The sequence below is a fragment of the Amblyomma mixtum genome, chromosome 5, assembly GCF_055824585.1.
Source record: "Amblyomma mixtum isolate Tamu chromosome 5, ASM5582458v1, whole genome shotgun sequence".
NCBI classification, from domain to species: Eukaryota; Metazoa; Arthropoda; class Arachnida; order Ixodida; family Ixodidae; genus Amblyomma; species Amblyomma mixtum.
Genome location: NC_143016.1, coordinates 63,743,022 through 63,954,522, shown reverse-complemented (window position 1 = coordinate 63,954,522; position 211,501 = coordinate 63,743,022). Strand labels below are relative to the sequence as shown.

The window sequence follows — 211,501 nt, the reverse complement described above, 5'->3', positions numbered from 1 at the left end:
AAGTTGTCTGTCAAAGTGAAGTAGCCTGTCAACTGGCAAGGCAGCGGAACTGAATCCTTCTTGTTGGAACCGCGAGAAAGAAAACTTTTAGTAATTGTTGTTCTTGATGTTCCTCTTGTTTAAAACTTAATTCGACATGCAGAACCGCCAGACCTAGTACCTAGCATAGTAGCGGTAACGACAAAATGACTTATGATACAGTTGACGATGAAAAAAATCGAAATACATATCGCTTCGAGGATCACTCAAGATAAACGAAACATTAGCAGAGTCAAGGCGTGAGCATTCGTCATTGTTCTAGGAAAACGCATTTGAATTTTCATGTTATGTGAACATTTTAAGGGGCCTTATTCCTCCAGTACTCTAAAAAAAAGCGTTTTAACGTAATTAAACCGAGTAGACGTGCGAATGCATGTGTTTAGCCTAGCTGGCTCATGGTTTTGCTTCTCTGAGTCGTTGGCACGTCTGGCGACGATATTAGACTCAGGTTAAGCTTTGATCGAGGTTAAGCTGATCTGATCTGTCCGCACCGTCGATGGAAGTTGATGAAGGCGACGATGTGCAATGCACAGCGCAAGAGTATGTTGCAGTTTCACACGAGGCGTGACCGGCTGCGGTGATAGCATAGCGCTGCAGTGCAGTGGCCAGCGAAGCTGATCTGTTCTGATCCAGTCGCGGCAGTATTTTATTTATTTATTTATTTATTTATTTATTTATTCAAGGTCAAGGCTTCAGCGATGATCCGGTTTTTGCAGCTTTGGACGCGAAGTAGAGCTTTCGCACTGACAATCCATCTAAATAACCTACGCAGGCCTCAAGCAATGCACAGGTGCATCGTTGGTTTTCTGCTGCCCTGATGTTTCGAACGTGCTTCATTCGACTGGACAAGGAGAGCATCACGTCGCCGCTTCGGCAGCCGTTGTGCGCACGACTAAAGAAGCAGTAGTACGGGCGCTGTTCAGTGGCGTGCTGTGTTACCTGAGGGAGGTCTGGCTGTCGGAGCCCGCTTCGGCTGCGGGGTTTCCAAGCACGCCGTTCGCCTTGAGGAAGTTCAGCTGCACCTCATGGATCCTGAGGCTGTGCTGCAGGAAGTTGAGCTTGGACTCCTCACTATTCAGCTCGCTTCTGAGACTGGCCACCTCCTGGAAGCGCGATGCCGCCAAGGTGAAAGATGAGCGATGAAAAGCCACTGGTATACATTGCTGTCATTTCAACAAAGCTGAGAAAGTTGTGAGCTTTTGCACAAAACGCTCACAGGCAGAAGGACGATGGTGAGGGACGAATGTTTACAGGAACTTTACGAACTTTCCCGAAGAAATTTGCGGGAGTATGGTGGCCGCGGCTGGCGCAGGACTGGGTTAATTGGAGAGACATGGGAGAGGCCTTTGCCCTGCAGTGGGCGTAGTCAGGCTGATGATGATGATGATGATGAACGAACTCTGGGCATAACGGCGTGAAAATTAATGCCACAGTAGCAACACACACCTGCTCCAGACATGCGAGGCTGCTTTCCAAACCGGCTGCACAGGTGTCGTACGCTGCCTTTTTCTTCTCGTACTCTGCTGACACGTCCTGTACGGAGCAAGGAGGCGTTCGCCGTGTATAAAAGGCAAGCAGTTTCCAATCGCACAAGAAACTGGAGGTGTCTCAGCTTTTTTAGCAATGTGGCTTGAAGTGACTAAGAAACAGATTGGGATTTTTATTTTCCCATTTACGCCCTCAGTAACAGCGGTGCCACAAGGGGCTGCAGTTTCAGATTTCTTAGACTGCATCACTAGCTTACCGGGATCCAACCGAGGCGTTAGGCTACTACGCTTAATGTCATTGAATGGTTGCTCTTGTAGGTGACTCGCGCCACGCAAGAATATAGGGATTTAGCACAGAGAAGATGTATACCGAATTACCGAACGCCGCCTGGGTACGCGCAGTGGCCCCACCCGGCACCGCCTCTGACTCTGCGCGTGCGCAGGAGTCTGGTAATCCGGTATACGTCTTAGCTATAGCGAAGACGTATACCGAGTTACCGGTTACCGGACAAACATCATCATCAGAGAGATTTAGCATATATGCTAAATCTCTCTGATGATGTGGGTACGTAGAGATTTCCCAAGTAAATTGGAAAGAGACAAAGCTTTTAAAGCCAATCAGAAGTAATCGATTAAGAGCGGTTGGAACCTCCAATGCCTGGGCAAAGTTTGGAGTCGTATTATTTCATTCATGCTCGAGGTCTAGGTGAGAATCCTATTTCGTGATCGAGATTTGCTTAATGCATGGACCGTATGGCGTAGCCTGGTGGCCTGACCTGAAAGCTTTTCCTAAGCGGTCGTAGGTCTCTGATAGCCGGAGCCAGGCGCCCCTTCCTTTCGGCGATGCGCTTGTTGAGGTTGGTCACCATGGCGGACATGTCCTCGAGCGTCGCCATCTTCGTCTCGTCGATCGCAGCCTTGCTGCCGGACAAGCTCTCCAGCGCGCCCTGCAGCCGGTGGTAGCCGCGGACGCCGTGCCGCTCTTCCAACGCCTCCTGCAAATTGCCATGCCATACGGTCACTGGGATCAAACAAAGGCGTGGACCAGCGGAGATCTATGCCATTCACCTGGTCATACAAGAGTCTCTCCTCTCGGCAATTGTAAATCTGCTGGTCTGCGGGCCGCTTCTTCAGCTACTGCGCGTTGCGATAATCGAAAAACTAGACAAAGCGCTGCCTTTAGGGGTTTTAGCGGAACGAACCGTCCCGCGCAGTCGCACTGCCCATAACTCTGTGGTTCCCTTACGCTGTTGAACCGTTTCTCGCGCGTCTACTCAAACTACATACATGTTATGGATGAACGGAAGCATATATTAACTACATACATTCATTGTGAAGACGCCATGTTCGCTTTGTGCAACTTACGGTGTGTTTTGTGTTGTTTCCACAGTTACTGGTACCATGTGGCACATAGTGTACAATTCATGGTCCGCGTACTCCGGTGTCCCGGTGTACACTTACCAGACTCTGCGTGAGTTCCCGCTCCTTTTGGGTGAGGATTTCCTGCGTCCGAGCCAGCACCCCAGTCTCGGCCCTCAGCTCGGCCAGTTCCTGGCGCTGCTGCTTGTACTGGCTGCTCTTGCCACGGAGTGCGTTCACGTACTTCTTGAACTGCGCGCGCCAAGTTGTGTATTGTAACGTCCACTCGGATGGCGCGCGGCTGTTAGCGCCTAGACACGCAGCTTTCTCGAGTATACGCACCTCGTCTCCCTTGAGGACCTGCTCCCCGTCGGAGACGAGACTTTGCTTCTCCTCTAGCTGCGCCTCAAGCTGGGCCACTTGCAGGCGGAGCTCGTTGAGCGTCTCGGCTGCCGCCTCCTTCTTGCGCGCTATCACCGCCGCCTGCGGAGCGATATTCGACATGTCAGGTGATGCACTCATCTGTAAGCATTTCGAAGTGGGTGTGGAAGGGGTGTTTTTTAAGGACGCACATCTGAGTGCACGCATTACACTTAAAAAGACTCCCATTTTAAACATTGCTACATGATATCCTTCGTTCCTAACAAATATAACAAACATTAAAAACATAACAAACATAACAAACATTAAAAACTGTCGTGTCCGGTCGCTGTGTTGAATGCAGCGAAAGACGCACACGGTATTTTAAGACTTCGTTTATTTAAAGCCGATGAGGGTGCGACCAGCGTCGACCGAGGCAGGAGCCGAACTGGCCGCCCGAAGAAAGGAGGGAGCGGAGAAGCGTCCACGGGAGGGAGTGGCTTCCCAGAACAGGAGGAGGGTGCGGGGGCGCACCGTGGGGGGGCATCTGGCGACAGCGTGCGACGAGGGGCAAGCGGTCGTTAGGAGGGGAATGCGAGTGGTCGTTAGGAGGAGGATGCGAGTGGTCGTTAGGAGGAGGACGCGGGGGCGCACACACACAAAAGCAATAAGGGGACACAACACTTCCTTCCCCCTTAGAAAGTTGCCTGGTATCGTGCAGGGGGTCGGCGCTCACGCGTGGAGGCGCGCTGGCTTTGTGCGCTCGGGGGAGAAACACTTGTAGGCTGGCTGTTGTTCGCTGTGTCTCCTATGGCTTTTTCAGAAACTGTCGGGCGAGGACGCGCTGCCCCTCATTAAGCGTGCCGCAGCGCGGAATTGCTTTTTCTTCCCGGAACGTCTCTGCCTTTGGCTCGGGGAGGATGGCTGTGAGCTGGGTTCGCATTTCACGCTCGAACATCATTTTCGAGGGGGTCTCGCCTGTTGTGCTCTGAACCGTCGTGTGCTGCTTGAAGAGAAAGCGCGCAAGGCGGCGCTGCAGCGAGCCTGTCTGATCTCTTTCAAGGGCGCGTTTTAGCTCGGCTACGTAGCGCTCGGCTTGTCCGTTTGTCGCTGGGTGGTAGGGGGCCGATGTAACTGATGAGATCCCGTTGTCGCGATAAAACTTGAGGATCTCCGCAGACACAAACGGTGTTCCGTTGTCCGACACTACCTTGCGCGGCAGGCCGAACGTTGCAAATAGTGATCGGAGGTTGTCAATGACTGCTGCCGAAGTCGTCTGTCCCATTTGCCTTATCTCAAGCCACTTTGTGTAGGCATCTACGACCACAAGGAAAGTGCAGCCCTCAATTGGTCCTGCAAAATCAATGTGCAGTGTGTGCCATGGTGTGTCTGGCTTTTCCCATTCTGGGACAGGAGCTTTCGGCGGGGCGCTCCGGCTGCTCTGGCAAGGCTTGCATTCTCGCACCACTGTTTCGATGTCGTTGTCAATGCCAGGCCACCACATGTAGCTTCTGGCACACTTTTTCATTGCAACGATGCCCCGATGTCCGGCGTGGATGAGAGACATAGCTTGTGCGCGTAGTTCTCTCGGCATCACAACTCGGGACCCAAATATGATGCAGCCGCGATGGGTGCTCAACTCTGTAGCTCGCCTGCGGTAAGCGTCGAAGTTGTCCCCTTTGAGTTTATGCACGTTGCCTTGTTGAACAGCTGTGTAAACTAGCCGGAGAGCTGCGCACTTCTGCGTAGATGCTGCAACTGTGCCTGCTGTAAGCGGAGGTTCTGGCAGTGCTTCGAACATCAGAACGTCTCCTGGTGGAAATGGTTCGTCAACAGTTGCGTCTAGTGGCAGACGGCTTAGCGCATCGGCGTTTTGATATTTACCGCATATCATCACGCCTAGTGGAGAAAACCAGTTTCTCCCTAGAAGGCTTGATCCTGTGCCCTTCACAACAAGCAGAGGTAGCGTATGGGTCTGGCCGTTGTAGTTAACCTGCACGTTGGCAGAGCCCAATAGTGGCAGATTCTGTCCTGACCACGTTCGCAGGTGCGTGTCGTCTTGTTTCAGGGCGGGTGCGTCAGATGGCCATGAAGTTCGGAACGTGTCCTCACTGATCAGAGTACAGGCTGCGCCGGAGTCCACCTCGAACTTAATCAGCTGGTGATGTACGCTTACTTCTGTAAAAATCTTCGGTCGCGTGCCGAGATTCATGGTGTTCAGGTCGTACAACACAGATGGTGTTGCTGATGTTGTTCCATGGAGATCAGATAGCGGCGTATTCTCTGAGGCGTTGACGCTGTGATTAGGCTGGGAAGGTGACTTTATCTTGGCAAGTCTCCGTTTCGTAATGCATGCTCTTTCGATATGCCCTCGCTTGTGGCAAAAATTACACGTGGCTGACTGGAATCGACATCCCTGGGGGTTGTGTTGGTCGTCACACCGCCAGCAGCGTTGTGCCTTTTTGACCGATTTTACAACAACAGAAGGCTTGCGCACCTGGTTGCTTGTCTGGTGTACCGGCTCGGTGTTCCGGCGAATCCCTCTCTGCTGGTGACCGGCGCTCTCCGCTCGAACGGCGATGTCGTAAGCTTTGCTGAATGTGAGGTCCTTCTCAGCGAACAGGCGCTGCTGCAGTGACTCGTCACTCAGTCCGCACACAAATCTGTCGCGTAACATCACGTCCAAGGGAAGCATGGTGGTGTTAGCAGAAGAAGCTGCGTCTCCCTCCTGCCCGGTAGCTGTTGTCGACAGCGTTCCAAAATTACAGTCGGCAGCGAGCTTCTTGAGCGCGGCTACGTAGGCGCTCACAGTTTCTCCTCCCAGTTGATCTCGTCGTTGGAAGCGAGCCCGGCTGTAGACCTCGGATGGCCTTGGGTCGTAGTGCTTTTGCAGCGCTTTTACGATGTCGTCGTAAGACACTGCCGCTGGTGTGCTTGGCTGAATAAGGGCGCAGACAGTATCGTAGGTCTGCTCCCCGCACAGCGTCAGCAGGTTGGCCCTCTTCAAGGCTGGGTCTGTGATGTTGTTAGCTTCAAAGTAGAACTGAAGGCGTCCAACCCACGATGACCACGATGAGCCGTTGAATTCTGGTATCTGATTGGGAAACCCTCGCGTAGCCATGGCTTGTCAATAGCGTTGCGTAGCGCGGGTCGAATCCACTTTCTCGTCGCCACTGTCGTGTCCGGTCGCTGTGTTGAATGCAGCGAAAGACGCACACGGTATTTTAAGACTTCGTTTATTTAAAGCCGATGAGGGTGCGACCAGCGTCGACCGAGGCAGGAGCCGAACTGGCCGCCCGAAGAAAGGAGGGAGCGGAGAAGCGTCCACGGGAGGGAGTGGCTTCCCAGAACAGGAGGAGGGTGCGGGGGCGCACCGTGGGGGGGCATCTGGCGACAGCGTGCGACGAGGGGCAAGCGGTCGTTAGGAGGGGAATGCGAGTGGTCGTTAGGAGGAGGATGCGAGTGGTCGTTAGGAGGAGGACGCGGGGGCGCACACACACAAAAGCAATAAGGGGACACAACAAAAACATAACAAACATAACAAACATAACATAACATAGCAATACGCCCATTCAGTACCGATGGGAACAACGCATGTGATGGCCGCCGCGGTGGCTCAGTGGTTACGGCTCTCGGCTGCTGACCCGAAAGACGCGGGTTCGATCCCGGCCGCGGCAGTCGAATAGACCCTTTACAAAAGTTAGCGCCATCTAGTGAGAAAAACATGAACAGCGCACGGCGACCATGTTTGGTTCACTCCGTCCGCGCCGCCCGGAGTACTCGGAGGACAGTTCATTGTACCCGGAGAGTGCGCGCCAACGTGAGCCCTCGTGGAACTCGTGCACGCACAGCGAGCTTCATTGGAATTCCTGCAAGTGATTGCGTCATTTGTTGGCATCACAACAGTCGGTGCTAGCACCAAGCTCCATTCGGAATGCCAGCATGTTGCTGCGTGCCTTTCTGCAGCCAGCGCAGCGTCGTAGACGCGCACGGAAACAAGGTGTGTATACGACCGTTCGTTTGCATTCTTGATCGACTTTACAAGTGTCACCTGCAGCATGTCAGGCATTACGGCATGTACCTCTGACTGGGAGATAGCTCATAGAACGCGATCGCGATCACCTGAAACAGCGAGGTTGTTTTGCGTGCAATGGAGCCTTGTGAACTTCACGAAAGCTTGTGCTGAGATGGAAAATGACACTGGAGAAGGAGCAATACATGTGCAACGAACGCTAAAGCTCGAATAGATCCGTTGGAGCCTTTTGTACGTGGATTGCATTCGCCATTCTCTATTTGACTTATTACAAGGGCATGATTACCGAAGCTAGTTTTCAAACCATTGTGTGAAATGGCCATGCATTGTGCAGATGGCAAAATGGTTGCCTAGGGCGCCCAAGCTGCCTGTTTCACGCTACAAAAGCGCCTGCCAAAGCCGCGGCGTCCTGTAAAGCAGGAAAAGATGAGGCATCACACGTGTAGCGTCATGCTCACATCCAGCCAGGGTGTCGAACCGGCATCTTTTCGGGTTCGGTTCGGGTTCGGGTTCACGCCTTTCGGGTTCAGTTCCGGGTTCGGCTCCAGAGGGCCATTTCGTTCCGGTTCGAACCGGTTCGGACCGTCCCGAACCGGTTCGAACCGGTTCAAACGGGTTCAGGACAAAAAAAAATTGAACGCAGATGAGTTTGTCAACCCTGCTATGCGTTTTCATTTTTCCGGCACATCGGTATACATAATAAAAAATGCAAATATTTGTTTACAAGAACATAAAACTGGGCTAGCTGGTAAGAGTTCATGCTTAAGCAGCGCAATAAACAGGACAAAGGAAGACTGGAGACGACACAGACGCTGACTAACTGGTTGTTACATTCTAGGAAAAGTGTATGAAGGCGCAGGACACAGTGAACCATGCAAAAAACAGAACAACAAAGATTAAAACTAAAAAAAACATACTGCACATGCCCAGCATAGTCGAGTCATGACATATTTTTCAACGAAATACGAAGACTATATTCCATAGTAGACAGCAATTCCCTATCTTCTGGACCTCATACAATTGGGAAGAAAGCCTGACTCCTGTATACAAATTTACGGATGGTGAAGCAACACGCCCATCTGCTTCCTTACTAATCATAAAGGCCTCCACCATGTCCCTACAAATTCGATTTGGGTGAATAAGCAGGAGACTTGTCTTTCTGAATGGGTAAGCAATGAGCATTCGTTCGAACATCACAGATGGGTGAAAAAGTAGCGGTGTCGTACAACTTGGCTTTGCATTGCAGCGAGTGCAACGATTGCTTACCCCGTAGATAAGACAAGTGTCGTGTTAATAACCCTGTTTGCATAAGTAGGGAGTTGGTCGAGGCCTATATGACCAGGAAGGAAGCTGATGAGTGTGTTGCCTCACCATCTATCAATTTGGTAGATAAGGAGTAAGGCTTTCTTGTCAACCGTGTGAGGTCCAGGAGATAGCGGATTGCTGTCTAATATGGAAGATAGTCTTAGAATTTCGTTGAAAAAAACGTCATGACTCAACTGTGGTGTGCATGCGCAGTATGGTTTTTAAGTTTTAACCTTTGTTCTGTTTTTAGGGTTGTTCCTTGAGTCCTGCGCCTTTATATACTTTTCCCAGAATAAAATAACCAGCTGTTAGTCAGCACTCGTGTCGTCTCCAGTCTTTCTTTTGTCGTGTTTACTGCGTTAATTAAGCATGAAAAATTGTTTAATGCGAGATGTTCTCACTTTACCCATTTTACTTATTGTCCACAGCAAAGACGAATTTACGGCAAGAGCCGCAAAATGAAATGAACTCGAAATTGATGAAAATCGGCTATGTATACGCTATAATCCACCTTATGAGGTGTAAGGCGAAAAGCCGGTGGATTTTCAATCTACAAGACCCTCCTGCGTGAGCAATTTGGAAGACCCAGTTGCGCGAGTAATAGGTCTCTTTTGAAGCTTGAGTCAGTTGGGACTTTCTTGTACGCAGTGTAATTACGGGGCCCCAAGATTGCCGACGCACGCGCCCTCTACGTTCCCGCGCACTACTGAGAACAGAAACTGCCATGTATCGGTACCTACATACAGACGGGCACCTTTCCGTCGCCCCGAAACCGACTTGCCAGTCACCCCTCCATTACTAAATGGTAAGAAAATGTGCGAGAATCCCTCCACCGCCCATCTGCCGCCCAACGAGAGCCTCGTGGGAGCACAGGCTCTCCCTAACTTGCAGAACTTACCAAACATATTTTATTTAAATCACCTATTCGACACCCCCTTTGTTACTCACGTTATATATCCCGAACCCATATAGCTCAGTATCTTCAAAAACACAGCTAATCGTGGCTTCTCACTATAATGCAATAAGAAATTACGACATTGACTTATTATGATGACGTCAACCTCCTCTCTTCTGATAAAAATAGTATCATAAAAACGCATGCTTGGATGGGTTGAGAACGCTTCGTTTTTGCACGGACACAAAATGTCAGCAGCCCTGCCGCGGTGGCTCAGTGGTTACGGCACTCGGCTCCTGACCCGAAAGACGTGGGTTCGATCCCGGCCACGGCGGACGAATTTCGATGAAGGCGAAATTCTAGAGGCTTGTGTACTGTGCGATGTCAGTGCACGTTAAAGGACCCCAGGTGGTCGAAATTCCCGCAGCCCTTCACTACGGCGTCCCTCATAGCCTGAGTCGCTTTTGGACGTTAAAATCCAATAAACCAAACCAAATAAATTGGCAACATGCTTGTTGCGACGTTGAGCTGCAACATTCTTGCAAGTGCAGCATTGTGCGAGGAAGGAGATATACTTGCACTACATTGAATGTTTGAGACTTTTCTGGGGCGCTATCAAAGAGAGCCTTTGCGTCAACAGAATTTTTTGCGCCCTTGATAGAGTGATAAAGAGTGGTTAATCTGGCGTGCACCATTTGTCCACCAATTTGTTTCACGCATTCATTTTCAAAACTACATACAACCCCTTTCTGGCAGCTATGCTTTCTGGGCGTGATCACCAACGCATGCCAGCGAGCGCATATATTTCCGCATTGCCCTTTTGATTATCCGGTATCTAATTTTTTTTCTTATTAGTGCATCTCCACCGTTGCCAAGAACCTGCCTTTCGTTGCTTATTTCCGTCGCTGCAAACAAGAATATGCGGATTCCAGAAAAAAAAAAAGCTGCACCAATTTATACATCCTCCTTTTGGTAATACTAGTAGTAATATCGCAGGTTTAACGTGTCGAGTAGACATTGAGGCTATAGGATAGACGGTGTAGTGGAGGGCTCCAAATTAACCGAGATCAACTGGGGATTTTTGGCGCGCGACAGAGCACGCTGGTTTTTGTATTTTTAGAATCAGCAGCCAAGCTCCACAGTCATTGAGCCATTTTTTTTCTTTGTTGCCCTGCATCGTGAGGGGTTTTATTTAGAACCTGCTGTCTGAGACAATGAGCGCCTACGAAAGTATATGTTGCACTACCCACTGCGGTGGCTCAGTGGTTACGGCGCTCGGTTACTTATTCGGTCTATCCGGGTTTGAACCCGGCCCCGGGGGACACGTTTCGACGGAGGCGATGGTGGTGGAAAACATTTATTTACACATGCACTACTGGAGGTATTGCATGAGCTGACCCAGAGGGGGCAAGCCCTTACATGTACTAGGTGGAGGTCCCTAGTTCGGGACCCCAGTGGCGTCGGCCGCCGCCCGGGCTCGCGCGACCAAGGCCCGTTGGGCCTGCAGGTCAGAGCAGCCGAGCAGGGTCGCCTCCCAGTCCTCCCGGGTTGGGTTGGGGTGAGGGGGGATAGCAGGGTTGGAGGGGCAGGCCCACACCATGTGGTAAATGTCCGAAGACTTCTCCGCACAGTGCGGACAGCTGCCCGAGAAAGAAGGGTCGAAGTGTTTGAGAGCTGCCTGGCACAGCAAAGTATTGGTATGCAGGCGAAGCAGAAGCCGCTTCTCCGCCTTTGAGAGACCTTTACACGGGCGGGGATAAAGACCGTGGCCAGATTGATAAAGTAAAACAATGTCTTTAAAGGAGTAAGCGGGAGTGAATTCGAGTTCCTGATCATCGGGGTCGGATGGGAATGTCCGGTGAGAGAGCGCGCGGGCGGCGGCGTCAGCTGCCTCATTTCCCTCAAGGCCCATGGTGGTGGTGGTGAAAACATTTATTACGAATGAGCAGGAGGTATGTTTGGATCAGCCCGTAAGGGACCGATCCTTACAAACACTAGGTGGAGGTCCCTAGTATGGGACCCCAGTGGCGGGTGCCGCCGCCCGGGCGCGCCTAAGGCTTGTTGGGCCTGTAAGTCGTGGCAGCCGAGCAGGGTCGCCTCCCAGTCCTCCCGGGTTGGGTTGGGGATGGGGGGAATAGCGGGGTTGGAGGGGCAGGCCCACACCATGTGGTAAGTGTCAGAAGACACTGCACTACAGTGTGGGCAGCTGCCGCTAAAGGAGGGGTCAAAATGTTTTAACGCTGCCGGGCACAGCAATGTATTGGTGAGAAGGCGGAGAAGGAGCCGCTCATCCGCCTTCTTCAGGCCTTTACATGGGCTAGGGTAAAGGCGATGACAATTTTGATAATGTGTTGTAATATCTTTGAATGTATAGACCGGATTAAAATTGGGTCCCTGATCGGATGGGAAGGAGAAAACAGCCCGGTGAGAGAGCGCGCGGGCGGCTGCGTCTGCTGCCTCGTTTCCTGCCAACCCCGATGAGCAGGGGCCCATATGAGGTAACGGTGTGCGGGGTCCGTATCCCGTATGCAATTTTGGTATATTCGATAGGCTACGAAGGGAGTGCAGCCTTGTTCGACATTCCGACAGGCCTCTCGCGAGTCGGTGATGATGTATTTTGAATTGGAATGTGAGACTGCGAGAGCAATCGCGACCTCTTCTGCTTGTGTTGCACTGCGGGCTCTGAAAGTTAGGCCGTTAACTGTGTTGCTGTTGTGAACTACCGCGGCCGTGTACCATCCCCCGTGGTGAGGGCCGGAGGCGTCCACGTAGTATACACCTGTTTTGTTGCCATAATATCGGGCTAGCGCTTCCGCTCGTGCCAGGCGCCGACCATTATGGTCTTCATGTGACATGTTTGCTGGAAGAGGCCGCACGTGGAGGGCACGTCTCCACAGTTCCGGGATGCGAAACCTGTCTTCCATTGGAGGGGTGTGTTGGATATGGAGTCGAGCAAGAAGGCGGCGACCCGACTCCGTTAGCGACAAGCGCGTGTACTGGTTTGTAAGGTGCGCCTCCCGGAGCTCCCGGAAAGTATTCACCACCCCAAGAGCCATAAGCCGGCTGTTTGAAGTAGTGATGGGGAGGTCAAGGGCACGTTTAACAATTTTGCGAAGGTTGACCCCAAGGGCGTCCTCCTCTTGTTTCTGTAGGTGGAGATAAGGAGTGGAATAGATAATTCGACCATGTGAGCAGGAGCCCAAACGATACGCCGGTGCGCGGGGTCCCCGGTGTAGACGCTGTTTTGGAGAATGCGGTAGGCTAGATATGACACCCAGCCCTGCTCGACGTTCCGACATGCCCCTCGCGAGTCGGAAATAATTGTTTTTGAATTAGAATCAGATGCAGCCAACGCAATGGCGACCTCCTCCGCGTGTGTTATGTCACGGGCTCGGAAAGTAAGGCCGTTCACTGTTTTGGATTGGTGGACGGCTGCGGCCGTGTACCATCCCCCATGGTGGGGGCCGGAGGCATCCAGGTAAAATACGCCGGGTTTCGATCCATAGTGGCGGGCCAGGGCTTCCGCCCGCGCCAGGCGCCGGCCATTATGGTCTTCACAGTTCATGTTCGCGGGAAGTGCACGTTAAAGGGCAACTGCGCCACTTTTCGAGAATATCGAGATACTCAAGGAATCAAATCTATATAGGCTGTAGGTAAAACATGCTGCTTTTTTGCACTACCATTTAAAATAGCGACGTAATCGACGATTAAATTTTGCACTTTTCAAAACAATGGAGGAGCGCGGGGAAGTTCAGTGTGACGTCATGGAAGGTATGATTTCGAATTACCGCTGCCGTCAGCCACGCCCTGCCGCGCCTGGTTGGACGCGGCCAAACAACGTTCGGCGGGTTTTGTCTTCGGTGGCATTGGTTTTTTTTCCTTCAAAGCAGGCGGTTATGAGTTGGAAATGTACCGATACCTTCGATGACGTCATCATGTGTCCCCCACTTAGCGTTGTACGCTGCGGAGAAGCTTGAAGGCCGTCCCAATTTTAATTGGTGATTACGTCAGCGTTTGAAATGCTAGGCCAAAAGGACTTCGCATACTTTACCTGAAAATTTCACACATTCGATCGTTTTTAGCTCGTCGATTTCTATTAAGGATCCCCAGCTGGTAGAAATTATTCCGGAGGCCTCCCCTACTGCACCTGTTTCTCTTTCTTCTTTCACTCCCACCTTCCTCCCTCTCTTACGGCACGGTTGAGGTGTCCACCAAGAAGTGAGACAGGTACTGCGCCTTTTCCTTTCCTCAAAAACCACCATCACAACGTTGTTGGATCCTCGCGCTAATATTTCATCTATTTGTGAGAAATGACGCAAATAAAAGGAAGGCATTCTCAATCGGTGCTTAAATGACTATGATGATGATGAAAACGTTTATTAAAGCACAATGCCTTAGTTAAAGGGAAGGCTGATCTGGTCCCTAGTCCGGGACGCCGTTGGTGAAAGCCGCTGTCCGTGCTCTGGCGACGAGGGCTCGTTGTTCCTCGAGGTCCGAGCTGGACAGGGCCGCCTCCCAGCCCTCCCGCGTTGGCTGATTTATGATGTCAATGCTGTCATTTTTCTGACAAGCCCATACCATGTGGTACAAGTTTGCCTTCTGGCCACAAAATTTGCACTGTGCCGAAAAGAACTCGGGCTCAATGGCGTGAAGCGTAGCTGGATTATTGAAAGACAGTTTGTAGCCTGCGAAGGTGACATTCCTCTGATTTACTGAGACCCTTAGCGGGCCTCGGGATACACCCAGTATTATTGCGTGTTTCTCCTTTCAAATGACGCCATAGATATTAGAAAACATGGATCACCGTGTGGTATTCGCCTACTGCCACTAAATAATTTAGAAACTAATTTTTTCTTCTATGCTGCCCGGTTTCATCAACCGAATGATGCCTGTGATGTGAATAAAGCTAAGAAAGGCTGTGATACGAAGAAGGCTAAAAACTGCCCCAGCACACATGAAAAAATTGGCTTACGAAACTTGTGTGTGGTCTTTACTTGAATATGCTTCAGTCGTGTGGGACCCGTACACGAAAAAGGACATAATGGTCCTTGAAAAAGTCAATAGGAAAGCGCGGTTAGGTTTATACACGGAAAATACAAATGGGAAGACTCTCCCTCGCAGTTAATGATGTCAAATAACATTCCTACACTACAAATCCGCCGAAATATTAATAGATTGGTATTCTTGTTTAATAGTTTAACAGGTAAAAATAAACTGAAGCTTCCGGAGTGCATTAAGCGTCCTCTAGTGAGAAGGACTCGGAACGTTCATGAACATTCACTTATTCCCCTTTTCGCCAAAACTCAGTTTTAAATACAGTTTTTCCCTAGAACAGTGCAAGATTGGAATTCGGTACCGGAAGCTGTTTTTTCCTCGGAAAAGTTTTCTGATGCGTTAAATCGTCTACTTCCCTGCTAATATTGCTTATATGTATGTTTTGTATCCGTGTGCTGCTAATATGTATAAGTTTATTCTTTTGGTTTTATTCTTTTGATATCCGTGTGCTGCTAATATTGAATAATTTTATTCTTTTGGTTATGTAACAATGTAAGTTCACTCCTGCTTGGGCCAAGCAGTGGCCTGCAGTATTATGAAATAAATAAATAAATAAATAAATAAAGAAATAAATCAACATTAGGTCACGTGAGACACGAGAAAACTAATACAAACACTGATGCGTTGTTTTGACTCACTCTAGCACTTAAATCAGCTGGCTTCAAGACCTATAATCACAACGAACGACGTATCAGCAGTTGTATTGCCATTTTATTGCACCTCACGCGACCTAATTTCCTCTACACGTCACAGCCATCGTTATGTTGGTGAAACCGAAACAGGATCATGAAGAAATTCAAATATAAATTATTTATTATGTGTTGGTGAAATACCACGCGGTGCTCCGTGTACACCAATGTCTAACGCATCGTTTGAAAGAAGAAAGCACGCAAGCAAAAATTCGGTGTCTATAGTTCTTTATTGAGTTAGAGCAGTGCTAACAATTTGATTAAAGATCTACGCAAATATGTAAAAGGGGAGGAATAATAGCTCAAGATTTCACATATACCTGAAGTACAAAGAATTGGCGGTAGTACATTACAAAAGCGTCAATTAGGCATCTTCTCAGGCCCCAGACTTCCTGTAAGTTTGCTGTCGCATATAATGGGTACCATTATCGCACTTCCCAGCGCAGACAGCTACGGGTGGTTAAATCTATGCGCCAGATCATCTCATTTTGTCCGGAAACAAGAAGTATGCCGAGATGCAAAAAAAAATGGGGCTGAACCGGGTACCGAACCGGTTCGGAACGGTTCCTTTGAATCGTTCCGGTTCGGGTTCAGTTCCAAGATGGCTAAAAAATTATGGGTTCGGTTCGGTTCCGGTTCCGGGCGAAAATTCGGGTTCGGTTCCGGTTTAGGGTTCGGGTTCGGTTCCGGTTCGACACCCTGCATCCAGCCCGTTTCAAAAGATGTTATCGCCTGATGACGCGTGCGAAGTCCGGTACGCGTCCAGAGCGCGCAGCTCAGGTTTCTAGACTGTGCCTATGAATACTTGCCAGCGCGATCCACAAAATAACGAAGCTTGCGTTCCACTCTAGTGGGTTTTCTCGAATCCCATGATGGTTTCTTAGTTGACAGCCACCCGAAAAGTCAGTTGGTTTTGTAAAGATGACGATTTCTTGTTTATTTCCTCTTTTAGTAGACATTTCAAGCTTTAACCTCATATGCAAGAGCTGAAATGGGCGGCCTCGGGAAAAGGGAACTGTGCTGAAATGATAAGGAATTTTAAAAATCAGCTATCACCGCGCCATGCCTGCTTCGCGCAAGAGTTCGTGTGATCAGATTTTCCAGTATTGCTATAAAGTATAGCATCCACAGCTATAATGTGGTGCTTGTTGACAAAACCTGTTTATTATTTGTGCAGGTCTCCTTCCATGGTTTCCCAAGCAACCCGGCTTTGAGAAAGAAGTGGATTATTGCAATACGCAGAGATGTGGGGAAAGACTTCACTATAACGCATCACACCACGCCTCGGCTCTCAAAATATGCCTCTAGCCGTCGCTGACAGAAACCGCCAGGGACAAAAGAGAGGTCCCTAGAGCAGGAAAAGACTTCGCTTGACATTGAAAATCCGTTCCACGCACAGTACACTTGGCGACAACGTTACAAGCACGGACACAACGGCGGGCACTGACGGACGGACACGGAGCGATCCAAAGATGGCCGCCACAGCGGGGTCAGGCGAGGTCAGCGTGCCTGTCACTGTTGCCAGACCTACTTTTGTAAACCCTCTATTGCGATGGAGGCGAAATTCTAGAGGCCCGTGTACTGTGCGATGGCAGTGCACGTTAAAGAACCCCTGGTGGTCAAAATTCCTGGAGCCCTTCACTACGGTGTCCCTCATAGCCTGAGTCGCTTTGGGACGTTAAACTCTCATAAACCAAATGTATGCGGTGCTGGACGGTTAACGAATACTCTTCATTTTGAAGCGGTAGGTCGTTTGATGTGCCTGAAGGAGAGATGCTGGTGTGTTCTTAGCTGAGCGTGTTCTATGATTATGGTGTCATGTTTGCTCGGTTGAAGTCTAGCGGATTATCGAATGAAGATTTATGTTCACCGAATCTAAGACATCAAAAGAGCCAACATTATTGAACGGTGCGCATATATTGAGAATACTGACAGATAGTGTTGCTGGCAGCTTCCTAGCGCAGTTAAGATAATCTTTACTGCTTAAGATTTACTTAAGAGCCCTTATTTTTCTAAAATGGAGGAATACGCGGTGAACTTCTGTAGTTAACTGAAGTATGCAGTTTACAAGGAGTAAAAAATCCCTTGTTATGCTCTAGTCGACCAGTGCTAATGTAGTACTTGGGTTCTACTGTCGCCTTGTAAAACTCTAAATTTGGTTCTACACCAACCGCGCTATTACAATCAGGAAAAGTAGTAATTTGTTGAGAGAATAAGAGTATGTACCGTGAACGTCGTGTTTCCTGTGTGTCCCTTTTCTGATCGTGCATTTTTCGCGTGCTCTGCTACGCTGTAATCACGGACTCCTTAGAAAGCCAGTGTTCTTTTACACTGCGTCTGTAAAAAAAAGTAATAAAGGTGTTTTGGAGTATATATATATATATATATATATATATATATATATATATATATATATATATATATATATATATATATATATTTGGAGTGTATATTCATGTACACGACCTGTTGCCTGAAGAGCGTCAGCTTGTCATCCGCCGATTCCTGGCTTCGCATCTTCTGTTCGTAGAGGGCGTTGATTTCCTGGTTCTCAGATTGAACCTGCACCGACAAGACAGCAGAAAAGCAGCGATATGCAAATTTCAGCGGGCCAAGTACACCTCGCGATGCAATTTCAGGTCACTTGCGGCAGAAGCGGGTAAGCGAACACTGATTATTGAAACAGGGTAAAGAATTCAGGATTCCAATGGAAGCATCTGCGAGAGGTATTCATTAAGTTTTGCCTCCTCAGCTGATTTTCATTAGGCGACGAAATTGAGATTGTTTCATTAAGAAGACAGTTTGGAATGTACTTTTGCTTAGGAGCACATATATATCGTCAAATAATTTTCGATATTTTCAATATGCACTTCTGTTATCGCTGCACTGGGCTCCGTCTCACAGTGCCGGTGCCAAGGGCAACGGGTGACTTCATGCGCAGCAGGGGAGAACGACGCGAGAAGACCGAAAGGCTTCGGACGTCTTGAAAAGTACTGTGTTTTCAACTCCGGCAATAGAGATCGCCTCTGAAAAATTGCCGCTAAAGCTGATTAGGCAAGTCGTGCCCCTTCACACTGAACTGAATTTCCACCTTTGATGAAACCTGTTTCGAGGCTCATTTAAAGCCCCTTCTATTGAGAAAGGCGAACATTTTGATTTCTATGACTCATCGCCATTTAAGCAAATCTAGATGTCTAAAATGACTCGGGCGTGGTAAAGCACCTACCTTAGCCTTGAGCCTGTTGAGGTCATTCTGTCCCATCGCCGGTTCGGCGGCCACCTTCTGCAAGTCCCGTAGGGCATTCTGGCACGCGGCGATCTCCTTGGGGAGCTTGTCTCGCACCAGGTAGCCATTTGCTCGCAGCTCTTCCTCCAGTCTCTTCAACAAGCCTTCCACGAAGGAAAGACACAAGCACTTGATGCTTGTTGGCATCGGTGCCATAAGCGTCAAAGCATATGTTGGCAATATGACAGCGGTTATAGTAAAAAGCCTGTAATTTCTTTTATATTTTAAGGCCATAATCTACTTCATTTAACTGACCGTCGAAAAAAAAGTTCAGTTTCAGTTTAATCTCGGTTGAGAGAAATGTAATGGCGTCTTTGACTAAACGGTTCCAGAACATACGCACCTATACGAATTACTTTAGAATGTCGAGAAACATTGCAACCTGAATCCATGGTGAGCACCGAAAGCAACACCACGACTTCACGGCATGCACAGAAGTTGCAGAATAGCAGAGAAATTGTTTGTTTTAGCAGTGGTGCACTAACGTTGTACTCAGCTTATGCCAATAGATACCTTCTGGTGTGGCGCCGGCCCCAGAATGCTGCAGATCTCTCAGCTGCTGGGTCAGCCTCTGAATCTTTTGCTCGCAGTGGTTCAACTGCAAATGAAGCGGGTCAAGTAGAAGGCCTTGCAGTATTCATGCAAATTCACTGCTGACGGAAGGTTACGTTTACGGTGGGAAGTGTTATTATAATTCGGCAGGCCTGAATTATGTATAGTTCGGGCAGGCAGGTTCCTAAAATCCTCTTTCTTTTTTGATCTCAGCACACCGCAAAACCTAGATTACGAGCAATATGCTGGTGAAAATTACGCAGATATGTTCGTCGTATTCCCTCCCGTAAAAAGACAATGGTGCCGGTAGAAATTATATTAGGAAGCCCGTTTATATTAGGAACCAACTTAAATTAGGAAGCCCGTTTATATTAGGAACCAACTCACTCAGTTTTACTATTTTTTTACTTTTTATGGTTAGGGTTCAAGGTTGTCGCCGTACGCTCCCTCCGCAGTTTTTTTTTTGTTGTTGTTCCTTCATGCGGGTTTGTAGGCATGTGCCAAAACAGAAGGCGCTGCGGAAAGCGTTGTGCAGACGACGCGACGCCAAGGCTACGCCCAACCTTCTCCCGTCAGTCAGAACGATGCACCAATGTAGTGCCTTTAGTGAAAGTAACCCAAATGACGTCAAGGGGGTTCAGAGTAGTGGGGCGAGGGCGTTTTTGTTAAAGGAAAGAACGAGCGGGCTTTGATTTGAATTTTTGCAGCTTTTCGGGGCGCGCATGGCTCTAGTATTTTGCAGAGGTTATCTTCGATGCTTCATCTATGCAGTGGGCTTGTTTTTCAAAAATGTCCGGACCCTGGTCAGTGGCCCTTTAAGGAAGATGTTGGAAGATGCTAACAGGTGCTGGAAATGGTTCGTGGCAGTAAACCCAGTTAGCCCGGCTTGGAGCCAAAAACTCGTCGCCTTAGAGCACTGTGCTCGCGTGCGCTGCAGGGAAATGACTAACCGCGTCCCGAAGGCTGTTCCTTTGCTGGGCGAGAGTCTCTGCCCTGTCCTGTTCCTCGCGGAGACTCCTCGCCAGCTGCAAGAGGACGTCCTTGTTTCGCTGCGTCTCCACCTGCGAATTTCGAAGGGTCAGTGTTACCCGCAGGTATAACGACAGCCATTAGAATTAGAGTTCAATCCAAGCTTAGCCGGTACACCTTATTATTATTACTACAGCACATCAATTTGCCATGGAGATTATTCGATTTTTAATAAATCAAGAACAGTTTGACCAAAGAGCGACTTGGCTAACATGTTTGGTCTGCAGAAGATGGGGCCAAACACACTTATTACGCCATGAAATCCTGCCATCGATTCGCCCCGAAACCCATGAAACGGATCAGCGTCTCTTTCGTGACAGTCTGCGGCCTAATTCAGTTTTCATAGGACGTCACCGTGGTGGGGCGATGCTGTCGCGCATTATCTGAAGCCCCTCGAATTGTCACACTAGGTCGCGAATTTGCGACGCCAAGCTGATCTTGAATGAAAGCATTGGAAATTAAAAGTTTGCTACCTAAGCGCGTCGTGCTTTCGTTGGGGCTTGACAGATCCGCTACTTCGCGCTCAGTTAATGCTATACAAGCATCGACGCAAAGAAATTATTTCTGTGCACGGAACCCGGCGTTCAAGGTAGAAGCGTAATAGTTTGACCTCCATTTTGGCGTAAGGTAAAAAAGCGAGTTCAGTAAGTGTTATGAGAACAAAGAATAACTGCGCAAAAAGGACGGGACAAGAGAAAGAGAACCGCACGGGACAAACGCACAGTAACAACTGATTTATTCTACCAACTCCTCTTTCCTTCAAAAGCAAAGCGCATGCGCACCAACCACAAAAACAAAAGCCACACTCATCTCGTGAAATCAAGAAACTCCAACTCCTTGCGGTACAGGTGCACTGAAGCAACGCTAACACATTTGTCAGGCCGTAATCTCGCGATTTCCAAGGCTTCGATAATTTCCCGTTCTTTCTTATCCCTCGAGTGTCCGATAACCTTAGTCCTGTCGAAAAGCGGATTACAATCTTTGTCATCATACTTGCAAGTGTTACAATGCTCAGGCAGAGGCTGCCCCTTTCGTAGTGTTCCGTAGAAATATTGTGGGCACGAGCGAACAGCACTGTTGTCGGCAAGCGTTAAGCATGAACTGGTACGCAAGCATGAGTGCTTTCATGGCCTTCTGCTTGGTTCCGACAGCAATGGGAGGATGCATTTGTATACATTATCCTTTACGCGCGTGCGCTGTTACCTTTCTGCGCAGCTTGGCGACCTTCTTGAGCAACTGCTCGCGCTCCTGCTCCATCTGTGCGATGTCCTTGCGCAGCTCCTGGGTGTTCAGTCCACTCGCCTTCAGCGCTTCGCCCATCCGGTGTGCCTCTTTGAACTGCGCCATGGCTGCTTCGTACTGCATGGCAGAGCACCCAGCTCAGACACGCTTTGCTCAATCTCTGCAGAACCTTCTTTAGTTGTGCGTCTGCTAGCATATGGGAAGAAGTAAACTGCTGTAAAACGGAAGAAGAAGCGGTCGCGAATTTTCAGGTCGCTAATGAACTCACGTTTCGAAGGTATTTCAGCTCGCTAGTGAAGAGGTTTGTGACAATTGTTGGAAAGAGCGCCTAGCCGCTTACAAACACGCACATTGCAAGTGTACGCCATATGTAATCTAAAAGTGAATATAATATGCAATGACACAGAAAAAGAAATGCTGTGGTAGGAAAACGGTTATGGCATAACTAAATGGTGCCATTAACTTCATTTGCAGAGTAAATAAAAACGTGTTATAAAAAAGGAAAGCTTGTATTCTTTTCTAAAGACGGTAAGTGTCGCCTCAGAACATAAAGAAAACGGTAAGCATCATAGAAAATAAATTAGGTCCGTGAACAAAGTCGAGCAGCGAAGCGCTGGGCGGGAGGCTTATATGTCAACGCATGCAGCTTTAGATGCTGCGAAGTTGAACGAGAGTCTCGTTGTATCTAGGTTTTTATCACGCTGCTGACTCTTCACTAAGAGAACGTACAGTGTCTGCGTCTGTTAATGGAAGTATTGTGCATTTGTTACTCTGCCGTCACCGCCACTGCCTGAATTATATGCTACAGAAATATGCACTGAGCGCCCACTACAGGTGCGCATTTTTGCGGCAAAAGCTCTCCGTATACAGGGTGATCGCTTTTTACAAGCCATCCTGTACACAAATTAAAGCTTCCCTTTGTCTTCAATCAGTGTCGCTCACTCTTCTGCCGTCCACTTATGACGAGGCACTTTGCATCTCAGAAAGCAAGCGCGATGCACCGCACGGGGGTTCGTCTCTCGCATTCCGTACCTGGGCGTAGAGCGCCTGCAGGTCAACGTCGCCGTCCAGCTCTGGCGGCACCTCGACCTTGACAAGGAAGCGGCCCAGGTAGGCCCTCTTGCGCAGCTCGGGCAGGCCGCGCAGCGTCCACTCGAGCACGGGCAGCACGGCCTCCTTGGAGCCCGCCGCAAGGCCCTGCCGGAATGATCCACTGGCCGCGCACGACGGCACCTCGGTGTTATTAGTGCCGCTCTTTAACTCTTGAAATGACATGTGCTTGAAAGTTTCAGTGCGTCATCACAGTGAGTTTTGAAGTCAAAGAAATGTTACGGCTGACTCTAAACTCGATGGCGGTGGTGGTGGTGGTAGTTAATGTATTTTGAACACCACTTACGATGTCATCGAGCACTGCAACTTCGTGAACCTCTACGTTCGTACTAGATCCAAATGCGCGACATCGACAGGCGACATTTGGAATGGCTCACGTGGGCGTAGCCTTCTACACGTCATTATATGCTGTGTTGTGCAGTTACGTCCGGTACTACCGATTCCGATCACTCTAATAATCGGCAGTGCCGCATGTTTATGTTCCCGCAGCCTACACTGTCACCATCGTGGAGCCGGAGTCGTGGTCGATGAATCCACTTTCGATTCCGTTAACTCAATTCTATAAGCGATCGACGGAAAAGGAATACACTAGCCTCGTCGTGTGGACTACGAATGGCAATCCTCTTCAATAGCGTGTATCGTATTCATGGCCACCTAAGGTTTTTCATACGTCCAGACGCTCAGATTACATCGCTGAGCGCTGGAGCAGCTGACAAAGCACATTGGCCTCTTTCCTATGCACAACTTCAAAGTTCGGTCTCATTTTGCTTGTTGCAATCATTTTTTAACTGCATTCAAGAAATTAGTAGAAACGGCTGGCGCGTATTCTTGAAGCTGCGTGGCTGAAACTGTTGCTCCTTTCTAATGACGAAAAAAAACCGCCTATATTCCAGTGGCGTTGTTTTACCAGTCGACTCTTGCTAGCATGGCCTCGTTTTCCCATTTTTCGGGAGAGACAGGTGGATAGAGAAGAATGCTAAAAAATAGAAAAACTTGATCCTCGTTGGGTCGTTTGAATGCGTTCGCAGCCAAACGTTCGTTGCACCCGAGGTCCCGATACAAAAGCTCCTTATATCCGAGGTGAAATACTTCGGTTCGGAATATCCGAGGTTAACACACCAAAAGTCGTTATATCCGGTCTAGCATACTAAGGTTCATTATATCCGAGGTAGTATACTAAGCTCGTAGTCTGATGGGCAGGTTGCCACCTGCCACAGGCTACTGACAGACGGCGATCGCCATATCCTGTTGCACTGACCCTTCTAATACATATGCATTAAAATGTTGTATCAATATATGCGGTGAAATGTGCCATCTGAAATATGCCGTATATAGTACATATGAACTAGCTTGATCGAAGTCTCTGAGACGCTTGAAGGTGCTGCACAGTTGATGTGAACCAGTCAACTCCGCCCGCACGCTTCTCGCATACCATTTCTTACCGGCCAGCGATGTCGGGCGGCGGCTTGTATTTGAGAATCCGAAGGAAGCTGAGGTTCTTCATGGCCAACTGCTCGGGGTCTTCGCTGCGCACATCCGCTTTCATCTGCAACGATACAGCGTCAGAGTGAGCAATCCAGGCCTGCTTAGTTATTGGGAACTATGAGTGCAAGTGGAGCACCTATAGGAACTACTATTTTTCCCTTCTGCGCCCATACATCGCTTGACCTCGTCCTAAAGCTAACGTTTTCTGCAGGCGTGAGGTTCTTTGCCGGTAAAGCATCCACTCCGAATCATCATGCGTGCAACCAGCGTGCTTGTACTCTTACAGTGAACTGGCACTGGGTAGTAAAAGCCCGGCGGCCGCGTTACTAAGCGTTGAACGTGAACTGCTGTCGTGTGACAAAATTTATCCACCATAGAATATAACTATTCCGCCGCAGCTGGAAGATATGCCATTAAGTCGACCCTTCGAGAAGCTAAACAAAGTGGGTGATTAATAAGGCAGTGAGCGTGCAGAAAGTTTTTTGCGGTGAAGTTAGGCAACCTTTAAACACCAGTGTCTAGAGAGCGAATTCGCATTGTTCCCTTTTTTAATGCCTCTTTTAAACTCGCCACATTGCGGTATCCAAGACAGACAGCCTAATCCATATATGTGTAGTGTCCTACATGCTGGACGCTTTCTTTTTTTTTGCGCAGTAACTCTAAAACTTAATTGTATAAAAGCTTGCGCCCTCCAGCGTAGCTTTAATAGGCTCTGTGCCAGTGTTGCGTTATATGCGTTCAGAAAGTGCCGCCAGTATCCTCTGAAAGCAGTTAGCAAATATGACAGCATCTACCACACTGTGATACCGCAAGAAAAGCAACCCGGTTTGCGCATTGTCATGAGAAAACCACAACGCGCCATGGAAAGCGCGACATCAGAGTCGTCAAATGTTAAGTTTTGTCTGCGTCGAAAAAATGTTTCCATAAAAAAAGATGACTCTAAATTCTGAAGCGAAATAAACTTTTCGTACCAAAATATATAATTTTTATTTCCTGGCGTTTTGCCTATATGGGCTAAAAATAAGAATGTAAACACGCAGATAGCACTGCTAGTGCAGCTGCAAAGTGGCACATATATAGTAGAAGCAAACATGCACGCGAATTAACGCTGCCAATCATCGCGAAGCATTGATGCTATGAATTGCGATCCACGCTTACACACCTTGGGATCCAACTCTGCGAAGACGTCCACCAGCGTCTGCAGTAGTTGGTCAGGTCGATAGGCATCGAAGCTGATGAGGTTGAGCTTTTTGTTGAATGGTTCCTTGTTCAGTTCCTGAACAATGAACTTGAGTTGCTCGCTCATGGTGGAACGTTGCAGGCGCTGTTAGAGCCGGTGAAACAGTGCAGCGGGATTTGGCCTCGGAAGCGGAGCCTATACCCCCTTTTCTCCTCGCCGTCTCGTCACAGAGGCGCGCACCTTTCGATGCGTTACCAGGGACGACGCAGTGTTGGTCGCCGCGTCACCGGTTGCCATGACAACGTCCGTGGGTGCCAGGAACGGCGTGTCGCGCGTCGCAAGAGGCGGTAAGAGCGCAGTTGCCACAAATTTAACAAAATGAAGAAAGTATACGAGGTATAGTTAAGGGCGAAGACATTCTAAGAAAACTTAGTCTATGAAAATAATGTTCATAAGCGCGTATTGAACCCTAGATCTCTGCAGACAGAGACGAGCATTGAACGGCCACTTAGAGTTGCCAGCAACGAGCGCAGGATTCACCCGAACTTGATCCGCCACTGAGGTTAGTGGGCGAGTACATTATTAAATGCGCTCGGGGCACACACAAACACAGGGTAAGGCATTCGCCGTAATAAACCTACCAACAACAACAGCAACACAGTGATGTGCTTGCCGACTGCTGTCCGACAAACTGTAGGCCCGAAAAAACCGGATCAACGTGACCTGCAAAGCTCACGACTGGCGTGGTAGAGGTACATATATGAGGCTTGGAAGACTGCGACCTATCTGAGCGAGATGCCAGATTGAGCTGGGCCTGAGAAGGAATATCGGTAATTTGACTTCGCTAAATTTGAGCATCCGGTAATACTTTATGTAGCATCTGTCGCTTTTGCAGCAACCACTACCTTGCAACCGCTACATATCAGCCACACGGTGAGCCTTACGCCCCATTACAAAACGCGCTTGCACTATAGTGCAGAAAAACCGCCTAAGAAGCAAGACAATGCAGTTTACAATTGTATTTATTATTTACCTGTGAAACACCTGAGGTCATTTGTGGAACCAGCCTGAACATTGCGACGTAGGGAGATGTTCAAGCTAGTCCCACAAATGGAAAGGACCTGCGAGGCAGCACGCGCTCAACCCGTCGTGATCTTCAGGTCGACGGGCTGTCGCAGTGTACGGCGAACAGATTGTGTTCTGTTTTGTTTGCCTCTCTCGTATTTTAGTGCACTTTGCTGCAAGACCTTTCGTTGTAGCCTCTTTAGTCAAACTTGACATGTTTCGTTGTATAGTAGCCTCTTTAGTGATAGTTTGCATGTATTGCATTGTTTTGGAGAACACTGTGCATGTGTTCTTATGAGGGCTATATAAATCATCTGTACCGTCTCTTTGCTATATAAAGCCTGTTTCGTTTGTGGACCTTTGACTCCAACTCATTTTCTGGCTTGTGACCGGTGAAAGCTGGGCAGCAAACAACGACCCCCCCCCCGCTTTGTCCCTTGGTGGTTGGTTTCTGACTGAGCTTGGCGCGCTGAGCCGAGGGAATTTCCTGAGAGACCGGACGCGCTACCCGCACGTGCTCTAATAGTGTCTTGGAGCGCACGCAACAAGTGTGCATATGCGGCATCCGCAGCGATGCATTTGGCTGTATACCGCGTAGTCCGTATATGAGTATGAAAGCTAACTGCGATAGCTGGCTTTCGTGTCCGCACAAGTAGAGGTAAATGTTTTGGGGCGCGTATTGCTTTTCAGAGTTAACCGAGCACTGCTGTGGCAGTCTACAGATTACTCCGGAAGATACGAGCCGGCGCCGAGCATAAGTGCAATATGAAGGGATAGCTCAAATTACTCATTCGTATTTCACACAGGTTCAAGCCGGGAAGATGAGCCCAAGTTTAATTTTCAGGAATGAATTTCAAGTGCTCTGTTTTGTGCAAAGAGCTGCCCATATCATGCCGGTGTCGCACCAAAGATACGTCTCTATTTACAACGAGCGTTCGCAATAGAGCGCAATGCAGCGAAGCATCTCCTACGTGCACACATACATGCAGCGCCCAGACTTCGTTTTGCCGCATCTTCAGTTGGCGAAGTGCAGCTGTTGTGGTGCGTCGACATGATTTCACGCGTTAAGGTGCACGTAATGCTATTGAAATTGTCCAGCGAACAATGCGGATTGAAAACTCTGCGTTTAGAAAAAGAACAGCAATTATTCGGGATAAGTGGCAATTACTATCTCATTGAAGTTCCACTTCGTGTCGAGATTTTCCATGAAAAAAAAAAAAGCCCTGAATGTAATTTGCAACTTTCCCACCGTCACTGACTGCTGTATGGACACGAGTAAGACACCACAAAGTCTCATGCCTGCCCGTGTTTGTGGTTGGAGGCAGACATACCGCGTTACATATCTACTACACAAATCTCGCAAGTAGGCGCTGACAATGCCTATTAGTGCTTAAATACACGTATAGCGCACAACATAGCCTCAGTCTTGAGGCGTTGGGGCAGAAGTAGTCGTGCTGAAGGGTGGACTGGCAACGGACGCAGCTACGGAGGAGGACGGAGCTGCAGACGAGGAAGCAGCTGCAGAGGCAGTTGCGGCCGCAGCGGCGGCTTCGTCCTCGGTGGATTTCAAAGATTTCATCCGAAGCCGCGATGTCTTTCGACGACGGCGCCGACGCCAGGAAGAGGGCACGATCATGTTTCCACAGGCGGTCACCAAGAAAGAGAGCACTACGAGCCCGACGCCGCCCAAGGTCCACACGTCCGGGTAGAGGTCCAGGAAGGTCATCTGGAGGATCACCGAAAAGATGATGTCGCCGCTGAACTTGATGGTGGTGACGAAGGCACCCGACTCGCTCTGCAGCGCCTTGTTGAGGAAGTAAACGGTGCAGAAGGACAGCTTGCCCAGCATCACCAGCGTCGCGAGAAAGCGGCCGTCGAGCAGCTGGTCGAATTCCCCGGTCACCATCGCCATGGTCATGGCAAGTATGGTACGGGTGAGGCCGCTGTTGAAGCCCAGGAACCTGCACCGAAGGTACAAGAAGTGCGGGAGGGGAGGGGCGATCAATAAAAATTAAGCCTGTTATGCAAATATGAACCGTACTAACACACGTTTTTATTTTTCGAGCTTTCCTCCCCCCATTCAAACTGTCCATCAGTTTGAGCATCGGTTTCCAAGTTCCAGCAGAGAAGCAATTTTTGTCGCAAACCTAGGAATATTGCCCAGCGGCCTCTTTGAGAATCTTCACGGAGAAATAGGTGGCCTGGAAGGTGCTTCATGAAATATGGACACTGAAACAGTTACAGGCGGTGAGGAAGGGAGAACAGGCTGCAGGCTGGATGACAGGTGACATCGAACCCGCTATCTTGTACAGCGTCTTGTGCAACGTAGGATGTGGGGTTTACGGTATCGTAATTGTCCATTTATTTTTTATTTTATTTATTTACCATGTATACAGTACACCAAAACCTATTGAGCCCATAGCCGAAGCTAGTTGGGGCCTGCAGAACTGCAAAATGTTTGTCAACTTTACCGTAGCACTTTCCCTTGACGGCTTTCTCATACCGAATCAGCTCATGGCATAATAGGCCTTGTCACCATTGGTTTGGGTTATAGGCAGTCAATAAGGACAACGCCACCTTCATCCCTAAAAATTGTAGCCTGTTTTCCTTGCTCCCGGGACCCCGGAGCTAGATCCATATATCATCCCCCGTAACAAAACGCCTAAAACGAGCCCTCATTACCCTTCTTTACTGGCTAACACTTAAAATTATATACACCATTCCGCTCGATTTTTATTAATTTCCGTGCTGAACATTTTGGCCACCCAACGCGAACGCACCTTGAATACAGAAAAACATTTGCGCAATATCGCTTTTAAGGGCTCCATATGCTAAAGTCCAGTTTTTTAGTAACCCGAAAAATCATCACACGCCTACTGGCGACGACCATGTCTTCCACAATGCGGCACATTTCCTCAGTTGTGAATGAAACCGCGCGACTGACCCTCGCGTCGTCTTTTAAGAACTCCCTGCCTTGACCAAACGAAGATACGAGCGATGTTCGGCGCTATCGCTCCAGTTATCACCACCAAGGTACCTTCAACGTTGCACAATGCGAGATCGAATGAACCATCGACTCGTAACCATTTCTTAGAAAGATAATGCAGCATGCATGCTTGCGACGTCACAGTGTCATCAAGCAATAACATTTTAATGCTAGCAATAGACACCTTGCATGATAATTTCTGAACCGTGAGCTTATTCAGTGCCATTTTATGGATCATGCATGGTTAGTACCTCCTTGGAGTTGTAAGAAAGGGCAAAATGCGTAAGGTTCTACACTAGCAGCGCTCGACAGTTATGCTTATGCGTTTTTTTCGTACCCTACTTCCATAGCATAACGTGTGACTGAAGTATGTGAAAATATAAAAAAATCGCGCGTCAGCATACGAGGTTCATGGTGCACGGTGTTGTAGTCTACTACGGTCAGCCACCAGACGCAGGCGTGCAGGGTGTTCCTTTCCCTTATATAAGGCTCATACGGCGTGCACTATGTCACGTCTTCGTAATCTCTAGTGCGAGATGATGTATATCGTTAGTTTCACGTGCCACTATAGTCGGATACAAGAAAGAAGAAGCTTTTCCCCTTCAAAGGACCACCTTCCAGCCAATGGCGTCGGCAGTTTCTTAGAAACCTGCTAGCGTGATAATGTCACTAGTGTCAAAAGGGGATAATCCCTTTCCTGCGTTGTCACGTCACACCTCGATTTGTCCCGCTACTCACGCTAGCAGGTTTATGAGAATCGGACGAAGCCATTGGCTGGAAGGGGGATTCTTTGACGGGGTTAAGTCGCTTTCTTTACTTCTATCTGACCACAGCATTGGAAACTTCAGGAAATGGCCGCACCGAACTCAAGAGCCAAATACTAGCGAGTGCGGAGAGTCAGCGATTACAGCTAGCGATAGCGATGTCGACAAGCGCCTAAATTTATTTTATGAGGCAACTGGCTTGGCCGCCAACAAAACCCGCTTTCAGATGCTTTGCACGCTGCACGAGCTTACCTGTTGGTAGCGTTCCGTGTAAGGCGCAGGAGCACGATCATGGCGACCAGGGAGACGGCGCTGCCAAAGGCGTACATGAATCCGATGAGGCGGGTGTGGGTGGTTTCAGCGTCCCACTCCTTGAAGAAGATGGCGGGTCGCATGACGATGACGATGCCGCAGAGGCAAAGCGACACCGACGTCCACATGGCCAGGCCCATGCCCTCGCCGAGGAAGTACCACGACAGCACCATCACGCACACGGGCACCAGCGTGTACGCGACGGCCAGGTCGCTCACCACCAAGTAGCGGAGCGCCTCCGCCTTCAGCATTAGCGACATGAGGCTGGCCATTCCGCGGATGGCCAGATCCACCTGCGAGAGCAGGGCGCGAGTGCGATTCTGCACTGTCCCGAGCCCTCACGGGCCCGTCTGCTGCGTTTCATGGTTTTACACGGCGAAAGCTGTGTGCCATTAACTGCAAATACGTACTACTATGACTATGAGGCCTCCTTTCCTGAGATTAACGGTGTCTCTTTTGGCGTAGCATGTCGTAATAGAATACTCTCATGTTAACTTCCCCTTCAAAGAGAATGTTATCGAGGTATACCTGAGACATAATAGAGAAATGCGGGATGCGTAGTGGACAACAGCGGATTGCCTGGGCCGTGGAGCCCCTAGCGCAAATCACGTGAGAGTGTCCCAGCTTCGCTTCACAGCGTGGGACATTGATCGCCAGATTTTGGCACCTGAGCTTCCGAGCTGACACCCTAGCCCACGTCACATAAAAACAGCAAGTTAACTTAGTTGGTTATGGATCGTGACTGAAAGAACGTTACTATGCTATAAGACGTTGACACAGCATGCCCTGTTCATTTTGTGTTAACTTGTAGCGCATTAACGACCTTTCAGTCATGAACCTTGTCATATTCCCCGAAGGCCGACGCCCCTCAACCAAGGCCCCTTATCGCTTTCTGACCTTAGGTGAAACCAGCCTCGACGGCCATCTCTGACAGAAGGCAACAGACTCCAGGACAGCCTGCGCTGATCTGCGCACTTGGTGTCTGCAGCGTGCGTCTCATCTTTCTCTCCGTTCCCCCTTTCAGCACGTCTCCTCTCTCCCTCATATATGCACGAATCAGTGTTACCAGCCTTTACGACACCAGTCCCGTTCATAATTTTTTATTTCACAACAATCCTTCTAATAGGAGAGCCCCAATCCAAGCGTAGCTAACGGCTATAGAGGAAAGCTATGCAGCTTCCACAGAAACTTCCTAGTTGAGGATGATGATGATGATGAAAACGTTTATTAAAGCCACAATGCCTTAGTTGAAGGGAAGGCTGATCGGGTCCCTAGTCCGGGACGCCTTTGGTGAAAGCCGCTGCCCGTGCTCTGGCGACGAGGGCTCGTTGTTCCTCGAGGTCCGAGCTGGACAGGGCCGCCTCCCAGCCCTCCCGCGTTGGCTGATTTATGATGTCAATGCTGTCATTTTTCTGACAAGCCCATACCATGTGGTACAAGTTTGCCTTCTGGCCACAAAATTTGCACTGTGCCGAAAAGGACTCGGGCTCAATGGCGTGAAGCGTAGCTGGGTTATTGAAAGACATAGTTTGTAGCCTGCGAAGTTGAGGCAAAATTCGTGCTCGTCCAAGGTTCGAAACCGAGACCATCGCCTCGCCGGAGCAGTCATTCTACCAACTGAGCTAACCCTGAGCTGCTACCTTGGGAGATTCCCCAGAACATAATGAGGTGATGGTTGCGGGTTCAAGCCCCGGGATAGGATGGAGGTTTCTTCAACTAAGAAGTTTCTGTGGAAGCTGTATATAGATTTCCTTTGTAGCCGTATGGCTGTGCTTCGGTGGATACTAATGAGAAATTACGCCCTTGTTGCAAATCTACTCCACCTAAACATTCGACCAACAGTCCTATTGGCTATTTTCAAGACCTAGTGCGGGCACCCCAAGTAACCTAATATGGCGGCGTTACGGAGGACTGCTCGCGCGGTCAGCCTATAGGTAGCCTGTTTCACATGCAAGCAAACGCTCGCGATTTCTGACGCCGCGGCGCAAAAACCTGTTTCGAGCGACCATGGCGGCTCGGGCGGCCACAAAGAACGACGAGGTTCCAACAAGCTCGAAATTTTTCGCTGCGCCGCGCAGTCACTTGCATGTGACACGGCCTTGAGGCACACGAAGGCGTCCGTTTTGTTGCGAGCACGAGTGAAGGTCCAATCTCACTGGAGCTCCAGCTCTGTTTGGACACGCCTGTCACTTAACACGCGTCAATAGCTTCTTTTTTAAAAATTCCATATACATTCCCGTGGACGTGATGGGAACATTTTCACAATGGTGCTCACATGCGCCGGTGGGAATGTGAGCCGTATAAGATGGTAATGACGTGTGTTCTTTTAAAGACAGTTTGATAGATAGCTCTAGCATAGCGCGATTCGCTCTCCGCAGCCGAGATCTGCTTGCGCGGGTACCCATTAGTTGCGCCCGGGCAGTGGAGCCACCGGCGCATGCGCAGATGCGGAAGCGTTGGTGGCCCGCCGGAAACGGATAACGGTAGCGGAACGCGGGTCGCGCAATGCTTAAACTCTTAGCCGGGTGCCGAAGTAATTTTCGTTCATTGCGACGAAGTATAATTTTATTCATTCTGGTACCGGTAACCTACGAAGAAGGTAGGCTTGTGAAGCTTCTGTGCTTTCTATAGCTGTATATAGGCCACCAAATTTATTATCTCAGGAAAGTACTCTCCCCGACCGCCGGTGCGAGAGAGGTGGCGCGTCATGGAAAGCTGCGCCTACCTGGACGTGCCTCGGTCCAAATGGGGAGGACAGCGAGAACGCCTCTGGCATGTTGCCCAGCATGTATCCGAAGGCCACGTAGTAAGCTATCTTGGTCTTGGGAATATCCACCACCTGCTTGATGAGGATGTTAACCAAGGCCTGCGACAAGCAGTGAAGGATGGTGAACAATACGCCGCGCGCCTGGGTCTCTCTCACCCACGTCAGGTTGATTCCCGTGTCGAGCTGCCCCGTGGCCACGGCGTCTGTTGTCGCTTCGAGCCCGGCTCCGAATAAGTTCGGAAGGATGGAAACCGAGAACGTGTGCTTGCGTTCGCGCCGGCGCTGCACGCTCGTGCCTTGCTGGCCTGTGTCGGCGGACGCCACGCCGCCCGTAGTGGCTGCAGTGGATACACCAGCGGTTTCGGAGCGCTGCAGTCCCGAAGACCCCTCCTGTGCCAAGCCCGACCACAGCGTGCCGCTACCGCTACTGCTGACCAATTCGTGACTGCGATGCGTCGCCACGTCCGCTTGTTCGGGCCTCTTCAAGCGTACCACGGAGGCCGATCGGGCGACCTTAACGTCCGCGTCCTGTGGGCCCCCAGGTGTCGTCGGTGGCATGTGAGATGGAATCGAGGCTTCGGACGCTGTCTGCTGGCTGCCCGGATCCAGTGGTTCCCGGGCCACCGCCGTTGGTGTCGGTTGCCACCGCACTAACGGCGGCTCTCGTTCGAGAAGCCGAGATAATGACAGCCGGAGGGACGGTTCTCGTGACGGTGGCCTTAGCGACGACCGTTCGCCTGGAATCCAGGATGGCGGCGGTAGTGTAGTCGGCGACGACAGGTCGGGAGCCAGAGATGTGGGCAGTGGGGCGCCTGCTTGCTGTGACAGCGGACGGAGTGCGTAGTACTCGCCAGGAGCCAGATCTGACGCCCGCTGAGCAGCCGCTGTCCCACGTGGTGGCCGCGGCGTCGTTGAAGGAGTATCTTCGGGCTGCTCTGACTGTTGGTGGCCGGCCGCAGTAGCCCCTTGTAGCTGTTCGGGCGTCGCCTGGCGCGGTAACACCCACGTATCTGCGACGCCTCGTGTGCTGTCTTCCTGCTGCCCTAGAGACGGTGGATGCGATTTCTTTTTGGTCTTACTGCGGCTAGGTGGCTCAGAAGAGCTGCGACGCATGGCGGCTACTGGGGCTCGAGAGGTGATGCAGAGCTTGCCTGTGTTTTAGCCCACTGTAGGACAGCACGAAAGCTCAGGAACCGCCTCTTGCATCGAAAACTTCGTCTTCTGGAACGTGCAAAGCATCCCTCAAGCGCTCGTGCTCCGAGCTCTTCTTCGCCATCGTGCTGTGCGCTTTGGCACTGTCATTTATTGGCGCAAACAAATGCTCGAAATCGCACAGTGTGTCACAAAAAAAAAAAAACTCTGCGGTGGCATGAGATAACTCAGTTTTAATAATATTATTTCCAACAGCACATGCAGCTAACCTTTTTACGAAATCAACGTGTGGTATGAAAAATTATTTGTTATTCATGTCTGCACTACGTCTCGCATATTTTTCGCTGTAGAGTGGAGGTTGCAAACACGTTGCGACATCTGCAACAATTGTGGCGTTTCCATGCACTTGAGAACATGCTACACATGTGAAGGAACCGTAGTCAGGCACTTGTAGATTCATTGCACCATTCAGAAGTTGCAATGCAAAGTATAGTATCGGACAGCCTATTTATCAACCCCATCCAGTACAACACGCAATTGCAACGCCATTGTCGAGTATATATTGCTTTTGCACGAGAACAAGAAGGTAGGTTAACGAGACAATTTCTGGCGATAGGAGAAAACCGGAACACATTGAGCCTATGAGCGTGCAGTTAAATCCAAAAAGACAACTCAATGTGCCTGCAGGTTGATACTTAAACCAGCGGTCTTAAAGGAGTATAGGCACCTAATTTTGGTGGCATGTTTTCTTCTTTGCAGTTATGCGTAATACATTACTATACATCGTTCACCTCCTTAAGTTCCCCTACGACCGTTTAATAATTAATAATCGAATTATTCTCTCATGCTGTTTCGGTTTTGGTTTCAACAGCTCTGTGACGTCAAAGTTGCGTTATAGGTCGCGTGAAGCATGCAAAAACTGAAATGTAATCGGTTTTTCTTCATTCGTTATCATTCCAGCTCAAGACCGAGTTGAGAGCGATCGATCAGAGTACTTTCGGTCTAATTTATGTAAAGTGTTAGTACTTACAAGTGTGTTTACCCAATGCCTTTGCGCACCTGGGTGGTGGTGATGGTGGAAAACATTTATTTACAGGAGAGCGTGGGGACTGGCTTTATGGGCCAGCCACTAACAAATTGTCGAGCAGTGTTTTATCGGTGTTGTTGCTAAGATTTCAGTGCAATATGCTTGTGTTGCCTCCGGCGAAGCGTGCTCGACTTCTGTTCTTAAGTGAAATATTAAGAATTCTGGACGTCAGAGTGGTGAAACAGGATTCGCGCCCGTTGAGCCGCAGCTACAGGGATGCTATCCCAGAGATCCCCCCTGCCTGGCCTCCGACCATGAGCACAGGGTACATGGTCTGGCACATCACATTTAGTACGCAGAATTCAAGCGTGGCCAATCGGTGGCTCGGGAGGGGGCGTTTCGGATTGATGTTTAACGTGGCGTCGGTACCAGGTTCCGGTCCCTGGGCTGCCCAGGGACTGTGGAGTGCGTCGGAGAGTAGTCTGGTGGAGAACTTGGAGGCGGCGGCGGCGTGCTTAGCTGAATGTGTGTGTGTGTGGAATATCAGCCAGGCAGTGATCTGCTCTTCCCAAAGTGTCCGACCATCGAGTAACTTCTTCAGGGAGTCGACGTTGACAGCCCAACGCTCAACTCGGTTCGGACCTCGACTGTCTCGAACAGCTAAGGTCTCGCCTCTCTTCGATCCTGAGCAATCCCTCCTAAAAATTTCCCTTCAAAATTTTATTGTACTCGCATTTCCTTTCACCTGCCATATCGGATGCTGTATATGAACGATATTATTAATGAAGAAACATTAAACGGCTCATCGACACGAAAAACAGGCGTCGCCCAAAAAGTGGAGGGGTTACGAGTCTCGCGATTGGTTGAAACGGTGTGACGTCATCAAAGGCGGGAACATGCGAAGTGTTAACCAGTAATATTCAGTACTAGTACTTACAACTGCACCGACTACAAAGGAACAGAATGGAATTAGAATTCAAATAATATTAGAGTATAACTGGAATAAAATTGAAATAAAATTGCAATGCTTGAGCGTTACTTGCTCGTAAGTTCCTTAAATTACTCCGGTAATTTTTCACCGTTGCAGTTGCAAGTGGGCTGATTCGCTTGGTTAAGTAAATTACACTAATTCTCATCCACTTGTCGTGTGTCGTGCCTGCGGTCAGCGGCTGCTCAGGTGTGGCCCGTCACCGGCTGTAGCCATTCTGCCCTGCATAAGATATGACACCTGTGTGAAGATGCTTTTCTCCGCCCATCTAAACTGGTAACGAAGAGCGGGGGGCTATTGGCAGTGCCGCCTGTTTTTGACAATGGGATCTGTCTCTGTCCGCCAGTTTGCAGGGCTTGGCATACAGTCAAAGAAATTTTCGCTTGATTTGCCAGATTCTAGCTCAAAAAAATTGTTTTAGTATTCTTAACTGAAGCCGCTTTTTGTTTTGCATAAATTCTCTCAAATCAGCTTTTTGTTCTAGCAGTCTGTAGTTATTTAATTGACATATACTTAATAGGTATGTCGTGTTGTGTCCTTCGAACTAAGTGTCAGTGACAGGTGGTGTAAATGGGCTAGTGTGCCCTCCTGACTGCTGCACATATCGTGGTTTTGTATCCTTCAGTCATGCAACCGTTAGTGCTTAATTAAAGTGACGACAAACCGACGCCTAAATAAGTGTTAGCAGAACTTATTCGCACGTTGGTTCGACAATATGGGATTACTGAATATATCGAAGAGATCTTAGTGTGTTACTGCAGCTCGTTGTAGCCTGTTTCGGCTGTACAAAGCCGTATTTACTCGATTTTAACGCTGTTCATGAGCTAAACAGAATAAAAACAGTGCGTATTCACATAAATTCTGTTTCGTAGTCAATCCTAATGCGCACATAAGTCATGAAGTTAATCAGATTCAGTTCAGTAAGATGCCAGCAGAGTTCTGAGAAAAGAGGACGCTGTACTCTACACATGGTTCTCGTTGTCCATCTGATGGTATATCGGTAATATCGAATAGCGATAGACTGTTTCACATTGAGCTCATATTCCGCGCAGTACAGCAAATTTTTAAAGTTAGTTCTTTACGTCTCACTGTTCCCTATCGGTGATCTCAGAATATTAGCTTCATTTCGAAAGCAATTATCAAAAATAACAGTCAACTTATTATTCGTTAAGACGTCAAAAAGAACCCAAGCAGCTAAAATGTTCAGATATTCATACTAGACAGTAGACACCTTAAGGTTTTTTATTATAAACTCGTGAACAAGCCAACCCTCTTGAACTTTGCGAGTTGTGCGTGCAAAGTGGTTTGTCTGATGCAAAATAGCGCACTGAATGCTGATGTTTTTGTTTGTTTTTTCATGCCTTTTTGTTTTCAGTGCATATTCTACCGACGCGTCACCGTAGAGCTGCCGTCACGTTTAACCAAAGCATTCATGAAATTTCCCTAGCCAATTTTTTTAATAAAATAGAGCCTGTAAAGCGTAAACATTGACAGTTTAAAAGATAGACCAACCTGTCTACCATGTACAAGGCCCCGGCAACGAAATAACTAAGCTTCATCTGCAAGTGCAAGGGCAACACAAGGGCTGTCAACGTGCTTGGTTTAAGCGTGACTGCTCCGAGTGCAATGTCACACTTAAAGGGCTAAGTGCGAAAGCGTTAGCTGGGCGGCTGCACTCGGATTTCGCTTTGAACATGTGCGGCAGCGAATGATTCGCACCAGCACAGATGTAATAATGAAGTTGAGTCAAAAGAGAAAGCAGATTTTGAGAGAGGTGCCACACAGGTTTTTTTTTTTTTATAGGGGATAGGCTGTCGAAGTTGTCAACAAAAGTGCACGTCGATTCATGTCTGAGGGCGTGGCGACTGGGGTGCGCCGTCCGGTCGCTGGCATGCATAGGCAGCCCTATTCTCGCAGTCGTAGTCATTCCAAAGGTGTGCCAGAGCCTCGATCATCTCCACGCAGATCTGCGTCCCTCCGCTGTTGTTTGGTTGGCCTGCGCAGACAAAAAAAAAAGTGAACCATGCGGAAGTCTCCCTCCGTGTCACGTGGAACATTCAGCTTTCAAGAGCCAGAATTTGTATTCCTCTGTCAAACTAGGACAATTAATATAAAGAACACTGTTCTTTGCTAAAGAAAAGGAAATGATCTGCATAGATGACCAAGTGTCTTAATCGTAGTTTAAAGAATTGTGGTCTGTATAATGCTGTATAGTTAGTAAAAAAAGCGGAGCAATTATGAGTGCGTTTTCTAACCGTATGCGTCGCGAATCATTTAAAAAATCGACTACAGTCTAAATTTATTTTTAAAATGTGAAGCTAACAGTACGATCTCGCAATAAATTGAAAATAAAATACAAAAAGGCTAGGGCTTGAATGCAACTCCGCTGTTTAAAACTGACGCTTCGTTAATCTATGCATGCCAGTCAACGCGTTCCATGTGTTGTGCAGGGTCAGATAAGACCCCCGCATTATTCCACAAATTTAAAAACGGAAATTAAACTCCAGCGTTCTTTCGTAATTCAGCCGAAGATAGGCTTCTATAAAGCTATGCAGACCCCGGCAGTAAGTCGCACAGGTGGCAGTAACAATACCTTCTTTTAGAACGAAACGCACTGTTTCGTCAGCCTTAATCTCAAAGTGTGAATTTCTTGCGGAGCAACTGTCCTTAATTAAACGTAATCAGTGCACAATGCTCTGTCCTATTATTCTTTCTTTTGGCAACAAAAGTCAAACTTGAAAAATACTGTGCAGGACTAAGCGCACAACAATAACTTATGGGGCTACCTATTTTTAGAGCACAACTCTGAGCCCATGCCGCTACTCTGGACAAATTTAATGTGAGCGTATGATACTACTTAAAGCCCTATACCATCGTGCGGTGCCTTTATAGCAGAAGTGGAGTTGAGCTTGAAGTCTGTTAAATGCCCACACGTGCAGACCAGGAGATATGCAAAGAGGTTATGTTACGCAAGCGTGGTGAGCTCACACCTGTAAACGCAACAAGAAAAATGGTTTCACAAGGCGGAGGGTACTCACTAAAACTCTCTGTGCAAAAATGAAACTGCTGAAAAACCATTGCTAAAAGTTATAACGTTTGTTCTGTTGCAATAACAGCAGCGCAACTGCGTTGATTTGCTGTCGCAGTACCTTGGAGTTAAATTCAGAATGCCTTCTAAATAAGTGCCGTTTGGTAACAGGCTGCAGTCCACAGTGATTCCAGCCTGGCCATCCTAGCGTCATATTTAAGTTCATTTCAATGCCTCATGTTCCCATTTTCCCATTAAACCAATGTCGCGTGTTCCGTGTTCTCAACGTTTATTGTTTATTATCCGTGGTCATGTTGAAATTTGAGTGGGAACCTATATGCGCACTAAATTCCTTGCAGGAAATTAAAAAAAAATTGTTGACAGCAATGACAGCAGAGAAAGACGAGAAATACTAGCTAATTTTTCTTACAATGAAGGTTGTGCTTTATTTCGTTTTTGCACTGAAAACAGCGTTAGCCTGAAAGAAAGCATGTTGAAACAAACACAGTGCTAATGGCATTTCTAGAGCTTGCAACTTAAGGAATTTTGAACTGAAATACAAAAGGCGTTAATAGCAACTTATCGCAGCACGTTTAGAACTGCTCTTGCTTGGTGTCGTGACAGGTGGCACTGTAACTCGGGTACAAGGATTACAACCTCCACACGTCCGCAAACGCACACATGTTACAATTGATCAAGCGGTGTTGTAAATGCAGCGTTCTTTGCATATACCTTTGCCCCATCGTCGGCTGCCCTCTGGAACCTGTTGGCCGTTCATGAAAGTGGTGTTGCCCTTCGCACTCTGTTCAAGAGGAGAAAAGTGACACGTCATCAGGTAAAAATAAGGAGAGAAGACATAATGAGGAAGAACGAAATGAACTACACGTTGTACAGAAAAAATTTAGAAAGCGTTCCTTTCTAAAACTTGATATAAACGAAAGTGCCAAACAAACGTAGTACGTGTTTATCGCTCCCAGCTTGCGCGAATAGGTACTTATTTTATTCCTGAATTCTTTGGGTGACTAGCTAAGACAACCGCTGAAAGAGCAGGAAAACATCGTTTCAGGAATTGTATTCTTGCATGACACCACAAGAAACCTTCGGAGGAGCCTCTTTCCTGCTATGAAGAAAACGCGTGAAGCACAAGGTGTATGTCACGTGACAGCCTCTTATAGAAAGCCATCCCCTGCTGGCGGTCACCTAGTGGCCGTTATAAAGTCCGCCGATTGATTGCACTGGCGCCGCACGCAACTGTGAGCCGTTGCCATGTTGTATATAAATTGTTGCGACAGCATCGCTTTCTACGTAAGTGGGTGGCAACCCATCAGTGAGCCGCCACCATTGCGGGTCATCATACCGCCAGTAAGGACTCCTGTAGCGTGTAGGTCTGTGGTGTGTTTAAACAAGTTGGTTTAGAATACACGCTGGTTGGATACATCCACGGACGCCGTATGCGGCTCGTAGTGTTCTTGAAAGTTCTGCACTTCTGCCTTTTTAAATCTCTCACCCTTCCCGTCATGGCAAAATTCAGGTGTCCAGCCTGAACGAGACAATTACTGCGCATTTACTTTGCTCATAATTTCAATATACACCTTATCCTCCTCCGAGATTGGCCGGACATCGTTCAGGGCGCGGATAAAGGAAGGTTTAGACTACTGAAGTGGGCTTCCAGAAGTTTTCCCATTTTGTGTTCCTTTTAATGGAAACAATTCCAAGATTCTGACGCAACTTCAACAGTCCGAAAGTTAATGTGGGTAACGACCGGAATGAGATCTAGACAGATGAAAGAAAAAGGAGCTCCACGCACCCCTCTGTTCCCCACACCGGTTGTCTTAGAGTCCAGACCCCAGGCCACTGATTATTTGTTTCTGCATGCGTATATACGGAAAGTTTCTATTTCTCATATTTAGTACATGTTTTTAGAGGATATTGTCATGTGTGAGTGAGGGAGATCACAGATCACAAGAAACAGCGGCGGGCTTCGACGAACGTCTTGACTACAGCTCCAGATCGCTGTCACTTTCACTTCCTCTCTTTTGAGGCGGCGCGTGCTTCAGGTCAGCGCTAGGCGAACATGCAGAATGCACTGTGCCAATATGAACAAGAAAACAATAACGACGCAAGTTAATGCTCTGTGCCGTTGTGTTGCTCTTTTCGATTTTTTTAAGAAAGAATCTTTGTCGCACAGCTTAAAAGAAAAAATATAACAAGGGTAGTGTTGCGATGAAACTACGCTCAGTTTTATGAGATTTGAAGCGCATACATGTAACGATCTGGACAGTCCTCGCGTCTGGAGTATTAAGTACCTCTGCGCTATCCGGAAGAAAGCATGCAGCCACCTCACCTTGACTGAGTACAAACCTACTAGTAAAGCATTATTTAACTCCCCCGCACTTTCCAGCCATCCCATGATTTGCCAGTTAAACTTATGAATGAGCCCAGACGAGACCGCCCAGCTTGTTTCCTTTATGGGCTTACCCTCGGGAGACACCGACTGTGTGCGTAAACGGAGGTAAAATGGTGAAGATGAGGGAGTAAAAAAAACACGGTAAAACGTAAGCTGAAGCACGACTCCGTAATATTTTGCAGCGACAGCTATATATGGCACGTTCGGAGAAATCTTCGCGTTGTTTCCCACACGCTGCACACGCTGCACCCCTTCACCCTCCCCATCTCTCTCCTCCATGACTGATGACTGCATCCAGCTAATTGAACGTTGTCCGCAAAAGTAATTCACTAGAGCTTAGCCGTGGCGCCAATGCGAATTTAGCGCCACTAACACAACTGATGTACCACACCCTGCCCAAAGTTACTAAACACTACAGCCGGCGTCAGCGTTTCGCACCCACCGCTGAAATTCGCATTACCGCAACGGTAAACGTTTGGCGAGTTTTTTGAAGAGAGCAAAAGCTGTGAAGTTATCACGTTCCTTTTTCTCGGTCAAAAGAGGCTGCGATCGAGATAAGAAAAAAGGACTGGGAGTGAGTTGCCCACCCGTTGGACGCCTATCCACAGCCGGGGCGCCCTGTTCCGACGCATCAGGTTCACCAGGGTGGCGTGGTCCTGGGCGCTGACTGGCATGGCGAGCGCCAGTCCTTCGTCCGAGCAGGCCCGCAGCGCTGCCTCGAACGTCGTGGGTCCGGCGCGGAACACGAACATCGCTGAAAAAAGTGCGAGCGGAAACACCCGCTCATCATCCTTCGCCAGTTGACCTTATTAACAGTTCTGAGAGGACGCGCTTCGGAAAATAGTTATTTATGACTCTCAGCAATAGTTATAGCGTTTTAAAACAAAACGGAGAACGGTAATTCATGAATTTATTCTATGAAAGCCTTGATTTACGGGGAGCGTAAAAAGTTCCCAGGCTATAGGGTTTCTTTTTTCAGCTGTGCAGTAGAGCATTTACGACGTCCACAAAATTTCGGCAGATGATAGGAAAAATATCCTTTTCACCTCTGACGGCCTCGGAAGCGTCATACACATTTAAGCGCAGAAATATACTGCTGAAAGGCAGACCTTTTGGCCTGGGGTTTTCTGATGCACCATGTACACTCCGCAACAAGTAAACTATTCTGTCTCAGAAATCTGGCCCAGTGTACAGCGTAACTTCCCAAGGACGCTCTCTTCGTGTCCTTGGTACTGATTATATTCTGCTGCTGGCGCCCTGTTTTTGTTTTGTATCTTTGTTTTCTTACCTTTGGAACAGTACTGTGCTCACTGCCCTCTGGTTCTTTATAACTCTTCCTTTACACAAGTATGCTTTTGACTGTAGCCTCCTCTATGATCTGATGTGAGAAGTACACTTATTACCTTATTACGTCAGTCACAACACCAGCTTATGTTGGAAAGGAACGGTAAATATTACTCCCCTATTATCATTACAGGACGCTGAGCCCAGTAACGAATAGTAGAGCCAGACCAACTCCTTTCTTGCGCTCAGGAAATTATGACGTTATGAGTAGGTTACTTTTTTGCGCTCAGGAGATTATGATGGTACGAGTAGGTTACTTAACCAGTCGCACTGAACTAAAATCCTAAGCTTTAGGGCTGGAAGTGAGGACGATCGAAGTCCAGAAAGGGAACGGCGGTTCCCTTTCACTGTCACAGTGGAAGCTATTTAAGAGCAGTGCAGAGGCGCCCTCGCTTCCACGCCACTCTAAAATAGTTGGTATGAAATAATTGTATGACATTTTGTTGAATATCCCTTTTGTACTCCGCTGTATAAGAGCGCATGCGGGCTACTTTAGATGTTCCTCACTGTTTTCTTTCTTTATCAGAGGAAGGTAGTTTAGGCAGACAAATGTGTCCGTGTTAAATGGGTGCCATAGGTAATGAAACATGAAGCAAAATGAAGCAAGTGCAATAGCTTGTTGAAAAAAAAAGGTCATGACTGGTGTTGTGAGCCTCCTGAGTAAGCTTCAGATATGCGTGCAACCCGAAGAGCACAGTATGGTGCTCATCATAAAGGCCTGCAGATATTCTTATATTTTTGATTTTTCCCTTATATCATTCGACAGAGCAGGAAGCCCGTCACAATTGGCTTGAATCGTCTGTTACTCCGAAGGCTCACAGGGTTGCCTTGAAGCTGTACTTCCCAAACTTTCAAAACGAAAGTAATCTGTTTATGTAGGTCCTGATTTCAAGTTCTCCGCAAATTTGAAACATGAGATCTTTTCATACAGTGCCTTGAAGCAGTGTATGAAAAATTTACACAGCAAGCCACAAAAATGCGTGGCAATGTGTGCTAGTGACCATTAAGAGAAAACGTGGCATAGAGAAAATTTCGTGACTCGAGCTGCACTGAGGCGCCTTCAAGTGAGCCGGAATTTAGAGCACCTTCTGTTGGAGAAGTCGGCTCTGGGCTTGTCTAAGCGAACATGATGTCTAAGCGAACTACAGTTATTTCACTGTCGAATGTTTTCACAAAAATTTCAGCGCAATTTAAGATGTCAGTCGCACGAGACCGTGAATAGTTAATGCAGGGGTCTCTGTGCATCTGCCCACAGAGTATTATCATCCAATAAATGGCGTTCTACTGGAAAGTAGTCATGCAACAAAGAATTAAACTGCCGTGCTGCAAACGAATTGATTACCGTTTACAAAGCTGATTGGAAGCTGGATTTTGTTTCTTTTACTCGTAAATCCGTTCTCCGAAACGGCAACAAGGTTTCAGGAGTCAACAAAAGTCTTATTTCGGGTGTATATCCGTACGTTGAAACTAAAGTTTGGGAAGCAAGCCACAACAAGTCTGTCTACAGTGAAAGTGTGAGTGTAGTACCTCCGTCTTGATGCTCTGATGTCAGGTCATACAAAGCTTGGGTCCCAGCTGCGTCGTCCGCCGCGAGGGGCGTGGCCAAGCCTCCGAACTCATACGTCACATCATGGAACGCAGAGCTTCTGACTGCGTCACCACTTGTGCCGGAGTCTTGATTTACAGAAACATCGAAGTACGTGACGAAGGTGGTATTAGGTATACAGTGTCGAATGATAACAGGGTTGTCGTACGTGAGGTACGCTCTGTGAATTGTACTGCCAAGGGAGTAAAAATGCATAAGTTGGAACTTCGTTAAGAATGTGCTACAGTGATTTTCTGGTCGCTGCGAAGAAACAAAAGACGAAATAGAAACAGACAGGAAAGATATTGTTCTATCTGGTCTTTTGTTTTTTCGCTGTACAAAGAGTAAATTATGTTTTGAAGCCCTCACTTGACCGCTAGTCAGTGTCAAAAATGCGAACTTGGCATGATCAGAGGCAGCAGGGCATCTTTGCAACTGTGCAGTTGATGAAATGTTGAGTTATTCCTTTTGACATGCTCTGTTTTAATACGCTTATCTAGTGGTCTTTTCTTTTATTCTGATCAGTTGAACAATGCACCAGCTGCATCAAAAACAGGATAGTGCCTGGTAAATACGCAGGGTCTGTTATTCGTTGACATCTGCGTCAATATTTACGGCGCATTACTAAGGATTTCCTTTTTAATGAACTTTGTTGTTTAAATTTGTGTCCATGTTCGCACACCTTGGAAGCATATTTTAAATTTCATGCAGAGGTGTTCTACAAATTTTATTTTCCACACAATGATGAACCATGTCGTTTCTGAAACCTCTTTTTGCACTGCTCATGGTGTTAGAGCTAAAACTGCGTTCATTCATGAACACTTCTGGTCGAACAACAACAAATCTCAAGTACAGGATTGTTGGACAAATATGTTGAATATTGGAGTATTGTAAGGCACTGTCATGGAAATATTAAAGGTAATGGCTCAATTTCCCGACGCGTACCAAAACTTTTCTTGTAAAGTTTTTCCATTGCTCGCATAGGGTAGTCAAGACTGCCTCAGCTAACCAATGAAGAAAGGTTTTAACGATAACAAAAACATTAACTGCAAAAAAATGCAAGCCTGCTGAGGGAAGATATGCGTATATATTGATTGCTATAGTGGAATCTTACAATACCTGGCAAAACTGCGTTCATAAACTTATTCCCGTTGAAAAATGCTTTTTTCCAGAATTTTTGGGTATGATTATGAACGACATAAACGCAGTTTTGTAACAAATACTGAATGCAAAATGCCATGAGTCGTCCGTACTTTGTGTTGCCACCATTTTAGTTTCTTATTTAACGTTGTTTCACCATGCCATGCATAAACAAGTTGATATTCTTTTAATTCCCTTAACTGATTGCGCTACCATGCGTGAAAACAACACTTAGCTAAGTGACGGCCGACTAGGTTTGGACATGTTGTCATTCCACGTACATTGTCTTCTAAAACGAAATGAAAATCGCGTGAAAAAGTTTTTTGAAAACAGTAATCCCGGGCTTACTGCCTACGTGAGAAGGGGGAGGCCCCATGCTGTCATCGACAAACTGCACAAGTAATTGATGTGGGACGGCAATGAACCACAATGCTCAGTAAAAATGTTCACTGCGACGTAATATATCGCTTAGAATCTGCATTGTCCGTGACAATTCTGGTGTTGCTCTATAGCTCGAAATGCAGTGAAAAGGTGCTCAGAATCATTCATATATTATGCGAGCACTGTATTAATGCAAGCCATATAGGTTTAACCATGAGTAAAACATACAAGCTGCAATTTTGTTTTGTTTAACACATTTACACACAGCATCTCACACTTCTCTAAAAATGCAGTAATGATTGGACACCTCGCCAGGACCTTGTTACATGGATTAAAAAATCGTACTGCTTAATAGAGTACACTTGTATTCGGCATGGATAATAGAAGCATTGTAGAAGCAGCGCATGGCGCCATATTCTACTCGACTTCTTAACAGTCGTCTGAGGCACTTAAGAGGTAAAGCGAGGGTGACCTTTTACATCAAGCAAATGCCACGCATCACGAAGTATTGAAATGCATGAACCTTATTTCAGTGCTGGGCATATAGTTCACGGCGTCTTTTATTTAACCCTGAAAACGGTACAGTCAGCAGCTTTCAAGGGCATTTGTGAAAAATTTAAGCTTTTGAATCAAAGTTAAAGAAGATTAGGAAGCGTTTAATTTCAGCACCAAATATGCGTCATAACACGCTGTCTTGGCCTTTTCATTTCTTATAGAACGAAGTAAATCTCTTGCTTGAGGTCACAATCAAGCCACGGCTGTTAAATCACTATCTCAACATATTGAGCAGACAGGGGTAGTAAAATGAGCCACTCTTTATGACAAGATATGATATGCATGACATGCTTCTGCATGATATGCTGTACTTAAAAAAATGTATAAGCAAATAAAGATTGATCCTCATTCTGAAGTCAAGTCACCATAGTCAAGGAGAACATTAAGGAATGTTTCTATTTTTAAATTTTTGTTGTTAATTAATGGGTAATAATACTATAACTATTTTATGGCTGAAAGATAACTGATTGCCTATTGAATTATTTTCATCGATAAAGTAAGTACAGTATTAGTTTCCCATTGATCAACAACGCAAATAAAAAAGATGGAAATATTACCCTGTGCTTTTCTTGATTGCGGTGACTGTTAGCTTCTTTCATATGTATCTCAATATAAGTATCTTTCATTTTTAGTGGGCTTATGTTCATAACTTTTTGTTCAGAGGCTTTTTTCGTCCATACTACAGCACGGATATGTATCATAGGCGGCGCTCCTGAAATTGCTCTTGGTCTGAATGAGCACTTTCTGCAGTCCTCTGCTGGTCTAGCACAAGAGATACTATGTAATCAAGAAAATGTTAACCAGGAGTTCTATTCGTATGTTCTTGCAGCATGCGGATATTTCTATTTGGCTTTTTAAAGCTGACGCCGGGGCCGCTTTCCTTGTGTAAAGGGAGCGCTACCATGTTTATGATGGAGTGTCTGAATTAAACAATACTGAACGAAAGTCTTGAGTTCGGTTCCTTTCTGCTTTAGTGACTGGGTAAAGGCCTAGTAATTATGTCATAGATCTTGTTTATTGTCAACTCAACAAATAAGTAAATATACCGCCATTTTTGCGACTAAACTGCGATTACATTGCGATTGAAATCTAAGGTTTCACGACACCTAGTCTTGTCGGGTAGTTAATTCATGTCAAAAGGATAAGGACCGCCGACTAAAACTTGTGAAAAATTAGTAGAACATCAAGTGCGCCGTCACGTCAAAGCCTCTCCTGGAAAACAAAGTTTGGGGTCACGGGGTCACGAGCCTCCTGTGCACCATTCATGTACAGGCGTCCCAGGGTACCCCATAATGTGAATGTCAAAAGCCTGAAGTCGGTTATTATTGTTGAATCTCGGAGAAGCCTTGCGGTTTTCAAGCTGTATATATAAAATCTTGCTGTCTGTTACTCTGATGTTCGTGCCATGAAGATTCGTTTTTTAAGTCTGTCAAGCATGATATATCCATTAAAAATCAGCCTATATGTGGTAAATAAGTTTGCTGGCTACCAATGGTTTGTGGAAGGTGTCATGCATATACAAAACCAACACGCATAGGTGTTTCGGTACCCCACATTTGTGCTTCGTGTGGTCGGCACGGATGTCTTTCTAAACAGCTGCCTTTTATAATGATTATGGGGGTGGCATGTTTTTATGACATATGAACTGACATGAATTTAACCGGTGTCGCATAATTTCATAAAGTACGCTTTAAATGTTTGTTTGAGGTGATATGTACCTGGCTATCCCCTAACGCACCTTAACTTGAACCACTGCAATAGATACCAGCGCGCATAAGCATGGCTGCGAAGGAATAACATTGCCAGACAAACGAATAGCTATGCCTCTTCGTGAATTGATGCATTACGTGGTCACTTCCCCATGGGGTGAATTTGGGACGCAAACTTCTCCCGTTTCCAAAGGTTATAGTAATTTTTGAAGTTTTTATGGTATGAATGGTCAACCACCTCTCGTGTCAAACGCGCATTAAATTCTACAACGCAGGTATCGATTAAACTTTCTTGCTTCTATTCTGGTTGCCAGCACTGTTTTTGCACAGGATTCGTCTAATTATGATCACTGCCTATTAGAAAAATACAACACATGTCAGCCGCACTACACTGAAAAAACAAACAAACGCAAACAGCATTTATGTAAGCATAGGCCGACTAAAGGAACAGAAACGAGTGTCTTTTAGAAAGATGACGTCTGAGCTCACGTCCTGGCTTCATGTCTTCAGCGGGGGTGACTGATGGCGGTCCGGTGGTCTGCACCGTGCTGGAGACGTCGGTAGAGGTTGTGGGTGCGCAGTCCGGTGAGTCCCCTTTGTTCAGCTGCGAAATAGCGCGCCGCGACACTTCTTTACTAACAGGTCGATATCGTCTACTATAATCATCTGCATTGGCGTTACAATCTATCTTGGGGTATTGAGACGTACACTCTTACTGAAATGTCCCTAAGACCCACGTTTTGCTGTTTAGACCTGCAAGCGGGCTCTTACGGAACTTGCGAAGCTTCAGAGCTCCGGAAGGGATAGGACGATATTTCTATTCAATTCCGAATTCAATTCCGAGAGGATTGCCACAGCATGGGGCCATAAGTGCCCCACTACAGAGGTGAATAGTAAATTCCCGTTACTTTTGATGAAAGCGGTGCGTATTGCCAAATGGCCTTTTTTTCGTCGAAGTTATGCCAAAACAAATCGATATAGGTACACTCAAAGCTCTTTACAGATTCGCGCTTCTGTTGTGGTTGTCGTCTGAAGAAAAACATATCCAGTCGCTGACATTTAAAATATCAGATCGAACTCTTGCGGTAGTGAGGCCTCGTGACTTGATTACATGTTTGCTTACTTATTTTTTTAGTAGACAGCGACTGCGAAGCGCCAGTTCTTCACTGTCGCTTTAATTCAAGTAGACGAGGCTTATCCTTCAAGAAGCACTTCTTCACCTAAGTCTACGTATGTCGTTTAATTTCATGAATTTGCCGCAGGAAGTGTTATAATATGTTTATGTAGACGATACTGGCTTTCTTTTTTTCGCGGGTGAGTAGTGCATGCAATTTATGAGTCTCGGAGGCCGTAATTTACTTCGTGAGTAAGTACGTGTGTTCATGGTCCTATAGCATGCGTCAGTGTCGGCGAGGCTCCTGTATTGTATTTCTTTCTGTCCGTATCGCTCCTCTGTATACTCTAGGCGGTGGCTTACTGGCTACCCTTCTCAGGGTATTCGCATCAGCGTTGGTTGAGCGCCATATTATTATTCTAAGATGAGCACTGCTGAGCCACTGCTATGGCAACTCTCATAAGATAAAGATTGTCTAGCCACGCGCGAGTCACCAACATCCTAGTACACAGCAGGCTTCTCACAGAGCTTTCTGGCCTTCATTCCTGCGTGCGTTGGGACGATTTTGAAGAAGACGAGCATCCGGACCGTTGGCTTCAACGAAGCAGTAGGGAAGCTAACGATAGCTTAGCATAGACATTGCTCAAAGCGCACGTATGGGCGGGACGTTGTCATCACAACAACAATGCGGCTCAGCATGACGATAGGCTACAAAATGGTGGGCGCTGTGTTGTGGTTTAATTAAGGAAGAAGTTCTGTTAGAGAGCATGAAGTCGCTGGTTTGGTGGTGGATATTGTGGGGCCCATTTATTCAGAATAAAGATGAAATCGTAATCAACAAACTAACGACGGCACTTGCAGTGCAGAGTGTCCCAAAACAAACCGCAACGCAATGACAATTTGGTGGATCACGAAGAGACTATCGCATGAGTCAAATATCAACTTGGCATGTGCTACAAGGGGTGCATTTCTGGCTAGGAACAAAATTGCAAACGTTACTAGTTATTGCTACAACCGATTTGTGACACTTTTTGCTTACTGTTTGATGGCTCTTACCGTTTTACTGCCTAGTGATTTCTAGGAATCAACAAAATTATTATTATTATTATTTATTATTATTATTATTATTATTATTATTATTATTAGTAGTAGTAGTAGTAGTAATAGTAGTAGTACTGTTGGTGGGGAGCCGCGTTTCCGTTTACTAGAACAGCCGTTATCACGTCAGCCATCTCCCATAGTAACTTTATAGGATACCGTTCGTTTTCTTTTATCGTAATGCCTTTGGCCACGCTTTCCCACCGCTCAGATGATGTGTCGTGTGCGATTCCATTAACAGCGATGTCAGGTCAATGCGGCCCGTAGCTACGTCTGCAACGAGGCATCTAGAGCTTAAAGCTGACTGAGAGGGCGACTGCTCTGTAAACAGGAGCGGCACTTGACAGCCTCGGCCACCCACAGTTGTGTAACACTACTGCACTGTTTTGTATCGTTCCGGTTATAATTAGGCCACACTGCCATCGTGAATTCAGCCCAGTGTAAGCCTGCAAAGCGAAATTCTGGTGGTGATCGAACATTCATGCACGCTTTGGAAACCCACCAATAGCTGGTCCCTGGTGAGCACGTCGTAGTGCGCGAAGCCAGGTGCGTCGCGCATGGGCCTCCGCGAGTCGCAGGGTGACCGCTGCAGGAGGTCGCAGCTGCGGTTACCGAAGGCGAACGCTTTGCACCGAGGAGACTTGAGGAGGCAGGCCGCTAGGCAATGCACGGGACTGGCGAGGCTGGAGAGGACCTCCAGAGGCTCCATATCGGGCATGGCGCCTCGCCGAGACTTGCAGCTCGCGAAGCCGGTGTTGCCACCCTGCGAATTTTCAGAACGGCGGCAGTACGTTCCGAGGGAAGTTTGACGACCTCGTCATCTTGTGTGTGAAGAAATTGTCAGAAGATGCAAGGAGCGTTTCTGCATGGTGAAGCACTAGTCTAGATGAGTCGCTTGCTGAAAAGACGCACATAACGAAATTTTAGACAAAGAGACCAAGAATAGGGTGCACAGACGCCTGTCACGTCGGAATAAGCGTTGAAGACGGCCTAGTCTTTTTGCTCAAATTGCGTCGGTAATGGCATAGTAAGAGGACAGTTAAACGCAGTGATCTCAGGAAGAAATTCTGCTTCTCTATAAAGCGTTAGTGAAATAAGCTATGGCTGTTCAGCATTGCCATGTGAAGGGTTTCGTATAGGGTCAAGAAGACGTGGTTTTTAGACGTTGTTTCGAGATGCCAAGATACCCCCGTGAGGGCCTTGGAGCGGTCCAGGAACAGGCTTCCCGTCAGCCGCATTGAGGTTAGGACTGTTAAACTCGTGGCACTAGAAGATGTGACACAAGTGGTGCCAGTATGCAAATGGGAGGCACCGGATTGCTTACGGCTGGTCGGCGGGGACCCCTTGTGGTCGTGACTCGGCCCACCGTCGGAGTGGGCTTCTTGCTGGAACTGGCGACTATCGGCCCACTGCCGCTGCTGGTGAGGAATATGGCCGTCGTCTTGTCCTCTCCCTGGCCGATCAGTGCGCCCGAGGGACAGGCGGCGGCTCCAAGGAGCAGCCACCTCAGCAGCACCTGGTAGCCTCGCATGTCCTGTACGTTGCGCCGCGCGTACGAATAGGCACACGTTAATAAAACATGGCTGATGCTCTTCTAAAAGCCCCCTAGACAAAGCATCTTGGCCAAACCGTTACGCTCAAGATAAAAGGAAAAAATTTGCTTTTACAAACGCTAAAAGCAAGCCCTTTTTTTTTTCTAAGTGCTGTTATATTAGTGCTTTATGATACCCATTCAGTGTAGTGCTAACTACAGGCGCACGGTCACCGACAGAAGTTTGTGGGAAGTGGATTCGCGGAAAACAATTCATTTCTGCGTTCCGTGACTAGCCAGTCAGCTGCTATTCATACCAGCGGGTGCAGCACCTATGTCTACGCATGGATCTACATATGTGAAGGAGCTTTGGAAGTTCTTAAAACACTCAAGGTTGAGTACAAGGTCATAAATTTTCAGTGTGTGCCCCGTTGCACAGTGTGTACACGCGTCCGTAATGGTTCACGGACACGTGAGAAATAATCTCCCATTCCTCTCTCCTCTTTTTCTCTCCCTCCATTCCCCTTCCCACGTGTAGGGTAGCTTATTGGCCGTCGCCTAGTTAACCGCCCTGCCTTTCCGTTCATCTTTCTCTCTCTCTCTATGCTTTTCATTGACCGGCGTTGTCTGATAGCGCAGAAAAGATTGCTTTAGCGCGCTATCTCGAAAAATTTAGTTCATGACTGTACACTAAGGTTGCAATTTGGGCAAGATGGTATTCATAGATGATCACACTGCATCGCTTGTGTTGTGTGCTCTGCTTTGGGAAGCCTGCTTTGTCTCTTGTCGTATTCGTTGTAGACTAAAGACTTCGTTCTTATGTTTAGCCCATCCTTTTTCGACGCTGCGTAATTGCACTTCAGTCGTAGTATTTTCGGTAGCATATTTACGTAGTTCTGTCGCTACGATTAGGGACAGCACAACGCTAGCGTAAATTGTGTTGTTACAACTATGTCTGTTACTACAAGTTTGGCCATGACCATGCTACAAAAATTTGTTGGGACGACAGAAAATTCCATCATCATCTCGGAAATGCGGTAAGCTGATGGGTTGCAAATAAAAATGTATTTTATTCCATTCGCTTCGATATAACAATTTTGCTGTAAAAAAAAACGCTGTTGTAACATTCGGGGCAAAATTACGCTGGGAACGGAATATCGCGTTTTCGCATACACAGGCTATAAGGGGTCGTTTAGAAGCAGTTTTTTTTGCTTCCTGAATTACCATTGAACACCAAAAAATGACGTTTAGCTGACAGGCGATTTCATCAGGTTTCAAAATAGACCCGAACACTTTAATACAATAAGTGGGCCGTGAGGAGACAAGAGCGAAAAAAAAAGCGGATGCTGCTCATGGGGTTAACCTCAAATTAGGAGCACCAGCGAGCAAATTCCCGGGTGCAATTTGGCTAGTGGGGCTGTGATGAAGAAAAAAGGAAAGGGGAGTTAAGAGAGAAAGAATCCCCTATGTGTCATTCTTAAGAGGAAGAAGAAGAAGAAGAAGAAGAAGAAGAAGAAGAAGAAGAAGAAGAAGAAGAAGAAGAAGAAGAAGAAGAAGAAGAAGAAGAAGAAGAAGAAGAAGAAGAAGAAGAAGATCTTCTTCTCCACATGTTTCAGAAGTTCGCTTTCACTGGGTCCCTGGGCACTGTGGCATTGTTTCTTATGAGAGGGCTGATTTTTTAGCAAAGTCTGCCCTTGATGGTCCTATTGTCCCTTTCGTCCAAAATACTATTTACTTGACTCTAGCACGCTTTCAGCGATTCCAGCGTTTCCACACCTTGAGCCATGAGCCTCTCCTCGCCGCAGCGGATTTTCAACACCTGGCATTTCCTCGGAGTGTGCGGATGTGCAGTTCGAGGCAATGTGAGGTGTCCATGACCCTTTTGCGCTGCAGGATACCGCGGCTAAATCTTTATTTATGCCGATCGGGGCTTTCGATATCCAAGCTTTGTGAGTCTTGTGGCGAAATTGAGTCTATAGAACATTTTTTCCTCTCCTGCCGGCGGCTCGCTGCTCTCCGTAGAATTTGCTTGGAGATCCCCCTCGCTCGGCTTGGGCTTCCTCTATTTATTCCGATTCTCTTATCCTTCGGGGCAAGCGCCAAGGGATATGCCCTGAAACCAGTGTTCGATTCCATTCACGATTACATAATTTCATCTGGTAGATTCCTCTGCTAGAATGTGAATTCACCACTTTTCTTTCTCCGTATTTTTTGTATTGTACAAATTCTAGCTCTGCGTCCCAAATTTTAGATTTAATTATACTCCATTCCCTGTACATGAGTGCGTTTGTATCCGCTATGCACCCTGGCCAATCCCCCGCCGTGGGTATGTGCCATTCAGCCCGAGGACATCATCATCATCATCATCGATGGAGCAGATATGTGACGGTCCCAGTGTGGGTATGTGCCATCTTTTCAAAGGCTAATAGCAACAACAAGTGACGGTCGCAAAATGCTACAATAGTGTTGTGGGAATAGGGCAGCGCAAGAATTGCGACAAGAAGGAAAAGGAAATCTGGAATTCCGTTCAGTCGGCGGCTCTTGTCACAACTCATTTAAAGATGGTGTCGATTATTTTTGGGGGACTGACGACATACTACAGGATTTCTCTGAAGTGGTGGTGGTGAAAATTGGGTGAGATAGGGAAAAGTTGCCGATCATTGGTGGGGCCCTGAGTTCAGGGCTCCAGTGCTGAGGACCACACAGCGCAGTGCAGTGTCCAGCCATAAATGAGATATGCCAACACTTCAAGATGCCATGATGAAAAGGTCAGCCAGGGTCCATTTGTGCAAAATGCAAGCATCACCTTTGCATTATTAGCAACTGTTCCATCACTTTCAGCACGACATGAAACGCAGCTCTTTCAAGTAAAAGAAAGCATGGTAGTAAGTGAATGTCAATGAATAGATGCATTTTTTTTTGCACTTGACGCCGGTTGCGTTTTCGCGATAAACCTACAAAATGCACACAGTGACAGCAAACGGTCTGAAACTTTTTTTTTGCATGTTCCCAGAACCCAAACAAATAGTTCTATGTACAAATCAATTTGTTAATAAGATAAAAAAATTCTGGTCATAAGAGGTTAATAGAACTTTTAAGGCTGTGGAGCACTCAGCCGATAGGCATTAACACCGAGAAGCGTATCACATCGAGTCGATTCCAACAGTACTTTATTATTATTCGAGGCCTATTTCTTGCAAACAACCGCAAACATCCAAAAGAATTGGTTTAGGTTTGGTTTATGGGGTTTAACGTCCCAAAGCGACTAAGGCTATGAGAGACGCCGTAGTGGAGGGCTCCGGAAATTTCGACCACCTGGGGTTCTTTAACGTGCACTGATATCGCACAGTACACGGGCCTCTAGAATTTCTCCTCCAAAGAAATTCTAGCCGCCGTGGCCGGGATCGAACCCGCGTGTTTCGGGTCAGCAGCCGAGCACCATAACCACTTAGCCACCGCGGCGGCCCACCCAAAGGAAAGTGCTATCTCTTAAATTGTGATATATTAGCGCTTTAAGAGCGAAGCTTCGATGTGCGTGCTGGACGCAGGAGGTCGGTTACAAATTTTCGTCCTCATTTTATCTTCAGCGTGCTAAAACCAGCTGTAGGAGATCTCTGGGTAGCTTTGCCCAATACTCTGCATCATGAGACGAATAACATTTTTCGAGAAGGACAGCACAACACATTAGGCTTTTTTTTTTTTTTTTTGGCGTGACGTGCGTTTCGAGCGTTCGGGATGAAATATTCATGGGTAGCGTTGCGTCTCGGCGCACGTGTCCGGTCCGGGGTTGACCTTTCGAGCACGGTCTGAACAAAGGATTGACGGGAACCACTCTGCTATTTCGAGACTCTCGCTTGTTCGGCAGTGCTTGCATTGCCTCAAGGCGAACGCTGGCGCTAAGTATCTCGCAGAATTCGTGCTCTTTTGTACCCCCTCCTGCATTTTCCTTATCATTTGCCAAGAAACACTTTGGTTGCATTTCATGATCCCAAACTTTCTACCGATATGCCTTCGAGAGGATACGGCTTTGCTTAAGAAAGCTCAGTCTGGGCACTGTCTTTCACCAGCAACAGAGACTGGCTACGAAGATATCATTTTCCTTAATCTTGCCGCTATCTGAGAGTTGTTATACTGACCTACGTACTCTACGTATTAGCGGACTTCACCGTCAACATGTGGTCCCTCCTGGAACTAGACATTGGTCCCGCAGGTTTTGACAGCCTAGGTAATTGGAATTAATCTTGAGTCAAATCTAGGGCCGAAAAGAAGGCCTCCCTAAAGTAGTAGTCAGCGAGAATCTAACGCAGCTTATGAACGAGTCATTGCTCTGTCATTCTTACTCTCTTCCATGAGAGTTTAATGTTCACAACAAAGAAGGGCGCTACAGAATAGCGAAGTTACACATACGTGGCAAAAGGAAGTGAAAGGTTGCACTTACCTCCGGTGCAGTGAAGAGGGTAGGCACTGGACAAGCGAGCTGCCGCCGTGCGAGGTCCTCGGTAGCAGCCCAGCCACCTCCAATGGCAGAGCCAGGAGTGCGGCCAAGCGGGGCGCTTACCGTGACGTCGACGGTCACGCCTCGCTTAGCCTTGGCCGCGGTCCGGACCCGCCGTTCCGCAACCGCGAACCAGCCCCGACGTGGGCTGGTGCGCTATTGTGCGCGCGGTCGATGCGCCCTCTCCGCTCCGGTGGATAAATTGCTCCTCCCTAAGCCTTTCTAATTACGAAGCAGGCGCGTCAAACGGTATAGCGAACCTTCAAATGCGAATTTCAGAGGCGCGCCCCATACATATCTCCAAATAGCCGCCGAAAGTACGTGTATGTACTCACGTCTGAGCCATCAAAACTGTGAAGAACCGCTACACCCCGCGCCTGCGCTCGGCGTTCACGAGCGAACAGATACTGCGGAAGCGCTTTCCGAATACGCGTGGTGTGCCGCGGTCTCGCACTATCAGGGGACGCGCGCGTCAGGTGAATGCAGGACACGGCGGGCCTGTCTTTGCGCTTGCGTGTGCGTACTTTGCGCCCCCTATACTTACAGTCAGTGTCGCAGCTTAAGTATGATGATGATGGGGCTTCGCATGAAGGCAGGCAGGCAGGCTTGTGAATATGTGAGTGTCCTTTATGCAATCCCGCACTCGTAGGGAAGATTACCAATTAATGCATTGCGGTGGAAAAGATAACGAAAGCAGGTAGAATGGCGAGGTTCGCGTGGGCTGCGTAAAATTTCCGCGGTCTCTGAAGCACTAAATAGCGAGAAGGCTAAGATACGGTAGCAGAGGTGGAACTCGATGGTTCAATCCTAGCCTTTCATCATGCAGAAAAGAGATGTATGCGTCGAACGTTTCATGGATTGTCCAGGTTTTGACGGCTCTATGAGCACTATCAGAAAAACTGATGCGAAACTGGAATAAATTTTCTAGTAGTATTACGTGCCAAAAAGACTCATTTACTGTCAGAGCTTGGCTCAGAAGCGGCCGCTAAAAAGGTTGGTTAGACCTTCGGTGATATGCTCCAAAAAAGGGGTCTCAGATGAAGAGGAAGGTATGGGAGTCACGAAATTTCTGGTTGTGCAAAAAGACGCTGGTACACAACTCATGCTCCTAGCGATGTCAGCATGTTTGCGGCCCACAGCGATAGCCTGTGGTTTAAGCATCCGCCTCGCATGTGCGAGGTGCGGCGTTCGATCCCCAGTTCTCCACCAGGCACCCACCAGTGACACAGTTGGTATAAGTCTTCCCCTGACGTGATGTTCAACTTCTTTGGGGTAAAATGTTTGGGAAACGGTTCTTTGAGCTCACCTTGAGTAGACCAGAAAACCTTGTGCCATGGCGCTCTTTGGCAATGGATGCATCATGTTAGTGGCTTTGCCGAGAGCTTTGAAGTTGTCTGCTTCGAGACCCAGTGACGAAGTTGGCCCTATGGCCCAAGCTTTGATGCAACTGTCAGCGGTTGGTCCATTTACGGGTCCATAGTCGGTATTCAATTTCGCTCATGGCCAACCCAAAAATAAAAAAAATGAACTGCTAGCTGCGTACGTCCATAGGCGTCATATTCCATGCAGCTATGAACTAAGACAGCAAAGAAATTAATGGGCATACTACTCAGCAAGGCAGAAATATAATTTACCTAATGGAGATGTTGCTAGGGGCGCCGTGTGCTTTCTTTTTGGTGAGACGAGAAGCCTGGTCGTTTGTCATGGTGTACGTATGCAGCGGTCGTATTTTACTGGTAACAAGATCGCTCGACAAGCAGAATCGTAAGCTACTCGTTTTTTTTTAATATGCACATAAAAGCCTCAGTTCACACACTGTTTTCAGTTCTTCACGGTGAATTTGTTCATAGAGTCAACACCGCACAGTTTTGTTGAAACCTGGCTGCAAACCACTGCTCGCGGACCAGTGGTTGTTCTGTCATTAGTCTTGAGAAGTTTGTGGCCCTGCTGCCGCAGGTCCTCACGTGATGTGTATGGGAAACTCGACACAGGCGAGCACATCTCCTTCTTTCCCGCTCACTTGGAAGACTGCGAGAATTTCCATCTGCAGATATAAAAGAAGAAAACTACAATTTGCCAAGCCTGGAGTTTTGCATTTTTATGACCGCGTAAATATGAAAGTATGTATAGATTGCTTAAGTTTAAAGATAAAACTGCAAGAAATTGTTCATTTGAAGTTCATTTAATAAAACGCGTTCTGAATTGAGGTTTGCCTCAATAACTAAAACATGATATACAAGTTTTCACGGTGAAAGGAGACATTAATAGTCACCAACCGACTTGCAGCGCAACCGTTCTTGCCGACACTGAAGTCTGGGCAGCGTGTTAAGCTCGTTCATCTCCCTTCCCCCACACATCAGTTTACACATAAACTTCGCATCAACCCATATCGATTTGTTTTTGTCAACAGTGTAAGATCCTACAGCTGTCAGTTCACACAGGTAAAAGTACTCAAGTCTTGTAGCCGGCGATGAAAAATCCCAGAGGGTACTTCGGACTACTTACGTGCTTTGAAGGCGAAATCATCAATTTTTAATTTACATTCTTGCTTCCTTTTTAGCAACGCATCTATTCATTAACATAAAGTAGTAAGGCAGCGCACACACTAGGTTTACCTTTATTCACCAAGAAGCAAACAAGTTTTGTGGTCTGTGCATGGGTTGTGTGCTTGCCTCGCAGTTTGAAGGCTTGGTTCAATACCCGCATCTTCGGAAGTCATTTTTTTCTTCGCTGAAGACGTCATTGAGGGTTTTCTGGACCACTTTTTTTGGACGCCGACTATGACACCGGGTTTCGTTGCTATTGGGCCGTATAAAGCTTTCGCCGTAATGAAGAGTTCTATTCAGATCCCGGATCTGAGACTTGCAGTCACAGTGCTTAGGCTGGACACTGGCACCGTCAGACTTTATGGGGGCGAAGCTGCCGTTCATTACTGGAGAACAAGACAGATATCTGCGGCCAAAACTCAGGGGCAGGCCACCTTGGCTTACCTTAGGGTAGATCCGGTAGACCTTGACTGCGCGTGTGACAGTGTAGTTCCGGCCGGCTTGTAGGGGGCAGTCAAGGCCCGAGCTAATGCAGCCGTTCTTCTGGTTGAACGGCAGAGGTAGCAGTACTCCGCCTGCCTTGCCCATAATGGCCACACTCACTCGGGACTGGTTGTTGACTGCGTTTGCAAAAGTAACTGATTATTGTACAAACGTATTGTACAAACAAACTTACCACTGTGAAAGTCCATCTCAATCTTTGCCGACCGGCCCTTCTTGAATGTGCATGGCAGTTTATCGCAGGGGTCTACGCGTACTTGCAGCACTTCGCCACCTGCAGCGGAATTGGCCGAAGGAAGAGGGGGGGGGGGGGGGGGGGATAAATTTTGAATCATCTAAGCCATGGCATTATTTAAACTGCAATTCTTTTCTTAACCTCATTTCGCTCTTCATCTTCTCATCTACTTTCTCATCTTCTCTCTTTTCCCTTGACTTAGTTCTTAATTTTATTTGCCTTGGCTTGGCGCCGTTTCGCTTGAGAACCAAGGCAAGGCAAGCCAAGCCAAGGAAGAGCAAAAATTTCATCTACAACGAAATTCAGTTACAGTACGGCTCAGGGTGGGCTCCCATTAACAGTGCTCGCCGTTAGAGGGTCGTTTTAGATTGTGACGCAAGCGACCGCCATCTCCACTGTGTTGCGATAACACATTTAAACAACGCAGATATCGCAGTTAGAAGGGTTTCTTCACATCACAAAGTGAACAAGGGAGAGGGAAGCCTCAAGGTGCTGGCCAACGCTTCGAGTCGTCTTGTCAAAACTTTCGCAAGCACCCTGATGCTTTCCCTTTCCTTGTTACTTTGTGTTGACATTGAAACGACGGCAGGTGTACGCAGAATAACTCGACATTATGGTGCCGAAATGATGATAAAGAAAGCGAGAGTTCTGAACCTGCGACTGATTAGGTCCCTCTTTTGGCGATTCACGGACCAATGCAAAAGTGGTCGTGAAACATTGACAGCCCCCTTAAGGATGAATCAACGTATGGATTGCAATTAACTCCAGCAGCAATTCAAAGTGATGGTTTCACAACAGTTCACCCTATAAATCTGTGACATAATGACTCCTATTATGGGTAAAAACAAAACAGAGGTTGAAATATATTCGTGAGTAACATTTCTGGCGAAGTTCAAGTAATGCTTAGCTCGGAATTCAAGTTCACAACGCCACATAGCTCCCGACGCACTCCCACCAGCAAATGCTAACCTGCTGCACACTTCCTAATGCTGCACAATTCGCTTACCATGCACGCCACTGCTTGCGCTTTACACGAGCACGGCATGCAAGATTACAGCTATGCCGCATCCCATTTGGTGCATGCTTAAAAATGCTTTGAGCCTGACCGAAAAATGCCTCAAAATGCTGCCGACCGGTGCCTACCGCAAGAGTTGAAATCCACGACGCTGAAGCCGGCCCTTGCCAGCAATGCCGTGAGCAGGACGGCCAACGCTACCACCAGCGCAGGGGCCGACACCGAACTCCAACCGGCCATCACTGCGGCGTTCGAGAGACGCGGCTTCCTTCCAAGTCCTGTCTTAAAAGCGTGCTTCTGGTGTTACGCGCGGCCAGCGCGCGCGCGCTTTTTAATACGGCGGCGACCGTCATCCGACCCGTCGCAGCGGAGTCACCGCAGGCTGCGCGTGAGTAATGCCGCGACTTTTTGCTCGCTGTCGTCAGCGGCGATGTTTCTTTGTCGCGGAGCCCGTGGACCCTAGGGTGACAGAACACAGCGACAAATAACGTATCTTATGACAGTCCGGTGAATCGCTTGCTCGACGTTGCCTTTCGTATGCCGTGCTTCTTATATACACCGCAGTGTTTCTATGGCGTCCGGTTCCTGATTCCAAGGTCACTGGACCGAATCTCGACCGTGGCGGTAGAATTTCGATGGAGGCGAAATACGAATAAGCCCGTGCTTTGCGTACTGTCAGTGCATGTAATTGAAGAATCCCTCGTGGTCAAAATTCATCCGGAGTCCTTCACTAAAGCGTCCCTTGTATAGCCCTCATGCAGCTGCTGTACGTCGAACTTCATGTGAGACGTTAAGTCACGCTAAGCCTCTTCGTTTGGGCTGGTCAGGTCCTTTCCTGTTTCTTTCGAAGTTGCGTGCAAGTATACGCTTCAGCCCGATAAAAATTACCTTAGTGATTTATCTGTTTCAGAGGCTTTATCTTTATTTCGAGGAAATAAGATAGTTGAGGGCTTGTCCGGGATTTCAACCTGGGATTTCTCGCACCTTGAGCGACGACATAATCCTCTAACGACGAGCTTTTTGTTTTCCAAGATGACATTTATTACACGTGTTTATGAACAGGAACCACCTATATAGACACTTATTTACAAAGTAACCAGCTCGTGACTGCGCTGCAGAAGCTTAACAGAAAACACGACTAAAGACAACTAAACACAAACACGCAACTGAACGCAACTAACGCAAATAATGGTGGCAAGGGAAGAGAAAACAACAACGGAAGCCATTTCGGCGCAAAGTTACTTTCATCGTAGGTGTCCTTCCGTTGGAGTATTATCTAGACATAGTTTCAATAAATGTTCTTCGAATCTGGACAAAATTCGTTTTTGGGGAAACGACCCTCAGCATCCCAGTCCAACATGCGGGTATTCCACAGGCAGTGAAAAATCATACCGTATGGTTCGCAGTCATGTTGAGTGGCCGTAAGATATCGCACACTGTGGGAACTCAAAAGAAAATCTTTCCTAAGTTGCCTTTGCTGAACGTCCCAAAACAAAATAGCACCTTCGCAGCCAATAAACCAATGTTCGATAGCTTCCGGTGCATCAAACAGAGGGCAATATACAGAAGAGACAAAAATATTTAATTCTGTGGAGCTACGTGCTAACAGGTAGAGCTCCGGTGTGTAGTTAAAGAAAAAAACCTTTTAGTGCGGGGCGAAATCGGCATTTTATGCACTCGAGTTAACACATCATGCCCCTTAAGACCAAAATAGAGGAGAGAGAGACCGATACAGAGGAGGCGGAAACAGCATTGCTATCGGTTGTTTGTATATAAATTTTTTGCGTAAAACATAGTATAAGTACTCAACAGAAAAACAAACTGTCAGAAAATACATCCAAGCATAACCTTCCTGCATAAATCCAACTAAATAGGGACGTTCAATACAACTTGGACATGCCACTATGATGGGAAGCATGTTTATAGAGTTAGCTTACAAGAATGCTCTAATGTTGGGTTGGGAGCTGTCACGAAAAATAAAAAAAAAGCGAGCAACTAAGTTCCTCACACAGGGGTGCACCAAACCCAGCCCACTAGCGGAACCAGGCTTGAAAAAGTTATGCCGCCGTACCGGCCCGAAAGCGGAGGACCAAACGGTCGTCGCAAATGTTGGGTGAAAGCTTTGGCTGCATTAAATTACCTACAGTACATAACATTTTTTTGTTGCCAGAAACATGCTACAGGCCTGGGCACGAGCAAGGACTGAAAGGCGACGTGTAACAAAAGTCTGAGCATTACGCTGGAGTACCGGGTTTCTCTCCCTCCAGTACTGTGCGCGACCAACGAGACGAACAGTTGCTATACGAACACTAGCCAGGCACTTAGGCTAAAATGGACCTACGCGCTCAATAGGGGTGACCTCAATTTCCCGGCGAGCCTTCCGAGGGCTCGAAATAGCTGGCGGCGCCTAGCGCTCAGCCGAAGCGCGAAAAACTCGTTCGCACGACGCGCGAAATTTTAACAGGGTCGAGGAGATGTCAGCTCGGGGTAATCCCTGCTGCGGTAGTCGCATTTCGCTCGAGCCTGAATGCAAAAACGCAGGTGTGCTGGGCGACGCCAGTTCACGGTAGATAAACCCAGGCGGTCAAAGATCAATCTGAAGCCCCCTCCTCGCTCATAGCCGAAGTGAAGTTTCGGGACGTTACATCTCACATACCATACCATACCATACCATACCATACCATACCATACCATACCATACCATACCATACCATACCATACCATACCATACCATATCATGCCATACCATACCACACCACACCACACCATACCATACCATACCATACCATACCATACCATACCATACCATACCATACCATAACATACCATACCATACCATACCGTACCATACCATACCATACCATACCATGCCATGCCATGCCACGCCATGCCACGCCATGCCAGCCATACCCTACCCAACCCTACCTTATCTTACCTTACCATACCATACCCTACAATACCCTATTCCACCCGTCCCTTCCCTACCATACCATACCATACCATACCGTACCATACCATACCATACCATACCATACCATACCATACCATACCATACCATACCATACCATACCATGGCAGCATTGGCGGCGTTTATGCTTGCAGTCATGTTCAGATGGTTATGCACGGGAACGCATTGCCGCATTCTGCAGAGATGCACGAACAGAGTGAACTTTTAGTGACTTTGGTTTGCCCAGGTCCGGGGCACTATTATTGAAGACGGCTCTCCAGGCTTGGCCGATCAGCTGGTGCTCAAGGGGCAGCTGTAATGAAACTGAAAATTGGTTTCCCCGATGGCAGTCCGAAGCCTGCGACGATCTTCTGCCTTGCCGGATCCGTGGAGCGTAGTGAGGTCTCCCAGACCTCCCATGTTTGGAGTGGCATCAGCCCGCCGGGCGGAGGAGAAGCCGGACAGGCCAGGGAGATATGGGTAAGGTTTGCCTTCTGTGCTTCGCACAGAGGGCAGGAAGGTGGGATAGATCGGTAGTGAGAGAGCAGAGAGGAGGTAGGTATGGTCCGCGTTTGCAGACGGCGCCTTAGGTGTTGCTCCTTGTTAGTGAGGGGAGTCGGGGTGTCGGCGGGGTGTCGGGAGTCGGCGCGAGTATTCGCAATGAGTTCAGCAAAGGTACACGCACGCTCCTTTGAGAAACCCCCCATTCGGTTCGCCTGTGCCCGGTTTCTAGACCCTCGGCTTATAGAATCGGCGGCTCCATTGCCGAGGTTTGCTCAGGCACCCAAATGAGCCTAGTGCTGCAGAAGGAGGGCGGGTTCTGAGTCACTATTTGGTAGGTGGCAGGGTAGACTCTGCCCCTAGCATAATTTAGGAGTGCTGCTTTTGAATCCCTGAGTAGGTGGCACTGGAGCTGCCGAGCGCAAGCGCTATAGCTATTTCTTCTGCTTCCTCTGGGTTAGTTCCGTTGGTCAATTTTTTTTTATAATTGGAGGGGTATGCGGGGTGAATGCAACCGCTGTGTCTCCGTGTTGGTCGCATGCAGCATCTGCCCATACGGCGTTCCGCTCATCGCCGGGTCGTTGATGAAGTTCCTGGCTACCTGTCGCGCGCGGTTTCGGTCGGAGTGCATGTTATGTGGGAGTGGTCGAATGCGTAGCCTTTGACGAATTTCTTTGGGTAGAGCTTTTAGGGAGTTAAGAGTAGCGGGGATGCGAATTTGGAGTTTAGAGACTATATTCCTGCCCGTAGGGGTGCTGACTAGGCGCAGGTATTGGGCTTGTAAATGCGCTTCGGTTAATTGCGTTCTGCACACCTAACTCTACCAGGCGTTCGTTGTTGGTGGTTATGGGCAGGCAGAGCGCTTCTACCTTAGTAGCTGGTCTGATTAAAGTTTATTGTTTGGGTTTCCGTTACACTGAGTTTGAGGTACGGGGTAAAATACAGTACTCTACTGATAGTGTAGGCTTGTACCACTCGTAGAGTATCCGCTTCCCTCAGTGCGTGAGCTTTACCTCTGACTCTGCGTATTAGCTGCATAGTGCCTGCTAGGCTGCTCTTTAACCGTTTGACGGTTTCAGTGTTTTTCCCATCTTCTTGGAAGTAATGGTCTAGGATTCGAATGGTCCGCACCTGCTGGACTCTCTACCCTGTACGCAGGCTCTATGGGAGTGTGGTACGTTCTACCCTGTGGCGGGATCAAGAGAAGTTCAGATTTTTCTGGTGAGCAGGTGAGGCCTACCCTGGTGACCTCTTTATGTATTGCCGTTGCGGCTGTTTGCAGTGTCTTCGATTTGGGCGTACGATCCATATTAGTCCACAGGTTAATATCATCCGCGTGCAAGGTATGATCAAGATGGGGAATGTGCTGCAGCTTCCGCGCAAGCGGAATAAGTTCTGCGGTAAGAAGGAAAGGTGACAGCATGGGGCCTTGCGTTGTGCCTATGTTCGCTAGTGTGTAGCGGCGTGTACAAAGGTTGTCTAAGCACATGCTCGCAATTCGGTTTCGCAGGAAAGCCCTTATGTAATTGTGTGTTCGCTGGTCAACCACTAGGTCTATCATGGCTTTTAGGATGGCCTTCTTGCGGTCAATTGCCAGTGCTGCGTTGGTGTGTGTAGGTAGGAGGGGGTCCAGAATAGCTGTTGTAAGTTGAAGCATGGCATCCTCCGTGGATAGGCCAGGTCGGAAACCAACCACTGTGGGTGGATACTGACCGCTATCTTTCGTGTGGGCGTGCAGTCTAGCCAGTATGACTGGCTCAAATAATTTGCCTAGGCTTGAGGTAAGGGATGGATGGACGGAAACAACTTTATTACACACAGAAAAAAAAATTCACGGGGGCACTTTGTTGACCTAAAGTGCGGTGAGGCGAAAGCCTTAAGCGCAGTGTTGCTGCTTGAGTCACTGATACGTTAAGATGTTAGGCTTCGCCTGTAAGAGTGAAACGCGACAGCGTCTTGCAACGCTGCCAGGGAGTCCATAGAACGCCATCGCCCGTTCGGGTCTACGCCTTGCTCGTCGGTAAATTGGTTTTTGAGGAAAGGAAATGTATCTGTCACGCATATCTCGGTGAACACCTGAACCAGAGCCGTATATTCTATACGGCTCTGACCTGAACCACGCCGTAACGGGAAGGGAGGAAGATGGGAGTGAACGAAGACACCGTATTCACTAGACGCGCCTTTGTTCATTCCAAACCATCGAGCTCAACGTTACTAGATTGATCGAGCTGGCATGGCGGAACAATAAAGAAAAAAAAAGCTGGCATGGCGGAGTGGTTAGCATGCTTATCTCGCACTCCGGAGACCGGGGTTGGATTCCGGAACTCGACCAATTTCCTATTCGGTTTTATTTATTTATCTGGCCTGACTAGAAGGGCTAACTAGTTAGACTAATTGGGTAATTAAGCAATTAACTAAACTCAGTCCCACTTACTTGCAGCATCACTATACGATCCCTTTAATTGGTTGCATGGTTACTAGCCACAGTACAATTGGCCCCGTTTGAAATTCGCGCACTGTGACGTCACGACCGTTTCGACCATTTGAAAACCGTGACATTTCTGTCGATAACTGCTGCTTACAGCGATGAGGCATTAAAGGCTTCCGTCTTAAAATCTTCCAGGCTGGTCCCCTACTGGCCCAGGAGTCCACTCCTCTGGCAGTGTGCTGCTCTGCCAATGTTTGTTGAAGATATAGGTAAGTTCTTGTAGGGAGTGGTAATCTAGGTTCCTGAGGGCGGCATTTTTTGTCCGACCTTCGTCTGGCGTTGTGTCCCGAAGTCTATGAAGTGCTGCTCGGACTTCTTTTATTGCTATGTCCCTGTCCAGCTCAATATTTGGGGGCCCCGCAAAATCCGGTAGAGGAGTGAGAGTGCCTGGCGAGGTATGTAGGCTCTTAAGGGTCTGTAGGAGTGCCTGTGTGTCGTATTTATGTTAGTGTGTTAGTCGAGCGACGAGATTCCTTGTATGATGCTTACTTTGATAGGATCGACCAGATGTTTTAAATGCTGCCATGCTCGGGCGGTACTCAGATTTCCTCTGAGGCTCTCGCATATCTGCTGCCAATTTTGTCTACAAAGATGCTGGCTGTATTCTTGAATATGGTTTGCAAGCTGAGATATCTTGCTTTGGAGCTTTTTGTTGCGTTTCTGCGGGGCATATCGTTTAATGAGACTTTCATGTGCTTCTATAATATGGGTCAATTTCGCAGCCATAACTGGGACTTTATCCTGGATATATTATTACGAAAGCAATACTACTTGCACTTTCAGCTCGTCGCGTAGCGAGGCCGGTAGCTACCAAGCGCGGCCTAACTCCTGCTCCTGCCACGCGCGGCGCGCTTGGCGGTCTGACGTCCCAGCTGCAAGAGCGGGGCTCCAACTCGCGCCGTCGCGTAGCGAGGCCGCAGCTACCAAGCGTGGCCTAACTCCTGCTCCTGCCACGCGCGGCGCACTTAGCGGTCTGACGTCACAGCTGCAAGAGCGGGGCTCCAACTTGCGCCGTCGCGTAGCGAGGCCGCAGCTACCAAGCGCGGCCTAACTCCCGCTCCTGCCGCGCCCGGCGCGCTTAGCGGTCGGTTCGGGTGTCCACCGAGATGACAGAGAATTACTGCGCCATTTTCTTTCCTCAAAAAGCGGTGCGTTCAAAGGGCAAGGCATGGCGCAGTAATTCTCTGTTATCTCGGTGGAAACCCGAACCACAGGAAGGGAGGAACGCCACCACCCGTTCGGCGCGATGCCTTGCCCTTTGAACGCAACGCTTTTTAAGGAAAGGAAATTCTCTGTCATCTCGGTGGACCCTCGAACCGCACCGTACAGGAAGGGAGGAAGTGGGATTGAAAGTAGAGGGAAGCTTCTAGGCAATGATCCGTTAGCGTCATCCGCTTGTTTTGGCGACCGAGGCACGCATAAATCTCCCAGCACGTGGGGGCCCTCGTGTGGTGAGTATAATGCCATGGAAAACAAATGGGCAAAACTTTGATAAACATAAGCTTTACTAAGAGCACTACCAAGACACACCACCAGCCAAACCAGGCGCAGCCAGGGCTATTGCTTTCGCAACTTACCGGGCTTAACCAAGCTAAGCCTCTGCCAAATTTTATTCCTTGGTGAGCCCGCCTGGTATTCGAGGACCTGTGCTGTCCGCGTTTGCGCGTCCCTCAGCCCTGCTTGTTCTTTTGTTTCCCGCTTTTTTTATAAAGTTATCCCAGTTGATTAGTTCGTGCTCTATTCTCTTTCGAACTTAAGTAGAACAGAAAACTGGGCGAGTTGGTGAAGGTTCAACATTATGTACAGCGCGAAAAGCTAAGACAGGGGAAGAAACACGCAAACAAACAAGCGTCTCTTTCGAGATGCTTGTGGACCACAGAGTCGAACTTCGATAACATAGTGATCACTGCCTAGGGTATGTTTGCTCTATTTCATTCCAGATTCTGGATGCGTCTGCCCATCGCAAGATGGGGACTTCTGTCCATCATTCCTGTTGTACCTTGTCTTGCGGGGTAATCGAAATCGTTGTATACCGTGCGCTGCGACTGGAGTTTGTGTCATGAAAACTTGCTCTCCGCCAGGCGTTGTCTGGTATCCCCAATCAATATGTGCGCAATTAAAGTCTGCGGCCACTATGATTAGTGTCTTATTGACCAGTGCGATGATTATAGCTATAGGTTAGCGCAGCGTGATGCTGGCATACTCGGGAGATTATTGACATTGGAGATAAGTATGGAGTCCTGTTGAATATCAGCTGGGATGACTTGAAGGACTGCGTTTTGGACATGTGTGGTAATATAAGTTGCGTATGCCGTATGATTATCCTAATAAAGGTGGACGCGACTTGAGCGCTATCATTTGGGGAGTGATAAGCAGCACATCCAGGGAACGATATGCTAGTTTTTCGGTCCTGTAAAAGGATTATATCCGATAGGTGCTTCTAGTTTAATACGAGTTGCATTAGCGCTTCTCGCTTACGGCGTATGATGTGACAGTTCCAGTGCCAGTTTTAAAATAGGATGAACAGTCTTAGAATTAGATGACTCCTTTGGCATGTTTCTGCCCAGCAGTTTTTGAAGTGAGGGGAGGATGGGTGACTTCGGGTGAGGGCACCATCTGCATTTGAGGGGTAGCCTCCGCCATCATTGTGCCCAGTTGTGACCGGAGCTGGGTACCGAAGGTATCGAGTTGTATAAAATTTTGAACTGTTTGTCAAGGAGGCAGTCCATTCGAGCCTCCAGTGTTTGGAATCGAGCCTCGAGTGCTTGGAGGCGATTTTCAAGAAATTTTTGAAATTCATCTCACATCTGCTGTTGGAAATCTATTAGTTTTTCAAGAAATTTTGCCTTAAGTTTTGCTTAAAGAGCAGGAGAGTTGAAATTTGGGTTAGTTGGTACATACTTATGAAAAACCCAGCCAGAAAGACGGGGACAAATGAAAGGAGAGGCACACACAACGACTGATACACACAACGACTTTTGAAGTGAAAAGCTTCACTACAAGGGTCGGAGCCGAGCTTCGCGTGAGCCGGTGCACAGATTTGCCAGTTCTGCGCATGCGCGAAACCGAGTGACGTCACACGCGGCGCAGGTGGCCGCAGCCACCGCCGCCGACTCTGCCGATTGACCTTTCGCCGCAGCCGCGTGCTACTGCGCATGTGCGCCGCCGCTACCGCTGCGCGCGCTACTCCTCCTCGCCACCGTTTGACCTTTCGATGCAGCTGCGCGCTACTTACTTTCGTTCGGCCGCGAAGTCTAGATGCGGCGCGCTGAAGAGCCGACTTGGTGCCCCATCTCTCGCTCTGGCATGACGTCAGTAGTCGCATGACCGACCACCGACCGTGAAGGGTAGGCTGCGGTACCGCGAAGAGGCGACACCTGGCGTAGTATTGCTTTCGCATTAAAAGCTTTAGAACAGCACATGGGCGTCTTTCGCGTTTCGCGTCCATCGAAATGCGGCCGTAGTACACGCACATAGAAAAGCGCGCAGCACACTAGAACCTCCATCGGGTAGTGGTAAGAAGCTATTAAAACCGGGAAACAAAACCAGCAAATGTCATCGCAGACAGCAAGCCGGTAGCCGCAGGCTCATTGGTTAGAGTACTTGGCTTCTGAGCCGGAGTACCCAGGTTCTAACCCGGCTGCCGCGGCCGCGTTTAAATGGAGGCGAAACGCAAAGGCGCCCGTGTGCTGTGCGATGTCAGCACACCTTAAATATCTCCATGTGGTCGGAATTATTGAAGCGAAGGCTTCACTACGCTAGGTAAAGCCAAGGTCACCGCGCTTACGGATTTCACCTTCGTTTGACATTCAGATAAAGCAAAGGAAAGTGCATAACTAGCCTGCTGGGAGAGTGGACCCCTGAATCGCGCTTTAAGATACGAAACCGACGGCGCGGCAGCTTAGGAAAGGCGCATAACTAGGGTTAGGATACAAACGCGGGTCAATGACAGTCGAAATCACGATGAATGGGCTTGGCCAGGGCATATAATGCGAAGGGAAGACAACCGCTGGTCCTTAAGGGTAACAGAGTGGATTCCAAGGGAAGACAAGTGTAGCAGGGGGCGGCAGAAAGAAGTTGGGATGGCGGATGCGTTCCAGCGTTGTCCTGTGTACTCCTCCTGCTTGTGAACGCGTCCTTTCCGCTGTTTTCCCACTTACCATGCACCAACTGGCCCCACAAGCTACGCTTCTTCAATACGAGATTAAGGAGTTTGCGGGGATACGGGGGCCGCAGCTGGCAAAAGACAGGGTTAATTGGGGAATCCTTTGCCCTGCAGTGGGCGTAGCCACACTGATGATGATGATGTTCATTGTGTTCATTGGCGTTGGTGTTGACAATGTTTTAGACTCGGATGATTTTAAGAAAGAAGGATAACTGGCTCCCTAGGTCAGTGGATGCCTGAATCGTGCTTAGACGTACGTGGTGCTCAGAGAGACATGTGGCCTGCATGCGTTCGCTCTTCAAGACACGCGGCACTGCGGGAATACGCCGCAGCGTTCATTATTGGGTGAGCAAACTCTCGCTATCAACCATTAACTGTCACGTGCCAGGGTGGCAAGGTGGGCCTAGGTGGTGTTGGGTGGGCGCGCTGCCTAGCCAGTGTCCAGAACGCACTCAAAGTTACAGACGCAAAGCCGCGTAAGTTGTCCGATACGCCATAGCTTTCACTCTCTAACCATGTTCAGCAGCAGTTAAACTGCACCTAATTTTCCCGCTCTCCACTACTGCACCTCTCCCTTTCTTCTCTCACTACCTCGTTTATACTTTCTTTTACGGTTAGTTTCAGGGGTCCACCGAGATGTGAGGCAGACAGTCCTCACTTCCTCCTTTCCTGAAAAGCCAGTCTTCAGGCGTCATCGCATGAGCGTCCGCACGACGCGCGATTGGTCCGCAACGTCCGCGAATAACGGCAGCTTGCTGTGACGTAGGGTGGCAAAGAAGACGCTGTATCGAGGCGGCGGCAGAAGCTTCAACCTAGCGACAGACAGTGGGTGATCATGGCTCAGCTCCGCAGCCAAGGCCGCTTTACCAAGGCGAAGGAGGCTCAGCTAATATCACACTACGAAGATCTGCCGGTTCTCTGGCACAGCAGCCACCCCAACTATGGCAACCAGGAGAAGCGCGAGACCGCCCTGCAGGCCATAGCTCAACTTATGAACAACGAGTTCAACGGTGAGTAGTGAACGCTTCTTTGTGCGTTTAGTTTGACGCATGTCTAGATGTAATTGCTTCTGGTGTATGGTCGCTTGCTTGCGGTAGAAGCGGTGAGCGCGAGGTGTCGGATTTTACAAATGTGCTGATATCAGGCGCCCACGAACCATCCTGGTAGGTCTGGAAGCGGTCGCCCTGCGCTCGTAGCCCCTTCTCAAGCATTATCGCGCCAGTGGCAGGCCGGGTCTCAATCCCGGCCAACGCTGACACGTTTCGATGGAGGCGGAATGCGAAACGCTCACACTTGAACCGCCGCGTTGCTCGGTGATTTGGGTGCTCGCCTACTGAGCCGGAGCTATCTGTGTCAATTGGTTTGGCTGCTTTAGGAATAAAAGGGACCAGAGCCGTTTTCCGTTTTCCAGCCGATTGGAAGGGGGGTGTCCCCGCGCCAAGTCGTACTGCTGTAGTCGAGGAGGGACTGGCATGCAAAGTATACGGCAGGTTCGTCAAAAGCTTGACGGTGACCTTATCCCGTCCTGGCGCAGTTCGTTTCATTTTGGCGAGAGCCGCCCGCAGATCATGGAGCTGGAAAGGTTGATCCAGCTCCGTGTTCTCTCTGCCTGCATAAGAAAAAAAAATTCAGGGGGCACTTTGGCTCTCTAAAGTGCTGCAAGGCGAAAGCGTTTCCTGGCGCACTGTTTGTTTTTATTTTTTATTTTTCATATTTTTTATTTTTCGTATTTTTTATTTTTTGCTCCTTTTCTAATCTTTACTGTTTTTTATTTTTATTTTCATAACTTATTTTATTTTGTTTTTATTTGTTCATTTTCTTATTTTTATTTTTCCTTTCCATCACTTTATTCCTTTTATTTTATTTATGAAACCCATGAATTCCCTAGATGCGCCTTTATTCATGCTCGAACCTTGTCTCTTCGGACTTCATAGCCTTTGGAAAACGCGCATGCACGACCGCAACGTTGAACCTGTTGTTTCGCCCAGACTTCACTTAGCCGAATGTTGCTGCAGGTAACGGACATTTACGAAAAATTGGACTTTATACCGGATTGGTTTCCTCTCCTGATGCGCTGTATATCCCTACCGTCCTTTTAGTTATAATATGTTACTATTATGTTTCTGCCACGTAGCGCCTACCTAGGTGCTCTGTAAATAATTGTTTTTGTGTGTGTGTGTGTGTGTGTGTGTGTGTGTGTGTGTGTGTGTGTGTGTGTGTGTGTGTGTGTGTATGTATACACACACACATATGTATATATGTGCTTTCTATACAAAACCATGTAAATAAATACCATGAAAGAAAAAGAGAGCCTCCGTGGCGGAGTGGTAGAGTCTCCGCTTCAAATGCCAAAGACCCTAGTTCGATTCCCACCCTCGGCGCCGATTCTTTTTAAGCAGTGACGCCGAAAGGCGGACAAATCTGCCGACGCGTCTGTCGACACGGCTGCCGACGCGTCTGCTAACGACAGTAAGGCATTAAAGGCTTTCGCCTTAAAATTCAGCGGGCACTTGACTCTCTAAAGTGCTGCAAGGTGAAAGCTTTTCCTGGCACATTGTTTGTTTTAAGCATGAAATGCTTTTAGCTCCCGTTGTACTAGTAATTAGTAGTAATGGGACTAGTAATTATTTCGCATTAGAACCCAACGCGCCACGCGAGTCGCGTTAAAATCTCTGCCTCTCCCGTAACCGAGAGTAGAGTAAGCATGAAATGTTTACGGGCCTAATGTCATCTCGGTGGACACCCGAACCGCACCGTACAGGAAGGGAGGAACGCCACCACCCGTTCAGCGCGATGCCTTGCCATTTGAACGCAAGGTTTTTTGAGGAAAGGAAATGGCGCAGTAATTCTCTGCCATCTCGGTGGACACCCGAACCGCACCGTAATGGAAGGGAGGAAATTGGTCGAATTGGGGAATCGAACCAGGGTCTCCGGAGTGCGAGCCGATCGCGCTAACCACTCCGCCATGCCAGCTCGATGGTTTGGAATGAACAATGGCGTGTCTAGTGAATACGGTGTCTTCCTTTACTCCCATCTTTCTCTCTTCCCTTACGGCGAGGTTCAGATGTCCACCAAGATGTCCACCGAGATATGCGAGACAGATTCATTTCCTTTCCTCAAAAACCACTTTACCGACGAGCAAAGTGTAGAGCCGAACGGGCGATGGCGTTCTGTGGACTCCCTGGCAGCGTTGCAAGACGCTGTCGCGTTCCACTCTTAAAGGCGAGGCTTAAGATCTTAACCACACATCAGTGACACAAGCAGCGACACCTCAGCGCACTTTAGTTCAGCGAAGTGTCCCCTGAATTTTTGAAGCGAAAAGTTTCACTACTCGCACAGCAGCCGCGCTTCGCGTGAGCCGTCGGAGCCAAGATTTGCCACTTGGCGCATGCGCGAAACCGAGAGACGAGAGTAAAAAAAAAAAAATGAATGAAATAAAATAGCAGAAATACAAAAATAAATAAAAGACAAACAGTGCGCCAGGAAACACTCGTATCTCGGTAGACACCTGGACCGCGCTGTAAGGGAAAGAAATTGAAAAGAAAATTGAGTTTAAGGAAAGGAAACGACGCCTGTCTCTCTCTCGAACCGCGCCGTAAGGGCCTTAAGGAAAATGAAATGAAAATTTGGTTTTAAGGTAAGGAAATGCCTGTCTCTCGTATCTTGGTGTACACCCTAAAGGAATGGACACCACAGTACATGTGTCTAAAGCAACATTCTAAGATAGCACCGTATTCGCTACATGCGCGTCTCCTACTCCGCCTCCGTACAGGCAGTGTGCGGACGGCCGAACGCCTCCACCGTTATCGTGGTACTCCTAGTGCATTGTGCGCGAACTACGACAGCCATGACGTCAAACTAAACGTAACTGAACCTTTTCGATTGTATATCCAGGCTTAACCACAGCTAAGCCACTGCCAATTTTTTTTATTACCATACCATTGGTTATGGTGCTCGGTTGCTGACCCGAAAGACGCCGATTCGATCCCGGCAGCGACGGTCGAATTTCGATGGCGGCGAAATTGTAGAGGCCCGTGCACTGTCCGATGTCAGTGCACGTTAAAGAACCCCAGGTGGTCGAAATTCTCGGAGCCCTTCACTATGGCGTTCCTCATAGCCGGAGTCACTTTGGGACTTTAAACCCTTATAAACCATAAACTATCATGGAGAGCGTCCGAGAGGCATAGCTGAATGCGTTTGGCGGCGTCTTACGACCACCCGTCCACGATACTTAATCTCTTGCTTTACGGTAGGGTGTCCACCCACTGTGAGTCTGCCGCCGCGCCTTTCAATACAATTACTTTAAACCCTTACGCGGACGCGGAGGCGCACAGAGGGTCACAGAGGCATTTCTTAAACCAAGGTTACACGAGGTGCATGCACTGACTGCGTGCACGGCAAGGTCAGGGGTGGTATTCTGCCGGTGTCGCCTTTTGTGACATGTCGCATATGGGCGGGGCCTAAAAAAGTGCTTACAGATGCTCGAAGAAACGGAAAAAGCCGCCGGCACTTTCGTCTGCGGTGCATTCATTCACTCCGAGAAGCGACAATTTACCACTGCTGATTCACTAGCAGCAGTAGTTTCGTATCTTTTATAGCAAGAATATTTGCCATCACATGACGTCTAATGTTCAAAAAAACATTTTCAAATTTAATATAAACTCGCTTTACTTCATTTAAGTCTATAAAACACCGCGAAAAAGCTCCAAATCTATTTTTATTTCGTTCCGGAGAGTTGTGCTAGGTTTCGGCTGCGTTTCGGGTAGTTGCAGACGGTAGCAGTGTAGCTGGAGGTCCCATTAGGGTTGCGCGCTCCAGAATCTATGGAGGAAAAAAAACTTCTTCCTCCATGCCAGAATCGAGAGCGTATCTAAAAAACTAGGCTGAATTGCAGCTTAAGCTTTATCGTCGAAGCAAGGTAAGTCATAGCGAAAAGTAACAATACCAGTAGTTGCCGGTAAACATGCCGACCGGAATCGCAAGGACTGCTGAATTGGCTGAAGCGGGCGGCTCTCGCTTGAAAGGACGTCGCCATGTTTTCACGCCAAGGGCGCAAAAGCCGCAACTGCCGATTGCGTTCGTACGCTAACGGTAGCCCGTCGCCCGCGCGAATCGCTTCAGCGCATTCCGTTGTTCGACTAAGCGTAGTAAATTGGGGCGACGTCACGATGACGTAGCAGGAAGGCGGATCCGTGTCGTCACGCCGCCGTCACCGCGGCTCGAGCCAATCAGCGAAGAGCGAATGCGACATGTCGCAAAAGGCGACACCGGGAGAATACCGCCCCAGCTAATCACTGATAATCTACCTAATGGCGGCGGAATACGCGTAATCGACGACTAAAGATGTCCGAATGTGTCCCCCTCTGCGAAAGCGCAGTGTCCACAGAGGTCGAGTCCACTCATGCGGAGCCCTGCGCCGCAGGAAACGGGCACGCTACAGACTAAACGATTGGACAGACTTCTTGCTTGTAACTTCATGCGTCATTTACTCGCACCTGCAGCGAAGTGTGCGCTTGTTTCGATCGGAGGTCTACCGCTCAGCGTTGTCTAGGTGTGGTGCGATTACACTTTGCGTTCTTATGCATGGGTGATGTGGTTTGCATTCGATTTTTCCACAGCTTCAGCTCCGCCAGAGGCAGAGGCGTGGATGCGCGAAACTCGAGTGTAGCTACTACGCGTGAGATAGCGATAGAAAGAGGCCTATCGGGCAGCAAGGCTTCGAGACATATCAACGATGCTGCTTGACATAAAAACGGAATATCGAGCTAGCGCTATCTTACGTGCCGACGATCAGTTCGCCATGAGGTGCGTGGCCAATCAATTTTTCTCCATGTGTGATCTGTGCGGGCGAGTGTAGTTTGTGAGAGGTCGGTTGGAAGTTCCTGACCGTGACGAGAATCGCCTTCATCCGGAAAGAGATACTTTCGATGCTTTCGCACTGTGCCCTGTCTGCTGATAGCCACTGATAGAGCGCGATTGGCGTTTCGTGCCTGCCTGTAGCACTTTGGAATACTTCCGAGTATCCAAGGGACATTAGCCTGCTAGACTGTATTAAACGCCTGGCGTTACCTAGACGCAATGCAGAAAGACGACTACGCAACGTCGTCGGCAGTTTCAGCGTCGTGGTGCACATCACTTCTGCCCATGTTTACATTCTGTGTTCTTATCATTTCGCCTATAATGTTTGGGACTTAAAAGCGCAAAGGAAGTCTTTTTAATTGTCTCGGTCTACGTCGATGTCAATGTACTCGCCAATTACGAAGTTCTTATAATTTGTTTTGATTGGATACGTGATAGTACACTTGTTTCTTCCCTTTTAAACTTACTTGACTGAACTATACTTGAATGCGCACTTGTATACTTGACGTATGCGCTCCACTCCGGTAAAAATCCCAAACTTGACAGTATGTTCAAATAGACAAAAACTAATAAAGGCGTCGGCAAATGATCAAAACGTATTAGGAGATTTTTGTGGAAGTCATAAGATCTTGCCAGCATGAATGGAATAAGCTTTACATTATTGGTTAAACGAACAATTCTGAAGTTCTGATTCGCTACAGAAAATCGTACAAAACAAAGCAAAGCACCAACTGCAGTGAACCTTTGATACTATCTATATACAGCGGTAAATCGTACATCGATACACGCAATCCAGACGCTTTTGGTTGGTTTGGTTTATGGGGTTTAACGTCCCGAAGCGACTCAGACTATGAGGGACGCCGCAGGGAAGGGCTCCGGAAATTTCGACCACCTGTTGTTCTTTGTGCGCCTGCGCCAGGTAATCGAAATTTTCGGAGCCCTTCCCTGCGGCGTCCCTCATAGCCTGACTTGCTTTGGGACGTTAAACCCCAATAAACCAATAAACCAACCAACCAACCATATACTAAACCAAACAAAAACGTTTGGACTGCGTGTACATTTTTAAATTGATGCTATCGAATTTGTTTGCGAATGTGGGGATGCTGCGACTGCCCCGTTTGCAGCGACCGAGTGAAGTGTATTGTTGTCTAAAGGCCTACCTAACTAAAGGTATTGCTGTTCCTTAAAACTGCTTATATCGTGGGGCGCCGCTGTCTTTCGAAATTATTTGTTGCGCACATTATGCAAGAATGCTGAATTCATCGAGAGTTGTCATCTGAAGGTGCTAGCACGTGCCTAACTGTTATGAGAGCATAAAAGTGCTGATAATAATTGACAAGCCGTGGAGAAAATGGAGAATGAAAGTTCTAGATATGATTATGTCTAGCTTCGGTTCATTACTTGCGCAGTGTCTGAGCTGGAGGAGCGGATCCAGGCCATCCGGGACCGCTTCGAGAAGGAGCTCCGAAGGGAGGAGGCATCGCAGGCCTCGCCCCGGAAGCACTTCAGGCCCCGCTGGGCCCACTACACCGCCTGCAGCTTCCTTCGGAGCTGCTTGCAGCAGGACCCGAGCCTGCAGCCGACCGTTCGTAATGCCCTGAGTTGGGCCTGTAGACTCCATTTCTGCTATTTTGAGATTACAACTATAGTAGGATACAACTTAAAAAAACAGCAGCTGTTAACACTGGGCCGCGAACCGCGGCGTCTTGTATAACTCCGCTGGCCAATGGCAACAGTAAACGAAAGCTGCTTTTTAATGCTTGACTGCATCAAACAATCCATGTAGTAAAATTATAGAGCTCATAATTTTTTTCTTGTGATAAGCTTCTTGTTTAGGTAACAAGAAACGTTTAAGCAGCGGACTACTATTTCGTCGTGGAGGAATTCTGTGCGCCGAGGCTGAATGTGGGCGGAGCTTCACTGCAGACTTAAGTTGTATCCGACTATAGAATGTTTTCGCCGGCACAAGACGCAATGTTTTCAGGCGTTCAACCTAAACAATGCATTTTGATATCGAAGAAACGTGTCTGCATGTGCGGGACGTAGCTTTAAAGCGGTAGCATTAAAAGCTTCATTGGGAGACAAAAGTGTCCGTCATAAAATTCTCTGGTTGGCTGGAGGGAAGTGACGTCACCAGACGAAAGCAACGTCACTTCCGATAAAGTCATCAGCAGCTTCTAATGCTATCGCATTGCCAACATATAAAGAAATTAGATGCCCCTGTGAGTTTTTTCTTTCCACCAGTCATTTATGAGGTGCGATCAAGAATCGAACTGAGAACGTGCAATTGCCCAGTCTACTGCTGTGCACTGTTCAGCGCCCACTGTTAAGCGCAAAAGTAAATTTATCGGGTGTGTACCTACACTGTAGTGCACCAGGGAACCTTTTCGTGCGGTAATGGCTGGCAAGTACTTTATTGGGTTTAAGTTGAAACCGCTTCATTAGCATCCATGTTTCTGCCCCATAGATGAACACCGGTAGGATACAGCTGTTACATGCTTTCCTGTTGAAGGATATTGGTAAACTACCATTCATGGTCCGAGAATACCTGGCAAATGCGCTCCACCCTATTCTTCTAGTTATTAAAGCCAAAATTAAAGCAGAAGCATTAGGTGGCTGTGTCTTGCTGGAAGTTGGTAACCTAAAGGTAACCTAAAGTTGGTAACCTGTGACATCACTAGGAATGTGACGTCATCGATCTATGACGTCTAGAATCATGTAAGACACGAGAATAATAATAAAAAAAATGGCTGAGGCTTAACTTGGTTAAGCCTGGAGAATGCGAAGCATCATAGTGTCGCGTAATTTGGAGGCGCACAACCACAGCGACGGCGCGAGGTGGGCCCCCGTTTCTCCACTGTCGTGACGTCATCGTGTCACGTGGTGCGACGTCATTTTCTCCACTGTCGTGACGTCATCGTGTCACGTGGTGTGACGTCATGTATCACGTGATTTGGAGGCGCACAACCACAGCGACGGCGCGCGGTGGGCCCCCGTTTCTCTACTGTCGTGACGTCATCGTGTCACGTGGTGTGACGTCATGTATCACGTGATTTGGAGGCGCATAACCACGGTGAAGGGCTGAAGTGATAGCTAAAGTAGTATGCTTCGCATAAAAGAAAGCTGCGGCCTTTGTGGGCATTGAACCCGGGCCGCCGGCGTGCTAGACGTCGTGACAGAATTGCTGCCATGTGCAGACATGAGAGAGGAGGAATGATTGAAAGAGACGCGCTATGGGAGCGCTGCGCAAGACCACCGAAGCGACAACGCTGGTTTGAGCAACAGATATCGCAGGTGTAGACGAAATCCCAGCGATGTCATCACTGGTTGACCTTAATGTAGTGGCAGTGTTCTCGGACACATTCACCAAAATTTGGAGCAAACGTTCGTCATACAGCGCGACGGGAAGTGTCAGCATTGCTATTTTCATATAGCTTACGTGTTTAGTTAAGTTTGAAGCTAGCTTTCGACAGCGGTTAGGACTATTGACATATGCACCTTTAGTTGCATGCTTTCTGGGACTACATATACCCTTAAGCTGTGGTTGAGGTGTCCACCGAGATGTCGATATTTGAGAGCTACTGCGCCCTGTCCTCAAAAACTTTTCCTTTCGTCTAAGCACATGTTTTCGCATTCCTCTACGTAAGCAGACTTGCTTTTTTGTGCTTTTTTGTTTTTGAGGAAAGGAAATGGCGCAGTAATTGTCTCACATCTCGATCGACGCCCGAACCCCGCCGTTATGGAAGGGATAAAGGAGGGAGTGAAAGAACAAAGAGGTGCTGTAGTGGAGGTCTCTGGAATAATTTCGACCACCTGGGGATCTTTACCGCGCACTGACATTGCACAGCCCACGGGTGCCTTTGCGTTCCGCCTCCATCGAAACGCGGCCACCGCGGCCGGGTTCGAGACCGGGAACTTTGGCTCAGTAGCCGAGCGAAGTGCCCTGACAATTTTTCACCCTTGTGATCCATATGTGCGGTCACTACATGGCCGAAGTAAAGGTATTCCCTTAACATTTCCAGCGCCTCGCTACCAATCGTAAACTACTGTTCCCTTCCGAGACTGTTCAACATTTAGTTGTTTTTTTTGCGTTACAATTTTAGACCCCCCTTCTTCTTTGCCTGTCTTAGTCATTGATCATGCTTTGCAATTGATCCCCTTAGTGACTTAGCAAGACAATGTCATCAGGGAATCGCAGGTTATCAATATATTCTCCATTAATTCTTATCCTAAGCTGTTCCCAACTCAGACCTGTGAAGACCTCCTCAAACAGGCAGGGGATAGCATTGGAGAGATAGTGTATTCCCTGCCGGAGATGAATTATAGCGCTGTTTTTATGGAGGGCTACGGCGGCTGTGCAGCCGTTGTAGATATATTCAGTACTTTTAAACCCCTACGTCCTGAATCCGTTGTGCCTGCATGACTGGCGACGTTTCGACCGGATGAAATGCTTTCGCGTAATCTGTGAACGTTTTTGTGATCTGTCATGGCTATAAACTAGTGTAATTAGGTATATGGGAGGTTGCGTAGAGCTAGTACTGACCAATGGGGGGCCAAATCCAGTTTAGGTGAGGGAGTGCTTTTCGGCTCTGGTGAGATCAGGCTGCACCCCAGGCCTGGTTGTGCAATTCAATCGACACGCGGAAATATTTTTCATCCGGTGGAGAGTTGTCGGCATCGGGATTTGAACCGCTGTCCTTTTGCACGCGAGGTGGATGCTCTATACCTACGCCAACGCTTCTGTCTGAAAGGTATTGCATGAAATAGCTTACTTATTGGCTTGCCTAAGTTCGTGCCTGCTCTTGTTCTGCCTTGTTACATGCATGGTGCGGCGATTAAAAGTTTACGGGATGCAAGAGTAATAAATACCTCTCGAGTGGGTTGCAAGAGTCGTCAGAATCTGCAATTTTTGGTTTGTCCGTGTTTATTTCTTAATATGACACGTGTATAAACATATTTCTACAATAAAGTTGGTAGTTGTGTATTAGCATTAGTGTTTTTTTTTTCGTGTTGTTTGCTGCTCTTCTTGCGCAGAATTAATTTAACGATTCGACGGGATTGGATGCGTTTGAAAATGTTTACATTTGCTAATGCTTGCAGTTGTACAATTCGCAATACCCGGTCGCGGCGGCTGAATTTCGATGAAGGCGAAATTCTAGAGGCCCGTGTGCTGTGCGATGTCAGTGCACGTTAAAGAACCCCAGGCGGTCGAAATTTCCGGAGCCCTTCACTACGGCGTCCCTCATAGCCTGAGTTGCTTCCGGACGTTAAACCCCAATAAACGAAACCAAACCTTATTTTTCAGTGGGGATCCGAGTCTGCCGGTTTGCCAGCCCCCTGCGCAGACATCCCCCAACCCGTCGCCAGGACCACTGACAGCTCCGTCGGCGCATCGGTCTCCACGCAGCCGGAGAGGTATCCGGTAAGGAGTGCTGAGGAGGCCGACGACGATCCGGCAACGAGTCCTCACGAGTCCGACGACGACGTGTTGGTGCTCTACGAGGTCTCGCCACAGCGGCGCCAGAAGCGCACAAAGAATCGAGAGGCGGTGAAGGTTAGGATTCAGCGCGGCTTTTTTGGCGTCACGTACGCATAGGCGATGTGTAACGTGCGCGGTATAATGGCCACTATACTCCTGCAGTGACGGCGTGCAGGTGCTGTGGGGTCCTAAAACCAGTAGCCCGCCGTTCGTCTTTGTGTCCACGCCCGCGGCCTATCTGATCTGCGGTATCGTAGGAGGCTTAGCACCAACCGAACTACGCTGGGTGCACGCTGCAGAGGGAAAATGCTAGCGTGAAACTGGAGGCAGACATTCACGGCGCAAGGGTAGGCAGGAAAAGGAAAATAGCACACTCCACTCTCCTGTGCGCACTTTCTGGTTTCGCACAGTATTTCGGACAGCTTCTTTTGATATGCAAGACTTTCGCTTATTTATTAGCGATTATAGGGTCATTCGCCTGTTTGCATGGATCTCGTTGCCGACCCGGCAGCATGAAAGCCCTTATGGAGGTATATTGAATCTGATAAAGAGAAAACGCCAAAACGCAACAGCTGTAGATCCCGGTGGTGCCCCTCTGTTTAGTTCAGAACATAAAGACCACCGGAAACACTTTCTGTGCCTTTTATTCGGCACGCCTAACTAGTAAAATGTGTCCTAGGTTCGCGAGCACAGGGCCTATATAATATGGCGCAAAGTGTTTTTGAAGACTTTTATACCCTATGGCCGCAAGAATGTGTGTGCACAGGTCTCTCAAAATTAATAGCGCAATGTTCATGGTACCATCCGTTTGTGTCTTATGGGTAACAGGGGTGATTAAAGGAATTAAAGGAGAAAATTTTTGTTTCATTCCCCCCCCCCCCCCTCCTCCATGTTTGTAAGAGAATCACTGCCCCCCCCCCCCCCCCTCCCTCTTAAGCCTGTGTCAGCACGCGAAAGCGCGGCGTATGTGATGCAGCTGAAGACGTGATCCTCTGGATTTTATTTTGTTCGTTTATCGCCATGCCTCTGCGTCTGCATAGCTGGACAGCGTTGCGGAATGGATAATGCATTCCGCTACAGGGCGAGAATGTATTTTGACGGTGTGAGCCGTTTACGGGACCCCGTCTCGAGTGGTCGTTTAACTAAAGCTCGTCGTAGTAGTAGTAGAGTTTGTAGAAATCGGCAAGTCAAAGAAAGCGCCCAACCAAGAAAGAGAAAAGACAGATGACTTAGCTTGGCTTACCGGGGCTATATTGATACGCTTGGGCGTCAAGCTAAGGCAAGCCAAGCCACGTTCTTTTCTTGATACGATTAGGCGTCAAGCCAAGGCAAGCTAAGAGCCACGCCAAGAAACAGAGAGGGAGATAATAACAAATGTAGTAGAAAGAAGCGAAAGTAGAAGAAAGTTGTGGTTGTTGTTGGCCTCATAAAATGACACATACCAACAAGGGGGATTGGCCATAACCAGGCGGTGACTGCCAGTTTTGCAAATTGCATCCGGCAAACATGGTATCAAAAGAATTTGCCGGGCTAGTTAGCTCATTTCTGAATTAAAGATTTAACTACGCGAGAGAGTTAGGACACCAGGGAGACACATTCACGACACCAGGCGGACACCAGGGACGCACATTCATGCGCTTCTAAGTGTCGTGAATGTGTCTCCCTGGTGTCCTAACCCTTTCGCGCAGTTAATCTTTAATTCAAACATGGTATAATCTTAAAAATTTGAGGAGCTCAATTTCCGTGACCGAGCTGAGGGCGGTAACGGGGCCTAGTAAGCTTAAATTAGTAGGTAGTGAGAAAACGTAAAAAAATATAGGAGTAGAAAAAAAAAGAGGACTAAAATAATGGATAAAAGGGGCATAAGGAATGCTTATTGTGATTCTAGAAGAAATATTTGAACGGCGGAGCAAACATTCCCGTCGGTATATCCAAGCATACAAGCGCAAAGGGATAGAACAACCTCAGAAGATAGGCGCAAACTGAGTTTCTTGAATGGAACTTCTAACAGTCGCCTCCCTAGCAATGAGTAGCTATGGCAATAGTGAAGAAAGTGATCTTCTGCTTCCGGCTCAGCACAATACGGCCAAAATGGGATCAAAACCAGGCCCGTAGAGGTAAAAATTTAGTTGCTGCACATGGCAACGTAGTCTCTTGAAGGATGCTTCGCGTTCGCGAGACCGCCAAGCTTTGCTCCTCCGAGGGAGCAGGAGGCGTTGAAAGCAACAGTCAAAGGAGAACGGCTAAGTTTTTGGGCTCCAGCATCTAGCTCCTCCATCTCAACACACTCAACCGTTGCACCGGTCGAGTCTTCTGGGGCATGGGTTGGAGACGGGCACTTCTTTTTTTTGCGTTTTCGCTGAAGCCAGAGAAGACCTCGCAACACTCTGAGCGGGGGCTGCAACAGGATCCACTTACGACAACAGAAAGGCATTGGTCTTTAGTAGAAAAGAGGACATCTGTGACGCCGTGAACTGCGAGATACAGTCTGTGATGACTTCCACTAAACGGTCCATGACCTTTGCCATAGGACCCAGGAACGGTCGACGCCTGCTATAAGGAGCGTTTGCCGCTTTGTTCTTGAGTTGTATCCGACAATAGTGCGTTCCAGTACGGAGCACAATAATGTTTTTTTTTTCTTTCAGAGGCAGAAGGGACAGGTTGTTATGGCGGGCATGAATATAGGACTAAGTAAATGAAACAGCGCCGGTGTTTTCCGTTGACAAAGGGCAGAGGAACATCCGCTATACAATGGCTTCTAGATTGCCCTTTTTTCTTCGGTGATCTTTGGATTTTTCGTTCATGTGTCATGCTGTGGAAGCTGCAATGCGATGCCGTATATGAATTGCTGTTCATCTTGATCACCAAACTCAGACCAAACCAACCAAACCATCAGATTAATGCATTTAGAAGCGGTAAATGCTTTACCATATCCATTGATCTGCAGCATGCATAGCCGCGTGCAAACAGCGGCACTTATTGCATTGCTAATGAAGAAATATAGTGTTACGCAGACTGCGAGTACTCATTCCAGAGAGCGATGATAAAAAAAAGCATGACTTAGTTGGCTTCAGAGCACATTCTAGATAGTTAACTACAATATTTCCGCATAAGCCTTCGCGAATCGGTTGCGAAATGCAATGTTTACTGCCCCTGAGCCCGATAAGTCGTCGCTTCAGGGTCCATACAATGTAAACTCATCTTCAAATTGCCCGTACAGTTTTAGAATTTTGCAGGAACTCTCAGAAGGAAGTCACTGTGCTTCAAACTAACCTGACGACTGTGTCTGATTGTGTCTTTCACTATTTTTTCTTTGATACAGAGCCCATTCAAGGTGGCTGCGGGGCCTTCAGGGGGGCACGCCGATGCTGAGGTGAGTACTTATACCTGCTTTGTCGTTAGCAACGCTACAGCTTGCCCTTTACTTATTCCGTAGCACTGTGCCGCCAGTGGTTTTTGTAGTTTGTAGTTTGCGTGGCCGAAATCCCTTGCTTATGAAAGAATTTTGTTCCGTTTCTGGAGTAAATGTGACTCGTTATGAAAGTTTTATGTCATGGAACTTTCAGAAGGAAGGCACTGTGCTTTAAACTAACCTGACTTGTGTCCTTCGCTATTTTCTCTTCTTCGATACAGCGCCCCTTCATTGCGACTGCGGGGCCTTCAGGGGGGCACAACTGTTCTGAGGTGAGTACTTCTGCCTACTTTGTCGTTAGCAACACTACAGCTTGCCCTTTGCTTATTGCGCAGCACTGTACCGCCAATGGTTTTTGTCGTTTGTAGTTTGCGTCGCTGAAATCCCTTGCTTATGAAAGAATTTTGTTCCGTTTCTGGAGTAAATGTGACTCATTGTGAAAGTTTTATGTTGTAAGGGTCTGCATGAACTGAATATGTCTATTTCTCGTTTTATGTTGCAAGGATCTACATGAACTGAATATGTCTGTTTCGCATGGAACTTTCAGAAAGAAGTCACTGTGCTTCAAACTAACCTGACATGTGTTTCGCTATTTTCTCTTTGATACAGCGCCAATTCATGGCGACTGCGGTGTCTCCAGGGGGGCACACCGTTGCTGAGGTGAGTACTTCTAGCAGCTTTGTCGTTAGCAACACTACAGCTTGCCCTTTACTTATTACGCAGCACTGTGCCGCCGGTGGTTTTTGTAGTTTGTAGTTTGCGTCGTCGAAATCCCTTGCTTATGAAAAAATTTTGTTCCGTTTCTGGAGTAAATGTGACTCGTTGTGAAAATTTTATGTTGCAAGGGTCTACATGAACTGAATATGTCAGTTTAGCCTGGAACTTTCAGAAGGAAGGCACTGTGCTTTAAACTAACCTGACTTGTGTTCTTCGCTATTTTCTTTTCTTTGATACAGCGCCCCTTCATGGCGACTGCGGGGCCTTCAGGGGGGCACACCGTTGCTGAGGTGAGTACTTCTGCCTACTTCGTCGTTAGCAACAATACAGCTTGCGCTTTGCTTATTACGCAGCAACGTACCGCCAGGGGTTTTTGTCGTTTGTAGTTTGCGTCGCTGAAATCCCTTGCTTATGAAAGAATTTTGTTCCGTTTCTGGAGTAAATGTGACTCGTTGTGAAAGTTTTATGTTGCAAGGATCTACATGAACTGAATATGTCTATTATTCGTTTTATGTTGCAAGGATCTACATGAACTGAATATGTCTGTTTCGCATGGAACTTTCAGAAGGAAGGCACTGTGCTTTAAACTAACCTGACTTGTGTCCTTCGCTATTTTCTCTTCTTTGATACAGTGCCCCTTCATTTCGACTGCGGGGCCTTCAACGGGGCACACTCTTGCTGAGGTGAGTACTTCTGCCTACTTTGTCGTTAGCAACACTACAGCTTGCCCTCTACTTATTACGCAGCACTGTGCCGCCAGTGGTTTTTGTAGTTTGTAGTTTGCGTGGCCGAAATCCCTTGCTTATGAAATAATTTTGTTCTGTTTCTGGAGTAAATGTGACTCGTTGTGAAAGTCTTATGTTGCAAGGGTCTACGTGAACTGAATATGTCTGTTTCGTATGGAACTTTCAGAAAGAAGTCACTGTGCTTCAAACTAACCTGACTTGTGTTTCGCTATTTTCTCTTCTTTGATACAGCGCCCCTTCATGGCGACTGCGGGGCCTTCAGGGGGGCACACCGTTGCTGAGGTGAGTACTTCTGCCTACTTTGTCGTTAGCAACAATACAGCTTGCCCTTTGCTTATTACGCAGCACCGTACCGCCAGTGGTTTTTGTAGTTTGTAGTTTGCGTGGCCGAAATCCCTTGCTTATGAAATAATTTTGTTCTGTTTCTGGAGTAAATGTGACTCGTTGTGAATGTCTTATGTTGCAAGGGTCTACATGAACTGAATATGTCAGTTTAGCATGGAACTTTCAGAAGGAAGGCATGTGCTTTGAACTACCTGACTTGTGTCCTTCGCTATTTTCTCTTCTTTGATACAGCGCCCCTTCATGGCGACTGCGGGGCCTTCAGGGGGGCACACCGTTGCTGAGGTGAGTACTTCTGCCTACTTTGTCGTTAGCAACAATACAGCTTGCCCTTTGCTTATTACGCAGCACCGTACCGCCAGTGGTTTTTGTAGTTTGTAGTTTGCGTGGCCGAAATCCCTTGCTTATGAAATAATTTTGTTCTGTTTCTGGAGTAAATGTGACTCGTTGTGAAAGTCTTATGTTGCAGGGGTCTACGTGAAATGAATATGTCTGTTTCGCATGGAACTTTCAGAAAGAAGTCACTGTGCTTCAAACTAAACTGACTTGTGTCCTTCGCTATTTTCTCTTCTTTGATATAGTGCCCCTTCATTTCGACTGCGGGGCCTTCAGGGGAACACACTTTTGCTGAGGTGAGTACTTCTGCCTACTTAGTCGTTAGCAACACTACAGCTTGCCCTTTGCTTATTACGCAGCACTGTACCGCCGGTGGTTTTTGTCGTTTGTAGTTTGCATCGCTGAAATCGCTTCCTTATGAAAGAATTTTGTTCCGTTTCTGGAGTAAATGTGACTCGTTGTGAAAGTTTTATGTTGCAAGGGTCTACATGAACTGAATATGTCAGTTTAGCATGGAACTTTCAGAAGGAAGGCATGTGCTTTGAACTACCTGACTTGTGTCCTTCGCTATTTTCTCTTCTTTGATACAGCGCCAATTCATGGCGACTGCGGTGTCTCCAGGGGGGCGCACCGTTGCTGAGGTGAGTACTTCTACCTGCTTGGTCGTTAGCAACACTACAGCTTGCCCTTTACTTATTACGCAGCAATGTGCCGCCAGTGGGTTTTTGTAGTTTGTAGTTTGCGTGGCCGAAATGCCTTGCTTATGAAAGAATTTTGTTCCGTTTCTGGAGTAAATGTGACTCGTTGTGAAAGTTTTATGTTGCAAGGGTCTACATGAAGTGAATATGTCAGTTTAGCATGGAACTTTCAGAAGGAAGGCATGTGCTTTGAACTACCTGACTTGTGTCCTTCGCTATTTTCTCTTCTTTGATACAGCGCCAATTCATGGCGACTGCGGTGTCTCCAGGGGGGCGCACCGTTGCTGAGGTGAGTACTTCTACCTGCTTGGTCGTTAGCAACACTACAGCTTGACCTTTACTTATTACGCAGCAATGTGCCGCCAGTGGGTTTTTGTAGTTTGTAGTTTGCGTGGCCGAAATGCCTTGCTTATGAAAGAATTTTGTTCCGTTTCTGGAGTAAATGTGACTCGTTGAGAAAGTTTTATGTTGCAAGGGTCTACATGAACTGAATATGTCAGTTTAGCATGGAACTTTCAGAAGGAAGGCATGTGCTTTGAACTACCTGACTTGTGTCCTTCGCTATTTTCTCTTCTTTGATACAGCGCCAATTCATGGCGACTGCGGTGTCTCCAGGGGGGCACACCGTTGCTGAGGTGAGTACTTCTACCTGCTTGGTCGTTAGCAACACTACAGCTTGCCCTTTACTTATTAAGCAGCAATGTGCCGCCAGTGGGTTTTTGTAGTTTGTAGTTTGCGTGGCCGAAATGCCTTGTTTATGAAAGAATTTTGTTCCGTTTCTGGAGTAAATGTGACTCGTTGTGAAAGTTTTATGTTGCAAGGGTCTACATCAACTGAATATGTCAGTTTAGCATGGAACTTTCAGAAGGAAGGCATGTGCTTTGAACTACCTGACTTGTGTCCTTCGCTATTTTCTCTTCTTTGATACAGCGCCAATTCATGGCGACTGCGGTGTCTCCAGGGGGGCGCCCCGTTGCTGAGGTGAGTACTTCTACCTGCTTGGTCGTTAGCAACACTACAGCTTGACCTTTACTTATTACGCAGCAATGTGCCGCCAGTGGGTTTTTGTAGTTTGTAGTTTGCGTGGCCGAAATGCCTTGCTTATGAAAGAATTTTGTTCCGTTTCTGGAGTAAATGTGACTCGTTGTGAAAGTTTTATGTTGCAAGGGTCTACATGAACTGAATATGTCAGTTTAGCATGGAACTTTCAGAAGGAAGGCATGTGCTTTGAACTACCTGACTTGTGTCCTTCGCTATTTTCTCTTCTTTGATACAGCGCCAATTCATGGCGACTGCGGTGTCTCCAGGGGGGCGCACCGTTGCTGAGGTGAGTACTTCTACCTGCTTTGCCATTAGCAACACTACAGCTTGCCCTTTACTTCTTACGCAGCAATGTGCCGCCAGTGGGTTTTTGTAGTTTGTAGGTTGCGTCGCCGAAATCCCTTGCTTTTGAAAGAATTTTGTTCCGCTTCTGGAGTAAATGTGACTCGTTGTGAAAGTTTTATGTTGTTAAGGTCTGCATGAACTGAACATGTCATTTTAGCATGGATGGTGTACTGTACCAGAAAGCGTTTATTTTGACGCCATCTACCTTGTCGTCCAAGTAAAGACGTACGCGATAGTGCACACCACTCGAAAGAGCGCATACAGACTCTCCACGCCCACGTTGAGTCTGTTGTCTCACGTGGTCTCCTTATTTGGTAGGGTTGCCACATTTAACACGCCTTGACAACATAAAATGATGCATTACAAGTTAAACACGGCGTCAGGCTTTGAATTCAAAGCTTTCCTAGAGTATACTTGCGACTTTTGTGCGGCGTTAATTCTTTGAGTCTTTGAGACATGAAAATCTTCGTGTCAGCGCTGTTAAAAATTTGAAATTGAAAATTGAATTTTGAGGAAAGGAAACGACACAGTAAATTGTCTCACATTTCGCTGGACACCGGAACCGCGCCTAAGGGAAGGGAACCGCGCCGTAATGGAAGGGAGGAGGGTGGGAGTGAAAAAAGAAACAGAGAAAGTGGTGCCGCAGCCGTGGGATCTGGAATAGTTTAGACCATCTGGTGCTCGTTAACGTGCACTTACGTCGCACAGCACACCGGCGCCTTTGCGTGGCCGCCGCGGCCGGGTTCGCACCCAGGAACTCCGGTTCAGTAGCCGAGCGCTGTAAGCACTGAGCCATCGCGGTGGGTGTGTCAGGGCTGTTGTGGCTTTGTTTCTGTCGTGTATGTACGCCCGATGAACTTGACAAAGCACCTGAGGTTATGACTGAATATGTGGGTGGACTGCTTAGAATTTCACGAGAATGCAGATCAGGCGTGTTATGGCTGCATATGTCCTTGTGTGCATGTACTTATGTCACCGCTATGTGGTCACTATAGGGCTCAGTAATAGAGGATGCCGGCATATGCCACGGCTGATTTGCAATAGTTTTCTGAAGGGAGTCCGAGGGATTACGCAGAATGCCACTGAGTGCTTAAAGGGCAACTGCACCACTTTTTGAGAATTCCGCGATATTGATGGATTCAAATCTATATTGGCTGTAGGTAAAGCGCAAAAAGTATTTTCGCGCTAGCATTTAAAATAGTGACGTAACCAACGATTGAATTTTAGGCTTCTCAAAGCATCGAAAAAGTGTGGGCAAGTTCGGTGCGACGTCACGGAAGGTAAGATTTCAAATTACCGTTGCCGTCAACCACATCCTTCCGTGCCTCAATTGATGCTGCCAGACAACTCTCGGCTGGCTTTGCCTTCAGTGGCGCTGGTTTTTTCCTTTAAAGCAAGCGTATATGCGTTGGAAATGTACCAGTTCTTTCGATGACGCCATCATTCGCCCCCCCATTAGTAGCTGTATGCTGCAGAGAAGCTTTTAGGTCGTGGTGATTTTGATCGGAGATTACGTCACCATTTCAAATCCTAGTCCAAAAGGAGGTCGCATGCTTTACCTTCAAGTTTCACACATTCAACGCATTTATGCTCGTTGATTTCTTTAACCTATACAGTTCCCCTTTAAGTGCACACTGATGTAAAGTATTCAGGCAGACATGGGACAGTCCACGTGCTCCGTGAAGGAGGCGGTGGCGGTGGTTTTTCGAACCAGCTCCAACGACCACGATTCGAACAGTGTACGAGAGACGCTCGCACGCGCCATTTTTGTCGCCCCATAAACGAGAACAGCATGGACGAGAGCGAGGAATGCGGATCTTTGCTTCTCTAGCGGTGTAGGCTTCCGGTACTCTTAGTCGTGAAGGTGCCGGAGCTAGATCACACAGCAGAGAAGATCGGTTTTCATGCGTGGAGCAATAACAGAACACCAGAAAGAATTATATGGTAGGTAATCAATCTTTACACTGTAAGAAGCTGAAAAAATTGTGGTGTGTTCATTTAAATTGATGCGGATGAAATACGATAGCATTCTTCCTCCACTTGCCAATCTATTCTTATTAATGAGTTCGCATTAGAAGTGTCTGTGCAAGCGGAAGTGGCGACTGCCTTCAGGCTTGACGTGCTGAAAACCTTGTGACGTCATCAGAACCTACTCTCTATCGCAGGTGGCAACGTGCCCACAGGACTGTGAGCAACTTGCTGTGAGCAAATGCGTGGCAGGTGGCAGTTAAATTAATGACTGGTCGCGAGAAGTTGCGCGCGGAGAAAAACACCTTGCTGTCACGAGCTCCACCTGTGGCTGTGTTTGAAAGAGCCACCTGCTGGGGCAGTGGCGCCTCGCTTAAAGGGCAACTGTATAGGTTTTAGAAATTGACGAGATTATAGGGGTCAAATATGTGAAACTTGCGCATAAAGCATGCGAAGTCCATTTGGGTTAGCATTTGAAATGGTGACGTAATCGCCGATTAAAATCGCGACGGCCTTCAAGCTTCTCCGCAGCACAAAACACCAAGGTGTGTGTGTGTGTGGGGGGGGGGGGGGTGCCGAATGACGTCATCGAAGGTATCTGTACATTTTCAACGCACAAACGCCTGCTTTGAAGGAAAAAGCAACGCCACAGAAGGCAAAGCCCGCTCAGCGGTGTTTGACAGCATCCAACGAGGCATGGCAGGGTGTGGCTGACGGCAGCGGTAATTTGAAATCATACCTTCCGTGGCATCAAACTGAACTTCCCCGCACTTCTCTAGTGAGTTGAGGAGAAGCTCAAAACTCAATCGTTGATTACGTCACTATTTTGAATCCTGGTGCAAAAATTCTTGGCATGCTTCACCTACAGCCTATATAGATTTGAATCCTTGAATATTTCGAAATTCTCAAAAAGTTATGCAGCTGCCTTTTAACTGCTGCACCGCTGCACCAGGAGTGGTATGGGGACTCTCACTGACCCATGAATGTAAAGTGGTGAATGACCAATTCTACATATATGGACATTAATCCATAAACCCTATCACGCCATACCCTTAAGGCTGATCTATGCCAGAGTCAGGAGCAACTGAAAATGCTAACGCAATCGAAGGATACACTCCAGGACTGCCTAAGGATTTTTTTTCTCTCATTAGATGCCATTTGTGTCAGCTCCGGTTGTTTGCTAACTCTAGCTGTGATAGCTAGGTGCCATTTGTGTCAGCTCCCGTTGTTTGCTAACTCTAGCTGTGATAGCTCTTTAAAACGCCACAATGATTGATCGCGGCGTCCTCGCACTGCTACCGGGTGCAGCGGTTAAACGATGCCCCACTGCTCCGGCAGGGGGCTGTTTCAAACGCAGCCACTGGTGAGGCTCTCGAGACCCAGGTTACTCTCACCGAGCAATGCGGAGACGGCGTAGCTCCCGCAAGCCTCATTTTTGCACATACAGATATTCGGGTGGCTGTCTATCTTGCACGTGGGCCTCCTGCGGTCGCAGTCATTTTCTTCTCAGTCATTGTCATTTTTACTGAGTTATTCTTAATCTGGCGTCTCCCTGCCTTCCTCTACAAGTGGACAGGGGCGGGGGAGCGGAGAGAAGACGGTTGGCGGGGGAGAGAGAGGGAAATCCTGCTAAACGGTATACTGGCCACGGTTGGCAAGTGTAGGATTCACACAAAGCTCGACGCCTATGCCTACGCCAGACAGGTTTCGCCGTCATGGCTCTAGAAATTAGGAAGTTAAGCAGGAGGAAAATTAGTTCCCAAAACATTGGGTCGTGTGCTACTTGCCGAGGCGCGCTATAGAGCCGATGAAGCCGTGCGTACCCATACCTAGAAAGGTTGGCAGATAATTTCCAGAAACAATGCGCCCCCTTTGAAGCGGGAAAGAAATCAATAGGTCACGTGGCCCCATACTGCTCGGCCATCTCCCGGCCTGCCCTTACGAGGTCGCTGCCTGTGCCTCTTCGCTTCAGGCTCGGAGCAAACACACAGGACTGGCGGACGCCACGAAGGGACGTAGATTTGATCTGGTGGCTGTTCTGCGCATATTCGCTGTGCTTAGTGTCGACGCAATGATTGTGACAGGAAGCAAACTGTAAGGCACATAGGCTTTTAAAAGCTGCGTCGGCACATTTTTTTTTTTTTGTTGAATAAAGTCTGTGGATAAATTTGTACTCTCGCAAGCCTGTGAATCACAAAAAGCGTCCGGCGTTAGCGTGTGGTGCGAAGGAGACGTCAAGGACTTGAAAAATTATAGACCGATCAGCTTACTGTCCGTTGCCTATACGGTATTTAGTAAGGTAATCACTAATAGTGTCAGGACAACCTTATACTTAAATCAACCAAATGATCAGGCAGGCTTTTGTAAAGGATACTCGACAATAGACCATTTTCGCGCTATCAATCATGTGATAGAGAAATGAGTAGAATATAACCAATACTTATATATAGCATTCATTGATTACGAGAAAGCACTTGACTCAGTGGAAACCTCAGCTGCCATGCAGGCATTGCAGAATCAGGATGTATATAGATGAGTGTTACCTGAAAGTATTGGAAGATATTTATTACGATTACACAGCTGCCACAGTCGTCCATAAAGTCAGGAATAAAATTCCAATAAGGAAAGGTGTCAGATAGGGAGACACAATCTCGAAAATGCTATTCACCGCCTTTTTACAGGAGGTATTCCGGGGCCTGAAATGAGAACAGTTTGGGATAAAAGTTAATGAAGAATACCTAACCACTCTGTGAATTGTTGATCACATTGCCTTGCTAAGTCACTCAGGACATGAACTGCAAATCATGGTCATTGAGTTAGGCAGGCAGAGCAGAACGGTGGGGATAAAAACTAACATGCAGAAAACCAAAGTAATGTTCAACAGTCTAGCAAGGGAACAGCAGTTCGCAATTGGTAGCGAGGTGCTGGAAGCATTAAGAGATTATGTCTACTTAGGGCAGGTAGTGACTGCTGATCCGCATCATGAGAGGGAACCAACTAGAAGAATAAGAATGGAGAGGAGCGCATATGGCAGGTTCTCTAAGTTTATTAACGGCAGTTTACCAATATCTCTCAAGAGAAAAGTATACAACTGTATCTTACCGATACTCACCTATGGGGCAGAAACGTGGAGGCTAGCAAGGATGGTTCAGCTTTAGCTAAGGACAACGCAGCGAGCCATGGAAAAAAAAATGATAGCTGTAACATTAAGAGGTCGGAAGCGAGCGGAGCGGGTGAGGGAACAAACGCGGGTTTATGTCATCCTAGTAGAAATCAAGAGGAAGAAATGGGATTGGGCAGGGCAGGTAATGCGAAGGCAAAATAACCGCTGGTCCTTAAGGGTAACGGAGTGGATTCCAAGAGAAGGCAAGCGTAGCAGGGGGCGGCAGAAAGTTAGCTGGGCGGATGAGATTACGAAGTCTGCGGGGATACGGTAGCCGCTACCGGCAACGGACTGGGTTAGTTGGACAGACATGGGAGAGGCCTTTGCCCTGCAGTGGGCGTAGTCAGGCTAATGATGATGTGAAGCCTCGGTTGTCAAGAGGCGAAGCAGAAAGAGGATAATCCCCTCTGCACTTTCGAGAGACGAGGGAGGTGGAGGATAGTGGGAGGAAGAAGAAGAAAGAGGGCGAGATGTGACGGTTGTCGGTAGGAATGCAGCGGTCGCCGATCAGAGTCAAGGGGTGGGGAGAGAGGAGTAACGGGTACTGCGTATCACAGGGTGAGTGATCAACCCGACCACGCCGTCTGCTCGCACTGTCTAAACCCATTACCGGCAGCTGCTGCTCCGTCCGGGGGGAACATTAATGCTAACGCATACTTTGCCGCATTATTCGCTTTGATGATCTGGCGGTGAGCTGCGCTTATGGAGGATGGAGGTTTCACCCACCATGGCTTTACGCAGAGAAAATTTATTTTCTTCAAACAGATAACGTCGCCATTTTCGCGAAGTGACACTCTTACTACACTCAAAAACTACTACTATTGTCAAAAGTGTTGAGCTCGAGTGGTTTGCTTTTGAGCCACAGGTGCTACAGGAGACCCACTACTCAGAACTCCAAACTTCGGAGGAGAGAGGGCGGGAGTTCCTCTCCGTTCAAGATATCTGGAGTGCTGGTGACGCATAACAAGCCGCACAGCACGACCCAGAATGGGACCCCTTGGGCCTTTTACTTTTGAGAAAAGGTGCCCGTGACGAAAACTATCGACATCCCTTTTTGATTTACTGAAGACGAATATGAGCGAAGGAGCGTACGAGATTACACCGCCCCGCCGCGGTGGCTCAATGGTTACGGCGCTCGGCTACTGACCGGAAAGACGCGGGTTCGATCCCGGTCACGGCGGCTGAGTTTCGATGGAGGCGGAACTCTAGAAGCCCGTGCACTGTGCGATGTCAGTGCACGTTAAAGAACCCCAGAAGGTCGAAATTTCCGAAGCCCTTCACTACGGCATCCCTCATAGCCTGAGTTGCTTCGGGACGTTAAACCCCAATAAACCAATAAACCAAACCAGATTTACACCGGCCGCACGTGCACAACAGTCGTCCTGCTTGTAACCATATGCTTATATACATCCCTCAACCCATCTGTTGCATTGATGAGAATATAGCTGAGAAGCAACCCAGTGCAACAGACAGTGTAATTGCGAGTGCTTCCTGCAATCACAACCTAGAAAAACATCTTAACTGCGAAGTTAATGCACTATCATCTTCTTTTCTAACGTAAATTTAACCTTGCAGGCGCTCCCCGCAATTGCAGGGCAGAAAGCACCCGCAATGTTATATTTACCTTAGAAAGAAAGAAGACAGTGCGTGAATTTCGCACTAAAGGTGTATTTTCTAGGTGTTGTTTAGATTTTTTATTGTTTCTAGTGCCTGCCTTCGTAGTGCACGATATGCATCGCAGTTCTGTGGTGTACATAATGCCCAGAACAAAACATGAGGCGCTGTCAAAATGGTGTGGTCTGATTGGCGCTCTAATGCATCTGGAGGTGAACCACAACCGTGCCATTGCTTGAGCAGTGACGCGATGCTAACTTCCAGCACAGAAACCGGCTCCCTTGCCCCTCTTATGCATGGCTGAAGTCGCACCGTTAAACGTTGCAGCCAAATTGCATGGTCATAAGCAGTGCGTAGCACTCGCAAACGTAGCGAAAGAGTAAGCTGTCTCGACTTTGTTTTGGCTTCTCCTTTGCGTTGTCATGACGCAGTTCTGCAGTCATTTTTGGCCGGAGGGCGAAGGAGAGGATTTCAACGTCTACACTTAGTTGCGCCACTGCCCAGGAGAGTGGCGCTGCTTTGGAAGCCGAAGTGATGCTCTAGAAGTCGAAGGAGGGCGGAGGAGGTATTTCGAGTTGTGGGCGACAGAGAGCTTTGTTTCGCGCCCCAGGTTCAGGTCGCTGGCTCAAACTGATGGGTAGAAGCTGCAGCTCGGCGCTGTGTGGTGGTTATACCCAACACGCGGGGGATGTGGGCCACCAGAATAGAAGTGGCGAAAGCTAACTGCCGATTTCAGTCGACGATCCGAAGCATCGCCTCAAATCGGGCGAGGAGCAGAAAACTCTCCAAGGTGCTGTGTAGTTGAAGTAGACAATAGAAAAACGAGCCACGCTCCGTGCAGTACAAGGCAAGGTGGGGTGATACAGGATGGAGTGCATTGCTCCACAGCCAAGCGTAAATTCTAATACGAAGTCGTATTGGCCTAACGTAATCTTTTATTTGCTGTAAGGTCTCGTATTAATCTTATAAGAGTTCTTATTAATCTAAGAGGGAGCAACAGGAACAATTAGAAACAAGAACAGCATTAACTTGTGGACGCGTCACCAAGTACTGCTGTCTTAAAATTAAAGAACATCACAGAAATACCTGCTCATTTTTATGCGACACACAATGAATATCTGGTCTATATTTATTTGCATAGCTTCACTAATCAACAAATCGCCACCATTCAAATGGCTGAGCTCTTCACGGGCTATTAAAGCCCAACTGAAGGCTAAGTGGAGAGGACTTCTAGTCTGTACGTCCTTAAGACGTCAGAATGTTCCAGAGTACGTTAGTGCCCACGTTCTTAAAATGGAGCCCTATCTCACGCTGATGGCACTGGAAATGTTAAACATCAGGAAATCTAGCATTTTATCAAATTCAAATTCTAATAGCCTATTTTCTAATCTACCGCTATTAGGTAATTAGTCTAATAAGAAATGCAGCAAATAGGAATAGTCTATCAGATTTTCTATTTAGTGCATTTCTTATTGGGCTGTTTACCAATTTTTCTCGATAAGCCAATAGACTATTAGTCCTGATATTGGAATTATCACTAGTATATGGACAATTGAAATAAAGGTTCCGAGACCAGATTGCCAGCTGAAACACGGTTTCCAATTCGTGGAGCGAGGAAACATGCTCCGGGACTCCCACTGAAATTCGCTACAAGTATCGTTCATTTGGTTTCCCCGTTCCTGTTGGGCATATAGAAATGAACCTTTTGTGACGGCACATTCGTAACGCATTTGTCATTCCAAGGCCCTTTCCTTAATCGGCGACGAGATGGTTCAGGATCCGTTCAGTCAAACTGTCTTCGTTTATTGACGAAGCCACTTTATCTGGCTTCGTTGGTGCACGCTTCCACGGCAGAATTCATTCTTGGTGAAGAGATAAGTTCTTTTTGGTTTCCTGGGGCCCTAGGATCAAAAGCTGTCATTTCAGGAGCGTTGTTTACGCGTAGGGCGATGATGAAAGGTTCCATAAGTAATTGCCCCATTTCATAAAATTTCGGAATTATGTATGCGCGCAGAGTCCCATCAACACTTTTCTTATGACGCCTGCTCTAATCGCTTCAGAAGCGTAAGAAGCAGAGCAATCGACACGGTATGTAAAGTTTACGCTTGCAATCTCTTCGTCTTTGAGATTGCGGAGATTACGTTCACACTTCGAGGAGTGCGCTATCTCGAATATCATGTCTGCTCGAAACAGCTGAGGCTGACACAGGGGAATTCTGTACAGCATCACTTTTGCATTTTGATGGCGGCGAAATGCTAGAGGCCCGTGTACTGTGCGATGTCGATGCACGTTAACCCCAGGTGGTCAATATCATCCGGAGCACTCCACTACAGCGTCCCTCATAGCCTGAGCCACTTGGGGACGTTAAACCCTATAGACCAAACCAAACTAAACTTCTGAGGCGTAGAGTCAAACTTGGGCCAACTTGCGTATCACATCAGTATAATCATATAAACTAAGCATCTGTTCCTGTTTTTTTTTCTTGGCCGATGGTCTTGAGCGGTTGCTTTATTATACGCAACAATGTTGGAATTAAGTGCATAAGCGGTACCTCTTATTTGCTTGCAGACAGAAAGACCGAGCGACTTCGCTGGCTCTGCTTGGGGTGGTTATGCACCGATGTCCATTGCGACCAGCCGACCGTCTCACACAGCGTCGATGAACTCCGTCGGCGCATCCACCAACGCATTCAGCCTAGCTGGCGCTGGTCCCGACTTGCGAAACCCCCCAGACCTTGGACAGCTCTCCGCCGAGGAGACTTTGGTCTGCCAGTTCGTAGTGTTGGCGATGCGCCGAATGGACAGCAGGGGAAGGGAGCTTACCATAGTGCGCTTAATGGACGCGCTTTTCAGTGGAGGCCGTGGCAATTAAACTTCAGCAGAAGTGTAAACAATTGGCAGCACGTGCTTCCACGTTGCAGAAACTTTAGAGCACGCACTCGACAGACCGTATTTCGGCACTTTTTCACCACAAGAATTGGCGCACGCTTACAACTATGTACAAAGCATCACGGGTGACGTGCAGTGTGTGCTCGACAGACCGTTGTGATTAGCACCGTGTGGAACTTTTTCGCCACAAGAATTGGCGCACGCTAACAACTGTGTACAAAGTGTCACGGGTGAACTGCAGTGTGTGCTCGACAGACCGTTGTGATTAGGTGATTAGCACCGTGCGGAATTTTCTCACTACAAGGATCGGCGCACGCTAACAACTGTGTACAAAGCATCACGGGTGACGTGCAGTGTGTGCTCGACAGACCGTTGTGATTAGCACCGTGCGCCACTTTTGCACTACAAGAATCGGCGCGTGCTCAAACTGTGTACAAAGTGTCACGGGTGAACTGCAGTGTGTGCTCGACAGACCGTTGTGATTAGCACCGTGCAGCACTATTTACTACAAGAATCGGCGCTCGCTAAAAACTGTACAAAGTGTCACGGGTGAACTGCAGTGTGTGCTCGACAGACCGTTGTGATTAGGTGATTAGCACCGTGCGGAATTTTCTCACTACAAGGATCGGCGCACGCTAACAACTGTGTACAAAGTGTCACGGGTGAACAGCAGTGTGTTCTCGACAGACCGTTGTGATTAGCACCGTGCGGAACATTTTCGCCACAAGAATTGGCGCACGCTAACAACTGTGTACAAAGTGTCACGGGTGAACTGCAGTGTGTGCTCGACAGACCGTTGTGATTAGGTGATTAGCACCGTGCGGAATTTTCTCACTACAAGGATCGGCGCACGCTAACAACTGTGTACAAAGTGTCAGGGGTGAACAGCACTGTGTTCTCGACAGACCGTTGTGATTAGCACCGTGCGGCACTTTTGCACTACAAGAATCGGCGCGTGCTCAAACTGTGTACAAAGTGTCACGGGTGAACTGCAGTGTGTGCTCGACAGACCGTTGTGATTAGCACCGTGCAGCACTATTTACTACAAGAATCGGCGCTCGCTAAAAACTGTGTACAAAGTGTCACGGGTGAACTGCAGTGTGTGCTCGACAGACCGTTGTGATTACCACCGTGCGGAACTTTTTCGCCAAAAGAATTGGCGCTTGCTCACGACTGTGTAGTAAGTGTGACGGGTGAACTCCTGGGTGTGCTCGACCGATCGTTGTGATTAGCACCGTGCGGCACTTTTTCACTACAAGAATCGGCGCACACTCACAACTGTGTACAAAGCGTCACGGGTGAACGGCAGTGTGTGCTCACTTTAGACGTCGTGGCGGACGGGCCATCTGGCTTAAATATAACGAACTTGACACGCATACTTTGCCGTTGATAGTGGAAACATTTTATTCTGTGAAACCTTTGCCCCACGGTGGTGCGGCCTCCCGCACAGTTGTCTGAGACCAAATTCACTCGGGAATGCCATGGCCATATGGTGTCTAGATGATGGCCGGGTTGTTTTGCGTTGAAGACGAGTATGCACTTTTCTTAGATGGTATCACAAAGTACTGGTGAGCGTCGTAAGATATATCAGCCATATTCTTATTAGATAAATGTAGCTTGTCACCTGAAATTTGTTCACTCTGGACATTTTTAACAAATATTTTATGTACTTATTGTCAGATTGCTAGTATTGATCAAATATTTAAGTCCCGTTGACATTGCTATGGCCCCCAGCACTGTCTTGTGAGGCCGGCAGCGATCTGTAAAAGAGCAAATAAGTATTTTGAAATATAAGTATCAGCTATGTAACACAGCTGTATTCATGCTAGCAAAAGAAAAATGAAAGGTAGTTTTATCTTGCAACTGTTTGCTGCTAGTTAGCTATTAAAACAGCTGTTAGACTGATCCTTGGAACTGCATTTGTGCGCCGCAGATTCTTCCACTGAAACTTGGTATGGTTGTGTCCGATCACAGCCCAAGTGTACTGCTTCAGGTTAGCATGCTTCGCGTGGCCCAGTGGCTGTCAATGGTGTTCCAACTCCTAAAAGAAATGGAACAAGCTACATTGTTCGGATGGCTGATTTAAATCTTACACATGATAATAAATTATTTTACATTTCATTTCCTCTTCTTTAGCTCTTTGTAGTTTGTGCTTGCGCTCATTCTCAGTCATGTTCAAAATTTGAACAAAATGTAAAATGTTTTATTCATTAAACTTATTTTTGATGTTATTTCTTTGAGCGAACGTCGATATTTTCATTCGCTCTTCTGCTCCTGCAGATAGCTTAAGGAGAGTCAGTGTTCTGTAGCGGAAGCTACTACATAGACCAAAAAGAAACGCATACTCGGATATCAATGTCCAAGATAGCACCAAGCATTAAAATAATGTTATAAAATTGTGTAACATGCAGTAACTTTACCTGTTACGTCGAAACGTTGTGCTAATGTTAAAAATAAAAAAGCGCTATATGTTGCAATATAAAGTTTCGTGAAACGTTCAAACTAAACATTAACTTAATGATGGGTTCAGAATATGAGGCCCTTCATTTTCAAGTAAAACCCCATTTTACCGGATCCTGGCACCCCGAGCAATATGTCAAAAAATGGCTTTTCGCCCGAAATTACACCTTCTTGAAAAAGTTAGTTTCCGCGTAAAAAAGCTGAGGACATCGCAAGAAAAGTAACGGACATTTTGTGCGGACATCCAGAGGGGCGTTTTAAGTGAAGCGATCATTTCAAACTTTGAGGCCAGGTTCAAAGAGTACGTTTCAGAAGCGAGAAGCAAAAGCGCGGGTGCTTCCCACACGTCGTATTGGCATTACTGCATCAAGGGTTGTGCTCACGATAACAGCGTGCTGTTCCAAGCTAGTCTGTTTTGCGTTTAAAATGGTCGCATTGAGCTTTAAAGATTGTTGCTGCAGTGTATAAACGGAGATTTGTGTTTCACAGAGGCAGAAGTGCTGCGCATTAGATAATAATGAGGTGCGGGCTAATTTATTAAAAAAATTCGAATAAAGGAACCTCTAATGCAACCCGCTGTTTTCATATTTTGCAAAACCGCGTGCACAAAAAAAAGCATCTAATGTCCCGCACAAAAACGAGCGCTTATAGCAAATTGTCCCCTACTGCAAATAATCCCATAAAAGCCGAATTATAGAACTTGCTGAATATCCTGACTTGTACCCGAATTTGAGGCCAAAATATATCGCCCGATTTTTACCCCTCGAATTCCGGAAAATAAAATAAAACCCGAAAACGAAGGACCCTATCTAAATATTGCCGCGCCATACAATATTGTAAAGCTCAAATCATAACTACTCAACGACAATACAAACACGGAGTGATCGAAACTAAGCTTTACGGATTTCTTTAAACTAGGCATTGAGAGGTACTTGAAATCCACCTCTGTACAAGTTACGCTGCCAGGGGAACGCAAATTTAGTTGGTTTAGCCATCAGGCACTTGATAACGTGCCAATAACGAATACCAAACGCGAGGCATGGTGTCACTTCAGCCATTGATGAACGATGGGAAATTGAGAAATGGAATGAAATCGGTTGGGCAATCACTATATTATACCACCCAAGGTGTCGCCATCCCTGACTCATCTCGGAAGTTAAGTGCGGTGCGTCGACAAAGTTTTTTGTGCGGGGATCCCGTCTCTGTCGCTAGGCTACACCACCCAACACTTCATAGCGGTGATCCTTTTCGGTCGACGCTACGAGTGTACATCGAGTGGCGGGAAAAGTTTCAGCTGAAAATTTCTCAGCAATAAAGGTGTCTTTTGCGGCAGGGCAAGCAACGACATATCCAGAAAGAGCCACAGATTGGGTTTTTATAAAAAATAAAAATAAACAGAAAGACAGAGTTTTGACGCTGTTACCGAGTATGACGTGCGAAAACACTTGGTTTCGAATTTCTTTGAATATTACGCAAACATTGCTTTAATCAACGCATCTCCAAGACATTTTGTTAAACTTTTGTACCACGTGACCTTCCTTAGTCAGATCGTATCCAAGTCATTTCACCTCTGAGGTTAAGGGTGAAGCGTCGAGGCTTCAGAGACCCATCGGCTTTTTCCGGATTGCTAGTAAAATACTGCTTTGGCACTAAAAAGTTGGAGTTGTCGTCAGTGCCCTTTTAACATAACAGAACTTCACCTGGGCTATGAGAGGTTCTGATTTAGCTCGGATATTATGACCCAATGCGACAGCTACGCTCCCATCTGGAGCGTCTAATTGGCAGTTGCAACCATCGATTCTTAACATCATGGCTACACATATGCATCTCTGCTTTTCTATTTATAGCTGCAAGATAATGATGCTGATTATTATGGCGCAAGGGTATCTGGGGCCAACGAGCGCTATGGCACAAGATACTTCTCTTCATCTCAAGGTGGGGTCACAGACCCACGCATTTCCCAAGCATTCCACACCAGGCCAGGAGAAAGCTTGTACTCATTGTATCACCGGTGGGTTTCCAGCAGCACTGGGGATTGAACCCCGCATCTCTCGCATGTGAGGCGGGCACTCAGACCACTAGGCTACCGCTGCGGTAAGTGCAAGAAAAGTAACATAAACTAACACAGAATGTTGGGTTTCTGCTCTCACCTTCAAGTCGAATTTCCGCTCGTTTTGTCCGCACGGGCTTCCTCTTGAAAGCTGCAAGCGACAGGACCACAATGCCTATTTCACTACACTTGTCGCAAAACCTGTTTGGTTAAGGACGGCAGCAAAAGTTTACGGCATGCGAGTGGGCGGGAAAAATACCTCCTGTAAACAACCGGGGAATAGCAGTGCCGAGATCACGTCCCTGTGCCTAACACCGTTTCATGCTGGAATTTTATTGCTGTCTTTATGGAGGGCTATGGTAGCTGTGTATCCGTTATAGATATCTTCCTGTATTTTTACTTATGGCTCTTCTACACCCTGCATGACGGCTAAGGTTTCCACTCAGTCAAATGCTTTCTCGTAATCAATCAACGCTATGTATAGAAGACGTGGAATCGGTAGTGAGTAAAATAAAAAGGCGGTATTATGTACTGATGGACGACTTAAATGTTCGCTAGTTCATCGAGCAGCAAGAGTAGCTCACTGGATAAGGTACTAGTGTGGAAAGCTGCCTGGTCCAACTTCCAGTGGCGTCTGTTTGGAGCCAGACGTTAGCACTCTCCGCTGCATCGTATGTTTGACCGCCGCCTTGGTCTGTTGCTTCAGAGCAGCTGCTGACTGAGGGCCCGGGGTTAATTGGTGTACTCATTCATGCAGGAGATGCTGATCAATTACTGCACCACGGTCTCCAAATCCTGATCTGATGGGAGTGCATTGTCGGCCGTGGTCACCCTGATCAGCCCGCAGCCAAGGCCGATTTATGCAATTCCATCAAAGCGCTGATTGTTTTGTTTTTTATCTCAGCAATTCGAATGGCGCAGCACCGGAATTCGAACCGCGGTGTTCTTGAACGCGAGGCGGTTGCTCTACCTCTACACCATCACTGCCCTTTCATCCCTCAGGCTTCCGCTGCTTGAGAAACATTCAAACTCACCTCCTTTATAGCTTCACTACTTTAGAATTTGTTCAGCGTACTTTAAAAGCCCGCAGGAAACAGGCTGACGTGTGGTTAGAGGTAATTTAAGGCACTTTTTGTTAAGCTATAGGTTTCAGAATGCATGATCTCTTATCTATACAATAGGCTTTTTGGACAAAATAAAGCGCCAGGCGGGTAGAACTTGCGTCCTTACTTGTTAGAGGGTCGTCGACAACTTCCAGACCATCGGTGTAGCATCCGTCTGCCCTTTGCCAGCTACGAATGGCTCGAATCCACTCAGGCTTGTAGAACTCCGGGAACCCGGCCAGTCCACAAAAGCCAACTGTACAAATAAAACGGCACGAGACAAAGCTTCTGAGCCCTGTGCTTACAGTAGACAGCCCTTTTTGTCCTCAATAAAGTAGAGATATATAAATTTTGCTTAAACCCGCAGTCTGATTCTGGCTTGGGAGAACAGCCAGGTTCTTTAGGTTCTTTAGTTCGTGTAGGCAATATGTAGCTGTTGAGAGCACAACGGAGGACGGAACTTCTGAATAACGAACTACCCTGTTCGCTCACATGCAGAAAGCCATGACAGCGTAGCGCAAAAAAAAAAAAACTAAATTCTGACGCCGTTGCTGATTCAAAGAGTACGCGAATCTTTGTGAAGCATTACTGGAAGGGAAATCAAAGCAACGGTGCACAGACAGGCCACGTCCAACTTGAAATACAGCTGCATCGCGGATTCTGACTGCTAACGCATGAGGTCATGCATTCCTTTTCCATCTTCGCAGATGAAAGTGCAGACGTGAGCTGGCACGCATCAATATATATATACATTTCTCTATTCGTGACGCTAACTGTGGCGACACTTTTCGTCCTCATTTTTATGCTGTTCTTCGTGAGTCCTCACTCCATCCCCAGAAGTTCGCCTAGGGTCGAAGAAACAGAAAAAAAAAAAACTACATGGAACGGAAGCGGCACCCTCTGCGTGTTAATATTTTCTTGAAGCGGGTTCAAAATAGCGCCTGCGCCTTTGAATGAACGATAAAGTAATTGCATATACAGAAAGTTCTGCTTTTTTCGTTCTTCAAGAGCATGCCAAAGCTGTTGGCATGTAGTAGAGGTCTGCAAATGTATGCATGCAGATGTGTTGAACGTGCCGCGCGTTCCATTACACAAAATAATCGCAAAGAAATCTCGGACTTTGTGCAGGAGAGAGAGAGCGGGAACCGAAGTGGAGCTTGCAGTCACTTTGCATTGGCAGAGTTCAATGCAGCTCATTTTCGAGGAAACGAAAGAGGCATACCGGGATCAATTCAAATGCAGTTCCCACTCATTTCGCGTTTGCGAAAGCTGACAGCCTAGTTGCCAGTAAGAAGACCTGATGCCTTGAAACCAGGGGCAACTTGCTTAAGCACGTTCTTGCACGAGGCATCGCTCTTTCAAGACGCTTGTGAAGTCTAAGAAGTTGGAGTGGGAAGTTACATTCCATTTTGGTCCTTGTAAAGAATGGAACACGTTCACTAGCGCAAAGAAAAATAGCGAAAACGCACAAGGCACATTCCAAGTTGCGGTCCCTAACATGCAGTTTAATTGCTTCATCTTTCACCAACTGTAGCTGTTTTCAGCTGAAAAACGAGCCTTAGTGCGCCTTTTGCACACTTTTTGATTCACATAAAAGCCAAGCTAAGAGTTTCTTTTTTTTATTTTCAAAGAAAGCAGCCTGCTATTCATAGCGTTTCACGGCTATCTTTCTGTGAGTAAGCAGCATGTGTGTGATACGTCTGAGCTGTAGTGTGCAATGCCTTTTAAATCCGAAGACAGCCAGCTTGCTTTGTAGAATGTGCCTCGGCTTTATAAATAACGCCAGATTAACATAGCGCTATTAACTGGGCTACCAACTTTCTGGGTTACTAACTAGCAGAGACCAAAATCCTCACAACGCATCTTGCAAGACCCGCTGACAGTCCCTTGGATTTTCGCGTCGCTGAGATAACAGGCCCTGGCCCTTGTCAATGTGCAGTTCTAAGTAAACAAGGATTAGTTAATTCTGTTCATTTTTTTTTTCAAGCAGTGTTCTTGTGCACTCTTGAGCACATAGTGTCTCGACGCTTTCCTGAACCTTCTCACGATCGGAAAAATGCGGATTTCATTATACTGTGTTTTTTTTTATTATTCAAGAGAGATTTATATTTTAAAAGCCGCGAAAGGGTGCGGTTGGTGCAGGTGAATAGTACGGTAAGGCGGACGTTATTTACGTGATAAATTAATCGAATCAGCTAGTCAACTTTATGACATCGAATGAGAAAAAGAGGTCTACGAACATTCTCTAGATTGGCTTTCCCACGTTGCTCATTCATTAAATGGTGTCGCTGCACTGGTATCGGCACAAAAGAAACATCAATGTCTTTTACTGCGTTGGTATTTCCTCCATTGAAACTTCGAGCGACACAATTTTATCAATGTGCATCATGGCAAAGCTATCCGTATGAGTTTTCAAAAGCGTGTGTCTCCCGTTTGATACCTGCAACCACAGTGCAGATTCCGAAGTTTTTAATAACTGAGCTCTACTTAGAAGTTCGCGGCCTTCATTTTCACGATATAATCATAGGCCCTAGAACGGAAGCCAAGAAAACTGATTAGTTAAGTTTAGTTAATTACCGGTTTTAACTGCACTTTATCGTGTAAGCAATGTCCGCCGTGCAGAACAGTCCACATACGACGTAGCAAATTCAACATGGGCATACCGCAACGAAATACTCTGCAGCGGCATACCTGATAATAAATTGGCACCAGAGCTCCTAGTAGAGGCCGCAAGCATGAATTAACAGTATTTTGCCTCACACTGATGAGGACATAATGATTTTTTTTTTTTTTTACGGAAATGATTAGGGCACTAGGACTTACGTGTGAACATCTCGCTGCACGAGGACTCTTTCAACCATTTGTAAGCAGCTCAAGGTGTTCGATACTAGGCGTGCTCACTGACGCACGCAATGGCCCCAGGTGGCAGCGTTCCCAGCAGAAGACCCCCTTTCCGTAGGAAAAATGACTTATCTTCAACGTGTAGCCATTATTTTGTTTCTGTTGCTCTCTCTCTCTCTCTCTCTCTCTCTCTCTCTCTCTCTCTCTCTCTCTCGGTTCTGTTTTTAAGAGTATACAGTTCTTTTTATGAGCCACAACGGACAACGGGCAATTTTAGCTTGAATTTTTAATATCCCTTGTTAGTAAATACCACATGGGAAAGCGTTTAAAAATTCGTCATGCGTGTGTAGGCAGTTAAACTCCCAGCGCAATAAGATATGCAGTAGCGTGTGCGAAAGAAACTATCAATTTGGTCAAAAAATAGAAACAACCCTACGGTCCTCGCGAAGGCATTCGCCTGTATTATTGCAGGATACCGCAGAAGCCTGGCACAAGATATGCACTTGGCGGCTCCGAAAGAATTGCTTAGCGGAAACATTCGCGAATGCTGTTTCACAGTTATGCTTGGCTTTCCTTACTTTCTTTCACGCCATTTTTATACCAAGGGATTCGCGCTTAAAACGCGCTGAATGTTTCCTCTTAACGGCAGTGAAACGCTTCCTGACGGTAAACGGCCAGGCCGAGCTAAGCACAACTTAATCCCAGAGTGTACGAAACGCGCACTTTTGCGCCTCAGAATGTACTTACGTTCTATCGTATAAGGTACGTACCGTCTTTGTCAAAAGTAACCAGGCTGTATGGTTTGCTTCTAGCTTGTATAGTGGAGCCATTGTGACTTTCCTAAAGATCGAAAGGTGTTGGAAGGTAAGAAAACCCCCAGTCCTTACCTTTAACGACCATTTCAGCTTCAGGGAAGCTTTTAAGGGCTCCGCTGTACGAGCTAGAAGCAAACCATGCAACCTGGTTACTTTTGACAAAGACGGTACGTATTTCTGTACAACATGATAAATACTACCTCCTTACTTCCTTATACCGTAAAAAATTTCGGTTTAATAATAGTGTAAGCATACCCTGGATAGCCTTTATTTCACTACTTCGCATTCTTATGTGTATTTTTAATTTCCTTGTACCTTCTGTCTGTGGCCAACGTGCAGGACCAAACTATAGAAAGCGGTTAGATAGCACTGCTTACAGCGGCACGCATTTCACTGCAACAACTACAGTTCGGAAAGATGCGAAAGTACACCAGCAAAGCTCAAGTGAATTCGGTGGAATAGTCAATAAAACCGAAATGGTGGCCTTTCCCCCCCCCCCCCCCCCCCCCTCCGTGCTGGCATGGTGGTAACAGACACAAGGTATGCTTTTAAGCAATGACAGATGTGTTTTTACAATAGCAAAGCGGCAGCCATAAAGGCCGCATAAAAACAGCGCGAAAAAAAAGGGGCAGTCTAGATATATAAAACTAAAAGAGAGCTGGTAGACGGGTGCTCAGTACTAAAGCACACCGTGGCTAGGCAAAAAAAACAAAACAAGAAAACTAAAGCTTACCTTGTTCCATGAAAAGATCTTGGAACCACTCTGTCAATCCTTGATCGCTTTCGTACATTGCGTCTCTGTAGATATTGCTGCACGTCTGGTGGAGAAATGTTTTTATGCTCTTCCGGCGGTGGTGACTGAGCAGTTGCTGGAGTTTCTGTTGACAGGGGCTCTTTGAAAGTATAAAAGAAGAAAGCAGCAAAGAAAGAAGAGAAAAGGAGGGAAAGAAACAAAGAGGGAAAGGATGAAAGGGAGCTTGAAAGAAAGAGAGTCTTTGTTGCCAGTGTTGGCATGGCTAAAGCACATAACTCATCAGCTTTGTGTAAAGAACGGCGCTGTTTCACATAAAAATTATCAGGCTTCTGATTTCAACCACGCAGTTTGCGAGCATGAGAAGTTTTTTAAGCACGCAAAATTTCGTAAAGCAGATAGATGTTTTGACAAGGTTCTGTATAATAACCCAATGTATTAAATGTACCGCACATTGAAATAGATATGAATGAATGAATGAATGAATGAATGAATGAATGAATGAATGAATGAATGAATGAATGAATGAATGAATGAATGAATGAATGAATGAATGAATGAATGAATGAATGCGAATAAACTTAACGGAGGTGTTGGCGCAGGATACTGAGTACAAGATTAAACATTACAGTAAACGACTATGTTGCATTTCTTTTATGCTTAGTTCTTTTTAGGCATATACGAAGCTTGTTCTCCGCTGCCGTTCGCGATTGCATATCGCACAGGACGATAGAATTTCACACTATTCTTTATCAAAGATAAAAAACTAAAAGCTAGATTAAAGAGAGATTGATCTGAGGCCGTCAGACCTCAAAGCAAACTCTGCAATCTTGCAGTCTCTATAATATTGCTTGCAATTTATAAGCTTGCAATTTAGAGCAATATTATGATAAACTAATATAAAATCAGAAAGCCGCCGCGGTGGCTCAGTGGCTATGGTGCTCGGCTGCTGGCCCGAAAGACGCGGGTTCGATCCCGGCCGCGGCGGCTGAATTTCTTTGGAGGAGAAATTCGAGGCCCGTGTACTGTGCGATGTCAGTGCACGTTAAAGAACCCCAGGTGGTCGAAATTTCCGGAGCCCTCCACTACGGCGTCTCTCATAGCCTTAGTCGCTTTGGGACGTTAAACCCCATAAACCAAACCAAACCAAAATCAGAAACGATAACTGGTTTATGATGGCAGCGATGTTCTAGTCAATGCTAGTAACGGCGTTAATCCTGCATTACCCAGCGTATGAAGCAGTATGCCGACTGTGCAAACTCTCATAGCTTTCGCTTATTATACGAAAAGAAATATCAAATATATTAGAGACCCATCGCATTTTCTACCCATTTCTCAAAGTGAGCTCGATGTCTCTGCTGCCAGAGGTTCAGAAGGCATGCGGTAAGGTCCTTAATCGCAGGAACTGACCCTTGCGTCTAAACAACCTAAAATTTCAACAGGCGTAGCGCTACATCATCACTTTATGAAATTAGTATACCGTATTCAGCTATCGATTTATTATTCGTTTCCTAATACGTTCGAGGAGTCTAATTATTTTTTAAAGTTGAGAAATCAACCTATTAGCACATATTAATTTGGTAGCAATACTAATACAGCTTAGAGGCTATAGTTAACAACAAAATGACACTTTCATTCAACATATGTAATGTCTAATTACTGGGCTATTTTGGGTCAAACTATCGCAGCATACACTAGTTTCTCTGAGAGCTCTGTAGCCTGATGTGTGGGAACGCGGCCTTCCCGCGACTGCCTATGTGCAACATGCTGCTCGCGTCCCACGTGACTGGTGGCCTGCGCCCACCTCACAAGCCGCATATGTTGCAGTATTAAATGTGCCACGGTGCCACAGAATCTTTTTCTTCATGTTTTTTTCTTGTCATATTTTATGCGTTCGAGTGCATCATATTACCAGCACTGTTTCCCTAAAAACTAGACGCGACTTCCTGCTGTGCCCACTTTTTCTTCGCTTCGAAAAGCTTGAAGTCGTGACTAGCCGCTTCGAGTCGAGCTCACTAACCCTTATTTGAACAAGGGACACGTGAAGATGCCTTGAAGAAATGCGCAGACACGTGTGCACTTACGACATAAGCGATGAGTGTGTAGAACACCTCATGCGTTAGCCAGTAGCCGTCAGTATATGGGTCTGTCATGAGGTCGAAGCACTTCGAGCTGATCTTGCACTCTTCTGGTACCCTGGAAGAAACAAGTACAGGTTAAAATTGGGGCTCAAGAAAGCACGGACCCGCTCAATCATGTAATAATTCTATGATGAGACGGTAGAATTGTGGCGCCGCCGTTATTGATCATTTATGCTCTTAACATGCCTCTGAAGTCTCTTCAGCGTCACCGCGAATAATTATATAACGTCTGTTGAAAGAGAAATCTTGCTGAAGTGCTGCCTCTTACAAGCTCCGCTCGCTCTGTTCTGAGCAAGGAGGGCAAAAAAATATGACTGTGTTAGGTTCTAGCGCTGCATTGGGCGGCACGCTAACCAAACGAGGCGAGCTGCTCACCGTGGAGTGGAGAGCTCCAGGATGCAAAAGTCGGAGAAGTCCTCCAGGAATCCGGTGGAAGCAAGCGGCCTTTCTATGAGGTCTGCACTGATACGCGACACCGGAAGATCGAAAGCCCAATTTCCGATCCGTATGATGGGAAGCAAAGCTGCAAAGAATTCGATGTCAGGTTCTAAAGGGAGATTAACACACGGAAACAAACTCGTGGACTGGAGAGACTCGTTAACTGACTCGTACGAGGAGTCTTGCGTGTATGCTTGGATGTCAGGAGGTAGTAAGGCAGTTGAAGAAAAATTTGTTGACTGATTTTGCAATTTTGGATATTCGTTTGTTCGCGGCGTAAAAAAATATTATATAGAAAAGGGCGAGAGAGCAGTGATTCGTCGTTATCACCTTCAACGTGTTTTGCTCTATTAGTATCAAAACTGTATTTGCAGATTTCCACAAAAAATTGTATAGCGATGAGTTAGGCCGCTTCCCATTTTCACGCTATAATCTTCGATACAAGACTTTCATAAAAGGACCGTTTGTGTACTGTATTGAGTTTTTTCTCCGCGTTCTACCTTTTTCACAGACGCGAAAAATTCTCGCGTGAGCAGCTCGCTTTTGCTTCTGGAAGCCGATTGGCTAGTTTATTCGGATAAGTTTTAAAAGCTTTCAGCCTGTCAAGGTCCGGAGATGGTACCAACAGTCAAGTGTTCCGATAGAAAAAAAGAAAGAACACCCTGAAGTAGCTCGCACTTATTATTCTTGTCAATACTAGGCACGGTGTAAGTGTGTTTAGTACGTGCGATCAATTCCTAACCTTGTTATGAGACAATTCTCCCCCGTGAAGGGCAATTTAACGCACCCTTTGGAAAGGTGGTGATCGCAGCGTGGTAGGCTGCAAGCGAAGCCAACCTTGGGACGGGCTATCAGTTTTTCCGGGGTCCCATTATCTCCATTCTCCACACATGCACTCTCCCGACGCCCGTGCCGTCGGAGTCTGCCTGCGGTCAGCGAGGCGCGTGACATTGCGCACTGTTCCAGCTTTGCTCTTGTGTTTCTTTTTTTTTTTTGCTTTCACATCCGGCTTCGATGAGTAAGGCCGGTGTCTGTGAATACTCATATAGGTAACCTGGACTGCCCACCAAGTACTAGTAGGAGACAATCCTACCTTGTTAACTTCGTCCCTGGACACAGTAGGAAGTGTTGTTATTGCGCTGAAGAAAACTGCACTTTCCGTAATTATCACGCTTAAAATTGTTAATTAAGATGAGGACTAAAACGCTAAGGGGATGCTCAAGGTCCGCCAGTAAGGGTATGAAGCGATAGCGTTAATGGCTCCCCTCAGCGGTTCCTCTACACACAGCCCCACTGTTATTTGTTCCAATTTACACCTTTTTCATCACACAGTTTTGCACATTCTTGTCTTTGAACGCGTCCACACTGCAGTTTACACTCATGATGTTGCTTCGGTAAACACGAACATTGATTAGGACGCACTGAACTACACACACAATCACATGACCACGAAGGAGCGTTGCACGTGGAACTAATTTCCGCACTGTCTGGATTGTTGGATTGTAAAATTTTATTCACCTAATAGATGCAGGGAAGGCTTTATCCTTCCCACTTAGACGACAGCCAGGAGTACTTGGACTATAGCGGTGGCTTCAGCCAGTCGGACGGTCTTCAGTTCAGTGTCCGGATCGGAGCTGAGGAGTAAGTTCTCACATTTGTCTAAAGTCTTTATGTTTCTTCCCTCAGAGGAAGCCTGAGGCATTCACAGAGGAAATGACTGAGCTGCGCTCTTACACTGGCTAGAGTACATACCCGGGTACTAGAGATCTGCACAAAGCCGGGTTCGGAAATGAGTTAATTTTAGGGGTGTGCGAATATTCGAAATTTTCGAATATAATTCGAATATTATATTTTTAGTATTCGTATTCGATTCGAAATCCAAGTATTCGTGTTGTCTCGAATATTCGACCCGACGCGAATATTCGCATCTAGCCGAATATTCATCGTGAGCACCGGCGTTCATTTCGGTCCGCAAGCCCTATTGACAGAGACATAACAACAAGGCGGCGCCCAGAGCAATGCGCATTCCTTCCTCCAAGGGCCATGCCGTAGCTGACTGCGCTGGTGAGCTTCTTTGTGGCTATACCTGCGAAGCTGGTATAGTCAGAGCGGTGCACGAAATACCTCGCAATACGTGCCAGTTCAGTGCCAAGTGAGAGGGCATTTTCTGTGGCTGGAGGAGTCGTTTCAGCTAGAAGGGAACTACTTCTGCCTGACCATGAGGAACAGCGGGTTTTCCTTCACGACAGCCTTTTATGTTCATCCCAGGAACGCGCGTTCGTGCTGATGGCAAGCTAGCCTTAATCAATGCTGTGTACCAGCCATCTTATCTGATATTTCCACTCTTCTAAGAATAATGTTCGAGACTGATACTTTTTGTGCAGCCACACACACCTTTTGTGCTCATTTAATCATCGATAGTTGAACTGCGATGTTCTTGGGTGCTCAAATAAATGTTTTGTAGTGGTTAAATGCGTCTGTCCTTGATTATTCGATATTCGATTCGATATTCGGAGCCAAGTATTCGTATTCGATTCGTATTCGAAGAATTTGATATTCGCACACCCCTAGTTAATTTGCCAGCGACGCCAAGTGGCGGCCAGACTCTTGTTTAAGGATGTATCTGCTTGAGGACATGTAACCCGCCCAAGTCTGTAGCGTTGTGTGATCTCTCTGTAAGATGCTAAGCGGTCGCGCCCTGTGAAGCCCTCTGGCAGCCAACCAGCTCGTAAATCCTCGAGCTAAATCTTGGGCCGCCTCGATCGCAGCGAGGGAGGCATGTGCAGGCGTCCAGATTATTTTAATTTGTCTGTTATTTCTGCTGGTCTGCACGATTCTGTTCCCCTCGGGAGAAATTCTCCCTGGCGAAGTTCATCACCGCAACCTTGGAGTCTGCAAGTATAATTGTCGCTGACGTACTTGCAAGTGCAAGTGCTATAGCACTGAGAAAACTTTTCTTTGCTCGTGCCATCTGCTGGGGCAGAGGTGTACTGTCACGCTGGAAAGAAACGCGAACAACGCGGCGCCTACGCGCTCCGCTGTTCGAATTTATTTTGAGGGCGCTTTTTCCTGGGTGGTAAGAAAAAGACGTTAGAGTCGTCCTAGAATGCATCAAGGACAACTTTAGCAACCTTTTGCTACCACCGAAGTAAAAGCGTGCTTAAAAAAAAAAGCGAACAGCGGCGCACCTAGGCTCCGCTCTGTTCGCGTTTCTTTCCATCGTGATAGTACATCAGATCTCGAAAATTTTCCGGTGGTCCTCGCATGCAGGCGCCGCTCTGAACTTTGAACAAAGATGATTTGAAACGTCAATATACACTTGCTACTCGCACACATGCATGCTCTTTAACGTACACTAGTAAGGTACCACTTCACTTTAAAAACCACACCTCATACATAAAAAAAACTCCGCTTATAAAACTCCGCTTATAACTGAACTCTACAAGCGTGTCTGCGTGACCTGCTTCGCGACCCAGGTGTTTTGGGTTCGTATCGCCACAGAAATTTAAAGAATTTTTTTTGTACGTGAAGCCCAACTACTTGACGAAATTAAGTCGTTTGCAGTTGAAGCCCTCTTTTTGTGTATTTGCATTCAAGGCACCCATGTGTCACGCGGGTTTTACGACACCTGTGTCGTGGGTTTTTCGATGCGCATAACACGGGTATCAGGTCGACGCGGCGTTTTTCTCTGAACAGGCGTTTAAAGCTATCCTATTAAGAAGATCATCCGCAATATAGCCGTGACTGACTGAATGACTAAATTCTTGGTCAAGCCCTTTATCGTGGTCCCTTGGGTTCAATGAAAATTGTATAAACTCAGTAAGCCGCTCTGATCTGCTGGTCATCTTTAGGATATATCCGTGTCTGTCTCAAGCCGACGGGAGCATACGTCTTACCAGCGGCTGACTCCATGGTGAGTGTGTCCAGAAACATGGGTGCACCACGTTGGTATATGTCCAGAGCCAGCTTGAACAGCTCCCGGGTGCGGTTGAGAGCAGCCGCAGCTTTCGCGAGGCTGGTCTGTGTACTCTTCGACGGCGACGGTGATTGGCGTTCGGCTGCAAAAGTCGCAATAACAGTTAGGACATAATCGGTTCAAATGACTCGGTTTAGGTTGCCGAAATGAATAAAGACATAAACGGAAAGAAAGGAATGCACAAGGAGATAGCGTAAAGCACGAAGTAGCGGGGAAACGGCCTGCTTCAGACTGATACGGCCTGTAAGCGGGCGAAATCGAACGTACAAAAAAGTGTGAAACGAAGAAGTCAAACGATTAGAGACCGGAAAGAATGAAAGTCGTACCAGAGTCCTAGTTGCTAAGCGTCATATTTCATGTGAACCAAAAACTTGACCGCAGGCTTGCTTGATCGCATGAGCCGCCAAACAAATCTGCTTCTCGCATAAAACTCATGTGACGTTTTATAAGTCGAAAGTAGCTGGCTACAGAAGACAGGTTCCTCAAAAGTTCCAAAATGGTGCCTGTTTTTGTTATTGTGCATGCTTTATTTACTCTTCACTTCTTGTTTGAGCGTTGTTCTGAATAGCTTAAACCGATAATAGCTTCCGAACAACAAGAAAAAAAGCCCGCGTTGTGTGGAAACATTAACCAGTGCCCATAGTGAAATGGCAGATCGCTAAAATGTCATCTGAGTTCGCCTTAGCAGAAATATCATTACGCGAAACGAGAAAAATAATGAAAAGTTTAAGCATATCTATACATTTGATCTTTCCTATTTTCCTCTTAACGAAACAAAGAAAGCAAAGCAAAACTTACCTTCAGTGTTCAAACTCTATAGCCAATCGATTGATATTTCAGGCAAAATTGATGCTAGCTATACAGCTTACGGCTTGAGCAGAATTGAAGAAACACTACACTCGGTTCCACGTTTGTTCTCCTTGATGTGTGGTATAGATTTTTAAAAAATCTCAGCGTAGTATTACCGGGACATCTGATAGCTTACAAAGAAAGTAAGAAAATAGCAAAACGGAATTGCGCAAGTCTTTCGGGAAGCGATGCTATGTGGGATAAGAGCAACGCAAGCAGCCTGACATAACATGTGCCCTTCCTCTTGAAGGAAGATATCAGTTACATAAAGCGACACTTTGATCCCACCCAGAAACATAAATGGCTGAGTTGGTTTGCTGGTTTTCCAGCCGCGGAAATTTTGTCACTCAGTGCGTGTGTTTGCGAACGCGGCTCGGCTTGATTGAAGCGTAACAACAACGGTCTGTAGTCAGCATCCTTGCTAGATGTTATGATTGGACACTGAGGCCCAATAATGCTTGCCACATAGGCTGCCAGCGGTACCGGTTCTACAACATGACACCATAAACTTTATTGTTTGGTTTTTTCTCATCCCTAAAATGTGCGAGTTTCGGAACACGTATCGGCAGGGATAGCGCCCCTCTTTCTAAATAAAAAGCACACATTGATGACTTGAAGCGTGTTAATCAAAGGATAGCTATAGCTACAAGCTGAGGCATGCCAACCAAATTGAAAGCAGCACGTCGTTTTATTATTATTATTGAATGCGTAAATTGAATAAGCGGAAAATTAAACTTTAAATAATTTGCGGATATTTGTCTGTGTTAGCTGAGATTCTTCCACAATTTAGCCAACGAAGAAATATTGAAAACTCAAGGGCTTAAATTCCTTGGCGTGGGTGCTGCAGGCACTTAATTGGTTTTTAAGACGACAAAGCTTGTGGTTATTACTGCTACCACTTACCTTTTAGTGCGGACTCCAGAGTGGGTTGTAGGCGGCGTATTTCAAGTCGAAGCTGGTCTAGAAAACGAAGAATGAAAAAACATGTTTTATTACTGTTTTGATTCAAAGTTTGATAATGCTCTGGTGAGTGTAATTAATTAAGACAGTCAGCAAAATATGTAGCTACTGGAGATTAAAGTCAGGTGAGTTTTCAATACGCCGATATAAACTAGCGGCAGATTTTGCGCATTTTGTCGAGCTCAATAAACCATATCTGTTTTTAAATGCTGAGTTGTCATATGTATAACATCCTGGAGCTGAACATTTGCGAAGCAAAGAGAATACAGGAATAGTAAAGATAATGTAAGATCATAATTACTGACATACTAGAGGTGAAGAAACACGCAATACTGTATGGCCCGCTGTTGCTCCTACTTGATTGCCCCAGGTTACTTGATTTCTCAATGCACCAGGCGTAATTGAAGATTCTTGCATTTCTTAACGTAGCCTTTTTTATCAGGGCGACTCACTGGGTAGCGTAATTTTTTTTCTACCCTCTATTTCCCAACGTGATGATTGGAATAGTGAAAACCACTTATCCTTGGAGCCTGATATCATTGTTGATAAAATACATAGCAGTTCTTATGATTACCTCCTTCCGTGATTTGCTCTCCCGTTGTATGCCAGACGATGTGACATTTAATAGGAGAGATGAATGCACATTTGGATGACAAAAGCATTCCCTTCAAAACTCGGGTCCGTGAGCAAGCATAAAGTTGCGTTCGCTATTTTAAAGCTTCTTATTTGAAAAATGCTTGGTTCCGGTAACTTAGTAACAAATATCTTTCTTTTTCTTGAAATACAGATAAAATGGCCGTTACTACTTTTCACTGCGTGTTATTTCTACTCTTACGCCTGAAAGCTTTCATCCGCCTTTACCTGCTTTCTAGCGTGCGTATATTCAGGTTTCTTTTTCTCTCGTTACGAAATTGGAAGACCTTGGGGAGGCGATACCTAGAGCCGCATCTAAACTTAGATGGATACTGTGACAGACAAAAAAAAAAAACAAGTGAAGTTTTTTAGCCACCATGTGCAAATGCTATGCATGAATCATGACCTCAAAAAAATTGTCGCTCATAACTCCGTGTTATAGGGTAACCTGACCTCTCATTAAAAAGGAATCGAGGACAACTCTATTCATTTATCGTTCTCAGTAAAAATCTTTTCTGTGGTTCTTTCCGGGGCACGCCGATGTTTGTGCGGCAGCAAAATACGCATTCATTGCTGAGAAAATAACATTTAAAATTTTCCGCCAGTCGATTTAAGTCATGACGTCTACATCTAAAAGGCTCTGGAACCACTGTTCTGAAGCGAACGGCGATGTGGCTTTGCGTCTAAGATCCGCACCGAAAAAGCTCTGTCGACGCACCGCTGCTTATAAAAGCTACATTTTCAGTAAAGGAAGCATCTTTGTCGTCACAATTGCTCTTCGCTTTCTGCAAAGGAGTTTTCATAACTTCCTATTTAAATTGTTCCTCTCGTGTATCCTGTGTAACATTTAAAAGCTGTTCCTGCCTACCCATATTCTCCATTCCTGTCAACCTATTTCCCAGGTGTTTCTGGAAACTATACTATTCCTGAGGGCCCCCCCTGCTTAAAAAGATGCCCAACCCTAGCTGCCTTTGTGATTTTTCATTGAGCTCCCTTTCGGCCGCCCTTTGGTTTAGCTATAGACTAGACAAAACTTCTTTCTGAAGACACAGAAAAATGTTACTGAACTGAACACTGAAACGTTGCTCCCTTCCACCCGCTTTTTACTACTTCACACGTGTGGCACCACAAGAGGGTTGTTTATTATTGTGGCCGCATTTCTCTTGCCTTTTATATTTTCTAGAGACCACTTGTCTTCTTTATTTCACCCTCGTACATATCTGCGCTTTTTTTTTTACTGCGTTAGCATTATAGCCCCAGTTTTGTAAAAAAAATTGTCCATCGGCGGTGTTGTCTAAGGCATTAACCTGCCATCGTTTGCAAATTTCAAAGTGGAGAGAGGAAGGAGAGGAAGAGGGAGAGGGCGACAGTTGGCGGGTAGCAAAATAGAAAGAGGAAAATCTTCCTTTAGTTTTTTTCAGGCGAGAACAGGCAGACAATGGGTAGCAGGTGGGGGAGATCTTCAATAAACGTCTCTGTCTCACTCCTTCGCTACACAAAGAGAACACATTAACATATATAATAGGCCTTAAAGAGAATACGCCTAAAGCTTACTCATTTCTGCTTCATCAATCGCATTGATCGTCCATACTTCTTTTTTTTCACCATGAGAATTTAATGCAACTGTATTGTTACCGCTTGGTCAGTATTTTCATTACTGCGCTAAAAATTACACGCCGAACCTTTCTCTTTTTGCAGAAGAATATTTGCGAGTAGCTGAATATTTCTATAACTTCCAGCTAATACTGCAATTTAATCTACATATATCAAACCCGGGAGGCGCAGTTATGCTGCGCCTGCTATTTATACGAGACGGCCATTTATACGAGACTAAGCCTAGATTGCCTTACTACAGCCAATTCTTCGTGCTTCTCTAATATATCACACATAACAGCGGTATCGGAAGAGAGTGTAGTAAACACGATTGTCCTGTGCTGCTTCTGAGTCCTGTTGTCTTTGAAACTGCTTCCCTATTGTGCGGTACGACTTTCAACAGCAGAGCAAGCGGTTCTTCATTTTTATTGGCTATCCTTTCGTCATCCCTTCTCACACTTTACTTGAGCTGTGTTGCTTCATGTACATTGCTTAGCAGGAATATATACTGCAATTACTTATGCCCTCGTCTCTCAGGACACACTAGCAGCGTCTCCTTTACGCGGGCGTACGCGCCGTTGCCCTGAGGGTATGTTGCTGGACAAGCTGGTTAAGAACCATTCTGAGAAGCACAGCACTGGCAGACAAAGGACGAGAAAAAGGAGGATACAAAACTGCGCTGACTGCCTTCCGATATAAAAAAGTTTTTAGTGCAGTTGTGCGCCGAACTTGTTCTTGTCCTATGTCTGCCAGCGCTGTGCTTCTCAGAATGGTTTCCCTCAGGTCTAGAAAGGCTATTCAGAACAATTTGCTGTCTCATATGGTTATTCCTAATTACCTGCGTGAGAAAAAACAAGCTGTCACATTTGCATTTGCCTGCACTCAAGCAATTCAGCGCTGCTCCTAATATGCTGTATTAGCCTGCCTACGCTCGAATATTCAGTTTTATGGCTCGCGTTGTGAACGTATATACCATCGACGGAAGTGGCCTGTATGGTATAATGTTGCACGTACCTCCTTTCTCTCTGTACAGTAAGTTAATTTCAGTACGCCGCCAGCTTTCTGGTGTGTGGTTTTTCTCCTACGGCTTTTGTAATGCGGTTATTCTTCCCTTGATTTTAGGACCTTAGTCTGGCGAGAGTTTCGTCTAGTCCGTTCTTCATATGGTTTGAAATTTTCTCCTGAGCCTTTCTCCAGAGTGAAGATTGCTCAAGGCTGATACATTATCGGTACATGCCTCATTTCATGGCGGCCCACGCTATACCGCCCCGCTACTACGTTTAAACGATTTTACCATATTCTCTGTAATATAATTTAGCGTACCGTATTCTTGTAAATGCTTTCCTCATACATCTTGAATATGAACCTGTACTGCATCATCCTTTCTTCCCAGAAGGATCTGTGGTCCCAGAATTTTCTTGCTCCACTCTTTTAGTGGCGTTTCTTCTTTTCCTGAACGATTATTAGAGCGTTTTGCGCTTTCCTTAACCAGTGTTTGTACTTCGATCTGATTCCAGAGATAAATTGTTGTGTGCGCGTGTGTGCGCGTGCGTGCGTTGCGTGCGTGTGCGTGTGTGTGTGTGTGTGTGTGTGTGTGTGTGTGTGTGTGTGTGTGTGTGTGTGTGTGTGTGTGTGTGTGTGTGTGTGTGTGTGTGTGTGTGTGTGTGTGTGTGTGTGTGTGTGTGTGTGTGTGTGTGTGCGTGTGCGTGCGTGCGTGTGTGTGTGCGCTTTTGAGGCGCTTTCAGGCAAAGCAACCTCTCCAGTGCACTTAACTGGTTGAAATAGCCAAAAAGTTTTTGGCCACAGCGCCGAGGGTGACAGCGTTTTCGAAATTCTAGAAACTGGTATGAACATTACTTACCGTGGGCTACACGCTTCCCAGGAATTAAGAAGCCTAGCAGTAACAGTTAATAAGTTAACTATTCAATATTAGTTAACCAGCCGGCTGGTTAGCTACAACATTGACAATGCTATGCCGAAAAAAGCGTTCTTCTAACTCAAAGAGCTTTTTTTTTTAAATCCATATAAAGTCTTAGGTGAAACACCCTGTATGAGCCGTCCTACTACGTAAAACCATAAAAAAATTGTAGAAAGGCATTGCCAGCTGGTGCGACGAGTTTCGAGCGCTCTTTTTCCTCAGCAAACTTTGCGCCCTACGCATGTCGACATTTGAATTCGTCTGATCCCATTACCCATTCAGAACTGCCTTATGAGCGACTCTGAAAACGTTTCAGGGAACCCCGTCGCTCTAACTAGATTGTACGGTATGCGTCCCTACTTTAAAGTCTCGCCTTTTCAGAGACGAATGGTGTCCAGGAAGACCATTAGGCTCCACGTATCCTCGTGTACGCATCCTGAGTGCTTCAGTGACTTCGAAGACCTTTTTTCTATTTCAGGTGCACACAAAGGACACCATCTGTGTTACGACCATAAGCCTGCTCTCTGACTTGTCTTTTGGCCTGTCACTACCAGATTCCCCGACTTCTTCACTTTGTTTTCTCTTGTATTGAGTCCGCACACTCCTCCCCAACCATTTTCTTTCTCTTTTAGCTTGATTCTGGATGACGTTGTCTTTTGTTCTGTGGCCGACACACCCGGCTGTCAATCCAACAGAAAATTCGATTCAAACTCTCAGAGAGAACTGCAAGTGCCACTCTCAGGGACACTCCTGCAGATGGCGGTTTCTGTGCTCGTTACGCATCGTCGAGACGTACACTACAAACAGAAAAGAGTAAAAAGGAAGTAAACTGTTCTTTACCATGCTCCTTGGTATCTTCTAGAGGACAGCTTATTTCATTTTTATTCACATGTAGGATGTAGCCGTATTCGCGTTTAGAGTGTTGGACTCGGTCACAGAGGAGCGTTTGAAGCATTTGTCAAGAAAAAGAACACAACCATTTAATTACAGGTGCTACAATAATTGAGTATCAAAACAGCTACTAAGCCACACTTTGAAGAGGTGCATATTTAATTGCAGGGGCACTTGATGTTGGTCTAACTTCAGCTTCACGCTCTTGAGGGCGAGAACGTACAGTCCTAAAGCTACTAAGTACATATTTACGCAAGACTGCTGCAAATATGTATGCGCGCCTACAACCAAGCAAATTTGTTATTTTAATCATGCCTTTCGGAAACCACCATTTCTTATTCTAAGCTCCGTCAAGTTTTCCACTTGCGCCAAACATTGTCCCAAGGTAGATACCAACCCTACTTCGGTAGGCGTAAATGTACTGTTATGTAAACAATTCATTAAATGTATAAATTTTAACATGTTGTTCGAATTCTCCATTTTTCATCGGCAGTTCTCGCACTCTATCCCTTTTTCATTTTCCTCGCATCTCTGGGCCCTCAACGAGGAGACATTGTTTTGTACCGTTTGCGGATCTATTTTGCGAATGTCGCCGACACTGACAGCAGGAGCACGTGTACAGAAGAGTGCTAATATGAATTGGATAGGGCGCTATTTGCAAATGAAACGACAACTCACGAAAAGGACGAAAGAAAGGGCAAAGAGAGCGGCCACCGTGTACCCAACTCTAAGAAAACGACTCCCATTACACCAACAAATAACTTCACTCGCCCCGAAAACGGTGCGGCGCTTAGAAGCTCAGTACCTCTCCAACAGCATGTTGTTCAGGCCCGCCTTAAGGCTTCGGTATCCTCGTACACAGCCCTGCTGCACTTGCCCCCCCCCCCCCCCCCCGCCCCTCTCACACGAATCGCCTGCGCGTTCTCCTGTCTCCCCTCCACTCCTCATTCTTCCTTCCCGCCAGCATCCTCTGTAGGAAATAGTGGGCCAACTGGACTCTTGCCTGCTAGCTTTCTGTCCCCCCCACCCCCTCCTTTTTTTTTTTACAGCGAATCTGTTGGTGGCTCACTTGTGGCGCCAGGGGCGTCTTCGTTGCAGTAACACATGACGTGGCCAATGAGCGTCGCGTCACGTGCCAGTGAAGTCGCCGTCGCGTTACTGGTCACATGCCATGAAGAAAATCGATGACGTCACTGGCAGCGAGGAGCCATCTGAGCGCGCTCTGCATAGGTGTTGGCGGAGTAACTTCATTGCATCGCAAATAGGAGAAGTATAAATAGCAAAAGCACGAACAGCTGCGCTGGTCAAGCGCATATAAAGAGAAAGCCTAATTGTAGAGGCATCTCTTTCTCCTTCTCACTCGGCCTGTGAGCATGTCACTGCGGAGTTTAAAAACGTATGCTGAAGACGTTTGGGGTTACCGAATGATGCAATGTAAAGCGCTTAATAAAAAGTTGAGTGGGCTTTTAGCGCAGCAGAATGCTGTGCTATTTAAAGCCCTTTTTTTTTCGTAGGGCAGCAATGATAGTATATGCCTGGATATTTGGTGTAAATAGAGTGCTAAACATGTACTGTGTATTGTATAGGCGTCGGTCGCACTCTAAATTATGGTCCGCATGCCCCATAGTGTTACCTTCCTAATAATGTTACGTGATGGGAAGACACAACAACATGACTGATAGTTATAGTTTGATTTAATGGCTGCGGACATAGCGGGAGCGCTCCAGTCCACGCCACTGCCCTCTTCGTATTCTTCTAGTCCGTGGCATGGCCCGGGGCCACCGATCGATCGTCCCGATCGGGAAATAGAAAAACGGAGCTGACGATGTGAAGCAGGACAGGACGATGGACGTAACAGAATGGTTGCAAGGAAAAAAGAAGGTGAAGGGCTTGCCCCCATGGTATATGAGAGGATAATATGATGAGCGCTGGTGTACGAAGCTTCCGGGCTACAGACCACCAGGAACCGATGGCCGAGGTCCATGGACGCACCGTACGACATGGGCGGAGTGGGGTGTTTGCTCACATGGCTTCTCTGGTCGGTGGGTTCATTAAGTATGGTCACATCATCGTCGTCAGTTCGTCGTGTCTTCTGGTTGGGGCGGGGACGGAGCTGGCGCGAACGGCGAGGTTGGTACTTGTCTGGTAGGCTGGGACACAGCCGGTCAACGCGGACCAGACGGCCAACGACCACGGCAGACGCAGGGCGCCAAAGGTGCAGGACCCGGAAGTTGAGGGACGCTCGGAACCTCCACCAGATGTTACATGTCGGAAAGTCGATGAATACAAAACGACATGGCGGATGATCACGACATGATTTAATGGCTGCGGACATAGTGCAAGCGCTCTGGGCCGCACCACGCGCTGTTCGCTTCGTATTCTATGGTCTCTCTCTGATTTTACAATTCCTTAGCAGTCGGAGTTCGCTATGAGAATCGAGATGTTGGCTTTTCATATTTCTTGCTTGGTTATAGAAACAGTTCGGCAGCACTGATACAAAAAATAAGACTATGCACCCTTCCAGTGTAAGGTTTCTACTTACGAATGTATACTATAAAAGGAAATTTAGGAGGTTAAAAAATATCGCCCCATGACTTTTAGCATTGTACGTAGAAAATATGAAGAAAAACAAGAAAGAAGGTGTTGTCAGGGCGGCGTCATAAGCCAGATCAAGCCATTTTTGCCGCATTTTTGGAAACATGACGCCAAATCTTAAAGATATCCAAAGGGGCCTTTTTCGGTACCAAGATGCATAAAGGCTTCTACAGTATATAAATTTCGCATACGTCCATTTCTCCTCTGCAAAATCTAGTTTGCGAGCCATTCGTCCTCGAGCTTACAAAGACGACGCAGCCTTGTAAGTTCATATATACTTATTTCTGTGTTGCGCGACGGCTCCATCGCAGCCCTGATTTACTGTCCCGTACCCTCCTATGCATGAACACACTATCACTCCTGCCCGCTCTTCAAGAGAGCTTTCTTGTTCCTCTACTGCAGTTTATATAACTCGAAAGCAACGGCGCATTTCGGCTTACAAGAGTTTGGTACGACTCCATGCGAAATGGAACTTTACAAAATGAATAAGGAATGGGGGGGGGGGGGGGGGAAGCATCCTCCACTGCTTTACAGTAGAACGCATCAAGCATATCTTCGCGGCATAAAGGGTGAGTGGGCCGTGAAAATAGGATTTTTAGAGCAACTCGCCTTTCAGACACAAAAGAAAAGAGTATTAGAACATCCAACGGCTTCTTGTTTCTGCGCTTCACTTAGGTTTCGGGGGGCACGGAGTCTAAAACGCCTTATCTGTTATTTGCATGCTTCGTTGGGTGTAACGCAGCGGTAGTAAGCCCCATAGGGCTTTTACAGTTTCTGATCCGTTGCTCTGTTCACAAAATTCTGCCTTTTGCTCTTTGGAACACGTGCACTCTGCCATATGTTCTGCTTTACTGCTGTCGCTGCTTTGCACAAAGATTTCGCTTTGATATCAATCTGCGTTCAAGTAGCCAGCGCGTTCCTTCATGGTGAATAAATTCCATTACTTCGGCTCTGAAAGCAAGTTGCGAAAATAACAGAAAAGAGTCATGTACTCACATGTTCATCTCCAGGAGCACTCAAAGCATTTTTTTTTTTGCTGTATTACCAAAATAAAGTTCATTGAGCCCCACTATGCAGGCAATGTTCGTACCGTCTCAAATGGCGCACTCCGATTCCTTTCTTTGCATTTCCACTTGAGAGGCACTTGCCTTTTTTATGAGCTTCGGCGCATGTAGATTACCTCACTATTCCTCGCGACTAAAAGAGGTCGTGCGTTTAAGTCCAAATGTGAGGAGCCTCGGTATCATTCTGTATACAACCGCAAGAGATACTTAAGAGCGCAAATGGGTGCTTTGAACTAAGACAGCGACTACAATAAAGCAGACTTGTGCCTTCCTCCGCCCCTTCCTTTCTCCCATAAAAAAAAGCATTACATCTCTGCTAGTATAGGACACAGAAATCTGATTTTAAGGACTTTTGTATGAACGTGAATGCAGAACTTGCCTGCAGGCGCACTTGCCAAACATTATAGTATCGATCTTTTTTGACGAAATTGCACCATGCATTTAGTGCCTTTGAAATTGTACTTCGTTAGCTGGTGAAGTAGTCGAAGCGGTGGGTGATTTGTACGAAAAGCACATAGTGCTTGGCGCAACATTGCCAGTGGGAACAACTAAACAACTAAAATCGAATACAGGACAAATAGATGCATTCAAAAAGTGCATCTCAACGTCCATCAGTGTTCCTGTTCGGTTGGTTACTAGACAATAGAAAGAAGGAATTCACCTTTTCAAAAAAGAGTGTACACTTGCATTCAACCTATTTTTAAAATTATTGTGAATATTTTGATCAGCTACCTGCTTAACGCACCATGATCCCCTCTATACAATACCGATGTGTATGGAAAAGTAGTATAGTTCAGAGCTTCTTGCTGTTAGCGACAGTGTCGGTAGTTCTGCATAGTCGACGTTAATTAGCTTCATCCTTGATGAGCGGCAAAAAGAAAGACGGACTCGCTGAGAACATTAAACAGGTTGTAGAGGAATACAGAACAGATAAATGCGCTCAGTGCAGTTGCAGAAACAACTAATCTAACGGATATCTTTAATTCAAAACCAAATATTGGGACTGTGATACACATTTTGAGCCCAGTAGCGGGTGTTGCTAATAACTTTCTTTTTCATTTACTTTCATTGAAGACACCTTTAGTCTGTGGCGGCTAACACCATAGCTAAAGCTTCCAGATTTTCTTAAAAATTGTTCAAACAATATTTGAAGAAATAAAATATCATACAGATTGTAAATCGCCCTTTAAAAATACCACAGGAGTGTGAAGGAAGCTTTCAACTTTAATCAGGTTGTCGCGCTACGGAGGTCATGGGTTTGGATCCCACCGGCAGGATGTGGATCCCACCGGCGGGATATTTTCTTCTGCTTTCTGATCAATTATCTTTCAATAATTATCTTTGCGAAGGGATGAAGCAGGGAGTGAAAGAAATAAACCATGGTGCAGCATTCCTGTAGTCCAGATGTAGCAAGGAATAAAAGATATTTTTTTATCTTGTATTATAAAAAAGCCGGTGGCGCTGCTTTATTTAACAGTAAGGCTTGTGTAAGCGCTCAGCTATCCTGAATATATCCGCTGCCATAAGTGAGACTAGTTACGACGCTTCTAAGAGCGGTGAGGTAACGTTGTGTGCAAGAGCTCAGCACCTGGCAGCGTGTGGAGGGACTAAAGGAGGGAGCGAACTAGGGACTACAGCTGCCCTAGAAATGAGGGTTACGAAACTACGAAACGGCTACAGCCTTTATAATCAACCCCGTATGCAATGCAGAACTGCAGTGCACTGGCACCAATTAGAAGGAAACATTGAAATATGCGGCAGCTACCGCTCTCTGACGTGCTGCTCGCTCTGGGACACTATTTAGCATGATGCTTCGTACATCCGGCTGCGACGAAGGGACTTAAGCAGAGCGACCACTCGGCAGGAAAAACGCTTTTACGCGAATGAAGTTTTTGCAGAGTTCGTGTTGTGCGCCGTTTAAAATCCTTTGTCGGTATTCGCGCTTTGTGTATACTTAAAAAATGTTTCCCATTTGCCTGATAGTAAGGCTTCCATAGATGTGAAATACGGCAGTAGCTATGTCCGTGCATAACAATTCATACTTTGCATCCAGCGACCATTTCCAGCTTCATGCACATGTTTACCAACTATTATTAAACAGAGTTGAGCGTTTCGAGCTTTCTGAAACTATTGTTCAGCGCAGTGAAGGAGTGAAGCCCAAGTTATTTTAAATCCCTTTTGAACAACCGCTCCAGCTTACGTAATATTTGGTGGCTTAAACTGATGAATGGGCAACGAGCGAACAATTCGTTTTAAAGCAAGCGGGAGCAAAGAGCGAGTGAAAATTTCAGAGAGCACAATCCCCTCTTTCTCTACGCTCTAATCCACCGTTACGAAAACATTCGGTGAATCGAACTGGGCTTGCCAATTCATATCTGCGCTTTGCCGGAAACATTTCAGCAAACTCACAAAGATCAAGGATATCGAGGCGGAGACCACACGACGGATTGTTGTTGTCAGCCGTAAAGTGGCAAATATTCCTCTGTTCACAGTTGCTTGCACTTATTTTAGGCTTATGATCGCATCTAACGCTCAATAGAGACATTCATCATAGCGAAGACGTACTAGCGTCGGCGTACACCGGAGTACCGTGCGCCCCCTGCACAGGCGCAGTGGCAGGGGAAGGGCTAGGGCGCCTACGCTAGAACGTCTAGGCTACGCTAAATCTCCCAATGTTTCAGAAAGAAGTGACGCCGCTGTAGCGAACAAGGTCCGAGTAGCGCCCACAATACGCAGGTTTAACATCAAAACGAAGAGTTTCTTGCCATATCCTGTGAAATGTCCGTGGCGTATAACCGCTTCAAGATGAGAATATCTGGCTTCTGCACACGCACAAAATCTTGGCACACAGACGTATCAGCTTCCAGATAAGAAATCAGGCTGCCGAGACCTTGCCCTAAGCAGAAGGTATCACTGGGAGCCTTTGTTTTATTGTATGCAGATTATATGGCTGGTTCCTTTAGAAAGCTCAAATGGAGATATATCGTAGCGCTTAGCTACGCATCAATCGAGGTCGTCCTTAGTCCTCGGACGTGCACGCCGGCCTAATTTGATGCCGTTTAGTTAAAACACTCCGGCACGGGTTTATGCACAGCGCTTTATTACCGATATCGTTATGCACAGGCCGTCGTGGCACTGAGTAGAGATAAATCGTCTGTCGACAGACAAGACGCCCTACACGACACACGTACCCCCCCCCCCCCCCCCCCCCCTCCGTGCTCAAAGCGTACTTTTCTCCGCCTCTCTCCTCTCGGGAACCGTTTTCAAGACTCGGCCCTTTCGGGGCCGCCTAATACGAGGCCCACGCGTGACCCATCCTAAGGCGTATCTTCGCGGTGTTGGCCTCTAACCGCTCTCCTCCGCCCCCCTAAGGCATACACGCTTGTAAGCCTGCCGTACGACGCTAAAACAAAACAAAAAAGTAGATAAAAATTGTATTTCAAAAATCAAAATAAATAAACGACGACGAAACATGACATGCATGATCCGGACACGCGTGGATGTGATTTCACGATTCACGCAGACGCTACGCAGCGGACAGCGTTCCGGTTTTTGCGAGTGCGTTAACAACTGCGTTGTTCCTTCGTTGATGTCCGTTTTCAAACGAGGCGGCTCGCTCATGACGAGCCCTGGGCTGTTGCGTTAACGTGAGGTGCATATAATGCGGCAGTTGGCAGGATTTAATGCGAGCTTCCAGCGAACAATACTCATGTGGGCCTCTTTCTATTTTTCATAGCATGTGGCGAAAGCTCGCAATAGCAACGCAACATGATTCATAAAACGAAAGGTTGGTAAGTTATCTGTATACACATAGAAATCAGCATATTGTTTCTTTACACCTTCTTCGTTATTTTTACTGCTAACTTTTTGCAAATTTCTCCCTGTAAAACCTATATATATATATATATATATATTTATAACGAGCCCCTCATTCCCCTTCCCTTGTTTGCTTTATATATATATATATATATATATATATATATATATATATATATATATATATATATATATATATATAAAGCAAACAAGGGAAGGGGAAAAGGGGAATGAGGGGCTCGTTATAAATATGACAGCAGCCAACAGCCACAGAAACCAAGGGGCACAGGGGATTTTTTTTAATTTATTTATTTAATTTGTGGTGTTGATCAATTTAGAATATTACATAATATGTTATCGCTTAATGCTAATTGATTAGAAAAGCAGAAGAAAAAACAACCACATGCCGCCGGTGGGATTTTTTTTCTTTTTCTTCTGCTTTTCTAATAAATTAGCATTAAGCGATAACACATTCAGTAATATTCTAAATTGATCAACACCACAAAATAAATAAATAAATTTAAAAAAAAAATCCCCTGTGCCCCTTGGTTTCTGTGGCTGTTGGCTTTACATATATATATATATATATAAATATATATATATATCCTCCTTTTTTCGTCTGTCCTCTGCCTGGCAGTTTCCAGCATGCGCGCGGTATAGTTCTGAGTGCAGCCATGCGCCGGCTTCTTGGTGCATCCCTCACATCACAACTGATATTAATATAAAAATATCTATAAATAGCGTCGATGGTGGAATCATAAATGAAATTTCTAGCTGACTTTCTTATGTAAGACTGAAAGAAAACATTTCATTGCCAGATTAAACAGAGTGATGGCAAGTATCACTTCAGATAAGCATTGTTTCGCAAGCATATCTCATAACTGTCTGCCAGTTGCCAGTAAAGCTGCACGTGAAGATACTCCTGGTGTTCTGGAGTTTTCGGTATTAAAGAAAGCAATTCGCGAAAACTGCCTTGTTTTCAAGGCTGGCAAAGGCACAAAGGTGGATAGTTCATTATACATCCCGTAGGTTTGAGATGCGCTCTGCCGATGCACAAAATTGGACAGGTAAGGACACAAACGAGACGGGTTTCAATTGCATTCCACAGTTAAACGGTTTAAATGTAGATGTGGGAAGCCGTGTTTTACAGCACGTGCGATTATATAGCCAAACTATAGGTGCTTCGTTTACAATAGTAAATGCAATTGCTCTTTAACGCTGCAGACGAGGCGTATTAAATGAATGTGTGTTTAATGATACGTTTCACGGGATCTTTGTGCCGCCGTAGTGCGGGTTGCGCCGTGCGGTATTAAATTACCGTGCCTCCTTTCAGCAAAAAGCTGGGACATAATGCAAATAATACATGACGGATATGGTTTGACATTATCTTGAGCTAATGTATTTTCGTTTTCGTTAATGAAGCGCTGCCAATACCGTGTTTGATACAAAATACCTTAAAAACAATATTTGCTCAGCTTTTTTCGTGCCTTGTTTCAAAATAATTTTGTGTAAATTAATGGCTCTTTCGTTCGCGTCACAGGAGTCTGCGTGTCCGCTTTGCGGCACGAAGGCGTAATGTACAAATCTAGCGGAAAACATCTGCGCCCACAGTTTTGCGATGAGGTCATTTTTACAGTAAACCATTAGTATACAACTTGATCTGTAGCAGTTGCGTTGTTTGTTAACTTTTAAAAAGTTGAAAAAAAAAACTAGTTTAAGGTTGAAAGCAGTGGTCAGTGCAGTATTTGTCAGCTGGATGTATTTTCGGTAATTGATTCTTGAAGTCTATGTTTTAGCAACCATCGCAGTGAGCCTTTCATGCGCTAAGCATTCGCCAAGGCTCCGAAATTAAAGGCGTGGTAGACGCACATATCACATATTTATGAAAGAAATATCAGTTCACTTTGAAGCATCAAATCGACTTTTAGCATTGAATCAAAATTTAAGGTATAATACAAGGACTAATATACAATAGGAAAACTGCTAACAAAAAACGCTTTTCATACTGACCTTTCCGGTTTAATAATTTGTTGCATTCAGTAATATCTTATCCTTTACACTCGTAGTGCTTGTAACCATCTCCACAACACGTAATTCAGGAGCACAGAGGCTACAACAGCCTGCCCTTTGCAAATGGCCTATTCACGAATCCTCCAGATGACGCTGCTATTAGCTGCGAAGACAGAGGTCTTCTTCTGTACTTGACAATCAGCAGCAGGACGCCGAGATTTTAGCCCAGAGCAAGATGATTTAGTCTCTACTGACGGAATTGAGGTTACCTCATCATGTTGAAAGGAAGTAGCTCCGAGAATAATTACATGTTTGGTTACCGCCCTCACTGACGTATCCCCGCATAACTGGAGAGTTAAGTGGAGAAGCTTACACGTTTAATTCGCAGTGTTTCATGATTGTATTAGCAATATCAAATGATGAAGGAGCCAGTTTTTTTTTTCCAGTTTACTGTTGATTACAAAGTGTGGTGCGTAGTCAGTATTTATTTATTTATTTTTTTGCAATGGTGGATAAAGTATTTCGGCCAGTAAGTCTGTAGATGTTGGTCTATTAGCCTCGGGCTCAGGTGCTGTCATCGTGATTTTTGTTATCGCTGCTCCTCCGACCTGAGTCAAAGCGATAGAGAGAGTCAGCGTGCTGCATTCTACTAACAACATTCGCCATGAACCGAGTTTCTGCAAATGGTGGCTTTGAGAAAACTGTATATTCGGTCGCAGGAATGGACAGGGTCTTAGTACTCAAGTGAAATATAGCTAGGATGTTCACAAAAAGAGGCTATGGTTTCACAACGGCTCAGTGAAGAGGATGTGGAGTGACGAAGACACCTTAATTTTTAGAGGTTGCACGCGGAAGTTGCTTTGATTTAAATTTAGTTACATAACTAAAAACTCTCGACAAACACATTTCTAAACGGGAATTTGTTTATAAAGGAAATTTTTTATATCTCATCAGATTCTGCTACAACAATCAATACAGCCGCAGGTCTGTCCCCAGCAGGGTTGAATTTTTTTGCTATTAACATTTTGCGTATCGTCAAAAAGATTCCCTGTAGGTTTTCTACGGCAGTTTTAACTACTCGATGCGAGCGATGGACAAACTAAAAAAAAAAAAAGATTTTGCTTCGCATCGAAAGAATGATCCATTACTTTCAACTATTCCATAATAGTACCTTACAGTATTCCACAGTTGCCTCACAATTAAAACGGATCTCCAAAAATCCTGTACTTGCTTTTACTTCTTTACATCAAACTAGGTAACAGAAGCAACAGATTTGGACTAGGACGACGACGCCTCATTTTTTGCAGAACAGGAGCCTGAACGCTATTGCACTTTAAATGCTAAATTTGTTGCATTTTTTTTGCCAGTGAATTAGTAACAGTTTCCAGCACTTATAAAACCTCATATATAATTTAGGTGTCGCGTTAAAGGAATTTGATCACGGACGTCTGCAAAAAAAAATTTTTGCCACTCCTCTACGTCTGTTAATAAAAGTAAAATGCTTATATTCCTGGTCAAAAAAAAAAAAAACATTAAGAAGAGTGTGAACGTTGAAAATACCTCCAAACAGATCACGTATGCAAAAAAAAAGTCTCATTAAAATATTTCAATATTTCGGGATTTTTTTATGCCAAAACTGTAGTTTCCTTTCCTTTGCATGCAGTTCAAAACCGAAGGCAAACAACTGCAATCATGAAAACCCGCGTAACGCGTCTTGTTCTTATAATAACGCTAAGTCTGAAAGAGAGAACTAATTATACTTCGATCAGACTTGTACAAACTCCACCGCTGACATGGCATCTAAGGTCTAGGTACGAAATTTTGAAAAGAAGACATTTAACTATTTTTATTTTGCCTGGCTCTTGTTCTCTATTTTTATATGCAGTTCATCCGACGCACGGAAGCGTCGGTTAAGTAAAAGCCAAAGTTAAAAGAGCTCTAGAACCGAATGGGGGTAAAGCGACAAGTTAATTATAAAGTGGGTGTGTGATGCTAGCTGCCCTAGAAAGTCTACTAATTAAGTAGTCAGCATAATTACGTGTCACGTTTTCAGAAAGGGGCTTCCGCAGAATAATAAAAAAATTAGGAGAGCGCAGGAATAGTTTTTCATGGCATTTGTTGACATACGTTAAATGCAAAGAAAATAAGCAGCTGCAAACGAGAAAGGAATATTGGTAGCTGCGCAAGCTGTCAGCTGTAGCGTGCGGATTGGCGATTATAGTAGTCAGCGCTTAGTTATGCAGAGGCCTCTAATCCTTCGCTTCACGCTCAAATTCTGAAGTCTCTTGTTTCGATGTTTTCCCATTATTTCAATGTTTGCACAACAGTACTAAAATCTTGTATCTGCAGTGATTCTGTGAAGCTGCGGCGCGGCATTTTCTGCTTCTCACCATTCATTTCAAAAAGACAGTTCGCCCCACTTCCGATGGTGTTATGCCTATTTATAAGAGTTTCCCAGTGGCTTGCCGGCGTATAAATAATAAAAACAGTTTTTGCTGCGCTAGCACTAAAACCCCCAGTCTCAGATTTCGCCTGAGATTTTCTATCCGAAGCCTCTGGCACCTCCGCACCGGGTTTTGGGCAACCTCTTTGGCGACAACGTGGCTTTACGACCAACTATGCAAAACACTTTATGGCAAAACATAATATGGCCGCGAGTGGGTTTGAAACCCGTGGCCACGCAAACAGATCAACCTCGCTGGCTACTGCATTAGACCACTACGTCATCGCCGCAGCTGAACATCCCACGTGTTTAAGTGCCAGCCTCTCACGCTTCGCTTTGAATGCCATAGTCGTCATCAATTTCCATGCGTACGTAATAGATCCAGAATGCACCGTCATCGCATTGCCCTCTTGAATCGAGCCTCGAACTGAAACCGAAATGCAAGCGCACCTAAAAAATTAGGTTTAACCACGCTGAATCATCCGTCATTTTTTAAAGAATACTTACTGTATCAAGCAGTTTTATGCACATACCGTTGTAAGTTTGCGTTCAGTTAGTTTATACAACTGGGATCCATGATTGTAAATCTTGGCAGTAAGAAAATCCGGCAACGCATATCAGTCGGGGCTATTCAAACAAATCAGCTGATGAAAACGGCGCTTCTACTTTTCAGACAAGAAGTAGAGCTTTCGAGTTATTTCAGCTAGTACTGCTGGCTCTCATAAAATCAATCATTAACCGATAATATATCGATGAATAATTGTCTGCCTCCCACCTCAGTTTTAAAGAAGAAATGAGCAACAAACAATATTCAATACTTCTCCCCACGATGTTTAGTTCGGCTATCCTAGCAGGTCCTTCTTGATTGGGACCCCCTTGAATGGAATCCCCTGAATACTTTCTGGCAGCGGAAATACTTACAATGCCCCTCATTCATTACTTCAAGCATTGTTCTGACCACCTTCGGCTAACCATTTCGAGCACAGCATTTACGCACAGGGCGATACACTCAACCACAAGGATACCGCAATGATATGCACGCGTCTAACGCGGGGTTGCCCGCGGACTCATAATTGTAAAAGCGTGTGCGCGTGCGTCCCTCCACCAGATGGACTAGCCTGGGAGGAGGAGGAGGGAAAGGGAGAGAGTAGCGGTGAGGCCGCGAAGGTGAGCGCGCTATGCGGCGGCCGACATGGCCGCTTGGTCCGCCGGACGCCTTGAGCACGCGCTCGTGATCCCACCCAGGGCGGTGGTGCGCGGCCCGATGAGGGGAACGCACACCTGTCGGCCTCTCACGCTTCCCAGGCCGCCAAGAGGGAGGCCCGTTTTTCAATGCAGGATGTTTGTTTTCTTTCTTTTATTTTTTCAGTGCTTGGAACTAGCGGGAGCCTCAACGGATGAGGAAGGGTCCTGGTTCCCCCTTTCTTTTCTTCTCTTCGAAGTACCTTGCAACATATCCTCCCCTTTCCCTTTTCATTTCTTCACTCAACGTTGCTTCTGAAGAAGGGTCCACAGCCACGTATACGGAGCGCCTGTGAGCAAGTCTTGCTGGGCAGTAGCTGGACATCGCCTATCGCTGTCTCGTTCATGTGGATCTCCTGCGCGCTGTCGCTGGTTATAAAAGTCGGTAGTCAGAATCTTATGCGTCGTCAAGGCGAACGAGTCCGCTTCCTTTCACTGTAGAGCTTTCAGAATATACTAAGTCTTCCCTGACTGCGTTGAGGTCCGCCTCTTCCTTTGGATGTTCCCAGCTGGAACCTAAAGTTGGGCAGTCATGCCAACGGCGTCGAGCAAGAAGGTGTCCAAAAGTGAGTCACTGCTCTCTTGTCGTCCTCGCTTTCGGGTTGGGTTGCTGCTATGAACATAGATTATCTAAGTGTACACAAAGGAAACGATGGCGCGCAGTGGTTCTTTCTTATCATGTCACTGAAAGGAAATTACGTTGGCAGCTGTTTATTGCGTTGTTTTTATTCATTCAGCGATTTCATTCGATGTCATTTATCTTGCACACAGTGTCTGTGAAAAGTCCTCTAAACCATGAAAACAGTAAAAATTATGAAAACTAGACAGTACACAACTCCGTTCAGTCTTTAGAATAGCACTGGTGGGTGTTTTCCTTAAAAGGGAAAGTCCTTGCACTTACCTTCACACCTGGTGACCGATGTATTAAAGTTACCCTAGGTATCAAGCAACTATTAATGTCAAAATTTGTTTGTTTTCGCTAGAGAACTGAAAGAACAAGATAACTACTTTCAATAGTGTCAAAATGAGGAAGCAGTACCCAAAGAAGAAAATAAATAAAAAAAAGAGTTGAGAGGCTAAAAGGTGGCAGCTTTTAGCGTTGCTTGAAATGTTATCTCATTGTTATTAAAAAATCTTTAGGTCATTTTTTTTGTTGTCAAAGAAAAAATTAAAAATGTCTCACAGCTTTTTGAAAGATGCATAGCCTCTTAGTGGTGTTTACTTCTTGTATAAACTTGGGCTTGCCTTTACCTCTGTCATAAAAATGGACGGGACAATTAACCTGGAACAGCATATGTTTATAACAACTATATAGATTTTAGGCGAAGAGCTCTTCTGAACCCGCATAAAACCAACAAACTGCCCCGCCGTGTGGTCATACACCTCCATTTTTGTACGTTTCTGCAACAGCATTCATCCGTTTAGAGACGTTGCTCGTATCACTAGGTACCTCAGCAACTCCTTGCCTTTTATTTCTGCCTATTAATAAGGCATAGCCACCTAGGCAAGTAGAACCTGACGCATTGCAACGTGAGGAATTTTGAGTGCTTTATTATTCGTACCAAAACACAGGAGGTCTGCGTTCTTTGTCTTATTCGGGATAAGGTCACCACGATGTGGCCTGTCTGTCGAGCTCGACAGCTCAGATGAGAGATTTTGCTATTGTGAATGGGGCTCTGTCACCCATGAGTCTAATCATATCGCCTATTTTTATATTTGTTATGATTCCGCTAAACTCTCATGCAAGCTTTATCAATAAGATTGATGTGATGTAGGTAATCGTAGACTGTGTATATTTGTCAATAAAGTAAAGAAAAAACACGAAAAACTTTTGAGATGACCACTAATAATTATTCCTGAAAGTCAGAGCAACATTTTCACCATATGCTGGCGCAGTTAATAGCAAATACCCCAGTAACTTAAAGTAGTACCGAAGAAGTACATAAAACACCTTGCCTTCGACAGTAGGAAGGAGAAGCTAGCTTGACGAATCGAAAGCTTTCTCAGTAGCCTAAAACTCTATAGAGCAGGTATGTCTAAATGAAAACACGTTTTTGCGTAGGTTGTGTATGCTGTGTTATAGTACGTTTCATAGCAGCCATAAATGACATCTGGTACTAATGTCCGTCATGATGAACACTACTGTCCTACATGTGGTACCGCAAAAGACCGCGCAGTACCACAGTGCTCCCCAAGATCAAACCACAAAAGGCCCACGCCATTTAATTGACTCTCTCTGTGTCTTCGCTTCTTGTAAATCTATATTTCTTTCCACTTGTCATATAAAAACCAGCTAGCCCATGCAGCAAAGCAACATGCCTTTCTCAGATCCATGCACTTGATTTGTGCCAAACTAAAGCACCTTACATAATTTAAAATTTTTAGCACTACCACTAGGCACCTGACCATTCCGAATAAATCGACAACTACTGAATTGTTAAGCGTCAGTCGCCACGTTAAGCGATGCTTTGTGCACTTCGACGGGCATTCAGCTCTTCGGTACGACAGTGGCCCATAATTTTACCGTTCATGGAGGCAGAAAGCTGAGGAAGACAAAAAGTTAACACAATAGGGGCTCATATTATTCGAGGAACCATAGGGTGCGAGAACTAACCTTAATTTACAGAGACAGACATTACCTAGCAAGCGAAATAGCCTAAAAAGTACAGCCAGTAATGCTTATTAAAGCATATATACCCCCTTAGACCCAGATATTAAGCATTGCACAGTGTTTTAATAGGCGGATGCTATTTCCCGTAACTTCCTTTGAATATGTCCCTACCCTTCTGGAATCAATTGCTTTTGAAAGCTCTGTCATTAAACACTACGCAGCAAAAAAGACAAACTTTTTATTACTATAATTTGCAGTTACGTAACCTAAGATTTCTTTTTACCATTTTTTGCATTTTGCAGTGTAAGCTTGGCTGCACGCAAACGCAGCTAGCGGTGAAGAAATACAATGTGACATTACTTGCTCTTATCGCTGACGAGATTCCCTAAGGATGTTTACTTCAAGAAGAAGAGGAGATCGAGCGAACCTTGCTTGTATCAAGAAGAATGACGTGGCGTAAAATTGGATTTGCGACATCAGCACACGCGATTACCAGAAGTCGGTGCTTTGCCACTGCGCCTTTAACGTCGTTACCGGCAGAGACAAGTTCCCTAAAGTCCAGATATCCGCCAACAAAGGGTCGTTCGTTGAATGATGTCAAGCTAATTAAGAAAAACGAACTTACGTAAAGAACCCCACCGGCAGTCTTGTAAGCAAAACGCGACCTTACACAGCGGGTCTTAGCGCTTCAGTGAACATCTTAGCTTCATATAAAATAAAGAAACCCCGGAAGCAGCAATGCTAACTGAAAGCTTATTACGATGAAGTCAACAAACCCTCTTTGCAACAATACAGGCAGGGCGGCTTGAAACAATGAAGCTAAAATACGAAAATGGCACAATGCGTTTAGAATGCGATTATCATGGATCCTAGAAGAGTAACTTTCAAGCTTAAGGTGCCTAATAAAAAAAACGCAGCGTTCGCTAAATTTATTGACAGTTTTGGCGTCAGCTGATATTTGAATCTTTAGCCCGGTATGGTCATGCATGTGGGATCGATGAAATTCGTAAGATTATGAGTGAACGTTACTCTAAGCTTCCCTTTTACTTTGGACGCGAACATAGGACTAGCATGAGTTGCATGCAATCGCCAACAAGAGCGCCATAATGCGCGCAAGATTTTCGCTATCCAATGAGATGACATATTTTTAACGAGCATATATGGTGTCCTGCTTAACTCAGACACGCCTCCAGGCTACGGCTCCTACCAATTCATCCCTCCAGGCCTCTCAAAAGCTCACTCGTTTTTTACGGGCTCATTTCTTAGCGCTAATTTCAATATATACTTGCAACACACGCACACACAGGCAAACACACACACACACACACACACACACACACACACACACACACACACACACACACACACACACACACACACACACACACACACACACATATGTGTGTGTGTGTGTGTGTGTGTGTGTGTGCGCGCGCGTGTGTGTGTGTGTGTGTGTTTGCCTGTGTGTGCGTGTGTTGCACTAGTATATATTGAAATTAGCGCTAAGAAATGAGCCCGTAAAAAACGAGTGTGTGAGTTACCTGCGGTATATATATGTGTGAGTTACCTGCGGTAACTCAGGACGTTCCACGTCCGCCGCTTATGAACGTGGGTGGCGCTGATGAACACTCTCAAGGTAAGGTTACTTGTAAACATAAATACCCCGGAAAGCAGAAGATTTGACAGCCGTCGCCGTAGCTCAGAGGTAGAGCACCGGACGCGTAATTCGGAGGTCGTGGGTTCGGATCCCACCGGCGGCATGTGGTTGTTTTTTCTTCTGCTTTTCTAATCAATTAGCATTAAGCGATGGCATATTCAGTAATATTCTAAATTGATCAACACCACAAATTAAATAAATAAATTTTTTAAAAAATCCCCTGTGCCCCTTGGTTTCTGTGGCTGTTGGCTTCTGTCATATTTATTACGAGCCCCTCATTCCCCTTCCCTCGTTTGCTTAATTGCTTAGGGAGGGCCTCGGTTCTGGCAGCCTTGACGCCATAGGAAGCATAAGAGGGTTCTCACGCAGCTTCCACCCTCTTCGTTCGATGACGTTGTACGTCTACCTGCGGTAACTCAGGACGTTCCACGTCCGCCGCTTATGAACGTGGGTGGCGCTGATGAACACTCTCAAGGTAAGGTTACTTGTAAACATAAATACCCCGGAAAGCAGAAGATTTGACAGCCGTCGCCGTAGCTCAGAGGTAGAGCACCGGACGCGTAATTCGGAGGTCGTGGGTTCGGATCCCACCGGCGGCATGTGGTTGTTTTTTCTTCTGCTTTTCTAATCAATTAGCATTAAGCGATGGCATATTCAGTAATATTCTAAATTGATCAACACCGCAAATTAAATAAATAAATTAAAAAAAAAATCCCCTGTGCCCCTTGGTTTCTGTGGCTGTTGGATTCTGTCATATATATATATATATATATATATATATATATATATATATATATATATATATATATATATATATATATATATATATATATATATATATAAGAAGGGGGTGAAGATCGGATGGATCCGGTAGAACATAAACGTAATTCGGTTGACACACGGTAGAAAAACAACAACTTTATTCTAACGTTTCGACCAGGGTCTGGCCTTCGTCAGAGTGATGGGGTACAGGCAAAAGACACAGTTTATAAGGGAATGTACGCGGGGAGGGAACATTCTGATTGGCGCATCGCAGCGGCAAACACCTCAGTATGAATCGCCAGTGAATGATAAATGTAGTAAAGAAAGAACAGTCCAAAATTACTAAATCATCGTGGAGTATAACTGCAATCACATTGTGAAAAAAATGTAAATAATACAAAAATGTTTTGGTCGTAGCTGAAATGCACAAGAAAAGGCGAACAGCAACAACAACAAAATAATAAAAAATATAATAAAATCATCAGACACGAGGACACGGGTGAATACCACTTTTGATTAAACAACGCCTCTTGTGAAAGGGTATGGTACTAAGATGCGGTGCTATTTCAGAGATAAGCCATTTACTAAAAAAGAAAAAAGCGGCGCTAACAGTAAAAAGAGGACAAAAATGATCAGTGTAGATGAAACACGGCATGATACTATGAAGTGTTGCGGTTATGATGATAGACAAGTCAGCTTCCCAACATTTTCATTGAGACCGCAAGAAACAGTATTAAATTTGTGTATAAAAAATGATTCACGAACTTCGCGTTCATGATGGGTCTTGAAGCCTGATTCCAGTAAAGTTACTTGAATTTTTTCGAAAGGGTGCTTAGTGTTGTTCACATGTTTAGAGATAGGAAGGCTAGGCACTGTCTTGCAATGAGCTTTGTGATTACTGAAACGATATCTGAATGGTGTTTCTGTTTGGCCAATATACTGAATTTTGCAGACTGAGCATTCGAGCATGTAGATTACGTTGCTGGTATCACATGAGTAGTTTCCCCGAATTTTCACTTTGAAGTTCGATGCAGTGCTGGAAGCCGTTACTGATGTCATCATCTGTGAGCGGACTTTGCAACGTGATTTATTACATGGATGACAGCCGATCGACATACTTGTGCTTGTTTTAGACGAAGTAAGAATGTCACTGAGGTTTTTGCCACGGCGATAGACGACCCGGGGAGCTTGTTGAAAAATGTGTTTGAGTCGATCACTTTGCATGAGAATGACATGGTGTTTTTTCAAAATGCCCGCGACGTTTGGAACCGATGCTGAGTGGGTTAGTACCAGGTTGATATGCGAGTGATGGGATGGTTGGTGCTTTGCTTTGAGGAGTGCCTCACGGTCAAGAAGGCCTGCGCGTTCTACAGCGTCGTTTATTAATTGCGCAGGATATTTTCGTTTAGTCAGGGCGTTTCGGAGGTTAGTACAGTTTCTTTCGAAGTCGCGCTCGTCAGAACATATCCGTTTAAAGCGGACGGCTTGTCCATATGGGATGCTAGTCTTCCAGTGTTTAAGGTGGCTGCTTTCGAAATGTAAGTATTGTGGTCTGTCACTGGGTTTCCGGTATAAATCTGTGCTAAGTTTGCCATTCTTTATTGAAACTGTTACATCTAGAAAACTAATTGTGGTTGCCGAGTAAGAATGAGAGAAAGTAATGGCCTCATGCGCGTTATTAAAACTAGAGATGAATGATAGAAGTTCAGCTTCACCATGCTCCCAGATAAGAAAAATGTCGTCAATGAATCTTTTGTAGTAGAAGGGTTTAAATGGGTGCGTAGCAAGAAACTTGTCTTCTAATACACCCATAAATATGTTGGCGTAGTTGGGACCAATCCGTGTGCCCATCGATGTCCCGTTTATCTGGACATAATGTCTATTATCAAATTCGAAGTTGTTAAGTTCGAGTATTAATTTCAAAAGTATGGCTAGCGTGGGACCATCCACGTTAGAATCAAAGTTTTTATACACAAATTTAATACTGTTTCTTGCGGTCTCAATGAAAATGTTGGGAAGCTGACTTGTCTATCATCATAACCGCAACCCTTCATAGTATCATGCCGTGTTTCATCTACACTGATCATTTTTGTCCTCTTTTTACTGTTAGCGCCGCTTTTTTCTTTTTTAGTAAATGGCTTATCTCTGAAATAGCATCGCATCTTAGTACCATACCCTTTCACAAGAGGCGTTGTTTAATCAAAAGTGGTATTCACCCGTGTCCTCGTGTCTGATGATTTTATTATATTTTTTATTATTTTGTTGTTGTTGCTGTTCGCCTTTTCTTGTGCATTTCAGCTACGACCAAAACATTTTTGTATTATTTACATTTTTTTCACAATGTGATTGCAGTTATACTCCACGATGATTGAGTAATTTTGGACTGTGCTTTCTTTACTACATTTATCATTCACTGGCGATTCATACTGAGGTGTTTGCCGCTGCGATGCGCCAATCAGAATGTTCCCTCCCCGCGTACATTCCCTTATAAACTGTGTCTTTTGCCTGTACCCCATCACTCTGACGAAGGCCAGACCCTGGTCGAAACGTTAGAATAAAGTTGTTGTTTTTCTACCGTTGTCAACCGAATTACGTTTATATATATATATATATATATATATATATATATATATATATATATATATATATATATATATATATATATATATATATAAGCAAACAAGGGAAGGGGATGAGGGGCTCGTTATAAATATGACAGAAGCCAACAGCCACAGAAACCAAGGGGCACAGGGGATTTTTTTTTAAAGTTATTTATATATATATATATATATATATATATATATATATATATATATATATATATAGCACTCGTATCAAACGAAAATTATTGTGCGAGTTACAAATCGTGCAGCTACTCGGTACAGTGGAGCTGCATGTATGCTGTCTGCAGACGGAAAAAAAAATAAATGGCCGGCACATACATTCAGGGCAAAGCAACGAGCAGTAAAGGAAGGTTGTAGAACACGTTTCTAAGTTTAATAAAGAAAAAAAACCATGCATGTATTTCAATCAAATCTTTATTTCAGTTTGTACATGCAAACTGGAGATGGTGAGAAAAAAGCAGTGAATGATACACCGCTTGACGGGCCTCACCATCCTTACAAGTCAGCAGTTGGCACGAGGGAAAAAGAAAAAAAAACATTGTTAAAAAGTGGATACAAGGGCGCTTATGAAGAACAAAGTATTATGGAAACAGATATCTAGCAATTGGCAGTAATAATTATAGTAAAAGACAGTGAGGTTATTACACAGAGTGGCATTTCTGGACATAAAAGCGCTATAGACTACAGCGTTCAAGCTGCGTAATGATTTCTCACGCCGGGTAAATTCTGGGCCGATCTTGCGCCTGGAAAAACTAATTAAGCCCTTATAAAAATTTCTATAGACAGTCCATAGACTGTCTATAGACTTTAGTCTATGAAGTCTATAGACTGTCTATAGACAAATCCTTTAGACTGGTCTATAGACAGTCTATAGATTTATGGCCATACACTTTTAGTAGACTTTTGTCTATAGACAGTCTATAGACAAATGTCTACTGAAAGTCTATGGGTCTATAGGAAGTCTATAGACACATGTCTATAGACAGTCTATAGACGACCTATAGACTTATGGTCATACATTTCCTATAGAGCTGTCTATAGACCGTCTATAGACACTTGTCTATAGACGACCTATAGACTTATGGCCATAGACTTCCTGTAGATTACCGTCTATAGACAGTCTACAGACAAAAGTCTACTGGTCCAGTAGACATATGTCTATAGACTGTCTATAGACATTCCATAGGTGTGTGGCCTGGCAGTGCTATAGACCTTTGTCTGTAGACAGTCTATAGACCTCTGTCTACTAAACTGTTAGTAGACCATTATCTATAGACTGCATATAGACTGTCTACAATCATTGAAAAAGGTCACCAGACAGAGTTCACACATGAAACAATCAATATACTTAGAAATTTAGTTTATTTCCAAGCTATCCAGGCCGGGAATATGCAATACATGCACCATAAGAATGCACCAAAGTTACATAAAAGTTGAAAGTAACAGTCCGGCTAGTTTCCTCAGAAGCATTCTTGTGGCCTGTTGTCTACAGCAAATCGTCCGGGCACGTTTACCTGTACAGCACAAAGGAAAAAATAATAAGAGGAACTGAAAAAAAAAATTCCCATTCCATCTCTACACATGTGCTTTACAATGCAAGGCATATCCTGGCTATGCCATTCTAGAAAGGCAATCTTGATCTTTTGGTTTGGTTTTATGGGGTTCAAAAACCCAAGGCGACACAGGCTACGAGACGCTGAAGTGAAAGGCTGGGGAATAATTTCGGCCACCTGTGCAGAGTACACAGGCCTTTAGCATTTTGCCTCTATTAAAATGCGACCGCCTAGGCCGGAATCGAACCTGCATCTTTCAGGTCGCCATACGAACATGATAGCCACTGAGCTATCACGCCGGCTCAATCATATCAGTAAATACACGAAAGATTATATGCGTCGTCATAAAACATTGTAACAAAGAACCCTAATCCCTGGAGCACTCTACTCTGAATCCAGTACTGATACTGATTTCTGTATGGCAATACTGTTACAGCCAATACTGACCTCTTTATGGCAATCCTTTTACTTTATTTTTAACAGAAGACTTCGAACAATTGTGCCACATATCTGCATTGACTCGCAAGGAGCTGTTAAGAATGCCACCTCCATAAAATACAGATTCAGTGCACCTCACACAGGGATCCAAAAAGGAGAATATTGCAGCATTTATTCTTATAACCGCTATAAAAGAAGCGCTTCAAAATACCATGCGTGAAGCCTGGTACACCCGGCCAAATTTTTAACTGGCTCGGGTGTTGCATCGCTAAATGTACCTTGTAAAAAAGGTGCCTTTCGGCTACACTGCTGGCATATTCATGCTGTAATTTAACGAGTGAAATGTCATTTCGTGCTTCCTTTTTGTTCATATAATGTTTGAGTGCAGTACTTGCGTGTTTAGATCAACGTTATCAGAAACATTCGTCTGCCACTACGAACAGCTGAAACAAGCGGCATACGCAGAAATGGATCTGGTCCATATGGCCTCATTCTCTGGGTAAAGTACCACTCCTTTCATGGCGGACAAGTCGTTTAGCCAGATTAGTGCAAATGCGCCACCAGAACCATTGCTTAGTATTCCGCTTGTTTCGGCTCTTCGTATAGCGGCAGACGATGAATATTTCTGATAACTTTGATATAAACATGCACGTACTCCACTCAAACATTATATTAACAAAAAGAAACTATGAAATGCCATCTCACGCGTCAAATTACAACATGAATATGCCAGCAGTGTAGCCAAAAGGCACCTTTTTACAAGGTGCATTTAGCGATGCAACACCTGAGCCAGTTAAAGATTTGGCCGAGTGTACATAAGCTGATACTCAAACGGGCACAAGCTATACAAAACCAGCAGGCAGATGCAACCAATTCACCACAGATTTTCGCCTATAACTTGAAGCACAAAGACGGAACAGCATACTCATACATCTGCGCGCGCTCTTAGAAACAAGCGGGTTGCAGCGCTTCCATGCCGCGCTCATTATTCAGAATACTAATACAGCACACAGAGGCTGCAGCTGCGCCGTTTCAAAAGCAGTCGCGAGGTTGAGACAGCAAATTACTGTCACGATAACATACCGTCTGAAATTCACTTAGTTTTTCCTTCAAGTGCAGCCCCAACAGCGCAGTAAAGAGGTGTGTTTATTGCATGGAGGCAGCCTAACCCAACGCTGCTACAAAAATCAGCGAAAGCATTGAACGTGCTCAAAGTAGGAAGTATTTCAATGAAACAATTACAGGCGCAGCTATAATAACACGAGAGCTTAATTTAATTTTAGGCGCAAATAAGCGGCGAGTCACATCGGCGCCTTCGTAACGTAGAAGTCTTAAATCAGAAACACATACTTTGCCTCTCGCGCAAATGGTATTCTAGAAATCTGTGCACGCGTGAGCGGGATTCATGAACGAACCACTCGGAACGAAATGTAAGCCACCTCTTGTCGAGCCGACCTTTACCCAGCTTTCAAAATGAAGTGCCCGCAAGCCAGCGGCGGCGGCCAACGGCTCTGATGACAGACACGGACGAATCCATATACGTGTGCAACGAAGGGGAGCTGGGATGGAGCTCGTGGGTTCTTCGCGGTGTTTGAGCACGCCGGCCATTCGCGCCGGCAACGAATTTTATTCACCCATCACACTACAAGCATTCCTCCAGCGCCGCTTGACTACAACTTTGACAAACGTCTCGCGCTCCAGTCTATAGCGTTACAAGACAACTTTGCTGAAACGTCGGCGTCCACGACGCGCACCGAGCGAGCGTCCATACGTAGCAAGCAATGCACACCTCCAAAAGAACAGCACTCCATGGTCCAGACAGGCGATAACACAAAGATAAGAAAATAAATGTAATCCACCACTGAACGAGACTGTATGTAAGTACGTTTTCGGAGATGCAAAGTAAATAGAGCTCACACGGCGCTAACTAACACACAGTTCCATTTCGGCCGTCATTCACAGGCTAAACGACATTTCTGGCCGCGCATCTACCTTGAAACACGAAAAATCTAGTAGACAGCTCGCGAGGAGCGGCTTATCATCAAGGGCATCGCACAGACTGCCTTTCCGCGCGTTAGTAAAGACAGCGGCACAGAGATAAGCGGCATTAGTCGAGAGCCCGATGGCTTCCGCCTTAGAAACGAAGATAAGACGTTTGTAACTGCGCACATAATCTGTTCTGCACACACAGCTCTGCTTAGAGTGGTTTAGGAGACCAAATGAATAAAATATAAACGTGTAGACTTACCGTAAGGGGACGATGAAGCTGGATTTTGAAGAAAACGCAATCCGCGAAAAACACGCCACCGCCATTGATGCAGCCACGCACAGGGTTGTTTGCAGCCCGAATGATTTTCCGCCGTCTCGCGGTAAAATGGGTAAAACGTGAAACAGAAACCCATTTCACGGTCGTATCTTTATCGCTCGCACTCTTGCCGTGTGCAGCTTGATCTGATATTCAAGACCACAGAAGGCAATCGGTTTATAAGCTTAAATTACTCGCTTACCCCCTAAAAATTTTATTGTTTTCGTGAAAACACAACCGAAATCTAACTTCTTGTCGGTATACGCGCCGCATCTCCCACCGAATAGTATGTGGTACAATTCTCAAATAATAATTATAAGGTTACATAGCATAACGTCTTTTTTGCGTGTGTTCGTATTTAGAAAACTGATATGCGCCACATCAGCGTGTCATCGGCTCCGAAGCAACAGGTGCAAGGGTAGGAACGAAAAAATACTGGCTTTGTGATTGTTGCGTCGCAGCACTTATTCACGTGAATACAAACTGCAAAGGTAGAAATGGCAGATGTTAATCGCAGAAAGGACCAGGCTCTTTGAGATTAATCTAAGATGTTTCTAAGGCATGGGCGCTTCCTTGATTTCTCACACCCGTATTTCCCCCTTTATTTTCAGGACGTTCTAAAGAGAAATGTAGATCCGTTGATAAAATGTTTCTGAATTCAGCACGTTGGACAGTAACGATTGAAAGATGGAATGGAATTTTGTCGAGCGATTCCTTCAAGGGACAGCGTATTCGTTCGATGTAGTACAGTTTGCGGGTGCCCTTACTTCAAGAACGGCTGCTTTTCCTCGGCTTACTTGTTAGCATTAAATATTTAATTGTATTGACAATATACGTCACGGTATAAAGAAAAGGAGCTTGTCAAGGCTCCTGAAAACAATATACAGGAGGGTGTTGTAATGGCCTTACGCAATACATTTTAATTTCCGTAATAGCGAAGGAGGTGGGGGAATCCCGAGATAGTTGAGGTCACTAGATGCCGGTCCCCTCAACATACAGTGCAAAAAGAAATTGACATTGTTCTGGACTTAGTCGAAGGTCAGTGTATCAAACATTGTTAGATAAAATTACGATTGTTATAGACTGGTCTATAGGCAGTAGACTATCTATAGTGTACAGTCTATAGACGAAAGCAAATTGAGGTAGTTGTAGACTGTAGTCTGTAGAGAGTCTATAGACCGGCTATAGACGAAAGGAAATTGAAGCACCTATAGACCGTAGTCTATAGAGAGTCTATAGACCGTCTATAGACGAAAGGAAATTGAAGCAGCTATACACCGTAGTCTATAGAGAGTCTATAAACCGTCTATAGACGAAAGTAAATTGTGACAGCTATAGACCTTAGTCTATAGACCGTCTATAGAAAGGAAATTGAAGCAGTTATAGACTTAAGTCTATAGACGGTCTATAGACAAAAGGAAATTGAGGCAGCTATAGACCTTAGTCTATAGCGAGTCTATAGACGAAAGGAAATTGAAGCAGTTATAGACTTTAGTCTATAGACAGTCTATAGACAAAGGGAAATTGAGGCAGCTATAGACCCTAGGCTATAGCGAGTCTATAGACCGTCTATAGACAAAAGGAAATAGAGGTAGTTATAGACTTCAGTCTATAGAGAGTCTATAGACCGTCTATAGACAAAAGGAAATTGAGTCAGCTATAGACTTTAGTCTATAAAGTGTCTATAGACAGTCTATAGACGAAAGGAAATTGAGTCAGCTATAGACCTTAGTCTATAGAGAGTCTATAGACAGTCTATAGACGAAAGGAAATTGAGGCGGCTATAGACCTTAGTCTATATAGGGTCTATAGACAGTCTATAGACGATAGGAAATTGAGGCGGCTATAGACCTTAGTCTATAGAGAGTCTATAGACCGTCTATAGACAAAAGGAAATTGAAGTAGCTATAGACTTTAGTCCATAGATATTCTATAGACTGTCTATAGACGAAAGGAAAAGTCTATAGGATGGCTATAGAGTCTATAAAAAGTCTATAGAAAGTCTATAGACCATTTTTATAAGGGAGTGCTCTGCCTTGTTCAAACTCTGGGTCTCTGAAGTGCAATGAGCTCGCGTAACAGCGCGAAAGCAGGTGCTTGGCACGGAACAAGCGCTAATAAAACTCATAACTGCGATACTGGACGTCGCCTAGTTAACCCGCCTGCCTTTCCGTTAATCATTCTCTCTCTGGCCATCGCTATATCTGCGCAATAAACTCCTTACGCTACGTGTCGCAACTCTTATTCTTGGTTGTCTGTTCTGTCGTTTTCTTATGGGTTGTCGAAAGCATAGCTACTTTGGCGATGAACGGTCATTTGCAGAAAAGAAAGGATTTTCGCTTAAATGTGACGACGCCTCCTTTGTGCTTTCTATGCCTCGGGAAGGGAGAGGAGAACAAAAGGTGCCGGCCGTCAGCACTAATCCAGCCATTCACCGCCACGCGCAGCCACTCACGCGCTGTGTTATGGCGAAAGGGCGAAGAGATGCTGCGATAATGAAACAGAGGGCATTAGGGGATATACAAGTAAGGAGTACTGAGAGGTACTTGGAAAGTAATAATGGTGCCAGGGCTTGTTTTCGGGAGTGTGATTTTGTGCCTGAGGGCAGAAGTTCAGCCGAGATTAGAAATAAATCAGACAGCTGTTGGAAGATTAGCACCTGATGCACATGGCAAAACCACAAACGAGGCAGTACATGGGTATATGGGCTGGGCATAGTTCGACGCGTGGAAGCTCTGAGTAAAATGTTATATGAAGAACGCCTGATGAGATTGAACGATAACAGGTGGGCAGCCAAGGTGTATTTAAATACTCATACGGAAATAGAAATGAGAACAGTTGGGGATAAGATTTAATGGAGAATACCTAAGTAATTTGCGATTCGCTGATGACATTGCCTTGCTAACTCACTCAGGACATGAACTGTAAAGCATGATCAATGAATTAGACAGGCAGAGCAGAACGGTAGGGCTAAAAAGTAACATGCAGAAAACCAAAGTAATGTTCAACAGACTAGCAAGAGAACAGCAGTTCGCAATTAGTAGCCTAGTGCTGGAGGTAGTAAGAGAATATGTCTATTTAGGGTAGGTAGTGACAGCTGATTCGGATCATGAGAGGGAAATAACTAGAAGAATAAAAATGAGGTGGAGCGCATATGGCAGGTTCTCTCAGATCATGAATGGCAGTTGACCAATATCCCTCAAGAGAAAAGTATACAACAGCTGTATCTTACCGGTACTCACCTATGGAGCAGAAACGTGGAGGCTAACAAAGAAGGTTCAGCTTAAATTACGGCCAACGCAGCGCGCTATGGAAAGAAAAATGATCGGTGTAACGGTAAGAGATCTGAAGCGGGCGGAGTGGGGGAGAGAACAAACGCGCGTTGATGATGTCCTAGTTGAAATCAAGAGGAAGAAATGGGCTTGGGCAGGGTATGTAATGCGAAGGCAAGATAACCGCTGGTCCTTAAGGGTAACGGAGTGGATTCCAAGAGAAGGCAAACGTAGCAGGGGGCGGCAGAAAGTTAGGTGGGCGGACGAGATTAAGAATTTTTGCGGGAATACGGTGGCTGCAACTGGCGAAGGACAGGGTCAATTGGAGAGACATGGGATAGGCCTTTTCCCTGCAGTGGGCGTAGTCAGGCCGATGATGATGATGCTGCTGCTGCTGCTGCTGCTGATGATGATGATGATGATGATGATGATGGCATAAAATGACTAAGAAACTAACCAGTAAGCATGCCGGACACAAGGACGGTGGAACAAAGAGCTTTAAACGACAGATAACACAGAGGGTAAAAACTAAATAATTCAATGAAAAACAAGCAGCCAGCAAAACTAGATCGAAACTAGAAAAGACAGATCAGGAAGGAATCGTTCTATGATAACTCAAGAGGCAATGCCTTGCTCTTTGAAGCTAGATCAGGGTGTCTGAATGCGAAGTTACAAAAAGAAATTAAAAAAGATGACTCACGTGCATTGTGCGGCACATGTGTAGAAACGAAAGAACGTATTAAAGTCGATTGTGATGGTGTCCATCCGGATGTCGATGTGGAAGATTAGGAGCTCAAAAGCAGGGAGGTGATGTAAGGTTCGAAGTCTGGGAATAAAAATGTATTTAAAGAAAATGGTGGGATTATAGACCGATTTATTACGCAGCTAAGTAAATATAAAAAAGCCGATCATGAAGGTAACTGCCACCACCCCGTCTCAAAGGGGACGCTCCTACCTCCATCCATCCATCCAACCGTTGCGCCATCGTTCATGGAAAAGAAGGCCGTGGATGGGCTCACAGCTGTTTGGCTGTTGAATTTACGCTGGTATTTTTTTGTTTCGAATCTAATCAAATGATTTATAAAAGGAAACCCTCAAACAGCCCATTCTAGAGACATGTGTAGTTCGCGGCTATGCCTATTCTGTGCGCTCAGCGTCGTCTGCAGCTCCGATGATAGAACGCGTGCCTCTTAGAGGAATCCCAGGTGAGCAAGATTGTTCTACCACCATTCCGTTCGTTTTTCTACGTGTAATTCTTTGAAAGCAGTGTTGGAAATTACGTTTTCTCGACAGCCACTAATGCTGAAAGAATCGGCGCTGCGGAGCTCAATCATATGGCTTTTATAGCTGAAACAGCCAAGAAGAGCTAAATGTAGCTCCCCCCCCCCCTTTCTCCCAAACACCTTCACTTAGACTGTGGTAGAGATTTGATGAGATGGCAGGTGCTGTGGTAAAACTGTGGTAGTCAGTATGTGCAGTACCAGTCTTGTTCTCGACGGTTTCGACACTGCTTGTAAAGCCGGCATTAGGGCAGGCTTTGGAGTTAGAGTATAGGAGCTGGCTGAGCAGAATCAATGCGATTAGCGAGAAGAGGTCCTGTCGTTGCGCCAATCTCTCTGTCGGTAGTGCTGGAAAATGCATTATGTGCAGCAATCCCGCTCTTTAGGAGCTTTTCGAGACCTTACTGTGCGGCCCGAACGCCCAGCATGTCGTTGCATCCGAACGGCATGCGCAAATTTCCAAACAGGGGTTCATTTTGTTCAGCACACACACACACAAAAAAAGAAATTCCTCTTCCATCAATAAATATTTCACGGATGCCACTGTGGAATAGCAGTTATGGGAGCAGCTTCATACGTGTAGTCTGCGAGAAATTAAAGGGCATGTACACAACACTTCTGAAGACACAAAAAAGTGACCTCAAGCCATTCAAGCCTCATATCAACGCGGTCGTTGAATTGGCGAGCATCAGAAAAATGAGACGAATGTGCTGAATTGTGTTACTTGTATCTTGAACCACAATCCGGCTATAAACGCTCTTCATGAACGTAATTGTTGGGCCTTTGGCTGAAAATAATATGGCACAAGTGTGCCCAGCCTAAACTCTGATGTGTTTCAAGGCAGTGGTGACGCTGGAAGACATGCGCTAGACGGCTCTCAATAATATGTTCATTTTTTTTTTTTCGATGCTATTAGGTAAGGCATGCTTCCTCCACACATACCGAACAGGCTTTAGAGACAATCCCTTCTGAAGCTCGTGGAGATTTTCTATGTGGGAAGCAGAATTCACTTCTTTCGGGCCAAGGTCACAGGATAAAAACTGTGATCTCACATTCTTCAGCACATGGCGCGGGTCGAAGCTCATGAAAAGAAACCTGTCGCCGTCACGGGACTGTTCGATTCGGTAGTTAAGCAGGCATTTTCCGAGCAATTTCATGCAATTCACGCTTACTTTCTAATCTTCAGGGAGTAAACAAACAATTTTAAACCCAGCCTGTCGAACCTGTCTACCTGTTTGTACCAAAGTGCCTCTAGTTTTTCCTTCAGACCAGGGAGGAAATTTTTTTAACGCGGTAGCGTTAAGGCTGGCGATATGCAGAAAATCCGGAGTCGGCGAGCTGTGAGCGAAAAAGCAGGTGGCCCACCTGCCACCAAGGTCACATGAACTTGTGACGTCATCACAACCTGCGCAGTGTATTGCGAGCGAGCAAACTGTCCACCGTGGTAGGTCGCAGTTATATTAATAATAGGCGGTGGGAGGTTGCTCACAGAGAGCAACCCGGGTCTCACAAACCCCACCTGTGGCTGTGTTTAAAACAGCCACCTGCCACGGCACAGGTGCCTCGCTTAACCGCTGCGCCAGTAGTGGTATAATGAATGTAAAGTATAGAGTGACCAATTCTGCATATATGAGCAGGTAGGCAGAACCAAGACCTACTGAACTACAGACCTGCACAAATGGCCCTTCTCCAGCGCGCATGTTCTAGTTCATGCCTTTTGCCGCTAGGGTAGAAACATTACGGGCGGCGTGGCGCTAATATAAACCTGTTCAGAAAATGGCCTCCTCCACCATTTTGTTTCAAACAAGGCAGTTTTATCGTTTGTCCACGTAATCATTATTTATTGGTACATACTGTCAATCCCATATGGAATTATAACAGGAAGGGCATAAGTTGAACAGTCTAAAGCACAATAAGGCAAGCAAGCATAATACAAAGGTAAACACAGCGTTGTGGGGGTAAGATGTTTAACAAGAAACTCAAGAATAGAAGTAAAGGGGTATAAACTTTCAAATGGACGGAACAGAAAACAGTAATCATGGAACAGAAGAGACACTGGAAGCCAATGAATCAATATTTTAAAAACAATAGGCAAAAATGGAAGGTAATGCAACGGAAGAACATATAGGAAAGCACACACAATGAACACGATTTGTGCCTGACTGGAAGGCGGGTACATATGAAAAGTACGTCAAGCATTTATTCCGAACCCAGTTGGTGTTCGACGAGGGCTACAAAGGTATTTAATGATGAGCAGCTTGTGATGGTTGGGTCAAGGGTATTCCATTCGCGTATGGTTAGTGGGAAGAATGAGTGTTTAAAGCAGTCGGTCCGGAAAGTGTACTCGTTTAAAGTATGAGAGTGCTTATGGCGTGTGGGCCTGGTATCTGTAAAGGATAAATATTTGGAAGTGTCAATATGCAGCTGATTATTGAGCAACTGGTGCATGAATCTAAGACGTGCTAGTTTGGCTCTCTTCTGCAAGGTAAGCATGCCAGCTTTATGGAGTAGGTCAGTTGGTGAGTCAGTTTGGCTATATTTATTAAAAATGAATCTGATTGCCTTCCTTTGTACTTGTTCTAGTTTACTTACATGTTGTTTAGTAGAGGGAAACCAGACAGTATTAGAGTATTCAAGTATTGGCCTTACAAGGGTATTATAGGCTAATAGTTTTGTCTCTGATGGTGCTAGTTTCAGGCGCCTTCTCAGGAAGAAGAGTCTTTTTAGAGCCTTTGATGTAATGTGAGTTATATGGGAGCTCCATCTAAGATCATGGGATATGATTACACCGAGGTATTTGTGTTCCACAACTTGGGGGAGTAGGATATTGTTAATGACATACTGAGATGCTGATTTTTGTATTTTCCTGGTTATTGATAACGCGGCGGATCATCCATTTATCTATGCTAGGCACGGTGGTGCTGACGAAAAGGAAGCAGATAAAAAGGAAGACGTTTTTTATACTCTTCCAGAGCGAAAAAAGTCGTTAGTATGGATATTTTTATTGCTAATGTTGAGATAGCAGAGGGAGACGAAACAAATGTATTAAATATCTTGCTCAAAATGGCAAACGATGATGATCATCATAGTAGACGAACAGGTCAACCGAGCGCCCTCAACGGCCAATAAGCTAACGAAAGTTGGCGCACGCTGCTCCATAGGACCCCGCCAAATGTGCAGGTCTGTAGTTCAGTAGGTCTTGGGCTGAACAAAGGCGAAGTGATACGCAAAGAGGACCCCAGGCCTCTGAAGGTAGCCTTTAAAGCTATCGCGCCAAACCCTTAAGGTGGTGCTTAAGTTTGCCCTCAATTTTTTTTTCTTGAAATTGGTAATTGGATCCATGAGAAACAAAGCTGAAGCATTTTTTTCTGCCGCTCTTTCTCTGCTGTAGGACGTGTCTGCAGTCAAAGAACCCCCTTGCAGTTTCTTCCGCTTCATCTTGTACTTGTCAACAGTCTGCCGTAATCTAAGTATCTGGCTCCTCCGGTCTCTTTCCGTTCTCTTTCCTTTGCCTTTTCGGTAGTGACTGCAGTGGAGGCCGATACGCTGTCGGCCTGGACACTTCTACCGGTCCTGTAGGGGACCAGTCAGCCTCGAGAACACATTCATTCTGGCTCTGTAAATGTGCAGCGTGATGGTCTATTGTTTTGCCGGCAGCGCTTGTAGTGTACGTGAGCTTCGATTCTGCGGCTTAGCGACCTGCTAGTGTGAGCATTGAACACGTGCGGCTGTCACTAAGCAACATTGCCACTGGAGCAAGCATTCGTCGACTGTTCATTCGCAGCGCGTTTAGCAATACTTCCCGTGATTCGTTCAGCTGTTACCTTAGGCTGCAAATATGAATGGGAGCCTGCAGAGAATGGTATTACTGCATCCATTTTAAGCCGCTGCATTTTTCTTTCTGTGAAGTCTTATGTTACGAAATCGTGACTGCATACCTTACTGTAGCCCGCAGTTGTATTCGGGGGCTAATCATCCAGAATGATGCGACAAGCCACCTCTGTCGTTCGTAGGCGGTGACGGGTATTTCGTGGAACGACAGTCCGACAGTTTTTTTCTTTCCATTGCATTCGCGCAACGTTACCTAATACTGCGACATACTGAGGCAAGCGGAACATGTATTTAAGCGTGATAGAAACATAAAAGCAACTTAGAGCATCTATTTAAAGTTTTGCTTCGGCAGCGCGGCTGCGCAGGCCACAACTACCGCCTCTCGAATCCTTAGAGTTGCTGATACAGTGACTATAGAATCCTGTGTACACAGCGCCCTTACGCGACCGCGGCGAGCGGCGGGAGCGTGAGCGCCTGGCTGCCTGAGGAGGGCGTTCTTTCAGGCACAGGAAGCATAGAGGAGGCGATTTGTGTGACAAGTTCACTTGGGCATTCCACACCGTGTTGCCGTTAGGGCCAGTGCACTGGAGTTAAGGTATTTTTTACTTTAGTGAATTCATAAATTAAGTCTCAAAATTCCGGAAAACTGTAAGCGTAGGACCGGTGAAAGGATGACGGCACTGGAAAGCGTTATTTGCAAATTGATTTATTGAAAATCTTCCCGGTGAAATTCGAAGCGTCGCTTATCCATTTTTCAGGTCAGCGGTGCTCGAGCATCTGTTTTGAATGATCCCATCAAGAGATTTAACATGTACTTTTGATTACGGCTTGTTTTTTTCTTCCTTTGGCGACGACATGCGCTGGAGCTGATGACGGCTTAGACTGCGCAGGTTGTGGCCTTGTTGATTGGAAAAGCTTCCAATAATACTCTTGTCTGCTCCTGTGCTTTAAATTTTCTAGCATAATCCTACCAATTGGCCCGGCTGTCACCTGTCTGAAGGCTTAACAATATTTTAGCTCTCTCTAAAGACATGACGCATGTGCGCATCAATAACTAAAAGCTCTACAAAGCATTAAGCACATGAAAAAAAGTCGACCCAGCGTCGACATTTTCTGCACCTGTGGTTCTCAGTTTAATATGCAGTCTTTTTTTTATCGCTCTGGTTCAGAGAGGGAAGAAAGGATTTACCTTAATCAACCCATAATTTACGTATGATGCCGATGTTTTCGCACCGCCCACCAGCCAGAAATAAGAAGCAACACGGACTGGACAAATACACCTTTTGACAGCCAACTGACTAACAGCTCTACAGCGGGCTTAGGATTCATGTCGCCGCTTCATCACCTGTTATAGCGTGGTAAAGGGCAGAAAACCTCTCCGTAAGCGGGCCTCCATCCCGGCCTCCCATCACTAGCCGTTAAATTCGTCTGCACAACTATCGATGTGCAGCTATGTATCTCAACTCTGCTCAATATTGATGAAATTTGCTTTCTTGTTTGTACGCGTGCGTGCGTACGTACGCGCAGCATCATCAGTAAAATATTAAACCACCAAGAAAAAGTTTGCCCACTGCACCATTAGTAAATCAATGGATGTTCTAATACACACAGCAACATAGTTCGCAGCACACAGCAGCATATGCAACACAGTGCAAACGCAGCAGTACAACACAGTAAGTACACCGCAACATACGATAGATTCATGGTTAATACACAGACCAAGTACGTGTCACTTTAACTTCCATTTCTTATTGAAAAAATAGAAACATACGGGGTGAATGCGTCAAGAGCAACAAACTAGGGGGGGGGGGGGGGGGGGGGGGGGGGGGAATAACCGCGATTTTCGAGTGCCCTGTGGAAAAGTGGGCACTCAACAATTACGTGAATTAGTCCAGTGATTTACAAGGCCATCCAGAGGGCGTCTTGGAGATGCCGTTGAGACCCTTGCTTCTGGTGCTTCTATCATATGAGACAAAATAAATGATCCAGTGAGCACAGGGCAGTATTAGGGTTAGTAAACGTCAAATGCAATAGTAAGGTGATATTAGCGGGTGCTATCATCAACCCGTCACGTACACCCATTCATTGGTGGCGCCGTAATCGTACAAATTTCTGTCTTGCACTGAGCACTGCTTTTAGATTTTCTCAAATATTTCTTCTTTAAAACGGCGTGCATAATGCCAGCAGAACCACTGCCGGCATCATTTAAGAATGTTTGCATTTGTTCCAAAATGATTATCCGAAAATGAAAAGACACAACATATATTAGGTGGCTAAGTGTGCTTGCAAGAGGTAGTTTAGCTGCATGTACTGCCACGCGATAGCTAACTTCCGATAGTCGCTAAGCACAGACCTTTCCTTGATGATGATTTCATTATGGTATATTTGGTTTAACGTCCCGATGCTTCACATGGCCCATGAGGGGCGCCTTAGTGGGGGGCTCCGTATTTATTTAGAACCCATGGGGTCCTTTAACGCGCACTGACATCGCACAGCACACGGACGACTTTGCATGTCGTCTGCGTCGAAATGCTGCCGCCGGGAACGGGATTCGATGCCGCGACCTTTGTCTCAGCAGCCAAACCCCAAAAGCACTCGGCCACCCTGGCGGGTGTACTATGATTTGATTTTGAAGGGGCGAGAACAGCTGAACCAGTGAGCCCCGTGGCTAATGTGTTTCTGGTCTGCACGAGATGCTATTGAAGACCCTTTTGTCCAAGCACTTCACCTCAGAGAAGCAGAGCACCAGACCAGGGGAAAGCTTTTGGTCATTGTATCACCGGTGGGTACCCGATGGCACTGGGAATGAAAGCCCAGGGCGTGTAACGACAATGATTATCATGTTCAAAGTACAAACAAGTGATGTATTCAAGGTATGATGCAACAAACCCTCGTAGCGTAATATGTGAATCATGTGGAGACTTCTGGTGCGTTTTGCACATTTCTTTCTATGCTTATAAAATTGGGTTCACCACAAGTGAAGTAGCAAATTTTTCTGCAAGATGAATACGCAAATTTGCAGCGATCGCTAGTTTAGATTTATTCATGCACTCGCATTCTTTTTTTTTTTCAATCAGCCGCCGCGGTAGTGCAGTGGTTATGGCGCTCGGCTGCAGACCCGAAAGACGCGGGTTCGATTCCGGCCGTGGCGGCCGGATTTCGATGGGGGCGAAAATCTGAATTCCTGTGTGCTGTGCGATGTCAGTGCATGTTAAAGAATCCCAGGTGGTCTAAATTTCCGGAGCCCTTCACTACGCGTCCCTCATAGCCTCAGTCGCTTTGGGACGTTAAACCCCTATAAACCAAACCATTCTTTGCAATTGCAGGCCCGGACGCAAGAAGCCACGATGTCATCGTCGAGCAGTCAAATTTTCAAAGACTCTGGAGCAGGTTTCTTGAGCGGAAGAAGGGTTCCACAAAAAGACGAGGTCAGTACTTTATCTCCACACAACGCAGGGTGGGTCACGCTTGCACATTCTTGTCTGAAACTGCGTTTTTGCGGCGCTGATGTATGAACGGTTTGTTCAGGAATCTTCAAGATAGCTTCGTTAGATCATCTGTCGCTGATTAGTTGACGACAATAATGATTATCGAAAACTAAGCTGATCCACACAAATTTGGTTCATATCTAGCGCAGCAGTCACATGAGTTTCTTGACGAGGACGATGACACTTTCATTTCCTCGAACGCAATTCACGAGTTTGAGAAACAGTCTATATCTTTGAATTGGCACAATTCTTCAACCTGTCTGCATGATTTCTTCGTTTCTGGAGAAATTTGGTGGTGATATCAATTATTCACTCATCGCCTTGTGAATTAAACGGGATGAGCAAGAAATTCGGCGTCATGCGTAGGCATAGATGTCGCTCTTTGTAAGTGAAGCAGCGGTAGAGCTCCTGAATGTAAGTTCTGAAAGGTCTTTGAAACAACGACATGCTCATGATACCCCGCGAACTGGCATGTCATGCACCCCAAGTTATCAATTTATCATCTGTGGCCGATAACCAACATCTAAGAGAAAATATGTCTCAAAGTTGGTTATTACGTGCACATTACACCGCAGAGATTAAGCGTGACTTCAAAAGAAAAATAAACGTAAGGAGTGACCTTTACTACTTTTGTGTGACTTAGAACGAATCGAAGTAATATTTTCCGTTAGAGCCAGCCGGTATATTTGCTAACCCTTAAAAATGAAAAAATTCTAATCTTATGTTATGGAATACTATGTTTATGTTAATATTACGAAATAATTCTCCCATACATTCGCAACTACCATCACATCAGTCATTACAATCGAACAGACATTAATCTTAACTGAGTGAGCAATAAAAAGCCTTGGCTTTGTAATTTCTATAGGTTTTACTATTTTACTGTAATATTTTACTTCGTAGAAGGTTAATTTTTTGTTCCGTATTTCCTTTTACAGTACTTTCGACACCTTTTATATATGTTTTGCACTGTGCTGATGCTTTGCTGGGTTGGGTTGGGCTGGTGAGGGCTGGGAAAACGTTGGGAAGGAGGGGCTTTTGGTTTCGCACATGCTCCAACTTTGATCACCTTTCATCATTTGATGAAAATAAAGAGTATACACCCTTTTTGAAATTATTAAGCCATCGTCACCGCAACGCCTCAAGGCTAGCTACTGAGGGAATTTACGGGTTTCTTTTTTTTAAGCATAAAATAAATGAGTAATGCATGTGTTTTATGGCAGTAACTTAATTCTCTGGGTGGCTCTATGTACGTGTTCATGCGTGTTCAGCCCCTCGCCTTCATTTGACTCATAGCCACTGACGCCATAACACGGACGAAGTGCTACGCGGAAAAGCAAAGAAGAACACGTTACGAATTACGTTATGTATTTTGTTCAACGTCATCTGCGTCGTGACGAACGCAGCTATTAGCTGCACTATTTAACTGCATAGCTTTAAGCTGTTAGGACATGCCGACACTATGACTTTGCCTTACTTCACAGTACCACAGCACCTAAAGACGTGCAAGCTTACGAAGTGCGTGAAGAAAGCTTGATTTGTTAACGGTTCTTTGTCACGAATAACCACTCTTTGTAGGTTTTTATCAAAGCGCATAATCTTTGACCACTGATTAACCACCTCTTAAGCAATGGGTGCACAATAACAAACCATAATTAGGAAGTTTCGAAGACAGAGAAACCGAAAACAGCCACGCCTAGCGGATAAGCGTCACCGCTAGCTTTGCTTAGTATGACAACTCAAATCTTGACGGGCGAAAAAGTAGAAGCATGCGAGATTCAACCGACCGAGCAGCGTACTAATTATGTGCAAACTTCAGAAGTTGGTCCTAGAGTACTTGGTGCTACGCATTTCGAAGTACGTCTCTCAAGAAAATACTCTGCCAAACAATGTAGAGTTGGTGGTTAAATCACGGCGCGCCACGCCTTACCAATTACCGGCCCACAAAATATGGAATTCGCCCGAGAGCAGAGCACGAGAGAGCGGGCAGCACGAGACGGATATTGCGAAATTCCGCCGTCGCTCCCAGACGGGAGAGTCGGGGTCGGGTTAGTCCAAAGTGGCGGAACGATAGCCGGATGACTAGGGCTGGCCGCCCTAGTCATCCGCATTCGAAAACGCTTACGAGCGTGTCCGGCGAGCAGCACGTTCGAGAGAAAAAGCGGTCACGTTTGTCCCGCGGCCCGTTACGAAAAATCAAAACTCACGATGGTTGCAACAGAGCGGCAGGCAGAGACAACGTGCTCGTCTCGGTCTCGTCCGGCGGCGATAAACAAGAGCGAGTCTGCTGCACACCCGAGGCCGCTGCTTCACGACTACCTTCGGTGAGCGCCGCACTTGAAACGCCTGTCTCGCCTGTGCCGTGCAGGCCTTGAACTGTTGTTGCTAGCTGGCACACGCGAGCAGTTGTATCGGGGTGCGGCTCTGTAGAGAAAGCGACGGGTAATAATAAATGCGTGGATTCCACTACGGGAACCAACGACGCAGGTATGAGGTATAGCGAAATGCGCCCAATCGTGAGAGTAGAGATGTCGTGGAGATGGGTTCCGGAATAATTTAGACGTGCCTACAGCTTCTTGGCGCGCACCGGAAACTAGGCATCTTGCTTATTATGTGGTGTTTTGTCAGCAACCTTGTGAGCAGGAGCAGAAGGGCTTAACTGATCTTTCGTTGATTAGAGAAGTCAGAGTTTCACCTGCAGCCGACATCCGACCATAGAGTGATATTTTCCCTTGTAGTGACTGCAGTAAAAAAAAAAAAAAACAACAAGCAGGTTTCGCGGCAACATTTCATTTTGGGGTCAAGGTCAAAGCTTGGGGCGCCTGATCTAGAGTACTCGTCCACTCACAGCAACAACAAAAAACAGGAAAGTGGAGGTGGATGCGAGTACAAGTTGGTATCCATAAAATTCTGCTCTGTGTAGAGTACAGTGCGGAAAGGAGATGTGGGAGAACGAATACGCCGGCTGATTTGGAATATTTTCCCTGTAACTGTCGTCCTTGTCTCAATCAATCAATCAATCAATCAATCAATCAATCAATCAATCAATCAATCAATCAATCAATCAATCAATCAATCAATCAATCAATCAGTGTTTACTCCCACTGATTTGTACACGAAAGTATTCTGGTGATTCTAAGCACATAGTTCCTGTTAGTAGACCAAGCAGCACGTGAAAGCTTTTTAGAAGGGTGTATGAAGCATTATAAAATCACTAAAATACAATTTTAAGAAATAATTTTAACCCAAAAAGATAAACTCAGTTTCCCACCCAATAAACAAAATAACATAAAAAACCATGTCGCGATCATAGATACATGTGGTATAGAACCACCGCGGCGAGCAGTTAGTCCATTTAGCGAACAAATATAAACGCACTTGGGATATTAATTTGGCGTCCTGTCTGATAAATTCACCTTGCTGCCTGTCTCACCAGCAAGGAAAGCTTTAGAAGCCACTGGAGAATGTAACACATTTAGGTATTAGGCGAAACGCAGAACACAGGAAGGCTTATGACGAACGATTTATATACGGTCCGAACTGTCGGCAAGGCACTTTGAACAGAGTTCCCGGCTGCTCAATATCCACGGGCGTAACTTTGTTTTGGCTAGGCGTTGGAATCTGTCAGCGAGCTGTGAGGGCAGACTACTGGCCACAGGCGCGTGGCTGTATTCTTTATACACATTTCATCGCAAGCAAATGACGGAAAGAAATGAGCGTCTGCGACTTGTAAAGCTTATTCCTACAACACCTACGACAGCTCGAAACTCGACTAGAAACGGGCAGCTGGCATATGTTTCCTTGAGTGCTGGACATTTGTGGATAGCTAAAAAATTCTCGCCGCCGACGTGAAACAAACGCTCACCATTATTTACTCGCTGCATAAACTGGCCACTGTGCTAGTGGAATGAAATGGAGCAGAAACCCACATGTTCTCGCTACTGATGTTGTTGCCAAGTGCGAGGCAGCTTCAAAGGAAGACATTGCGAAATATTGTATATGCTTTCGCTGTAGATTTCAAGCTCCCTCAATGCTGCGTGAAGTCCGGTTGGGAATACGTTGTGAAATGAAATTTTCCTTGCAGAAACTTGTTCGAGAAAGCGGTTTTTCTTGCCAAGAATAAAGCTCCTGCGTGCCGCCTCATTTACAATCCCGTTTCGATGAATAGCCGCTAGCGACAGGTTCTTCGGCACAAAGCTCTTCGATGCGAGGCATGCAGCTTTATTACACGTTCGCCTGGCCCTCATAGGAAATGATGAATTGTAGCTCCCTGTGGCATGTTCGTAGTTTGAAAGTTTGGGTTCTGTATCGTCCTAATTCTTGCATTTATGCGAAGTAGTACAGAGGGTAGTTTATTAAGGTATTAAAATAATTATTCACAGCTCTGAAAATGGGCGAAATAAATTATTGTTTTTTTTTTTTATTGGAGGTGATCCTTCGCCAACAGAACTTGGTGATGTAATAATCTGCCAGCTGGCTTGTCTCGGAAAGTCAAAGGAACTACAAATGCACTCAATGTCATGAACGCTTGTATACTTTTTACTTAAGAGGTATCCCTCATAGTCCATGTGTCGCTTTGGGACGTTGAACCCCGCATTGTACAATTACAATTTTTTTTTAATTTTAATTTACCTTTGCTTTTATTTCGCCCATTATTTGTATGTAAGTGACATCATTCCCGGTGAAGAATTTAAAGCTGCTAATGCAATTGTACTGCCAACATATAATAAAATAAGGTGTCCCGCTGTCATTTTTTTTTCTTAATGATTGTACGTGCACTGCTTATGTGATCACAGTCGCTTCATGTGCTAACAGGCACGTCCTCAGTCCGCCGTTGTTGTTGATCAAGATTCACGAAGAGCTGCATTGTACAGGGTCGTCCACTCTTAGTTAGAACCCGCTAGCGCATGGCCGCACTCTTCAGAGGGCCACCATGTGCGACACAGTCGCTCATCGCAGCAAAGTGGCGCAGGAGAAGGTGTACGTGGACGTGGTGCTTCGCGTCATCTGCCACTTCGCTTCGATGCGCAGCCGTTTCGGACGCAATGACCCTCCAAAGAGCACGACCATGCGCTAGCGCATTCTAGCTAAGAGTGGACGACCCTGTACAAGGCGCATTAATGGGACACTCAACAAAAATAGCCAACTTAGAAATACGGATAGAGTATAGCATAGTCTAGGGTTCGACGAAAGTTCGTCTATAGTCAGTCATGATACTGATGAAGTTGAAGGTCACTGACCATATCAAGATTACGATTGATGTTTCGAGCCTGCTCGAAAGCACTGCCAAGTTTGTTTGTTTTTTTTCTGAGCGGAAAGGTGGTCGCAATCCTCAGAACATCGCAAATGAAATTGCCGAAAACCTTCCGCATGCGAAATTTGCTCGCAAAGACGTCATTTTTATGACATCTTTGCGAGCCGGCTCTCAGGCTAATCAGAGCGAGAACATCAAGCCTGCATCGCTTGTCATGACACCTGTAATCGGCGACATTTACTGCGATGCTTCGGCTGGATCGGATTTGCTAGCATGAGTCAACACTCTCACGTTCGGTGCTTTTCAGGCGATAAGCTCCTGTGTCGAAGAAAAGCGGGTGTCGTAGGCGTCGGCGTCGTTGGCCCTGAGCAGGAAAAAAAGAAAACGATGGAAGCAAATACTTGCTATTATTGAGCTGTAAAGAAAACTGGATAGTGTGGCAACCAACGTTTTTAGATCCCTTTCAGTTTGCAAGCTCCCCCGGGGCCGCGCCCGAGAAAGCGGCCCCCGTCCGCTTCCACTCACCACGCGGCGCTGCTGTCGCTGTCGGCCTAGGGTGCCTCGATGCCCAGCACTGCGCCGTACGGCGGCGCTGGCATCGAGGCACCCTATGTCGGCCCGGAACCACCGGAGCGCTTGCGCTTGCCAGTTGCTGTGACAGCCCGTTGTCATCCGCGATAACATTGGGAACGAACACGTCGAACTCAAATTTGCTGTACTTTTGGAGCTGTCACATTGAAACTTCAGTCTCATGGTTTAAGAAATGTTTCGCCTGGCTAGTAAGGCTGAGATAAAGAGCAGACTGATGCCAGTTCGCAAAAAAACAATCGTTTGCATTGCGCTTTATCGCATCGTGTTTGCGATGTTTAGCGCTGATGATATGCGTGTGTTGGAGTAAAGCTATCAATATTTCTTCGGGAGAATGCACGAAACATTAATGAAAGGTTAAAACTAGCGATGTTCCGCTTCTAGATCAATCACGAAATTCCGCGCTATATTATCAACGAAGCACCGCACATGCGAGCAGCATTTAATTTCAGTGAACACAAGTATAAATGCAGACACACTTAGCTGGATGCAGGGAGCGAATAACCTATAGAAGAGCTTTTTATTTGCAATGATCGCACAGACGAAAGCAGCGTCCTGCACTTTCATTTTTAGAATGTTAATTTCGTTGAACACAGACAAGCATTAAATGCAGACACACTAAGTCGGAAGTGTTAATGGAGCGGCCTGGCGTCGCTTGGTCGACGAACACGACATCAAGCACGGAGGGAATGGCTACAGAAGGCGAGCTTTTTTATTTGCAATGACAACCTTTTCTCTGTTCTCCAGCCGACGGTTCACGTCTCTCGCATAGAAGTGCATGCGTGTCACTGTGACAAAATGCAGCACTTGGCACGTAAAAGTGGCCATATGCTCTGCACATCCAAGCCGAGCAACGTTTTGCAATTCCAGCTCGTCTGCACCTCTCAAAAAACGTCCCCAAAAACGGGACTTTCAAAGAAATCGAGATTGCTTTGTTTACAATGTTGGTAAACTCTAGCATCTTTTTGGTGGGATGCTTTAAGCACCCTTGCTTGAAGCTTTTGTATACTGTAAGATAAGCGTCGCTGCCAACAACTGGCACAGGCGAGCTGATATCTTCCGTGCTGGTATCTGCTGGCTGCTCCAAATCAGGCGGCGGCGACGATGGCGTAGACGCGAAGGGCCACGCTGGTCGGGCAAACAGCGTGGCGAGCGCCACCGCGCGGCAGGAAACGGAAAGGCGACAATCCGCGCACCGCAGCTTTCAAACTGAAAGGGATCTAAAAACGTTGGTGGCAACCGCACCCAAGCCCTTCGGATTGTACGAAGCGCAAAAGCTTGCTACCCATTGCCCACGAAGGTCTCTTGGTTCAAGCTTAACCAATGGGGATCTAGTAAATGCGTTGCGGTCTTCGACTTGACAAAACATCTTAGAGACACGTACTGGTACGTACAGCCTTTGTCAAAAGTTTGGAGCCCAGGGGGTTTGCTTCTGAAGCACACTGTCTGGTTGGTAATGCATCACCAGCGCTCCAAATTTGCTGAAGGTAAGAAGATTTCTGGTCCTGCCTCCTCCAATGGGTAGGACTACCACGAATGTTACAGGAGTCCCACTGCGAGGCTTAAAAGCAAACCCCCTGGGCTCTAAACTTTTGACAAAGACTGTACATGAGTAATTATTAGATTTATAACTAGAAATTAAGTAACTGCACACGGAACAATTCTGTACCAAAGCGTTTTTGAGCTAAAAACCGTTTATTAACGCAATTTGTTCCTATAATGTAAAATTTCACTGTTACAATCAATATATGCGCTCATCACCCGACGGCAGGCTTATATTTTTTTCTATTAACGTTTCTTGCTATTATCAAAAGCATTCCTCATTGGTTTTTTATGGCAGTCTTAACTGTTCGTTGCGATCGATGGAAACACATTAAAAGAAACATTTTGCTACATATCAGAAGAATGGACCATTATCTTCAATATTTTCTTAACAGGGCCTTACAGTTTTCGAATTTTCAAAATTTCTGTCCAACAAAAATTTATTGATCACCAAAAATGTTGGTGATGCGAATGGGACTCGATAACGCTGTCAAGTTCTACTCTTAAAGGCGAAGCTTAAACGTCTTCAAATTTTCCGTGTTCAGGCGTGATCTCCCGGGAGTATGAGTTTCTTAAAGGCCGATTCACACGACGGACCGTCCGCCCGCGGCCCGCGCACTACGTGTTCATGCGTCAGCACATTCAGGGGCGCGCTGTCGGCCGCCGTCCATCCATCCATCCATCCAGCGCGCCTCTCAATGTGCTGACGCATGAACACGTAGTACGCGGGCCGCGGGCGGACGGTCCGTCGTGTGAATCGGCCTTAATCGATGAATCGGTGTCGCGTGCGCATGTGGACGTCACTAAGGTGGTGCTTTCGATAACAAAAGCTGCGCAGCAAGCCAGCGGGGCAATCTGGCGTATAGGCCTATTTCTGCGTCAAGGGAAAGCAGGGACGCACTCTTCTGCAGTGTTTTCCTCGACGTCAGGCGGGGCTCGCCGACAGTACGGTACTTGCATTCGACGAATTAGTGCAACGTGCGTGTTTGGATGCGCTCTCGTTGCTGTTTTCAGTGAGGGACATCGCGAGTGAACCGATTTGTTGTGGGACTTGTTTTCTCATCGAGCCCAGACAGTTCACCTTTCGCGCGCGTTAGTGGTTGTCAAAGCCAAGATCAAGAGTGGAAAACATACCCTCGATCGGAATCTTCATCTCTAGTGCGGATATAAGAGCTTCCAGGGCCAGGCAAGTAATGATCGCGAAATAAAACGAGATATTGAAAAGAAAAAAAAAATAAACTGCAGCCTTTCGGTGTAGTACTCTCGTTTGCATCAGCCCGCGTCTCTTCCATTCCACCTTTTCCTCATTACAATTTCCTTTCTCTCTACAAAGCAAATTCTACAAATCTTGAAGTTATGAATGCTGTTAAATATAATCCGCCCGCGCTCAATATGTGGTGTGGTTGTCGTTTCGAAAGGAACCTGACATTATTTGTCCTCATACAGCGATGTGCAAGAAATGTACGCCCTTGATCCTCCGTTCATCGCAAGAGGGAAGTTCGTGCATTGTTTGCGGGTATATATAAGAATGTTTAGTTCTCCTGGAGTTGCAAACGTAAATAAATTTCGACACTGCTTGCGCTGCGGCTGTCATATATTCGTTTGCGTTTATTCCTTGGTGTCTTGGTCAACTGACGTTTTTTTTTTTTTTTGTGGTCCTGTTGGTCTCCTTTTTGGGCTGTGCATATTGGTGACAATACAATGAGGAAAGCATTATTCCTTTATATGATCTGGTGCTGCCTGTAAACACGGATTTTTGGCGAAATGCAGCTGTTCCTGTGTCGGTGCAGCAACGCTAATATTTCAATCGTGACCCGTCACCCCGAGCCCGCTTCTTCAGGCGACTGGGTTCTTTAGAAAAAAAAAATAACTTGTTTACTGTGACGTAATTCACAGGGGGAAATATTATTTCTGTGGGACGCAGAACGCGCGTCTAGATTCCACGAGAGGCAACACGTTTGGACGTGCTTGCTGATTTGCATAAGGGCGCTGCCGATAAAACGTTGTTCGTTCTCAAACGATACTTACCCACTGCCATCGGAATAGAGCTGTACGAGATAACGATGATCCAATCGTGGCCAGACGCAGTTGCCGAAATCCGCAAGTTATGGAGCCACATCTACTTCTGTTTTAGGTTCACTTGCGAAATTTACTGTCTTATCAGTCCGATCTATTTGCTAGCACATAAGAGTACGAGAACGAATTCTTCAACATATCGATGTGAAAACGCTGACCTTCCTGATTAGCTCAGTTGGTAGATCGAGCGACTGCTCTGTTGAGGCGGTGGTCCAGATCCGAACCTCAGACCAGGATGAATTTTTCTTCAGCTACGGTGTGCCTGATAAAGCTGTAATGCTTTCCCTGGTAGCCGTTAGGCTGCGCTTGGGTGGATGATATCGAGCAATTACTCCCTTATTACAATCCTTCTCCACCTTGGGGGATTCCCCTAAACATTGAACCACCAACCTGACATGTAAGCCTCGCCAACTGATGCCCGTTTCTTCAGGTCCCGCAAAGGGTTCAGCTCCATGAAAATAGACTTCACGGAATTATTTGGTACAGCACGACACACCTCTTTTTCCTGAGCGCTGAAGCTGATAAGTGCCGCCGTGGAAGAACGCACGCAGCGATTTCGTCGCGCGCAAGCACCTGCTTTGATTGGCTTTCCCGCACGACAGACGAGCACGCTGGCTACCACACTTCACCGCACGGCAGTAATGTCTTGCGAAGATAGCGTACACCCGACCGAAGGTTACTCCTCGCAACTTTCAGGTCAACGGAAATTGTTTTGCAGTATAGCCTTACACCGCTTGGCCCTGTGAAGCCAGAGGGACGTAGACATAGCGTAAAACACACCAAAATCATTTCCATACCTGCTGAAAAAAGTTGCATGATGCAATAACGTCATACACGCTTCTTCATACAAAATGATAAATTTTGTGATATTGTATGACATCTGTATGACAATTGTATGATTTTGAAAGAAAAAAATGATTTACATTTGTATGACAATTTTTGACATACGTCTGACAAACTGAGGTTATTGCATCATACAACATTTTTCAGTAGGGATGTGATTTTGAACATCCAATTACGCTACGAAAACAGAAACTAAACTGCACATGACATCCGAGAAGCGGAATCTGCTCACAGCGGGCCGTGCGCAACGAGGTGGTTCGAGAATGGGCGGACTCCAATGACCTTCTGCAACTTGGCGGAGCATAACGCGTAAGAATTATGGCGCAGCATAGCGGAGTGGGCCGCAAACCGTACATCATGTATTCATCACCAATTTTCCGCGAAGATCGGAGCATCGGTGTCAAAACGAGCGCCGAGGCCGACGAATCGCCCAGGAAACGCTCCGTGCAGGCCTCTCTTGCGGCGGGGAAAGTTTTCCGCGAGTTTCGTGCGGTTCTCGATAGAGCTGCGCGGTAATTATAATTTGCCACACCGAATGCATGGGTTTCTATGAGAGCTTCGAAAAGGATTGGCTATTCCTTGGTTATACCTATTATTTAGTTATAGCGAAGTTTGACTGTAGCGCCGCACCAAAATTTTACGAAAAGGCGCCTGCCACAATATGGCTCTTCTTTTTTTTTCAAAGAACAGGCTATTGTCCAAAGCAAAAGGAAGCGCGAGCACTTTCCGTACGGAGGCGGATAGACTCGTTTGTATTCAGAAAGGCTTCGTGGAAATGGAGCGTTCGGCAGCTGAGGTCACGCATAAATATGTACGACGTGCTTCATTACGCGTCGACGACGAAGTTCAGTCAGCCTCGTGGAAGTACGTAATTTCATTCCGTCGCCTTAATTGCAAACATTGGCGACCCTTAGCGAAACGGTTCCGATTGGAGGCGCTATACGTTTCCCGTTACTGCTGCTTGCCATGAACAAAAAAGAAAGTAAAACACGTGCTACGAGCCTTGTTTTCAACAGGTCCTAAAGTGATGCTGAGAGTTACCCCTTACAAAAAAATTTTTAGGCAGTCTATAGACTGTTCATAGACATCTGTCTATAAAGTCTTTAGACTCTCTATAGACAAATCCTAGAGAACAGTCTATAGGCAATACAAATGCTATAAACAGTCTATAGACAATCTATAGATGTATGGCCATGCAGTTTGAGTAGACTTCTGTCTATAGACTATGAATAGCCAAAAAGAAACTTCTATAGGCAGGCAATAGAGTCTAAAAGAAGTCCATAGACTGTCTATAGACCATTTTTACAAGAGACAACAATTAAGGTGAAGTAAACACAGCCATTATGCGCACATTTTGAGCAAAATGTCTAAGGGATATGGGTAAACCGGCAAAATCTCGACATGAGACATTCTTGCGCCGAAAAGCGCCGAGCAAGCAGGCGAAACATCAACAAGCAACCGCTATATAAAATCAACGTAGGGAAGTCATTTTTTCGTGTTAACACACACATTGCGCAGGCGCAGCGGTCAGAAGACATGGAATTGCGGTCATGTATAGGAGATAAATAGATATTCTGACTACTTCGCTGGTGAGAATTAGCTTGCACGGAGATGATCTCAGCCCGCACAAGCTCTTGTGTTTTAATTTAGCGCCGCTAACCTAACGCGACATGGAAAACATTTGTCATATTATAAAGTTGTGGTTGGGAAGAACAGCACATGGTTGAAGTTTGGGAACCTAAGGATGTTATTTATTGCAACATGCTTGTGTAGAGTAAACTCTTCGAGGTAAGCTTATAATAGCAATCACCCTTGTTCGTTTACAGGAACACCATGAAGGCATTTTTTATTATTGATGCTATAATAAGTTTTTCCTAAACAACATAAAGCATTACTCAAGTGTTTATTTTCTGATTTTTCTTACCTCGCATGCCTGGTTATTTTATGTTTCTTTAGGTCCCCGATTCGAGTTCCCTATATATTCCTTTTTTAAGAAGGCTGTCAACCAGTCAAAAGAAAAAAAAAGTAGCACACACACTTTAGTCCGTTATGCGTTGTCTTTTCTGTCGTGTGTGCGTCTAAACTTCACTGGTTATCCTTCTGAATGCACTTTATCAACTGGCCCCCCATTCAGCCTTGTTATTACTGTGATCCTTTTTTGCATCTAAAATACACAATAAAGACGCGCTGCGGTCTCGCTTAAACTTTTCCCTCGCAAGATCTCGTAAAGGTCTTTAGTCCTACAAATATGCCGAGCGAGCAAGGGACTGACCCGAACTCCGGCACAAATGTACCGGAACACGGCGAGCTGCGTCAGCATCGCGTCGTTCTTTGAAGTTAAGCACAAACGAACAAGCAAGGCTGACTAGGTGTAATTGCCTGACCCCGTACAGATAAGCCACATGCTACATAAATTACGCAGGTTCCTAATACCGTGGTGCCTTGGAGCAAATGAAGCGGAGCTGGTCCCAAGTTTAGTTAATAAAAAAGGCGGGGTAGAGAACGCGAGGTTCGGTGAAGTTTTCCGGTCCGTTATCTTGCGTTCATTTTGAGGAAAGCGCATACGCCTGACACTGTCGTTTAATGGCGGGCGTCTGAACGTTTCGCCATCCAACGCGTTCTGCACTGATGTCTGTCCACATCGATCTTGTGAATAATAACCTAGTTACGTAGTAAGTCACGATGTGTTCAGATCAAAGCATCCTGTGCGCGGGTGACTTCCGAAAACTCCGCAGACACCACAATATTCATCTCTTGTTCGATGCATAAGAAACTCTGGTATCGAGTGTTCCGAATTTTAGTTTCATACGATTGTATCATTTTCCTTTAAACAGCGATACGTGATCATGTGGGAGCCCAGCAAGCAACGCAGTCGCTCAACATTCGTTATTGCCAAAAGAAATGTATTGCTCGCGCGCTTCAAATTTTCGGAAGTTTTATTGATCCAGTTTACGCCTTCAGCATTTGTAGTTAACTTGAATTGGCATCTGGTGACGGGCCACCCCTTCGGTACTCTTTCAGAGCCTGCCTTTGATGTCACATTCAACAAGAACTTGCGCAGTCATCGGCGTTTCGAAATTAATTTGTTGTCGTGCTGGTTACAGGATAATTTCCTGTGAAATGTGAAGAAAGCATTTGCTGGTTCTAGTAGCTTGAAGCGAGTATTTAGGTATGTGCATAGCAATGAAACATTTTGCTCCCAATTTGTTATATGCTGTTCTAGTTTGCCATCAGGGCTGTGTAAGAGAAAGCACACATGTTTATCGCTGAAATCTTTTCAGATAACCTCAATATTCTAGGTCACTTGCAAATATTAATTACATAAACACATAAAACGCTACTTTGTTCGAAACAGGCGCCCTTGTACACAGATGATGCACTCCCCCGAGGTGTCAGCCCATATTACCATTTTCCTGAAATATTTATAGAGAGATGTGGTCGTCCGCTCGACAATTTCTTTTATAATAGCCAATACAACTAAATTTCTTTGATCTCTTTCCAGTTTCCGTAGCTGCGTTTAATTCTTTCGTCTGCACTTTATTCGCTTGGTTTCGGTAAAATGACCATTACTGATTGTATTTGCCATTAACACGCTGCCTAGTAATAGTCCGTTTTCCCCATTTCACATCATCATAATCTTAACTTATTTTTATAATCTTTTTGTTAAAGTTATCTTGTTATGTTCGATTCGCAATTAACTATTTAGGGCTTATTTATGAGACGTGTGTTTTCATGTATTTTGTATTTTATGAATTGCATGCCCTCCTCCCCTCTGCAATACTTTCCTTCGAGGACCTCTAAGAGTACTTTGAATAAATAAATAAATAAATTAATCAATAAATAAATAATTAAATAAATAAATTCAGCAAAGTCAGCGTGGTACATCGTTGTTCAGTAGCTGATATAGTTGGTATTGTTCACTGCCGCCTTTATTGCTCGTTTTTTCATGAATCGCGCCTTTTATCATCGCGCTGCCTCTTCCATGCATACCACTATTTCTTTTTTTTTTTGCTTGCGTCTGTTTACATTGTTTACTTCGGTGATTTCTACTTCACTCTTTCGTATTCAGTCTGCATTCAGAAATTTCTGATTTTCCGCGCCCTTAGACATGAGCGAAACTAAACTGGGAGCTTTGTCCTTGCTTCGAACCGCTGCTTGAATAAAAGGCATAGAATTGGAAGGAACACTTAATGTACCGCCTATTATATCGCGTGGGACGATGGGAAAGCCCACAGAACATAACACGCACAGCCCTCCTATTGTTATTTTTTTTCTCTCGCGCCGTTCTTTATTCGAAGACGCTCCCTTAAACTGCATGCGAAGTGTGGAAATAATTTCAACAGAGCTCTGCCACTTGCTTTGTGTTTTTGAAAGCTTCCAGCGCAAAAGTCCGGCCGGAATTAAGGCAAGACCTTTCTTCTCATTCCTAAAGATTCCTTCTCTACTTGCACAATATTCCAAGTATCGAAATTCTTCGCAAGTGTCGTAGCCTCACAATAGCCCTGCTTCAGACCGCCACCTCTATGCTTTTTCTCGTTGAAATCGTAATGCTCCCTCCTTCCTCTCAACATCTCACGTGTATATGGTGTGAAAAAGGACTGGACTGGCTGATGTTCCTCATGTTTGGCATGCTTTACCACAGTACAAGAGGGCCTCAAGCACTGTTTCCAAAGCATAGCCTCTTTGGAATACGATTCCCTGCCACGTTCGAGGCGGATGCTCCGTTGCTTGGCAACCATTATTAATTTCGGCGGAACTCTGTGCGATTTCAGACTGCTCTAAAGCTCTAATTTATTCGAGCAGCGAACTCATACCAACAGAAGGGACGCGTGCAGAAAAGGCGCGTGCTCGGAGATTTCTCATTATCGTTCGCGCTGTGAAGACGTACTTGGGCTTAATGCATAAACGTCTGTATGGAGTCTTCAGCCACACGTGGAGATTCGGGACTATATATACCCCAAATATGATTTCAAGACATACATGGCGATCATAGTACCTATTCACACTGCCGTTCTCATGGTGATCAACAATCATGGACTGTTAGCTGCCCTTCTCGCCGTGACCATAGAGATGAGTTATGCACCTAAAAAACTACAAAAAAAACAAAAGCGAGCAGTATTGCGCGAACACGCGAAACCTACACCCAGCTCGGTAATTTTCCTGTTTCCAATCAGCCATGACGACGAAAACGACATTAGCTCATTCTAGCCAAAGCAGTACCTTTCCGCTTTCACCTGGTCGCTCGTGTTCCACAAGCTACTCGGGCTGAGTGACTTGAGCAAGCCTAATTAATGGCTTCCCTGTCTACTGAATATATTGGCACTCCGTGTCGTTTAATTAAACTTGTAATTGCCAACACGCAATTAATTGCACGCGGGCAATTAATTGTACTTTCCTCGACAATGGAAAGTGATTGCATCGCCCAGCCACTGTGTTGCATCATTCCCCCAGTGGCACTGTGATTTTTGTCTGTGATCAGTTTTCACACGTTCCGCGCGAACTGTTGTTGATAGTGTTTATTTTATTCACCAGCCGGAATGAATGAAAACGCATGTTCAGACTTGTACGCTACTTGCTTTTGTTTATTGGCCCCTTAGGTGGACCTTGAATTCTTACTACGACGAGACCTAGGCAAGTAGAGGCAGACTCGCCCTGGGTTTCGTAGAGTGTGCGTTTCAGTAGCAGCCTGTTTAACATATTCCAGCATGTCAATTATTTGAGCTTGAAACTACCAACACTATAAAATATCCTTTGTGTCAAGCATTCATATATTTTTGAGAAAACCGGACCTATCACTTCTCTGGAGGAAAATCAGCACTGCTCAGCCTTGCTTTAAGGGATGGCGTAGCCGAAACTTGCTCAGTGTTCGACCCATTCATTCTCCCGATATGTAAGAGGGTCACGAGATGCGTTTCTCTTCGTGTCCCTGCACTCAATAGAGCCTCGAACGAGACGATTAGCAGGAAGCGCCGGCCTACATTCTCGTTTCTCTGTCTCCGTACAGCCATCTTTCCTTATCTTCAAGTTGGACATTACTAGTATGTAAACGCAAAGCTGCCGCCGGTTTTCTGAAAGGTATTCCGACCCGCGTTTAATTAGTCCCTCTAGCGTGAGAGCTTGGACTGGCATTCTAATTGTTTGCGCCGAAACACAAATATGACGACTAACTCTCACAGTTACGTACAGCCTTTGTCAAAAGTTGGGAGCCCAGGGGGTTTGCTTCTGAGCCACACTGTGTGGTTCGTAATGCACCTCCAGCCCTCCAAATTTCCTGAAGGTAAAAAGATTTCTGGTCCTGTTTTCTCCAATGGGTAGGGCTGCCACGAATGCTTCAGGAGTACCGCTACAAGGCATAGAAGCAAACCCCCTGGGCTCTAAACTTTTGACAAAGGCTTTACATTTTATTTTTCTTCAACAATTTACACGGCATCCAGTGATGTTCCATTTAGGACATTTTCCCTTTTTTTTGGAGAATATTTGGCATAAAATTTAGCCGAAAAGAGAATTTTACGGAATTTCAGGAATTTTTAAGAACCGCAATCTTCTCACTTTCCGAATTGCGGGGTTGTCATGATTTTTCACGGGAAAAGGGCCTCAAATAGGGATACTCGGATCTCTAATTTAGGGAATTTTTGGTTACAATATGAAACAACCCTTCTCCCATCCGGAAGCTTCTGATGCCAGTGACTTGGGCACCATACTTACGACACTTGTAACAACCGTGATAAGTTCCCGAAAAAAGAGAGAAGTACTCAGATTACAAATAATAGAATTGTTTCTGAAACTAGCTGTTACTTCCGAAGCACAGTGTAAGATCTTTCGCGTCTGAATTAAGAAACGAACAAAGATGAAAAGTAAAGAAATCAAATACAGCTCGCTTACTATTGTTGATCGGAGTGAATGTGCTCTTAGATAATACATGTATGTATTGATTGATACATGTAAATATTGAGAGCTGATAACGTGAACGCTAATATATCCAGGGACACTCAGAAAGAAACTGTATGAGCGTGACGGCTTGTGTGCTCGGCATGCCGTACCTACGGCAACCAACTAAAAAACAGGTCGTGACGTATAACGTAATTAATGGTCTGCGGCAAAAGCCAACTGGGCGAAATGGGAGAAAAAGGAAGTGGTGACTATGTATTTTTTTTACTCTGTATGAGAGAGCATGGAAAGCATGACGAGGTCTTATGTACCACTGTGCTTTTGGTTACAAGCATACTTGATCGAAGAAATGTCGGAGTACTGCCCGCACGACACATCTCACATTACAACAGGCGACTAATCTTTCCGTATAACCAATTTCTGCAACAATCTTCTACTGTTCTATTTTACGTAACGTAGATGAAAGCCACGTAAACCATGGCACCTCATGTTGCATCTTTACTTCGTCTACGCCTTTCAGAGAAGACGACTCTTCACATCAGCTATGTCCACCACTTGTCTAGTTTACAAAGCTCCTTTCTCCGCAGAACAAGCGACACCTACACGAAATCCAATACCTAATTTTGCATGCGCCAGCACCTATAATGACTTAACGTGCGACTCCTATTGTTATAGCCAAGGCGCGCAAGTCTAACCGGTGTTGTCCTAATAAAGTTCATCTCGGCATTGCGCGAAACGGTGGCTAGTCCATCTCTCTTCCTTCCCAGCACTTCTGCTATTGCTTGGACGAGGGTGCATGCTTGAAGAGAGTAAATACAGCCGAGCTTTAATATCACTTGGCCTTGGGACCAAGTTGCGAAGATAGAGCACTATGTATCAGAAGGGGAGTCAGGGCTTAAGCTGGCAAGGATGCACCGAGGGAGCATACTATGGTGCGCATTTCTTCTAGTGTGGTCGTCTTTTAGCTTGCTTAATTTTTCTTTTCTTTTCTATTTCGGGTCTCCTCAATCGTTCTTCGTTTATTTTTATCTCGGCTATTGCTGTCCCTTCCAATCGTTGCTACCCGCCGATTCTCGCACAATGTGTACTCGGTACAAAACTGGAATGAACGAGGAGCCAAAGAGCAAACCTTTCGAATGAAATTTAATAAACTTAAAAACGACAAGAAAACAAATTACTAGAAAAGAAATAACTGTTCAGAACCTTTCAGAGGTTGCAGTTAGTTTCTGATCGAGAAACGGTAATAATTCAGCCGATCTTGAAGCCATCAATAATGGAGATGACCTAAAACACCACGTCTTCAGTTTAAAAATTACTCAGCGCTTTCCTGTCCACAAGTGGCTATAAATGGCGTATTGGCTGCGTTATAATCTGATTCCTGGACCTGCGAGAACTAGAACCGACAACCAGACGTTAGTTTACGTATAGAGATTAATAAACCGCACTAGTGACGGCCGCAAAATAAAATTCGGAAGTCATATCGAGATTCCGATCATACGAAAGAAGCTCTTCTGAACTCTTGGATGCACTTCAACTGAGAGGAATCGGTATCTGTGATATCAAGCGCACGGTCTGTCAAGGAATTCGAACGTTGTTCTGAAGAAATGATTCTCCATCAGACGAGTCGAGATTCTTAACGCCTGAAGATACTCCTCGTTGCGGTGTAAGCATTTTACCGGTCTTTTGTCTTTTTTGGTTTTACTTTCTCCGGCCGTTCTTAGATCTCGGAGTTGATGGAATGAGCTATGGAAAATTCGTCATGCATTATTCATCAGTTCCGTCCGACTTGGGAAAATGCAGTAGTGTTCCTGATAGAAGAGGTTGAAAAGCCATATGAGCTGATTTGATGTGTTTGAAGGAACAGACATGATCACACGGAAATAGACGCGAAGTAGTATACCTAGAGGAAAATCAAATTCCATCATTGCCTCTGAGAAAGAGTTGATGATACAAAAAACGAGTAAAAACATGAGGAACACCGTCTGTTAAAATGTAATGTAGGCAAGTTTGAGAATGAATATATTCGATAAGCCAATCAAGTTCTAGAAAATAAGAAGCTGCAGTATGCGCAACTAAGAAAGCGGTTCTGTAAGAGCACGCGGAACACGCCGGAGCATGTACACGATAAGTGCCGCGTACAGCAAATGTGTTTCCTTTGAGCCGCTGCACATCGACATCGTGTTTTTACCTTCACATTAATCCCTTGCGAAGAGCTCACGTAGCTTTTAAGAAATGTTAGTGTTATAATTTAACTTTTGAAGCTCACTATAGTGCTTTGTGTACTGTAACAAGAGAAAAATGTGCCACAACCTTTTTCCTTCAGTTCATGTTACCTTTTCAAGGTTATGAATATTAGCTCTTGAGACAGAGTTCGTTATTACTTTGTTTTTTCTTTGTATTTTCTTGTTAATTGATCACACTTTTTCTCCCTTGCGTCTCCGAATGAACTTTTGTTCAAATTAAAGCACGCCCATTCGTTAAGTTTTTTGTTGTTGTTGTCAGCATTGCAGCTTTATGAGCTAAGAATTTTTAACTTCTTTTTAACGTCTTTTTAACTTCAGCTTCAAAGGATCATTCAGTGAAACATTGCGCAGCAACATGCCGGGAGGATGCTTATGCCGTTATTTACCCGATAGCGTTAAGGGTACCATTCGGCAGAAAGCATGACGTTTGTTGGCGTTGTGACAGGAAAATCCTGATTGGTCGAGAGGATCGTGACTCCAGAGCCAATTTCGCTCAAAAGAAAAACTGATTGGTCAAATGCTGGAATCCAACTTCGCTCGCTTGGGTCGCGAGCCGGGCACGATACTTTTATGCTACCAATCAGCGGTATCATACAACACTCTTAACGTAAACTTAACTGTCACCCCAATTTTCACTCGGCTCCTCGCGCATGTGAGGAGCCGAGTGACGTCACAGCCGCGCAGCTGGTGTGCCGCGCGCCATAGCGCTCGCCTCCGACCGAGAGTTGATGGTGATGCGGCGGTGGAAAAAAAGAAGGTTGAATAACGCGTGCCGCCTTCACCACGTGTCTCGTCTTTATGTCTAGCACGTTGCCATGACGTTAAGCAAAACAACTAGACGTAACCAGGGATATACCGTACCTCTCGTTACGTATATACTGGCATAGCTCAGCTAAGCCACTGCCAATTTTTGAAAACGACTGCACCTGAAATCTGTGTGCAAAAGGTAAAGCTCAGTTACTATGCGGTTTTGCCAATGAAAAGTAAAAAAAAAAACGAGTAAAAAAGTACCACTTTTTCTTTACGGTTTTTGATTTTTCCCTCGGTGCGAACTCGCTGAGTTTCGCCCTTGGCTGTTACTTAACAATGTAATAAGAATGTAGCTATGACCGACGCCGAAAAAATAGATACAAATGTTTTTGGCACAGTGCCTTTGAAATCCCAGGTGCCATCCGCACCTGACGACGTTCAGGAAGCCCCAGGCGTAGCCGATGATTTCCCAGTACTTTACGCTACCTGTTTTAACGTCTATTAGGTTTTCAACTTGTCACCATCAGCTTCCGTTGACACTTGACTAAGCGAACATTTGTGCCCACTTCTTTACTTCGACGCACCCAGCCGCCCTAGTTAATCGTTCTACGAGTTCTAACCCACCTGAAGAGCACGCCCGCAGGCTACGCTTTGAACGGATGCGGTTCGAGGAGCAACTGTAATCAACTAGCGTAGGCGGGAAGAAAAGAAAGGCTTGTATAGTTCGCGTGTACAAAAGCAGTGGCTACGTGCACTCCTTCGATATAGCTTTTTTTCTGCCACATACTTTTTTTTTTTTTGCCCAGAGGCACACTTCGTTGCCACCTTAGTTTCATTTAGGTGGACTTCGAGAAAGTCATGTGGTATAATTCTTTCTTTAACCACCACTAGATATAATGTCTGCAGCAGATCTGCAGCCTGTCTACAGATATGGTTCATATTTCAGTTCCCAGATGGCAATAGACATTGAAGATCACCAACTACTTTACGGTGCAAGTGGTCCTGAGTTTTACATAGCTTTCTCACAGCCGCACTGACGTTTCTGTTAACTGACAATCAACGAGATTGGACACATCACCGTTGCAGCTAGATCGACATCTCATTAGGCCACATTTTAGCAGCTAAAGAAAGAGGTGATTATAAGGACGTTTTTAAGACATGGGTCAGCTCAGATGTCATTAAAGTCGCTGCAGCCCTTTTCGATGAAAATAAGCTTGTGCGACTCGTACGTCAAGGCGATCTTTGGTGGTTAGGCTGTGATGTGTATTTACCCCTCCCGTCTTCGTCCCCTTTCCCCATTACAGGAGTAGCTAACTGGGACACACCCTGTTACGCTTCTTTATGTCGTGCAGCTGTCCAAGGTGTAAAGAAATGGTAACGCCGACTGGGGTAGCAGGAGCTTTTACGAGTTTTGTGTGGATAAGAGAAAATACCTCATTCAGCGGGAGATCAGCGTGATGCGACTGCACGGCATTACTTGGGCCATATGCCCCTTGCGAGACCTGGATTTGACAGAACTACACCGAGGGTCAAGTTGGCATTTCTGCTCAATGTGAGCACAAGCATAAACAAGCATAAGCTATAGTCAGATACAACTCAAGAACGAACAGTGCAAATGTCTCTTAAAGGAGGCCCTTCAGCCAATGGCGTCGAGCGATTCACATGACGCCGCGGTTAATCTATGGTTAGTTCCCTGACACCCTAGCGTTATCAGGAATTAACTATAGATTAGCATTGACAGCATGAAAATCTGTCGACGTCATTGATTGGATGACATCTTTTGAGAGAAATTGGCTGCTTTGTTCTTGAGTTGTATCCGACTGCAGTTATTTTCTTTACTATGCCTGTTCGTTCGACTTATTGACACATTTCACTCAGTAGATCTCACATCACATTACCACTTGTTGTCTTCCTCCTTAGTTTGTCTCTCATGTTAAAGGTGGGAGTGACCACTAAATATGGCAGTGCCTTCTTTCCATCTGCAGGATTTTGTCCTCCTCGAAAACGCCAACAATGCCTGGTTCATTACTTTGCGCTGTTACTGACCAAGAGGTCGAGGTTCTCAAACCCGGCAATGGCGGCGATTACATTCAGGTGAGGGCGAAAAGCAGAAAAGATTAAAATAAAAACAGGACGCGTTAAAGGGCAGCTCGAAACGTTTTTCCGTTATTCACGTATTTTAATGAAACTTCTACTACCAGTTTTCACTTGCGACCTGATAATTGCTGCCATGCTTGGAAGCTGTGCAGCACTTCATTCCTAAGCAAATCTATTTCAAAGTTCGCCGTTCCCGTGGCCTCAGTTCGGGCAGTTTCTGAGGGCAACACTCCGTTTGTGACGCCGCAACAGTAATTGCACATTATTTCTCGCGCTCTCGAGGGAGCAACAAATTTCGAGGCCAATATTAGGTCGTATATAGGCATTTTATGAACTAATTGGTCATTTCGAGTCGCTATTTCAGCCATTCAACGCGCATACGAGTGTTTTTCCAATAATCTATAATTTTATCATACTGGAGACGTACAGCGGAGACGTACGTAGATTTACCGGGTGCCTCCTGCGCACGCACAGTGACGCCATCTGATTCCATTAAAGTCACTGCGCATGCGCAGGAGGTGCCCGGTAAATCTATGTACGTCTCCACTGTACGTCTCCAGTATGATAAAAACGTTCAATGTGTGTGACACCATCACTGTGTCGACCGTAGCCATGAACCGCAGTATCATCCGCAACCATGAACCGAGTATCGATTTTCTGTTTTTGCTACATTAAAAAGGTTCCGCTTGGCATTTTCAAAAACCTTTTCGTTATGCAGATGACAGGGGACTTCAAGGAAATTGACGCAATCAGTAACTGAAAACGATTGAAAAACCGCCGAGTTTGTCCTTTAAAAAACTATTAATCGCCAATATTAACTTGTAAGTAGGCTTGATGGTTCATGTCCCTTGACCCTCTTCCACATCGCTGCTTGTCTTGTCAGTTCACTTCATTACTTTCTGAAGCCAATACTAACTCAAGCCCCCACGACGCTACGTCACATAAACACTTGGTTTGATTTGGAACGGAAAGGTATATTGCTGGTCTTTAGATTGGAAAGGAATCCTCGTCACAAACGACGTCAACTTGCAGTTTCCAGCCTAGTAAAACAGGATATGATGCGGCCTTTACAGTCGTAGACCTGGTGGTATTAGTTTTGTGCCTCGTCATCGCAAGCCAGCGGTTCAGTTTTCTCGTTGATAGTGTGCATCTCTTCGGACAGTTTACTCAGTTTACTCAATTTCGTCAGTGGGCCACGTGATTTGCGATCGCAAAACCTTGCGTTTTTGTCGACAGCCGCTCTATTTTCGTTCGCAGTTCGTTCTACCAATAATCTTACCGGATCGATGTCATTGGTAGTACTGATCCGATCGTTGCCCAGACTTTCCTGACTTGGAGGAGTTGCGCGTTGAGGTGGAAAGTAGGACTTTTCTTTGCGATGTCTCGCAGGTGAGTCTCCTCCGCAGGGGACTTGGCGGATTCTTGGTCTCTATTTCTTGGGGAAGCTTGAGCCATTAGCACAGATTCGACGCCGTTTGGATTGGAAGCAGCCGGTCAGCCGGTCGTAAACAGAAACTACACAGCTCCCTAACGGGGAAGCGATAGGAGGCTCCGTTCGGAGGAGTGCGGCCTACTCACACCCTCGGCTCCGTGTGAAGGCTACACTTCGCTTCTCTATCCACGCCAGCGATTCGAATGAGAGAGAGAAGAAATGCTTCACGTTCTCAGAACTTTTTCTTAAAACGCATTTTCCTTCCAGTCACTTGTGGCTCGTTTCAACTCATCCTGAGAACATGTTTTATTATGCACTGTGTTTTAGCGATTTAAAAGAGTATATTTGAGTTAGGCTTAGCTCTGGGTGTGTTCTCCGGGGCCACCAGGTGCGCTGCGATCGTTTCGATTGTGGCGGCACCAATATTGTGGACGCGCAACTCAAAACGTGCCGCGGGCCTGGGGAAGTCATAGAAAGCGAAAAAAAAAAAATGATTGCGTCTTTCTTCCTTTCCTCTTGGTGGCCGTCTCCTGCGTTTTCATGCCTACCGGGAAACTGTACCGCGCTTTCTTTGTGTTCACGACGTTATGCACGTCCCCAAACTGTAAGTTTCATAGCTCATCATTTGTGAAGCACAACACAAGGTGCAAGATTTTCATGAAACAATCATTTCTCTTGTGACTCTTGTGCCCCTTGTCTGTGAGCCACGCTTTATAAATCAGGGGGACGTCATGCTTTGAAGCCCAACGTGGGTCACATTGTCGTGTGTTCGGCACATTTGCATTGTCCTGCGTCCCTTCTTATATTCCCTCTTACTTCTTGAATCTGCGAGTGGTAAGCAGGTAGTCTCTGGCTTATATTTCGTCCTCGCTATTGTTAGTGCCAGGCACTGTGAGCAGAGGTTAATAACGATGCAGACGCAACCATTTAGCTGTCTTCTGATGGAGTGCGCAGAAGTGCGGAAGTCGCGAGGGACCAAAGAGATAAATAAATGCCGCTTTCGTCCGGGCCACGTGTTTATCATGGTAACGCGTACTTCGTGAGGAGGTATTGGCAACTGCTTATGCAGCGCACGTTGAATTATTCAGCACCATACAGAGGAAGGTTGGCCTGGGAAGCCCAAGGGAAAGAGATGGCGCCTGTTTTGTTGTACATGATTGATCCCGTGTCTCGTTTTCTCGGCAAGTACGTTGGCCGATGACAGCTTGAGCTTTCCTGCTGAGACCTGGCTTCTCGGAAGGCTTACTCGCGTAAATAATGAACCATTCACCTCGTTAGTAGTATACTTACTTTGCCACGCGACTACCACCACTTCTTTGATTGTTCGTTTGTTTTTGTTTTTCTTAGCCACTTTCAGTGGCTTAGTTTTGGTGGGGAACATCGACATTGTTTCGGCGCGAACAGTTCCGGCGTGTTTGTTTTGCTGTTATACGTGCTGTTAAGTCAGCGCCGTCAGGGGAAGTAACTACCTTCCATCATACTGTAATATTCACTACAGGGGAAACTTACCTCTTGTTCTTTCTAATTTTTTGCACTCTCTTCGTGAGTGCAGTTTTAGCAAAAAGGGGTGTCTGCAAGGGCAGCATGTCCAGGACTGCAATTAAACAACAAAGGGCGGACAAGCAAAAGTGCCCTAAATTTGGTTTCCTTCAATCTTGAATTGAAACCAAAGACAACTTCATCGAATTTTTGATCACAGCAGAAATTGATTCTCTGGCTTTTTCTTGGTGCGTTGATAGTCGTCCGGCAGGAAAATACACCTTTATTGCTCATAAAATTACATTTAAAAAGTCCCCCCCCCCCCCCCCCCCACCACTTGATCCAAACTCGTGACGTCTGCACCTATAAGGACTCCGCGTGATCACATTCTTGAAGTGAATGGCTCTGTATAGCTATGCCTCTGGGATCCGAGCGTGAAAAACCCGACACGCGGCAGTTTACTTGCGAAGCCTTCCGGTGATTGCGACACCTCTGTTTCCTTATTTGGGGGGGTCCTTTTCTAGCTTATTAAAACTCCGCTCAAAGTAGCGTATTTGTCGTTCAAAATGCGGTAATCTATTGATGCCAGCCAGATACAATTTTATCCTCAGTGTGTTTTTGAAGCCTGCATTGCCTACCCGCTATTAAATGAACTGAACTTAAGTCGTTAGGGACGCTCACGTTCGTCAGTAATCAATATGGCATCAAAATGATCTACGGATTCCTCAGTTCCTGTGCAATACCATTATGAGTGCTGTTTGGGCTATAATAAATCACAAATGCGTATCTTTTGGGAGGCGCCTTGTTGCTATAATTTGTTGCATGCAGATATGACAGCCAAGTGAAAACATCGTAGTAAAAAGTTGGCGCAGACAAGGAAAGAAGACAAACCTAGAGGAGCCCTTCATATGTTCTTTAAATATACGGCAAAAAGCAAAAATTGGACTTGGAGATAAACCGCTTATTGTTTACTTTATGTTTTGAATGCCATCCAAATATGTGCAATAAAGGCGGTTCTGCATTTTCATATTGGGCCACTAATGGCACGCGATTGATTAGAAATGTTAGGTTTTTTTCATTGTAAGAGGTGCCCATTGTAGATACTAGATAATATTTTAGAAACTATGAGGTTGTATTGTGGTGATATCCTATTATCATTGACTTTAATATTCGTTATCCCATGCCAGCTCAGTGGGACCTGAGGGCAATAATAAGGAAGAGAATTGAGATATTCACCGGCACTGAAGGTGTCTTTCTTTTATAAGGTTAGCGTGTCTTACTCGTTATCGAATTTAGGTTCCTCGCTTTAGCAAACGCTATTAATTCCCGGTATCATTTTGATATCGGGTGCAGGACCCTCAACACCTGCAACTTTTATAAAGCTTCATTTCTAACCACTCCAAGCTGCTTCAAATGTTTCGATATCAACTGTGGACTGTTTTTCCCTCGAACCAAAGCAGAGCCCTTTTTTTGTTTACATAAACATGCACTACTTTTAGTTTGCTGCGCTGTTTGTCTTTAAACTTGCTTAGATCCACCGCAAGGTTCATACAAACTAATAGCTCGATACTGGTAGCTGAAATGTACAACGCGCCATTTTGTGAAAACACGAGCAGCGCGCATATAAAACTGCGCATAATATTAAGTGTGTTTTCCTATCTTTTTGCGTGCTTTGTTAACGTTAACTTCTTTTCCCATTTGTCCGCACGGTGCCGAATTCCAGCACATAAGACAAGTTTATTTGGACTCTCGATCAAAAAGGGACATCCGTCACCCTACAAAAACGAAGGTACATTGCGGAAACTGATGTCGCCCTATGCACACACACTCTCAGGGAACGCGTGTGTCCAAAAACGGTGTGTCCAACAAAGTTAAGCAGTGAATAAAAGGGAAGTTTATTCAACAGTGCAAACAAACAAAACATTGGAAACACACTCATGAAGAGCGTTTGTGCAGAATATTTATGCTCCTGACTGAACTAGGGCTAGGACTAGGAGAAAAATGAAGACACGACACAGAGACTACTGCCGACTTTCAACTAAGCTTTATTCAACGTGTGGCCATTTTTTTGTGCTTATCTAATCACCTGTCTATATCCTTATGTTTCTTCTCCAGTCCCATCGTCTTATTAACCACGAACCAATTAGCACAAACGTAATCTTTCTAGTATCGCGAATATCGTGACAGACATCGCCAATAACTCCGTTCTTTCCATCTCTCCTACATAAGGCCTGAAAATGAGTACCCTAAACCTAGTCAGAGAAACTGTCATCCCATCTTTGAAATAAAGCCAAAAATATGATTAGTTCGCTAGATAAATTGGTAAATTGGTTTCTGAGGGAAGGAAATGGCGCAGTATCTGTCTCACTTATCTCGGTGGACACCTGAACCGCGCCGTAAGGAAAGGAAGGAAGGCGGGAGAAGACGGTGTTATTCTACGCGCGTCAGTATTCTCATGAGATCAATATCTCGTCTTTCACCAGTTATCAGAAGGCAATTAACGAATCAACAAAGAAAGCAACCCCTGCTGAAGCTGAAACGCCTGATTTGTTTCTGGTCAGCTTCGAGACAGCCTTTGAGATCCCATTCCTCGGACGCCATCGCGGACGTTGAAACTAACCGGAATCAAGCATATAACGGCGCTGTAGTAATCGAAACCTTCGAAGGATGTCCACTTTTTTTTCAGCACTGTATACAGCTCTGCGTATTCGGTTTTCGACAACCCAGATCTTCGCGGCGTCGCCGTCGCCGTCGCCGTCGCCGTCGTCCGTTGTCCGTTGTCCGTTGTAACCAGCAGTGGTCACCCTTTAAGCTGCGAAACCGATAGAGTGGGAGCTTGGAAAGCAAAGGTTAAAATTGGTAAATTGGTTTTTTGAGGAAAGGAAATGCTCATTATATCTCTCACGCAGGTCCGAAACCAATGGAGCGGGAGCTTGGAAAGCAGAGGGTAATAATTGGTAAATTGGTTTTTGAGGAAAGGGAATGCGCAGTATATGTCTCACACATCTCTGTGGACATCTGAACCAGAGGGAAGGCGCAAAACTGCCCTCTTGGAAAAGTGAACACCTCAATCGTGCTTTAAGCTACGTGGCGGTAGTGACAGATGTGCGCTGCGTGCGTTGGCATTGACAACGTTGTGCCAGAAACACGGCGCTGAAGCCATAGGCCGTCGGCGTTCGTTGTGTTCATTGGAGTTGGCGATTACAACGCTTTACGTCCCGATCACTTTAAGGGAAGGAAGTGCAGATAACTGGCTCCCTGGACGCCTGAATCGCGCTTATAGGTATACGTGGGGTGGTGACAGAGAGATGTTGGCTGCATGCGTGAGTGCTCACAACGGTGAGCGAACTCTCGCGATCAACCATTAACTGCCACCTGCTAGGGTGGCAGGGTGGGTGGGGACTTTAATGTAGATATAAAGACGAGCGGGGGAGCTTCTTACCCCTTATGCGGGGGAGGCATTCGGTTTGCAGCTTTCGGGCTGCGGCCGTGTATCTGTTTTTTTCAGCCAGCGTCCGTTCCGGCGGACGCGGTTGTTGCGACGCGCGTCTTTACTCTCTCTTTTACTCTGTCCTCACATATTTCAACTCCCTTCTACCTGCACGTGGCAGCGGCGGTGGCTCGGATTGAGCCAGTTCGCAGGCCCGTGCACTTTTCCTTTTCATAAGAGGGCAAATACGGGCTGGTTGGTACATGTTTTAAGAATTGGAAAAACAGCGCAATCAAAGACGAGAGACAAGAGAAGGACAAAACACCAGCGCTGAAACCCGTCAGCGCTGGTGTTTTGTCCTTCTCTTGTGTCTCGTCTTTGATTGCGCTGTTTTTCCAATTCCTTTTCATCCTTCTCTCAGTCGCAACCAACCAACCTACCACTTATGCGGGAGAACATCCAGTTCCTCTCGCTCTTAACGCCTCCCACGGCTGTGACAACCTCGCGTAATACTTGCGCAGACCTCCCGCCAAATCAGAGCTTCTACACGTCAGGACAAACCACAAGGACAACACGTCTCTACACATATCTCTGTCGGGCGGTCCCATCAGAGAAGTGGCAGAGCTCCGGTTCCTGGGTCTGTTCATCAATAACAAACTTAAGCCGGACTCTACTAATAGCGAAACTCAAGAGCATAGGTGAACAGGTAGGGCGCATGATCCACCGTGTTTCCAACAAGCGGGGTGGTCTGCGGGGCAGGGACGCGCTACGGCTCGCCCATGCCTTCGTGACCAGTCGGATCCTCTATGCCGTGCCGTACCTACGCACCACCAAACAACAAGACGAGCGCATTGACGCCATCATTAGGAAGGCAACAAAGCGAGCACTGGACCTCCCGGTGGCTACCTCCAACGCCAAACTGAAAGCGTTGGGAGTGGTAAACTCCTATCAGGAGTTGCGGGAGGCCCACCTCGTGAACCAATATACGCGGCTATCGCAGACGGTTCCTGGGCGCCGCCTGCTAAACCGCTTACACATCCAACACACGTGCATACCAGAGGGGACGGAGAACATCCCGGTGCTGTGGCGCCACATGCTCTTGGTCGCTCCGCTCCCGCGTAACATCGACATGGCTTCACATGAAGGCAGACGACAAGCGCGGGTTCGCACGCTTGAGAGGCAGTATGGATATAAAGAGGGCATCTACTACGTGGACATCACAGGGCCGTCGCCCGCGGGATTCTACACGGCTGCCGTAGTCCACCGGGGAATGAATGTCGATGGGCTACCTTTTCGTGCCCCAAATTCAACACGAGCGGAGGAAGTCGCAATAGCTCTCGCTGCCGCCGATCCAAAATCGAGAACGGTTATCACAGACTCTCGCCGGGCCTGTGAACATTATCTTGCAGGCGAAATATCACCTCTTGCCTCCCAAATTCTAAGACGCGCTCCCGCCGATTCAACTCGCACAGAAGTGATCTGGGCTCCTGGCCACCAGCGTCTACGAGGCAATGAGGCCGCTGATGCGGCGCCCGAGCGCTCACACACCGGGCTCCTCATCCTAGCTCTCCTGGCTCAGAAGCTCATAAACCGCTTCTGCGGTTCCGCGAAATCCTAATTCATTATTGCGGCAGCCACCGTCTCTACCCAGTACCTGCCAAGGGGCTGAGTAAGGCGGAGGAGCGAACTCTGCGGCGCCTGCAGACAGGAACTCTTCTCTGTCCTGCCATAGCAAAACACTTCGATCCGAACACAGATGGGCGCTGCCCGCACTGTGGAGAGATCTGCGATATCTTTCACATGGTATGGGCATGTACTCAGAATCCTCACCTTCCCCCTTCCCGCACCCCCACCCGAGAGGCATGGGAGACTGCCCTCCTCAACTGCTCCACACTGGAGTCTCAAAGGGCTCTAGTAAAGCAGGCGCGAGATGGGGCCTCGTCGTGCGGTGTCCCGGACTAAGGATACCGACCATGTAGCAGGGTTTTTTGACCCTCAAACTCTCTTTGCATATTAAAGTTTTTCACCACCACCACCATGTCTTTGAGAACCAGGCATTGGTGCGGCAAGCCGAGCATATACGTATCCATCTATTTCTCCGACCACAAAGCTTCCTTGATGGCATGAACTGTTAGTGGAGTGTTTCTTGAAGAAGGAACATGTGTGAAAAATAAGTTGTCTCCGAATGTACATACATGCCTTGCTCGAATTCTTTGCCTCAATCTATCTAAAAGCTGAAACGGCTGATGAGCTGCGCTCAAATTTTGCATTAGGAATTAACGTAATCGTCGGCAATTTTTTCTCTCACTCGATTTTTTGAAGACTTTTGCCGCGAAATGAAGCAAATTGAAGCCTTGAGGTGGTGTCTGGATCAGGCCTCACTAAAACTGGAACGTAATTTAATAACTTCTCCTACGCAGTGAAATGGGCAATCAAGAGACGCAGCATTAAATATAACCTTCGCAGCTAGCCTAAGGTGCATAAGGGCTCCTCGCACTGTTCCGTCGAGAAAGATGATGACCACATCGTGTGCACTGTAAATGGATCATGCTAAGCGGAGTCGCATTCAGCCCCTTTTTCGTCTAATTACAAATGAGTAAACTTCAGCAACGATGAAATTTGCTTTCAAGGAATGTCAACTCAGACCCAATATTACAGTGGTAAATCAAGCAAAGTGGATACCTTCTTTTTTTATGTCTTGCTAAGACATTTGCAAGATCTCAGCTAACAAACTAAACAGCTTGGCACGGGTGACTGCGCTGGAGATTCAGCCAAGTGCTAGCGTTACAACAAGGACAAGCTTTTGTACCTGTTGAGCACACCTCTGTGTTTGGCAGTGTTTTGCTGCTCGTAAAGACCCACAGTTGATCGAAATTGACCGGGAGGATCCTTTCTTCGGCTTTCCTCAAAGGCCATAGCAGTGGCGTTAAATGAGGACATTTAACGCGACCCAGACGACGAATAGATAATACATACGAGTGAACGAGCGTACTCCCGTCCAGTCGCCTGTATTCGTCATCTGTGTTGCGCTCATTTCTGTTCTTTCAAAAACACTGTCAACCAATTAGTTCAGCATACCCAGAAATTCTTGACAAGCGCATTCTTCAACGGGAAGTTGTTTATGAATGCAATTTTTTGCTTGTCATAAGTTTGCACAGTAACAATCAATATAACCGCACATCCCTTCTCGGGACGCTTGCAGTTTCATACTATTTATAAAAAACGCACTCCGCTGGTTTTGTTCACCACTTTAACTACCCGGTACGAGCGCAGGAGAATCTATAAAAGAAATATTTTTCTCTTCACCTGAAGGTTAGATTATTGTCATCAGTATGTTCATAACAGTATTTCAATATTCCCTATATAACTCACAATTAATAGCGATTTCCAAGGAAGCTGGACTTAAAACACTGCTGAATTTGTCACACTGCTACCTCGACAAGTGAAATTTCGAAACTATTAACTTCTCAAGTTTTCAAGGTCATTAAACACGTTGAGTATTCAACGAAACTCTTCATTTTGAGGGTGTTTTGTGCATTTTGCTCGAACTACATGAAATCAATAGTGGTGTAACCAATACAAGAATTTTTCGAAAGCAGCATATTCCTGCAAACTATCTGCGCTCTGGGCATCATATAAATCAGTTGGAAAGAGTAAACACGACGCACGAAAAATAATGCAACAAAACTGATCCAAACACAGGAAATGGACTTTGAGTTTAGTTGAATAGCGACTGCTAATAATATCGCGGATGAAAGGCGTTGATGTTCTCTGGCATATTAATGTTAAAGATGTTTTATTAATACAGAAAAAGCCCCGTCACTTCTCGGAAAGAATGAACGAATGTAAGTCAATCAAGGATGCTTTACAAGATCCGATTTTCTATTCTACGTCATAGACAATACAACGGAAAAGGAAGCCAAGAGAAAGAAAGAGAAAGGAAGAAACAATGAGTTTGTGCCGCTTCTTCAGGAATAATGTGGAACGCGGTCAACGAACTGAGCGTCGTCAACCAACCAGACAGACGCCGTATGCCCCGTAAACGCCGGAATAAGCGCATACAAACATAGCATTTCCACTGGGAAATGATAACTTTCACGACCTTAATAAGATGGGCACATCTGACGAACAGTGCCAAGCTGGCGGGATGAGTGGCTCGAAGAGGAGCAGGTGGCTGCTAAAGAATCTCGTTATTCCTCCAATAGATGTCCAGATATCCCGAATGTCCAGCACGGGATATCTAAAGAGCTATCCATACAAAGAGACGGAATGCTCAGCTATACCCGGAGACAGATCCGCACGTCGTCGGCGTCAGTTTGCGCAATCTTATGGAATGTAAATTCGAACTGTCGGCATCAGACTGCCAGGCAACGAAAATACAATCTAGCTTTACATAACAGATGAAAGCATGCAATCCAGTGACAGCTGGAGGCATCGGAGATTTTGCGCTTATGCAGAAGCGAGGTCTCCAATCGCCAGCTCTTCCATCGTATTTCCAAAGGGGAACGCTCTATACGCGGCCCGTTTACTCCGGGGTATTGCCGTCACCCTCTTTGCATAGTACGATGGGGGTATCGACCAATCACTGTTCCCCAATACCAACGACACATGGCTTCCGAATTTGTCACCCTTCTCTGCTCGTACCATGATTGCTCAAAACCAGCCAGAACACGAAGAATGCTCGAGAATGACCGCCTCATTCAGGCGCTTGCGTCACTGCTGCGAGACAATAGTTATGGTAATGTCAAGTGTGAAGTATCCAGCAGGCCCGAGGCCAGAAATGCACCTCCGAGAAATTTATGAGTGCGCATGCGCGTGCTGCCATCTTATGTGCGTGCTTTCTCATTCAGCTGCCCGTGATGCGGACACCGCCGTGACCAATGGCTCGTTGTTTCAGGCAGTAACAGCAGCCGTTGCTAAGATATTTTTGAGTTTAAGCAACAGGAAGTGATGCCAGAGTGACGCACGGACCAAATAAACTTCCTTTCTTGGCATTCGTCTGACATGATATTTTTGGCAAAAAATTTCCTTCTGCTGAACATACTGAAGTTTCTATTCCTGTGAACTGGAGCCCAACGAGCAGACAAATAATTTTGGACAGTAATGCTCCAGTTACGCACAAGTACCAGAGCAGAGGAGTAGAAATACAAGCATCGAATACGGGCACTAAGTACAGGCCCCCACTTCTCACGGGGCTGTCCAAGTATTTCAAGCGCAAGTAAACTGAAAAGGAGAGCACAGCTATCGCTTCATCACAGAGTGGATGCCTTGAGCCTCAAGTTTCGCTCCGTCTTTTACCGGGCGGAGATGGCATTTATTCCACTTTTCTGGGTCGTGAGCGCAAGGAAATTTGAAACCTTAATGGTACTGTGAGCAGCATTTCCCGAATTCTCTTTTCAAGAAATTCTACACGTCGACTCAAGTAGAATCTTGCTGCTGTGTGGCAACGGCCGAGCTCCCTAAAATATATATGCGGGGAAAGTTTCATAAGGACACTGCCCGATTCCCATGCGCTGCTGGAGCGCAAAATTCAACACAGCAAAGCATTAGCCCCTGCCGGACGTCTCTGAAGATGCGACGAGGATTCAGTTTCGCTGTAAATGTTCTGCGAACTTTTAAACGAATATTAAAAAAAATCTTATAGACAAAGAGCAACTGTGAACAATCGGCACAATTATAACTTTTTTTATGTATATATTCCATGAAAAAATGATTCACTAAAATCTCTTAATGCTCAAGTCTGCAGAAAACTGAATTAACGCAAGCCTATTCACGCTATAGTATTGCTTAGTATAGTATAGCTTAGCATACATACCTAATGAAACATGCTTTAGAAGTTTTTGCCGTTTTCTTTCGTAGAGCGTGCTTAAATTTTCCGGTCATGTTTGGCATTCGTTTACTTCCCAAGGGGGTCTCTGCTTGCTCTTAAGTGAACAGCCCATGTGTCTTGCATAACATTGATAAAACATGTACTGCACATTTATTTCATTTGTGCGTGCGACTGTAAAGAAAAGGAATCTCTGATTATCGGTTTCGTTTCTCACACCGATACAGATTCCATCCTGATTTTTGCACAACGGACTGTTTCCTAAGACGGCTTTATCATCCATGAAGAACACCTGCCTGACATTAGTTGTTTGCTGCGTTCGTCCAGTTTTTAAGGCGAAAGCCTTTAATGCCTCCTCGTTGTCGACAGAAGGTCGTCAGCAGAAGCTTGTCAGCAGACGTGCCACGCTTGTCTACTCAGACCAGAAAAGAAATCTTTGTGCGCGATGGGATTCAAACCACCATCCTTCCGTTCCGCAGCCGAGCGTGTTAATGGCTACGCTACTTCGTACCAACGTATATATAGTTCTCCTTGTCTAAGATGCTGGAGAGTGTTTGCAGAAAGGCGTCGAATCAGACGGATGCCTCCCAAACGCCCTCCAATATCTCCAGCATTTAAGATTCACAAACAATTGTGTACTTAATTAACATCTTAACCACACATCAGGGACACAAGCAGCAACACCGCGCAAAAGGCTTTCGCCTCACCGCACTTTAGGCCAACAAAGTGCCCCCCTGAATTTTTTGCAGCTGGAAGAACCTGTCTGATCATTGAAAGGTAATTAACGTTGATCTTTAATCATGAATCGCTGGGCCAGTTGGTTCATAGCTTACAGACAGACGGAACCAGTGGGGAGATTACACAGGACAAGAAACAGAAGACCACTGGGCGGTGAGCACACACAAGCGCTGGAATTCCAGGTGATTTATTTTGACTTGATTCCGTGGAATCAAAAGCCGTTTCTCGCGCATGCTTTCACGCCGTGCATAAAAGCTTAAAAATGAAACGAAAGAGGATAATTAACGAAAAAGAAAAGAAAAACAAAAACTTGATGCATGAGTTGTCGTTCTAGACGCCAATAAAAAACAGCACTCTTCTCAGTGATAACCTCTTATGAGTCATTTACGCGGCACTTATTATTCATCTTAATTAAGGACAGTTCAAGTAGCTCGTGCTTATTTATGCCTTTAGACTTTGCCCAATCGATAACGCTAGAGCAATGAAGCAAAGGGGAGCAGCGGTGGCAAGCTTATCAAACCTTATCGGTTGGGAAAAGTCTACGCATAAGCGCGAGCTACTTGAGGCGCTTTTGACTAAAAAGAATGAGCAGTCTGGCTCATGTATACCTTCAGCGGTTATCACCGAGAAAGAGTGCCACTTTTTATCGGTGCTTTGAACAACACCAAGATTCATCGGCTCTTTTTATATTCATTTTTGTTGCACTATTTCTATTTTTTTCAGCTATGTACGGCATGTGCGCACGTGATATAAGCGGCTTTGGAGTCCTTAGAGTCAGATCAAAATAAATCACTTGTAAGTGGAACGGTGATGTGTGTGCAGTCATCATCTGATGATCCTTCAATTTCATGTCCTGCGTCGTCGTTCCCCACGCTTTGTCTATCTGTTATCTCATGTAGGCTCAATTGCGAGTTTGATGAGATGCCAAACACCACTTGATACTCATCGAGTTTTTTTACCAGTGCAGGAGTTATATTTTATTGCCCGCATGAACGGGCCTGCGGAAACAGATTATAACAGAAACAGCGTTCAAGGACCACTGTCGGCCCCGTGTTACACCACGATTACGCGTTGTCTCTCTTAATTAATATATCATGCATACAATGCCGTTCTTGCTCATTACGCTCATAACGTGTCGTCAAACAGTCATAGTAGTCAACGCTCCTGTGAGGTACAACACAGGAAATGACTGCCCGAACCTTTTACCAGCGCTGCGGCAGGGGACAGGGAACAAGAAGAAACGGAAGGACAAGCGCTTTCTCTTCTTGTTCCCTGTCCCCTGTCGCAGCGCTGAACCAACATGAACCAACTAGATCACATTTCCATGTTACTGCAATGACTGCCATGAGGGCTCCCGCCCCATTTACCGCTCTCACAAGGAGTGCACGCCATGTGGCAACTGGCGAGTGCCTATTGAACTTTCATAAAGATTTCAGACAGCGCTCAGGTCGTCGCAAATACGTTCACTGTTTTGCTCGTCTTATCTTTGCTCGTAACTTCTGGGTCAATTAAATCAGCGAAGATCACCGTAAGCATGCTGGGCTGTCTGCTTCTTCATTATGACTTAGCTGGAGACAATTGGCCCCCTCTCCCCTCCTACTCTTCCGGATGTCATCGGCGGGGTTCGATAAGCATACATGTATCTCATTGCCATTTCGCAAATGACTGAAATATATCCCAACTGATACTCTACCGTGGAATAAAACAAATATATGCATACTATTTATTGTGCCACTGCTATTCCTCATCTCCGTTTGAGGAAGAGCATTCAGAAGTGATTGGAAGTAAACGAGAGCTGATCGGGAAGCCTGTTCGGTATCGCAAAGCAACGCTTTGCCCGCATCAGCTACCACTGGTATGCAACCTCGGCATAGATACGCAATGGAGGAAGTCACACGTCTCGTAACACGCGCCGTGTGCACTTGCGTAAGAACAGCAGCTTTGCAAAAAGGGAAACAGCAGGGAGCTGTAAGGCCTACCCTGTCACCAATTTACCCAATCCTGCTTTTCCGAGATTCGCTGCGGCTGGGGGACAAAGGTGGCACTCGAGGTTCCCAGAAAAAGCCCCGTCTCTGCCGTCTCTGGTTAAAGTCAATGAGCGTCGTAAACTGTTTCACGGACTAGTCCGTTCTGCAGCCTGGATGGTGCAGGTATTGAACTTGAAATGCCACGCATGCCATCCGGCTAAATTCGACATGATATATCGGGGACTCCTTGCAACTTACCGACCACCATGGCGAGTCCGATGTAGATGTCCTCGTAGAGGTGCTCGATCCTGTGCCCTAGCGCAGCCACGCTGCCTTCGGCCACGGTCAGAGCGTCGTCCACCAGACCCCAGTCGGTGGCATGGTTCGGCGACCATGGGTCTGACGCACTCGCGACCACCAGGCCCAGCCTCGTATCCAGCGCGCACGCGACAGACGCGATCGCCACCAGCGCAAGCGCGCCGGCCCCGCGAGCGCTGTTCGTAGCCGGCATCTCTCCCGGCGTCCCGCCAACGAGCGAGAGCGAACTCGGGGAACCCAGCTGTTCGCGAATCGACGAGCTCCCGGATTCGGCAGGCGCGACTCTTTTAAACGAGACGCCCTTAGCCGTGGTTGGTCCGTTCGATCGAAGAGAGCGCCCACGCGGGCGAGCAGCACATGCGCCCGCCGCGCCCTCTACCCCGTTTCAACTGATCTTTGTTCGCCGCTCGACTGATTGCGTGCAGTGCTGCCCAGCGGCAACTGGTGCTGGTTCGACCATGGGAGACAGAGTACAGATTCAGGTGTTAACCTCGCGCGCAGGCAATTGTACAGTATTTTTAGTCGCAGATATTTCGTGCAGCATGTGTCGTGTTCTAATGAGGCGTGACCAGAAACTCACCAATTCTTGTTTTTAAGTTCGTATATTAACATTTTGCTCGAGTAGTAAGGTGGAAAGTTGGGCGAGTTGAATCTTATTCATGATGAAGTTTAGCGCCAAAAACGAGGACAAAGAAGGAGTGAAGACACAACACGAGCGCTTTTTCGCAACTAAAACTTTAATGGAAGAACACATAACATATATACCCATCTCGTGAAGTAAATCAAAAAGAAGAAACAAACATGATATGGTCAAGATAAACCTTGGTTTATCTTGACCATATCATGTTTGTTTCTTCTTTTTGATTTACTTCACGAGATGGGTATATATGTTATGTGTTCTTCCATTAAAGTTTTAGTTGCGAAAAAGCGCTCGTGTTGTGTCTTCACTCCTTCTTTGTCCTCGTTTTTGGCGCTAAACTTCATCATGAATTTTGCTCGAGTAGCTACCGTTTTGAAGGATATCGTAACGAAGCGCTGTTATTTCGAGCTTAGTTTTGAAATACGTAATTTATATACAGAAGCGATGCAACAAAGCTTCCACATTGTTAGACCCATCTCGTGTACATTTCCCGCGTTAGGAGACGAACTCTTCTTGACAAAAACAAAAGTAAATTGATACGAAAAGAAGGCCTTAAACAACGTATTTCATAATGCGAGTGCAGCGTTCCTTTATTTATTCACTAATAATAATATCTACCTTTACGGGCGTTTGCAGGGCTTGAAATTAACGTTATAAACAATCGTACGAAAAGCAATCCACACGCTTTCTTTAAAGTATCATCTGATCTGCATCCTAAGAACCAGTTGGGGATCCGGTTTATTTCGTGACCGAGTTGAATATAAAAATTTTAACGCATCAATTACAGGCATGCTGAATAATATGAGAGTGATCGACGCGATCCTACGCTCGTGCAGAAGGCCACAGGTTCAATTTTAGGTCAATACAAGCCTATTTCTTGAATGTCATAGACGTATTGCTCACACAGTGCGTAAATACAGGGGATCCTAAAATCAGGGATTATATATCGGGCATTCCTAAATATGCAGGTGGCGGGAAAAAATGTACAAGGAGCAGTTGTTAAGAAAATAAACAATAATCAACGTCCGTAGGAGGCGTCGCATGAAACGCGTGCAAGTAACACAATCTAATTTCAGGTCGTTGTTATCAAGGTCCTAAATTAATCTTGATTGCGCTATGGTTTTAAGTACATCGAAAGAGCAGCGAGGCCACTGATACCGTTAATAAGAGTTTTTTTTTTTAATCAGCAGCTGCTGTTATGGAAGCGAAATCTATATTAAAAAATACTGAAGCTTTCTTCATGCCGTTAACCTAATCTCAGGGCAGTTTATTAAGTTATCCTAGACAATGAACAATACAATGGAACTTGGGTTGGAAAAGTAGACAAACCCGCGCTCCCACTGATCGGAATTATTGGAACGGAGTGTATGTGTCCGTTTTCCTGGTTCCCGTTTCCCTGTAAGTTCCCCGCCTGCCCTTTTTCCGTTCCCCTTACTCTGTGTACGTTCAAAATAAATGCAAGCAATCTGGGCGAAGTGAACGCCCTGCAACCCGCGCATCACGGCGGGATGCCCCGAGGCGTCCGTACGTCGCCCTCTCAGCATGTGGTAGCGGCGCCTGCCACGACGTCTGGGATTGGAGGCAATAAACAGCTTTAGCGTCGTTTCCTGAATTTTTAGTTCGAGTTCGCTCCGGTTACTTGCACTCTTTGTGCGCCCTAAGCTTAGCTATTTTCGTTGGTGCGTGTAGCTTCAGCGCCCTCGTAATTCCTTAATTATAATATATTTTTGCGTCGGAATTTCGCGTTTGGTCACATTTCATATCAGGCAAAACTGACGTGAACATTTTGAAGTGCGCTAAGAAAAAAACATTTCAAGCAATAAAGCATGCCTGTTGCATTGTTTGTACATATGTATGACTCCACTTTGCCTACGCTGACATTTTAAAATTACTTAGGAGTTGATTATGATGTATTTGTTATGGAAGTATCCGATTACTCTCAGTGCCCGGGATGTTAAAAAAAAAACTGCACACCCGGAATTTCACATCCTTAAATATCTCCCGATGTTTTAAGTGAGCTCTTTCAGACAACCTTTCGAATGTTCCTTGTATCTTTTTTCCTCTTTATTTTTCTGCCATAACACAATGTACACCACGTGCGTGCCTGTTTGTTTGTTAATGCGCTGCACTCTGCCCATTCCTGCTTTGGCCGCCAAAAGGCGGCTGGCAGTATTGTAAAATAAATAAAAATAAAATAGCTCCGCTGATCAAAAACAATGTCTCGTCCTTAGTTTTAAACCACTACCACAAATGGGTATGCCATTTCCTTCCGAGAAAAAGATCACTGCATGCCAATAAAGATAACACATAAGCCTCAATATTAACCTCCAAACTGATGCCAGTTCTTAATTTTTAAGAATACGTTGACAAGGTTCAGCACCGATGAGTAATGGTGAAGATAACTGTTGCTAAGGCAGATATTCTTGACGTCAGCGGTTGATCATTTTCGTCATGGAAACGCACTACTCTGTTTTCGGTGCAGCAATCACCATGGGGCATCCTCAGTAAATGGGGATTACCAAGTCTCCCATAACTGATGAAATGAATCATGCTGCCCTTAAGCGGTTCATCCTCTTGATCCTGATAGTTCGGGAACAATGATGTCATGAATACTTTCTATAGTTTAACTCACATCAAAGATAAAACCTCATCAAAAGGTTGCGTTAAGCCTGAGCAACAAGAATAGACACTGGTGGGCGTATAGCGCTCATCAGGCTGGACAAAACCCAGGGAGGACTAACGGTAAATGTCTGACCGTGTCGGTATATATAGCGCCGATGATGAGTGGGCCTTCTTCGTTTTTCCGTTGTGTCTTTTTTGCTGCAACATATGAGTTATGATTACTGCTGGTTGCTTCAGAAGCGAAATCCTCTCGACTGAGCCTAGTTTTAGTGTTGACTACACAATGCCTGTTGTCCCAAAGGTAAGTAGACGGTTCGATCAATATTTCTGCAACTAAGGCACAACTACCGGCCCTGTAAAGGGCACAGTCACTACTGCTCTTCGTTACGGAGGGCGTGGGCTGTAATGCGATTGAACATGGCTTTTCATTAGGACAAACAAAGCGCTTTGTTCTTCCTTCTTCTCGTCCTTCGTACCTTCTTTGGCCTTTGGCCATTGCTCTAGAAAACTATGAACTTAAATCTACAATACCAACTAACCCCAAAGCTAACTCTACCCTCACAAAACATTTTAATAGACAGTGGATAGAGAACCTACAGACAGTCTACAGACGTTAGACTGAAATTTTTAAAAGAAAAGTAGAAAATTTTCTACATTGTGCTAAAATACATTCGCTTTGGAAAAGCATGCAGGCAACGCAACCTTTCCACTGCACGTAACTAGTCAAAAAGCTAGATTTTGTCGAGCCGCAGCGCCAAGGGCAATCGCGTTTTCTAAATTCTCAAAACTGATATGGCTATCAATAACGACCGGCGACAAATTTCTAATTGCATCTGAGCGCTTAACTCTAACAGTTAAAAAGTTAATAATTAAAATTTTTTGACCATTTGAGTACTTAAAACTATTCACCGGTTTTCTGGTGTCCGCCAACACTGGTAATACTATGCTGAAAAAGCCATATTTTTACCCCAAAAAGCCTATTTTTGAAAATTGCTTGGCCTTCCCCGAAACACCGTGTATTAAGTAGACATTTTCCTTTCAATACGATTTCGTTCTTATCGCCCGATGCATCAATTGGTTGATGCCAGCAATAAAGGGTGCACCGCTAAAACTAACGTTCAATGGTTAAAATAGAGTAGAACAGGAATATAACTGTCTACCCCGGCAATGATGTGCTCAGAAATAAAGAATGGAAAAAAAACAAGGTTTTTGGACCACATCTAGCGTAGGCGCAGTCCATCACAAAGCGGAATTATTGAATTTGCCTTCTCTCTCGGAATGCTCAAACTTCACCTCAAAGTAGCATCACCAGAAACTGCTTTTCACATGCAGCTTTGAGCAGACAAAAATAGCCCACTGTCACAGCACATATACGTCTCGCATTCATTCAGATATAAAAATGGGTTAAAACATCAGGAAATGTCTGTGTTTGCACAGAAAACAACCTTTTTTGTGAATGGCTTTGCTGCGTGAATTATTGATCGAAATATACAGGAGAAAAATGGAGGCACATATCGTTTTTCTCAAAGAAAACATGAAAGTACAAAAAAATGATCTCTGGACTCTGCATGGCATAATTCGCGAAAAAATTCTCTGCAAGCACGTGTTTTGCTACACCATGTTCGCTTATTCCGCGAGCCCGGACAATTTTTTTCTTTCTGCGAAGGTGTTGTGCGGGACTGTTGCGCATGGGCTGAGAGATAAACCCTTGCAACCGCAAGAATTCTTACTGGTAAGAAGACTATAAGCCGATGTGCAAAAGAGTTTATAGCGGCTCACTCGTACCCGGACCATAAATAACCACTGCTTTCATCGTCAGCGGTACCGTGCAGATACTCTGAATGGAAATCGGATTTGCTCAAGGAGAACGGTGCACACATTCTCAAGACGTTCGGTAATCGCGCCCAATTTTGTCGTCCTTTTGAAGCGTGCTTCGTTTCCTGAGCTGAGCCCGAGGAAAAATATCCTCGCCTCTGGATCTCCTACATAAATGCAGCCAAGCTCTGAAACGGTGTCACTCGGCAACAGTTGCGAGCGCCAGAATGAAATACAGCGCAAAATGCTCAAACAAATAACAACACTCTTGCGTCTGATGAGTTTGAGAGTTGTAAAGGATTGATGTAACACAGAGAGTTTAGCTACCAGGCACTGCATCTTGGAAAAGTATCAGACACTAGGCAAATGGACACCACGGAACTTGTAGCCTTTGTTCTTAGTCTCTTAGCGCCGTTTTTCTTTTTCAAGTTTTAATAAAAATTGCGAGCTGTTTCAGCAACTGAAAACTCTACTGCTCTATTAGCATGAGGGGGGTAATCAACTAGGAGCAATAACTATAATTTATTCTTTATTTATAATATATCAGTTCTGTTCTCGATAAATGCCTCCATTAACAACGAGGAGGCGCTTTTTCAAAGCATGTTTAATGAAGACAAACCACGTTAAAGCTTTCAGTTTTTACAACTACCATTTCCACGACTTGAGACTCTGAAAGTTCCGTTGGTCTGGAGCCATTATCCGGTAGAAATTTTGTAAAAGCTGCAGTTTACCGTCCATGAGCCCACGCTGTCTGATGTGCTTTCTGAGTGCCAAAGCGCTTCCCCTTTTCCCTCAGTTCGTTTGTTGTCGGTCGCAGCACTGGTTAGGAACGAAGTTTTATTGTTGACATAATTTATTTAGCATATGACGTCTGACTTTAATGAAATGACCGCAACACTTTGTCATTTTTCAGTGCAAAAATGCATTTAACGGCAGCATTTTTACATCTCCTCGGACACAGATTTTTGTCCGTCCTTTCTTCCGTCCGTCTTTGCCAAGAAAAAACTAGAGAACATGAAAACACAACACGAATAAATATAGGTTCGAATGGGACTCGGACCCACACCTGAAAGGAGACAGTCAGTGCCTGTAACCATTCGGATATTATCACAAAGCCACTTTTGTTGTTTCTAGCTCGTATTTCTCTTTACCAAAACCATTTGCGGCTCAGGGGGCTTTGTATGTTTCACGTATTACATTTGATCATTGTTGACGCGTTCCTCTTTAGGAAAGAAAGAAAAATAGCCATACGGATCGCCATTGTAATATGATTTCCATATTAACGCGAAAGCGATAAAAGTCACGTTTAATGGACAGACTGGCGTAGTCGTTGTTGCCGTTGTGGGAGGAAAAGCCTGATTGGTCGACAGGGTCGAAACGTCATACGAGGAGCTGTGGAATGAAAGGTGGCTAAAACATTAAAAAACTGGTGATTAGAAAGATGCAACATGATTCAAATATCATTAGGAGATGTAAGTATATAAAGCAAATGAATTTAGTTGAAAAGAAAATTAGGGTAATGAATCGTGAATCAAATCCCTAGCCTTTGGGTTGCGAGTCATGCACTCTTTATGTCGTGCGGTTTTTCACATAATATGGAAACAGGGTCCATGTCGGCGTTGGCAACAGGAGCAGCTGACGGTGCCCATTAACGTTATCGCGTCATACTTTTAAAGGAAGAGCTTATGCATATCCCATTTTTTTAAATTTAGATGGGACTACAGTGTCCTACGTTTGTTGTTTCAACAGTGACGAACGATTACCTATACCACTAGCGGTTCAGTGGACGTTCCACATTTCTTTCTAAACTGTTCGTCACACTCCACTATGATACGCTCTCTCCTATGCCCCTTTCCATGTAAAAAAAAAAAAACTCTTTGCATTGAACAATTGAAGTACTTTCACTACGTTGTCCGCAGTTCTACAACGCGCCCCCGTCACATCATGTGCACGCAGCCATGGGCGTCCGGAGGGGGGGGCAAGGGGGGGGCGGCTGCACCCCCCTGGAAAATCACTCACTCGAACCGTGAGTGATGGCCGCACGCCAGGGGCGGTGGTGCGCTCAGCCAAAAGGGTAAAAGCAGCCCCGCTTCGACGCTTGGTCACATCTGCGAAATGCCGCGTCCGGGCGCGCGTCGTTCCGCCGTTTTCAAACCACGCCACCGCCAGCTCTGCTGAAGGACGACCTGTTGCAGACATGCAGCGGCACCGGCGAGCATGTGTTTCGAGCCGTCTTGAGATGGGTGTCTGTTTCTTTGATCTCTAGAGAGATAGCGACACGGAGGCAGACAGTGCACAGGGCACAGGTCGCTCGCTATAATCATGATACGTTCGTACGCCGGCCACCGATGAATTCTTGAGGGGGGAAGGACAAATCAGCCGTGTCCACCCCCGCTTTGTCGGGCTGCTCAGGGGCAAGCGGGCGACGAGTTGGCGCCGCCGCCGCGCGCTGTCTCCTCCGATCCACGGGAGAGCTCGGTGCGGTAGAAGCGCCGCTTTCAGAACCTTCGGCAAAGGGGATTAGCTGCTTTTGTTCACGGCGACGCAGTCTCCAGAGGCGCCCCCACACCAGCGTTCCTTGCGTCTTCTCCGAAAACCAGCGCCTTTGGTCAACGCAGCCCGATGGCGCCTGCCTGGCTCGCCTGTCACCTCTGGCTGGGCCTCAAATCACAACAGCGCCCATGTACTGTGCGTGTCAGTGCATGGTAAAGAGACCCAGGTGGTCGACATTATCCGAAACTCTGTACTACTCCGTCCCTCATAGCCTGAGTCGTTTTGGGGCTCTCAACCCCATAAAAGCACAAAAACAAATTTTCCGGCCGAATTAGTTGCGGGTGTCCCTTCCCCTCGGAAGTCGCGCGGCGTTCCTTACACCCCAAAAGTGCGCATTCGTGGATATTGTGGCAAGTAAGCCCTTGCACGTGTGCGCGCCTCTGTGTTTGTGCTTCGGTGTTTTTAGTGGCGGGTTGTCAACGAAGGTGAGAACAACCAAGACAGCGGACGAGAAAACGACGAGCGGCGAGCAGTGTGTGTGCGGTTGCTCGACTGTGCGGATGCGCGAGCAAGATGGAGCGAGGTGTATGAAGCTGCGAGCGTGCATTTATCTTGTAAATAAGTTTTCGTTGTATATATAGTCATCTTTTGTTTTCAACGTACTCGTTCAACCATTTTTCCAATCAATATATATGATGACTGTGCACTGAGAGCGTGTAATGAAGCACAGAAATGAATTTATCACCCGTGTAACTACGCAATTCGCCCAGAAAAATCCGAGGCGCCTACAGTTGCTGTTCAAGGAAGACTGACTGAGTGACTGTAGTTGCGTGTTTGTGAACATATTGCGCTGTGTGCTGGTCATCAATTCGGGTGAGTCGAGAACCCGTATGCAGTAAGACTGAGCACTTCGAGTATTGATAGTATCTTTTTGCATTTTTATTAATTTTAATTGTTTCTTTGTTGATAAACTCCAATGTATCTCTACAATCCGCGCTTTAATTTGCTGCTTGTAATTTTCTTTCATGTGTGTATTTTACTTATTTTTTATTTATATATAAATAAATAAATTTACTCCGCAAATAGTGCCTTTTCGCTACGAATATACCCCCCTCCCCTCCGGCGCCAACAACCAATGGGCCCCCCCCCTGCAAAAAATTCTGCGGACGCCCTTGCACGCAGCCAACCGGCCTCGTTACGACGGAGGCGAAATGCAGTAGATCCGTATGCTGTGTGATGTCCGTGCACGTTAACGAATCCCGAGAGGTTGAAACTTATCCAGAGAACTCACCTACTGCGCCTCTTTCTCTCTTCCTTCTCGACGCGTCACGGTTGTAAACAAATCATCCCCAAACTACCACAAGAAGCACCACCTGCAGAAAGGCACAAGAAGCGTCACCTTTGCAAGCAACACAGATGTGACTAGCATGAATTACGTGTTGCACTTCAGCTATCCATGCTGTTGCCGCAGTCCTGGGCGGCGGCCCTAGAAACAACAGTTTGCAAAAGTTTTTCCTTAAAAAGTAATGTTTGGATACTTGGAAATCACGCTGTCCAGGTGGCGTGACGACTTGCTCCAGGTATGCCTAAAAGTGGGAAGAGTCACGGGGTCGCGCAGGCACCATGAGTTCCTCAGAAGAAGCTGAGCTCATAAGGTGGCCAGTCCTTCAATGCGTCTTGAAGAAGATAGGTTCAGCGGGAGTGAGTCAGTCTTGAAAATATTTTACTTCAACCACATTCGCATGCTAATACTTGTGGTGATTACTACGAGACACGGAGCCGAGGGAATTGCGTAATCAATCCCGGGTTGGTGGCCTTTATTAATGGCGAGGAATGGGACCGGGCTTGATGGTTTGATCACCGTCAGACTAACCGTGTTATACTTGCCTGTGTTAGCAAGCACGGGTATATACTATGTGCTTATACCCGCCGGTTTCAGCAAGCGTGTTAATACTTGCATCACTCCAGATGAAATGGCAGAGATATGGCCGCTGAGCTCACCGTAGGGAAACGTGGTAGGACTTCCCAGAGACCTTTCACTGTCCAGGCGACGAGCTTGACTGCCTTTCTTGGGGATCAGTGGCAGACACTCGGGACAAGCGAAACATCCGGGAGTGTCTGGTGAACCGCTGCCAGGCTGAGTGAACATAAACTGCACTGCCAGAAGAAGGGCACAAGTATAAATAATTAAGCCGAAAGGGCGGGAACCACGCGCCCTATGGTATTGTGGAACGTTTAGGTTTAGTTCTTTAAAAACCATAATTTAAGTTTTTTTTTACATTTTAACTAATGCCTTGCTTTCATTTTACATTTTGTTTTAATGCAGTTGGAGGAAGGGCAATCTAAAGCAGTTAGCAATATAGAAAAAAAAACAGTGCACGAACTGGGTACTGTCAAGACGAGGAAAAGAAAAGACGACAAACAGCACAAGTGCGAACGTAAAACTGCTTATTGCATTTATGCCTGACACGCATGGTTTATTTTCATTCCCTCTAGTTGGTCATTTTGGTGGCATCAAACTTCCCCCTTTAGGTGGCGTTAAACTTATATTAAAAATTCTACTCTTCATTACCACTCGACCAAAAAAAAAAAAATAAAGTAGGAACAGAGCCCCGCGGACAAGTAAGTGCGCAAGTCAGTGCGCAATTTTTCGAAACAGTGAACTAATTCTTCTTTCCTTTTTCCTCTCAGGCCTGCCGGAACGAGAGGAGCAGAGAAAAGGACCTACCCAAAACGGCAGAGTCCTTACCTGCTCAACAAAGTCTTGCGAGTCCAAGCTGCAAAAAGCGAGAACGGCCAGCACGCCATCCGGTAGCCCGCAAACGCGCCGTACTGACCGGCTGGCAACGCCACTGAGATCCTCAGGAACTACTCCAGAGGGCTCTCCCAGGACGCTTCGGCGTAACACTTCGTACAGCCGCACGATCACGAAGACCTTACCGCTGTTGCCCAACTCTGGGAGATGCCGAGGATTGGGCATAGGCCCCTTTACCACGGTGTACCGCAATCGCTTCGGCACTTTCACTCGCGTCACGAGCAGTCCCCCGACGAGACCGAGACTGTCGATGTCCAGCAGCCCAGTCTTGCTCAGGACTCCCAGCTCCAGAGGAACATTCACCCGAGGACGACCCAGGGGACCCAGTCAGCTCAGACTGTACCACATCGCCAGTGCCACGGCCAGCTCGGCAGCTAAGCAGCGACCACCGGTGAGACCGCGTCTTCCGCCACCGCCTGTGCCTCTCCCGCCTCCGCCACCTCCACCGCCGAGGCCGAGACCGACGTTCGCTAGCCCGACGCAGAGCTCTGTGGCCAAGCAGGTCACTCCAGTCAACAAGTACGCGTCTCTGTCGGCAGCCTCCACGAGGTCTGGAAGCCCCGTGCAGCTGACGTACGGCTCGGGGAGGACCACGCCGCGCGCACCGTCCCGAGCCACGAGCGTGTCTCTGACGTCCCTGTCGTCCAGAGCCAGACATCTGCCCCGGAGCCCTGCGCCGTCACCTACGCCGATCAGAAGGAGCGAAACGTTCACGAGGAAGCCCGCCAGCCCAACCCCCAATGCTGCTTCTACCGAGACAGAGAGGCAGGTGCCGGTCCATACCAGGACCAGGCTGACCAGAAGCCGCACATTCTCTAAGGAAGACCGAGTGGAAATTGTCAAGAGAGACTCCTCGCCGAGGGTGTTTAAGCCGAAGTCACCCTCACCTGCCCAGTCTCCAGAGAGGCGATCCAAGAGCCCGAAGACAACGTCCCCTGCCCCTCCTTCAACAGCACCGCCCTCCGTCCCACGCTCTCCGCCTAGCGCCCGAGGCAAGCTGCAGGCAACCAAGGCTAAAGACGCGAAGACAGCTTCTAGAACGACCGCATCGACCCGGGCATCGGCGGAGAAGCTGTCGCCTCAGGCCGAACCCCAGGATGACGAAGGGTCCGAGATTAACGGCTCGGTCGTTGATTCACCCATCATTGTGATCGCTAATGGATCTGTGCGTAGGGCGAGCAAGGCGGCGCTTGCGAAAGCGATTTCGAACGCGGAGATTACGAAGACCGAATGCACAACGTGCAACCCTAAGGCATCCAGAAGCATTATGGTTCAGACTACCGATATCTGAAACCTTTCTCTCGGCAGCTTCTCTCGGCACGTAACAATAACCGTGATAATTTTGGGGCACCGTATTGATACAAAAACTCACAGCTTTTAAACCTTAATTACCGAAGTGAAAGGTCACTACTTGTTTGATCAGATATTGCGAGGTAATTTGCTGCAAATGTCGCGTTTTCTGTAGCCCGCGAAAAATGCGACACCGACTCTTGTTGTGAACGCAGAGCGTAAGGCCCGAGGCTTTTATCTTCGTACGGTTTTTATACAGCGTCACAACGACGCTTCTTCAGTAAACGACAGGCGCATGCGGTTACGGATTTAAGCCTGCACATCAGGTGATTCCTTCGATGATAACCGCACCTGAAATATGCGCCAATACATAGGAAAGAGAACCACTTGTCTTGTAGATTTCCAGTGCAGTCACAGCTCAGTGATAAAAATATTTTATAAACGTTGAAGAAGTTCGTAATGCGACGCCAAAAAGACTGCAAGGCGAACTGAAGTAGTGGAGCAGAAATGCCAACGATAAAAAAAAAAACGCCTTCATGGTGTTTTGAAGCCATCAGATCTTTGGTGCTTCAAAGCATGCAACTAGTTCTGAAATGCTTACTCGTATATTCTACGCAGTTATTTACTTTTTCCCAACGCTTATCTTACACTCCAGAGGCGTATTTCCTCATGAAGCCTCATTGAAATTACCGCGCATGCTGTCTCTTCCACACTTCGCTTTTCTCAACTACTCTCAAAGCTTAAAGCATTTTATATACTTTGTTAAACTAACAGTACAACGGAATTGTTCTTTGTGTAATACAAACCCAAAATATTTCGGATTAGTCAGTTTGAACGTAACGAAATTCTACACTTATATTGCCTCGTTTTGCTTCTTGCACCCAGCGCCTAGGTACTAATTAAAGCAAAATGTAATGTCATATTATTTCCAGCAATGCGACAAAAATATTCTTGAGTCTCTTCGTTTGATTGCCGTCACGTTGCATGTAACTTATGCACCTCGGCATATGAAGGTAATGTGCTGATGTCTTGCAGCCAGTCAATCATATGGTCAAAATGTAAGTATCTAAAAGAATTTGAATAAAGGATGTGCACCTTACACGGCTCGTTTTGGTTATCACTCTTTCCCATTTAATGGAGCGAATGTAAATTCGGGCTAAAAATTACTGCGATTAGCATTAACAAAAACTTACTGCCTGCAGTTAAGTCAACCAAAAAAAAGTTTTTGCTGCTTTTGACGTCTCATGGAAGAAGTGAACACTGATACAGAAATAACTGCCTCATGTGCAGAAAAAAGTTTCAAGTCAAACAATAATACAAACACTGACTGTCACAAGTATACGCGCATTGCATTCTCACAGCAGCGACAGCTTGAGCAGTTGCGAAGATGATTGGAGGTGTCGAAACAACTCACTTGAGGGCGCTTTGTGTTTGACTTAAAAATGGGCTTCCAGAAGCCGAATCAGGCAGAGTAATATGTCAAGTCCCTGGAAATAGTGCCGTGACTGAATGCACAGCCAGGCGTTAGTTCCAGCGCTTCAACTTGGGAGATCTGCCTCTTCGTTATGCACCTCGAAGAAGTCGCGGGATACACGCGTTGGATGACAAGGTCATGAAGGCGGCCACTGAAGAGTACAGTAATAAAATATGTGGTGAGCTTTCCATGCTATTCACCCCGCCGTGGTGGCTCAGTGGCTTTGCGCTCGGTTGGTGACCCGAAAGATGGGTTCGATGCCGGCCGCGGCGGTCGAATTTTGATGGAGGCGAAATTCTAGAGGTCCGTGTACTATGCGATGTCAGTGCACGTTAAAGAACCCCAGGTAGTCGAAATTTACGGAGCCCTTCACTACGGCGTCCCTCATAGCCCGAGTCACTTCGGGACGTTAAACCCCAATAAACCAAACCAAGCCTTTCCTTGCTATTCCAGATTTGCGACGAAACCATCAGACTTCGCCTGCACCGCATTGGCAAGACGTTCAATTTTAGCAAGTGAGTACCCCACACACTGTCGGGTACCAAAAAGGAACGACAAGTGACGAGAGTCTGTTTGTTATTGCTCTTCTGACACTGCAACACCTACAGATTCGATCTAGTGCTCACTAGTGACGAACATTGCGCCCCGTATGAAAACCCCAAGTTAACCCGACGTTGACTGCAACTCCGAGACCATGCGCCATACACTGGCAAACCTCCTCTACACTCACGAATGGGCTCCATTTCTCTTCGCCGCTGCTCGAGCCGGCTCCTGTAAATGTGCAGCCAAGCGTTTTAGTCGTCTTCAGTGGTCGTACTAACACCGGAATCGTTTTTATAGCACACGAGTCAATTATTTCTTTATCAGTGCTCATTGTTCTAAACAACATTAAAAATGAAAAGAACTTTTA

The 211,501-nt window shown here is 46.1% G+C and overlaps 6 protein-coding genes across 47 annotated transcripts in view; 1 reads left to right on the top strand and 5 right to left on the bottom strand.

Annotated features, from left to right (window-relative positions):
- The window catches only part of LOC149342444 (intraflagellar transport protein 81 homolog), a 25,987-nt gene extending 706 nt beyond the window's left edge, over positions 1–25,281 (bottom strand). Inside the window, exons 1-13 of the mRNA XM_089542166.1 lie at positions 25,089–25,281; positions 23,884–23,987; positions 22,364–22,544; positions 21,293–21,448; positions 20,011–20,121; positions 19,022–19,106; positions 18,449–18,612; positions 17,689–17,784; positions 3,228–3,368; positions 2,988–3,137; positions 2,303–2,521; positions 1,486–1,572; positions 979–1,142 (exon numbers count right to left, since the gene is read on the bottom strand). Coding sequence (XP_089398292.1) covers positions 979–1,142; positions 1,486–1,572; positions 2,303–2,521; positions 2,988–3,137; positions 3,228–3,368; positions 17,689–17,784; positions 18,449–18,612; positions 19,022–19,106; positions 20,011–20,121; positions 21,293–21,448; positions 22,364–22,544; positions 23,884–23,987; positions 25,089–25,232 — 1,802 coding nt within the window. The 5' untranslated portion in view covers positions 25,233–25,281. The remainder of the gene's footprint in view (positions 1–978; positions 1,143–1,485; positions 1,573–2,302; positions 2,522–2,987; positions 3,138–3,227; positions 3,369–17,688; positions 17,785–18,448; positions 18,613–19,021; positions 19,107–20,010; positions 20,122–21,292; positions 21,449–22,363; positions 22,545–23,883; positions 23,988–25,088) is intronic.
- Positions 25,282–27,479: 2,198 nt separating this feature from the next.
- LOC149342443 (solute carrier family 35 member G1-like) lies at positions 27,480–30,507 on the bottom strand. Its single transcript, XM_089542165.1, has 2 exons — positions 30,174–30,507; positions 27,480–28,132 (listed from the first exon to the last, which is right to left on the bottom strand). The coding sequence occupies exons 1-2, from the start codon at positions 30,503–30,505 to the stop codon at positions 27,592–27,594; spliced, it is 873 nt and encodes a 290-aa protein (XP_089398291.1). The 5' UTR covers positions 30,506–30,507; the 3' UTR covers positions 27,480–27,591.
- A 7,470-nt stretch (positions 30,508–37,977) lies between these two features.
- Positions 37,978–56,694, bottom strand: LOC149342442 (uncharacterized). Of its 2 annotated transcripts, XM_089542164.1 has the most exons (8): positions 56,498–56,694; positions 51,853–52,062; positions 51,031–51,291; positions 48,806–48,920; positions 44,474–44,620; positions 42,190–42,356; positions 39,928–39,997; positions 37,978–38,163 (listed from the first exon to the last, which is right to left on the bottom strand). In XM_089542164.1, exons 2-8 carry the CDS (start codon positions 52,057–52,059, stop codon positions 38,012–38,014), a joined length of 1,119 nt encoding a protein of 372 aa, XP_089398290.1. In that variant the 5' UTR covers positions 52,060–52,062; positions 56,498–56,694; the 3' UTR covers positions 37,978–38,011. The 2 variants fall into 2 exon arrangements, with proteins under 2 accessions (XP_089398290.1, XP_089398289.1); XM_089542163.1 differs by lacking the exon at positions 44,474–44,620 and having other exon boundaries at positions 56,498–56,599.
- A 1,688-nt stretch (positions 56,695–58,382) lies between these two features.
- On the bottom strand, positions 58,383–61,128 carry LOC149342441 (NPC intracellular cholesterol transporter 2 homolog a-like). Its single transcript, XM_089542162.1, has 4 exons — positions 60,980–61,128; positions 59,777–59,875; positions 59,545–59,720; positions 58,383–58,598 (listed from the first exon to the last, which is right to left on the bottom strand). Exons 1-4 carry the CDS (start codon positions 61,089–61,091, stop codon positions 58,515–58,517), a joined length of 471 nt encoding a protein of 156 aa, XP_089398288.1. The 5' UTR covers positions 61,092–61,128; the 3' UTR covers positions 58,383–58,514.
- Positions 61,129–71,379: 10,251 nt separating this feature from the next.
- Positions 71,380–210,216, top strand: LOC149342439 (uncharacterized). 41 transcript variants are annotated; one of them, XM_089544756.1, is made up of 20 exons: positions 71,380–71,428; positions 71,571–71,962; positions 78,221–78,396; positions 82,117–82,365; positions 85,613–85,663; positions 85,924–85,974; positions 86,312–86,362; positions 86,659–86,709; positions 87,052–87,102; positions 87,397–87,447; positions 87,742–87,792; positions 88,089–88,139; positions 88,434–88,484; positions 88,780–88,830; positions 89,126–89,176; positions 89,472–89,522; positions 89,818–89,868; positions 103,868–103,955; positions 159,809–159,910; positions 207,704–210,216. In XM_089544756.1, exons 2-20 carry the CDS (start codon positions 71,788–71,790, stop codon positions 209,116–209,118), a joined length of 2,868 nt encoding a protein of 955 aa, XP_089400882.1. In that variant the 5' UTR covers positions 71,380–71,428; positions 71,571–71,787; the 3' UTR covers positions 209,119–210,216. The 41 variants fall into 41 exon arrangements, 40 of the variants coding, with proteins under 40 accessions (XP_089400882.1, XP_089400890.1, XP_089400888.1 ...); XM_089544797.1 differs by having other exon boundaries at positions 71,382–71,428; positions 103,868–104,031; positions 207,704–207,836; XM_089544764.1 differs by lacking the exon at positions 87,052–87,102.
- Positions 100,947–197,729, bottom strand: LOC149342440 (UPF0764 protein C16orf89 homolog). The gene is made up of 9 exons (XM_089544798.1): positions 197,383–197,729; positions 117,888–117,944; positions 116,056–116,217; positions 112,097–112,244; positions 111,665–111,776; positions 109,563–109,722; positions 105,301–105,429; positions 104,171–104,221; positions 100,947–101,320 (listed from the first exon to the last, which is right to left on the bottom strand). Exons 1-9 carry the CDS (start codon positions 197,633–197,635, stop codon positions 101,223–101,225), a joined length of 1,170 nt encoding a protein of 389 aa, XP_089400924.1. The 5' UTR covers positions 197,636–197,729; the 3' UTR covers positions 100,947–101,222.
- Positions 210,217–211,501: the final 1,285 nt, after the last annotated feature.

Bases quoted from the DNA above. Each gene is read 5' to 3' on its own strand.
- LOC149342441 (XM_089542162.1), bottom strand. From the start codon at position 61,091: ATGGCCGGTTGGAGTTCGGTGTCGGCCCCTGCGCTGGTGGTAGCGTTG. The intron at 59,876-60,979 runs GTAGGCACCGGT...ATTCCGCTGCAG, and splicing joins CGTGGATTTCAACTCTTGCG to GTGGCGAAGTGCTGCAAGTA. The intron at 59,721-59,776 runs GTAAGTTTGTTT...TTGCAAACGCAG, and splicing joins TGAGATGGACTTTCACAGTG to TCAACAACCAGTCCCGAGTG.
- LOC149342440 (XM_089544798.1), bottom strand. From the start codon at position 197,635: ATGCCGGCTACGAACAGCGCTCGCGGGGCCGGCGCGCTTGCGCTGGTG. The intron at 104,222-105,300 runs GTAAGGACGCAA...TGTCGCTTGCAG, and splicing joins TGTCGACGACCCTCTAACAA to CTTTCAAGAGGAAGCCCGTG. The intron at 101,321-104,170 runs GTGAGAGCAGAA...GCTCTTTTACAG, and splicing joins AGCGGAAATTCGACTTGAAG to ATCGCTGCCGGCCTCACAAG.
- LOC149342443 (XM_089542165.1), bottom strand. From the start codon at position 30,505: ATGGCCAGCCTCATGTCGCTAATGCTGAAGGCGGAGGCGCTCCGCTAC. The intron at 28,133-30,173 runs GTAAGCTCGTGC...CCTTCGGTGCAG, and splicing joins ACACGGAACGCTACCAACAG to GTTCCTGGGCTTCAACAGCG.
- LOC149342442 (XM_089542164.1), bottom strand. From the start codon at position 52,059: ATGCGAGGCTACCAGGTGCTGCTGAGGTGGCTGCTCCTTGGAGCCGCC. The intron at 48,921-51,030 runs GTGGGTTTCCAA...GCTATTTCGCAG, and splicing joins TCACCAGGGACCAGCTATTG to CTGAACAAAGGGGACTCACC. The intron at 39,998-42,189 runs GTGGGCAACTCA...CCTCTTGAACAG, and splicing joins TGTGGATAGGCGTCCAACGG to AGTGCGAAGGGCAACACCAC.
- LOC149342439 (XM_089544756.1), top strand. From the start codon at position 71,788: ATGGCTCAGCTCCGCAGCCAAGGCCGCTTTACCAAGGCGAAGGAGGCT. The intron at 87,793-88,088 runs GTGAGTACTTCT...TCTTTGATATAG, and splicing joins GGGGGCACACCGTTGCTGAG to TGCCCCTTCATTTCGACTGC. The intron at 88,485-88,779 runs GTGAGTACTTCT...TCTTTGATACAG, and splicing joins GGGGGCGCACCGTTGCTGAG to CGCCAATTCATGGCGACTGC.